This window comes from Rhinolophus sinicus, linkage group LG05 (genome assembly GCF_036562045.2).
Source record: "Rhinolophus sinicus isolate RSC01 linkage group LG05, ASM3656204v1, whole genome shotgun sequence".
Lineage (NCBI taxonomy): Eukaryota > Metazoa > Chordata > Mammalia > Chiroptera > Rhinolophidae > Rhinolophus > Rhinolophus sinicus.
This window is the reverse complement of record NC_133755.1, coordinates 49,198,704-49,481,038: the sequence shown is the minus strand read 5'-3', so window position 1 is coordinate 49,481,038 and position 282,335 is coordinate 49,198,704. Positions and strand designations below refer to the sequence as shown.

Below are 282,335 nucleotides of genomic sequence, written 5' to 3'. Positions count from 1 at the left end.
TAAAGCAAAGTCCACTTCTCCCCAGGTGGACTCATCATCACTAGTGAAGACGGGTCATTGAAGGGGACAGGGTGAGAGAGAGTGGAAAAATGGAATGGAGCTGGGTGGTTAAATGTTGTGATTGGAGTTGTTCACTTAAATATTGGTCCAAGTTTGGGGATGTGCCATGTTCATAAAAGGTGAGACACATTTTGTAGAGTAAGCTGTTATCGCAGGCTGTAGATCTATATATCTGTGGTATTCTAAGGAATGGCACTCATTAAATGCAAAGCTGAAAAACAATTACGCATCAGTACTGCTAAGGGAACTGACACAGGGTGATACGCAGATGGGGCTGTTGGGTAAGGGAGCCAGTCCAGATTTTCTCTTCAGTTTCTTATAAAGTTGTTTCTGAGATGGTATTGTCTTAACCTTTTGAAGATCTGTCCCTTGGCCTGAGTTAATTATGAGGATGGGAGGAAAGGAGCCATGTTTTTGCTCCTTGGTAATAATATGCTTTTGACACTTACTTCTATTAACTCTTCAAAGAAGGAAAACCAGCTGAAAAGTTTAACAAACAGTTTAAAAAGTCCTTTGGGGTCAGTTTTTTCCTCTTTTTTCTAATTTCATTTTTTTAAAGATTTTTATTAAAATATAGCTAACATACAGTATTATATTAGTTTCAGGGGCACACCATGTTATTCAACATTTGTGTAAGTAAAGAAGTGGTCACCATGATAAGTCCAGCAACCATCTGACACCATACCAGTAATCTCAATATTATTGACTATTCCCCATGCTGTCCATTACATCCTCATGACTTACTTATTTTATACCTGGAGATTTGAACCTCTTATTTCCCTTCACCTTTCCCCCCTTTTCAATATTTTCAATTACAGTTCACATTCAATATTATTTTATATTAATTTCAGGTGTACAGCATTGTAGTTAGACATTTATATAATTTAAGAAATGATCCCCTGACTACTTTAATATCCCCCTGGCACTATACACAGTTATTACCATATTACTGACTAGATTCCCTATGCTTTGCTTTACATCCCCGTGACTTTTGTAACTACCAATTTGTACTTTTTAATCCCTTCGCCTTTTACACCCTGCCCCCAACCCCCTCCCATCCATCACCCCCAACAAATCTAGTACCATATGACACCATATATAATTATTACAATATCGTTATCTATATTCCTTATGCTATACCCTACATCCCCATGACTACTGTGTAACAACCAATTTGTATTTCTTAATTCCTACAAAGGGATCTATGGCTTCACTGCCTCTACTAACCTTGGAGGCCTGTGGGAGAGGCCAGGCTGCAAACCTAGGATGTCTGCCACCAGTATCGGGTCTGGGGTAGCTCCACAAAATGCCAGGATACCCCGAGGCTGGCTGCCATCTGCTAGCTCCCTTAAGGTTCAGCCACTGACAAAGCTTTGTGCAGTAAGCAAATTGGGTGAGGCAGGGTCTCGGAGTCACCAGAGTGGGAAGAGTTGTGGTCACCAGGTTAGTGTAGATTCTGGCTTGTGCCAGTGCTGAGTCTAAAGCTACTCTTCAGAAGTCTCAGAGCACACAGAGCCCACTCGCCGCCTGCCTGGGGTCTGTTGGACTCGATAGTTTTCCAAAGCGTGCAACGCAGGCAGGGCTGGCTGCTCCTGGAGAAAGTGCTTCAGGTGTTGGAGGAGTTGGGTGGGGGTGAGGTCCCAGCTGAGTCAGCAGGGTGGAGCTTCGGCGCTCACCAGACCAGCCAGATTCAATTTGGCTGTAAGCATAGGAGACAGGCTTAACACAGGAAAGATGGCGCCAGCCCCTCCCAGGAAATATGCCAACTGTCTTCTAGCCTCTCTGAAACCACACAACTCAGTTTCCCCCCATATGTCTCTGACACCCCCTGAGTTACAGTCTCCGCTGGAACCCAAGGTGAGTGCCTGCGAGTGAGTCTGTGCGGGTCATTTACGAGGACATCTGGGTTTCCCCGCTTCCTTCCGTCCCCTTCTGATCACCACCTGGGTGATCAGAATCCCCACTGTTTTTCACAGCCAGATGTTGGGGGGGGGGGGCTCCTCTTTCCAGCACCAGTACTCAGGGCTGGGGAGGACAGTGTGGGGCTGGGGTTCCTTGCTCCTCTGGGGGGAACCTCTGCAGCTGAGATATCCCTTCCGGTTCTTAGCTGCCACACGGAGGTTTGGTGTTAGCCAGTTATGTGTCTCCACCCCTCCTACCAGTCTTGATGTGGCTTCTTTATATCCTTAGTTATAAAACTTCTGTTTAGCCAGACTTCAGATGATTCTCCAGGTTGACTGTTCTATAACTTAGTTGTAATTTTTATTTGTTCATGGAAGGAAGCAGGCATGGTATTTATCTACTCTGCCATCTTGGATCTGCCCTCTTATTTTTTAACTTTTTTTTGTTTAAGTTTCAGGCGTATAAAACAATGTAATAGACATTTACACCCCTTACACAGTGATAATCCCCTCCCCAGTCTATCCTGATAATTGAATGCCTCTCATTTTTTAAATTAGAATATACTATAGCAATAAAAGGGACATATTAATGTTATCTGGGGTATCCTACAACTTAATTTTCTAAAAAGCACAATGCCATTGAAAAGTGTGTTTTGAAAAAATAACTCATGCTTCCATTGAATCTGTAAAGGCCAAAGAAATTGAAGGCAATGGTAAAGAAAAGTATTTTAGTCTTACATCCATGTATTTTGTATACCAGGATATCAGAGTGTTTTACTCATGAAAGCATATTTCAGATTACTTTGTTTTTAGTGTTCAAGGCTCAGGTTTGAAAGTTTGAACCCTTAAATTAGTTTTCTCCCATAATATTTAAGGATTGTTAATATATCAGTATTTCCCTAGCTTGATTAATTTGACCACATTCTTCATATCTGTGACTTAATAGGACTGATAATGCTAGCTTCAAACCAATTAATACCCAGGGTTAAAAAAAAATCATAGTTAACTAGTAAAACTGTAAAGTTATGCCATATATGCTTGTAGGTCTGTAATAGCCTGATATCAATGCTATAGAATATACCATAAATAATGGCTAATGAGAACATTTTAGGAAAATCTTGAATTACCTTTCTTACTACACTAGTTTTCAGAATGAATATAGAAATGATCCTGTTAGCTTTTTAGATGTTCTGTGATTGAAATTTTTTTTGTTGTTTAAATAAAACTTTTGGTATTTGTGTGTATTTCTCATGAGTTGGAAATTTTACAGTCCTTGCTTTGCTTCAGTTTTCTGTTCCTTAAAATGAATGTTTAGTTAACTGAGCCATTTCATAATTTCTTCCTCATGCTTTGTAAGTCCAGCAATTCTAATCCTGAACTGTGAATAAATTACCAAGATCTTGGTGAGAATTGCATTTTGAAGCAATTTGCCAATATTTGAAATGTATACATGATTGTAGTTGTGTCAAAGATTGTATAGTACTAAGAATGTAGCCAGTGTTTACTTTAGTTGTTAGTAAAAATTTCTGATGTTAAAAGTTTATTCATTATTGTTACTTTTAAAAAGATGAAATACTTGCATAAATATAATCAAAAGCCACATGTCTGCACTCCAACTTCCAAGTTGTTTTACAAAGGATTATTAGATAAAGGCTCTACTCTTATGATGTCATACTCCATACATAGACTTTCTCGAGTCTTTTAAAATTTTTTGCAATGATGTGTTGCTTATAGCAAATTTCCGGGGTACACCGTGTGATTAGTAACTTTAAGTGAATTGATAGTTGCAAAGGAGGATGTTTAAGGTGGGTGAGTAGCAAGACAGCATGTACAATTGACCTTGAACAACACAGGTGTGAACTACATGGGTCCACTTTTATGTAGATTTTTTTCAATAAATACTGTAAATGCGTTTTCTCTCCTTTATTATTTTCTTCATAACTTTTCTCTAGTTTCCTTTATTGTAAGAATACAGTATATAATCCATAAAACATATAAAATATGTGTTAATTGACTTTCTATTACCAGTAAGGCTTCTGGTCAACAGTAGGCTATTAGCAGTTAAGTTTTTTTGGGAATTAAAAGTTATATGCAGAGTTTTGACTGTGTGTGGGGTGTTGGCATCCCTAACCCCCACGTTGTTTAAGGGTCAACTATACTCCAAACTTAAAGTTTCTGTAGTATCTGGCAATTTGTTAATTATAGAACAAAGATTCCTTTTACAGGATCCTGTTATAAACAGCAAGCTAGAGTCTCTGTCCTTAGTGATTACAGCACTTGCTATGTTTTGCAGGAGACAGAACTAATACTAGGGTGGTTTGAATGAATAGATGTGCTGTTTTGCCTGCCCGGAGAACTGAGCTCAGTCTCTCCACTCTCTTTCACTCTGTGTTGCTCTGCAGCAAAGCCTGGGACTGCCACACCAGCAGGGATCATTTTTTCCACAGGCCACATTTTTTATGTAAAATTCAGCTTTACTCCTAGTGAACAATTTTCTTTAAATTCTCAGTTGGCTATTAGTAAACTGTGTGCCAAGAAATAATTTCCCTAAGAGTTAAGAGGCCACTTTTCATTGGAGTGACATTTAAGGAAAAACAAATTCTTTCATTTTTTTCTTTGGATGAGGGAAGAAGTCCTTATTAAGTTTCTCTCATTAATCTGAAGGTAAGTAGTTCTCCCTCACTTTTAAAAATGATGTAGGGCTTTATTAGCTTAACAAGCATCCTGGAGCTATAAACTGATCTTGTGGTAATATACAGAGAAGTTGCCAGGTTATAGGTTATTTAACCAGACCCCTTCCCAGGAAATAACAGAGGGTGCCAAAAAAAATGTATACACATTTTAAGAAAGGAAAAAACGATTAAAATTGTAATACTCTATACCGATAACAAAAGATGAATATAAGTCACATTTGACTAATGCAATTACAAGAGGTGCTCAAAGTGGTTACCGTCAGTGTAATTTTAATAGTTTTTTTCTTTTTAAAAATGTGTATACATTTTTTGGGGCACCCTCTGTATATACGTAATGAGATAAATTAATTTTCTTTTTTTGGTTAGCATGTATACAAGAGATTGTCCAAAGTTGAAAAGTCATATTTATGAACTTCATATTAACATGGTTCATTGACTCAGATTTTGTTGCACTTATATATTTTCTCATAGAGAATGCTGTTATGTAGCCATATTTTTCTTTTTATATTTTAAAACATTTTTTTTAACATAAGGTGTGGCTGTGTGATTGAAAATGTGGAATAAAAAATGGAGCTTGCATCTTCTATACTAATAATTAAATTTCAGGAAAAAAATTCGTTTTGCAATTGCAGCAAAAAGAAAAAATAACTAGGAATAAACTTAACAAAGATTGTGAAGAAACTAGACACTGAAAACTATAAGACATTATTAAAATAAATTGAAGAAGACACAAAGAAATGGAAAGACGTTGTATTCATGGATTGGAAGACGCAACATAGTTAAAATGGCTATATTACCCAAAGCAACATACAGACTTAATGCAATCCCCATCAAAATCCCAATGGCATTTTTAAAAGAAACAGAACAAAAAAATCGTCAGATTTGTATGGAATCAAGAAAGACCCCAAAGGCCAAAGCGATCCTAAGAAAAAAACAAGGCTAGAGGTATCACACTCCTAACTGCAAATAATACTACAAAGCAACAATAATCAAAACAACATGGTGTTAGCAGAAAAGCAGACACACAGACCAATGTAACAGAATTGAAAATTCAGAAATAAACCTACATATATAGGTAAATAATTTTTGACAAAGAAACCAAAATGTACAACGGAGAAAGAAAAAGCTTCAATAAATGGTCTTGGGAAAATTGGAAACCCATGGGCAAAAGAATGAAACTAGACTGCTATTTGTTACCATACACAAAAATTAACTCAAAATGGATCAAAGACCTAAATGTAAGACCTGAAATAAAATGCATAGAAGAAAACATAGGTACTAAATTTACAGACCTTGGGTTCAGAGAGGGTTTTATGAACTGACCCCAAAGGCAAGGGAGGTAAAGACAAAAATAAATAAATGGGACTATATCAAACTAAAAAGCTTCTGCACAGCAAAAGAAACCATCAACAAAATAAAGAGGCAACCAATTGAATGGGAGATGTTTGCAAACAACGCCCTCATAAAGGGCTAATATCCAAAATATATAAAGAACTCCTACAACTCAACAACAACAAAAACAGTCCAATTAAAAAATGGGCAGAGAACCTGAACAGGCACTTCTCCCAAGAAGGCATACAAATGGCCAACAGATATATGAAAAGATGCTCAACTTCACTAGCTATTAGGGAAATGCAAATCAAAACCATAATGAGCTACCACCTCAGACCTATTAGAATGGCTATTATCAACAAGACAAGTAATAAGTGTTGGAGAGGCTGTGCAGAAAAAGGAACCCTCATACACTGCTGGTGGGAATGGAAATTGGTGCAGCCTCTATGAAGACATTATGGAGGTTCCTCAAAAAATTAAGAATTACTATCTGACCCAGCAATCCCTCTTCTGGGTATCTACCCCTAACATTTGAAAGCATTTGTAAAGATGTATGTACCCTTATGTTCATTGCAGCATTATGCACAGTGGCTAAGACATGGAAATAACTGAAGTGTCTTTTGATGATTGGATAAAGAAGATGTGGTACATATATACAATGAAATATTACTCAGCCATAAAAAGATGAGATACTGCCATGTGTGACAACATGAATGGATCTTGAGATTACTATGCTAAGCGAAATAAGTGGCCGACAAAAAAAGTAGAGAACCATATGATTTCACTCATGTGTGGGATATAGAACTGAAAGCAAAAAACAAGACAAAAATTTATAGACAACAGTTTAGTGGTTACCAGAGGGAAAGGGGAGGGGGGCGGTAGAAAAGGGTAAAGGGTGTCAAATATACAGTGATTTGAAAAAGATTTGACTTTGGGTGATGAACACACAATACAATATATAGATGATGTATTATAGAATTGTACACTTGAAACATAATTTTATTAACCACTGTCACCCCAATAAATTTAATTAAAAAATAGAGCTTATAAACAATGGGAGAAATGCTCTATGGATAAAATTATAGTTATTTCCACTTATTTATCAGTCTGCCTATTTGTATGTTTATATAAAATTAAAAAGACAGTATGCCTCTTAGAATGAAAGCAATTGACATGTTTTTATATGCTTTAGATTTCTTCAATATAACAAGTGATTTAGAAGCATCCAATAATCCAAAAACCAGAGCCACCAAATAAGGTATATCATGGAACTCACAGGCATTGCACATCTTTAGGGGTTAATATTTGTCTCTGTCACTCAGCTTTGTACATTTTGAAATGGAGATAAATATGGTGATGTCTACTGTGTTTCCCCAAAACTAAGACCTACCCCCAAAATAAGCCCCAGTTAAGATAGTCAGCCAGACAGACACATTTAGTACGTTATGACAATGTTCCAGGAGATGATGACATGACTGTATTTGAATAAATGTAGATTGTTGTACATGAAAAAAATAAGACATGCCCGGAAAATATGCCCTAATGCATCTTTTGGAGCAAAAATTAACATAAGACCCAGTCTTATTTTCGGGGAAACAGTAGTAATAGAAGGAAAATTGCCAAAAATTTTCCAAAGCATGTAATATTGAGAATTCTAGATCCACTATACCTACAGGGCCAATAATCCCTTATATTTTAACTAATACATCCTTTATCTGTGAGCTCTAAAGGCTGATGTCCATTCATTTTAGATTATCACACAATATCCAGGCTGCAACGATCTAGATGTATTGGGATCACTACAGTTTGTTTCTGTTGTCAGCTCCTTCCAGGTGACAGTTGTCCTCGTTAAGAAAAGCCGATGTGGCACCACTCATAGATGTTTTACTATGGCAAGTGCAATGTGAGATAGGCTCATTAGGAAATTTTGTCTTCAATTAATGCCCCTAATGGGATGGAGATTATCTGAGACAATAAAGGCTTTTTAGTTTCCAGGCAAGCAAAATTGCGTTAAATTTGTTTCTTTTAGACATTAATGTATCTAGCCAGTTTGATTTATGTTTTTTTTTTCTTTCTGTTGACTTTGTAGGTAGACATGTTTTGAAATACCGAGCATGTTTTCTTTGAATTTTATCTCTTGCTTTCTTAATTTCCTATTTATCCTCTGAAAAAAATGTAAAACCAATATTGAATTTACTTTTACTGCTGTTATGTAGAAACCTAGGCACTGTCAGAAATATTAATAGGATTTCTTTCTTATGTTCTTGGTTATAAACTTGGACTCATGTGTTGTTACTAAAATTCAAAACATTTCTTTGAAAGAAACAAATAATTTTGAAACTTCATCATATATGTAGTCTTTTGTTTTTATGCTTTAAGTGAAGTAGGAAAACATTCTGGCCTCGGAATGCAGAATTGATTTTACTGATGCATTAGTAACTAAGTGCTTTCAGTTTTCTCAGTAGAGACAAATTTGTTTGTTTGTTTGCAAATCTGTTTTTCCTGTGACAGTACACAAATGAAGGACAGTAACTCGAGTTGCCCGGAACAGAGAAAAGCTAGCTGACTTGCAGATGCATCAGTCTCCTTGACTTGACCTTCCCAAAGAGTAGTGTTCCTAGGGTAATGGTTCTCACCTGTTTGGGTTCCATATACTGAAACTAAGTAAGGGTGGCTCTGAGAATGTTGACAATCAGAAGATAGGGATGATTTTTAGTGTTACTTTTATAATTAAATAATCTGTCATGGCTTGGCTTGTGCCCACATAGGATGCCTCAAAACTTGGGTCATTATAGAAATGGATAATCCCTTGACAGAACTTAACAGGCTACTCTTGTTCTTCCTCTCTTTTCTTGTGCTGTTCAGGTACACAGATCATATGAGGAGGACTGTAGACAAAGACTCTGATTAAACAACATGCGTGGTTCTCAGTGCCTGAGCTCAAGGGCTTAGCAGTTGCTGAGTAAAATGCCTGCTGACTTAAGTTATACTCCAGATAGTTCTTCTTATTTTTTCTTTCAGTGCCTTTACTTGCTGAGTTGGAGTTTGGTCAAGATATCATAAATCACTACTGGCAATTCCAGTAGAAAAGGATTTAATATGGGGGCTTGGGCGTATAGAGGCATTAGAAGTCTGGGGAAACGCAGGTCAGGGAGGCCATTGTGAAATCTGCCAGTTGTAGGAATTGCAGGAGACTACTGCTGGTGATGTCAGCTACCTATAGCACCAGGGTGGGTGATTGCCAAAGATGCTTGGAAGCTATTGAGAAACCCCACATTAGCTGTAAAACACCCATTAGTCTATTTGCAGTTACCACTGGTGAACATTTATTTCTACTTTTCCAAATTGTGTACAAATGGCTCTCATTGGTGGATATCTAAATGGATCCCTGTGGATAAGTACTTAGAAGGGTGTGGATAGTACAGAATAGTCAACAAACATTGTTTAGCATGGTTCACCCTTTGGAATACCTGGCATCTATACTCACCTTTGTATCCATATTTAAATTTCCAAAGAAGAACAAAAAGAGTATCATGATTCTGGCCAAAATACAGCAACTATCCCTATTGAAATACAGACAGACTCTCCACACAAAGAGGAGATAAGTTTCACAAATCTCTCTATTTCTGTGTGATGTTCATTCCTCTTCCTTAATCACAATTTCCCTTGATATAAAAGTCTTAAATAGTCTTGTGTTATTAACAATATTTTAATAAGACATTATTATTGTTTTATATAATGTTTATTTAAATTTAGTCTCATTTTTCCTGATTCTTGCCTTGTGTCTGGGGTCACTTCCTTTGGTGATAGGCTTTTGGAGGCAGACTCTCTCTGATCTTACGTGTCTGAATATGTATTTTGCCCAGCACAGAATTCTAGGTTGGCAATTATTTTCTTTCAGCATATCATCTAGCTTCCATGGTGGCTGTTGAGATGTCAGACTATTGCTCTTCGAAGCAATCTGTCATTTCTCTATGGTGCTTTTTAGGATCTCCTCCTGGCTTTTGGTATTCTGCTGCTTTACTCTGTTTCTCCATGTGGGTTTCTTTTATTTACCCTACTTGGGATTCACTGAACTTGACTTTATGGATATTCCATTGGAAAATTCTCATCTAGTAACTCTTTGCATATTGTCACATTCCTATTCAGTCTCTCTCCTGGGAACCTGATTAGACGTGTGTTAGACCATCTCACCTTTTCCTCCATGCCTCTCAACCTCTCATGCATATTTTTCATCTTTTTGTCTCTCTGTGCATCATTCCTGGCAATTTCTAGTTCACTAGTTTACCCTTAGCTGTGTCAAATTTGTTGATAAAGCAATTCTTTGAGGCTTTTTTTTTTTTGACAATAGTTGTTAAAGTATTGAGGAATACTTTAAGTACCGTAAACTTTATCCATTTTCACTGTACATTTCAGTACATTTTAGTGAATTTATAGAGTTGTGCAATAATCACCACAATCCAGTTGTAGAACATGTCCATTTCTCCAGAAAGTTCTTTTGTACCTGATTATAGTCAATCCACTGACTTTCAAATTTCAATGAGAGGGAGGGACGGGGGAGGGAGGGAAAGGGAGAGGGAGAGGGAGAGAGAGAGAGAGAGAGAGGCAGAAAGGCTTGGAAGTTTCTTCTGGTTATTTTTCAACTTTGGCCGCTATTTATTTTCTTTGCCTTAAAGATATTTTCAACCTGGTTGTTCTCTTTTTTGAACATGATATACAGAGTTATTTTGAGTCTATACCTGGTATTTCCAATATCTGTTTTGTCTTGTTTCTGCCATCGTTCTCACCTGGTGCCTTGTTTCTTTGCATGCTTTGTTCATTTCCACCGTGAGTTCCTCAGAGAGTTATTTTTGGAAATTCTTTGAGGCCTAGGTTGAAAGTGCTTTCCTTCAGAGAGGATTCACATTTATTTCTGTTAGGTGCCTATGGCTCTGCTGGTCCAGAACCGCTGTCTACATTCACGGTTGAGACTTCGCGCTATCAGGTGCTGTCAAGTTAGGAGTTAAATCTGCAGGATTTTAGCTCATAAAGGGTCTGACTGGTACCCAGGTCAGCTTTGTTTCCAAGCAGAGTGCAATTTTGCTATAAGAGAAACCAGGTCTTCCTTAGAGACGTCTCTCCTTTTAGGCCTTGGGAGGTAGCTCTCACATGGTAATGTGCCTGAGGAGCCTGTTAAAAAGCACAGATTCTCAGGACAACGGCAGAGACTATGATTCACTGGGTAGAGTTGCAGCCCAGTAATTTGCCTTTTTAATCACCAGAGATGATCTGGATGTAGATTGTAGAGGTCCCCACGTTAAGAAACATCATCTTTAGATGTTATAGCTTCATTGGGTCCATCGTACAAACTCAGGCAAGAGTGTGTGTGAGCCATGCGCTCTGCCTCCTTAGTGGAGAAAATGCTTATTACAATGTTCAGTAATCATTTACTTTTTTATATTTATGGGCCAACCGACTTAAGTCTATTGTTTGGACCCTGGAATGGGAGGGAGCACCCGGTGGCCCCGTAGATCCAAATCTGAGTGAAGTCATATGAGCAAAAGTACTTTGCGTATTGTGGTAATGTGATTTATAATAATAAGAAATATATATCTGGTCTTTATCTGGTTTCTGGCGCAGAACTCCTAAAACCCTTCGAATTGCCTAAGTGGTGAGCATCATAAAGTTGTTTTTGTTATGTGAATGAGGCAACTTTTGGAAAGCCCCGGGTCACCTAAGAATCGGCGAATCAGAAATGGTGGACGGGAAGTACGTAAAGGAGAGAGGAGGTATTACTAATTCTCTGTTAAGAATCTTAAAAGCTTTTAAAAAGTAAGCAAAGCTAAAAGTAAGCAAGCAAGTTTTAAAAAGAGAGGAAAATCCAAAATTTGACCAAATTGAATAAATAACTTGAACTCGAATTATTGCAACAGCACTGTATCTGCAGGTCTGGTTTCCCTGGTGTCTCAAGGAGAACATTTCAGGTAAAAGCCATACATGATGCGCAGCCGTAAATCTCATGCTTTATATACTTGGAAGTAATAAAGTTCTGACTCCAGTTAATTTTACTTCTTTCTTTTATATTATTAATGCTCCTGTCCTTTTGAAAATTGGAATGCGGGATGCAATGTGGCAAATGTTAAGAAGTGGGAAAAGCTGTAGGAAAATAATCTGATGTCAATTTACTTTTCTCTTGGAAGTAGAGCAACCCTTTCCCCAGTGGTTGGGCCGAGATCATCTGCCTCAGGCAGGCAGAAGGAGGGGGTGGCTGGCACTGCTGCATTCTTGTGGCTGGGTCAGGGATCCCTGCTTGGGAATAAGTGGGGCCAGACATGTTTGGATGTGTCTGAACAGGTGGGCTGCATCCCCCAGAGGTCTCCTTGGATGAGGGCCTGAGCAGCCTCCTGCTGATTAGAAAGGATGACTTTGACCTTAGCTCCTGGATGGGACGGTGCTCCTGAGAAGAGCCAGGTGCTACCCGTTGAACCAGTCCTTGGCTAGGCAGCTGGGTTCTTTGGATGGCACGGGAATCTTCCACTACAAATGTCAATAAGATAGTATGGGCACAGCAGCCTGGTTTGAGATGTGTTTATTGCATGTAACATAAAGGGAAGTGAGGGGTTCTCCATAGCTTCACCACACCACCAAGTGCGCTGACTTCCAGGGAGAGTGCAGAGGTTTGGGGGGTGAGGTAGGGGGTGGACCCTGTGGAAACAGCTGAAGGGACAGGCTGCACCGCGCCTAGCAATGGATTTATTCAGGAGCACATCTAAGTATGCCCTCTCCAATACCTGGGAGCACTTGCTAGGAGGCGAAAGGCCTTTGTGAACAGGTGGGAGAACCCAGAGCAAATATGGGTTACTGCTGGTCATATGTGGATGTGATTTCATTGGCCCTGCAGGCTGGTGGAGCCCAAGGAAACTTGGGTTACATAAAAAAAAGGAAAAGCATACTGTAGTTGGCAAACAAAATGTGTCTTTGTGTGTGAGAAATGAGCTTTCATTTAGAACCGTTGGCAGTGGTTTCAACTGGTTCCCCAGCACTTTTAAAATGATATTTTCTGAGCCTGGAAACCAAGTAGGCAGATCATGGAATTTTGGCTGGAGATGTTTTTAAAAAATGTAGGCTAGCAGTGAAAAAGGAGGAGGGAATTTGGCTGGGAGGTCTTTATGGTCTGCAGAGCAAACCAAGCGGGGGTTACCATGGTGGCGCTTCTACTGTTTATATAAACAAAGGTTTTTCCTGACAAACATACTTCATATTTAATAATACTCAATCCACAGGGGCCTCTTCTCTTTGTGTGTAGCTAGTTCATGCCATATGGACTTGGATAGAATTTTATCATTGTGTGTGGTTGTTTTCAGGCACCTAGTACACTTCAAAATTAAGTGTTAAGTACTGATATCTTGAAGTGCAAGGGCAGAGGTGTTTAGTGATGGGAAGAGAGGTTAACCTGCAATATGAAAATGTAAAGCGGGCTTTATTCATGAATCGAAAGTCTATTGGAGCAGCCCACACTGAGCATTCAGAAGTATAGACTGCCATTTTGATTCCGTTCACACGCCCGACAAAACTCGTACTCCAACTAACTAACTTCTCTCCCTTAAGAGCCCTCCCAACCAAACACACTTCATACTGCCATTGCCTGAGATGCTGCCCCCTTGGTCACCCCTTTATCTGATCATTTGAGATGTTAACCCATTATCTGTCAAGCTCCTGTATTGCAGGAGGACTCATTTGGTTGAGTAATGAAAAACCCTGGTCTCTTGAACTGAAACACAAAAGGGGATTTATTGGATCATGCATTAATAACTGGAAAAGCAGGGGTAGTTCTGTCCTCAGGAATCTTACATGCCCATATCTCCACAGGGTCCCAGATTCTGGCACATTAAGGAACTTAAAGAGTGCTTTCAGTCCTCCTTTTCCCAGGAACATGGAGTGATCAGGAATTTCCATAAGCTTGGGTAAAGCCGTTTGCATTTTTCTTTCTCCCGAACATCTGGACAAATCTCTAGACTTGCCCAGAGGCTCAGAACAGCCTAAAGGGGTCTCTTAGTTGTCTCATCTCTGCTATCTGAGGTCTCCAAAACCACAGGGAGCACTAAGGGTCTGCATCCAGCTGTGAGCCCCAGAATTCTCCACTGATGCCCCTTCCAGCATTTCCCTAAGGAATAAACTGGTTCTGTTCCAAGGACACCCAAAGTGCGTGACGTACGCATGCATATGCCAGGGCACCGGGACTCCAGTGATCCAGACGAACCCCGATTATGTCCCCTGGTATCTCCAGGAGCAGCCGATCTGGGGTCCACCCGCTGGCTCCATTACCCCAACAACCAAGGCCCCTTGCAACTTGTTGTCTGCCATCACCCTGAGTGACAGGCATTTCTGAAAGTCCTCAGCAGTTTTGCTCTGTGTTTTGGGAACAAATCCATTCATGTCTTTGGCCACATCTGTGGCTTCCACAAGCTTTCTCTGGTCACCCCAAATCTCAGATCCTTGAGATACAGGGCTCAGTTCCTGGAGTGGGTGAGGCTGTGAAAACACCCCATGACGTCCTCTCTCTCATCCTTTGCTCCACTGTCTCTGTTTCAAGTTTCTTCTCTTTCAAGGCCCTCTGCTCCCCTCCCACTGTGAATACCACAGGCCCTACCCTTCCAGGCTTCTCCTACTCATCCCTTGCTGTTTTAATAGGCACAACTACCTCCAGGGTCACAGAGCTGGTAGGTGACCTCATTCTCTGCTTTCCCCTTTATGACCAATTAAAAATTTCTCTGAGCTGTCTGAGAGAATTGCCTCCCTTGGAGGCAATCTGAGAGAACTGTTGATTTAAAATGTTTTTTTTTTTTTTTTATAAAAAGTGGCACCTTGCAAATAGCAGGGGGTTTAGTTTTGAGATTCTAATTGGAGAACCTTGGGGAAGGGCAGTGGAATAATACTGACGGGCTATTGCGCCAGGGCTGTAAGGAAGGAGCGCATCTGAAGACAGTGTCTTATGGTCAGAGGACAAGGGCAACTTTGAGGGAAGCAGAGTTTAAGGGGTTGGAGGGACGGAGCCTCAGGCAGGGGCCATAATGGAGCTCAGAACTGAGAGTACTGGGAAAAGAGGGAGAGCAGTGGCCGGAGACAGGATCACCTTAGCAAGAGAATATGCTCAATGTCACAGAATGGTCCAGATCCTCTGGGATTTGTTGATCTAGCTGGTTGCAACTTGTGGGGTCCACCGTATCCACAATTCTGTAGGTGGGGCTGAACCAGAAAAGTGCGATTTTGTACTGTTATTGTGACCCTCTTGTACCCATCCCGAGGTGGGGGTGACCGGGAAGAGGGTCACTCAATGGACAGAGCAGCCAAGTTTTCACAGAATAAAATCTCTTACGAAAACGGAGAGGTTGGTGCCCAGGATTAAAACAGTTGCTGTGATGAGCGGAGGCCACCAGAGGGCAGTGCCGCCCTACTCTGCCGGTCCAAAACGACAAAATCCCGCGGGAGTCGGTGGAAGAAAAGAAATATAGCCACTAGGCACGACCTTTATCCTTCTTTCTTTTCCTCCTCCCACCCCCACTCTGCGGGGGAGTGATTGCTCTGGGAGGCTGGGGGTGGTGGTGCGTTCAGAGCTGCGTCTAGAGCAAAACCAAAGAGCCACCCTAGGGAGCATCTCGAGCTGCAGACCTGGAGGCACTGGGCGAGCCGCCTGCGAAGTCCTTCATCTCACCGCTGCTCTCCCGCACCTCTGCCTCCCCGCCCTCCTCTTTCACAAATACGTGGTGAGCAGCCACTGTGCTGGAGGCACTTTTCTAGGCCCTGCGTGAACCTGCCGTTCTGGAACTCAGGTTCTGGAGGGGAGAGGCAGAGGTCTCCCTCAGCTCCTCCCACCTCCACCTGTGCCTGGAGCCCCAGACGCGCCTGGCCAGGCAAAAGATCCTGCAGTCGACCTCGACCTGCCTTTGGAAGGACGTGTGACAAAGGGCCTCAGCCTTGTCATATCTTTTTGTCTCCTGCAGCCCCGGGTGTGGCTAGGATAACGGAGAATGGTGCCAAGCAACAGGAGCTGCAGGGGCACGTAGTGACCACAGGGGGGCAGTGGTAGGTAGACGCTAAAGGAGCGGTGATGCCAGAGACCAAACTGTAATTCTCTGGGGCCACAGTACTTCACAGAGATTGGGCAAGCATGGCAGTTCTTTGGACCCGCTCCCTCCTCCCACTTGCTCAGAAAATTCCCAAGAGTGCTCTGAACAGGGAAATAAATATTCACTTGCAAGAAGTGGCTATCTGTCTCCCATCCAGGGTCAGGGCAGGAATAAATGAGCTGGTGTCTGTTGGGCATCCTTCTCTAGACCGAAAACTGAGTTTGTCTCTGTCGTTTAGATTTCTGTGGCTTCTTTCTGCCGTCCTTAACTGGATCCAGGAAATGGCTGTTGACTGGGAGAGCTGAGCTCGCAGTCCTGGCTTCCTGTGTAAAGAACAGCAGCCTAGAAGTGGGGTTCCTGGCTGATGGATGACCACCCTGGGTGTTGAATTAGGTGCTGGACTTACACACAAAAAGCCCTCCTACAGTTCTGCAAAGGCTTATGCCCTCTTTCTTACTCGTTGGTGGCTAAAGCCCATCTCATACCCATCATTTTAAATCGCCACAGAGCTGGTTTTGAGAATTCAGGCAGCTGACACAATTACATTCCTAAGCCAGAAGCTTACGTGTCTGACATTTGATTAAAAATTGCAGCTTTCCAGGCTCTGTAGTTCAGGTGTTGAAAGCAACAAAGTGAATCTATCTGTAAATACCTTTCTCTTTAAAATTTGTTCTCTCATGCCTCTTTTTTTTCCTTTGGCTGCTTCCCTTTTTTGGCGCAAGAAAAACAGCTGAGGTTCGCGAGGCTGGGATATTTCTCAGTCCACAGCAGAGGAGAGACCAGAAATGCATGTTGGTATCATGAAGGTAAACGTGCTGTCTGCCTCGGAGTCCCAGCTGAGGTGTAACCAGGGCAATTTTATCTCTGGTTGTAGCTAAAATGAGGGTCCAAGGTGAGTGGGATTTTTGCCTTGATTTGAAAGTTGGATTTGGTTATTCAAAGCAAGTCTGAATTCCTGGGTATTGAGGTAGCTTTGAAACTCTAGGTCCCACTTAGTGCCTCCTTCTTGCTCCATGAGCAATGGCCCTGGTGGAGAATGGCTTAAAGGGCCAGCTCATCATTGGGTTTGGAGGGAGCAGCTTGTCTGAGGTCTGGCTGAGAGCTTGTCTGGAAGAACCTGTGCTAGGAGATGGGGGTCAGGAGCACTAAACACACCCAACTGTAGGTGCCGATGGGTCCACCCCTGAAATGCCTGAGTGGTGTGTGTGATTCTCAGCAGTTACCTGCTGGTATAAACCCACATTCGGTCAACTTCACAGCCCACTGCCCAGCAGGACTCTCACCTCCACCCCCACCCCAAGTATGCCTCAACTGTCTCAAACCTCCGTCAGCGTGCTGTCGTATAAGAGCCAGTTATGTGTGGTCTTGGCTGTGGCCTCTATGTCACGTCAGCATGTGGCTGCCTTGGCCTGGGAAAAGGGCCATTGGTCTCCTGTCTGCTATTCCATGCAAAGGGATGGGTAAGCTTTTCTCTTAATGTCCCTCCGTGCTGCTGAGGTCAGGGTGACATTTTGAACAGGACCGTACTGGAGGCTTGGACAAGTGACAGGCAGTGACATGCAGAGGGTCCTGGGTATCCACTTACCAGATGTGGTGGCTTTTAGGGACTTAGGCCCATCCTTCCTCAAGGAGGATATGGGTCCCCCTGCAGAGTTCTAACTGCCATCATCTGTCTGTCAAAGAGAGGTCTCTATTTGCCTTTCCCACACCGAGGCCTTCAAGCAGGAGAGAGGGTAGAGACTTGAGTTCACCTTTGGGACAGACTTTACTTTGTCCCCAGGCCCCGAGAGAAGAGGAAATGCCTTTTCACCGCAGCCCAGGCTCAGATCCTCTCATTTCCTGTGCTAGGATCTGCCCTTCCTAGGACGTCTGACTGTGGGGTTGTTCATTGAGTCCCAGGAGGGACAGCAGCCCGACCGTTAGGGTAGCGCTGCCCTCTGGGCTGCAGGATGGCATCACAGAGTTACTGCACAGGCAGCCCAGAGAGCTTGGCCTTCATCCATCAGTCCATCAGCATCAAGTGAAGCTCTTGTCTGCCCAGAACATACACATTCAAGTTTCTAGTGGCCGCACAGTTCCACTCAGGGATCACACATGGGATTTGCTGCACTCAAGGGAGTTTTCTCAGAAAAGGGCAAATCTGCCTTGGGAGTGGATGTAAGTGTTCACTTTTCCTTATCGACGTGAACTGCTTGGAGCCTTGACGTGTAGCTCCATCTCCCTCAAACTTCCTACCCTACGACCTGCCCCCCATTTTGGGCAGCTGCCCTAATTTGGGGAGAAAATAGAACCAGCAGTTTGCCTCCCCACTCCCAGCTAGCTTCCAGCAACATTACGCAGGCAAGTGTGGCGGCTCCCTCCTCTTCTTCTTGCTTCCTGTCACATTGGAGAAGGCTCTCACCCTGCTATCCCTGGCTCTCCCATATTCAGATTTGTGGCTGTGGAAGGCAGCCTCTAAAAAGACTCTGGTTCTGTCATGCTTGCCCTCTCTTGAGCCTTCACTTGTTCACACTGCTGGAAGCCAGCTGCCATGTTGTGAGCTGCCCTACGCAGAGGCCCACGAAGCAAGGAACTGAGGGAGGCCTTGGGCCAACAGCCAGCAAGGAACTGATTTCCTCTGTCCCACAGCCTGTGAGGAACTGAATCCTGCTAAGAACCATGGGAGTGAGCTTGGGAGTGAACCCTCTCTCAGTCGAGCCTTCAAATGAGCCTGCAGCCCCGGCCAACACCCTGAATGCAGCCTCGTGAGAGACCCTGAGCCAGAAGACCCCACTAAGTCCATCCAGATTCCTGACTCACAGGAACGGTGAAGTAATAAATGGTTTTTATTTTAAACTGCTAAATTTTGGAGTAATTCATTACACAGTGATAGATAACTAATACAACAGCTCTGAGACTTGTCCATTTTTCAGTCCTGAAAACTTTGGAAAAATCTGTGGATCCACATAAGGTTGCCACATTTTTATTTTACAAAATAGGTCTTGAAAAATGACAACTAATTTTCACTCTCATTATTTTTATAAAGGAAGGAGCACATTTTTATTTTAATTATTTAGCATAGTGTTATTTACATTCAATATAATTCATCCATTTTACATTTGAGGATTTTGGTAATTCTGAACAACTGTATATTCATTTACATAATCGCGATATGGAAAGACTTCCTCACTCCTATTCACTCCTCAACCCGGGCGATGTGATTCTCCCCCAACATTCCTCTGAGACCCATGGTCTCATTTTTGTTGAATTCAGGCTTTCCAGAGCTTCCCTTACTAGATGTTTCTTTAGCTTCTAGCACAGTGACATTCTCTCTTGAATGCTCCCTTTCCTTCTTTCAGTTGCTATCGTCACTTCATGTTTTCTGCATTCACTTCATCATTCCTAGTCAGTCCCTGCTTTGAATGGATCTTCTGCTGCCTTCTGTGATCCCTCAGCATTTCTCAGGGTACTGCTCTCTTTTGTCCTCTTTTCTATACAATTTTCTGAGCAGATGCACACCTGTGATAAATCATTTCGGCTGCATGTAACAGAAACCCAACAGATGGTGGCCAATATAAGCAAGAGGCGGATCTTTGTCATGTAATGGAGTTTGGGGGCAGTCTAGGGCTGACAGGGCTCCTTTTATAGGCTTGCTTTGCCAGCCTTTGGGTGTGACTCTTTTCCCTATGGTGCAATATGGCTGCCACATCTTCAGGCATCATATCGACATTCCAGGCAGGAGGAAGGAGAAGGGAAAAAAAGCAAAGCCCAAAGGAGGATGCTGACTAAGTCTGAGACATTTCATAAAAGCGATCTCACACGTCTCTCCAGTACTCCTATTTCCGAACAAGGTCCCATGTCCTCTCCTAGCTATGAGAGTGTCGTGGAAAGTGAGTAATCTAGCCAAGCACAATGCAGACCTGAACAAAACCGGGAGTATTACTAAGAAAGAAGGAGAAGAATACTGGGTGGGAAAGCAGCAGTGGGAACCATCCATGACTTCAGCATCTGTCTGTTGATAATTCAGAAACCCATATCTTCTATGCAAATGACCAATAAGCACACGAAATTGTCCTAAATATCACTTAATCATCAGGAAAATACAAATGAAAACCACAGGGAGATACCACCTCATACCCATTAGTAGGGCTATGATGAAAAACAAACAAACAAACAAACAAACAAACAAACAAATGAAAACAAGTGTTGCTGAGGATGTGGAGAAATTGGAACTCTTGTGCATTCCTGGTGGGATATAAAATGGTGCAGCTATTGTGGAAAACAGTATGGCAGTTACTTAAAAAATTAAATATAGTAGGCTAAGTGAAATAACCCCCACAAAAAGACAAATACTTTATGATTCCACTCTAGGAAGATCCTAGAAGAGGCAAATTCATAGAGAGAGAAAGCAGACTTGAAGTTACCAAGGGCTGGAGGGAGAGGTGGTTACCATTTAACGGGTACAGAGTCTCAGCTCTGCAAGATGAAAAGAGTTCTGGGGATGGATAGACTCTGGTGATGGGGGCACAACAATGTGAATGTATTTAAGGTTACTGCACTGTCCACTTAAAAATGGTTAAAATGGTAAATTTTGTGTTATGTGTCTTACCAGAATAAAAGAAATCCATATCTTCAGTGTCAAGTGCCCATGATTTCAAGACCTGTTGATTCAGATGCTGAACATTTTAATCTGGGTGTCTCACCTCCAACACGCTATGCTCAGACTGAACCCAGGAAGTTCACACTGGGCCCTCGTTTTAGCCCTCTGAGATCACATTCACAAGCTTAGTCACTGTTCTGCAAAGCTTCGCGTGGTGCCAGGATAGGAGGTTCTGGAAGAGGAGGCCATGGGAACCAGCCTTCTCCGTGACCCTCAGCTCCTTGGGGCCAGTCCAGATCATCTCCCCTCCAACAAACAAGCAAGCAAGGTGACAACTGCTTCCTCTTTTCCTCCTGGTGACTTCCTCTTTGGAGCCTTGTTGTCCTTTCCTGATTTGATCTTCCGTGGAGACCATCTTGTCCATGTTACCAGGTTGGCCTATGTGGCGAGGCTCTCCTTTGGCACACAGCATTGCCCTTTTCCAGAACACTGCCTGTGCCAAGAACTCAGAGAGGGGAAAGCCTTCTCAAGCCTCTCAGAGTTCTGGCACACCCCGTCCTCAGAACCAGGCTTACCTGGGGTGTGACAGATCAGCCAATGTCTGTCCTGGTCAGCTCTCACACCCACACCTGTTATTAAACATGTTGAATAATACCACAGCCTAAGACTGTGGGTGCCTACTCGCTGCAAACAGGTGGTCCACTGACTCCTATGAGAAGACTTTCTCCAAAGGGACTTACAGTGTCTGCCTACAGAAGAAAGAGTCTGGTATACTGTAAACGTTTCTGCTTCACCCAGCACTTCTACACATACAAATTAAAGTAATTCTCAAAGATAACAATGTGTGTACTAAACTAACTTGGAGACACACTAATTAACAGGATGAGAGAAAAGATTTGGATTCGGGGGAAATTTCTGGTTGTATCGGTCATTAGCTCAGACACACATAGGATACCATTTATTACCCCCGAAAGCCTGACTGGAGAGTGTATTTGTTGTCTATTGCTGTGGGTCAGGAATGGCTTGATTGGGTCCTTGAGCTCAGGATAGCATGAGCTGCAATCAAGGTCTCAGCCAGGGCCACAGTCACTTCTATGCTCAGCGGGGCAGGAAACTCTTCCAAGTGCACTCAGTAGTTGTTGGCAGGATTCAGTTCATTGATGGCTGTTGGCCAGAGGCCTCCCTTAGTTACTTGCCAGGTGGATCTCTCCATAGGGCAGCTCACAACATGGCAGCTGGCTTCATCACAGCGAGCAATCTAGAGGAACCAAAGGGAGAGAAACTGCAAGCAAGGCACAAGTCAAGAGTCTTATAATCTAATCTCAGTGACATCCCATCACTTTTTGACTCTATTCTCCTAATTTGAAGTATTTCTCTAGGTCCAGCCCACTCTCACGGGGAGGGCACTACACCAGCACACGCATACCAGGAGGTGGGGGTCTCTGGGAGCCATTTTAAGAGCCACCCCCCAGAGTTCTCTTTGGGTTTAGGATACTTCATCTTACAGGGAACTTTGATCATTCAGTCAAATCAATCAAGTTAAGAGATGGATAAATTAGCTGACAAATCTTTGAGTAGTTCCCCCACCTCTCTTGTCTGTAGCTGTGTTTTCCACTAGCATCAATTTCAGTGTTTTTAAGCACAGCTGGTGAAGTTGCAGACAGATTGAAGGACCAGGTTTCCTCCTTGGACTTTTAAGAAGGAGAGGACGCTGGTTCCCAAGGCTGCCTTTCGTTTCCTGGCCTGACTAGCTCCCCATGGTTTGGCTTTGCTCTGTGGTTTGTTTACACAACTGGGCAAGAAAGATGACTTAACCTTGCCAGGCTCCTAGGCCACATGGAGCTCTGGCAGGCTGCTTTCAAAGTGAATCATCAGTCAAAATAAGCCATTAAGCAACTAACGAGCAGACATCCATGTCTTTGCGCCATAACAAATCACACTCCATGCCTGGGCATGTGCTGCTTCCCTTCTGAATTGTCCTCCCTACCTCAGTGACCCAGCCTCCCAGGTGCCCCTTCCGGAGCCTTCCCGACTATTCCTGTCTATATAGCTCTTCCCTTTCTTCTCTGAAGTGTGAGAGCAGCTAACATCTGTGCCACTCAGTTTAGCTCCTGACCACATCCTGCCTCACGGGGTTCTTTATTTCCCGTGTACGGGCCTTATGCCTTGCCTCCAATGAGATGTGAGCTTCTCCAGGGCAAGAGCTGTTGCCCAGTTCCTTCAGACTCACTGTGGTACCCAGCCCAGGGCAGAGCTCACTGAGAGTTGAGGACAGACTCCCAGTCAGGTCTTTTCAGTTGAGCCTCCCCAAGCTCCCTGCACAGTGCCTGTGCATGGCAGGCATTCCTTAAATCAGTAAAGTTGAGGTTGGTGTCCGTGCATTTGCACAGATGAAGCCTGTTAGAGAGGGGGTGATGGAGAGGATGACGGCCTCTTCCTGCAGGCAGCGTGCAGTGGACAGACTCACTTCCACCTACATCCCCCTCTAGGTTCCTGTCACACGTCCTTGTCCCTTTCACTCACAGGTCCGCGTGATGCTGGCACTCACAGGGCATCTCATCAGACTTGAGCTCCTGGGGCTGCTTGCGTGGTGATGCCCAGTCTGGAGAAATCTCTCTGACTGGGGAAAGGGAATCTGGATCTTTATTTCAAGGCAAGCAACCTCCTCCTCCTCCCTAACATTCCTGCCTTTTGGAAAGGGCAGTTGTTTTTCTGCTTTGAAGGAAGTAGACGGAAAATGTGTGTGAGAACCGCAGGGAGGAGCTTGGCCATCGCTCGGGAGCCTCCCTGCATGGTGCAGGTGCTGGACCAGGCGGTCTGGGTGCAGACAGTGTAACTGGCCTCTGGCAAGGATCATATAGTAGATTGTATCCTCACCTCTGCAGTTCCAACTCAAAGGACAAGGCCCAAAGTATCCTGGTGCCTCAGTTTGCCACTGGAAATAGGACGTGGTGTGGTCCTTCTGGTAGAGCTCGTGTCTCCTGTGAGTGTTGGGGATCCTGTGACTACAACTGATTCTGGGGGATAAGCTGGGATAGGGGAGCAGTGTTCCTCAGGTTCTCCTGTAAGCAGCATTTATAACCAGTCTTTACTGGGCACCCACTGTGCTCCAGGCTTTGGGGTGGTGGACCCTGAAAACACACAGTCAGGTATGACAGATATCCTCCCAGAGTATAAGCAAGAAGGATTGAGGGAACAGCTAAGGAGTCTCTTGAAACCGTAAGGAGTCTACAAGCACACCACGCTCCTTAAGGCCACTTCCGTAAGACAAAGCCCAAAGCAGCGAATGGGAGGCAGAGGGGAATTCCACAGGCGTCCTGTCTGCGGTCGAGTTTACTTCTTTCTGTTTTAATGTTAAGCCTCTAAGTCTGGTACGTGATAACACAGTGTTAAATGGAAAGAAGAATGGTTGTGCTTTATGCTGTAAACTAGCAGTTCCAAATTTTTACTGTGTATATGGGCCACCTGGGAATCCTGTTAAACATGCAGATTCTGATTCAGTAGGTCTGGGTAGGGCCTGAAATTCTGCTTTTCCAATGCACTCCCAGGAGCTGTCCATACTGCAGGGTTTGGACCGCCCTTTGAATAGCAAGACTGTAAAGGAAATGAAGTCAAAGGTGCCTGCGGTTCATGAAGGAGGGAACCATGGACAAGAGTCTGAAGGAGAAGAGACTGAGTTTTATTTTGGACATGTTGCATGTGAAGCACGCAAATTTTTCTCACGGGAAACTGTGTGGTAATGACTAGTGGGGTTAGAGTTCAATGAGTGAGAGGTCAGAGAAGGTGCAGACCTGGCTCATCACTGCCTTGGAGGTTAGAGTGGGTGCCTGAGGGGAATGAAACTGCTAAAGGAGAGAGAAAGAACGAGAAATGGAGTTTCTGAAGAGAAGAAAGAAAAATAGGGCGTAGGGTCTCGGACAAGACATTTAAGATGGTGGCGGAAGAAGAGAGACCAGTGAAGAAACTGACAAGGTGTGGTTAGAACAGTAGGAGAACAACCAGAAGAGTGAGGGTGACAGAAACCAAGCGAGAAGAGAGTCGGAGGAGGAAGGGGGAGCGCTGGGTTCTTCTGGGCCCATATCCTCTACCCTCAACTCTTCTCATTTTGCCCTGCGCATTGCAGCATCGGGCTTTCTTGCCTTCTGGACTCTGGTTGAGTTTAAGCTGATGGGAGTGCTGGCAAACGGTTGGAGAAAAGAAGCAGCGTGAGTTGGGGTGTGTATTTCCCGGGCTGTTTTCCTCCACCACAGGACCTTGCTTCTGCTGGGCGACCCTCTCCACAGAGCTCACTCTGTTTCTTGTAGCTCTTCTCTCTGTTGCTGTCCCCAGTATACTGCAAGATCCCTTGTGAATCAAGGGACTATTTATAGAGCTGTGAGACTGTTTGGGAAAAGCAAGCAAGTTTGTCTGTGCCATCTGTATCCTGTTTGGACCATGACCAATAGAGAGGGGATGGTCAGCAGTGTGAAATATTGCAAGAGGAAGACTGGAATCAGGACATAAGATGTTGTAATTGAGAACTCTCCTTGTTCGCCCAGAGTCATTTCCCAGACATGATGGCCATAGTGAGTACAGGGGCGAATGAGACTTGAGGAAGTGTAGACTAATCCTTCAAAAAGCTTAGCTAGGAAGAGAATGAGGGAACAAGGGCAGTAGCTGGAGAGAATACTGGGGTGGAGGAAGGGGATTGTAGGGTTGGAGAGCCTGGGGCACAGGAAGGTGCTATCAGAGAAGGGGAGGCTGAAGATGCTGAAGAGAGTGGGTCATTGATGGAGGGGTCCCAGCGGGCCGAGGTCTTAGTATCAACACAAGATGTGGAAGACTTGGCTTTGTAAAGGAGGAGACATGTTTCCTCTGTAACAGATAACAAGAAGGATGGGTGGGTAATGAAACAAGAAGTTTGTGGAAGAGTGGAGAGTATCAACAGACCTCCTCTTGGGTGCTTTAATCTTTTTATTGATGGAGGAAGCAGATCTCCACTTGAAAGTGAAGGGGTGAGGGGTAGAATAGGTTTAGAAAAAGCTGTTGTAAGGAGGGAAACCAGAAACATCTAGAGAAAAAATGAAAGGAGAGGTAGCAACCAGAAGGCCTTTTTTGGTGTTTTGTGGTCCCTAATTTCTCTCAGCGGGTGGGCTACCCTTTATGTTTCTGCCCATTCTCTCCCCACACACAGCTGCTTCTGCCACAGCATTCAACATTAAATGCATTGCAATTGTGAGGTGTCTTACCTTTGTGGGGTAAGTACTTGTCTTTCAGCATTTCTCCTCTCTCCCTTCTCTGTTCCAATATGGTATCTGGGTACAGGGTGAAGTACATGAGTCCTCATAAATTTTGCTTGCTGGCTCTGGCTGACCTCAGGTTGAGCGTGCAGCACCCTTCTCAGGTCTATGGGCATCTGTCTGCACCTTGCATTTGGCTCAGCTCCCCGTGGCACAACTCTGGCCTGATCCGGAATTTCAGATCCAGTGCCTATCTCCATCTTATCCTCTGGGCCTCTTTTGAAAGGGAGAATGTGATTGGTTTAGCCCAAACACTGGGTTGGCTTCTCCTGAGCCAGGTTTCCACTCAGGTATCAGTTACTTGTGGCCAGGGTGTGGGGTCATGTGTTACAAACATGGACCCACACACCCATCCTTCAGCAGAAATTGTGGATGGTATTTGAACAGCTTTATATAAGAGACTCTCTTAATAAGATTAATGCCCTCAAAAGAGTTTAGTACACAGGGCTTTGGATTGATGTGAATGAAATTGTTTCAGGAAAATTCCTTTGATTATTTCTCTGGGATGCTGAATTCTCCTTAAGGGATAGCAAGGAATTAGCTAATGGCTCCCCAAAGATACTTCCCCATGAGGTGGAACTCCCTAAGTGAAAAAGAAGTGAGTTTTTACATCATTCCTATTTTCTTTATGACCCAGCAGGCAGATCTGACTGGTGGGGATGTAATTCAGAGGCTGAGGTGGTGGAAATAGAACCTGGGCATGTTCATCACTGATACCTGCCGGGAGCTGCCGTGCCCTTCACCAGAGAAAGCTCAAGGTCACAGGCCTGGCTGGGCCTGGCAGCCCAGAGAAGAAGCTGTAGCCTACTCTTTCTAAGATACAGTGGTGAGGTTTGCAAAGAGCTTGAGATTTAGAGTTGGAGGGTCTTATTTGAGTCCTTCCTTATAATTTCACACAAATCTTTATCTCACTGAGATTATAATTTTCAAGAGACAACATCTCTGGACAGATAATCATTGGGTTAAATTCGCATCGAGGTGTGGATAACCGATTACTCAAAGGTTTCCTCAGAACCGGTGAAGATTCTAAGATGGGTGTTGAGTTTTGAAGAACAGCAATGAAGGAAATACCATGGAAAGAAGATGTCAGTAAGTCAATAGGCCAGGAATTCTATAAAGAGCTTTCTATACATTTAGTCTTGGGTTGATTATTCTCAAGTCTGGGTGCATAGATGTGGTGCCTACTGGGCTTCACACATTTCCATGTAGAAGAAAGCCATCACCTGGAATGTTTGTCAGGGGCTTGTCTCTGTCAGGTACTTTAAAATCTGGCCTCTGTTTTCCATGACTCACCTTTCCCGAGACACTTGCTGACTCTCCTCTTCCCTTTCCACACCGATCCTATTTGAGAGAGACAAGTTGGAATACTGTCAGAATGCTCAGCTGTGACCCTTCAGCCTGCTGCCGCTGAAGGTATGCGTTCTCTCCATAAAGCGCCAAGCTCCCAGGCTTCTTGCTATTTTTCTTGAAAAAAATAAATAAATAAATAAAAACAAAAATCTGGAAAATCTTCTTCCCAAAGCAACAATAACACCAACATGGAGACCCCACTGGGTCTGTTTCTCAAGGAGACAGTCCATCGAGTCTCACATGCCACATACATTTTTTTGTAAACGATTCCTGACTTAATGTTTCCCCAAGGACTTTGTCAGGATGATCTCATCCACTGGAATTGGCAGGGAAGAAGCATTCCAATTCCATCCCAACACAAGAACAGAAAAGTGGTTCTTAAGCAGAAATTATTCAGTCAGTAATCAGACAGGCCTAGTCCCTTCTTCTCACAAAGATTTTGGCCAAATTCTAGAGATGTTTTCTGCAGGTAGGATTTAGACTCCACAGGCATCTGCTTCTGGCTCCTTTAAGAGGTTTTAAAGCCTGGTTGGTTTCGAGGGTCTCTGTAAAGGAAAAGGGGACTTGGAAGGAGTGGAGTAACGTGGAATTCATCCTACTACAAATACATAGAAATGCAGGATGAAAATGAAAACCAAATTAGTTTCGTTACTGGAACTGAAGAGGGAATGGAAAAACAGCCGGAAGTGGTGAGCGGTGCGCAGCAAGCCAGGGGTGTGGGTGTCTGTGCTCTTATTAGGCTGGGATTGGGCCCATGCGCAGATGAGCGTTAAGGCCTTGGGCCAGCGCTCTAGGGGCCTGCACAGGAAAGCAAAAAGATGGAGTAGTTGCAGAGCTGAACTCCCTAAGAAAGGAGGACTAAAAAAAAAAAAAAAACCGCAAAAATCCAGCCCTTGAATCAAGAAGATGCCAAGAATCTTTGCCTCCACCTGGGTTCTGGGGGAAAAAATTAAATGCTTTTTGTGAAAAAGTGAAATTCCGAGCTTAAGCTTTGAGGGGTTCTGGAGACAGAATGTATGCGTCTGTGAGTTGTGGACACCCAATTAAGAAAGGCACATAAAGCATGGTTCTAGTTATGTTACTGCTCGGACACATGCAGAAGCAGATGGGAAATCACTGTGGTCATAGGAGATTCACATTGAAAAATCAAGCTCAGTTTGAAGATGAGTTTCCAGTAAAAGAAATACAAGACACCTGGTGGGAAGATCTGCCATGAACAAGACTTTAGAGACACAATAAGTGGGAGAGCCAATAACCCCGAACTTGAGATCATAGAAAAACATTCTGAAAAAGACTATAAATATAGAGATGTTTAAATGGTTAAACAGATGAAAAGAGAAAGTAGGAGACATAATGAAAGAATAACACATAATGAAAGAGAATGGGAGAACACTGATAATAAAACATTTGTGTTCATATTCAGATATAAAAATAAGTAGACAAACTGAGGAAAACAGGTGGCAACCAACCAACCAACCAAACAACAAAATCCAACAATAATCCCCCTCCCCCAAAGCCCCAAAGTACAAAAACACTCCAAAAACCAGACCTTGGAAAGAGAACATGGGAAGCCCACACTTTGTCCTTGCATATTTCAACCCACTGAAGCTTAGTATGGTTTATACACACTTGTAAAATATACAAGCTAGTGTTATCACGAGGATAAGAAGGGAGGCACTCAACTTGGCAGCCTAGAACATCAAAATAATCTTTCTATTATAATGACATGATAATGGAAAGAATTGGAAATACTGGACCCATAGAGGTCCTGTGAGCAACCCCTTAAGATCATACAGTGGAGAGAATGAATGAGGAATTTGAGTGGAGTCATGAGATGGAAAAAGGCAGTTTAAAAAATTGTATAATTGTATAACCCAGGCATACGTGGTAGAGAACATGGGTAGTGGATACCTGACCATCGGCCACCATCAATGTAATGAATCAATGTTGTCTCCAACTACTCACCATGTTTCCCCGAAAATAAGACCTACCTGGACACTGAGCCTTAATGTGTCTTTTGGAGCAAAAATTAATATAAGACCCCATCTTGTCTTATATTATAGAAAACCCAGTCTTATAGTAAAATAAGACCGGGTCTTATATTAATTTTTGCTCCAAAAGACATATTAAGAGCTAATTGTCCAGCTGGGTCTTAGTTTCAGGGAAACACAGTAGGTCTTATTTTGTATCTTTTAATAAATTGTTTGATTTTCTTTTTCCATAATGATGTTACACATTTTTATTATATTTATTTCTGAGTTCATTGTTTTTTTTGTTGCTATTGTTATTGTAATTAGTGTTTTTAATTGCATTTTCTAAATTTTGTCACTGCTTTGATTTTGTATATTGATCTTGTTTACAGTAACTGATAAAGATGAACTGGAACTTGAAGGAAACATGATCCGGAAGGGGAGTCTATGGGAGGAGCTAGGGCTTGTGGAAATTCACATGAGAACCCTACAGGAAGAACTCTATGGTTCTAGCTTCCTTTATAACAAAGCTCTAAGGTTTTAGCTTCTTTTTTCATAAAACTCTATGGTTCCAACCTCCTTTTTCTCTTCCTTAAATATCCCTCCATCTTGGTCAGAATGTTCACATGGCTTGCCATGTCTGCATGAGCTTTTCTTTTTCTTTTTCCTGAATAAATCTTTTTTTGGTGATGAAATACCTCGTTGATATTATTTTTCAGTCAAGATAACCTGTCTAAACTCTTACTGTTTCTAATATGCTGCCTACAGAGTCTCATAGATGTTCCATGTTGGCCACTATACCATCTCCAATAATGACAGTTTTCATTTTTCCTTTCCAATCTTCTTTTTTATACGGCCACAATAATCTCAGCCCAGCTCTGGGTACCAACGAGAAGTGGGCTCTATGATCTCTGTAGCATTACTGGAGTGAAGCATGAACAAGTGGAAGAGTCAAGCTCTTCTCTCCGTTAAACCCAGCCAGAGTGCAGAAAGGTGAAAATATAAAATGTATCTCTTACACTGAGTATGGTAGAAAAGTCTGAAAGCCACTTTTCACATACATCAAAAATTCAAAACAATATGATATGTTTGTAGATCCCACGGTATGCACGGGAGTGATAAATACCGGTGTTAGCATAGTAGTTAGCCCTGAAGTGGGAGGGAAGAGGAAGACATAGGGTAGGGAGTGAAGATTTCACTCCATCTATGTTGATACATTACAAAATATATCTGAAACAAAAATGCAAGTAGTGTTATTATCTGTTAAGTCTAGGGTAGATATGGGAATCCAGTATAGTATTATCTGTACTTTTCCATATGTTTGAAATGTTTTACAAAAAAAAACTTCAATAAAATTTGACCAACAATAAAAGGCATGGGGATGTGGGTGGGGAAGGGAGACTCAGATGGCTGTGAGGGGCTTGCTACAAAGGAAAACATTGTGTTCATTTCTCTGTGGCCATAAATCCCAGGAAGCTCTCTGCCAGTGAGGTGGTCCAGGCAGGCAACTGTCACGTGTTGATGTGGCTTCACTGCTGTTACTTCACTGCTGGCCAGTGTTGGCACGGATTTTACTCTTCTCCATTAGATCATAAGCCGTTTGGGTCTTACACTTTTCATCACCTTCTTCAGCTCCCTGTATTAGGCAGGGCCTATAGCCCTGCTACAGGGAAAAGTTACTACTTGCTTTTACTTAACATTCTTTTCCCAGGATCCCACTGGAACTCTGGCCCTGGAGTTCCTTTTTTTTTTCTTTCCCCAGCATTATTGAGGTATAATTGACATATAACATTGTGTAAGTTTAAGGTGTCAAATGTGATGATTTGATACACTCATATATTGTGAAATGTTTACCACAGTAGGGTTAGTTGATTTCTCCATCACCTCACGTAATTACCATTTTTTTTTTTGGTGAGAACATTTAGGATCTACTCTCTTAGCAACTTTCAAGTATATAATACAATATTAACTATAGTTATCATGCTGTACAATAGATCCCCAGAATTTTTTTGTCTTATAACTAGAAGTCTGTACCCTTTGACTGGTATCTCCCTGTTTCCGCCAACATCCAGCCCCTGGCAATCATCATTCTACTCACTGTTCCTATGAGTTCAGCTCTTTTAGATTCCACATATAAGTGATAACATACAGGATTTGCCTTTCTCTGTTTGACATTTCATTTAGCATAATGCCCTCAAGTTCCATCCAAGTTGTTGCAAGTGGCCGGACTTCCTTCTTTCTTGAATAATATTTTGTGTTTATTTTGTACCACATCTTCTTTATGCAATTCATTTGCAGGTGAACATTTAGATTGTTTCTATGTCTTGGCTATTGTGAGTAATGCTGTGATGAACATGGGAGTGCCGATAACTCTTCGAGATTCTGACTTTATTTCCTTTAGATACATACTGAGAAGTGGGAGTGTTGGATCATTTGGTAGTTCTATTTTTCATTTTTTGAGGAACTTCCATATTGTTTTCCATAGGCTGAACCAGTTTATATTTCTGCCAACTGTGCACAAGGGTTCCCTTTACTCCTCCTCCTCACCAACACATATTGTCTCTTGTCTTTTTGGTAATAGCCATTTTAACAGGTGGGAGGTTATATCTTATTGTGGTTTTGATTTGCATCTCCCTAATGATTAGTGATGTTGAGTATCTTTTCATGTATGTACCTGTTGGCCATTTGTATGTATGTCTTCTTTGGAAAAATGTGTATTCAGTTCCTCTGCCCATTTTTAAATTGTGTTGTTTGCCTTTTGCTATGAGTTCCTAATATATTTTGCATATGACTTCCTTATTAAATAAATGCCTTGCAAATATTTTCTTATATTCTGTAGGTTGCTTTCTTATCTTGTTGATTGTTTCTTTTTCTGTGCAGAAACTCTTTAGTTTAATGTAGTTTCACTTATTTATTTTTTGCTTTTGTTGCTGTGCTTTTGGTGTCAGATTTAAAAAAATATTGCTAAGAACAATGTCAAGGAGCTTTCCCTATGTTTTCTTCCAGAGGTTTTATGGTTTCAGGTCTTTTTAAGCCTTTCATCCATTTTGAGTTAATTTTTGTGGGTGGTATAAGATAGGGGTCAGATTTCATTTTTTTGCATATGATTATTCAGTTTTCCCAACACTATTTATTGAAGGACTAACCTTTCTCCATTGAGTATGTTTGGTTCCCTTGTCAAATATTAGTTTACTGTATATGTGAAGGTATATTTCTGGGGTCTTGATTCTATTCCATTGTTCTAAATGTCTGTTTTTATGCCAGTACCATACAGTTTTGAATGCTATAGCTTTGTAATATAGTTTGAAATAAGGAAGTGATGTGATACCTCCAGCTTTGTTTTTCTTAAGGTTACTTTTGCTATTCAGGGTCATTTTTTGTTCTATACAAATTTTAGGATTATTTTATCAATTGCTATAAAAATGCCATTGGAATTTTGATAGGGATTGCATTGAATCTAGGGATGGCTTGTGGTAGTAGGACATTTTAACAATATTAGTTCTTCTGATTCATAAACAGATAATATCTTTCCATGTATTTGTGTCTTCTTCAATTTCTTTCATCAAAGGCTCATAGTTTTCACTTTACAGATCTTTTACATTCTTGGTTAAATTTATCCTCAGTATTTTATTGTTGTTGATGCTATTGTGAATGGGATTTTCTTTATTTTTTTTGTCAGATGTTTCATTATTAGCATATAGAAATACACTTGACTTTTGTATGTTGATTTTGTTGTTTGTGACTTTCCTGAATTTGTTTAGTTTTAACAGTTTTTTGGTGGAAATTTTAGAATTTTCTATACATAAGGTCATATCACTTGCAGAGACAATTTTATTTCTTCCTTTCTGATTTGGATGACTTATTTCTTTTTGCTAACTAATTGCTCTGGGAAAGATTTTTAGTTCTATGTTGAATACAAGTGGTGAGAGCGGGCACACTTGTCTTATTCCTGATCCTAGAAGAAAAGATTTTTACCTTTTACTGTTGACTATAATGTAGGCTGTGGGCTTGTCGTATATGGTGGTCTTCATTATGTTGAGATATATTCTTTCTATACCCAATTTGTTGATAGTTTTTATCATGAAATTGTGTTATATATTGATGATGCTTTTTCTACATGTATTGATATGATCATATGCTTTTTATCCTTCATTCTTTTAATGTGATGAATCACATTTATTGATTTGTGTATGTTGAAACATCCTTACTTCCCAGGGTTAAATCATAGCGTTGATCATGGTGTTTATTTAATCTTTTTAATGTGCTGTTGGATTCAGTTTTCTAGTATTTTGTTAAGGATTGTTCCATCTATATTCATCAAGGCTAATGGCCTGTAGTTTTCTTTTCTAGTAGTGTCCTTATCTAGCTTTGGTTTCAGGGTAATGCTGACCTTGTAAAATGAGTTTCAGAGTATTTTCTCCTCTTAAATTTTTGGAAAAGTTGGAGAATTGGCATTAATTTTTCTTTAAATGTTCCATAGAATTCATAGGGAAACCATCTGGTCCTGTGCTTTTCTTTGTTGGGAGATTTTTGATTACTAATTCAGTCTCCTTAGTCATTATTGGTCTGTTCATAGTTTCTAGTTTTTCATGATTCAGGCTTGGTAGATTGCACCTTTCTTTGAATTTATCCATTTCTTTTAGGTTGTCCAATTTGTTGGTGTATAATTGTTCATAGTACTTCATTATGATCCTTTGTATTTCTGTGGTATCAGTTGTAATGTCTCCTGTTTCATTTCTGATTTTATTTGACTCATCTCTTTTTTCTTAGCTTATCTAAAGGTTTGTCAATCTTGTTTATCTTTTCATAACACCAGCTCTTATTTCCACTGATCTTATCTATTGTTTTTCTGGTCCCTATTTCATTTATTTCGGCTCTGATCTTTGTTATTTCCTTCCTTCTACTAACTTTGGGCTTAGTTTGTTCTTCTTTTTCTAGTTCCTTCAGGTTTAAAGTTAAATTGTTTATTTGAAATCTTTCTTTTTTCTTTCTTCTTTTTCTAGTTCCTCCAGGTTTACAGTTAAATTGTTTATTTGAAATCTTTCTTTTTTCTTTCCTTTCTTTATAAATTAAAAAAAAAAAAATTTATTGGGGAATATTGGGGAACAGTGAGTTTCTCCAGGGCCCATCAGCTCCAAGTCATTGTCCTTCAGTCTAGTTGTGGAGGGCACAGCTCAGCTCCAGATCCAGTTACCGTTTTCAATCTTTAATTGTAGTGGGCGCAGTCCACCATCCCATGCGGGAATTGAACCAGCAAACTTGTTGTTGAGAGCTCTCACTCTAACCAATTGAGCCATCCGGGTTCGCCTCCGGCAGCTCAGTGGCAGCTCGTTGTCTTCAGTCTAGTTGTGGAGGGAACAGCTCACTGGCCCATGTGGGAATCAAACCTGCAACCCCGTTGCTCAGAGCTCGTGCTCTAACCGACTGAGCCATCCGGCCGCTCTCTTTTTTCTTAATGTAGGTGTTTATCACTATAAAAGCTCTCTCTTGGAGGTACTTTTGCTGCATCTTATAAGTTTTGTATGCTGTGTTTCCATTTGTTTCAAGATATGTTTTGATTTTCCGTTTTGTTCCTTCTTTGACATTGGTTGTTCAGAAATATATTGTTTAATTTCACATATTTGTGAATGTTCCACTTCTCCTGTTATTGATTTCTAGTTTCATACTGTTGGGATTAGACTTTTCCATCCACATACCATAATTGGAATGATTTAAGTCTTAAATTTGCAAAGACTTGTTTTGTGACCTATCATATGTTCTGTCCTTTCATTTCAGCTTGAAGAACTCCTTTGCATTTCTTTAAGACAGGTCTTGTAGTGGTGAACACCCTCAGCTTTTGTTTTTCTGGGAAAGTCTTTATTTCTCCTTCATTTTCGAAAGACAATGTTGACATATAGTATTCTTGACTGCTTTTTTTTTCTTTCAGCACTTTGAATATATTGCCCCACTTTTGAGTTTCTGCTGAGAAGTATGCTGATAGTCTATAGGGGCTCCTTTGTAAGTTACAAACTTCTTTTGCTACTTTTAAGATTATCTCTGTTTTTGATTTTTCACAATTCATTATAATGTGCCTCGGACAGTATATCTTTTCACTGAGTTTGTTTGGGGACCTATTATCTTCATGAACTTGTATGTCCAAATCTATCTCCAGATTTGGGAAATACTGAGCAATTATTTTTAAAAATAACTTTGCCACTACCTTCTCCCTCTCTTCTCCTTCTGGGACTCCAATAATTTAGATCGTTTCTTTTGATGGTGGCCCATAGATCACATAGGGTTTTCCCAATCTTTTCCATTCTTTTTTCTTCGTTCTCCTCTGGATAATTTCAAAGTTCCTGTCTTCTAATTCACAGATGTTTTCTTCTACTTAATCCATTGTGATGTTGATGCTCTCTATTGCACTTTTCATTTACTTTATTGTGTTCTTCAGCTCCAGAATTTCTGTTTTCTTTTTCTTAAACTTCTCATTTTACACATTATTTACCTGGTTTTGTTGTATTTTATTTCTATGTTTTCTTCTGTGTTTTTGAGTTTTCTTAGAATAGCTATTTAAAAATCTTTATTGGATAAGTTGCGGATTTCCATGTCTTTGAGGTTGGTTACTGGAAGATTATTATGATCTTTTGATGGTGTCAAATTTCCTTTATTTTTCATGTTCTTTGAAGTCTTGTGTTGTTGTCTTCACATTTGAAGTAGAGTCACCTCTTCCACACTTTACTGACTGACCAATCTTTCCAATGTGTCCAAACTCATATATTTCTTTTATTTAATAGTGTGCTGGAACTTCTCCATGGGACTCCTGGTCTTCCACAAGAGCTCTCTCATTTGTGGGTAATTATCTAAGACAGTGTTCTCTAGGGGTTCCTGGATCATGGCCAAGGGAGGCTAGGGCCAGTTCCCAGGTCTCTGTAGGGTCCACAGATAGGACTGACATCTGTATGTCTACCCAACACACAGTCTCAACACACAGGTAGATGAGACTCCTCTTGGGTCCCTTGGAGTATGATGCTGGATCCCACATGTCCCACAAAAGCACTTTTGTCTGTGGATGGAGGCCAAATTATTGTTGAGAGAGAGATGCAAGCAAGGGACTTCTTATTTGGCCATCTTGATAATTTAATCCCTTAGGATTCTTACTAGGAAAAATTCACATTATTTTTAAATGAAACATATCAGATTTACTAAATGTTTAGAGAATAATTTAATGGCCACTCATATACACATCATCTAGCTTATGAAATAAAAAAATGCATTTGAAATTACCTGTGTCCTCCTCTGCTTCCCATTACTCACCCCTCGCTCTAGTTCTGAGGCTGGTATTTATGAAGCACCTGAATATGTTCATAGATTTATTACATACACTTTTTTCCTCTAAACAATACATAGAATTATTTTACATGTTTATAAACATTATAGAAATGGGGGCATAATGTATCCCCCTACAACTTGTTTCCCTCACTCAATATCATGTCTTATGAGATTCAACCACATTGATACTACTAGCCCTAGTTCATTTTTATGAACGTGCCAACATTTTTTATCCATCTGCATTGTTTTCATTTTTCACTATTACAAATAATATTTCAGACAACATTCTAGTTCATGTCTCTGGAGCATACTTAGGAGCTTCTATAGCTGGGATGAAGGGTAGGCCCACTCACCACTTGGTTAACGCTACACACTTCTTGGGTCACAGAATGTGAAATGCAAACCTTCCTGTATCTTATAGTTCTGACAGAGATCTCAAAGTCTGGTCCCAGTTCTTCCTGATAGGCTGTTTCTCTCTCTCTCTCTCTCTCTCTCTCTCTCTCTCTCTCTCTCTCTCTCACTGATTTTTAGAAGTTTTAAAAATGTTTTCTGGGTACCAGTTCTTGTTGGGTATATTCATTGCTAATGCATCTTGTAGGCTTTTCTCTTTGATACTGTTTACGCTGCTTAAATAATTTTTAAAATTCTAATTGAGTGAAATTTATTAATCTTTTCCTTTATTGTTTGTGCCCTTTGGGTCTTATTTAAGAACTTTTTCATCAAGCCCTGTAATGGAAGGATTTATTTCTTACTCAATTCTGGCAGTTTATTTTTAGTGGCATAATGGGTTTTAGTTTATATCCTCTGGTAGGGTTTTCTGGCCAGCTCTGGTTCTCTTCTAACCCATGTAAACTATTACTTAGGCCTGCAGAGACTCAAGCAGCTTCATGGCCTGCCAGACCCATTTCATCTTAAGGGTGGAGAGCCATCTTGACCTGTCTCATCACAATTCTCCAAAAGAATTACCATGATTAATCAGGGAGCTTAGTTAGAGTTTTTCCAACAAAGGCTTATTGAAATTCTTTTCTGGAATAGAGTTAGATAGAGATTGATAATTAGAAAATAGAGATGGTTTAGTATGGGTTTTGGAGCAAGATAGAACTGGTTTTGAAATCCCACTCAAGTCACTGATTCTGTCTTAGTGCCTTTATATGGGGATAATGATATCTAAAGTGAAGAATTTGTGATGAGTATTAAATGTATAATTCTGAACATGGAGCAATCATAATAAACAAAATAGCTAAATTCATTAGGTACTTAATATGTGCTAGTCACAGAGCTAAATATTTTACATGAATTATCTCACCTGGTCCTTATGACAATCCTTGGAAGTTAAGTACTAGTACTTAAGGTACTTAAGGTTAAAGTAAAGGTTTTGATTGGGTTCAAATCCCAGCTCAGCTACTTACTGTGTGAACTTCAGATCTTGTGTTTTGGTTTTCTTATTTGTAAAATGGAAACATAATAATAGTATATATTTATTAGTTTGTTAGTGCTGCTGTAACAAAGCACCACAAACTGAGTGACTTAAACAGAAGTGTTTCACAGTTCTGTAGGCTAGAAATCTGAGATCAAGGTGTTAGCAGCACCATGCTCTTTCTGATACTCCTTCTAGGGAAAGACCTGTTCCAGACTTCTCTCCTCGCTTCTGGTAGGTCCTTGGCTTGTGGCAGCATAATGCCAGTCTTTACATGGCATTCTCCCTGTAAGCATGTCTCTGTGTCCAAATGTCCCATTTTATAAGGACATCAGCTATGTTAGATTAGATGTCCATCCTACTCCAGTATGACCTCATTTTAGCTAATTACATCTACAATGACCCTGTTTCCAAATAAGGTCACATTCTGAGGAACTGGGGGTAGGACTTCTCCAACATGTGAATTTTGGGGGACACAATTCAACTTATAACATTATATACAAGAATTTGTCATGAAGATGAAAAACAGTTGATACATGTAGAGTGTAGAACATTGATACATAGAAAATGATCAATAAAGTGTTAACTCTTGTTACTACTACCATAAGTCAGATGGAGAAACTGACACAGAGGTGAAGTGACTTTCCGAAGGTCAGATAGCTGACGAATGGCAGAGCCAGGACTTTAACCCTGATATACGGATCCCGAAATTTCTGCACTGTATTTGTTTATCATCTAAAGAAAACAGAAGAGAGACATTCATATTTTAAGACACCGTTTAGAAGAAGAGGTTCACCTGGTTATTTATGTACAAGAATGTTCTGAAAATTGTTCTTAGTACTTCAGTTGCATATTTGCATCATATACAAATTTTCTGATTTTCAAGTAACATATTTAAGATAAAATGGCTATTAATGATTGAAGTGAAATTCTGAAAAAATAAGCTAGATCATTGCATCATTTTACTTGTCTCTTATTTTCCCTATAATTTATTTATTGCATTGTATCACTTATGCTCCATTTTCCTTTTTGCTATTTGTTCCATTTAGTATTGTCCAATGCCAGGACTCACATCTCCTTCCCAGGGCTTCCTTTCTAGTAAGGTCTCCTATTTAGTTGTCCTATGTCCCATTCTTATAGCAAAGTTCTCACCCTGGTGTCCTGGTTAAAAAAAAAAAATCAATGAGATAAGCTTTGCTGGAGCATATGTGTTGTAGCCCCAGTGGGTTCCCAAAGGCTGCAGCTCTGACAGCCTGGAAATAGGGAGAGTGGGGTTTACACTTAGGGATAAGTGAGAGACAGTTATGACTGGGCAGGTTTGGTCATGGTTTGGAGGTTGAGAACAGTTTACCACCTCTAGTCTCAAGTCCAAATCTTCAAATTCCTCTTAGTTTCCGGCGTGACTAGTCCACTCTCTCCATCAAGGCCTTGTAACAGGGGTCTTCACCCATGAGACTCACTTTTTCAGTTCCATTTGAGAAGCCCTCCCCACCACATGACGACATCTTTGGGTTCCAGGAAGAGACATCTTGCTATAAATTTGAATACTATCAAGCACTGAGGAATTATGACTCCGTTTTTCTTTTTTTTTTTTCCAGTGTGGTTCATTGTGCAGCTAATTCTCATTAGTTATGCTCAGGCGAGGATTCATTGGGATTTTGGAAGGAAATTTCCTCACATTTTCCATTCTTTTCTTCCCTGAGACAGTTGGCAGAATAATGGCCGCTTCTTTTGACAGCCAGATGAGAAACAGAGCTTAAGGCAGAGGCGAGAACACCACTTATGTGGCCAACACTGTTTTTTAGCCTTAAAAAAAAAAGTCTGTCCAACTTGGGGTCATGTTTTTTTTTAAGTGAGGGAAAATGCAGAATTTAAAAAGGACCAAGACTCAAAAGGAGTAGAAATACACTTTGGGGAGATAAGATTGTGGCTGAGATGACAGATGCCACATTTCTCTTTCCTCCTGGGTCATGGATGCTCACCTTTGCGCAACACAAGCCCTGGCCTTGTACTCTGACGGTGGTCGTACGCCATTCATGTGTTCCGGGGCGTGGTCCTTTGCCTCTTCCACCCCAAAGACTGACTCACTCAGGCCCTATGCCCCAGGGAACTCTAATAAGCATCTCTGTTGTGGGGACAGCTCCATCTTCCAGTTTGAGTCCAAAGCCTCCCTCAGGTGTTAGGCTGCCTACCACTCAAATTGGCTGTGGTACTGGAATGACAATTCTCTCCTCTAAAGAGCTTCTGATGGGCTTTTACAAAGACTGCCTCAAAGTCAACCTCTCTCACTTTCCATTAAGTTCATGCTTAAAGAATTACTGTAACTTTTAAAGAAAATGATAACATAAGATCAATACACGCACACAGTTAAAAAAAAAAGAAAAAACCGAACAGACAATGTTACAGAAATTCTGGTTGACAATGAAAAGCTCTGGTCTCTCATGCCATCGCCACTCACTACGAGTCCTGCTTCGTAGAGAAAACCACCCTTAATTGTTGCCTTCTTTTTTAAATTTAATTTTTATTTTATTTATTATGGTTTAATGAGTGAAATAGTTCTACAAGGCTTGTTATTAAAACAGCAGTACATATTTCTTTTAGGGATGGTGAAAATGACCTAAAATTAGATTGTGGTGATGGTTGCACAACTTGGTAAATATACTAAAACCCACTTAAAAGGGAAGAGGTTTAGGGTATGTAAATTATATTAAAGTTTATTAAAAACTATTATAAAAAGAGGAGAATAACAAATACCTCCAAAAAAGGAGCAAGGTGATTGAGAGGCCTGTGTTTGGGGGCAGAGCTTGTCTACGAGTAGGCTTTGCTTTCAGGAGAGTGGGCAGGAAGTTGGGCCCCACCAAGGAGACTCCACATGCCCTACTCTGGCCACCTAGTTTTTTCCAGCTTTTCCACTCTTAAAAGAGAGCACTCTGTTTTGTTTATTTGGAGCAGGGAGCGGGTGACTAGAGAATACCAGGTTGCTAGGAATTCTGCATGAGGTGGAGGCAGGAGGTAAGTTGGGGGGCAACAGTTCTACATACAGACTTTCCATTAATCTCCTTGTTTTTGGTCCTTCATTTTACTCCCAATTCTCTTACACCTGGGGCCTCCCTGGGGCTGTTCAGGGCAGAGGTCTCCCTCTTTAGCTGCATCCCCTCCATGAGTCCTATAGGTTGTAGCATTCTCCACCCTGTTTTATCTCTTGCTAGCTCCTTGTGTACTGTTTTCTGTCTTTCAGAACATTGAAATCCATTGTCCCTTGATGGATACTCCCACTCTTTTTACTGTGTTGGACTTCTAAATATTTTTACTGTCACTTTAATGAGGTTTTATAAGGGAGAGACAATTAGCAGTTTGCTATCTTGAATTAGAAACTCTGTTAGTTTTGATAGGTGTAATAGGAAGATCTTGGGTTCGATGACAGCGATGGATTCTAGTGATGTAGTTCAATATATTTTTATGCCCATGCATCCCTTCTAGCTGTGGCATTACTGTTATACGGAAGATTGGAGAAGCACTGCACGGAGTGGGATAAGCAATTCACTTTTCTGAGGCCCAGGTTCCTCACTTAAGTCATTCACACAATTGAGCATTTACCATGTATGTGGTTTTGTGTTAAATGCTGGAGAAACAAAGATGAAATAGTCACAGTCTTTTCCTGTCAGATAGTTGGGGTGAGGGTTGGATAGAGACAAAAGAATAAGATTTTATGGTGAATGCTATGATAGAGATCTATAACACGTGATGTACCAGAATAGAGGAAGGTAAAATCATGGAAGGTTTCACAGAGGAATTAATATTCAAGCTTAAATAAGGGTTCTCTAGATTGACAAGGGAGAGGGAAAGCAGTCTGGGCAGACGGACAAGCATGTCCCTAACTAAGCATGGAGAGCTCGGTGCTTTCAGAAAACGTGTAATAATTCCACATACCTGGATAGAGCATGGGTGCTTGTGGAAGAATGATGAGAAGTGAGACCAGAAAGTTAACAATGGCAGCTAACATGTTTCATATGTATAATTACTATACACATTTATAGATGAGGAAACTGAGGCACACACTCACATGACCTTGAGTTCCCTCAGTTAATAAGTGGGGGAGATGGGGTTTGATCCCTAGCAGACTGGCTCTAGAGCTCATCCTTTTTGTTCAAGTGTTAGATGATCAAGGGTGTTGTTAAGGAGTTTGGGCTTGTTTCTACAAACAGGCTTTAAGCTAGTGGCATGAGCAGTATTGTGTTTTAGGGACATAACTCTGGAGCCACAATTGGAAGCATGTTAGGCCAGAGTCAGAGAGCCCAGAAAGCAAGTCAGGGGATGACTGTGCCATGAATCAGGCAATGGATAATGGATTTAGAAGGAAAATGGGGCTGCAAAGGGAGGAGGCTATTATGAAAGTTGTTCAGAGGCAGAATCAAAGGAACCTGGTTACTGACTAGATGTGGGAGTCAGGAGAAGATGGGTCAAGATTCAGTGGCTGAGCATAGGTGGCTTGTTTGTTATATCTGGGAGTAGAAGATGAGTATGCTTGGGATAGGGGAGAAAAAGAGGATGAATCAGTGTTGAACATGGTGTAATGGAGGCAACTGTACAATATCCGGGTAGTCATGTCCAGAGCTGCTTGGAAAGATGGCTCTGGAATGCTGGGGAGACATCTGTGTTGGAGGTACAGATTTGGGAGTCACTTGCTCATAAGGAAAATTGAAATCATGGGATTGGATATGAAGACAATATATGGTATAAAGATTGCCCAGGTCAGAGTTCTGGGAAGCATCAGAATTGCTGAGGACCGTGTCTTAAAAGTTGTTTGATAACATCCTTGAAAAGAGAGAGGTGGGGGTGGTGGGAGAAGTTAGGAAGATTCTAGAACTGCCTCTGAGCCCTGTGATTTGTGGGGCCGAGGGCTATAAGGGACGTGTCCTCAGGGGAAAGCCAGGTCTCTGAAGGGCAGGAGGAGGAGGCCCATGGTGAAACAGACAGAGAGAGAAGTTTCCCCAGAAATGAGGACTCCAGGGGGAGTAGGGGAAAAACGTGGCAGGGAGGATAGCAGTCAGAAGTGTTGGAGGTGGAGAGAGGACACTTGACCATGAGTTGCGTGACCAAAGGCACCATACAGAGTGGATGAGGGAGGGGCAGGAGACATTTCAAACTGGATTCTCTTCTGTCAGCTGTTTCCCATCACCAGTCTGCTCAGGAGGCTGCCCGTTGCTACAGGTGGTGGTCAGCCCTGCAGATCTTCAGTTCAGGGTTGACTTTGGGATCCTGAAGTGCTGTGTGCAATAACTACTGTGTACATTTGTGTCTACATATTTGGCTTTCACTGACCTGAGGACAGATGTGGAAACAGTCAGCCTGGTCAGTCGAAGGAAGCAGAAAGCCTTACAAATCCAAACCTTTCTGTTTTAACTGGAGCATCCGGACCTAGCCTCACTCCTCCAATCCATTCCAGTCCGAAGGAAAATGGGCCATCTCTGGCCTCTCCTTTTCGAGCAGGGCATCATGACTGTATTCCTCATGTCCAATTGGCTGGTTTAGACCACAACACGTTCCATGCCTGGCCACTCCTGAAGCCTTCTTCCAGACGCCATGCAGGTGTCTTGATGGGTGTCTAGTGTCTCTTGGACTTTTCACAACAGCCCATGTAGTAGGTTTTATATTAGTCTTATTTGCAACCAAAAATAAATAAATAAATAAATAAATAAATAAATAAATAAATAAATAAGCTCAAGATCACACAAATACTATGTGGAAGATGTAGAATTTATTTTATTAAACTTTTGTTATGAAATATTTCAAACAAACAGAAACATTCCAAGAATAACATATCTGATACCTTGAGACTCTAGCGTTAAGCCATCTCTGTATCTGATTTTTTCAAGAAACTATTAACATCATAATTGAAGCTCTCCATGTCTCTCTTCTTGATGTTTTCTCCCTCCTTCTCTCTTTAGAGGTAACCACTATTTGAAGTTGGTGTTTATTACTACCATGCATGTATTTATACTTTTATTATATATACCATATTAAAAGACAATCCATAGTATAATTTTGCATGCTTTCAAGTGTTGCATAAATGGTATCAAACTGTATTTTTTAAATTTCATTTGAGTATATTTAAGCTATCCATTGGAGGTTGCAGACAATATTAATTTTAGCTTGCATGGAACTATCAGCCTTAGTCAACTCTGACATGAAGAGATCATAGGCTCTGAAAGTTAAATATCTCACAATCCCCTTCCAGTTCTGATAACTCAGAGCTCTAACTCCTTAGCTTCTAATTTGGAGGTTTAGGTCAATTTCCTGACTTCTTTGGTTAATATCATATGCTTTATTATTGGAAGTTGGTCTTCGTCAAGTCTTTCTTGCCAAACCAATGAAACATGAACGATATTTTCCACAGGGAAGTGTTGTGGTGAAGGGTGGGGGGAAGGTGGCTCAACTAAGAAGTCAGAGGACATGGGAGTGTCAGTCAGAAGCTTCTCGACAATGTTTACAACATTCAGGCTCTTTATACTCCTTTTCTTTTCGATGAGTGTCTCCATTTGGCACAGAGAATTCTCCTGGTATTGAATCCAACAGGAAGTGGAAGGTTTGAGCTTTATTGAAGGTTACTTCCTAAGTTTTGCCTGATATTTTCCATGAATCAAAGAAAAAAATTAAAAAAAATTATGACTATTTCATCAATGATGAGCTCTTCAGTTCCAGAACAGAGTTCTTCCGTTCTAGGACAGTGATGTATAATGTTTTCTGTAGAATTCCAGAATGTTTGGAGTTTTCTACAATGATGGAAGTGTTTTAGATCTATGTGCAGAGTTGTACCTATTAGCCATTAGCCACATGTGGCTATTGGTCACTTGAAATGTGGCTAGTGTAACTAAGAACTGAATTTTAAATTGTATGTAATTTTTAATAATTTAAATCAGAATAGCGTCACAGGGTTAATGACTAATGTATTGGATAGCACAGTTCTGGAGGATTTATATCAATATGTGTTGAGAGAGTGTCAACAAGTCTTAATAAATCAAACAAGTTCATGTTAAATTGCAACTAATTTATTTGCTCTTCCTTTTCCCAAATCTGAAGTTAATATAAGAAACTGGGTAGTTTGGAACCTATTGTGTAGGTATTGTTTCTCCAGGAGCTTCTGTTCATCTGTTCTTAGTAGCAGTCAGCTACTAAGCTGACTACAAAATCCTTGTGATTTTGTTGGTGTTGATGAGTATTACTGGTGCATCTGCCTGCATCTCCTGTTGTTGTCCTTTGCCTCATAATTCACTCAGTCTACAGCATCATTCCCCACTTCCATTGATTTAAAGGATTCTGAATCCTTTAAATTCAGGTTGTCCTTAGCCTCCATCTACTCTAGCACAGCCTCACTCTGGGAGATGGGCAAGAGTGGAGACTAGGGCTTGTTCAGGTCTTGACTTCAATCCTGGTTCTCGACTCTGTTCCAATCAGCTTTCATTTCTTTAACTTTTTATTTTGAATTCATTTTAGACTTACGGAAATGTTCCAAATAGTGCAATGGTACAAAGATTCCTGCAATATATTCTTCACCCAGATACCCATATGCTCACGTGGTTAACATCTTACTGCTTTGCTTTATTCCCTCGTCCCCTTCTCTGTATCTATGCTTACACCTACCTCTGTATATGCTTGTATTTATATCTATTACCTATGTCTGTCTTTATATATATGCATATATATATATATATATCCCCTCAAATAGAAACATTCTCTTATATAACTACAGTGCAATAATCAAAATTATAGTTAACATGAATTGCAATACTATTATTTAATCTATAGACCTCATTCAAATTTTTCCAGTTGTCCTAATAATGTCCTTTATAGCAATTAGCACAATAAAAATCTCCTGATCCAGTATCCCAGGATCACAGGCTGCATTTATTTTTCTTGTCTTATTAGTTACCTTTAATCTAGAACAGTTCTATAGTTTCTCTTTGTCTTTCCATGTTTTGAAGATTTCTGAAGAGCATAGGTCAGCAATTTTATAGAAAATCTCTCAATTGTGTTTTTCTGATGTTTCCTCATGATTAGATTTAGCTTATACACTTTTGGCAAAAACATCCTGGAAGTGATGTCGTGTTCTTCTCAGTGTCGCATATGCAGAAGCACAAGATTTCAATTTGTTGTGTGTGATTATTTGCTGAAGGTGCATAAGTTTCTCCCTTATGCATAAGTTTCTCCCTTATGAAAACACTATATATATTTTTTTCTGGAATTAATACGTATCTCTAGTGAGATATAATATTTTGAGACTTTGTAAATGTCCTGTTTCTCATCATCCTTTGGCCCATTGGTTTCAATATGTACTTATCATTATTGCTTGATATAATCATTACTATTGTGGTTGCCAAATGGAGATTATCTAATTATGTCATTCTTTCTGTAGTTGGTATTTATTTATGAACATTCTATTGTAAGGAAGATTTTTTTCTTTTTTAATCTATTTCTATCATCTATTGTCATCTATCTATCTATCATCATCTATCATTTATATCTATCTATCTATCTATCTATCTATCTATCTATCTATCTATCATCTATCTATCTATCTCAGTTATGGAGTCATGGATTCTTATTTCTTTCCATGGATTATATTCTATCACTATCACTATTTATGATGTAGCTAAATTTTACCAGGTGTGGGAGTGGGAATCCCTTCATTCTGGCTCCTTTGTTTTTTGACATCTTTTTTTTCTGAGCAATTTCTTACTTTCTGATATAACTAAATATTTCAGTCTCAACTTGTATTTTTTGTGTCTCAACCCTGGAATCAGTCACTTATTCAAGGACCAGCTTTCATTTTGATGATCACATGTTGGTAGAGTGAATAGGAGACAAAACCCAGGTAAGGAGCTGGGACTCCTAAAAGGCAACATAGTCAACACGTGAATGAACTAAAAAAATACTCTGCCTTACAGATAGAAATAGCAAGGAAGCTTGCTGTCAATACTCGGTTAAGGGAGAACATTTTCTTTTGAGAAGTCTCAACAATAAGCTGGCCTTTCTTCAAGTTTGTACCCACATTTACATTACCTTCATGATTCTAAGTAACTTTAGGTCAAAATTTATCTTAAAATAGTTCTGTGTTGCTAACGATTTCAGATATTTGGAAGACGCAAACATAAATCCTCTTTGGAGAAATGCAGTTACAACACAAACTTCAAAGTCTGCCATGAATAAAGTTCTGAGGAATGTGAGCGCAGAGTCAAAATCAAAAAGCATTTAAGGAGACAGGGTACTTTGAGCAAGAGACATCAGGAACAACAAACCACAGAATCTGGCCGCAAAGATTTTAGATATGGGAGTTATTGAATACAAAATATAGGTTAAGCATGTTTAATATATTAAAAAAAAGAAAAGTGGTGATGAAAAATTTGAGGTATAGTGATTATGAAAAGTAAACAGGCACATTTGAAAACAACCAGATAGAATTTTTTAAATAAAAGACAAATATAAAAATTGAAATAAAGACCCTCAAAGGATGGTTTAAAGAGATATTGGTGATAAATCCATGAACAGGAAACTAGATCTGAAGAAATTATCCAGAATGCATAACGGAGAGAATAAGAGATAGAAAATATAGAAAGACAGTTTAAGAGGCATAGAGGAAGGTAAGGAGAGAGAATGGAGAACAATTTTTGAAGCGATAATGACTGAAAAAATTTCAGAATTGATGAAACATACATGCATACTTCAGATTCAGGAAGCCCAGTGAATTTACAGCAATAAAAACAAATTTTTCATTAGACAGATAGTAGTGCTACTGAGAAAGACAATAGGGAGCAGCTGATATTCCCAGCAGCTAGGGTGGGTATGGCATTTGTCAGCCTTAAGAGAGGATGTGGGCAGAGTATTATACTACCCACTACAAATTTTCATAATATTAAGTAAAGAAACACAAGATAGAAAATTGTATTTGTAGTATGATTTCAATATTTTAAAATGGGCATATATAAACAAAAATTACTGAAAGGAAATAAGCTAAAATGTTTGAGATTTTATCTTGTTGGAATAATGGATAACTTTCATTTTCCTTCTGAGCTGTATCTTATTAACACACAGAGACAGAAAAAACCTTAAGAGTAGTTTATGGAAAACATAAAACTATCCTACTGATTCCTCTCTATGAGCTGTTCAAACCAGTCAGAAAGTGTCTCTCAATAGGTGAATGGATAAACAAGCTGTAGTACATCCATACAATGGAATATTACTCAGCAATAAAAAATAAATGATCAAGCAACAAAAATACATGGAAGAACCTTAAATGAATATTGCTAAGTGAAAGAAGCCAATCTGAAAAGGGTACACACTGTATGATTCCAGCTTTATTGTATTCCGGAAAGGCAAGACTCTGGAGAAAGTAAAAGTAGTAAAGATAGCCGAGGTTGGGCTGGCCCAGTGGCTCGGGTGGTTGGAGCTCCGTGCTCCTAACTCCGAAGGTTGCCGGTTCGATTCCCACTTGGGCCAGTGGGCTCTCAACCACAAGGTTGCCAGTTTCGATTTCCTGCAAGGGATGGTGGGCAGCGCCCCTTGCAACTAATGATTGAACACAGCACCTTGAGCTGAGGTGCCGCTGAACTCCCGGATGGCTCAGTTGGTTGGAGCGTGTTCTCTCAACAACAAGGTTGCTGGTTCGACTCCCGCAAGGGATGGTGGCTGCACCCCCTACAACTAGCAACTGCACCTGGACCTGGAGCTGAGCTGTGCCGTCCACAATTAAGACTGAAAGGACAACAACTTGGAAAAAATCCTGGAAAAATACACACTGTTCCCCAATAAAGTCCTGTTCCCCTTCCCCAATAAAATCTTTAAAAAAAAAAAAAAAAGATAGCTGAGGTTTCCAGGGGCTTAAGGAGAGAGAGGCAGAGGAATGAAAAGGCGAAGCATGGGGGCAGAGTTAGGGTGTTGGAACTATGCTGCATGATACTGTATGATACATGGTAGATACATGTGCATTTGTCAAAACTTATAGAACGATGTAACAGAGTGAACTCTAATGTAAACTGTGGACTTTAGTGTTGATTTATCAATTGTAGCAAATGTGCCACACTAATGCAAGATATTAATAATAAGGAAAACTGTGCAGGAAAGAGGGGATATATGGGAATTCTCTGCACTACCTGCTCAATTTTTCCATAAGCCTAAAACTGTTCTTAAAAAAAAAAATCTATTAATTAAAAAAAAAGAAAAAGTGAGCATCTGTTTCTGTAATCTACTAGAGGCAACAGCATGAGCAGCAACTGAGACTGAATTTAACAGACGACACGTTCACGTTCAGCAAACTGAGGTAAGGAAACCTCCTTATCACGGATTGAACAAAGCTCTTTCAGGCAGTTGTGAAATATCAGAACATAAATCTACAAATGAACAGCTGCTTTGTTTATGGATGCCTTAATGAGTATCACAACAGCTTGACTTCTGATTCTGGATTCTTGTTGTTTCCTCAATGAACCATGATATAACTGCTGAGTCTTGCCCTATGCATTCTTAGAATGGCAGGGAATCTGGTTCCTGTGACAAGACGTTTGATAAACAAACAGGCAAATTGGAGCTGATTCTTCTTGTGACTGCCAGTGCTGGCGCCTTTTTCTCCTTCTGGCACCTACCCGAAGTTCCTGGCTTCTACTCTTTCTTATTTTTCCTCCCCAGCCAACTGCAAAAAGGACTTGACCTCAGCTGACATAGAATGTGGAAGAACGTGTATGCATTGAGAAGTAACCCAGTCAGCTAACAAAGAATACATTTTCGCAGGACTTCATTCAGTGCCACCCAGTGAGAGTCCACACTTGGAATATTTGCTCAAAGGCAGTGGGGAAATGAAAACTTGTTTATTACCTCTGGTTCCTGAAAGGAAACACTGTCTCAGACAGAGCTTCCACTTCTATTGTTGATTTGCTTAAACATGTGGATGTGTTGGGATTCTTCCTTTATGTTTGTTCACTCAGCTAACATTGATGAACTGCTACTATGTGACAGGGACCATACATACAGAATTATTACTGGAGACACTACAGCAATATATGTCCTACTATGGTACCAGTGTGTGTGTGTGTGTGGGGGGGGGGGCGGTGAGAGGAACCTTTTTCTTTTCTATCTAATTTTTGCGTTGATTATAGAGACAACTCTTTCCTGCCCTTCCGTTCTTCTCTCGACCATTTTTTTTGCTTTCCCCTGGGAGTTGAGACCTATTCGATTGGCGAGATTATAAGAACTGACCATTCATAGGTCAGTGCTACCAGTGGACACAGTTACAATTAATCAGAAGCAAAGAAACTTCATTGCATTCTCTTTAATTCACCTGGAGTCTATTTTTATATAGAAATTTCACCTTATTTTTTTCCCCAATTAGATAGCCCTTTATTAAAGAATTAGTTCTTGGAAATGCCACCATTGTCATAAACTAAACTTCCATATATTTATAGGTCTAGTTCTGAAAATTGTTCTGTTGTATTACCATATACTGGCTATACTTGTTCCTTTTCTAATTAAAATTTAGAATCAGTATTTGAAATTACTGAAAAATTTGCTAGGTTTTTTGTTGTTGTTGGCATTGATTTGAATTTGTAGACCATGTATTTGTGAGAGAACTGATGATCTTTTCAGTAATAAGTCCCATTCAGGAATGTAGTACAGCTCTCTATTTATTAAGGATAGTTTATGAAAGTTTTATAGTTGTCTTCCTATAAGTTTTGTACATATTTTGTTAGGTTTATTTCATATATATATATATATATGTAATTTCTAATATATATATTATATTTACAGGCATACTGCATTTTATTGTATTTCATTTCATTGTACTTCACAAATGTTGCATTTTTTACAAATTGAAAACAAGATCTTCATAGACACAGACAATAGTTTAGTGGTTACCAGAGGGTAAGGGGGGTGGGGTGGGTGGGAGATGAGGGTAAGGGGGATCAAATATATGGTGATGGAGAACTGACTCTGGGTGGTGAACACACAGTGGGATTTATAGATGATGTAATACAGAACTGTACACCTGAAATCTATGTAATTTTACTAACAATTGTCACCCCAATAAATAAAAAAATATAAATACATAAATAAATAAATAAGAAAAAAATATTATAGAAAACAAGATCTTTCATCAGCAAAAAGATTGTGACTCACTTTATTGCGATACTTGCTTTATTGCAGTGGTATGGAACTGAACCTGCCAGATCTCTGAGGTCCGCCGGTATACAAAATTTACATAAAATTTGAAAACATAAATGTGTACAATTAATTTTTGCTATTATAAATAGACAGTTTTCTAACTGGTGATGGTCATTGATGGTGTTGATCATGTATCTGACTCGCTTACTGGCCTCTTAGTTCTAATAATTTTTAAGTTGATTCTCGTGGAATTTTTAGGTAGTGAATTATACTGTGTGCAAATACGGACAACTTTTTTCTTCCTGACATAGTTACTTTTTTATTTTGTTTGTGCTATTGTCCTGTCTAGGACCAAAAGTGAATAATACTGGTTGGTGATGATTATAATTCTTTCTTGTTTTTTTTTTTTTGGTTTTTTATTTTAAAGGAAATACACCTAATATTGTAACTTTAAGAATGATATTTGTGTAGTTTTTTGATGGATAGCTTTTATCAGGTTAAGAAAGCTTGTTTTTTTCTATTCCTAACTTACAAAGGAAATTAAAATGTAAAAACATCAATTACCAGTTACTATTAATTAGAAGCAAGAAAACTATATCTAGGATATAGTGCTAGATAGGATCTCTTCTTTTTGCTAATAGTTCAAGATTAAATAAAGATAATGATCTTTAAGGATCTCCTAAAAGCAAATATTGAAAAAAAAAAAGTAGATCTAAACATCAAAATCCTGTGAGAACCAACGCTCTCAGCAAGTAACATGTGTAGTGGCCAGGTCCTGGTGAGAGTGAGCATTTGTTTTGGTAGCTTTGATGGGGCAGATGGAAATGTCTGACAAAGGTTGGCTGTGCAATCCAATTTGCCTGCAGTTCTGCAGGTCCTATTCTTCACAGCAGTGATTGCGTCATTGGAGCAGATACAGATGTGAACGAGTCTGAAAGTCTGCTCAGCCTCATTGAAACACAGGAAGCAAAACCACCGAAACTGTATGTGTTGCACAGGCAGTGATAGCGTGTCTGTTTAGCACCAAGAGATGCTCATTACACCCAGTTCTGCAGAGAGTGTAGAAGGCAGTTGAATGTGGCATTAAGGAGTGTTTGTAGCAAATACATGACTGAAGCAGGAAAGAAACTTTTTCTTCTTGGAGAAATGATTGGGACTAAACAAATGATTGCTCCCAACAAGGAAAAAATTTTGAAATGTCCTAAATTAAATTATAGCAGGCCAGAGCGTGGAAGGAAGAGACAAGAGAGGTTAATCCGTGAACAACTGTGGGTAAAAACCAACAAAACTGCTTACATTTGTGAATGTAGGTTGAAACTTGGAATAAACTTCCAGGTGGCTATTTCTGCAATTATCTAGAGAGAATAACTAACTGAGTAGCTGACCACCAGACGTCACCACATCTCATTTTCATGAACTTTCTGGACTGTTGCCCACAACCAATCCAAAAGAGAAAACACTTTTTCCTTACAGACTCTGCTGCACCTATCCCAGAACTAGCTCTGCTTCACTTTCTCCCACCCCCTTTAATGATAGCCAATGTAAATTCTTTCAAAGCAATTTACACCTTTCTTCCCCAAACTAAATATATAAAAGAGCCTGTCAGCTCCAGGACAGTGACATGGTTTGGGGGTCTACTAGCTTTGTCATCATTGGGAACAAGAGGAATTGAATAGGGTCTGTCTGGCTGTTCCCGTAACTCGACACCACCAGCTGTCAGTACTGTTCTCAGTGAAGGTATGCCCAACAGTACAGTATCGCCACCAGAAGTTAAGTGGTCCCTTGCTTCTTTCTGCACCCTAGCAACTACATTATCATGCCTGATAGCTTTTGCCAGCAAGACCACGTAGCTGACCTAACCTCCCAAGTCCTAGTTTACCTGCACCGCACCTGGATTGCCAGAACATACGCAGCCTGGTTTGCTACATCTTCCTTTATCGCCTCTTTTGCCTAGAATTGCTCCTCTCACCTTCCTGTGCGAAGACTTCCCATTGTCTTCCTTTTCACCCTGAGGCGACTGCCTTTTGAACCCCCTTTCCTCGCCCACTCCCCAGGCCACCTCTGTAGGGACAGAGGCTGCCTCCGAGTCACTTGGAATTCACTCCAGTTGTGGAGAAGCCCATTCCTGCAATTTCAGATGAATGCACATGCTTCTGCATCACCACATACAGGCACCGCTCTTTGAATTCGCATGGGACATATATCTAGCTCCACAAGACAGTGATTGGAAATGTAGATTATAATTAATTTTAAGCCAGCCTCTTACAGAATCTATAGGTGTCCTGTAAATAATTCTAAGAATAAAACTAAATGAAAAGACATGTGCTCTCTATCCTGCCAAGCTGGGGTGGGGCTCAAAGGGAGGGGAATGTCAAAGTTTCATACTTAAAAAAAAAGAAGTGAAGCTAGAGGGCTGTAAGTCTTCCATGGCCTCTTCTTGTGGTGAACAGTTTTGAAAGGGGCCAGTGATGGGAGGCGGACAATTCTCTTGTGTTACGACTTCTCCTTCAGAAGAAAACTAAATGTTTTCTGGACCCTTAGCATTCATACCCAACATTTCTTGTACTTCTAAAATGTTTTGCAAGAATGCAAACCATTTCACTGCACAAAAGAAAATGTCTTTTATGAGTATCCAGGTTAATGTTTACAAGACACTCCCAAGTAAAGATGCCAACTAAAGAACTGAGTGTGCACACTTAATAGAACATCTTATAAGAGTTTTGCTTTGAGCTCTCTAGTGACTCAGGCATTTTGTTAACTGCTTCTCTTGCTTTATTAAGTACATTGTGAAATGATATTTAAAACTTAGTAAAGGAGATGTTGCACAATTTTAACTCTAAAAATTAACGTTGTCCCAATTTAAGTAGAGCAGGAAGAATTTATATAACTAAGTGACCATTTGAATCCTGAGTAAAAAGGAAAGGAATGAAAGATTATACCTAGTGGAATTATAAGGCTTCTACATTGTTTAGGTTTGATAACTTTGCATTGAGGGTGCGGTGGTCCAAGACAATGCAGTACAACCGTAATCAGAATAAAATCCATCTGTTTTGCATATGCCTCCTCTGTAGTCTTCTACCAAATGTTTGATAACTGGATGCAACATTGACCTTGTTTACAATGTATGTAGATGGATGACGTGTTATAATGATTGTTATATACTGAAGTGAGACTCCAGAGAAACACATACTTATCTGAAGACTGAAAATTGGATTTAGTGAGAACAATTGTGATTCTCCCACTCAAGTTCACAGTCACCACGTGATCAATGATCTCATCCCTGTCGCTAATGATTCCTTTCTTTATTCAATTTAATATATTGGAGCACTTCTTAGTGTAGTTGAAGTGATTTCATAAGAAAGTTGGTTGGTAATGCAAGCAATATGCAGGATTTAAAAATTCTTTATACCGTATAGTAATTTTTTTTTCACGTCTAGTACTTTCCTGATTTTATTTGTTACACTTAAATTAAATGCAGCTGGAATTAATTTTGGTGTAAGAAGTGAGGTCGAGCGCCAACTTTTTTTCCTTCCAAATTGCTAGTTATCTCAAAACGACCCAACAATTAAGAATGTAATCTTAAAAAACGTCTGTGCTCAACATGCTATGCAAATTGAATGCTAATGAAATCTTGGAAAGAAATGGTGGCATGATTTTCTGTTTGCAGATGGTTTTATTCCAATTAAGATAAATTCAAGGTTTAATGAGGACTTCTAGAGAAACAAATTCAGGAACTAGTAAGAGACACTCTTTTACCTACAGAAAATGTAAATGGAGGAGCTGAATTGAAGCTGCCAGGAAGAATAAAGTCATTTGTATCAGAAATGTAGAAATAATAATCCTATTTTGAAGTGTATGTGGCTAGAAGGGTATTTAATGCAGCACTGTCTATGACACTGTCTAGTTTCTTGAGCAGCTGAAAATCTCCAGAATCCTTGCTCTGTGAGTCAAATCCATCATAGCCCCAGTTCTGTTACAGGCAGCCAGACGCAATCCTAAATGATACACTTCTTCCATGTGCTTTTCTGTCTTTACTTTTCATTTTATTTTTCATTTAGCATGGGTTACTTTTTAAATTTTAGAATTATTACTAGAAATAAAAAGAGATTTTGAATTAAAGAAAAAATAAGAGTCATCAAGACAGTAAAGAGTTTAGTGGAGGGCACAAAATAATTTGAGAAAATATAATTTCATTTGTCGAATGACAGCCATTTTACTATGATCAGGATGTGAAGCACTTGAACAATCTATGCTTTATTTTTTATAACAAAGAGACACAACCAGTAAAAGAGTTGATTTTAGGAATTTATTATTTTTTTTAAAAGAAACAACTTCCAGGTTTCGTCATTGTACAGGTTTAGCCTGGTCTCCTATAGCACGGTACAGCGATAACTGGGTTTTTATAACAATGACTCAGACGCACTGGAGATCTATAACTGTCTTCTGAATTATCACAGAAAGAAGAAAGAATTAGAAGAAGAGTTTAATGTTAAGTGTATTTAAAAAAATCATATTCTAATTCTTTTAAATCGGTTATCCAAGTGATAATATAGTAGAGCTCAGATAACTAGAAAAGGCAATTGACAAGAACACCCCATTCCCATCTGGTGTGCATTAGCAGGGGTTTTACTGCTTATATCTTTATATAGTTTGCAAACTAATTCAACCCATTTTACACAGCATTAATTATTTTTATTGAGTTGACACTGAGCTGAAACTGTTGCTCATTATCTCATAATTATTATATTTTTCTAACTCTTTGATGGTTGTCCCTCATCTGACACAGCATTTGGACTTTAGTGTACATGAGACTTCGAGATTATCTCTGCCCATATTTACAGTGAGGTCACCCATGGCCAGATATCCAAGACTGTTAATTAATTTGTCCACTAGCTCTGCTCTTGACCTTGGTAAAAGAGAGACCTTGTGTCTCACGGGTGTATGTGCCAAGCTCCAGGCCTGAAACAGTTTGAGAGCTGCTCGTCAACAGTGGGGACCCCTCAACGTTCTTATTAATGCTGTGCAAACAAGAGTTTCGTCATCTCAGTAACTATTTGTACATTATAAAAGCAATAGTCATGGGAAAAACCAACAAGCACAGCTTGGTAGAATAACCTGCCATGAAATATCACTGGCTTTATAATAATTTACTACAACTGTTCTTTTTATTCACACTGGATAGGAAATGCTTCCATCTAACACATGGAATACGAATATATACAACAAAAAATTGGGTTTTATTATAAGAAAACTTCACAAGGACAATAACATGGGAGTTGAAAAAGTAATTTTGTGCAGTTTCCTAATCACAATCATACGTCTGCTGCCTTTTACAGGGAATGATACAAGTACTGATAGATTTTATAAGCCAGTTAAAGAAATTTCCTGCCTGTAATAGCCTATTATTAAAATATTGCCTTGTTCATGCAGTATAGATGTTTTTCCTTCTCAACTGTCATTTTAAATGACTAGGAATGACATGATGAGTCAGTTTTAAGGACAAATCCTGCTAATCCTCTTCAAAATCATCATATATTTGCAGTTCCCTATTTCATCAAAAAGTTCACTGAAACGACATCTTGGAAACTGCACAGGGCTTCTGATTGACGTGCTGTTGAGATCGGGGATGTTGCACTCTCACTCGATGCCCACCATCTTTTTGCACAACAACGTCAGCATTGTGGCTTGAACTTTCTTTTGGCCGCAGTGCGTCATGCGGCAGTGGTGTGTGGGGGGGACCGTTTTGTACTGCCAGCAGTCAAAACAGTTGCCGTGGGCTCAACGTCTCTACACTGTGAGCCTGGGGAACCCATTCTTTTATGGAATGGTGTTTTGGAGTCCAGCAATGCCACTTTAGGTGGCTGAGACATTCTGGCCTCCACTTCATGAGGGAACTATACTAAAGAAGAAGCCTAGTGTTCTAAAAATAGACAATATGGGCCAGGTTAATGGATGGGGGAGGGAGGTTGTTTTCATAGGTCCTGGAAACTATCTCTGATTTTAGTTCTATGAGAAGGCTGGGGGATTCTCTGGAAGAAGGGCTGGGTCTGAGGTGCACTTACAGAAGTGTCCGTCTGGCATTGGCATTGTTGACTTAGTGCCTGTGATCTAGGCACTCTGCCTAGATCTATTTTCGCCTGACTATGCATTTTACGCCCAAGGGTTTCCCCGTTCCCTCACACATTCTGTTTTTGCTTTCTAAATCTCTATCTCATCAGAGAGGGCTCATCTCTGTCTCAATTCTGACTGATGAGTGGTGGATCTGTGGAGTTGTGATTTGAGGATCGTGAAGAAATCATTGGGCTCCATGGGAAATAGTGCTGCAATTGATTAATAATGTCTGCCATGGCTATAAGAATTGGTGTTTATAGAATGCATGCCAGATCCTTATGTCTCTGTTCTAAGTAAGATGAAAGAATGAGGCTGGCTTGGTGAGTTTTTGAAGGATCTTTGGAGACCATAGCCCTAAGCATTAATTTTATGTTTACTTTATACGTTGCTTTGTTCCTCAAAAGATTTAAGGGGTTTGGGAGAGAAATTTAAAAACCTGTGGAAAGCTGGAGCAGGGGAGATAATTTTGAACAGGCTGATGCAGGAGGCCCACAACAATGGCCCTGTTTTCACCCCTGGGTGATGAGGCCCAATGTTTAGAAAGTGCTTATAGGGCTTACTGATAACCACAGATTCAGAAAGACTTGGGGGAATGTAGTAGGTTCTAGGCATGGTGGGAATTTCAGGCAGAGCATTTTTGGGGTAGTTCCTCTGGGTTAACAGCTGATAATAATTTGTGAGTATGTTGAAAAGCCAAGGAGAAATATATTGGTGCCTACACGCATGGGTTTTTTTGGGTTAATCAAAGAACCTGGGGAGTTTCCTTATTACATCAGGACCATTGTCTCTCAGCTCTACCTAGAAGTCTCTGGTGCACAACTTTACCAAACAAGAAATATGAAATTGGTGAAATTGTGTGGTAGGTGCTAGTGGTGCCGTTTTGGAAGATCAACTCACATTTGTCTCTGGAAAATGGGACCAATCACTTCTTCATAGCTCAAGTGATTTTTAAACCAAAGCCCAATCTTGACATGTAACATGAATCATTAACGGGTTGCTCTTCTACAATGCATTGTCTGTTGATTTAGGGGACCACGTCAGGCCAAAGCCAGCCACCCCAAGCTGCTGATGGCCTGTGGGTTTTAGAAATTGTCTGATGCTGCAGTCAGTACTCCCCTTGTCAACGCACACACCTGATTCCACTTACACAGCAACATGGCGACATACCTTTTTCCATCAGTAAACATCTGCTTCCTCTTCCTCACTTAGAAACCAGGAGAATTTGGAAAATAAAAAAATGTGGCATAATTTTACTCCTCTGCAAATCCCAGGAAGACATGCTTTTGGATATCTGTCTGATGTTAAGTTCCTTGCCACAATGAGTACCCCAAGCTTTCCCCAAAGTTGTAGGCAAAGGGTTTCCACCTTCCTGGGTGGTGCACAGGGGTGAGGATTCCTTGGTTCCTAGGCCAAGGGTCCAGGGAAGTGATGGAAATGGAATGGAGGAGGGAAGGCAGCATTTAGAAACTCAGCAATGCTATTTCTTATCCGACTCTGCGTTTCACCCTCAAAGAAATGATTTCTTACTGGTCTCCATGAGACATGTTCCCATTTAGAGCACTTCAGCAGTTTCACTGTCTCTGGAACCTTCTAGAGGTGCTGGCTGGCTGGCTATAGTTGTGACTGTAGTTGCCTCATCGTTTGTTTTCAGGCATTTCAGAATTTCAGTTTCTTTCTGCTGATCACAATCGTTGGTGTATTGGCATTACAAACCATTTTTTAACGTGTGTGAACATCAGTGGGCTTTATCACCACTCATTTCCAAGGCAGAAGCCTCCTTTAACTGGAAAGACTTGTTCTAACACCACAGAGGAGCCTCCTCCCTAAAGTTTCTGAGAGAGCCCAGAGCATGAACTTTGGATTCTAGACAGAAGGCCGAGGAGGAGGCCGGGAAGGGGGTGGGGCCCTGTTGGGAGGTGGAGCTTGAGGGGGTGGGGGAAGGGTGGAAGGTGGGGATGGAATTGGAGGAGTGGGAGCACTGGGGGGCGGGGGCGGGCAATGAGGGGCAGGGGGTGGGGGAGTGTAGATGGGAGCAGGAGGTGGTGAGGTGGTGTGGTAGGCGTTGTTGAGGGGGTACTTGGCAGGCTGATTGTTCTTGACTCTGGTGAAGTTGATACAGCGCCCCTGGAAGAGAATCAGAGAGAAAGAAATGTAAGCAGAACTTGTTATGACCTTACAACAGGGCAGGTGGGCAGTGTGGTGGGTGGCCTGAAAGAAATACGTAGAAAGCAGACACGAAGTTTATGACTATGTTCTACTGCCACGCAGTAGAACTTGACAACAAAAAGCACTGTTTCCTTTTCCTGGGCTTACTGTGTTACAAGATTATTTAAAATTCATTTTTCCTGCAGTCACTCTCTCAAGGAGGAGGAAGAGAAGGGGTCTCACGGTAACTGGATGCACGGGGTCAAGCCAAGTACAGAGGTCATCAGATTTAGTCTCCTCAACAGCCTTGCCAGCCCGGTATTATTATCAATGGTCTATTTCATAGATGAGGAAACCCAGGCTCAGAAAAGTTAAATCACTTTCCCAAGGCCACACAACTAGGAAGAGGTGGGATTGGTGAAAGGTAAGGAATAATGACCCAAAGGACAATTACCTGGAGGATATAGAAGTGTGTGATTTGAGACTTGGCTTAGGATGAGAGTCACAGCAGGGACACAGTGCCTACTGGTGGGAGATGGGGAGCTGAGCAAACCTTTCCTCATGCACCCACTTATCCTTCCAGTCATCAGTAAGCCCCTGGTCCTCTACACACCTTTCCCTGATGACTCTAGCCTCCACTTAACCTCTGCTTCCCTCTCTAAGTTCTTCTGTAGCGAAGGTCTGTGCCACACACCGAAACCCAAATACTACAATTGTTTGATCTGTAAATGCCTGTTCTCCCCAACCAGATGAGAAACTTCTGGAAGGGAGCAGCCATGTTTTGTACTTTGCTGCTCCACTATTGGTTTAGGAATTACAATGCCATATTTAGATGACAGAACCCCATTTTCTCTGAGTTTGCATTTCATGAGATTAAACCAGGGCCTACCATTGTTAGGTTCTGGTTGGGGGTCCACTAACTGAAGAAATAAGTTACCATCTTCTCAGTGCATTGCCCAGAACTCCCAGATTGAGCTCAAGCTTTCATGCCGTGAGTTGATTTTGTAACCCAGTACTGTAAATTCCCAGTGTCCAAGCAGCCCTCTTTACAGTTTTATAAATCTAAGCCTTGATTACAGTTTATTTATGATTCTGGATAAAACTCAAGATGTTAAAGCCCTAATGATTACCATCTGTGAAAAATTCCTATCATGGACAACTCAGAGTTGGGATTTACTGTACTATACATTCTGCCCTTCGTTCCTAGACATGCTAAGTCAGACCAAGAGAATGGGGAGATTCATTTCCTTTAAAGACGAAGGAAAATTCCAGTTCTGGGAAGGAGCTGTTGGAGCCTGGGTCTAGTCCTTGTGTGGCTTCAGATTTCCTTTGGGGCTGGCCATCCACTGCTCTCTCCGTCCCTTTAGGGGTCACTGGTGCTGGGCTGGAGCTCGAGAGGAGGCCCATAAACCCAGAGGCTGGGGGTGGGAGTCAGGTCGGGAGAAAGACCTCCCTAGTGAGCCCTTCCAGCTGCTTCCTGGCCTCTTGGCTATAGTTGCAGGGGGCTGGGGTTGGCTGGAGTGGAAAGAGGTAAGGAACCCGCCCCCCCCCACCCTTTCCTACAGTCAGTAACATCCCAGGGCTGCACCATGGTCTCCTGCTTCAGAGAACTGGGCGATGGTTCATTATAGACCCTAGTACGTTAGCTCTGACACAACAGCCCAGAGCACTCCTTAAGCGGCCAGAAGGGAGGGGGCAAGCTCACCACCTGTGCAGGGCCTCAGCTGTGTGACACCCACTGTGTGATATGGGGTAGGGTAATAATACCACCTGCCACTGACAGTCATTATGAGGATTAACCTAATAGGTGCTGGGGAAGGCCTTGGAACAGTGCCTGGCACGTGGTGTTTGGAAAATGAAGTTGAGTCTAGATGGGGAAACTCGCTCAGACACAATAATGACCTTGTCTACTGTAGAAAGGTGAGCTGGAGGTAGTATCAGGTTTTCTGACTCCTAGGTTAGTGCCTTCTACGTGAGCTGCAGGCTGGAGCCTCTACATGCCACACCTGGCTTCTATAATAAAACTGGTGTACAGGGGAAACATGTAGTTTTGGACATGTCACCAGTGCAGCACTCAGAGCCCGCCCTCTTATGTACTTTCCTCTATCTTCCCATTGCTAATGTAACTCCTGTAACTTATAGGACCTCCCACAGTGTTTTGCACACCCAGTTGACTGACCATGCATTTATACATACTTATTGTCCTGAAAAAGGTACAGACTCCACGTAAACAAATCCTTGGGGTCAGTTACAGTAAGACGCAATTAGGGCTTCAGGGTGGGGTGTGGCTACAAATTAAGTTCTTAAAACCTGGAGCTGGAGGAGCCAACACAAACACTGTAACACTTAGACCATATAATTGGCCTAAAGATCAGTTTACACGACATCATTTTTTGCTTGTGAGAGGATAATAGAAAGGCCAGATGTTCTCAGTGTCATGTATGCCAGCAAATCTGCACCAGTGTTTGCTTAAAATGTTGCTAGGACGATTGGAGAGCTCAGTTCCTACACTGGTCTTTGTAACCCAGTTTAATTCTTTGCAGTATTGTTTTTGGGTGGTTTAATTCAGATCCAAGATTTGGCTTTGACCTCAGTTTACCTCAGCTTGCTCATTTACGGGGAATGAATGCCAGTGATTTTCACACATTAGCAACAAAATGCTCTTGGGAAATTCTAAGAAGAAAATGCAACGGTATCTCTTGCTAAGTGGTAGCTTGGCAGGGTGCTGGAGGGGCTCCTCCGAGGCTGGAAAATGCCATTTTGCTTTGACTGAATCGAACGACATTGGGGGGATTATTGGAAATGTCCGGGCACATCATCTTCATTTATTATCAAAACCTATGAGCTAAGTAGTATTATCTTCATTGTACAGAAAGGAGACTGAGGGCTTAGATTTATTTAAATAACGTGCCCAAGATTATATAGCTGGTAAATGGTCAAAGTGGGATTTAAAGCAGCTCTGCTTGCTCTAGGCACAATTCCTCTTTTTCATTGTATTATCCTGAAGGCAGACCAAAAGTACCAACAATTTCTTCTTGAAGCACTTGTAGATGGTGTCACGTCTTGTAGCACTTGGTCACAATCCATCAGCTCTTGACCTAGCTGTCAAGAGATCTTTCCAGAACATGAATCTGGTCAATTCACTGCCCAGCTCAGAATCTTTCAATGGCTCCCCATGATCTTTAGAATAAAATCCAAATGCCTCCAATGGCATATTGCAGCCCTTTGTGATCTGGTATTGGTTTCTATCTTTCAATCAATTTCTTGCTTTTTTATTGCAGAATGTGCAGGCTGGCCCGTCCTAAGCCCTCCACAAGTATTTGTTTGATGAAAACATATACTATGCCACTTGGTACTCTTCTCAGTATCAGTGTGGCTCCCCAACTGGTGGGCGAGTGTCTCAGAGGCAGCATCTGGCTTCTTCTTGACATCTTTAATGCAGCACCAGCTTCAAGATTAAGCTGGTGCTCCACAGATACTGCTGTTATCCCCAGAGGTTTCTGAGGTGGAGCGAGCCTTTGTTGAAAGCTCAGATTTCCCCCTCAAGTTCTCAGAGGATCAAAGGTCCATGAACTCTTGGCTGTGAGTTTAGGTCTCTTTGGTCATCCCCTCATGGCCCCTTAGGATACCTTCTAGGATCTTGGGTGAGGGGTGGCCAGAATCCTATGTGTTCCCCTTGATTTCCATACTAGAAATGTTAACATGTTACCTTTAAAAATACCTTTTGGGGGGTTACTTTTGATTTATTTAGCAAAGGAAATTGTCCCTCAACAAAATCCTTTATATAAATTGGAGGTGATACACTCCGAAACAATCATGGTAGAGTTGGGATGACAGATCTTGTTGACCAGGTTCTGGCTTTTTCCCAGTTTTACTGAAGACACCAATGGTTCACAGTGAGCAGAGACAGGAAACTGGAGGGGTAAGGCTGTGGTCTGCCCTGTGGGTCAGGCCTGGGAGGGAGGTGTCCAGTTCTGTCACTAGCACACTCACTGGGAAACCTTGAGTAAGCCACTTTCTCTCAGCTTCCTCATCTGTCAAATAAAATTGTTGTGCTAGCTAGATGGCATCCAGGGGTCCTTCAGCCTTAATCTTTTATAATTCAATCAAAATTCGAGTTGGCTTTGGAGCTCTTTACTCGAATACTTCAATCTGAATTCTTTTGGGGCAGCCAGTTTACACATCTTTTTATGCTACTTAGTTTGGCTGACTCTTAGTATTGCATGTTTTCCAGCTGGTCATTAGATTTATAAATATTAATAAATCGAATTTCAAAACTGGACTCTCCACCTTCTGCTCTTTGGTTACCATGGTAAGGACTCAAGCTTGCCTGTGAATTCTGAATTTGGGTTTGTGGGCTGACAGGGGAGATGTGAGAACTGTGGGCTGATTGTGTGCAAAAGACTTGCCAGGGGTGAGCTCATGTGTAATGAGTGTTAGAAAACATCTGTAGGGTATCAGGCATGATCAGTGGAGAGGGAGCTGGCCTTCGGAGATGGTTAAAAATATGCCACAGCTCCCACAGATTAAACAAAATAGTTTCCTATCAATAGAGGTCACTTAAGGAAATTGGATTTCACAGAAAGAATACTGAAATAATGAGATGGAAAAAGTATAACACGTATGCCAAATTTCTTCTGACAAATACCTTTTCTCTCTGGGCTAGTTCTCCCATTAATTGCCTTGTTTGGAGGGCTGTAGGTATGTCTCAAGTTACAAATGGATTGGGTTTCCAAAGTTTGTTTTACTGTTTAGAATTAGGAGCATAATTTCTAGCTTAAGTCACTCTTGTAAATGGGGGTTGGTTCTCAGGTAGACCACAAAAGCTCATTGGCATATTGAAGGCAACTGATGCAATCCTGCTGAAGTTGGTGTTCTAACAATAAATGAGACACATGAGCAATGGATGGATGGAGGGCTGGACTGGATGACTTCATGGTGCTTTCTGTCCTACGATTCTCTTCATTTGTTAAGTCCTTTGTGCGTTCATCCTTTTGACAAGTGGTTTTTGAGTGCCGACTCTGTCCTGGACACCTTCTGAAGTGCTGCACAACCAAAACTAGTCTCTGCCTTCACGAAGAATATTGTCCACAGGTGGAGAGACAGCAGTCAAATGATCCCACAAAAATGGACTCCAGCAACCATATCTGTGCTCTGTGACATTGGCCTTGGGCATAGTTGATTTGATGGAGGTGGACACCTACCCTGAGCTAAGCCAATCAGATTCTCTCTTGGGGGAGTTCTGAATTATGACTGAGTTTACAGGCAATCAGTCAGTTAGGGTTGATCCCTTCAATAGAGCGGATATAAGTGGGAACCGGGGTTGGCCATCTTCTGCCACAGGGAGAAAGAGAATTCTGATTCTATCTTTTAAAAATCCTTCATACCCGTTCACTCCTCCCCACTCTCACTTTTGCTCATCTTCTGTAACTTGGGCCACTAAGCAGACCGGTCTTCTTGCCTTCAGCCTATCTCTTTTCCAGTGATATTTTGGTTTGCATATACAATTTATATATACATGTACACATATATAAATAGAAATGCATATGTACATACATATACATGTATGTATGCACATGTATATATAGAGGTATATATAAGATGTATATATGCCTGTATAGATAAAATTTTATATATTTACTGTATAGATAACTGTATAGATAAACTGTATAGATAACTATAGATAAACTGTATAGAAAACTGTATAGATAAAATTTTATGTATTTTATATATATATAAGTATGTACATATACCTACATACACATAGACATACATTCAACACTGCTTAAACACTTCAGTGCCTCCCCATCTTCTGTAGGAAAATATTCAAGTTCCTGAGCACAAACCAGCCTCTGTTCCTTACGCATTTCTTATCGCCATCCTGCTCTTTTTCTTTCTTTGAACTCCACACTTCAGCTTTGGGCCATTGTTTGACATGAAGTCACCACACCCTGACTTTTCATTTAACAGTATTCACTCATAGGCCCAATTCTACGACGGACCATGTGGCGTGGAGACACCTGTCTTGTTTTCTCCTCTTTCCCAAAGCGAGAGCTGAGGGCAAAGAGAAGGCTGTGTTGTGAGTGGTGATGCCAGGATCCTACTCAATTTCCCTTTCCCCACCTTGAACTTGCCTTGTCTATAAATTTCATATAATAGGCTGCCTTTTATGTGCTGTTCATGGAAAAGGAGCCAAGGTCAATTCTTTCAGTTATTTGATTCATTTTGCTGACACACATGCTGGCACACTCTCCTTAATAACTTCTTTGGATGCCAAACTGAGGGTAAGATGAAAGCACGAAGGAAATATTTGGTAGCAAGAGGAAACTAGAAAAATGAAAGGGGAGAAATAAAAATAGTATATCCTTAGAGGGACACGTGGAAACCTAGGGTTTGTTAAGAATTACTATTGTTACTATGTAACAATAAAATTCACTTTTTTCATCATGTTACAAAGTTATATATTTTCTTTGTGGAAAATTTGGAAAATGAGCAAAAGAAGGAAGAAGAGAGATTAGAATTTTAAATTATAACATTCGGAGAGTTAATATTTTGTGCTTTTCCTTTCAGATCTCTCTCTCTCTCTTTCTCTCTCATGCACACATGCACACACACACAGTGATGCATATATTTACAAAAATGGAATTATCTTGTAAAATTGTTTTTCAATAATATGCTGTAGCCATTTCTTCTCTGACATTTTCAATATTATTTTCAATGGTTGCATCATCTTCTATCACCTGGAAGCACCAAATGCAGTTATTAAATTTTTTACTGGGCATTGAGAGTCTCTCTAACTTCTAATTATCCTAACATTTCTAAAATAAACTTCGGAAAAGTTCTAGAATCAATTTTTAATCTTTGATTTAGGATTTTTGCATCCAATTTCATATGTGAGATTGGCCATTTTTCTTTTGTTGTGTGCTATTTTTTGTCATCAAGGTTATGTTAACTTCACAAAAGAAACTGGGAAGATTTTCATCTTTTTATATGTTCTATATTTCTGAAATAGCATAAAAATTATTGCTTATTAAAAGCAGAAAATTATCTAAAATCTTTCTGGACATACTGTTTTTCTAGAGTGTAGTTCTTTGATGACTTTAAAATGTTTTGTCATAGGAATTGACCTATTCAGATTTTGTACACTTTCTTGAGTCCATTTCCGTAATTTATCCTTTTGTAGAAAATCATCCATGTCAAGATTTTTTAAAACATTTGCATAGATTTGTACTTAGCACACAGAAAATTCTTACAGTTAAATAAATAAAATCTATTTGTGGTGGTATCTCTTGTTATTATTATATTAATATTAATACTATTAATATTATGCATATTTACATGTTCTGACTTTTTTGGACTTTTTAAGATTTTTCAGTGACATTGGTATTTTCCAAGTTTTTTTTTAAGATTTAATTTTCAGTTCTACTGACTTTGCTTTGTTTTCATTAATTTGTTCTTATGTTCATAGATTCCTTGTTTTTGCTTCCTATAGATTTGTCTTATATTCTTTTCTAAGTTTTAACTAAATGCTTAGATCATTTGTTTTCATTTTTTTATTGTTTAATAATGAAAAAATTGAAGGCTGTGAATTTTCCAAATCCCTTAAGTTTTTATTGTGGTGTTCCAATGATCACTTTTCTAAAATCCCAGTAATTGTAGTTTTGATTCAAATTGTAGTTTAGACTCAAAAGTAATTTATGAGCGGGTTTTAAAACTTCTAAGTGCTTTTTAAAAATGTTTAATCCCTTATTGCTAACTTGCAGCATTTTTTTTTTTTTGGGTGGAAAAATTTGGCCTATAAAGATGATTCTTTTTGCAGGTTTTCTTTGTTGTCTAAGTTATAGTCAATTTTTACATATTTTAAAAAATAATATGAATTCTCTATTTGACAAGTGCATTGCTAAAGAAATAGCCATTAATCATTTTTTAATAGATTAGTTAAAGCCTTTATATCTTTTTCAACTGTGTGATCTATTGGAATCTAAGGGTCATATGGGTTTATTAACTCCACTCACACACCCCCTCCCACCAATATTTTAAACAATTATATTTGCTCAAATTTCACTTTGCTGCATTAGTCATTGGGCCACCCAAGAATAGCAGGGAGGGGGCCTTTCTCAGAGCAGTCTGTGCAGAGAGAATTTCTTCTGTTCCAGAGAATGCTGTCATCCTGTTTGATATTAGCTTGTCTGGAAGATGGCTGCCGTCAGTTCCTTCCCTCCTGCATGCATGGGCCCCTCCCCCATGGTGAGGAAAAGTCTGTTCCTCCACTCTCTTGGCTCATGATAGTTTTGAATAGTGGAATATGATAGAAGTGCTGTTCTGCTAGTCTTGAGCCTTTCATTAAGTGGCCTGGAACTTTCTGCTTCCTGTTTTTGGTGCTTTGAGTCTCCATGTAAGAAGTTTAGGCCACTTTACTGTAGGGAGAGTCCATGTGGAGGACAAAGGAGTGAAGAAACCCTCTTGGACATCTAAAACAACAACAAATTGTTGTTTTAAGCCACTATGTTTTAGAGCGGTTTGTTACAGAACAATACTGAAACAAGTGGCAACTCATCTCTTTGCCGAGTAGGCTCATTTCTGGTTTGTGGAGTTGAGTATAGGAGTTGTTGTGGGTTTCTCTTTTATTTGGACTCAACTTGGCACTTTTCCCAAAGGCGTTCGTAAGGACCCACATCTGTGTTCTCCTCATTGCCTGACTGGCTGGGACTTCATATTGCTAGAATCCAAGGGTCCCCAGGAATAAGATAAGATCACTAGAGGAGAGAAAGATATAAATCCAAGGGTAACCATCACAAATTTCCCTTTCTGTTCTCTTGATATGACCCTGCACTATGAAACTTAGGCTGTTATGTGATGAGAAAAGGCTGAACTGGAGAGGATTGGGAAACACGCTGTAATGTTGAAAGGGTTTTGCCTATTTACACACTTGTGCAAGTTCCTCGTGTGAGCTGGGCCTGAGATATCCAATCAACTACTCCCATGCTGCCCGCAGGTAGTTCAAGGTTGAAAAGCCTCCCCTGCTTCTGTAGTCAAGTGAAACACATATCCTCAAATTGCCATTTCAACCTGAAAGTCTTTTTAATGAATACCCTGACAGAGAGGAAACACAGTAAGATAAAGTAGTCTTGCCACCCAAATGTGGATGAATAAACTCAGTTCTAAGTTTGCCTGAAAGGCTGCTAAGTGCCCATGTCTAACCTATACCTGAAGTTAGTTAATTACTTGTCATACAAATCAATGAATTAGTCGAAGTAGAGAAAGACTCACTCTGATGGCCCCCGAGGAAGGTCAATATGCCACTGCAGCCAAGAAAGACCAAACCATACACGGTGACATAATGAGACTGAAACTTTCCCATCTGATGCTCAATCCCCTTTTTAACTCTCATCATTATATAAAACCGTGATGCATTATGTCTGCACCTGGCTAATTCTGACAAATCTTCAACAACAACAACAAAAGACAAAATAGGATTGGAGAAAGGAGATCCAGGAAAAATGACCTGGTGGCCTAAGTGCTGTCAGTGGGGATGGGTTCTAAAAATTCAGACCTTTCAAGGTAGCAAGACAAAGACGTATGCAGAGATGACATGGGTAGTACACTTTAGAGGTGGAATTAGCTGAAAACATTTGTTGGTTCAAGAGGAAGCAAATGGTGCTGAATGGTGTGACCCAGTATAGCATACCCTAAATATTGTTTCTTAACTTTACTTTTCTAAAAACCAGCCATTGGAACTAACCAACCTGTTTTCACTAGTGGCATCAAGTCCAATGTACGCTCCAGGGGTCCTGCTAAGCAGGGCAGCAATGACTTCTCCCAAAAGCCTGGTTTTAATTGACATTTTGGATGGGTCTCAGTAATAAAGTTGCTTTAATGCAGTTTTCTACGATTTGAAAAAAACAAACCACTGTGGTGTGGTCATGCTGAGTGAGTGAAAGTCTGACCCAGGATGAACTGATTTTATGCAGAGCCTTCCTGCTCCCCCTTTCTGTCTCTTCCAGTTAACAATCTTGAAAATATTTTTCCTGCCTTTGTCCATGTTCCCAGTTAGGTGACTCTGACTATTTAGAAATACGATTAATATAGTCTTTCTATTTATTATTTTATTTATGATAGGTTATTTGCCTTAAAAAAAATTGGTACCAGGAGATAAACTGAGATTACTTGGCCCAGAGCAGTATTTAGTTTGAATATGAAAATGTAAAATTGTGAAATTATGTGTTCATCGGATGCATAGCTCCAACCCCATCCTGCTCCATATATACAAGGTCATGGAGGCAGGTTTGTTTTCTTCTTCTGCACAATGTGAGGAATCCCATCTTTAGGATGAATTCTTTTCCTGTGCCTGGAGCTGTCAGTGCTTTTCCCAAAGTGGAGGGAATATTAATTTTTTTAAAATGTGCTTTTGTGATTACTATATCATTGCCAGTAAGTGGCACCCTAAATGGGTATGTGTCCTTTCGGTTCTTAGCACCTCACACATGCACCATTTTCTTATCCCATGACCCTGTCAGGATGGCTAAGCTCCCTATTTGAGGGACCAGTTGCTTGTTATGAGATGAAAAATTTCATGCTACTCACATCTACCATGCACTGATCCAGGCTTGGTACTCGTTGCTTTATACACACTATCTCATTTTGTCCTCCTAACAGCACTGGTGGTTAATACTATTACCCTGATTCAAAAATGTAGAAACTGGCTCAGAAAGACTAATTTGTCCAGGGCCTCTCTGCAAGTAACTGATGGAGGAGAGATTTAAATCCAGTTCTGTTTAATGCTAAACGCCTTTTATTAAAGCAACATGTGCTTTTACATTGCAGTAAATCTAGGGCGGAAGAAAACAAGAAATATAGCTACTTAATAGAGTTGGCCCCAAGTAAAGTTATATAGCTGAGAATTTGATTTGGGTCTTAATACTCCCCTACTCCACTGTTCTCTTCCAACTTTCCATGTCTCTATTTTTTTCCTTCCTCAGAATTTCAATATCTTCCAGCTGCCCTTCCTGGAAAAAGGCCCCATATATCCTTGTACTTCCTTCTAATCAAAACTTGCTTTTCCTGGGTGCCTCTCACTTTCAGTCCTTCTCTATGCTTTCTATGTGACAACTCTCTAATCTGATTCATGAGCTGAGCCCATTAGGAAGGTTTATTTATTCCTTAATAGGCGCTTTCTGTCTAAGGACACAAATATATACTGTAACAGAGATGGCTAATTATCTTCCACATCTATTTTTTAGCAGTAACTCTTAAGTTTTGCTGGGCACAATCCATCTAGTAATGATTGCATTTCCCAGTGTTCCTTGCATGAGTTGGTTCAAGAGGCAGTAAGAGCTGCTGAGAGGCTTGACCTAGTGTGGGTATGACCTAGTGTGTATTCCTTTGTATCTTGTATCAAGATGTGGTGTGTAACCTATATTCTGACCAGTTGGATGGAAGCAAAGTGATGTGTACAAATTCTAGGTTGTGCTTTAAAAGGAAGGGGCACACACTCCCCCTTTCCTTCCTTGCATTATGTAGATGAAAGCCGCACTCTAGGGATGGTAGAGAAACAAGACAGAAGGAGCCTGGGTCCCGAACAGCCTGGAGCCACTATACTGACCCTGGACGGCTTATCCCCAGAACATTACATGTGAGAAAAAAAAGTTCTATCAGGTTTGAGGCTATTATTTGGGGATTTTGCTAGATTTGCTAAACCTCTGACCTCCTAATATAATATATATATTATAATATATATTTAGTAATATATATAATATATTTAGTAATAATATAACTCCTAAAGGGAACTTCCTGAAGATAGTGTTTTATTTTAAAGAAGTTACCCTAATACTGGGTATTTGGGGTGCTGGGGCAAGCTATCATGGTGATCTTTTGGGAACAGACTGCGCTGTGGGGTGTCTCTTAAATTTTGACCATGCACTTGGCTGCCCTCCCTCTCCAAATTTGCACAGCTGGCTCTAAGCTGCCCCCTACATTTTCCTGGACTCCTCTGCTTTCAGGTAAGGGCTGATATGATCCTACCCACGTGCCTCCCAAATCGAAGCCAAAGGAAGAGAGTAGTAATCAAAGCCTGAAAGATCATGGCTGATACTTGTGATTGGCCAGAAATGGAAATGGAAAATTCACAGCACTCAAAATCTGGGATTCATTTGGGAGTGAAAAGTATCCATTTAAATTATCCAATTTCAGAATTGGTTTCAGACCTCCACTGGGCCCCGACACTCTTCCTAATTATGAGACCATGTAGAGTTGGATCTGAAATGAGATCATGACCCAGTATCAAAATGCTTCATTTCCATGGTATGGAAACATCTCACTAATTCAGGCTGTATTATTAAATATTTGTGATAATTCTCCCCAGCTGGGGCCAACTATGTTCTGTAGGACCTGGAAAGAAACGGTTTGTTACACTGATGTTTAGTGAGAGTGTAGGAGGAATCTTTAAGAGGAAAAAAAAAATACACCTTAAATCCTTTGGAAAGATACAGGATATAAAATACAGCCAAATCTTTAGGGAATCTCAGCACCATAATTGTAAATAAAGGAGGTTGCTGAGGACCAATAAATTTTATTTGATCAGTAAAAGTGGACTCAGTAGAGACCTCCACTTGGAAAGACCCCGAGTGGCATCACCTTTTTCATTTCTATCTATTTCAGGGGTACCTTCTGGCTGCCCTTCCCAGGATAGCACAGTCACCCCAGGGGCCTGTGTGGGCCTCTGATTCTGCAGTTCTCGGTCTTCTCCCATAGGTCTGTTGCTGCTCCTGCCATTCACTTAGCATTTCTTACTTCTTGAACACAGTTTGGGCCTCCAGCCCCCAGGCTCTCCCATTCCTCTGACTGACGAGACCTTTGGAACGACCATGACTTTTGTCTCCCTTGGCTTCATAAACTGGTCCATATCCCTCTACAACCGAGGGGCCTTTTACCAGGGGCTGGGAGTGGTCTGGGGTGATTTCATTGATGTGACAGGAATAAGATCGCCCTTGAAAAATGGACAAGTCATGCTTTTTATTAATTTGCCTCATGCTCCCTCTTCTTTTACTTCAATTTAAATCTAACTCAGTAAAGCTATACAGTTGGCCCTCCATATCTGTGGGTTCCATATCTGTAAATTCAATGAACCACAGATAAAAAATATTAGAAAAAAAGGTTATGCTATTGCTGACATGTACTATATAGAGGGTTTTTTGTTACATTATCCCCCAAACAATACGATATAACAACTATTTATATAGCATTTACATTGTATTAGGTATTATAAATAACCTAGAGATGATTTAAAAATAAATGGGAGGATGTGCGTAGGTCTATGCAAATATTATGCCATTTTATATCATGGACTTGAGAATCTTCAAATTTTGGTATCCACGGGGGTCCTGAAGCCAGTCCTCTGCAGATGCCAAGGCATGACTGTACTGTATAAGTAATTCTATTTGCTGGTTTGGAGAGGGCAGTTCGGGAATGTAAGCTGCTATTTGGAAAAAAGCCTTCACTCTGCTCCCCTGATTGGGAAGGACTGAGAACTGGAGGCGGGCTGGACCGCAGGCAACAGAACAACGCAAGGAGAGACTTCCCCTCCTAATAGGTTTTGCTGACTCAGTAGGACCTATGAATGCGAAAGCTGCCAAGATGCGGACTTTATACACAACACCATCAAGTTCTTTACCTCTGAGGAGTGTAAGGAAGGCACATTTTCTAAGGAGTCTGGTCCACACTGGACATGAGCAGAAGGCAATGATCCTCTTCCTCCAGGTGGCCAGTCTGCCATCATCTCCTGCCTTCCAACTAGTCTCTGAACCCTGGTTGCCTCTTCTCATACATCCACAAAGCCGCCAGATGAGCCGAAACGTCACAGGATCGTGCCACATCCCAGACTCCGTCCCCAGCTTCCCACGGCACATGGCTGAGATCCAAAACACAGATGGGGCCAATGAGGCTGTAGGTGATCAGCCTCACCTCCTGCCATGCTCCCCCTTTCTCCTACCTGCCAGTCTTGCAGCCGCCTTTCAAATCCATGGTCATCTCTACTTCATGACCTTTGCTCGTGTTCTGCCCGGAACATGCTTTACCCCCATGCTTGCTGGGCTAAATTCTATTCACTCCTCAGGTCTCAGCTCAAAGTCACTTGTCAGAGAGGTTTTCCCTGCCCACGCCCAATCTCAGGCCCACCTGCTAATCTCTTTCATGGTTTCCTGCCCTTTTCCTTATCAAATGTTGTCATTAATTATTTGTGTAATTGTCCGTCACTATATAGCAAGCTCTTTGTTGACCACTGTATTCCCTTCACCACCCAGAGCTGGCACACAGAAAGGCTGCCAAAGCATTTGTAAAATAAAGGAATGAAGAAGCAGACCCTGCTTTCTAGGAAGATGGTGAAACATTTGTCAAATACCACATTACAGCCTGTGACCATTATGATCCTATTTGTATCTGTGAATAAGCTTAAAAGACCATCTAATGGGCATGGTGGTCACCGTTACAGCTATAACAGCCACGATTTATCCAAGCTTTACACACGTGATTCTAAAATCTCGCCACAACCTTGTAAAGTAGGTATTACCATCACTATTTTAAAGATAAAGAAATGAAGGCTCTTGAAGGCTAAGACCTTGTCCAGGGCCACACCAATGGTAAATGGCAGGGTCAGGGTTCAAACCTAGTTTGGTCTGACTTTGAAGCTGATGTGCTTTTCCCTCAATACTGCTGCCTCCAGGCATTACAGGCTGGTGTGTGTGTGTGTGTGTGTGTGTGTGTGTGTGTGTGTGTAACAGAGAGAGACAGATACCTGGAGGGGCCTCCCCCATCTGGATCCGGGGTCCTGTTCACAGAGATCAACTCTGGGGTGAATGCAGCCAGAGAACCCAAATAAACCCTGTGAATCCAGACAGTCCAGGGTAAAGAAAGGTGACCTCATACTTAGTAAGAGCAATCTTTGTTCTTTGTCTAAAGACCCTGCAGTAAGTGGTGGTGGTGGTGGTGGGGGTGGTAGAGGTTTGGCCCACTCCCCCTTCTGAAGCCACAGTTACCAACCCCCTCCTAGTTCACTGAGGAAGAAGATTCTTGAGGCTGAGAGATGTGGCTGGGACTAAAGCAGAGGAATGCAATGGTGAGGCAGTGTGGGGACACACCACAATTCTGAATGGCTCACTCTGTTTTTCTGGGAGCTTCAGCTGTGAAGTGATATAATAATGAATAAGCAAAAAGCCCAGTAGCAATAGCAATACTCCTTGTCCTCTTTCTGGCCATCACATTTTCTACCTGGCCCTTCAATGTTTCTTCTTTGAGAGCAGGGACTTTGTCATATGACTTGGTCTAAAAGAAGCTTCTGGAATAGCATTAGACACTTGCGAGGTGTTCAGTAAATAAGCTGTCTGAAGGGGTTGAAGAGTCACACTGAAGTCGAAGAGAGAGCTGGGGAGGTTTGTAAAGCTCTGTTTTTCTTTCTCAGCTCAACTCTCCTCCATCCTGTCTCCTTCTGTGCGTCTCCCCTACCAGTGACGTTAAGTAAGGCCTTTGGGATGAGCAGAGTAGAACTCCAAAGCTACTTTACCTTGACATGTCCTCTTCCTAACCTTTATACCCCAGGCATGTCCAGCCTACCACCAGGTCTGATATTCTCAATATGAGTTGTCCTCTGTGGCATCTCAAAGAGATCCCTTTTAAAATGCCAGAATGTCACCCGGGAGGGAAATTCCCTAGACATTGGTACCCAGCAACATGTGGGTTTATTAGCGTAATTATCTAGCCTTTTGAGGCCAGGGAAAGGGCACTCACGATTGTTAAATGTGGGGTGGTGGTGGTCTGGAGAAAAGGACACAGAGGTCAAATTTTGGTGGGAATGGAGGATGCAATAGCATAAAAGTGTGCAGAGCACCAAAGAGAAAGGATGTAAGGGGATGGCCAGGATGTTAGCACATGAACTCATCCACCTTGGCTGGGAGAACCACAGACAAAAGAGGGAATGTGGCACCAAAGATATGTCTATGTATCTTTTGACCTACGGCGTCCTTTCCCAAGTGTGTGCAAGGAGCCCAGAAGAGACTGGTTTAATTTCCAAGGAGATTTCTTTCATGTTAGTCACACGGTATAATGTGGACTAGTCACAGGGTTTTAATATTTTAAGAATACTTTCGTAAAAGGGATTGAGGTTGAACTTCTCTGCTCCTTGAGTCATTTTCCAAGGAAAATGATATTGTCAAAGATGTCAGATTTACATGTTTTGGGAAGGAAGAGCAGGACCGGAACCAAAAGACGCATGCGTCTGAGAATTGCTATGCAGGACTGTGCCAGGATATGGAAATATCCTTTATGTTCTTGTGAAGAGAGTGCCTGAACTAATGGTGGGGCGTTGTAGGAACTTTCTAAAGGAATGCAATGCAAACCCATTTTCTGAAACTTTGAAGTAGGGCACAGGCCTTGGTAGGGATTTGGGGGCAGAAGAGGGGAACAGGGAGGGGAAAAGGTGATAAAACTAAAATGAAGAGAGAGAGAGAGAGAGCAGCATTTTCATTTTTCGCATGAACAGAACAATTATAGGAGGAGCTGTGGGCTAAATCAGAGGCCAATTACTGTCTGGATTCAGCCCATTTCCAAAGTGTGTGATTTCAACCTATTTCTTTCAAGGAGGTTGTCAGTCATGTAAACGTGACTTCTTTTTTTGAGCTTCTGATATAATTATTATACACAACCTGACCAAAAGGGCAGTCAATATCTTTCACAGGAGCAAAAGGAAAGATCCCAAAGTTCACATGCCTTGAAAAAGAAGATCCTAATTGTGTTTTCGACTTGCTTATGCCGGGGATAACCTGGAGTTTGTATTGCTAGAGGTCATCTTTCAAGAGCTATTGACACAGTAGTGTTTTTTGTTTTTTCTTTCTTTTTTCTTTTTCTTCTTCTTGTTTTTTTTTTTTTTAACCACAAATGCTATTCCAAAGGCAAAGGCTTTGGCCATGTTGTTACAATAGACAGCACCCAACCTCGCTGTTGGCAGGACTAGGTAGAGATTAGAACATAATTTATGTACCAAAGGGGAACGGTGGACATGTGGCTTGTGCTCACCTTCAGTAATCCAATGGTTAACTGAAATTGGATATACATCTACATTTGAGATAAACGAATTATCTGTAATACTGTAATTTTTAGCCATTTCCTCCTTTAGGCAATTCATATTTATTTCCATAGGGATGATCTTGCCTGATTTTCAGATATTCTTTCTTTTAACACCTCCATTGATTACTCTGACTAAACAAGTCCACACACAATAAAAATAATAAAAAATTTTCACTTCAAACAAACCTCCTAAAAAAATTAAAAAATTTTTTGGTTATTTTGGTCATAATCATGGTGATGATGTTTCCTAAAGTGTTGGCCCTTGTTTAAACTAAGTTTCAAGGATGACCTCCGAGTTTAAATCAGCTTTACTGGAGCTAAAGGAGACAACCCTGAGTTATTTTACTCACGTAGACTGCTATCCTTTCAATGATAGCTTTCCACATAGTTCCATTGTGTAATAACAAAGTGAGAAATCTCAGAACTTGCTTCTTCCCAAGTTGGGGAATAAGTAGGGGGGGAAGTTACCAGACTAAAGAGAGAGAACAATGAGAAAGGAAGATGTGAGGGATTTAGAAAGGACATCAACCAGATGCCAGCTGAAGAGGCATAGACAGTATTTGGGTGAGAGTGACAGAGGAGGTTGCTTCTAATGTCATCTAAGAAGAGGAGCAGGCTGAGTAAGGCGTGGCCCTTCCTTGGGTCTGTCAGTGCCCAAGTTGTTGACCATCTGATTCACTCTGTTCTGTACAACTTTCCTCCCTACCCGTGAGCTTCAGGAAGTGATCTTAAGCTGTGGATCACTGTCCCATCAACATGGCCTCCAGGAACCTTCTGAGTATAGGTGACTGGATGCTAGCTCAGAGCTGCTCTGGGCTGGAAGGAAGCCCTTTCTTTCCTTGCTTCTCTAGGAACCACAGGAACCCCCAAAGTGTGGAACGTGCTCATGAAGGGGCTCTTTCTGAAGGCCAATCACAAATGTATGCATTGTTCAAATAAATAAGTAAATAAGTAAATAAGTAAGTAAGTAAGTAAATAAATAAATAAATAAAAGAATGCCATTTTCTTTTTATATCTGAAAGTCCCTTAAAGATTGCAAAAAGGAGCAGTTTTAGAAAGTGATTATAAAACTATAATTTATACAAGATAAACCTCAGGGAAGGTTCTGGACCAGGAGTACGTGGTTTATGGACCACAGATGTCGGAGTCTCGCCACTTCAGAACGCAGCCCTTGTTGTGAATGAGGAGAATCCTTGGAAAAGTTTATCATCTTGGGTGCTGGGTCTCCCGTCCTGTTCTACTTTAGTCTAAGGAAACCGATAAGGATGCTTCCTCCTCCTGCCCCTTTTCCTCTTTAGCCTCTTCCTCACCATTCAGTGATTCTGGATTCTGGGGTCATTCCCCACCCCTTCTGGCCTGCTGTTATGACTGATATTTATCTCACTAACTAGTCTCTGGGGGAAAAGACAGTTTTCTTTTTCTTTCCGTTACTAGAGTTCCTTACTACTGTTACAGTGAATGACTAATTATAATTTTGCAGTGGAAACAATGGGAGTATTGTCACTCTGGAATTAACACTAGAAAAATATCGCTGTCCACTCAAGACCATAGAGACTATTAGACACTGGCTTTTTAAGCTCTCAATGTTTTTCACTTTTAAGGGTTCAAATCTTGGGCCAGCCTGCCAGAAAACATTACCTCACCCTACTCTGTCATTGGGAAAAGAAAAAAAAATATCATGAACTAAATGAAGATTGAATTTCATACCAAAACTCTGAGTCCGAAACCTTGGGGGATAACTAGACAAATAGAATGACAAGGAGACCAGAGGATGATTTTGAATGATGGTGACCTTGGACATGAGCTTCCCGGGAGTTGGCCACAGAAGTGATGGTGGTGCTGGATGTAATGTAAGCAAAAGTAGCCACGGCAGAGGACCACTGTGTCGCAGTGTTACTAACCACTCACACCTCCGCACCTTGTAATGGGCTGGAACATTTTTCTAGCCACCGGGGAGTCTAGCTCAGACAACACAGATCCAATTCTACAATCATCCCGTCATGCTCACATCTGCTTCTCTCTCTCTCTCTTTTCTTACATGATCATTTCTTTCATTACATAAAAGCAATGAAGGGCATTCAAAACTTGATGGAAAATAGAGAAAAAAAAACTCCCTCAGGCTCATTATCCCAACATGACCACTGTTCATATTTGGGATCTATATGTTTATTTCCACATTCCACCATTTTACATTTTAATGGATCCCCTATTTTCAGGTGATGCAACAGGAACCAGCGATCTTTTCCTTTTGTATATTTTTCTAAAGGGGTAAACAGTCCAGGTGAGATTGAATGAACTCACTGACAGTCTCTTTTTGATGAGCTGTCCTGTGATTAGAACAGAATGCCTTTTACTTGATGTTTTTAGGTCCCCCTTTTTACTCTCACTCACTTGAAAGATTGAATTATGATACAGGGACAAGAGAGCTTTATCTGGAGAATTTAAAAGAAATAATCATTCATACTGGTATTAGGGCTAACAAAACTCCCAAACTTGAATAATCGCGTGTGAGATTTTACTGTGTTTTAGGCACAGAAAATTGTATAGGTACTTTTAGAAGGTGTCTTTAAGTAAGTATCAATGGGACATGACTATTTTGGCGAACAGTGTCTGCTGGGTGCTGGTCCTCTGTGATTGGAGGGTCTCTTTATAGTTCCTGGTCAACAGGCAGATGTTGTAAATATATACTGTCATTTCAAAGCCCCACACTATTGCAAAACAAAAAAATGCCTTCCCATATGTTTTCACTTCTCAGTGTAGAAATGAATATTGCTTAAATCTTTTCTGTGGAATTCCATCTGTCTCCTCTGTTCTGTAAATGATGTTTTGTTTAACAGACCTTCATTTTATTACGACAGTTCATAAGAGCTATATTCCCAGGACATAGCAAGTAAAATCACCTTTTGTGTTTGAGGTAATGATGATCTCTTTAAGAGTCTCAAAACAAATTTGATGCCTGGAAGAGGAATCATTGGAGCACAGGGATCTCCAGGGGTCAATTGCTCCATCCTTGAGTTTCATACTTACTTAGGATCGGCCCCCAACAATCTCTGCTCAGCAAGATAACAATGGGCCCTGTCTTTACAACCCACCACAGAGTCAATTACTTGCTCTGTAAACCCATTCTAAGGAATATTTTCAACTGAAGGTAAGACATGGAATACGTGTTTTGAGAAGTTGTTTTCAAGAAGTAAAGAACAGTACACATACCTGCTTTAAGAGCAATATTATAATTTATAATTATTATATAGTACAAAGAGGCCTTTTATGTGATATATAGAAGCTATAATTATCCTTGTGTCACAGACCCAGAGATTTCAAAGCAATGACTTGTTGCTCCATTAACAGCACATGGGAAAAGTTTCAGTTAATTGTCTATTTACCTACATTTAAGAATTTCTCATTCCAGGCACTAGTGGGAACGTGTGGTGGATGAGAAAACCTAGTTTCAGAGAATGATGCTTAACTGCAGCTGTTTAATTTTGACCTGGAAACTGAAAGTCTGGCACAGTGTTGTCTCTGGGTCCCTTCAGTAGCCCTGCGTGGAGGAGGCAGCAGGAATCATCACTTCCTTATATGGCCAGAAAAACTGAGCCACAAAGAGGAAGGTTAGGGCATACCTCTAAGATTTCTCTGCAGCCATGAGACTGTCTTGGCTCCCTAGGTGGATATTTCTGTTAAATATTTTTGCCAGTTCAGTAGGTGGAACCATCAGCAATATAAATGTTAACCAAAATAGACTTCGAGTTAGTTAGCCTCCCAAATCTTTACATCATGGCTCTAATGCTAAGAATTTAATAAATGCAAAAAGGTACTGTCTTCAGTACAGAGAGGTCGTTTCGCTCCAATAAAAATATCCTTACAGGGTACTACTTTGGTTTTCAATAGCTAAATGCCTGTTGAAAAAATACACGGGAAGGATAGAGATGCTTCTGGAAGGGGTCAGCATAGCAGGAGTGGGGAACTTCCTGATGGTGGAGGAGGCTGTGGCCAAGTTCAGAGCGGCTGGTCTGGGGCATCTCCTGCCTCAGATGGATGACAGGGTACACAGGAACTTTCCATGATATGTGCTAATGACTCTTGGCAGCGAGGGACGCCTGAGGCATGGGAGAATGAAGCAGGATGCTAGAGAGAGCTGGACAAGCTGGAACAATAGGCTAAATTAAATAAGACAGTATTTACGGTTAAAAGGCAGGTCTAGCACTTAAGTAGAGAAAATCAGTTCTGGCACAGTGGACCCCTGGCCCAGTCTGGGTGAAGAGAATTGGGGGTTTCCAACTGTCTGGTCAACACAAGGCAGCTGTGTGACTGTCTAAAGAAAGCAAATGGATTCTCAGGCCACATGAGGATGTCAGCACCCCTCTCTCAGGTACCCACCACAGGCCCCCTCTCAGGTACCCACCACAGAGTCAATTACTTGCTCTACTCCATTCTGCTCTGTGGTGATGGGACCACACCTCCTGGGAAATTGGGGGCACCTCAGTCAGTCAAGAGGGCTTTGAGCAAACTGGGGAGCCTCCCAGGAGAGCTACTTGATCCTAAGCATCACGTGGGCTCCTTGTTAAAAACACAGATGCCAAAACCCTACCCTGGACCTACTGCATCGGGATTACCAAGAGAATCTGTCATTTCTGAACATACTCTGAAAGTGGTTATAATCAGAAAGTTTATAATAACAAGATACATGAAGACAATTAATTTGTTAAGCATCTAGCATAGTGCCTGTCTCACGGTAAAGGATCCAATTATTAGAAATACAAAAAATGGTGAATGAAGAAAAGGAGAAGATCTACTGTAGCCAGTTGGTTAAAGGAGGCTGATCCCCTCATTTTTGTCAATGGTGTGTGTGTGTGTGTGTGTGTGTGTGTGTGTGTGTGTGCGCTGCTAGTCATTGGGATGTTAACTAGGTTTGAGGTCCTTAAAGCAAAGAGATTGACCTTTCTCTTTTTGAAGAACTTCTGGTAGGTAGGTCGGGGGGGTACATACGCACAGAGAAGTGTTCTAATCAGAGTAGGGGCCTACAGCCCACTGTGCTTGTGCTCTGACTGAGCCCCACATCTACTAATAGGGCCACCAGAATCCTCATAGGGAATCTGGGGGCTTCTTTCCCTAGAAGAGGCTGGCTCTGGGAAAAGTATTCTATTTGTGCTGGATGAGGAAGTTCTGATCTTGGGTCTTATTGGTTTAATTCTTTTAAGCATTCATTAAGTCCATGAAATAGAATAATAATAATTTGTCCATCAGAGCCATTAGTAGAATGAAGAATGGGTTTCCTGATGTCAAAATAAGGCTCCTGACTTGTTTTAATTGGACCTGAGCCTTTCAGACCAACATCCCTCCAACCTTTGGAACCATTTAGATTCCTTCTGCCTTCAGGGCCCCCACCCCAATTACGTGGTGAGTCTAGGTGGGGCTAGGATATTTAATAGGCCTTTGGTTTTTTGTTAGCCTTTTATTAATGCTATAACAGTGGCTAGATGCTCTCGGCGAGCTTTCACCTTCTGGTGCTGGGTGCCCGGCTTTCGTGGTGGTGTTGCCACTGTGATTTCTGACTCCTGATGAAAGTTAGTCAAAGTCAAGGCTGGAAGGACTACCCCTCCTAGAAGAGCTTCAAGCTCCCCGAGACAGACTGGAGTAGGTGCTTTATGAAAAACAACATGGCAAGCACCCGTAACCTATCCACGCACGTCATTCTTCTATCATCCAGTGGGGAGGGCTACATTAGCCTGAATTTGCTAAGCAGTTTGAATCTGTGACTGTGGCACATTAAATGAATTTGACTTTTGGACTGACAAAGACAATGACATCTTCCTATTGATTTATCCTTAGTGGAAACAAAAAGACACCTAACTCCCTTATTTTTTCAGAGCTGAAAATATGTTAAAATTCCCAGTTGTCATTTACTACTATTGCCTTTAGCTCAAGCACTTTCAAAATAAATTAGCTTTAGAAATTGACCCAGGACTTCTAAAATGCACGGTAGCTGAATCCTGCCAGCTTAATTTTAATCAATAAAGTCACAGGGTGATTTGTCTGCAATTTTCCCACAAGGGCTCGGAGTATAGACTGTAATAACCTTTTCCTCCTGGGCTGACATTATTCTTTTGAGAGGCCTCCCCATGGTTCCTCTTTGTCTCCTTCAGAGTGTTTCAAAAGATTGAGTCCCTCATACTGAATTCTCTGGGGGTTTAGAAGTCACCCCCAAGAAGAACTTGCCCATGAGATAACCCGTGAAAAGGGAGCCTCTGAGAAGTAGCTCCAGGAACCAGCCTGGGGCCAGTCCTCTCAGACCTCAGTTTGATCTGAGGACAGCAAATTCACAAAACATGTGATTAAAAGGGGACAGAAATCATTTTCCCATGATTTCTTCTCTATAAGAATTCAAGTGTTATAGGGAAGAGGGCCTTTTCTGTATGCCTCCTAATGCCTAGAAAAATACATGAATTTTGAGCCTATAAATATGCCCTGACACAGGCGCTCCCTCTAGGCCAGTTCCTTGCCCTGCCCCTCCCCCTGACCTGCTGTACTTGATCAATAAGGTCATTTCCTTTTAATAACAATAATGATGATATGTGCCTGAGCACTTCATGTAAAATACTGCATTTAATCTTCATGACCTCCCCATGAGCTCATTTGCAGGTCCGGAGGGTAATTAACTAAGACTACACAGTGCGTGGTTAGGACTTGGTTTCAAACCTAGCTGTGCTTCACTGTAAAGTCTTTGTTCTTACGCTCCCAGCAAAATAATCCTGAGCCCTGAATTGGTGTTGCTGATACAGAAATAAGTACACTACCTTGATCTCTCCACACTTCACATTGAGCTCTGGTAACATGTAACGTGGCCCATCCTCTCTGATAAAATGCAGAGTGAGGAGGGATGAGGGAGCCATTGCTGTGACCTGAACACTGGCCCGTGGCGGGAGTGGGAGGCTCTGAGGCCCTAAGCACTTTTGGTGGGAACTGCTGACTTGTGAGATGGACGTCAGTCTTTGACAGGAAGCTTGAACAGATTATTAAACAGATGGCTTATAAGTTCCAAAGGCAGGAAACAGTGGTCACCCCTGTGAGCAAAGGTTTGCAGACAACGAATTGTGCCAAACCTCACTTTTTTTTTTTTTTTTTTTTTTTTTGCAAGTCTTACTAGATTCGAAGATGGGGGCTGACAGATGTAGTTTATCTGCACTTCAGCAAATCATTTCCCATAGTGTCTCCTAGCACATTTAGAGAAAAGATGGACAGATGTGGGGGTGGGTCAGATGGTCAGTTGCAGTTTAGGTGGTTCAGAGAAGATTGAACAGAAAGCACCCAAAGAGTGTTGATTAATGTAGTGATGACAGTGGCCATTGGTTCTGAGTACCAAACACAGGGTCAAGGATATAGAGCAAGCACTCAGTAAATATTTGTTGATCGTATTAAAGTCATGGGGGAGTCTTTAGTGGTCCCATGAAAGGGCTCTTTCTTTGATGTAGCAAATATTTACAGAACAGATGAGGAGTTTGGGAAATGGAGGGAACAAGGTCTGATCCTAGATGGAGGAAAGGAGGAGGGTCCCGTGCTGCCCATTTTCTTTGGACCTCTGGAGCCCAGCCGTCAGACATGGTGATGGCTGAGGACAACCACGGGTCTTTCATGGTGTTTGGACGCACTTTGTTTCATAAGCACTTAGGAATGCTGAGGGGGAGGGTTAGAGACTACTGTGGGAAAACTGTGTGTGTGAGTTTGGCTTCCTGGTCCACTGCCCATCTAGAATTAGATCAACTCCACTTATCTGTTTTTCATATTGAGCTTCTGGTAAGATTTCATTTAAAGAAGGAGTTCTCTTTTTATTTCAAAATTGTTTGAAAAACACAGACTGATGAGATCTAAGCTTCCTTCTAGCTCTAAAAATGAAGTGGTTCTTTAAAATTGTGTGGGAGGAGGGAGTGCTAAGGCAAGCTCTACAAAATATTGGCTTTATTTCCCATTTCCCTTTCACCTCTTGGTATGCTCAGTCTTCCTGGCAAATCTCTAACAGTGACCTCAAGAGTGTTCCCACCTCTAGGCCCACTATCCCTTTTCCTCTGAGTGCTCCTTCCTAGAACCCTCTCAGGTCCCCAACAACTTGTCTTCTTGTAAGTTCCTTGTATCAACTTGCCTCCTTAAGTATAAATGACTGTTGGCTTCCATTACCCAGTGCAGATATTTGTGCTGTTAAAGACTCAAGACTCAAACTGAGAGGGAATCTCTCTGATTGGTAGAGTTTTCAGCTGTGTGGCCAAGTGAAGAAGTTTAGGAAGGGATGGAGAGATATTTTGGGCCAGTGGAGCCTTCATGACCCTGTCTAGAGAAACATGGCTCTTTGCCCAGGTTCATTAGTTCATTCAAAACTTTTTTTTTAAGCACCTACAATGGGCCAGCATTCTACTAGATACTGGGGATAAATACTGAGTAAAAATAGTCTCAGTTCCTACTCTCATAAAGCTTACAGTCTGGGAAGAGGTGGCTACTTTGCTTAAAAATTATTTCATTAGTTCAACAATTATTCATGGAGTGTGTACTACATTCTGGGAGATAGCAGTGAATAAACTAGATTGAGGTCATGTTCTCCCCATGCCCCCAGGGCTTGTATTTAAATGAGTAAGTGCATAATTAAAATCTGAGATATGTGTAATGAACATTAAAATGGAAGTTTTGACTCGGCTCTGAGGTACAAGAAATTCCAATGAGGTTCCCAATCATCCAATGCCGATTTGTAAAGAAACATCTATAAGCTGGACCTGTGATGAAAGATATCAGAAGGGGTCACGGTAGGGAGCAGGATTTGTAGGGGTATTTCTTGGGGAATGGTTGCTGTGCTGTGAGTCCCCAGTGGTCCTTCCACCAGGGGAAGGAGTTGGGAGTTAGGGTTCTATGGGCTTCCCCTCAAACTTAGTGAGGTGAATGAGGGCACTTGGAGAGCTTGGTAGCGAGTCCCCGGATGAACACAGAGTTCTCATGGTTGAGAGAGTGGGAGCAGCCTGTGGCAGCAGCATAGAGCTGATAGGCTGGCTGGGCTATGTCCTGTGTGAGTGTCTCCTGTGGGGCAGATGTAACCATTTGGAAGGAGGTCCGATGGGGGAGTCATCTTGGATCCTGTCCAAAGCCATGTAGTGGGACAGAGGGACTTCGGCAGCAAGAAGCTGGAGGTGAATGCTAGGCCAAGAGGTTGTGGAGCAGCCACAAGCAAACATTGGGAATAAAGAGACATTGCCCTTGTCAAGGAAGTGGCAGGAGAGAGGATCCAGAAGGAAGCTCCAAAGAACACCCCATGGGGAAAAGAGTCAGCCTGACACGGGTGCTGGGCCCATAGAGCACAAAGCCAGCTTAGTGGTCTCAGCTCAAGGAAGAGTTACTTTTTCTCTTACCTCTGCTCACTTGTCTCTGCCTAGGAGGCATAAGAAGTTGGCTAACAATCAGGTGGGGGCTGGGGAGGAGAAGAACTAAGTGGAGGAACAACGAGAGACAACCACTCCCCTCATTTTCATGGGGGTCCAGCCCAGCTCAGAGAGCACGGGAGATTTAATGCTGGATCAGGTTTGAGGTTTGATATCACCTCTTAGATGGACTTCTTAACACCTGAATTTACAGTGTGATTTTGATTGCAAACCTGCCTATAATCTAATAGGGGCTGCATATTCGTGGGGCCTGACAAGTTTGTATGTGGTGGCAGGAGAATATCGCTCTCAATGAATAGGGTTTAGAAGGGTTGGTGAGAAATACAAACCACAGTTTTATTTGGATCATGTCGCAGGTCATCTTGTCCCACACACCAGGTACCAGAGCTCAGAAGGAGAGAAACCCGGTTTGTGGGAGCTGATAACAAAGGAACTAAGCTGGCCCATAGGGCAGGGAACCGCTGGCTTGGTCTCCCTGAACGTAGAAACTCCAGCTCATTTTGTCTTCTTCCTCCTCACAGGTGCTAGAAATGCTCTCCTGGGTCTTCTAGATACTCAGTTCCTGACACACATTGGCTCTTTTTTCTCCTATAGGGCTGGCGGTGACTTAATGTGGACACTATTGTCACTCTGGCCTCCCTCCGGCTCTAGCTCAGCCCTGCCTGACCCTGGGTCCTCTGGGGGCTGGCGCAGTGACCAGAGAAGCCCCACATTGGCTCATTATGCTCGGTGTTCTATGGCTCTGCCCCTGTCCCCTGGCTGCTGGCACCAGGGGCATGAGCATCTGTTCACAACTTGTAAAAGTCAGAGGAGATGGTGACGGGAAGCCAGGCCTCTTGGCATTCTGGCTCTTTCCATGAACCACATTCGGGAGATTGATTTAGGTGTTGCCCTGACACTTTGAAATGGAATTTATGCACAAACATGAAAGAAATACATCTGGGCATTTAACAGAGTGTTAGAGATGGGGTCTGGCGAACCTGCCAAGCTATGCTTCCATAGGATGAGCTTTTCCAGGGTGGAACTCTGGCAAGGCCATGGGTCTCTGCAGAAGGTAACTAAGTCAGTGGAAATAGACTGACATTTACGAAGGGTAGTCTCTTTTGGAAGGTGTGTGTTTAACCTGTTGACAACATGTACCACTTTGTTTGGCATTTTAAAAATGTACAGGAAAACAAAAGAAGGTTTGATCCCTTTAGGAAAACAGCTTTGTTACACACGGTGGCCATTTTTGTGTGAGTTAGAAGCATGAGGCAGACACGGGAATGTTTCTTGTGTCTCTATCTCAGGCAGCTGGCCATTTGGCTGAGAAAGAGATCACAGCCTGCCTGGCCATGAGAAGCAGAGCTTAAAAGAGTCTAGGTAGCGAGGAAACTGAGCTGCAAGTTCGAGGTTTCAGCCACAGCTCAAGTGGCTCTGTGGGTTTGAGGCCCCTCCTGCGTAAAAAGAAGGCACTGGCTTGAACCGAAGGCCTCTTACAGCAATCACTTTAGGGTTATTTAATTTGTACTTTGTTATTTATTTTGTTCTAACTGTATATTGTATTAAGTTGTTTACAAAAAACAACAAAGAAATGGATACATATGTTGTTTTCTTAGTAGTGTAATTACACATATAATTATTTATTATATTAATTTTTATAAAACACAAGACAGGTCAAGGGGTCACAGTGGGCAACCATTCTCAAATATGGCACCTCCAGTTGGAGCTGATGCCCTCCCTACAAATGGTCACTGACTTTCAGCAAAGTGGGCCAGGCTCAGGTCCACCTCCCCGGGAGCTGCCTCTGTAGGTGACATAAGGAGAACCTCATGCATCTTCTTTTCCAAAATAAAGTGAAGTCACTTTCCCTGGGTTTTGCTGCCCACCTACCCTGAACCAAAGTACCCTGTCTCAGATCCTGGGGAATTCTTTTTCCCTTTGTCACCTCTGTGCTCTCGCTCCTCTTCCTCCCCCATTTTCTCCCCCTCCTCCTCCCCTGCCTCTTCCCTTGTGCTCTCCTCTTTCTTTACCTCCTTCCAGCCTCTCCTCCTCTTTAATACCTACTATGTGTGAGGTATTAGAGTCAGACAGGGGTAGAAACCAGCTATGAGATGCTAAATGAGTGGAACAAGAAGCATGTGATGATGGTTCAGAGGCAGAAGGCATCTCCAAAGCTTCTAGAGAAGACAGGACTTAGGTCGAGTTGCAGAGAGAGGAAAGGCCAGGATAATTTGGGCCAGGGGGTGGCGTGAGAGGGGGCCTAGAGGTGGGAATACATCAGGCACGTCTGCTGAAACAATGTCTGAAAGGGCAGGCTGCTTTGTGCAGGACTGGTGGGCAGCAGTGCAGGACTCGTGGAGAGCCACACAGGGTCTGACTGACTGTGCAAGGCCTCCCGAGGGAGAAAGCGGGCTTAGCCCAGCATTTCCCCTTCATAGAGCTTTAGTGCCAAGTGATGCTCTATAAAAGCAGATCAGTCACTTACAAGTTCAGGAAATGCTGCATAATATGTCCCCCCCTTTTCCAAAGGCCCATCAACTTATTAAAGCATCTTTGAAGTCTGACAGAGAGGTAAAAACCTGTGTAACACTATCCAGTTTGGTATTTGCTAAACTTATGATGTCTATGAGCTGCTGTGGAATCCACATTCTGCAAAACACACCTTGTGTGGGCAGGCAGGGGGAGCCAGCGAAGGATTCAGAGGGGGCGTAGTTCATCACTGTGAAGGAGTAAAAAGTCCCTCACGTCTGAGAGGTGGGTGTGGAGGGTATGCAGACGTGCCAAACACCTGCTCCGTGGTTTGATCCCCTCTGTTTTCCTGGGAAGAGACTAGCTGTGTTGGTAGGTGAAGAAGGGCGAGTCTCATTCCTGAGCACTGACAGCATTTATTGCCCTTGGGTATTAATGAGGCGCAATGCACACGCCAAGAAAATGTTTTCACTGGCCGGAGAAGGAGTTGCCTTTCCATATGCATCCACATGTAAACTTTTGCTGACTGACAACTCCTTTGGATCTCATATCCTCCCTGCTTTTCTTTGTTTAGGCAAAGCCTGAGCATCCTCTAAGGAAAAGCTTAAGTCATACCTCCTCTCTGCAGTCGTTTCGGACCAACCTTGGCCTCTGGCTTGCCCCCTCCACCCATGACCACTCCTCCATCATACTGTCAGCAGCAAACAATCACTTTATGACATACCATCTGGTTCTTAGATACAGTTTCCTTTCCCGTCCCCTCTGTTCCCTGCTCAGGAGTGCATTGCCCTGTGCTGTGCCCCAGGGTACGTGGCACCTTTGCTGATGATTGGCATAGATGACATTACATTCTTCTGCTTTTTCAGGATAAATGAACATGCAAACGACTCATCTTCTTGCCAGCCCCCAAATGAGGAAGAATAGAGTCACTTTGCTTTTATTTCCACTGATGCCATTCTGGAGCACAGCGAGGCTTGTTATTCATCATGGATGTATTTCTAAAAGTCAGTGTGAGCCATCAAGAGGCTAACAGTTAGGCAGGGCAATGAATGAACAAAGCAAAACAATGAGGCGACAAACAATGGCCATCTGCCAGAGTGTCGTCTGCTTTCTGGGCATCATTGAGAAGCCACTTCAGGTGAATGGAGATTAGATTTCCTTGTACAGGGCATTTTGTGAAGGACACTGTAGGAGGTGGAGGGAGTTGGAGGGAAATCAGGTCAAAAGAGGGCTATGGCATTTGTCAGCGAGTCGCCAGGGCTCTATCTCCACAATACTTCCAGAATCCATCCATTCCTTGTTTCTGCACCGTCCATGCCGGCTACCACCACTGTCTCTCACCCAGGACAGCTGCAACAAGCACCTCCCAGATCTCCTGACCTCCCTACAATCGATTCTTCCCACCTCATCAAGAGCAGTCTCTGTAGACCGTCCCTCCTCTGCTAACCGCCCACTCCAAGAAACCTCCATGTTACTCTCAGAGTAAAATCCAATCCTGGGTTCAAAGCGCTGCCTGCCATTGCCCCTGCCTTTCTTTCTGGCCTCACCACCCTCCCATCTCTCACTGCACTTCCCTGGCCTCTGACTTCCTCCATATGCCAAGCTCTCTCCAGCCTTGCGGGTGTTGCACTAGTTGTTCGTCCTGATCTTGATGTGGCCAATTCCTACTTGTCATTCAGATATCACCTTCAGTGTCACCTCTCCAAACGTCAACCTTATAGCACTTAACACTTGGGTGCTGGGAATCCTAGAGAGCAAACTCCATGAAAGGACCATGGCCTCTTGTTTTACCAGTGCTTAGCACAACAAGTAAATGTCTTGAATGAACAAACACTAGTTTTTCCACTTATCAGCTCTGGAGCCTAAGTGCTCTAGTCCTCTGAAAAGAGAAATTCCTTATCTGTAAGACGGGAATGAGAAACCTACACCAAAGTGTTATCGGAGCAGATGCATTAAAAAATAATTGCAAATTAAAACTCTTGACAAATACTAGTTATCATTATTGCTTAAGTCAGGTCAGGTTCCTTTTTGGTAAAATGAGGATAATATATACTTTCCAGGAATTTTTCAAAGATGAAGTAGAGTAGATAATCCAATAAATGTATAAAAACTTAGAGCAAAGTTTTCAATCCTATAAGCTCTTTCCTCCCTGTGATGATATTGAAGGGATGAAGCAATTGAGAGACCTCCTTAAATGCTTGTTTGCTATAAATCAATCAATCAACCAATCAATCCCTAACATGCTGGTTTGGAGCATGCAAGACTTCCAGCTAAGAACACAAAAGTTTGGGGTAAGAATTGACCCAGAAAGGCAAAGTCAGAGCTGACCTAATAGAAAACCAAGAAGGGCAAACAGAGATGCATAATTTCTGAAATTTTCATTGTGCCCACAAAATACAAATGGATGGAGGGCTCAAGGCCTGTATGAAATCATATTGTTTCCCTTCTCACAAGTGTCTTCCAGGCTAGTCCTCTAGACCAGCACAATCCAATAGAAATATAACCACCTGGGTAATTTTCAGTTTTCTAGCAGTCACATTTGTAAATATAAAAAGAAATAGGTGAAATGAATTTGAATCATATATCTAATTTAACAAGACATAGCCAGAGTATTATCATGTCAACATGTACACAATACAAAAATTACTAAAGAGATATTTCAAATTCTTTTTTCATATTTCATCTTTGAAAATCCATAGTGTATTTTACACTTATAGCACATGTCATTTCTAACCAGTCACATTTCAAATCCTCAATAGCCACATGTGGTTGGGGGCTGTCTATGGGATAGTGCCACTCTGGACTTTACTTTTGAGGAGTTTAAGATCTAAAAACTTCTTTTGTTACTTATGGGGGTAAAAAACGGGAGGCCACAAATAATTTTTAAAAATGTGACTCCATCTGTAATCCCATATAAAGTTGGCTAGTGTTATTCTACACATGGAGGAAAGCCCTGGTGGACTCTTCTATTGGCCAGTGAAGAGCCTAAAAGAAAATTCTTTTTAAGACTTTAACTTAAACTACTGTCATGAAAATAGTTTTATCTTCTGATCTCATAGACTTTCAAAGACACATAAAACTGTATTTGAAACTCTATCTATCATCTATCTATCTATCTATCTATCTATCTATCTATCTATCTATCTATCTATCTTCTGGAAGTGATAGTTAGGGAGACTACTCACTTAAAATAAAATAGTCACAGGGTGTGGAATACAGCATAGAGAATAGAGTCAATGGAATTGTAACAGCTATATATGATGTCAGAGGGGTAGTAGGTTGGGGGAGCGGGTTATCACTTTGTGAGAAGTGTCAATCTCTAACTATTACATTGTTTTGTATAACTGAAGCTAATAAAAAAATAAAAATTAAAAAAAGATGAAATTTGCACATGTGTATGTTTTAAGTCAAATAAATAAACAAATAAAATAATGTTCCTCTTCTCTAACTCTGATGTTTCTGAGGAAGATTTATGAGAAGCTGTGTTTCTTCAGGGAGGGACAGTGTTTTCCATAGTTAACAAAGCTAAAGAATTTTAATAATCACATTGTTGCCATTAAAAAAAATCAAACTTGAAAATGTATTAGAACTAAATATGATATTGACGGAATGGGGTTGAGAGAGTAAGAAAATTATTACAGAGTAAAGTTACCCAAAAATTATTGTTCTCCTGTGACACATAAATCCATTACATAGCCTGGGACATTCTGGACATGGATTGAGTGAGTTTTATAAAGGGCGAGCACCAGAGCCTGGCTGTGATGACACTCCTGGGCAGAACATTCCAGCAATAGAGGCTATAGCAATCTGGAAGCACAGCAACGTTGCTGATGGTGTGGCATATAGACATGTGGGTTGTTGGCTTGATGCTAATTACTTGTAAGATCCAGTTTTTGCCAGGAGATTCTATTTTTATCCATGAGCAAACATATTTGAAACTTTAGGCCACCAACAGAGGATCTAGTGCAGAACAAGCTAGTGGAGCTGACGGGGTGCTGTGGGGACCATGGGCTATGGGAAGTTCCCGTGCACCTATTCCTGGCTTGGAGAGGTGCTTACTGTTTAGAAGCACAGAAGGTAGTGTCAGTTCTGCAGCTCCCTTGGCCTTCTCTGGAGGACCACCTGGCATTCCCGAGGCCTATAAATATGGTGAGGCATTGAGGCAATGGCCTCATGAACTCTGGTAAGCTTGCTCCCACCACCAAAGGGAAAAACACTCACTCTACTTTCCATTTCTCTCTACCCCTGTGCCAAACAAACCCAACATTGCTTGTTCAGAATTGCTTCCTTTGTTAGAAAGGGAATCCACAGTGGACTTTCCAGTGGGTCCACTTTTATTAGTTATACCACTAAGGGGAATAGATGTCTGTTATGATGTCCAATTTTCCAGACTGTGACATTTAAGAGTTTCCCATTACAAATCACTGTTAGCGAGCAGTCAAGAATATGGAAAAGCTTACACATGATTTATGCCCATTTAGAGCTTGTATTCAAATCAGAGCCACAGAGACCTTGAAAAGTAGGCACGCCAGTGATTGAAGCCAATAACTGAGTGTCAGCTGCTATGGCCACACCATTCAATGGGGCAACCCAATCCAGATGCTGGGGGAAACACAGAAATGCAGAGGTGCTGAAGGCCAGAGGAGCGAGCAACCCTACAGCTAAGTCTGCCATCACTCCAGACTCTGAACACGATTTTGTTCTTGATGGTATTAGCCAAAAAGAAAAAATGGAAAAAATACTAAAACATTAAACAAATATGATAGAATGAATTTGTAAAATGAAACTCGTAAAGTCTTAGAGAGTTGTTTTTCTATTAAACGTTCTATTTTCCAACTTTCTTTTTTTTTAAAAAAAAGGTCAAACTGAGTTATAAATGACAAAGATAAAAAGAATTAAGTTTAGTGTTTTAATAACCCTTAACCTCATTTACCTGGAGCTAGCCCTGGAAGACTTTGTAAACTCCCTCTCTATTGAAAGGCAGAGGGTTTATTGAGACATCTTCGCCCACTAATGACCCCTTAGTGGTTGCCTATGAAGGGGTCATTATAGACAGCTGTGACCACCTGGGTGTTGCAGAAAATGTCACAATCCCTGGGACAAGGAAACAAATGGAACCATGTCCTCAGGGCTGTGAGTGAAAGTAAAAATGTATGAGCTATGGTCCCTTTCCTCAAATCACAGCTTATTCACGGAGTAAAAAGTACGCACTGACTTTAATTTAAAATAGAGCTAAACTTTGTGGCAGTAGCTGTAAGCACAGGAAGAAGGAGAGGCCCCACAATGACAAGGGAATCCAGAGGGCTTGGAGGAAACGGGACTTCAGCTGAATGCTGAAGGATGCAGGATGTGAGTAAATCCAAAGGATGAAGGATGTGAGTAAACAAAAGGGTGGAGAAGGCAGAGCTAGAAGTGGGGTGTGGCTGCTCTCCCCACTCTCTCCACTGTCAGCTTGGGCCTCCTCTTTCGTTCCTTCCCATCTGGGCCTTCAAATACACCATTCCTTCTAACCAGAAGGCCTTTCCCTCACTTCACTGGGAGAACTCATTCTTCAGGTCTCTGCCAAATAATCTCTTCTTTTTGGAAGTCTTCGCTGATGCCCTAATTTGGGTTAAAACTCCTCTGTTTCTATGGAATCCCAAACTCCTCTCCCCATACCACTCATCAGATCGAGTTGCAATTTAATGCTTTTCTGAGTACTCTAATGTATACTCCACAGGGGCAGGGGCCTTGCCTCATTCATGCTAACCCCTTACTGCCTGCCTAGCTTGGTGCCTGCTGTAGAGTAGGAGCTCAAGACCTAATTTATGAAAGAGAGGGAGTACCCTGTCCTAGACATAGTGTTGGCGGTTAAGGGGAAGGCAGGGAGAGGTGGAATCAGGAAGAGCCAAAAACATGAGGTAATTTGAGAGCATAACACACGTTGCAGAGGTCAGGCCAGAGCAGGAGGGCATCAGTGGTTATATCACCTTGGGCAGGGTATAAAAGTGGAAAGATGTTGGGAGGTGCGTGAAGGTAGGAGGACAGAAAGGTTGAATGGCAGGGACTAGCTTTGCCTTCCAAAGTTGGGTCTGGTCCTGCCTTCTCTTTGAGAGATCAAGCCCAATCACAATTCCTACCCTCTTCTCCTGACCTGGGGTCAGGACTCAAGGAGAACCAGGCAGTGTAGTGCTGGTGAGTTCTAGTCTTTCCACTTCCACTAATTCCCTTTGTGACCTTAAACAGAGAAGAGACCTTATTATCTGAGCCTCATCTTCCTAATATGCAAAAAGGGTACAAGGTGGTGATGGGGACCAAAGGAGAAAATGTACTAGGAAATGCCAGCAAGTCTCTCCAACATGTTTCCACACCTTAGTTTCCTTACCGCTAAAACGAAGGGATTGGGATTATGTGAAATCCCTAATCCATTCCTGACACTGAGGGTCAGGTTGAGGTGGGATGGTTACGGAGATGCTGAGAGAAGATGGAGGTGAGTATGGATATTCTATAGCAGGCTGGCTCTTCTCCACACTATGAATTCTGAAAGGCTATCTGCTAGGTCAGATTGTGTCATCTATGATTCAGCCCAAGACTTTCAGGCCAGAACAGAACTCCCTACCTGGGTAGCCTGGGTAGGGATGATTCTCAATGGAGGCCTATTGCAGAGTCATAGACTGTCCCTAGAGACAATCTTTTCCAATGCCCTCAGCGAGAGGAACAGGCCCATTGCAGCCAAGTGGCTAGACAGAAACATCATGTTTGAACAAAGTAACAAACTTTCTAAAATATCATGTACTTAGGTGAAATTTTGAGCCTAGAAATTGAAGGAGGCCCTACCTCCCTCAATCCTGATTCTGTTTGGAAGGAAAATATAAAGTCATAGAATTTGAAAAGGGTGTCTTTATTACCCAATCCTGCCTTTCTGTATTTACAGAAATCCTTCAGCCTCTCTATTTACTTCTCCTGTTTGCTGTTTGCAGCTCGATACCAGGGTTTGCTTGACCTTTTATTGCTGCAGCTGTTTGAGAGATGAGGCAATTTGAAGGTGAAAGTCCTAAGAGAAGCTATAAAATGGTGATGATGATGAGTATGTGAGTGTGTACGAATGTGGAAAAGGGCGGGGGTTAGATTGTGAAGGACTGGAAGAAAGGGAGAGGGAGAGGAGAAAGTGGGAGAGCCCTCAACCACATCACTTGCCTCCACATTTATTTATTTAGAGAGACCTCCTACTGTGGGCGAAGGAAGTTGGTGCCATAAAAATCTCAAGATGTTATACTTTGCAGCATCATCTTTAGGTTTGGCTTCTCTGAAAAAAGTTAACTTAGCAGGTTTTGGACACAGTTAGGTTTCAGCTGTGGAGAGAAGGTAGCTTGAACTTTTAATTTTTTAAGTTCAGGAAAGTAAGCCAAGAATTCTAAGTACTCATGTCCCTCTCCAACGTGACAGTGGAGGAAGATTTCCAAGGGTGAGAACTGAATAGATCCTATTGGGAATTCAAACATCCAAGGAAGGTGCTGTGCCAAAATAAATCACACCCTCTAGGAACATTTCCTATAATTTGCTTTTTTTCCCCCTTTAAAAAAACTGATTTACTCTTACAAAAGTTTATAAAAGGTCAGGAGTCAGTGGCCAGCAAATTGGACTTTCTCTCCAGATTTGTTGGGGGTTTACAGGCTGATTTTAGATACTGATAGAAACTTTGACGATCTCTATCTCCTCATTGTAAAATGTCAATATAAAGCGTATTGTCTATTGTGCAAGAAAATGTTGACCATCACATAAGACTTCAATTTGTAGATACCTCGATTCTTTTAGTCATTACTGTTTTAAATATGAAACTAATTCTGAGAAGTTTTTCCTACATGTTGAAATGTAATTAAACTTCTCTGAAATCAATTGCAGTGTTCAGGGAAGGAAGGGAAGAAAATGAACTCTCATGTATTTAATCCTGATGACACCTAAAGAAGGAATGATTATGAGATCACTTTTGAGGAAACTGAAGCTCAGTGAGGCTGGTTAACTTAACTAAGGCCGCAAGGCAGGGATTTAACTTTAATTGGGATTTAACTTGGGTCCTCTTATGCTAAATATATTGCTGTCTTTCTCCATGCTGTGCTGCAACCAGTTTCAGATTGCGCCACGTTCATCTATATCTTTTCATTCCCCGTATCGCTGTTTAAATTCAAGCCTTGTGAGCCATGCTTGGACTTTGCAGTAGCCTATTAACGAATTACCAACACACAAGATTCATTGTGTCTGAGCTTTGGTAGAACAACTGCAGTCTAGCTCTTCTGCACGACAAGACAGTTGTGGCTAAATTTTATATATAACGAGTCAAACTAGAACTTCGCAAAACTCTTGAGAAACTTTGTATTAGATTGAATTTCTTAAAATACAATATAATTCGGCACTATCCTATTTGTCCCAGATGAAGATTAGCTCACATGGTTATAGAATTAAGTCCCAACTTTTTAGTCTGACCATCAGAGTGGTGAATTCTCCCCCATATTCACCTTCCAGCCTGTGGGGCACCTCTTATTCCTCCACCCCAGCCTGAGATTTCTGCTTGTTTCTCTGCAGATTGGCCATGGGCACGGAGGGGCTGCAGCCTGGTCCTGGAGACCTGCTACTGCGGCCTTTCTACAGCCTGTCTACTTGACTAAGTCCCCACTTTCCTCCAAAGTCTAATTCAAGTCCTACCAGTCCCTGAGGAGGTCTCCCATCTTCCTCGGTTGCCAACAATTGTCCTTTCTCTGTTGTTCTCGCTTCTGTCAGCTCTCTCTTGGTCTGCTCAGGGAGCTACCTTGACCACCATCCATTCTGTTTCCTCAACCAGTCTGTCCATTCTTTGATGACAGGACCACGTCTCATGCTTGTCTGTCTTTCCCACAGAGCACTTCATGGCACCTCAGTAACCACTCGCTGATAATGATCTTACTCAGCAAACTGAGTACACACGCCCTGCTCTTGAGTTTTACTCTGTTCATTTTACTTTCAACAATCGGTGTTGTCAGAAAAGAGGAGTTCACTGGAGATGCAATGAAGCAAACTCAGAGGAAAACGCAAGTTAGGAGTTTTAAATGCAAAAGGTTTCACAGGATCTAGGTGAAGTTCCCACAGAATGTTAAGCAACTCTGTGTATTCTAGATGTTTAGATTATCAATTTTTACCAAGTTGTTTGGGTGTCTGTTAGAAATTCAACATGCTGGTACTTATCCAGTTGGTTCTGTTGTTTCAACAACAAGCAGTTCAAATGGGAATGTTCATGTCTTTACAAAGACACACATCTGCTTTAAAATTGCCAATATTCAGGAAGGAATGTCTTATCAGCACACATAAAATAATGGTTTTATTGATTTTAATTGCCTAGTAAACAAAGTGACTTAAAAAATTGTTTCCCTCTTATGCTTATAGATTAAAATTAAATGTAAGAATCAGACAGTAAATTGTATGAAATATGATCACACTGAGTAGAGAAAAAGAGATCACATAGGGTAAAAACTCCATTAACTAAGTAAATGCTTTCTTGTTGACTAAAAGCAATGGTAAAGAAAAAAAATGTTACAGGGGATGACAAAATTGGGAGAATTCTTTGGAATGAGCAATTTTCAAAGGAACATCTAAAGCAATCCTTGGGTGGAAATTAAATACTTTGTTTTCAGTTGATGGGGGACTCCACTATCCCACATGATGCGTGTGTGAATCAGGAAAAGGCACCCTTCTCTGAGGTGGAATGTAGGTCTGTACTAGGGAGCTTGACTGTCCAGTGGTGTAGGGGCTGGGCCTCTGTCATGGGACTCAGACTAAATATCTAGGTGCCTGTGTGCCCCGCAAACAATTCCTCGGAAAATGGAAGTCATCTTAAAAAGTAAAGTGACCTGAAAAGGTCACCCAGCTAGGATGTGGTAGAGCAAGGAACTAACTCCAGAATAGTGGCTTTGACCTAATCCTGACCGAGAATATTGATGGCCTCTTTCATGGGACACAGTGCTATGTCACAATATTTATATATGACAAGGATTCCACTCTTAAATAGTTATAATGTAGCCAATTATAAACAGGTAAAACTAGTTTATTGGTAGTTGCTAGATGTTATATTAACTTTTCTCCAAGAAGTAGGAGACCTCCATTAACAAAACAAAACAAAACAAAACAAAACAAAACAAAACAAAACAAAACATGCCCCAAAGCAGTTAGCACTGCCCTTTATGGGTAGAGAAGATCATTATTTCCATTCTGCCACTAAGAAATAAAACCTACAGCAATATATTCAAGGGACCTGATAGGGGGTAGTCTTGGGGGTATAGTTTTGAAGTGATTGCTTATGACATTGCATCCAGAATTACCCACATTTCTTGCATGAAGTGGAGACATCCACCAAACAGTAAAGACACACAGGAGTGTGCTAGCCTTCTCACGGCAAGACAGAAGCCATCAAACGGGTGCCTCAGCTTCCTGACCTCTTACCCATACTGGAGGGCCCATCTTGGGCTCAACACCCAGGTCACATAGGAAGACTGGCACTTCCAGGCCTCTAGGTCCTCTAAGCCCTTCTCCTCAGGGGTCCTGTACTCCATCAATGAGCTCTTCTCTTCCACCTCTTCCTCTACTGGGCCTCTGTAATGAGAACTTAACCATGCTCAAGTGCTCCATCTTTGTAAAACAAAGAGCCCTTTGCAACTCTGTCACCTCCCACTTTCTGCTAAGTTCCCTTCCTGCCCCCATCACCTGGGTCATCAAGGTTACCATGACCTTCTAACTCCTAATCCTATTAGAGGATGGGTGTCAGCTTGCATCTAAATTTTCCATCACTTGACACAGTTGACCCCACCTTCCTCTGTAATATATCATCTTCCCTCGGTTTCCATGGCCTCAGATTCTCCTGTCGTATCTTCTCTTTCTCTGGCTTGTCCTCCCAAGTTTCCTTCTTGTTCCTCTTTTCCTTTTTCCACCCTTACTTAAAGGATGTGAGCCTGGGGTTCACCACTTAACCTATTTCTCTTCTTTCTCCACACACTCTCTCTGGTTTCCCATTTATTCACACTGGTCTCAGCTGCGATGCTGATGATGCCCAAATCTTTGCCTCCAGCTCAGAACTCTTACTAGAACAAAATAACCTCGTGTACAGGTCAGGACTAGAGTGAGACAAAGGGGGCATCTAGGGCCAAATTTTAAGGAGGTGCTCACTCTCAGGACCCTGCAGGTGCCAACCTTACGTGTGCATGACCCTGAGACAGAGCCCCTGTTGAAAGTTTGTGCCCTACATGTCCCAGGTGTGTAATCCTAGTCCTGCTCTGCTGCCGGTCATCTCTGCTCAGATGTCCCACAGGTACCCCAAACTCGATAGGTTAAAAAAAAGTCCTCATCTTCCCTCCCAAAGCTCTTCTCTTCTCTCTGGTTTTCCATTTATTCCCATGTTCGCCTCATCTTGGTGAACATGTCACTGCCAGCTCAGCCTAAAATTCAGATGTCCTCCTGGAAAACCTCCCTCTCTCCCATCCTCTACTCCCAGTCAGCATCCAAATCCAGTCATTCTGTCTCCCCAACACTTTTTGCCTGACTCTTTCCTTCTTGCCTGCCACTGCTTCTATTCAGGCTGCCACCGTCCATCTCCCGTAGCCACCATCTCCATATTGCAGCCACTGTGACTTTTCTAAAACACAGACTTTTCAAAGTTCATCACGTCACTGCTTAAAACACTTGCAGTAATTCTCTACTGTCCTCAGAATGGGCTCTTGTGACCATTCTCCTCTTCTGCCTCCTCTCCTCATTCCCTCCTCTCACTGCCTCGCACTCTGTTCTTCCACTGCAACCCAATCCTTGCATCTCCCTGAAGAGGCCACAGGTCCACCTCTGGATCCTTGCTCAAGCATCCCTCTCACTGTATAGAATATCCTCGCTCTAAACAAATCAGAAATAGACTCGTAGACAGAGAACAAACTGATGGTTGCTAGATGGGAGGGGGATTGAGGGGTTGGGTGAGAAAGGTGAAGGGATTAAGAAGCGCAAATTGGTAGTTACAAAATAGGCATGAGGATGTGAAGTGCCACATGTGGAACATAGTCAATAATATTGTAAAACTGTGTATGGTGTGGAGGGGTGCTGGACTTGATGGGATCACTCCATAAGTTGTATGGATGCTTGGCCACTGCTCTGTATACCTGAAACTAATATAAAATAGTATCAAATGCCAACTACAATTAAAACACACACACACACATGTATATATATATGTGTGTAAAGTCACGGGATGTAAAGCACAGCATAGGGAATATAGTCAATGGTATTGTAATAGCTACCGTGTTTCCCTGAAAATAAGACCTAACTGGAAAATAAGTCCTAGCATGATTTTTCAGGATGACATGCCCTGAACATAAGCCCTAATGCGTCTTCTGGAGTAAAAATTAATATAAGACCTGGTCTTATTTTCTGGGAAACACATTATGTATGGTGTCAGATGGATAGTAGATTGGGGGAAGGGGAGTTATCACTCTGTGAGGGCTGTAAAAGTCTAATCATGATGCTGTTTTGTACACCTAAATAATAAAAAAAGGAGGAAAAAAGAGACTATCCTCCCTTTGCATGTCTCCTTGTGGTCTCAGTGTAAATGTCACTTCTAGAAGCCAGTCCCTAAGGCTGCTGAGATGCCCCTCCTGGGCGTTTCCGCCACATCTCACATATTCAGCTCCATCACAGCTTTTCACGCAGGGTGATGCTTGGGGACTTGCCCATTTGTTCCTGATCCTCAAGGGCAGGGACACAGCTTGTTAGCTAGAGAGAAGCCAGTATCAACACTGTGCTTGGCTCATAGAAAAATGCTCAACAAGTTATCTATTGAATACATGAAAGACTTAAGAATTCTCTGGAGTAGACTTTCAAGTCTTAGAGTCCTGAATTCAAGCCTTAGCTCTGTCCCTGACTTCAATCCCCAGCTGTGTGTCCTTGGGAATGTTAGTAACCTTTCCTGAGCCTCAGTTTCTGCTCCATAAAATGAAGATCATAGTTATTCCCAAAGTTATTATGAATGGATTCATGCTTCTACAACCATCTGCAGTTAGTACAATGTTTGACCTTCTCTTTTCTTCCAGATCACACACCGAACTACAGGAAGCCAAAATTAAAGCCTATTCTAATTGGTGTTCCTAGTGCCTGGCCCACTGATGGGCTCTTAGTAGGAGCACAATAGATATTTGATGAAAGCATGTTTGAGGGAAGGCAGCCAAAGTGAAGGGAGAAGAAGAAAGAGGTAATGCAGAGAACGTGAAGGAGGGAGCAAAGAGAAAGGAACAGAGTGCATGTTCTCTGAGTCTGCTTATGTGACAAGAAGCTCATCTGCTTTCGAAGGACTGGGCTGAGGATGCTCTCTCCCTCTGGAGATAGCCAGTCCAGATCACGCTTGCCTCTGAGACAGTAGGGAGACTTGGTGCCCATGTGACCGGCAGCTCCCTTATTGGAAACAGCTGCACAGATGGCAGCAGCCCTGGGGCTGGAGCTCCGGGAGGGGATTTCATAACCTCTGTGCTTCAGATGAGTTTCAAACATTGTTTATGTACATTTACGTGTGTGTGTGTGTGTGTGTGTGTGTGTGGTGTGTGTGTGTGTGTGTGTTTCCTGGGTGTCTTCTGATTGCAAGGCCCAGCCTTGCGAAACAAGCCTAGTGTGCGTTAGTATTTTGTTTGTGCTGATAGTAATGGGATGTACCAGACTCCTGATGCCAGATCAGGGAGAAACCAAGGATCTGAAAATAAAAGAAGACGTCCAATCCCAGGGGTTTCTCCAAGGGTTCGCAATGGGGGGTGGGGTTTGAGTTGAGGTAAAAATGACTGGAGAGGGTTTGGATTGGTTGATAGATTGGCTGAGTTACATCCAGAAAAGACATATTAAGGCAGAAATAGATTTTCTCTTTTCCATCCTCTTTACCTGAGGAGTAGCAATAATACACCAGCCAAAAGCTATGTTAACCATCTTCTTGGTAAGAAAGGGACTGTTGAAAGCACATGAAGATTGTAATGATCCATTTCCCTTATGCCTATAAGACATAGTCATGGAATTTCTAAAGAGTGTGGAGAGTTGCCTTCAATTTTTTTCCAGAAGGAAAGAGAAGATGTTGCGCTGGATGAAAAATAGAGAATTGGACCAGATCACCGATTCTCAACCTCAGCTGCCCATTAGAATCACCTGGGGGAGGTTTTAAAACCCCATGTCCAGATCTCATCCCAGACAAATTAAATAGAACCTTTGGGGTGGGACCCAGGCATCAGCGCTTCAAAGCTCCCAAGTAACCAGAATGTTCCACCAGGTTGAAAATCACTGGATTCCATGAACTTCCTTGAATCATGAAGTTCCCTTATCTTTCTGCATTTGCAATTAATAATCCAGGAACAGAACTTTCTGCAGTTAGGAAGGATTTCTTTACAACTGGTTGGGGTTTAATATTTACTTTTAAGCCAGAGTAGTTATTCCCCAATTGTGTCAGTAAGTGTTCCATGGAGAAATGACACAAAGTAATGGCTTAGTCAAATAGGAACAGAAATGTTGACTTAGACTCTCAAGTTCTCAGGTTTAGAGGGACCTCGAAGGGCTTCTAGCTCCATTTCTCTCACTGGTTCTTGAAGTGTCCCCAGAGCAGCACGAGCAGCACTATCTGGGCGCTTCTTAGAAATGCTAATGTCCAGGCCTCATCCCAGAACCACTGAATCAGAAACTCTGAGAATCACGTGCAGCAATCAGTGTTTTAACAAAACTTCTAGGTGGTTCTGCGTTCAAGTTTGAGAACCACTGATCTATGGGGATCCTCTACTATACGCTAGCCTTGTGGTTTAACTGGTTGTATCCCTGTTTATTAACAGGGAGCTCAGTCATCTGGGAGGTAGCCCATTCTGTTGTTGAAACTTTCATCCTTTAATTCTTTAAGATGAAATCTGCTTTACTGTAACCTCTACCTGTGGCTCTAGTTCTATCTTTTGGGATGACCCAGAGTAAATCCAAGTCACACTCCACATGTGAAAGAATTTAAGGTAATGTTCCAGGACTTCTGGTTTAATATGACTGATAGCTCCCGGAAGCACTTTCCTCAAATTTACAATAAAATACCCAGGAAGATACAGAAAAAGTGCCAACTCACATTACCACCAAAAAGTAAGTCTAAGGGGGTAGATGGAGTCGAAGAAAATTTTTGTGAAAATTTATGTTCTCTTGGAGTAGGGGAAACCATTCAAGGTTGACACCAAAGGCAGAAATTATAAAGATTTATAGATTTGACTATAAAATTATAGATAACTTTAATACACTTTAAGAAAGTTGAAAGGTAAATGTAAAACTAGGGAAAACTTTGGCTGTATGTATATATAATGTTTGACTTTAAATTTCATGAGGTAAGCATTATATACTTAATATACAGCATGAGGTCTGACCCATAGTAGGTTCTCAAAACATTTGATTAATAAATGAATGAAGATGGGTTAAGCACATGAACATACAAAAATCAGTGTTAACATATCTAATAGAAAAATGGGCCAAAGGCATGTATAGGCAATTGACAAAAGAAAAAATAAACATTTGAAAAATTGTTCCACCTCAGTGACAAAAAAGGCAAATTAAATTAGCGCCTGTCAAATAGCTAAGTTTAATAATATTGATGAACATCTGGGGACATGGACTTTTCATAGATGCTGACAAGAGGATTAACCCATACAGTGTTTCAGGAGGGCAGTTTGGCAATAGGTATCAGAGCTTTAAAATTTTGACATGTTTGATCCAGTTGACAGCTAGACACTTATCTATGGAAATATATATGAATCTGCCCTAATTTGGCAACAAAGATACTGATTAGGGCTTCATTTGTAAAAACAAACACTTGGAAAGAAATATCTAAAAAGAGAAGACAGGCAGAAATATTACATTGCATAGACAATAGACATGACATGGCGACTAAAATGATATTATTCAAGGATATGTAGTGGCATGGAATGAATATTCCTTGAATATGGTTAAATTATTTTTAAAAAGGGTTACAAAATGGGATGCATAACATGATGACCAAGAAACGACCAAGTTAAAAAGTTCTTAGGGTGCCTTTAGGTCTTTCTCAGATCGAACATTTTCAATCCTTTCCACTATTAGTCCTTGAAAGGTGAGCAAATCTTCTGAACTCAAAGAGTGGTCCTGGTGGTGCAGGAAGTTGTGGAGACCACCCTAGAAAATGCTCATGGGGCACAGGTTTTAATTTCTATACTTGCTTAGTCTCTGAGTGTCCTCTGCTCTGGCTGTGCCCCCTTTACAGCGTGGGTCTGGACAGCAACTTTTTGTTTCTTGGGATATCGTTAGGAAAATGGACAATATTGCCAAGGTGATATGGAGATGGAGATGGAGATGATGGGAAACGCATTCTAAGCAGAGCGACTAGACTATGCAAAGGCACAGAAACTCAAAAGCTTCTGGCATGTTCAGGGAATGGTGAGTAATTCCAGGTGGCCAGAGCTGATTTGGAGTGATGGGGGGAACCTGGGGCAAGTAGCAGATGAAATGGAAAGGGAGGCCTTTCTAAATCAAGCTAAAGATTCTGTGTTTTTTCCTTGTCTTTGCAAGTCTGAAGCCTAGGAAGGGCATGTTGAGTGAGATTTGTGTTTTAGAAAGAGCATAGCGGTGGCTACCTACGGGAAACATATATGTAGGGGAATGGTTTAAGCAAAGGATACCATATGCTTAATGAACTCTCTGAATTTTAGGATCAGATGTGTTGTTGGTTTGCTATGTAAGTGGTTTCTTCTGGCATTTTCTCTTTTATGTCAGCTCCAAGGAAGAATAGGACTGTGAGCCCACCTCAGGCAGAAAGAAGATGCGTGGTGGCAGACAGAAAGCATTCAGGTCTCATGCTGTGGTCCCATTCATGTTTTTCCCACCGGAGGCATGGACAGCTCTGAGGAGGTGGGCACCCATCTCTGGGAAGGGTGTGGCTCTGGGCTCAGACCTCCCCCAACCCTCTGCTCTGTGGTGGGGCCTGGAGGCGCTCTGCCCTTTCAGCAGCCTCAAAGGCTCTGTTGCTGAGCCTGAGTCTGCATCTGTAGGGCTGGAGTGGGTTAACTGTAGGGAGGATGGAACAGACAGGAACCAGGAAGGGAGGACTGCCAGGTTTCTGTGAGGTCAACATGCATTTGAAAGAATTGAGAATGCAACTGAGAATGTAATTAGGTGATGTTTGTTTTTGTTTTTGTTTTAAAGAAAAAATTCAGAACCTGTGACTCTTGTTCATGAGCACATGCCTGGATGTAGTCATTTTGAGTTTATGGAAAATGTGGTCAGCCTCATAAATCAGGGCTGAGGAAGTCTTAGAGAGTAATCACCATGTAGAGAGTCACCCAAGGTAATGCAAAACAAAACAGAATAAGCATATAGACAAAGTTACAGTGTCATATAGTCCTCTCTCCCTTGGAATTCCCTCCTGAGTTGCCATAAGGCGACTCTGAATTCTTGTCCTTAACTAATCTGTGACCCTTCCTGTGTAACTCTGTGTGTACATCAAGATGTTTGGCCGTTGTCATGACTACAAAGATACAATTCTCTGCATCTATTTCTCCCATGTGTCTTGAAATTTTAGCAGGATTTCTATAAAGAAAGCCCATATGAAAGTAGACTGGACAATCATGATTTGTGACAGCCTGGGGTCAACTGTTTCTTAACTCTTGGACCTCCTGTACTTCAAATCTATTATTTTATGTGATTGGAGAATAAAAACTCAAGGTGGTATTGTGTTTCTCAAAAGCATACAGAACATCTTCAAATGTTAATACAAACTTTCATTCAAAAGTAGTAAAGAAGAGACTCAGTTTAGGTGTGATTCATCAGAGGAGATTCCATCCATTTTCATTCCGTTGTTGCTGGATTTATGGATTTATCCAATCAGCTTTTGGCCTCCCAACAGTGTTGGTTCTTATATCTTATATATGATAATATTTCTTTCTATTCTTCCTATTTCCTACACCCCTCCCACTTTTCAGGTTGACCCAGTGTATGGATTTGTTTTGGCCAAACTGGTCAATGGAAAATGGAATGTAAACAAATTTAGTGAAGATGTTTTTTAGATGTTCTGAAAGAAGAGGGCTTGTACACCGGACCAGCATGTTCTGTCACAAAAAACTAGTACTGCTGGAGCTGAGTTTAGGTATCTTACTGTCTTTTCCTTAATCTGTAAGATGAGTCTCATGCATGCTAAAAATATTTCTTAGTTTTCCACAGAAATTGGATATATATAACTTATAAGAACAAATACCACCCTGAGTATAAAGTTTACGGCTTAGGCTCATTTCTCTCAACTGTAGAGCTTGTACTTTAAAATTCACTATAGCAATGTTTTCTTGTTGGCTTTCATAGGCAAAATGCAAATTCCTTTCTCCATGAGGGCCAAGGGGCCCAAGCATTTCTGTGACCTGGTTTCTTTCATGTCATACTTGCCTGCTGTCCCCACCACAACCTGGAGCAGAAACAGCTAATTGGGCAGTAGCTTGCATAAACTATGGTACTTGAGGCCAAATCCCCTCAGCCACAAACCACCCATTGTCACCAGTTGCAAAGGAAAGGGGCCTGCATAACAGGCTCTGCTCTGGTGTTTTATTAGTTGTACCGTGTTGAAGAGTGGGCAGGGCAAAGATGTGGGTTTATTTGATACATATCAATTGCAATATGGTTTGAATTTTTGCATCAACCCTCCACAGACAGTAGAAAAGTACAAAGTAAATAATCTCAATAATATCTGCCATTGACTGAACATTACTGTGTTCAACATTGGGCCAAATGCTTTACAAACATTACCTTCTCCAACCAGCCACACAATGAATGAAATAGTTCTTATCATCTGTTTTACGAAGATGAAGTTCAGAGACATTAAGTGATTTGCCTGGAGTCAACTACCAGCCAGGAGGTGAGATTCAAACCCAACTCCACCTGATTTGAAAGGAGCTCTAAATAAGACACCTTTATTCTGTTTTTGGGTGAACACGCCTAATTCCCTGAGAAGTGGATGGAGGATGCAGGCTGCTGATATCTGAGGGAGACTTTGGTTCCAAGTTTTGCTCTGCAAGATGTATGAAAGAGAGACTCACAAGAAGACAGAGCAAAGGTATGATTCAGCAGAACTGAGGTTGTTTCCAGCATTGATGCTACCTGAACACAACAAGTGATTCAGCTTCTCTTGTCCTCAGTTTCCTCATTTACAAAATGGAGACATGGGCTAGATGGTTTCTCAGGTCTCTGCTGGCTCCTCCCTTTCTGACACCTCTTAGTTGGAGACGCTCCAGGTTGGGTCCTGGCAGTTTTGGGGACAAATTCTCACCAGAATAGAAGGTCCGCCTATGGTCCTGGATCATATGAGCTCAACAGCAGCTGGACGATGGTGGAAATTTTCCCTGGCCCATATTCCCTTGAGCCATCTTGTGGCTCTGGCATCCTGTTTGTTACCACTGGCCAGTGAGGCAGGGGAGCAGCAGGCATCTGTCCTGGGACTGCCCAAAGGCAGAACCAGCCCCCCGTTATTCACTCACCATACTTATAAATTAAGTTCCAGTCCTAGGAAGTTAAACCCAACTCATTTCTGTCAAAATCTTTTTCAAGACAGCAAGTCAAAACTCAAGGCCTTATAAAAAACAGAATTTTGAAAATGAGATATCTGATTTGCCACCATGAGATAATAGCTGGATTTGTATATCTGGAGTTATTCTACCTCTACAAAGACAGGGGGAGAAAGAAAAAGACGGGGTGTGTATGCCACCACTAATGAATCCTACCGTGTCTCCTGGCTGTGGCCGCATCACAGACACACGATCATATCCTTTCCTTAGTAGGACCCACAAGGCATCGAGTTTTCCCTGAAATAAAACAAACGCACCAAGATTACATGTGAAAGGAACCCAGTGGCCAGCACAGACATGTTGAACCTCCTGTGCTGCTTTGGTCACGTGAACAACGCAGCACCGGCAATGTGGTTGTGACAGGGTTAAGTGACCCTCCAGTCCCTACGTTCAGAAACATAGGAGAAGAGACACCTCACAGAGGACCCCGAGTGCATGCAGGATACACCTGAGACTTTAGTGCAGCCCCAGAGTTACACACAGAGAGACGTTCATTCATGCTGTTGGCTTTTGCCCTTGTCACATTTCTGGGCATATCCTAGCACCACAAGCGCAGCTTTTCAACTTTCACTAATGTTTTCTTTTTTCCCACTTGGTGTCCAGAGTTCACAAATGAACACAATGATGACAGGAAAATTACTAAACAGAGGTGTCTACAGGGCAAGAGCAATGAGAGGCCCCTGGGTGCAGGTCCTTGGCTGTCCCCTAGGCTTACTAGGCAGCTACGACTTGCTCAGGAATCCAAGGCTTGAGGGACAAAGAACCAAAAATCACAGCCTCTTTGAAGTTGTAGGTAATTGATTGAATCTGAGAAGAGTGTCTTCCCAGTATATGATAAAGGTGGTCTCATGCCTCTAGCCATTCTAGTTCTCTACACGCACTCAGTGGAGGCTGCTGGTTTCTGCCATTGCAAACACTAAAAGAAAAAAAATCACATTTATTTAGCTTTGCTCGTAATGTTACCCCGGTGGTGACTCCATCAACAGACAGAAGTCCCCTTTTGTGTTACTTTTCTTCATTGCGCATGTGGTAGGCAGAAAAATCCTGTCCCCCCCATCTTCAAAGATGACACCCTATTTTCTGGAACCTGTGAATATGTTACCTTCCATGGAAAAAATGAGGATGTGATTAAGTTAAGGATCTTGAGATGAGGAGATTATTTGGAATTATCTGGGTGGATCTAATGTAACCACATGGGTCCTTAATAGAGGGAAGCAAGAGGATCAGAGTCAGAGGAGATGTGCCCACAGAAACAGAGTCACAGGGATTTGAGTGAAAAGGACTCAACCACCACTTCTGTCTTTGGATAAGGAAGGGGGTTATAAGCCAATGAGTGTGGCAGCTTCTAGAATCTGGAAAAGACGACACAGATTCTCTTCTAGAGCCTCCAAAAGGGATGCAGCCCTGGCCTTACCTTGATTTTATCCCAATGAGACCCATTTTAGGTTTCTGACCTCCAGAACTCTAAGGTAATAAATATTTTTGGGTTTTTTTGAGCCACTAAGTTTGTGGCAATTTGTTACAGCAACAATAGGAAACGAATACAGCCCTTATCACTCCCTGACACATTCCATGTTTATTTGCTTATTGTTTGTCTTTGCCAACTGGAATGCCAGCTCCATGAAAGCAGAGGTGTCACTGGTTTTGTTAACTGCTGTCTGCCCAGCCCCTAGGGCAGCATCTAATGCTCAATAAATATTTGTTAGGTGAATGAATGCATTCAGTGCTACTAAGTGGCACTAAGTGGGGGGCTAGATGCCTTTATCTGTCTTATTTCATTATCCCAGCAGTCCCAAAAGGTTATGGAGAGGAAACGGAGGGTCAGAGAGATCAGCTAACTTGCCCAAAGGCCCACAGCTTGTCCATTGGAGAGGTGTGATTGGACCCCATATCTGTCCAATTCTAGGGTTCACGTGCTTTCTATTATACTGACTACAGATTCTTCCTTGTGCAGATCTTCTAGCTGGAGTGCTTTAACTTAAATCCTTTAAAATAGACTTTCTAAACTGTGGATTGCAATTCTTCGAGTCCTCAGGAAACACTTTCGTGTGTTAGGACCAGAATTTTAAAGATATAAAATAGGATAGAAAAGAAAATATTAGAGTAAACTGCACATGGCGAGGATAAGTATTATTTTGTGAAAAATCTGTTTCAGTTAAATGTGTATGGGTGTGTGTATGGGTGTGCTTATGAGTGTGTATATGGGTGTTCACACATGTACACCCATAGGGAATACTGGGCCAAAATGTATTTCCTCCTGAGGCCTCACTCAGGCATGTTTGAGAACACCCACCTGGAATAAGTCTTTGAAGGACCGTGCTGGGAAGTTCCTTGACACAAAGCTTTTATAGTGGCAATGTTAATTTAAGAATATCATCTCGAAGACTTCATGTTTTGAAATTATTTCCCTGTGGGTATAGTCAGATACAAAAAAACAATGCTCTCGGACTTTTATCAACTGTTGCTCAAGTTGTCGTGGGTTAACCTTTGTCTGGCTACGTGAAGTGTTTCTCATCTCTTTTGGCAAAGTATTTACGAAAGTCTGAAAATATTTTGAAATGACTTTAGAATACTGGATAGAACTGCTGCTGTGTTCAGCATGGTTTTCTGCATTAAACCGTTTCAATCATCAGTGAAATGTTTTCCTTTAAGGTTCTTTGGGATAAGCATTTATATTTCAACATATAACCAGGTGGATTTCCTGGAAGAATGCCTCTTTTTCTTTTTTCTTTCCCTTTTTTTGGGGACTGTCAGTTTTGGCTTTGTAAATCAGCCCACCCATGGTGTTCTGTGGCTGGTCACTCAACTCCTTGACAAATGAGGAAAAATGAGATGGGACTGAAAGAAAATTTGGCTGTTGAATGCGCATATTAATTAACTCAGCAGAAATTTAAAGTTACATACAGAGCAAATGAGCAGAAGCCACTTAGCTATAGAACACCAGGAGAATGGGTCATAAATTATGTGGTTTTGTGGCAACAGGTCATAGTGTAATATTTAAGCACAAAATGACTGAATTCAGAAGGCCTGAGTTTGTATTCTGGGTCTACTACCCCTCATCAGCTCTGAAGCCTTAGAGCTTCATTGTTTCATCTCCCTAACACTTAACTTTTCTCATCTTTAAAACGGAGATAATAATACTGTCTACCCCACAGACTTGGTACAAGGCTTACAATTAGATATTGAAGTTATGTACTTGTCTCATAGACGCTATTCATTAAATGTTATCTATGATCATGGTAAAGTCATTAAAATGACCATTTGGGAGGCTCTGTAGAAAGATGGAAAAAAATGTAATGCAGAATGTAAAGACCCCATAATTTGAACTTTACAAGTATGTATCTACCCATCTTCTCTCCTGTGCTGCTCCAAGCCCATTTCCCCTTTTCCCTCAAGCTACACTTCTTCTTTTGCAGCATGACATGGTCTTGCTTCCATGGCAGTGTTTGGTGGCTCCAACCCTCCACGGCTTTGGCTAAGTCCACCACCCATGGCATCCGCGTGCCAAATGCCTCAGCCACATTTGGGCCTCATTTCACTTGATTCTTCTGAGAGATCTAATGTGCTGGGCCTCTCCCTTCTGCACACCGTCCCTTGGCCTCAGCCTCTGTGTGCTGCTCCCGACCTTTTCAGCCTCTTTGGCTCCTCCTCTCTGCTTACACTTGACAGTGAGGCGTTCCCCTTAGCTCTCTTCTAGTCTCATCCCCCAGGCTGAGTGCTCACCCTGAGTACTCTCATCTAGTCTCAAGGTCCACATTTTCCCTTTCTCCTGATGCCTCACAAACTCTATCTTCAGCACAGTCTACTCTTCAGCTCTGGAGCTGGGTATCCAATTACCTACCACATCTGAGTTGTAGTGTAGACATATCACAGGTATTTAAAAACCAAACCTCACAAATTGAACTATCTTTCTCCAAACCTGCTCCTCCTTTTGTATATCCTGCCTTGGTTCGTGGCACCACCATCCATCCAGATGGGCGTGCTGGACCAGAGAATCCTTTTCACCTACTCTCCTTCCACCACCTCCTCATATCTGACTTCGACCATGTCTTGTGGATGTTCTCTCTATAACCACAATCCGGTCGCCTCTTCCTGTCCACTCCTGCCCCACCATCTCCATGGCTACTGCCTTGGCTGCCACTCATTGTGTGAATAGTTTCCTGATTGGTCTTGTACCTCTAGGCTCCCTGTCCTCTCTCTTACTTGATTGGTAGCAGATTTCATTGCTGACCTGAATGAATGCATTGCAGTTAATAAAATAAACCAAGAAACACCTTACTAGCAGTGTGCATTACATACCCTCTCTGTGCCTTGGTTTTTCCATTTATAAAATAGGAGTAGTAGTATTTTCTACTCTTGAGGGCTGTTGTGAGAAATAAAGGAGTGAGGACATGGGAAGCTTGGATGTGTGTATGCCTTGTGGTACATGCTTCACCCAGATGAGCGCTTCACTCAGGTGAGCTGCTGTCATTGGATTCTCCTGGCTGAGGTGAGACTAACTGATTCCAGTTATATCCTCAGTATTCCAAGGTCTGACTGTCCAACAAATGAACCCAAAGTCCCCACTTCGTGGCAGAGAAAACAATCTGGATAATCTATACATCCTATACACCCCTTTCAACTCCTACATCAGGAAGCTTTTTATGCAAGAACTGAAGCAAACTTTAGAATAAGTATGTTTATAACCAAGAAGAGGATAAAACCCACTCTCTAAAGTCAAAGAGAAACGTATAACCAAGGCTCTTAGAGTGTTGATTTTCTGAAGGTAGGCAGAAGCCTGTCATTTCAAGACAGTAGCTAATGGGCTTGTTAATACTATCCCTTTGGGGCCAGAGGAGCCTCCGGGGGTTCTTTCAACCAGTCCCTGGGCTTTACCCAAAGCCTGGGAAGGAGCCTGAGAGTTGACTACACTCTCTATCTCAGATTTGAGTGTCCATCATGCACAGGCTTCTCCATAGGACACATTTCAAGGCAATGGTCCCCAGTCACCAGGAGAAACACAACGGCTTTTATGAAGGTAAAAGATTTCCCCACCAACCTGGGGACTCTCCACCAGAGTGTATTAGCTGACACTTAAAAATAGCTTTCTTTCATATGAAGTTGACACATTTTGACTATACAATGAGAAATTTACCAATTCCAGGCTCCCAAATCGCACCTCAGCCTCAGACAATAACTTCTAATCCACAAAGGCAGATACACTAGAAGGTCTATGTAAACTCTAGCTTTTGTTTCTTCTTAAACAATAAGATTGTGCAGGGAAGGTTTATGCCGCCATCATTCAAAGCACACTGGTGCATGATGTTTGTATCTGGGTTTCCTTTTCTTTCTTTCTTTTTATTTATTTATTTTTCGACCAGGCAGCAGCTGTGTCTTCTCTTTTGGTTTGTCTGCATTAGCTAAGAGGAAGTTAGTCAGAGGTTGAGAATTTTGAGAGTAGTTCAACTTACATGGCCGTTATATATTAACACTGGAATTTTTATACCTGAAGATGTATGGTAAATATTGTGCCCCATGCTCCCCCTCAAATGAAATAAATTAATGCACAAAGTTGGAAACTTTTCCTACACACACACACACACACACACAGGTAATTTTTGTTTTGTTCTTTTTTTTGTTGGTGTTTGTTTTACAAACGTTGAAACCTTTCTAAAAAGTAGCTGAAGAGAGACAAAAAAGTCTATTCAACATCGACAGCACATCTGACAACATTTAAAGCTTCTTGGGCTACGTACAGCTTCATCCAGCACAGTTTCATGACTGAAAGCTGCTTGAATACAAGGTCAAGGTGCTTAACAGGTGGGCCTGACAGAAAATGAACAGAAGGCCACCCCGTCCCAGGCCCTACCAGTAGCACAGGCTGGTCTGGCTTTCTTGCAGAGAACAGCCAGTCTGTCTGGCCTGCTAGGGTCTGGCTTTTGTCCTTTAGCTGTCATTTCTGTCATTTCATGTGGAGGAGCTACTGGAAAAGGAGAAAAATGGTTTCTCTGAAGGTTGCAAGCCTTTCAGGGAAACTGAAAACAGTCCTGGTTTTCATCTCTCTGGTGGCCCTCCATCTGGGCATTACTTGTCTGAAATGGTCAGTCCAACTTAATGAGAAGCATGGGGTGCTGTAAATTCAGGGAGTGAAAATCAAGCAAAGGAAAATCTAGGCCAAATAGTCATGAGCCTGGAAAGAGGAAAGGGTAAAGTGTGGTCAGTGCCTTAAAGTAGACTGAGGGAACGGTGGAGAGAAGTCCGCTGTGGACCCTTTCTCTCGATGAGTTCTCACTGGGTTCCTTACAAACATGCTCATCTTCTTCTCAAATCTATTCATGGAATGCATGAAAAAAAGTGAGTCAAATGAATGCATTAAAAGATGTAAGACTGTGATCTAGGGAACTAGGAGTCTCCCCAGTGCCCCCTGGCAGTTTGGCACTGGGTGGAGGTGTTCTCTCTGTTTGTAGTGGGGGCAGAGAGTAGACTGGTTAGTCTCCAGGAGCTGGCTGCCCCCATCTACTGTCTATGTTTCTCGCTCTTCCTGGCTCTTTGTCTTGGAAAGTTGATCTCTTTAGACGGTATCATTAGTTTCCCTTTGGTTTGCCAACAGGTGGCACCAGAAGGAGATGAGAGGGCAAGATGAGGGAGAAGTTGGGGTTTGTGTTCCTTCTGCTCCCTCCCTGACCCCCTGCCTCTCCCACAGTGACTGCGTTCTTACAAGGCAGGAATCTGCAAACATTTTCTGCAAAAGGCCAGAGAGTAAATATTTTAGGCTTTATAGGTCAAGAGACAAACTCAAGGGTATTATGTAGGTACTTATATAGCCATTTAAAAATATGAAAACCATTCTTAGTTTGGGGGCCATATAAAAACAGGTGGCAGGGCAGGTTTAGATTGCTGACATCCACCCTATGGCCACAGCTCTCATTGGGTGGCCTCTTCTCCAGGGCCCTGGCTCCACTGACTCCATCTCCCCTCCTTGCCCTCAGGCCTAGGGGTGTAACAGCTCTCACTGTTGCTGGTCCCTGGGTGTCTCACCATTGCTGTGGGTTACCTTAGCCCTGCCCATACCTGTGTTAGTTCAACACTTTTGAGTGTGCTTTCTGTTTCTTGCCAGGGCTGTGACAAATCAAGTGAGATGATTCAGGAAGGGGAAGCAGAGTTTATGGCACTCCACGAGGCTAAACGTTTTGTCTAAGGCCTACAGATGCCTGCAGGCTCTATGGCTAGAATGGGGCTTATCTTGGAGTGTGCATTCATGTTAAACAGTGTTAACCTGAAGTTCTGGTACCAAATCCGCCCCTCTTCTGGACAAACAGTATACATGATGACTTTTGAATTCTTTTCTGTGCTTTGATTTTCAAACTTCCTTGTTCCCGCCCCTCCCTTACTCCACCCAGCCCAGATACACATAAGGTGACCTCTTTTTCTCTCCTTTCCTCAAAGAGATGAAAGAAGAATGCCAACTTCCTTGGACTGAGGGTACCAAAGCAATCTGTGTGGATCACAGGAGATAGTCTAAGCAGCACATGCGCTGGGAATGGTTTCATAATTACATCCTATGCTTTATCTCTTTGCCAGCAGATGGGGGAGTCCCTACTCTGGGCCAGGTACAATGCTGTGTATTAGCACTCAAAGGTGAATGAAGTGTACTTGTGGCCTCCAGGTGGTCAAATCTGGTGGAGAGAAGATCCACAAACATGAGCAGTCACTCCAGCGCTGCTGTACAGCTCCTGGAGGGAGCTGAGCAAGTGTTGGCATGAGCTGCTCCACCAGCCAGAGGGGCATTTACACTTTCTCATGTCCTCCTGAGGGAGTCCTGCTATGGAGCTTAGTGAGTCCATCAGCATCACAGGTCTTTCCCATCTGGCTGTTTTGGTGATTCCTTGAGACTCAGATGCTCAGCCACTTAGCATTAATCCAGCAATTGTGTTTGTGGCAAAATGGACTGTGAAATCTAGTGTAGGTCTCCTGAAGTTCCTGACAAATCACTGAGGTATGACTGTGGCCTCTTTGCCAGGCACCACAGGTCCCTCCCTCGGGGAACCTCCTATGGAAGGCTGGCGGGGATCTTCAGTGACAATTTCTTAACTGGGCTTGTTAAAACCCGGGTTGCTGAGCCCTACCCTCAAAGTGGCTGGTTCAGTAGATCTAGGTGAGAACGTGCATGTCTAACAAGTTTCTGAGGGATGCTGATGCTGCTGGTCCAGGGACCACACTATGAGACCCAACGGGTCAACACAGTGATGGAAGAGGAGGCCCAAGAGCAGGGGTTGCAGAGGGAGCAGTAACTGGGGCAACAGAAGGGTATCACTTAGGGAGTTTGGGTGTGCAGCTTGGAAAGGGAGGTACTGGGGGGAAAGGAGTTTCATTTAATTTTAAAAGTGAGCAAGTGGTGAGCGCCAGTGTGCCTTTGAAAACCATCTGTGAGACCCTAAGTCATTAGGTTTGAGACATGAGGCCTTGGGATCCACGTTTTTAATGCTCTCCCAGGAGCTTCTGGTACTCAGCCAGGTTTGAGAACCTCTGTCTCCTCAGTAGCCAGCAGTGGCCTGGTACCTAGTAGATGCACAACAAATACTCATTGAATTGATACTAATTCCCAGTGCGTGTTGGGAATGCTTTTAGATTTCTGAATCTAGTTGTCCATATCCCTACTTATTTCCTAAACTCAGTCCTAAACCACCAGTTAATAAAGGAATAACACGCTTTCAAGCAGAAATGAGACTCTTCAAACAGAATTAATATTCTCTCAATGTCCAAGATTCCAGAAATGAAAACCTGGCTATAACCATATATGTTGTGTTAGTTACAAGGTACAGATTGCTGCAAACAGCGTTGTAGAAAATCTCCCTTTCTTCTTCATCTCCGAGATTCTGTCTGGCTCCTTTGTGTCTATGCACGCACGCACGCCACTGCACGTTCCACATCAGAAAATAATTAGAAGCAAACAGCTGTTAGTCAAGCAAGCTACATTTCGCCCACGTCTTCCCAGAGTTCAGCCCATTGCCTCAGGGGTCTTATCTTAAAAAAGAATCTCACTGCTTTAAACACGGCAAACCAAAATGAAAATATATTGCAATTAGTGTGGGCATGAGCTGGCTCTGCTGGGAAGACAAACTACCAATAAAGTTTCACTCCACTGCTTAAAATGGTTATTTCTTTTGATTTCACAGGAGAAGGGCTGTTCTAAAATTAGCAAATAACTCAGCGGATGTTGACTATTTTTTTTGCCGTCATTAGAAGAGCAGTAAGGCTATGTGTGTGCGGTGTGTGTGCACGTGGTTGTGATGGGAGTTGGCTCTTATGCTGAGTCTTTCACTTGAGGCATTGGAGTTGGTCCAGTTCTGTTTGCAGCACAGAACTAGAGCCTGTAGACCAGAGTTGCGGTCTTGAGTTCCAGACCTGGGCAGAGAAAGTACTTTGCTTATCTCAATTTACTCCAGTAGGAAATGAGGGAGGGGGACAGGTTCTCTCAGGGTCTTTTCAGCTATGATTTTCTAGTGTTCTCTGACATTTGGCATAGTGCAGATTCTTATGGGCAAGGCTAAAGAGGAAGGGTGTTGAATGGATCCCATGAATTCAAAGACATTTGCACCCAAGAGGAAGAGAAAAGAGGCCTCCAGGAAGCATGAACTATCTCTTTGACTTAAACTCCCTAATAAGCCAAAGAGCTTTTAAGCTCTGCAGCTGTGGGGGGGAGAGAGACGGTGGAGAAAAAAGGGGTTTTACTCACAGCCAGACAGAGGGAATCCTACACCAGTATGACCTGGCGGGAGGCTTGGATAAGGGGCATGGGCTTATGTTATGAAACAAGGAATAGAGACTAGGCTTCAAGAGGAACCCTGCCATTTTTATGAGTTAATGGAATTGCCTCCCAATGAAGTTATGAGACTTTATAGACATTTATATAGATCCTCCTGGGTTACTACCCAAGTCACTTGACTCATAGACCACATTCATTCGACTACTTCGCCATGAAAATTTTAAAAAGCCTAGTTCTCAATCTTGATAATGTGGAAATGGAGAAAGGAAGTACCTGCACTTTTAAGTCCACGAATTTGTTCCATTGCGATAATCTGGAATTTGGTTTGCTATTTGATCACGTCACAGGAGTCTGATTCTTCCTATGCAAGTGTTTTACTAGGAGTGAGGATAGATTTTTGAGTAGAAAGAGACACACCTTGATCGGAGAGTACCACTTCCGGGGCGACGAGGGCCGACGCATATTGTTGTTGAGATTTCTGGGTTCAGGGAATTCATACTCCTGCTCTGGCATCTTGACTCTTGCATTCTTCGCTTTTTCCAACTTAGCACCTTCTTCTGTGGAGCCCTTCTCTCCCCAGCGAACCTAAATTAAAGAACGTACAAAAAAACAAAATGAGAAAATAAAATATAATGCCCCTGGAGAATGAGGATCGCGAATACATGTGTGATGTGCAATGGGAGTGCTCCCTAATCCTCGATTTCTTTGGGCTTTGAGGGCCAGGAAAGAGGGAGGTGGGCAAGAAGGGAAAGGGTGAGGGCTGAGGAGCAGCGAGAGCAAGCCATGTGGATAGATAATTAGGAGAGGAATTGTCCGGGCCATGGAGACAGCACGTATGAAGGTCTTACAGCCCGGGAAAGAACTTTGGATTCTATTCCAGTAAAGGAGGAGACCTTTGAGAGGTTTGAGCAGATAAACAAACTGCTCTGACTCCCAGTGGGCAAGACATGGGGATGCCCCGTCAAAAGGCTGTACCTGCCATCTCTCCCTCTGATGCCTCACAATCCACATCCCCACCAGATCACAAGTATGAGTTTTCACCAATTTGCTTGGGTTTCCCATCATTGAGTGGTCAGCACATAGATATGAGTATATAAGCTGACCTCTTACCTCCATCCTTTTAATGCCTCCAACACCTCGCCCACCATAATAAGAGGCATCTACTGTGGGCCACTTTTTCTTAGGCAGACCATCATCATCTTCTTCCTGCAGAAAGATTGTGAACATGGAGTGAAGCACCACTGCTGTATGTATGTGTCCACTATGGCATTGTGAACAGGAGTAGATTGGCTGGGTTAAGTCCCAGGGCTACCACTTCCTGGGGCCTTGGGCAAGTCACTTACCCTATCTAAGCTTATTTCCCTTCTTTGTAAAGTGGGAATAACAGCAGTACTACCTGGTAAGGCTGTGGCACAATTCTGGAACTTGTTCTCTTCTGCATCTCTACTGCTATGTAGGGTAATTCATCTAATCCCACCTACATGCTGATGACTTGTGAATTTCCATCTTCACCCGACTCCTCTGAACTCCAACTGTTGACTTGACATTGACATCTCCTCTTGGGGGACTAATAAGCACCTCAACGATACCACATCAAAGAGAAGTCCTGGTTTCCCCCACCTCAAACCTGCTCCCCGACACCTGGGAGTCATACGTGCTCCTCCTCGACTACACCTCAAGTTGCCAGCAAGTTCTATTGACGCCACTTGTAAAAGATCCCAAATCTCTGCCTTCTCCAACTTCACCTCCATCACCACACCATTGCACTGGTTCCAAGTCCCCACAAGTTTTCTCCTGGGTACTGCGGCAGCCTCCTCACTGGCCTCCCTGCTTCCCTCTCATTTGTTCTACACTCACTGTAATCCATTCTCCACAAAGCAGCAGAATAAAACCCAAACCCTAGCTCTGCCCTGTGAGTTCTGGCCTCTGCTGAGCTCTCCAGCCTTCTTCCTCCGCATGCTCCCCTCCTCCCTGCACTCCAGCCTGCTTGTTCTTTCTTTGTCCCTTAAATACTCTGAGCACATTCCTATGAGGCCTGTGCAGAAGCTGTTCCCTTTTCCAGGCATGCTTTTCCTCAGGTCTTCTGCTGGTTTGATCCTTTCTATCACTCCTCCAAGAGGGTCTTCCCTGAACATCCTTCTAAAGTAGCCCCACTCCCTTTACGCTATCAATCTGGGTTTTTTTGTTTGTTTGTTTGTTTATTTTGTTTTTGTTTTTATAGTTGTGGATCTTATTATGGCTTCATATTTATTTACTTTCTGTCTCTCCATGCTGGAATGTAGGTGTGATATCATATCTTAGGCAAAATACTGTGAACTATTATTTATACTCTTTGGGGTTTTCTTTTGTTTTTATTTTATTATTTTGTCATGTTTTACAGTCATAAGTCTTCAAATTAGCAAGTATGAGGGGTGAGAAGTAGAAAACCAGTATGCATTTAATAATGTCAAATGACAGTAAAGAAGCTTCTGTTTAGTTGTTTACCATCGCAGTCTCAGCTTTTAGACTGGCACCTAGTATGTGGTAGGTCTTGAAAAATTATCTGTTGAATTTACAAATAAATTAAGGGAAATGATTCAAATAATGCCATTAACTCAAAGTCTTGACCATAGCTCAGTGAGAGGAAGTTAGCACTTACTATAATTTTTAAGAGGAAGGGAGAAAACAAGAGGAACTTATAACTTTATGGATGGAAAAGGGAAGGATAATTAGCAAAACTGCTCCTCACCTCAGCATTGTAATTATTCCTGTTGTGGGGAAAAAAAGATCACCATCTACAGCCATAGATGGCTTATGGGGGTGGGAGGGCTGATGAGGTTGGCATGATTTCCCTCCTGGATAGAGAAAGGAAGCTGAAAAGGGGGTCTACAAAACAGAGGAAGGAGCCAAAGAGGTGGAAATTGCTCAAAACAAGCCTGCTTCCCCCAGCCTTGTGTTGGTGGCATTTGGGGAGTCAAGGACTCAGGGTGGAGTCCTATGTAGGCCCCATTGTGTAGAAAGCGGTGTCCCATATAGGAGGCATGGTACAAAGCAAGGGCAAGTGGTCTGCAGAAAAGAGACCAGAGCCAGAGGTGACAAACCAAACAGTATCACATTAACACATTGAGAGTCCCTGTGTGACCTGCTGTGGTTGGGATGGGGAGGCCTCTTTAAAAAATTTTTTTTTCAGTTTAATATACCTTAAAGGACAGTGATCACAACAGACCAGAAGACTTGCAACATTCTGGCAGCTGACACTTGGGTTGGTCTTTCTCTCTCTTGCTTTCTGTCTCCTTAAAACAGATCTGTCCTTCTTCACATGGAACTGTGAATCCTGAAGGCAGAGTGAATCCTGTTGACCTTCAAATTCTAAGTCTTGTACAAAGCCTGGTGCACAGTAGGTGCTCAATAACACATATTGAATTCATGATAACCACTGTTGAATTTATGTAGCCTTTATCATTTATGTGCCAGTCATTCTTCTAAGTGCTTTACATGTATTAACCCTTTAATCTCCCAATTGGCAGTGAGGTAGGTGGTGCTATTGTGCCCATTTTAGGTGGGAGGAATAGAGAGGTTAAGTGACTTGGTCACCCAGCATACATTTGGCAGAGCTGGATTTGAGTGCAGGCAGCCTTCCTCTCGTTTGATTTTTTCTTAGTGTTGGCAGTTCTAGGTTTTGTCCCTTTGCATTTTGCTTTTCCAGTCATTTGATGTTATTAAATAAATACTGGTTTTCTACTTCTCACCCCTCATACCTGCTAATTTGAAGAACGTATGACTGTAAAACATGACAAAATAATAAAATAACCCTCCCCCCCAAAGAACATAATAGTTCACAGTATTTTGCCTTCTGATATAACTTCAGAAGGCTTATGATGTCAAACCCGGAACCTTAAGCACCTTACACGTGTGGTTAAACTTTACCACTAGTGGCCGATGTGCATCTCTGTGTATCATGTCATCTATGAAATATAGCTTCACAAAGCCTGGGCCTCCCTGGCCTAATGCCATTTTCCGAAGGAGGGATATTACCCAAAACTAAGCAAAGGAGCACCGAGAATGTAGGACACTCCAAGAATGAAGCTGCTTTACTCAACAGGAAATGGAAGTAGTTTGATGTGTCTCCTAATTTTTTAAATGACAGGAGGGCAAACATTAGAGAACATCTAATTGTTCCTTCTCATTGCCCAGAAGAGGACAGTTGGATCCAGAGAAATGAAAAGACCAATGGAGTTGGAATTCTGGTCTGGTTCCCTGATGCCTTGTCCCGGGATCCTCCCTCTACACTTGCACACCCCAACTGCCATTCCTCTCATCTCTGCTTAGGACTTGCTGCCGCCTCTATGTCTGGGCTATGCCTGGGTAAGGAGGCGGGGCCAGCTTCCTGCGCATGCTCGGGGCTTGCATTCCCACAACAGGAAATGCCAAGATTTAAATCAGCTCCACACGCTGCTGATCCACCAAGCCTGCCGTTTAATCCCCTGACCGGAGCTTGCCTGCCAAACTCCAACAACAACAGCAAAAGACAACACAAAGGCCCAGGGTTTGTCCAGCGAGAGAGTCAGAATTTCCCTGCAGTTATCATGACTCTGTTTACACATTCTAGAGACGGGAGGGTTTTGCAATTTCAGAAGAGAAGGGAATCTTTGATGTGTCTTTGGCCAAAACTCGATGAAGTAAAATCACAGTCCCCAGCAATTGCACTAAGAAAACCGGCAGCACCCGAGGTGAACCTCTACATGTAATTAAGTACAAGTGCTCTTGGAAAGTTCCCCTCACATGGCCCTTCAAGGATGTAGCAGGGAGGGGAAAACCACTGGTATGACTACTGGAGGACAGACTGGAGCAACTGAATTGCTTTGCGTGAGCAAAGCCGTAGGAATCAGGGTTTTGTAGGCAGTCATCAGATGAGCAGGAAAGAGTGGAACTGAGCTATCAGCAAATGCCAGGGCCCACCTGAGGAGATGGCTGTGAGAACCCCCCAGGAGTGGGAATGACAGGGATGGTAAAGAAGAGGCTGTTTAATATTCTGTCAGAAGTTACTCACTGGCTGCACTGTGTTGTTATCCATGTGGAATTTTAAACCTTCAGTAAAAGCCCCTATGCAGATGGCCTTGTGCCAGCGGTGCCTTTGGGGGAGTGTAGGAATCGAGTTTGTTAGATAGAAGTAGAGGACAGATTACAGAAGCAGCCAGAAGGAGGAGTTAGTGGTGCCTGGAGGGCGCAGAGATGAAGGACAGGTGCTGGTTTCCCATCGGGGGAAGTTATATTTAAATCTTAAAGGTGTGGTGGCCCCAGAGGTCCATTTGGGTGATGGTGGGGTCACCCACGTGACAGCGCATTACTCCGATGGTAGAGGCCCATCTGACCCTCTTGTCCTCAGGCAGACCTCGGTGGTCCTTTGTCACAGTCCTGCTCTCGAAAGAAACAGCTTGTAGACTATGGAGTCTGATGCACACGTTTGGTTAGCCCGTAATTGGATTAGTTCTGTGCTACCCTCAGACACTCAACTTTTCTGTGTTTTCAATCATGTCAGGCTTTTGTACAGCTCTGTGCTTCATCATCACAGCTCCATATGCTTGGAACACCCTCTCCCCACTTCTTCTACCTGTTTTTTAAGATATCACTCAAATGTAACCTATTGTGTGAAGAACTCCCTGATTCCCCAGAGAATTCAAGGCTCCCTTCATGTGTTCCCCACAGTTCCTTGTAGTGACCTTCCCTCACTCCACAAATATTTAACTATCAGTTAGTTGTTAAGCAAACCAGTGAGTATAAGGGGTAAGATGTCTGATCCCGGGGCTGCCTCACTCCTCCATATAGGCTGTGCACTGAACACCTCCCCCTGGAGTTGTGCATATGGTGGCCCTCTTACACTCAATCACAAGTTCTTTAACATTCCTGCTTCTCTGATATCCATTTGCCAGCAGAGCCAGATGGTCAGCTTGACCCAAAAAGGCTCTCAACCCCCAGCTCCCTGCAGGCACCAGTGGGAACTGTCTATGGAAAAGAGAACGTAACCGAAACAGAATCCAGTCCAAGGAAATAGTTTTAAATCAGCCTTGAATTCGTTTGAAATTTCATTGAACTGGAACACGATCTTAAATCCTTATGAAAAGCCCTAATAGCCCCAACAAGGATCCTTTATTTGTCCATTCTTTAGTTCACTCAAACAACTGTAGTTGGGTACTCCCCCTCCCCCGCTGCTTGCAGGCAAAGTGTTATATTTTGAGAAAAGTAAAGAGAATGCAGCTGTCAACAAGATCGTTTACAATTTATAGAGCAGTAAGTTTTGTGGGAGTGATGACAGGAAGTAAAGACTAACGCCACAGAAACTCCCAGGCCTGGGAGGTCTGGAGGTCTGAACCTGAAGTAGAACTGGCTGTTTTGTCTCATCTGAAGTCTTTGGAGGATCAGGCAGAGAGGTTACCTAAATGTCAGTGTTGGAGATGAATTCCTAGGAATGAACTGGCAAGTCAGAAAAATCCAGCAACACTTGTGTTTGTAAATACAAAAATTCCAGATGACTTAAGATTTTCCCGTTTTAAGCTGCATTTAACATGTGGTGGCACCATCATGCCTGTTCACCTACGAACAAGGATTAGGGATGACGCAACATTATCCTGTATTCTTCAATAAAGAATAGTGTGCTTATTTCTTTAGTAGCAACATTCTTGTTTCTATTTTTTTGAATTACAATTAGATTTAATTAGTCATGAAAAAAAGTATTTCTGAACTGGAGAATTCCCAGTGTATTTCATATTCACTCCACCTATATGTATATGGTTTTAATCACAGTATAGTTTATTACAATAGAAAGTTATGGCTGGGTGGCCTCATGTAGTAGGTGTCCTGTGGGGCCCAGTGGCACAGTCTCCCTGGTCACCTGAACTGAGTGCTCCAGGAGTGTCCCTTGTGTGAGTTATGAGTGCCCTCCTGTTATAATTGAGCCTTGATTGCTCTTGGCATATCAGTGGGTGGGATTGACCCTCAGGCTGACTGGCTGTGGGGTTTGGCCTTCAACTTATGGGCTGCTGTGCAGGGATCTTATCACATGGAGTGGGATTTACCCCAGTGGGCTCTTGTGCCTGTTGAGACCACCCTTTGTGTGTGCCACTTATGGAGCTAATTGGGCAGTGCTTTGCTGTGGTCTGAGCAACTTCTATGTTGGTTCTGGGGCGTAGGAGCTACAAAGTGATCCACAGTTGTTTGCTTCCTGTGCTAAATCTGGAGGTGCGTGGGAGACTGGAGGTGCGTGGGAGACACTCTGAACTGAGGATGGCTGCCACCAGAATCAGGCCTAGGGTAACTTCACAAAAAGCCAGGATACCCAGAGGCCTGCTGCCACCTGCTGGCTCTCTTAAGCTTCAGCCATTGATAAAGCGTCATGAGATACATGAGTTTGGTGAGGCAGGGTCTCAGGGAGGCACTAGAGTGGGAAGAGTTGTGGTCACCAGGTTAATGTAGACTCTGGTTTGGTGCCAGTGCTAAGCCTGGATCTACTCAACAAAAGTCTCAGAACACACTGAAGCCCATTGCTGCCCACCTGAAGCCTGCCAGACTCTGATAGTTTTTTAAGAAGGAGTATTATAATGCAGGTGGGGTGGCTGCTCGAAGAGAAACTGCTTCCAGCAGTGAATGAGTTGGGTGGGGCGGGGTCCCAGTGAGCCAGCAGGATGGGGCAGTGGAGCTCACCAGGCCAATCAGATTCAGATTTGGCTGGAGGGGGCGGGTTCAACATAGGAAAGATGGCGCTCGCCTGTTGGCTACATCGAAGTTGGACTCCTCTGGAAAAATGCCAACTGTCTTCCAGTTCTCTCCCTGAAGCCACCCACCTCAGTCTGTCCCCTCCATGTGTCTCTGAGGACCCTCCAGTCACCCTCCTTTGCTAGAGCCCAAGGTGAGTGCTTGTGAGTGAATCTGTGCTTTGGCCTTTTAAGAAAACACCTGGGTTGCTCTGCAGCCTTTGGCCCCACCTGAATGGTCAGAATCCCCTTTTTTTCACAGCCAGATGTTGTGGTGGCTCCTCTTCTCAGCAAAAGTACTCTGGGTTGGGGAGCCTGGTGTGGGGGGCTGGAATTCCTCACTCCTCTGGGGGGAACCAAGGAGGCTGAGATATCCCTCCTGATTTTCAACTCCCACACACAGATGTGTGGCCCATTCTCTGTCTCCGCTCCTTCTACTAGTCTCGACATGGCTTCTTTATATTTTCAGTTATAGGACTTCTGTTTGGCTAGACTTGAGATGGTTCCCCACGTTGATTGTTCTATAATTTAGTTGTAATTTTAATATCTTCACGGAAGGATGCAGGCACAGTGTTTATCTACTCTGCCATCTTGGCTCTCTCCACAATGTTCCTTTTTTTAACTGTTGAAATATTGAATACTGAATTCTGGGCCTGTTTTAGGACTTCTGTTTGGCATGTTCATGTGTGTGTGTGCGAGTGTGTATGTGTGAGTATGTGTGTGCGTGTGTGTATTTGATATCCCCTGGAAAGGCGATGCCTGGTGGTAGCTTGGCTCTTCACTCCTCTAGAGTGGAAGAGTACTCTGGCTGTGCAGACATAGCTGTGTGGGATACCAGGCCTGCTACTATTAAGGTGTTTAACTTTTTCGGTCCTAGACAAATTGTATAATTTTTCCATAGGTCAGTTTTTTCATCTAAAAAATTCTTGCCACCGAGAAATTGTTAGGATAAGTATGATAATAAACCTGGAAATAAGTGCATCATTGAAAGCCAGGTGCTTATCGTTAAGTGGATGCCCACCCAGCATCAATGCCTTCAACACACATCCTCTCCCTCACAGAGTGAGAAAATCCATGGGCAGTGGGTAAACCACACCCGTGGTCTAAACCACACCCTAAGTCCCCTGGCGTATGTTGGCCACTGTAGCTGCCACCTCACCTTCCAGAGCCAGCAGCAGAAGAAAGGGCAACAACTCCTCTAATTGAACACTATGAGGGGAGGGAGCCTTCTCCTCAGGGCAAACAGAGTAACCTCATCCAGAGAGCTTCTTGCTCTATTTTTCTTTTGGAAGTATAAGAGACAGCTGCACACAACTGAAACAGCCAAACTGGAACCTGTGGAATTAGCCACGGTGCTTTCTCTTGGATTAGGAAAAGGTTTTCGTGGATGTAAAGAGTGTTTTTCCCCCCCCTCCCTCCTCTTTGCACAGCAATGTAATTTCCTCCCTTGATTTCTGGGCAGAAAGTTAGCATTCCAACAAGATGTGCTTTAATTGATGGCTATTAAATCCCCTGGCTCACATGCATATGGTTCAGGATATAAGAGCCACATGGAATTTAAAATTTAATCATCATTCTTTCTGTATGTAGGAAACTTGACAAAGGCATTAGAAGAGGAATGGTGAGGGGGTGGTTTGCACGCAACAAATAATAGGGATTGAGGACCATGAACTCAAAACCTCATCAGTTTATCTTTCGGTCCTACTAGGTTTTCAGACTGGTACCCTGGCTTTTAAACTGGTGAGCATTGCATCCAGGGAGGCCAGCTCTCCAGGGAGTGATCAGAGGATCAGGAAAGCCACTGGCCAGGAAATTCTGCCCCTGGGTGCTCCTTCTCACATCAGCCTTTAATGCCTCCACTCTATTCTACCCCAGGACACACTTCCACCAGAACTCTTATTGGCCAATTTATGGTAGTCTAAGATATTTTTTCTTTCTTCAAATGATGAGGAATTGACAGCAAGGCTAGCATATTAGTATACCCCTTTCTAGCATATTTTCATTACTGCCTGGCAAATCTTTAGGTAACATTGTTTTAAATTAAAGAACAATGGACTACTTCAGCATCAGGCCGTTCCTGAAATCACTGATTGTTTGCAGAATGTGGCAAATTTTCTCTGATCTACACACGTGAAAGTCTCTGTAGGGAAAAGCATGAAAGTCTCTGTAGGGAAAAGAGATGCCTAACGTGTCTTTTAGAGGAAAAAGCAGTAGCTTAGGGCTCCAAATAATTGTACTGATAAAAATATTTATGTTTGCATCTCACATTTTATCTTTGCAAGGAAAAACACCTTCCCAAACCACCTTGGTTTAGTTCAGTTCCTGTTTATCCTTGGTTAGGAAAGAGCCAAAGACCTTCCTCCTTACTGCTTCATATGCCCGGGGAACCTGGGCCTGACTTAGCTCTGCTTTGCAAGGGCTTGAGTCTCAGGCCAGCCCCCCAGCTCTCCACCCCACTCCACCACCCTGTCCAGCCGGCCACACCCTGCTCTGGTCACTCACCTCACTTTCCTCAGCAGGGGGTGGAGGGACCTCCTTGATAATCTGAAAAGGAAAAACAGAACAAGTCAGTAGAAATCTCCAGCCATCTGCTTTCCAAGAGGCCTGCTCTCAAGTGGTACCTTGGTAGTGTGGCCATAATTACCACAGTAACAGGCCCAAGCAAGGCAGCCTTAATTAATGCCATGATGCGTCTTTCTGGGCTGAATAGCTCAGTTAGTTAAAGCATGGCTGAGGGTTCCATTCTCAACTGTGTCTGTTGTAGTTTTGTATGGAGAAAGAAATATCCCACAGGTAACAGTTTCATCTCTTACCCCAGATAGCTATCTTGCGAATTTATTCACTCATTTATTTATTCAGTCAAATCATTCACTCAGCCATCCAAACAGCTATACGTTAACAAAGAATTGAACGTGACTGAGGTTACAATGGTGCTGTGAAGACGAGTCAGGTATGGACCACACTCAAGCAGTTGGTAGTCCCATTAACTGTCACTGGCCCCAAATGGTACCCATAGCAGGGTGTGATGGTCAGGCAGACTGAGTCACAACAGTGGACAGCAAAGAAGGGGTAACCAGGGATTTCTGAACTTTAAGGGGTACAAAGATTTATATAACAACATTGTAAGACTGTACTCTGTACCTGCCCCTTCATCAGGGCTGAAGGGAGACACGCAGACACTCTAGGCAGTCAGCAACTGGGAGCCTTTTCCAACCAATGAGAGGATAAGTGACACATGGGAGACCAGGGAAGGAGGACAGCTGGGTCTCAGTAAGCAACCTCTCCTCACTCTTGTCTCCCATTGCACGCACCATTCATAAAAGGAAAGGCCTTGCAGTAAATTGGATTTAGAGTCTTTTATAAGGTAGTTTGGCCATTATCTGCTGTGACTCCACCATGTCCTTTGAGGGCTCCCTCCTCCCATCCCAAGCTTATGATTGGAACTTTGGGTCCTCCACATACAGTCCTTTTTCTTAAGAGGGTTCTGGTAAACACAAAGCTCATCATGAATCTCTTGATGTCTTAGTGTCAGGGCTGGTATGGACCACTCCTGAATGGGTGTTCTTAATCTTCTAGTTGGGGACCTCTCTCTCCTGGCTGCAGGGCAGGCGGCCTCCTAGGCATCAGGCTCCACCCTACTAAACACATACCACCTTTGGTTTCATGATTATTCTGGGACCTCATTTGGGCTCTGATTCCCACTGCTGTGGGCTACCATTATCTGTAAGGTCTCTGTGTTTTGAGACAGGCTCCTGACTTCAGGCTCTATTACCACCAACCTGGGGACTGAGACTCCAGTGATCTAAAAGAACAGTATTCAATTAATAAGAGGTGGAGGCTAAGGCCTCTAGGGGTTTCAAGCTATCATTTCATCTGCCTCCACTTCCTGGTCATTGTGGGAAGCCTACTGAAGGTCTTTGGAAAGCATGAAGCCCTGATTTTTCTCACCCACTCAACACTGGTTCCGAATTCTTTAAGGAAACCTCTGGGGACGGCCATTACTGTCCAATGCCGATTTCCCAGTGTCCCAGAGGCAGTGATGATCTAAAAACGGGAAATGCCTGAGAATGGGAGGGTAGGGTGAGGGGCTGGGGATAGCCATCTAGAATGTGTCTCTTCTCTTAGGGCAGGGCTAGGGAGGGGAGTGAGAGGGAGCAGGATATTTGGGAACAGGGACAGATGTTGACAAGAGTGCTGTGGGCCGGTGCATGGTAAGGACCCTGGGTACACAGAGGTTCAGTCAGAGCAGCTGGAATTTTGTCTTCACAGGGTTTCTAGCTCGCTCTCTCGCTGCATGGCAGCAGTGTAGTTGTCAAATGTAAATCCAGACCTGCCTTTTTTCTGACTGTGAGGATTTGACAAGTCCTTGAACTTCCCCGAGATCCACAGTCCTCATCTGTTAAATGGGAGCAATAACATTAGCCTTGCAGGAATTGAGAAATGATGAACCACCATGTTTGTAAAGCATCTGGTACAGAGAGGGTGCTCAATAGAGGGTGTATACTATTATTATTATCATTCTCTTTTCCCTTTCTTGCAGTCTCTGTGTCTTACTTTTACTACAATTGAACAAAGGTTTCACTTAACCCCCTGCATATACTAAATGCCTATATATGGGGGTTTCCAGATGGAGCTTCATAAAATGAGTAAGAAAGGAGGCTGGTGTTCAGACAGTGCCCAGGGGGCCAGAGAGGTACCAGGGGCTTCAGAGGGGTCAGCAGCTGTATGTTTCACCACATATGTGTAGGCACATGCTATCAGCCAGGAAGTGCAGTACCAACTGGCTTACCACTCAGACTAACCCATCTGTGGGTGACTGTTCAATGTAACTTACTGGGTATTTAGTGACTCTTACATCCAGCAATGTCCCAAGGGGAATCCAAAAGACAATGACAAGATACACAATTTAGTAAGTCTTAATCAAAGGTGGACCAATTTATAATCCATATTCTACTCTGACACACTGTAAATTGGGCATCTGAGCTTCTGGAAAAATGCCACCATTATATATGTATATATCAGTTTTTTTGGTTGTGGTAAAATTCACATACATAATATTAACCATTTTAAAGTGTAGGGCGATTCTATTTCATGCCAGCCACTGAGTAATACCAGGTGAATGTGAAGATGTTGCCCAGCTGCCCCAGTACAAAGCCCATACACACCATATGGTGCTGCTTTCTCACTTCCGTTTACCCTCGTGCAATGCAAATACGTATCGTGCCCGAGATGTGTACTTTTCTGCATGAAAACAACACAGCATCCTCAACATGAGTGTGTGTCCTCGTTATAAGAACCCAGGGATTGAATGAAGAAAGTCTTAGGCTTATGGACCAGCTTGCAAAGAGAAGTGAGCAAAAGGGGACACCGTGAGAGGAACAGGAGTAAAGGATCCCATGTTGAGCTGCAGCAGAGACCACACTGAAGAGCCAACAGAAGGAGAATGGAATTCTGGGAGCTGCATTTGCTTTAAAGGGGATCAGAAGCACATGCCATGACTTGAAGACAGAACTATAATGCTGACAGCAGCAGAACAGCACTTTCATGGCATTTGGTCTTATTTGGAACCACACAAATAGCTTTTTTTGTAATGAAAGGAGGAACTTGGCAAAAAAACAAAAGCTGGATTTCTATTTTAAGCTGGTGCAGAGGAATAACAAGACAATGAGTCACAGCCATCCACCTCTGTTGTGGTAACACTTCGATCTAAGAATGTTCTCCCTTTCTTCCATCCCAAGTCACAGTGCTACATCACGCTCATATCCACCAGAAAACTTCATGTGTTTATTTTTTTAAATCAAGGCGCAGTAGTATTATTTTAATTAAGAATTTCACATGCTTAAAATGGTGACATTTTTGAGTTTATTCTTAATTTTTAAAACTTGATTGTTTCGTAACATGGCAGTTTTGAATGTTCTACTCTGAACCTTTTTCCTCCATCAGTCCTATTGTTTTCATGGGGCTGAAATGCCATACGCAGTGATATTTTTAGGAACAGCCTTCACGTTGTAGGAGAAATGATGGTATTTAGAGAACTTACGATGTATCTGCTATTTAACAACTATTGTTAACTATGGAGAGAGCAAAGGAGAGACCGTTGACAGGGTCTGACTTCCTCATCTGATTTCTGGTCTTTCATGCTTTCCATGTATAGTAAAATCCCAAGGAGTTTGAGTCATAATATCCTTCGGGTTTTTGGTAATTTTGGATTGTGAGCTCATTGCAGTTCGTGTTTACCTGTGGGAATCCTATGAGGACTGGGTTGAGGGACCAACTTGCCAGTGAGGATTCAAGTTTCCCTCTGCAGATCCCTAAACACTTCCAAACTATGATCACTTCTCAGCTGCAATTTGCAGAACCCCATGTAATATACAGTTGAACTCTAAAACTAAGGTTATGGTTCTGAACTCAGACACAGACAGACACACAGAAACACACACACACACACACACACACACACACACCCCAAACTCATAGATCATCCTTTCACGAAGGTCCCAGCTTGAGACAGAAGACACAATTCCAATTCTCAAACTTTTGTGGGCGTATGTCAGGCTATGAAACCAAATGCCTAGGTTATTAAGATCAGAAAATCTCTTCTAGGATCACCCTTCTTTTAGGCTCAGTTAACCATCAGATTTCCAGATCCTTCTGTATTTTAGCCCCGGAAATGTCCCCTATTTTCTTGTGAGACTGGCTGTATATTTAAAACAACTGTTATTATATTGTTTTTCTAGGAGTTTGTTGTTGTTGTTGTTGTTATGTAATACACTGTATCACTAGTCAAGAGTAACTGATTTTTCATAAGTGATTAGCTCTTGCGTGCTCAGAAAGTTTAGCTCAAATAAACGTATTTAGATGGTTGAAGTTATTTGGAGCCTTTGAATTAAAACATTGCATATCCTAGAACTTCTAGACTGATCTCTTAATGCCAATTCCTCTGCTGCCTCCCTGGCCTCATGGGTTCTGTCTGAGCAAGAGCCATCGGAACAGAACTGTGTATAGAAGAAATGCCAATCGAGATCTGAAAAGCCATCTACCAGGGGCTTTCATGTCACCGATGGAGGGGATGCTTGCTCTCATGCTTTTATATTCTAGACTTCTGTTACGATTCTCAATCCTTGTAATAAATAGTCTTCTAATTAAAATCAAGAAACCAAGGGAAAATAGGCAACTTGATGTGGAAAATGTCCAGGAAGTATACGATTCTATCCAACGGCAGATAAATGAATCTCACTACTATACAAACAGTATAAATATCATAGAAACCTCACAGCTGATTAGAGTGGGTAAATGCTGGCCAATTACTACCTGAATCCAGTAAGTTTACACTGTAAAAGTTTATCAAAGGCTAGTGCCCAGGGTGTTGATTTAGGATGTAGTACAGGAAATTTTCAAAGAAATGAGCTCAGCTTTTTGTTTATTTGGCATTTGGAACTTAAATTTCAAATAATATGTGGCCTCTCATCTCATCTCCCTTAAGACTGGGACTATTTAAAAGGCCAAATTCACTGATAACTAAAGTGAGACTAGTGGCAGGAACTTTAACATTAGTTAAAGACCTACATGATTTACACAGTAATTTAAAGAATAGCTATCACATTTTCAATTAGGTGATATGTCAAAGTCACTGCAAAATTCTAAGTGAGACAGTTAAAAAACGATCCATGAATTCAGATTCCCTGAGGCTTGGAGGAGGAACATTTGGTCTGTCTGGGTTATGGGCAAGGTGATGCCAGCCACTGGCAGTGCCTATGGGATCCAAGCAGGGCACAGAGGGAGCAGGGTGTGTTGGTGATGTTCACAGTATGTACAAGCTCATGGGCACTGACATTGCCTTCGAGGGGGGCAGGAAAGAGGCTACACCTCAGAACCCAGGAATCAGCTGCTTCAACAGTCTCTAGGATTATGTTGTCTCCAGGATTAAACAGCCTTTGGCAGAATACTCGTGTCCTTCCAGACGTCAGTATGTCAATTAGTGGGACTGGAGATAGGCCAAGGAAGGGTTCCAGGATCCAAATAAGTTTAGAGAATTACCACGCGAATTATCCTACTAAAGGCTCTGCGAAGTGCTGCAGTGAAGACTTAGTTTAATGGTGTCTTTCAAACTTATTGTCTAAAGACCCCTTGTTCGAAGTGTACCTATTCACATCTTGTAGGAACTGGTCCTCTGTGGACGTAGTATGTAAATGCTGCCCCTGATGACCTCCATCATATAATCCTCAGGGGATTTTGATGTATACGTGGGTTTGAGAACCACTGGCCAGGGAATCTTGAAGGGGAGGAATAGACTCCCTCACAGGAGGTACCACTGTAAGAGAGCAAGCAGCCTCAGAGGCAATATGATCCCAATTTTCTAATTGTTCAGGTGAGGAAATTAAGGTTAAAGCATTTACTTTACCGGAGAGAAGAAGATCTCTGTGGGAACACAGTTGTCTTTAACGACACAGCTTGCCTCTTTCCAGTTCACCCAGCAGGCATGAGGAGGTGATGGGTGGGTTATAAGGAAGCTGCGAGGACAGTATGGTAGGGATTAGGGAAGCCATGAGAGCAAGGTGGAAGTGAAAACAGACTGGGTGTGGGGGGCAAGTGCTGCAGCGCTCCAGAGGTGAGGGCAGGCCATGGCAGAGCTCTTTGTGTTCGTGAGAAACAACCTTGTAGGCTGCAGAGCGAGCAATGTCCAGATGGGAATGATGGAGGCTGGAAAGCGCTGGGTCTAGGCTCACGATGTCTGGCTAAGGAGCTACTTGTACTAGTCAGATGTCTTTTCCCTTTTTTTAATCATTAAAAAAATTTTCAATTACAGTTGACATGCAATATGGTATTAGTCTCAGGTGTACAACATAGACATTAGACATTCACATAATTTATGAGGTGATGACTCCGATACATCTAGTACCCATCTGACATCACACACAGTTATTATCATATTATTGACTATATTCCCTATGTTGTACTTTACATCCCTGTGACTGTTTTGTAACTATTAATTTGTACTTCTAGTCAGGTTTCTATTAAATAAACTGTCAGTAAGTCCCTTTGGTGATGTTAGGCTTTGTTGTCAGGCTCAGCAAATTAAATGTTATGTTTAAAGGTGTTGGAGAGTACTATGAGAAGACTTTATTTTATTTCAATTTAATGCATTTCAATTTCTTGATTAATTTTTGTCTCTTGCAATTTGTCATTGGAGATGTCCAAGGGGCTTATTTGTTGAACTATCCTTGAAATTCAACAAAGTGAATTAAACACGATCCTTTCCATAAATTCTTTAAAAACTAACTCTTCATAAAAGACCTACAAGGTCATTTCAAACAAAACAAAAGAGAACAGACTTCTGTTTATCTAGGGAGAAATTCTAAATGCATGCACACGATCCTCGTCCAGCAAACTGAATAAAAATATCTGCCATTAAATGAACAGAAATACGATGATTTGATTTCACTTAAATAGTGTTGTTTAATCAGTTGGATTGCAGAGAATTGCAACTTTATAGTAAGATTTCATTTTAATCATGGTAAAAATCATGTAGCATAAAATGTAGCATCTTAATCATTTTTAAGTGTATAGTCTAGTAATGTTAAGTACTATTGCACATTGTTATGCAATCAATCTCTGGAACTTTTTAATGAAAAATATAGCAAGATTTCTTTTTTTAATCAGGGTTCCTGATATACCATTGACCTCCTAATAAAATGGGTACATTTCTAAGATTTTATTTAAGAAACTGATATAAATGTATTTTGTCATGTAATATTCGATCCACATAAAGCATTACATGTAACATATACCTAAGTTATAAAACATAATAATAATACAAACACCCATGAATCTACCATATAATACAGTTCACAACTATAAAGTAACTATTGAGTGCCAGGTATTGGGCTTGTGCTGGGGTAGAATGTATGGATGAATGTGACCCTCTGAAGTGAGATAAGACAAGGAGCGGCAGAAGTAGGTGTCAGCAATCACTCTGCAGTGTCTTGTTTGGGCAGCTCAGAGGATGGGGACATCTCCATTGATGAAGAGCAGTTTGGGGGATAATTTAATAAGTTTAGTTTGGGACATGCTGAGGGTGAGATGCCTGCATCTGAGATGTCCATTGGGTCTGTATACTATGGGCTTGGATGTCTGGAGCCAAGACCAGAGATGGGTGGATGTGTAAGTAGGCACCAGAGTATCCACTGTAGTTGAAATCATGAGAGTTAGCGATATTGCCTGGGGTCAACGTGTAGAGAAGGCCAAGACAATCTTGGAGAATGAAAGATGGCAGCGGAAGAAGAGCCCATGGAGGAGACAGAGAAAACCTGGACAGAGAGGTAGGACAAGACTCTGCACAAGGCAGTGGAGAGGAAGTTTAAAGGAGCAAGAGGCCTACAGGGCCTACAGCTGAAAGAGCGAACGCAGAATGAGAGATGAGCAGAGACCACTGGCCAGGGAATTCAGGCTTGCGAAAGATAGGCTAGAGGAATCATGGCAACGGAGGCCAGGGGGGCAGTGGGCTGGAAGGAAGGGGAGAACAGTGGAGGTCTGGTCTGCAAAGAAGTTTGCCAGTGAAAGGGAGAAAGAAAAGAGCATCTTGAAGGAGAAATAAGGTGGGTATGAGGCATTCTGAGAAGTTGAAGGAGGCTGGCATACTTTTGTTGTCAGAGGGGAGGAAGATGGTGGAAAGGAAAGAATGAAGATACCATAGGCAGAGATGACGTGAGAGAGGACAACATGAAGAACACAGTGGTAAGAGAGGCAGAAGGGGCAAGGCTGCTTCTCAGGCGAAGGGATATTGGAGGATGACCTAAGTCTATATGTTGCTTGAAATGGAAGGAAGGGTTTCTCACAGGACAGCTTCTACTATTTCACTGAGACAGTAGGGCAGGTTGTCTACTGAGAGCAAAAGAGCCAGAGGTAGGACAGAGATCTCCAGGAGAAGGGTAAGAGTTTGGGAGAGGTTCTGTGCGGATGGAATCTGCGGCTCCGCAAAGATGAGGGGAAACTTGCTAAGCATGCTGAAGGCCTCATAAATGTGCAGTGAGCCCAGCAACAGGCTGGCACCATTCTCTTTGGCAGTGATCTGCACCTTGGGAGCAGGAGAGGAGACTACCTACAATTGCTCCATGTAGGTGTAGGGATGGGCAAGGCAAGTGAGGTGGGGGTTAGGGAATCGAGATGTTCATGAGGACAGTCAGTAGATTAAGAGACAATGCAGGCATTCATTTTCTCCCCCGGTTTTGATTTGGAGGAGCCAGTCCCCATTGCCGATCTACCTGCTGAAATTAAGGTGTGAGGTGATGGCCTTTGCCTGTGTACATAAAGCTCCCATCCCAGCTGGGCTGCAGGCTCACACCAGGACACTGCCTCTTGTCTGGGATGACAGTGGACCCTTACGGCTGCCTGCATTTTCTAGGACAGTTCAGTGCTCTAATATCACTGATTGATTCATTGTTGACTTTTTGTTCTCTACATTCAAGCCCTTTGTACACTTACTCTTCCAATACATTTCAACTCTGTTTTCATGATCTTCTTCTCATTCAGATTTCTAAGTCTTCCTCTTTTTAAATTTCAGTTTACAGATTTCAGTAATATTGGATCAAACGTACAAATAGATGGAGTAGTCAAGGCATGACTTAGAGGGTTCTGGCAATGCCCCTTGTGGAACTGAGGCAGGCTGTACTTATTTATTTGGTAAAATATTGACCCCTTGAATTCCGTTTTTGAAAATGCAAATAAGCCCAGGGTGCATAGTCCAATGCCTCTCTCCCTTTCAATGTGGCTGCTTTGTGCCAATGAATAAATGCAGGAATCTTAGGAGCCAAAGGTTTACCTAAGGACACCGAGGCCCAAGGTGGGAATTGGTAAAAAGGTTTTTGAACCAGTATCTGGCCATTCTCTCTCTCTCTCTCTCTCTCTCTCTCTCTCTCTCTCTCTCTCAGTCACTACTGATAGATTATACTCTGCTACATGGGCAATAAGTTAATGTAGGTTCCATCTAGCTGGGAGATAAGAACTGGATGGAACGGGGTCCTTTAGGAAAGGCGAAACACAATGGGTAGGTAGCATCAGTCACTCTCACCCTTCAGATTTCTTCCAGATAGCGCCAGCAGAAAGCAAGAGGATGCTGAGGCAAATGGCAGGCCTAATAGTAACCACTATGCCTAGTCCGGTCATTACATTTAAAAATGCTCTTTATGATTAGTAGATAGGGACCTGAATACCTGCCCCCCCCCCAAGATTTCTTGGACACCCCATCCCCATATCTAGCAATTAAAGGGTTAATGTTTGGTGGCCAGTTGGGGTGGAGGGTCTCGTAACTGGGGTTGCTAAATATTTTGAATATCATTCCTGGAGATAACTTTGTAGAAGGCGAAGGAAGGGACACAAAAAAGACAAATCTCACATACCCCACATTTGCAGGCCTTTTCTGCTCTCTGACTAGTTCCCATTATTGAGATGCAGCGTTGGTACCAAGTCATGGGGCATTTTCCACACTTGGGACAGGCGGGGAGATTGATAGAGGAAGGTTTCAGGGCCATCATTTACAAGAACAGCCTCTGTTAGTTCCAGAGCTGTGCTGAGGGGTGCTGTCTCTTGGGCAAGAGAAATTTCCTAAATCCTCTGAATCAGGATCCTACGGGAGGGGGGTGATGTTTGGCCTCTTTCCTGCATAGTCCCTCTATAAAACACATGACTTTATCCTGCTGTCCCCCTTAGAGCATCATCACTCATCAAGGAAGCGAGTGATAAATTTGGTTTGGGGGGGCACACCAAGCGTCAGAACTCCGGCCAGCTTTCAGAAATAAGGGTGACGGCAGTTTTTATAGACATCATAAACAGGAAAATTAATTTCAAGATCTCTCCTTGTCAAGAAATCCTTCAGGACTTACAAAAGAGGACCACGTTAAGACATTCTGGCTGCCTTCCAAAGAAACATGGACTTAACCAGAGAAATTCATTGAAAAATATTTTGAATATTGCAAAATAATCTGGCCTTGGGTGACTCTGGTTTCAATTATGAAAAACATTAATTAAGAAACATTTCCTTGCAAATTAAAACCACAGTGAAATATCACCTCATGCCTATTAGAATGTTGTCATCAAAATGACAAGAGAAAACAAATGCTGGTGAGGATGTGGAGAAAAGGGAACCCTTGTGCACTGTTGGTGAGAATTGCAAATTGGTGCAGCCACTATGGAAAACAGTGTGGAATTTTGTTATAAAATTAAAAATAGGACTACCACACGACCCAGCAATTCCACTTCTGGGTATTTATCCAAAGGAAATAAAATCACTATCCTAAAGAGATATCTGCACCCTCATGTTCATTGCAGCATTATTTCAATAGCCAAGATATAGAAGCAACCTAAGTGTCCATCAATAAACAAATGGATAAGGAAGATGTGGTACATATATGCAATGAATACTATTCAGCTGTAAAAACAAAGGAAATTCTGCCATTGCGTCAACATGGATGGACTCTGAAGGTATTATGTTAGGTGAAATAAGTCACACAGAGAAAGAAAAATACTGTATGATCTCAGTTATATATGAATCTAAACAAACCAAATTCAGAAACAGAGGTCACATTTGTGATTACCAGAGGTGGGGAATTGGGTGAAGGTAGTCAAAAAATACAGACTTCCAGTTATAAAATAAATAAGTTCAGTGGATGAAGTGTACAACATGATAACTATAGTTAATAATGCTCTATTGTTTATCTGACAGTTGCTGAGAGTAGATCTTAGAAGTTTCTCATCACAAGGAAAAGAATTCTTAGCCATGTGAGGTGATGGATGTTAACTAAACTTGTATTCATTTTGCAATATATACATTTCACTGTGTTGTACATCTTAACTGATACAATGCTATCTGTCAATTACATCTCAATAAAACTGGAAAAAAGAGACATTTCCCACTAATATAAATCAAATGCCATACAGTACAGTAATATATTCTTAGTACAGTAAATATTTATTAATATTAATAATAATACACAGCACTTACTACGTGCAAAGTGCCGTTTCTAAGTAGTTTATATATGTGAACTCCTTTAATCTTCACCGCGTACCTGTGAGGTTGGTGTTTTTATTGTCCTCGTTATACAAATGAAAAAACTGGGGCACAGAGAGGTTAAGTAACTTGCCCAAGATCACACAGCTGGTGAGTAGTGGAGCACTGCTTGGCTGTTCTACTGCTCCTAGCTGTCCTCACCCAGAGACAACTTTTTTATATAATCAAAGGGACTAAGTGAACAAGGGTGATGCCTACTAAAGTAGAAGCCCAGGTGTCCACTGCCTGCTGCCACCGCCACCAACCCTGGCCACCCCCTTCTGTAAGAGCCCACTGCAAAGCGTTTTTCCCCCCAAAATTCCACACTTGAAAATGCGCTTTTTCTTTTTTTGTTGAATCACCAGAGAAAGCACTCTGACTCATGGATATTTTTACAGTTCAAATAAAATAGCTATGAAGCCTTAAGTACCTAAAACAACATTTAACTCTTGGGGCTGCTCTGGTAAGAATCAGTTTAACATTTTGGTAAAATCAGTGCAGTCTGGATTGCACTAATTGGCCTGAGACGTGTACCTGTCCTGGGTCCCTCCCTGCACATATGTTCTTGTCTGCTACAAGTCACATCATCCCCTCAACACCCAGAAGCTTCTGTTGGTGCAAGAGCCTCTTTCCTGCCCAAAGTCCCTGCCCCCTGGATCCACACCCTGGCTAAGTTCCTCATCTCCTTCATTCACCACCTCTTTAAAGTGTCGTTCGGAGCCCTTTCCCCCTCCTTTTCAAGTCCAGCATTCTATGAGTTCATGGTCTTTGTTTGGCTCAGTCTGACACACAGGAGTGTGTCACCTTGCACTGTGTGCTGAGTGCTGGAGTTTCTGAGACAAAATGTGACACGCTCTCATCTGGACAGGCTCACCATCTCTTTTCCCCTGCAGGACCCTCCCTGGAAGGACTAAGATAGAAGGCAATGGTAGATACCATGGCAGTAGAGAGCAGTGCTCACTTCAAAGTCACCTGGGCTTTACAGTGCCTGCTCTGACATGGCATAGAGGCAGGTCACTTGCTAGAACTGTATATGTGAGAGTTAATGTCTTTTTCTTCATTTGGCTATTACTTTATTTGGGTCTTTCCTGGTCTAGGGGCCAGGGACTAGAAACTGATAAAGAGGCACTATGATTTGGGCACAGCAAGTGACGGCTTATTCCAGGCCCCAAGCTATTCATGGAGACGCTGGCTGGAGCTACGAGGTGGCTGCAGGCAATGAGGATGGGGAGAAGGCAGGTTGCTACTGATCTGGTAGCCGATGTGCTTAGATGAGCACTGGGCACACAGTAGTTGTGGCCTGTAAATGCTTGCTAAAAGTAATGAAGTAAAGGTGGGTGCCACTCTTTATTGTTAAAAATAAAGAGGCCCCAGGCCATTCTCTCAGATGGGCTGACTAGTTGCTAAGACCAGGTAGCCTTGGAAGAGTATCAGCTAGGGCAACTCAACAAGTGTGTGTGTGTGTGTGTGCGCGCGCGCGCGCGCGCGCGTGTGTGCATGTGCGCCATACATACACAAGCACATGTATTTATCACATGTCAAATAACATCATTTATGGTGTTCTGTGGAACCTTCCTAAGCACTGGAACCAGAGCAGCCACCTCAGCTGCCCTACCTGGCAATCTCACTTCCCTAACCCATATTGACTCCTAAAGACGTGTGGTTCCACTGAACGATGTTAGCTTATGCCAATTTTGTATACATTGTGTAAACGATGCAAGATTTGTCCTTAACCTTTACAGATTCTTTTGTTACCCTACCCTACTCATGGTCCTGTTAACTTTTGTCACCCTTTGCTTTGAGTGGCCCATGGCCTGAGGTGAGGAGGAGGAGCTCGGGGCACTTACCACGGTGCAGCAGAGGGGCCAGAACCACCAGAGCAGAGCCAGGGCCAGGAGCAGGAACAGGATCAGCAGGGCGATTGCCAGGATGGAGCCATCAGACTGTGGGGCCAAGAGACAGGGCGGTCAGCCAGGGGTCAAGCCATGTGCGCAATAAGCATGTGAGCCCGGGGTGGGGCAAGGAAGCCCTGTGGTCTCCCCCTCCCATCACCAATATGCAGTTTTAAGGCCCAGAGAAGAGCGCAGTTTGCTAAGCAAATGGCTGAAACTCTGCCCTTCATCCTGGGCAACCCACTCTATGTAGCCAATCCTCATGAGAAATGGATTCATTTCCTCAGTGGGGCAGGCCCTGTTCTTCTCTTTGAGCACCATTCTGAAGGACCAACCCTGCAAGAGGCAGACAGGTAGCTGCCCACGCAGCTGGGCATGGAGGTGGCCTACCACTGCCCATCTGCCTCTGGACCATCAGCCGCTGCCCAGGGACAGCCTCCCATAGCCTCGACCTGCCACTGTCTGGGGAGGACTCAGGACAGCTCTACTCAGGATCCAGCCAGCTCCCCAGAATCCATTCACATAGGTGCATGTAATCAATTCATAAGGCTGTGGGAAGAAAGTCTAGAACCACTGAGAGGAAACAACAAAAGGCAGATAGATTCCAGGGAGTGGAGAGTGTAGCCGCTGCTGATAGACGTGGGAGGGAGGCGTGTGGGGGCTGAGTCAATGCAGCAGTCATGTCAGGTGCTTATATGGGGGCCAAGGGGTGAGACGGGCGCCCAAAGTGAATTATACCCACTTGAAAACATGCCTGGGCCAGTCCCGAAAATAGTCACGGTTACTGTGGTCTGAGATTGTTGTTCACTTTAAGCAAGGAGAGATCCTACTTGGTATAGGTATTCTGGGGCTGCTAGTTCAAGAAGCAGGTTGAAGTCCCCTCCACCCTCCCTCCATCCCTCCCTCCCGGCTACTGGGAATGGAAATTATTTAAGTCCCTTCCACCCTCCACCCCTCCCCAAATTTTCAGGAAGGGAGGTGGTGAGGGGCAAACCGTCATAGGTATTAATTATTATAGGTACTCCTTCTGCGTAAAGCTGGCAATTCCACTTTTAGCCCAAGAAAATAATGAGGTATGTTGGCACAGATAATAATAATAAATAATTATTGAAAGAAAATATAAATGTTTAAGAATTAGGGAATGACTAGTACATTATAGAACTACCAATGCAATCGATTACTATGTAGGCATGCTTTCAAATAATATTTAAATGACATGAGAAAACATTCCTGATGTGAGTGGATATATATATATATGTATCGAGAGTGAGAGAGAGAGAAAGAAAGACTGAGGGATACTTACTAAATATTAATAGTGGTTTTACTGGTAGTGGGTTTATGGTAATTTTCTTCTTTTTTAAAATATATGTTTTCTTATCTCTCTCTCTCTCTCTCTCTCTCTCTCTCTCTCTATCATAACGCAGAAATAAACTACTGACGTTGTACTTTAAAAACCTGCACTTGGGGCCCGTCCTTTTGGTGTCCGAGCTCATGTGGCCCACAGGTTCTTACCCTGCATCAGTAGACCTAGGGGGCACACAAATGGGCTCAAGTGGATAGAAGACTGTGACCCTCTTGAAATGACATCCATGATCCTTAGTGCATGTCCCTTCAGGAGAGACCGTGCATAGCATGATCAGATTCTCCAAGCTGTCCCTGTGCCCCCAGTTACAGAGGAGGGAGGTTGCGTGGCCTAGGCAGGGTAACACAGCAGGTTAATGGCAGAGCTGGGACTTCACTCACTCCCCTCTGAGTGCTCAGTGGGGGCTACTGGAAGCTGTTTAAAGGCAGCTATTACTCCCTGGAATGTCTTTGACCCAAAAGCCAGGGAACTAACACCCCCCCCCCCCCCCGCCCCCAGACATGCACTCTACGCCAAAGCTTGGGAATGCCAGATTTCCCCCAAGGGAGCTGCAGCCTTCCAAGTGCAGATGCAGGGCTGGTCAGTGGGTGGGGACAGAGCACAGGGACCAGTGGGTGGACATGGCCATGGCAGAGAGGACGCTTCTGCAGCCACAACACTGATGCATGAGCTATGGCACAGAGAGATGCTCTCAGTGACATCATGCGTGTTTCCCAAACTTATTGTTAGTTAAGGTCAACGCTCTTGATCTGCCAACCTCTACATCTCATGCCCATAAGAGGGAGATACTAAACCTCACCCGCCTCATTGCACGTAAGTGAGGATAAAGTGAGTTATAAGATGTATGCAGGCATTGCCGGGAAATTGGGATGAAAGCTATCATGTCAAACACTGAGCTGTAGCTCACCCTCCCTCTATTTCCCTACGACAGCAAATCTGTTTGCACTTGGAATGATAAATGGTTTTGGTTACTGAGAGGCTTATAAAACAGCAGTCTCTTAGTATTGAGTTATAATTAAGTGAAGACTACAGACTACATTTATTCACACGATGTATAGTTTCCCCTCTCCTGATTTTATCTTTCACTTTAGATGGAGGAACTGAAACAGAAAGGTTGAGGTAGTGAGGGGAAATATTTAAATTTCCTTCTGGGAGAAGGAGGAGAAGGTTTCCTGTGAAGTGAGGAGGGTGCAGGCCCTGGCCCACAGGGGAAAGAGGAGACTTCTGTGCTGGGCGAGATTTCCTGGATCTGGACAAAGCTACCACTGGCCTTTCTCGGGCCAGGCTTGGTCTGCCCCTTACAAGGCGGAGGAGGACAGCGTGGGACTCAGGAAAGGGCAGGTGCAGTGAGGGGTGCTGGGGGAGTGGACATGCCCGGGGGCAGGGACTTCTGGAAGAACTTTCTCCTGCTCTGGAGGCAGCCGCAGATAAAGCCCCCAAATGCACTGCCTGTGTTCAAGATCTTTCAGCAACCATTATACACGCAGTGCGAAAGAGTCACCGTCAAACTGAGGGTGTGGACTTTTGATAAACTTAGACCTAAAGCTAATGTTTTACTAGGTGATAACATGTACACATAACCCCAGCGGTTTGTTCATGTATTCATCCAGCAAACATTTATTGAGGATCTGTGCCCACTGAGCAGACCTCTGGGATACTGGATTGATCAGACAGAACCAAGGTGCTGACGGTCTACAGAGGGAGATGCATAAACAATTAACCACAGGCAGGGGATTGTGTGTTATTCAACAGCTGTATACCTAGCACCTGTTACGTGCCAGACAATGAGCAAAATAGTCAGTCCCTATGCTTAAAGAGCTTCTGTCCTGGTGGAACAGTAATGATGATAATGATGATAATTGTTATAGGCACAGCTAATATTTATTGAGCACTTACATGTGCCAGGGACTAGTCTATGTACTAACATGCTTTCCATATGCTAGCTTGTTTATTTCTCATTAATGACCTTATAAACTCAATAGTATTATTTTTCCCATTTTACAGATAAAAATACCGAGGCAAGGATAGGAGAAGCACTTGCCCAAGGTCACAGAGAGAAACCAGAATTGAAACCTGAGCAGTCTGGTTCCACAGCTCACAGGTTGGGTTTAACTAGCAGGATATAGTGATTGCTCTTAGCAAGTGCTAAGAACCCAGTGCTTGAGGCCCTAGAGCTCTCAGGGCCAAGGAAAGGTTGGCATTTCTGAATGGAAAGGCAAACACAAAGTGCATGGTATGGGGGTGAAAGGGCGGTGGGGCCCCACTGTGAGAGGCCATGCTCCTATCCTGAGCCAAAGGGGACCCTTGGTGGATTTAACCACGGGCGCACTGTGATGGGATATGTTTCTTGGGAAGCAAATGCTATGGACACTGTAGAGTACAGAGCTGAGGATGAAAAGACTGGGGGTCAAAGGCCCAGGTGGAGAGCTGCTGTAAGAGCCCCGTTCTTTTAGGATGACATTTTACAGGGTCATTCCTTCTAAAACGCTTGCATTTTCACAGATGTGATTGGTTCTGATTTTACTAACAATAGCTGACCTTTATTGGGTGCTGTCTACATTCCTGGCACTATGCAAAGTGCTAGATGCACAGTATCTCATTGAATTAAATGAGCCTTGTTAAAGCAGCCTTATTGTAGGGACTGTTATCCCAGACAGGCAAGGAAAACGGAGGCTGAGCGAAGATATGTAATGTATCCAAGACCCTCCACAAACTACTTACAGGCATATTTATATGCCCACAACTTTAATGTTGCAAAACTAGGAATTGAACCCTCGCAGTTTGGTTTTAGAACCTTGCCTCCCTCCCTCTTAACCGTTCTACTAGAACGTCAGACTTATAAAAATTCACTTAAGAAATATCTGTACTTTAGAGACTCAGCATTAAGCAGCTATATGAGAGATTGAGACGGTGCGTGTAATGGCTGCCTTTGCTCTGGTGGAAGGAAGTTCACCCACGTGGCCCAGTGTGGATCATACGTCTCAGGCGTGCGAGTGTACTTCAGAGTGAAGTTGGAAAGGAACAGAGACCATAACAGAGCCGTCTTTCCCTTAAGCATGAGCTTGGCCTAGAGTTTCAACCAATAACCTTGTGAAGAGGGACTGACAACCCATGTAAGGATGACCTTATGTTATCCGTTGAATATATACCGTATCAGTATGTAGTGTAGAAATACATACACACCTGCACTGTTTAGTAAATGGTATTTGCTTCGTTCATAAAATTAGTTCTGTTATTCTAAGCCAGTCCTTTTGCATCTTCACCAAGTCCCAAGATAAAGAAGCCCCTTGGGTGCTAAGAAGTAGGTTCTCCCAATGGTGGGGAGGCATGTAGAGTGTTCCAGAGCCCACAGAGTATAGCCTGGCACCCAGCACCTAGCTCTGCTCTGGGCTCTGTTCTCTTGCTCTGGTGCAAACTGCCTTGGCTCCATGGGCTCTGGCCTTTGACTTGCCCACCTGTGTCCCAGCTCACTGTCTGTCAGTACATGCTGTGCTAACTGCCACCTGCTCCTGCAAGCTTCTTCTTGGATCAGAGCCCAGGAGGGTCGTGGGCTCAACTCTGCTCTCAGCCTGACTGAGGACCTGTGTGTGGCTCATCCTCTGCTGTCCCCCTTCACCAGGGCAAAGGCTGGCCAGGACTGATAGATCCCCAGGGCTATGTGGTCACAACCACAAGGCTCTTACAGAACTGTGCCTGATCCATCCCTGTCTCAGGGGTTCTAGCTGGCATGGGGCGAGGTGGCTTCTGAGAACTCTCAAGTTCAGTACGAGCCTGCCCCCAGGCCTGCCAGCAGACCCCTACTGCAGCTTCTCTGTTTGAGAGTCCTCACAGGGGAAGAGGAGCCTGAAGCAGGGGCCTGCACCAGCCTGATTTTATGAGAGTGAGAGCAGAAGCTGACTTGCCCAGCAAATTCTTAGTCTGACACCCTCAGGGCTGGGCAGGTCCTGCGTGCAATTCACTGGAAACATTCAGAACAGAAATCAGAGGGAAAGGAAGCAGCAGATAAATAGCCAAGGTTGATTCCTACCTGTTATTTTCACAACAACCTAAATATCAACTCAAGTTAAATTCTTATTTATAAAGTGAAAACAAAATTTTAAAAAGCAACACAGGCCTTTAAAAAAATTTTGGCGGGAGGTGGCAGGCTCTGGGGTGTGTGACTAGAGCTGAACGGAAGCCTGTGGTAAAGCAAGCAGCCCAAGATGGTGCATCTTCCAGCTGGGGGGCATCATCCATTTTCCTCAGTGAATAGTTTTATGCCTCCCCCACCATCAAACGCTATCGTGTAATATCCTGTCACAGAGGCCTGCTGTTGGGCAGGCAGATGTGGAATATTCAATATGAGGGCAGGTCTCACCCAGCCCTGCTCCTTCCTTCCTCCAAGCGGATGTTTTGTTGTCAGGATGACCTGCCCTGAAGGCTGCCTGGCTCAGAAGGCCAAATCTCTGCATCATGTCTTTTTTTAATTCCCTGTTCCCAGCTCACCAAATGAGGGCATCTCTTTTGAGACAAGGAGGCATTGTGTTCAAGGGTATGGATTTGGAAACTTAAACAATGAAAACATCTCTTCCTTGGTAGGTTTTTAGGTAACTTCGGATTTCTGACGCATGGCGGGGGGGGTGGGGGTGGGGTGGGTCTTGTCTGGGCTCGCCTGCCTGCAGCGGGCTGGGAGTGAGGCAGGCCTCTGGACATTAGAGCATCAAGATTGCTGAGTGTTTCAGTTTTGTTTGTGGGTTGCTAGGGTCGAGGGAGGAGGATGAAATGGAGAGGAATTAGTAGGAGACTGGGGGAAGCTCTACCTTGTGAAATTCTCCATCTCAAAGTCGGGCTTGGACTGGGATTCTGCCTGATGCCCGTGGGGTCATTATGGAGCCAGCGGAGTGTCTGCAGTTTGGCCTGGGTGACTGTCTCAGCTCAGGAGCGGGCATTCTTCCCACTCCTGAGTGTCCTTCCATGTGGAGGGCACCCTGTGTGTACAGTCCAGGACTTTCTTTTCCCATTTACTGGTTCAATACCTAAGGCCGGAGTAAACCAAGCATGCTGGGATCTGCTCTCCCCTTGTTCTCCCGGGGTGTGCTACCCACAGGGAACAGGGGCTGTCCTCCTTTGTTCCATGCAGGCAGTTTTTTGGAGGGACCTGACGCTTATACGATTTTGGGGAGCCTCTTTAAGAAATAAAAGAACATAAAAATACAAATGTAAAATAATAAGGGCTCCTCCCAGGGCCTTAGAAAAGTCGAGAAAGGACCCTTTCAAATGGGATCCCTGAAGCTTAAGCTTCATCAGTTTCCCAGTAACTGTCCCTGATTATAAGTTTTCCCCAGACAGGCCTGATGCCCACAGAGAGACTGGTAAACCTATTTAATTCTGGGCCTCAGTTGCCAGCCCACTTGCTGCCACACTCAGCCATAGTCTCCAGCCCACAATAATAAAGGCAATACTGAGACTTTCGTCTCTCATTTTTTGGGGGTCTCATTTCTGTTTGTCACTTGCTTTATTGCTCCCACTACAGTATCCCCCACCCTCTCAATATCTCTTATTTTAATTTACCCCAGGATGGGTCCTGGTAATTGTAACAATTACCCTTTGACAACAAGAGCATATGCAAATTATTAACAAAGGTGTTATGCGAGCCCTCACAGATGGATTGCTGTAGTCCTGTGCTCAGTTTGGCCGATTCTAAGTATTAACACTGAATTACTGAAGATACTCAGATTCGTTCACATGGTTAGACTATCTTTTAAACATTTAACACGAAAGAATGAATTAGCAGGTTTATTCTACCACATTGAAGGAATATTAGCCAAACTCTGCCAAAAATATGACAAGAAAATAGCTGATGATGCATTAGAGCTTCTTGAATGCTGGCAATGCTGTTTTCCTGGATTCAGCTGGGAAATGATGAAGTCACAGGGCACCCCGGGACACCACAAAGAAGGTTTGCTCTGGCGTGAGCTTCCCCAGTGGTCCTTCTTCCTGCCTCTACCCCTGCACCTGCCCCCCTCTCTCTGGTATTGATCAGGTTGTCTTTGAAGCCCTGTGGGAAAGTCCTCAAGGGAAAGCGACCCTTTAGCCAGGGGCAGCTCTGGTCTGTAACCTTGTGGTTTCATAGCAACCTGCTTGGTCTAAATTTCAAAGAAGCCATCCTTGGGAGATGGAAATATGCAGACTAGGAACGTGTTGACTTATCCTGCTCAGATGGGGGACCCTGTGAGCAGCCAGAGGAGCGTCAGCCCCCAGATGAGGGACGCTCCAGGACTCTGCTGTGCATGCCTTCCCTGCTGCACGCTGCTTTCCGCCCTCCCAGGGCAGAGGCTGGCACTGGGGAGGTGTCACATTCCAGTGCTCTGAAGTGGCACTTAGAACCATCCTCAGCAGCTGGTCTGAGCTCCGTTTCCTGCCCAGACAAAACTGGGAAAGCATGGGCAAGTTTTATTTTGAAAGATGAAATTTAAGTCATTCTATTGCTGCTGAGAAGTTCTGGAGGGGCAAGTCCAGAGATCAAAATTCTCTCTCCCAGAGCTCATACATTCTGACTGTTATTTCTGGAAGTAGCCTTGGTGATTATCTAACTTCTCCGCCCACCCCACCCTACATGTTATTTGAATTCGATTCCCCGGTATCTGTGACAATACTCTCCTGAGCCTCCTTCCTCCTGTCTCTGATTAGTCCTTGTCTACCTTCCTGAAGTGCTTCTTGTTTGCAGTACCTTAAATGTCGGCATGCCCCATGGATCCATTTTTTTTTTTAAGGAAAGTATATACTTTTTATTTTGCCTGAAGTCTGTATCCACTCCCCCCCTTTAAAAAATTATGGTAAAAAAATATATACATATATATGTGTGTGTATATATATATATATATATATATATATATATACACACACATATACATATATATATATATCTTTGCCATTTTAATCATTTTTAAGTGTATAATTCAGCGGCATTTAGTACATTTACGATGTTGTACAACTCATGGATGCAATCTTGGTCCATTGCGTTTTTTCTTTCTAATACTTTCCACGAGCTCTCATTTCCTTTCGTTGTTTACACTCTCTTCTAGATATTCATGACTTCAAGCTTTTTCTCTAGGTTAGATCTCTCCTCATGCTTCAGGTTTGTAGTTAGTATCATTCCACTGTCTGGTAGGTCCCACTGACACCTCAAACTCAAGAGTTCAAACTGAGCTCATTGTTTTCTCTTTCAAACCTGCCTATTACCCTCCTCTCATTCCATGGTCCAATGTATCAACCCACATTGGAAATCTGGAGTCATTATCAATTTTCTTTCCCTCCCCCTCTCCTCCTTGATGTCATACCCGCCATCAGTACATCCACTCCTTTGAATTCCTAAGTACCCCTTGAATCCACTCCTGTCTACACCATCTCCAATACCATTGATTAGGCTTAGAATCCTGTTATTTCTTTCTCGAATATTTAGTTGCAGTTAGCTCTTCAAAAGTTTCTCCACCACCATTCTTGCTACCTTGAATTCTATCCTCCATACCTGCATCGAGAGTCATCTATCGAAAATGTTATTCTGGTAGCTCTGACCACGCATGAACTCTTTAACAACTCTTCATTGTTTGTGGGAGTTTTTCACATTTGAGAATTTGATTAAAGTGAGACACCACTTCCTCAGAAAGTACACTTATTTACACACAAGCTCACAAACTTTGATACAGTTTCAGGAGGTCCATCAAATCCCCAGAATCCATTATGGACCCTCAGGTACAGGAGCCGCCAGCCCACACAAGGCCCTTCACAACCAGGCCTCTCTTATTTCTCCAACCTCCTCTCTCACCACCTCCTTCCTTACGTTTTGTGCTTCAACAAAACTAAACCGCATATAGTTCCCTGTATACACCTCACTGTTCTCATGTTCTTCTCCCTGAAACATGCTTTCTTCCTTTCATTGCTTGGGTAACTGTTTCTTATCTTTTAAGCCTTAGCTCAGGCTCTACCTGATTCATTCATACCTTGCATATTTATTGAGCACCTACTATGTGCTAGGCCCTCTACAAGCATTGGCATTAAAGATGGACATGGTCTCTGCAATCACAGACCTTGTAGTTAAGTGGGAAACACCGACAAGTAAATACTACCACTGAACTCTGAATTTGTGCTCCCATTTTATACTATGTCTCTATCTTAGCATCTACTGTATATTATAAAAAATATATCATTATGTGCTTGTCTAGCTCACTGAACTCTAAGGCCCTGGAGGATATATATCTGACTTTACTCGTCTTCGTAACTCGTCGAGATGTAATGCATTGTTTCAAACATAGAAGGACTTAATAGTCACTCTACTTATTTATTAGATTGAGGGAAATGAGAATTTTGCAGGCTAATACCTTCTACAACTAGTGGGTGGCAGAAAAGGCACTGGAGCCAATGTTGTTCGAGGCTGCTCACCTCCCCCTCCATGGCCCCATCATGAGAATCAACTCACTAACCACCCTCACTACAAAGAGCTTGGATTTTGGAATCAGGAAAAGATGATCTAAATCTTAAGTTTTTCCACTTATTAGTATATGGACTTTGGATAAGTTACCCATTCTCTTTTAACTTTCCTTTTCTCTGTGTATATGAAATCGAGATATTTCTACTTCCAGGATTGATTGGCTACTTCCATAAGATCAGGTATGTGTAGATGGCACATGGCCATCCTTTAATACAGGTGACTTCCCTTCCCATTCTGCTCTAGCTTCTCTGCCCTGGCTTGGCCGAGGTAAATGAATTTGATTTCTGTGAACAACATTAATGCTAACTCTGACGAGCTATGATGTTGGTGGGTGGTCCCAGGTTACATATTGGGGAAACCACAGGCCTTCAGATTGCCATCCTCACGTTAAGGAAAGGGAAACCCAAGTGGCTTTTCCAATGGTAAATTTAATAGCCCTCATTAAAGTTGATCCAACATTAACGAGGGCAAAACATAATCAAACATTTTGATTCATTCTTGCTTCCTGAGAGGTAATCTGGGCAAGAAATGGGAATAAAATTGACAGATACTGAAGATATGGGATTTTTAAATCCATGATGTAGGCAGTATAGGAAAAATATTAGGTGAGAATTACCTAAGCCCTTGTGGAACTCTTTATAAAAAGCATGGCTATACAGTAGTGAGGCTCTCCATATAGGGCACATGGCAGAACTCCCATATCCAAATGAATCGAATTCCAAACTAGTGGCTTTGGATGCTGGAGACTCTCCAATGATGTGTGACCATTGCTCAAAGCATTCTGAAACACCTTCCTTGGAACTGAAACCAATGTATGGGCCACAAAAAGAGAATCTTATACCTTCGTGGTCATGCTTTGCTTTTCACCAACGAGGTTCCCACATCGATAACCCACTATTCATCAGACCTGGTTCCTACAACTTTTGGGGTTGTGCTGAAATCACATGATGAGGACGTTCTACTATCGCCCTATTGAGGATATTCAAATACTGTGCCTTCAAAATTATGGCAATTTTGGAGCAGGGGTTCAGAAGATAGTTGGCATAATGACAGTGCTGTTGGAGAAAGATTATGACCTTCCAATCATTTGTATATAAATTCTAGTTTGCTATAAATCGTACTATTTTCTGCCTTATATGAATAATACCAGAAGGACTTAGATAAGCCATTATTAGTCTGTGATTAAGAGGAAGATTAATGCCACACTCCTACCAATGCAAGCTTAGAGTATTCGATGTATATGAAGGTTTTCTAGCATCGTCTCGGTCCTCTTGTCCCCCTGACCTCATAGAGACATTTCATGCCACTCACAGTGGTGAGAATGACAGTTAATCTTGGATTCGTTCTCTTTTCTCCATAAAATGCATAGAGCTTGTTAAACAAAACCAGTTTTTTGAGAATAATGCAGACAAGATGTAGCTCGTTAGTTCTCAGAATGCCTTAGTTCCTGGGAGTGGGCTGTGGAAATAGGATTACAAAGAAAGTTACTTAGTAATGTTCAAATACTGGAAGGGACTGGTTAGAGAAAGGCTAATTTCTCATTTTCATTTTTTGTTGTTGTTGCACTACATAGAGGAAATTGATTACTTGCCTTTAATGTAGCTATTTATCTAATGTGTACACTCAGTTGGTCTTATTGACCATCCTCATATATTAGTCAGCATCATTATTACCTAATATCAGTAAGTAAGCATACCTACTGGGTACTGTTGGTTGTTGCCTTAGATTAGGAGCTCAGAAAGGTGGAAGTCATGCCTACGATTTGGGTAGCGCCTCATAGAGATAGATGCCCATGTGATCGATTCCTTAAAACAATGTCTCTAAACCGCATAACAGGGTATCAGGAAACCAACAAATCATTTTCTATTGAGTTTCTAACACATGCTTAGCAGTAGGAGACAGAGAAAGATGAACAAAGTGAGCCTCCAATCCTGGAAGATATTACACAGTCCAGTTAGAAAATCAGGACTGACTCACAGCGCTCATTTAGAAGCAGCACAGGTTCTGTGCAGTTAAGCTGTAGATGAGGCTAAGAACCCCAGGGCATGAGCTCGGAGCAGAGGTAGTTCAGGAGGCTTGCCAAGGTCAGTGAGGCATCCTCGGGCAGGTCCAGGCAGCACTTGGCAGGCCTTGCAGCCACAGTGAAATTTGGGTAGGTGGAGAGAAGATGAGCGGGCATTCCAGAAGGAGTGAAATGTGATCAAAGGCACAGAAGTAGGAATGGACATAACTTTATTTAGAGTGAAGAAATATGAAATAAAAATGTTTGATCATCAGCAAGCATTTTTACCTATTAGGCACCAGTGCATTCATAAATTTTAAGGCCAACAGTTCAGGGTCAACTGAGGCTGCCAGGTTGGAGCATTTGTTAGGTATTTACTTTGGCTGAATGTATACTTTTTATATACAGTCTCAAGAACCTTGAGCCTTACAGATAGATACCTTTGCTAAGTCCATGAATTTCAGCCATGTAGAGAAAATAACATTGTCTTAGCTACACCTTTCATACTTCCTTGGCCTGCAAAAGAAGCAGTTTTCCTGATGCTGGGTTGTGTGTAAAAGAAACCCAGAAATATTTCAGTTGTCACTCATGTAAATGCTTTTTAATTAAAGAAAAAATGAAGCGAAACATTAAGCCCACTGCTTTGGGCACTGACTAAACCAACATCTGTTTTAGCAACCACAACAACAGCAAAGGAATGCTAGTAATGTATTGCTTGTGGTACTGACTTCTTTTGGGAAGATATAAATTAAATCATTAACCTTTGCATTTCCTTGGTGCCCTAATGAATAGGTGTTTATATATCTTTGTGGAAAGGTGTTTATATATCTTTGTGGGACTTTGTTATTCTGCAGGGAGCAAAGAGAAGAGTTTGCCTGCTTTTTGGAAAGGTAAAAAATACAAATCATGTCAGTCCCAAATAATATCCTGATTGGAAGATACATGTAAGGTCCCAGGTTGTGATTTGGTGCAAGGTGACTGCAAAGTGCCAACATGGACAATATGACCTGGGACAGGCTTCTGTATCTTCCAATTCTGTGATAGCCTAGCCCACTGATTTTGCCAATTTCTGGCCATTTAAGTTGGCAATTATTTTAGGGTTGGCAGAAAAGAGATCCTCTCAGGCTCTCTGTTTTATGGTCCTATTTCCCGAACTGTTATTCTCTCCTTTCCTCTCCTCCCCTCCCTTCCCCTCCCTCCCCTCCCCTCCCCTCCCCTCCCCTTCCCTCCCCTCTCTACCCCTCTTCGCCCCTTCCCATGCACACACTTTTTGGCTCCCCTTTAAATTGTGAACTTCTTTCTTTAATTGTGCCTCTTTCAACTGGATTTGCTAATCCAGAATGCTTAACCTAAAAGATTCAATCATTTGAAGCAGCCCCAATCATCCAGGAGCAGGAACAATGGACACACTGGTCATTCACTGAAGCTTGTGTCCTGAGAGCATATACACTCTCTCAAGTTCTTATTTAGAGACAAGAATTCTTATTTTATATACAAATTACATAGCCTGGTTGTCTGATATCTTGGCACCCAGAAACTTAAACTGTCAAATTAGAACAGGGAGAGGGATGTAGAGTGGAAGACACATGCCTAATACCAAGAAGTGAGAGGCCAGAAAAAGCAAAACCATAAACTTCATTAAACATTGTGATCAGAACACCACTCTAGGGGCAAACAGCCTCAGAAATAGAGGATTTCATAGTAATTTGGCAAATTTTAGTTCATGATAACAATGATAGAGAGTAAAATGTACACACTGTACAATATTTCATCACATCCATTTTGTGTACAAAGGGTTTCACAGGAAGAAAACCTAGGAGTAGGTAAGGGGTGAGCTCAATTTGCATGTGTTTTCTCCGTTCCCTTGGTTAATGATCTCACTCCAGTACTGCCCCAACCTGTGAAAGCAGGGAGTTGGCCCATCCTCCCATCCAGAACTGACTAGCAATAACAGCCCTTTAGATCACATGTCTATTTCTCTTTTTCCACCGCTCCTCCGCACAACTAATAGTTTTCTTTATCTATTTACCTTGTTTTCATTTTATTAGTTTTGTCTTATTCTTTGGAGGGATTTACTCTGTTGTTCTTCTCTAACATCTTGAGTTCTATGTTGGCTAATTGACTTACAACTTTTCTTCTTTCCTAATATAAACATTTAGGGATATAAATTTTCCCCTAACAACCACTTTAGCTGCATTTCACAAGTTCGGTTATGTAACGTCTTCATAATTGACTAGTTTTCAGTATTTCCTAATTTCCATTATGATGTTACTTTGACTTATAAAAGATTTAGATGTATGTTTGAAACTTCCAAACATATGAGATTTTCAAAATGATTTGTGACTTGATTTGCTATAGATTTTTAATGGACTTTTTTGGTGACAAAATATGGTCCACATGACATCAATTTTTTGGAAATTTATTGAGATTTGGCTTATGGCCTAGTACATGGCTACTCCTTATAAATGTTCAAAGTATGCTTGAAAAGAAGGAGGTATTTTCTGCAGGAGGTAGAATTCCTATATGCAGTGAGCCCTCCGGGGGTGCTATTGCACTCCTGGCCATCTCATAAGTTGGCTGTAATGTGGTTGGTGATCAGCTCCTGCCCTCTACCTATCCCCCACTCTCCAAAGGAGAAAGGCCAGAGTTCTTATTTCCTACTGTGGTTAGGGACAGGTGGTGGAGAGGAACTGACTGATCAGTGTGATGTGTAGTGTATATTTCATTATCTTTACTTTTGACACAGTACAGACTGGTGGGAAAGATTTCACTGAATTTAAGATGCATCTGTTGTAGGATGCATCTTTATTTTATGAGACATTAGGGAAAAACACTGCCAATTAAATTATGATACATTAATGATTATCATCCAATTTCAGAGATGTTAAAATGTGAACAAAGTGTGTCTTAGAATTTAACCCCCATTTCATTCAAACAAAAATTTTTAGACCCTACCTAGAAAGTTTTGCTGTAGTCTTATGGTATGTCCACTAGATCATGTTTAATTGTATTATTCGAATCATTTCTATTTTATTCTTTTGGCTGGTTGATCTATTAATTACTGAGAAAACTACATAAGTCTCCTCCTGTTTTGGTAGATTTATCAATTTGTCTTTATAATTTTGTCAATGTTTGCTTCATATATGCCGAGGATATGTCATTAAGTGTAGACTAGAAATATACCTTCTAGGTTAACTGTTCTTTTTCAATGCTATGTAATGGTCTTCTTTATATTAATAATTTTTCCCCACAAAGTATATTTTATTTGATATTAATATAGCTACACTAATTTTCTTTGGTATTTAGCTGATATAATGTTTCTCATATTTTATTTTCAACCTTTCTATGTCTATATATACATATATATATATACTTTTGAATGTATATTTTATCATAAGTAGCATATGGTTTTTCTTTTTTAAACACAATCTGTCAATCTGTGTGTTTTTAACTGCTGAGTTTGGTCCATGACATTTATCTTGGTTATGGATTGTATGGACTTAACTTTTATTTCTAAAAATAAATATTACTATCTTATTATGTGCTTATTGCAGAGTTTTCTAAGGCATAGATTCAAAAAAATTGTTTCTCATTTACTCTCACAACAAGGAAATTTCAAAGTTAGGGCAAACATTCTTTAAAATATTTAGAGATAAAAATATTGAAAGTCAATTGCTCAAACATCCAAGAAAAATAAATTAGCACAAATCCTCCAAAACATATTTGAAAAGATATTTTTATGCATACAAGGGTTATCAAAATAGAGATGTTGGCAAACTATTTTTATTTCAGTTCATAAACAACATTTGAGATCTGAGTTCTGCATTCTGATATTCCTGTGGTCTTTCGCTCTTTCTAATGACAGTACAAGAAACCACAGGTCATCTTGTTAAAATAATAACAATGAAACAAATACTAGGATGCTGTAAAAAAAGACCTTGAATTGCATATGGCTCTACTGAGACTAGCTAATAAATAGGTGAGAATGATTTGCGACTAGTATATCAATTATTTGTAAATGGAAAGGTGTGTTTTGAGGTTACTTGACAACAAATTGTTCTCAGGAGGAGCTTTAGGCACCCTCTGGTCTGAAATATAATCTCATTTGTATTAGGTGGAGGTTGGCCAATCTCAATCTCACTAACAGAAGCGGTCTCCAGTGTCACCAACAAAAGGCTCTCATATTTATTTTCAAAATAGAAAAGTCAAACTCAATTTGTTATACTTTACAGGACTGATAATGTTTACCTTACTCCTTCACTAGCCTACTTCTTTTAGTTCTAGAATTACAGACTCTCAGCATTGGAAGGAGTCTGAAAGCTTTTCTAGTCCAGTTGCCTATCTGATGCATAAATGACTTTCACGGAATTCTGCCAAGTTGTCAACTTGCCTGTACTTGAATACAACCATGCTAGGGAACTCACTCCTACCTGAAGCAGCCAATTAGAGAGACTTGAAAACCTGAGCCATAAATTGTATCTATCAGCGTACTCTACTCCTTGGGTCTATACAGTAAAAGCAGGCACACCTGTTTCAGAACATTCCTTCAAATATTGAAAATGGCCATCGAGTTTTTCTTCCCAACTCCAGGCTAAAAAGTCCCACTTCTACAGATAATTCTACATAATCTACCATATTTGGTAATATTTTTCATATATTCAGTTTTTCTAGGCTCTCCCTGACGTGTCCTTCGTATTTAATACAACACTTGAGTGGAGATTTTACATTTACCAAGTTGAGAGTTTCCATGACTTCCTTAGTCTTAGACACCATACTGCTGTTAATTCAACCAGATGTCAGAGTCTCTTTGGGAAGCATATCACTGTACTGATTGTTACAGAGCCTACAACATCAGGGCAAGGAAACTCACATTGAGTACCTACTATGGACCAGGCCCTGTGACAGCTATTTAAAGAGCAGGATTTTAGCCACCTCGATCTGATCTCAAAGCCCATGTTTGTTTCTGTTGTCCTTCTCCAACTGTCTTTCCCCTGTGCTTTGCTAAGCCATATTTTCAAAGGACATATGACCTATAATTATAGCAACAATAAAGGCCATTCTTTTTCGAGGGCTGAGCATAAAACACTAATGAATCAAGTGTAGCCTCAAGGCTCTGGATTGGTCACTTTCAGTACAAAATTTGCTTTAGTCCAAATAATGTAAAAGTGCACTGGAGCCTATTCCCTTTCCAAATGACCAAATTTATAAATCAGTGACATCCAAATTAATGCTATTTTATTAACGTACTTGGAACATACTAGTGCTGGATAAATCTTCCTAAAATTTTGCTTTGTGCTTCCTTTGAATGGCTTCCCATTGCCCAAACTCCATCTTCGGTCATTCAAATCCTCTGCAAGGTCAGTCTCCTATTTCCCCTCCAATCCAGTCTCCCCTTACTCTTCCAGGCTGTATGAAGAGAGAGACAGGTGAGTGTGGAAGCAAGTTGGACAGGAAGTGGAATACTGTTAGGGTGAAGAAATACATAAGGGAGAGTCAGGGTGTTGGCCTTGGTCCTGCCCTCCTCAATTGGTTGTTTGTTGGGAAGGGACTTGTGTTCTCCAGAGGTCATTTCTTAGAACTATGAAACAGCTTAGGGAGGGTCTTATTGGGGAAAAGACAATCATGGGGTAGACTTCTGGGGCTGAGCAAGTCATGAGCTGCTTACGTGTTATCCCTGAATGTCTAGAATGGTTGATTAGCCCAGCTCCCCTTTGCAGGAAGTGAATGCCATCTTGGGTACTGAGAAGTAATCCACTAGATCATTAAGGGGACACTCCTGAGTGTGCACTGCTTGTGTCAATTGACTTATCCAAAGGCCTGTGTGGGGGCTCATGAATCTTTGGAACAGATGGGAATTTCTGGGTGCCCATGTGATATTTGCCTTTTGTATCCCAAAATGTATAATTGCATCTTAGAGTGTACATTCTGCCTTGGCATCTGTGTGGCAGGCTTCTGGAAGTCAAGGACTGGCTATTCTTCTTTGAGCCCCTAACACTTTGCCCACAGTACTATTTTAAAACATGTTGGTCTTGATTTTTGGCTCCATTCACCACCAGCAACCTCCTCCCTGTACTTCCTTCCTTAATGAAGAGGCCCACACGCTTATAACTGCTGCTATGAATGATCTATTCCAAGTGTAGCAACCTATTTTGATTAAAGAACTATTCTGCAGACCTTGGAAAAGAAATAGAAGAAAAAAGTCTTCTCTGATTTCTACTTTTTCTGAAGAGCACACACTTTTTTTTATTATGTTGGAAGGCAAGAGTGCCACTCAGCACAGACTACTGGGTTCAATCCCTACAAGGCTAGTGAAATTCAAGACATTTTGACAAGGGCAGCCATGCCAACTCTGTTTACCTAGATGGTCATACGACTACAAACCCAGGCTTGATTCGTATTTTCCCAAGTTATTTCAAAACAATTAGTAACAAAATTGAACTGACTTAGAAAACCGACACAGGAAGTTGCTTAGGACAGAACTCTGCAGAAAGTTCTGTGATGTGGTCCCTGCCTTCCCTTTGCAGCCTTTCTTAGCTGTAGCCACTGCAGCCTCCATCTCTGAGCTCCAGAATACCCCCTCAGACCCAGTCCTGACCAAGGCAGTTTGTGCACCCTCAGCCTTGTCTGGCCACATCGAGATTAGTTGAGCTTTCACAGCCTAAGTTTCCAGTATTCTGGAGTGAATTCAGGCCATGCCAATGTTCCCTAAGTCACAGCTTTTCTGTAGTTACCTAGATTCTTTTTCTTTTTTAAAGATGAAAGATGTTAATTTCCCAAATGAGTAGCGATAGGAAGTTAACATCAAAACTGCCTCAGTATTATGTTTAAATTAAATATTAACTTGTAAACAAAAACTCCAAAATGTGGCAGATAAAGAAGGCTTTTCCAACTGGTCCTAATTGTTTTGTCTCTGACATTCTCTCCTATTGCCCAACCCAACCAATTACAGCCACATTGGCCCAAAACGTGCCTTTATCCAGGCCATATCCTTAGCAAATCTCTACTCTTTCTTCATGACCCAGTTGAAGTATGATGTTTTCTGTGAATCCTTGTTTGATTCCCCAGACACTCATGGTATTACACTGTTCATTTTTCTGTTAAAGCACTTATCACATTAAATTGCAAATCCTTGGAGTACTGGTCTGTTTTCCATGTATTATATCTCTGTGTTCCTTAGACTTAGCAAATGGAGTGACTAGATTGTATTCTATACCAGTCTCTATGGTTCTGCCTGGTGTCCAGCCTTATACTCTAGACCCTCACGGATGAGGAGCCTGCCCTGAATCTTGATCTAGTTGAACGGGCTACTTCTAGACCCTTTCTCCAGGTCTGCACCCCTGACAAGGGTCTGCTCCTGGTGGAGATGGGGCTGTTCTGAAAAAGTCTTTGACTACTGTCCTGCCAGGGGCCACTGGTTGTAGTTTCTTAGCTGGCAGATTTTTTTCCTCTTAAATCATGCACAAGCCCTCCACGCTCCTTAGATGTGCATACTGGATTGTTGGCCATCCTCTTTGGAGGCCTATCCTCCAATGACTGCATCCCCTGATCTAATCCTGCTGCATTCTGGCTTTCTTCCTCTCCTACCAGCAGGGGCCATTATGACTGCAGGATGACCCTTGATTAAGTCTATTCATTCATTCACTCAGTTACCTGGCTATCTACTAACTACTATGCACAGGCATTGTGTCAGGTGCTTGGTTGCCATGGTGAACAAGACACAGTGTTTTTCCTCAAGAAGCATATGGGCTACACGGTACATGAGAGACAATTGCTCTTCCCAGTGTCTGTGCTTTCTTTACTCCACGTCTCCAGTAGTTTCCAAACTCATAACCCACCTCTCTCTGTATGGCAGCTGGAGGCCCACTTTCTTGTGAAACACTGGGAGCCATGAAGTGTTAAAAACAATACTGATATAAACTGGGCTCTCCCTGAAACAATGAACAACAGATCTGTAGCTCAGCAGGCCTTAGTGTGAGAGGAGGAAATGAAGGACCACTTGGACTGTGGAAAAGGAGCTTTTGGAGAGGAAGTTTTGCAGTCTTTGTCTGGCAATAAAAAAGGGAGACGGTCCCTTGTCATTTGGGCTAAGATTATTCTTTTAGGCCAATTCCTATTTTTATACCAGAAAATAGGGTCCAACAGAAGGAGCATAAAAGAGAGAGTTCTGATTTTAAAATCTTGGTATTCTTAAGTGAATGGGATTGGGAGTGAATCGAGAAAGTAAATCATTTTACTTAAATAGATGTTAATGATTTTTTTTTTAAACTTTGGACAACAATTAGTATCAGGTAAGGACACTGATGAGTCCTGTGTGTTTAAGATTTACTTGGCAAACTTATTAAAATGTAGAATCCTGGGTTCCCTACCCCCATAATTCTGATTCTTTAGGATTTCTCAATGTTGGTACTGTTGACATTTTGGACGGAATAATTCTTTGTAGCGTCAGGGGAAGGCCTCTCCTGTGCATTCCTCTCTCTCTCTCTTTTTCCCTCTCTCTCTCACACACACACACACACACACACACACACACACACACAAATATCTATAGAAAATTACCACTAGTTTGGGAAAAGAACGGTTTGAATTTATGAAAATCAAAAGGATAAAATGCTTTAAAAATCCTTGAGAAACAAGGTGGCACCATGTTTATCCCCCCAGAAATCAAATCATACTCCAAAACCACAGTGACTTGTGGCTCCTTCAGGGGACACCGGAGAATCATTCAGTCTGGTGAAACTCTTTCTGAGGCTGCAGACCTCATCTGCAGGAAACACCACCTCCTCTGACAAAATGCCTCCAAACAGGCTTGGCATGATAGAATATTTAAATAACAATAGGGAATTTTTATGTGGTAATAATGCATCAACGTTAGTAAATACTTGTTTTAATTTGTTCTTCTAAATGGTCTAAATAGTCTCCTTATTTAGTCTCTTTGCTTGATTCATTTACTGAGAAAAACTTTTGTTCAAAATAGTGAAGAAACTGCTGCCCAATTCCATTTGGCTTATCAACCAGATCTAATTTACTCTTTTTTAAAAAAGATTTTCATTAAAATATAACTAACATACAACATTGTATCAGTTTCAGGGGTACACCATAGTTGTTCAACATTTATATACCTAAAGAAGTGATCACCATGATAAGCCCAGTAACCATCTGACATTGTACCATGTTATCACAATATTATTGACTATATTCCCCATGCTGTACATTACATCCCCATGACTTATTGGTTTTATACCTGGAAATTTGGAGCTCTTATTCCCCTTCACCTTTCCCCCTCCTTTTTAATTTTTCAATTACAGTTAACACACGACATCATTTTATATTAATTTCAGGTGTACAGCATAGTGTTCTGTTTTCCCTCGTTATCCTGCAGGCAACGTCTTTAAAGTTGTCCTCAGCCTGTTCCTACGCTTATCATGGACTCAAAAGGAAGCGTACCTCTTAATCAGGGGAACAATGCCTGTTTATAATCTACGAGACATAAACAGTAAATCTTTTAATGGGAGGGGCCATTACACTTTTACTTGGCAAGTCAGAGAATGTCAATAGACTAGTGAACAGCTATTATTCTTTGACACCACGGACCTCAAGCCCCTTAGATACTTTCCCTTTAATCTTTGCAACAACCACTAAAGACAGGCTCTGAGACAGGCTCAGGTTAACGTGTGCAAGATCACCCTGAGAGGTCGAGGGCTAGGATTTGAAATTAGAATTCTCAATTTAGTGTCGTATATTCTTAATTCCTCCATTATGCTACAATTATAGAGCAGTTGTTCTTGTTGTGGTACCTCAGGGCTGAGTTTCTTGCATTTTTATTTTTATTCAAAAAGAATATCTCTGAACAGCGACTTGACGTGGGTCCACTCAAATTTACTCAACCTTCTGACTGTTTGTAGCCAGGCTGTTTTTCATATAAATTAAGGGGAAAAGGGAATATTTTTCCATCAATTCAGTGTGATTTTTAGACCCTTATGTCTAACTTTAGGTCTCTTTCCATTCTTCAGAGACGGTGGTTCTCCAACCTGGAAACCAATACAAATCAAATCCTGATCACAGTTAATAGGGAGGAGCATCAGCTGGGTGTCATTGTTACTTACTGGGGGATCAAGGGTATGAAGTGTACATCCTAGGAGAGTAGTTGCCAACATGAGACGTGGCCCCAAATTAGAACGTACCAGAAATTGATACAAAAGGAGAGGAAAAGAAAGACTCATAGACCATGGGAGGGACCATGCACAAACTACACTCACGGACATGTCAAGATTTTGCTCAGGTTCATTTCTCTTCAGGGGAGGGCCTCTTCCCATTTTTTTCACCTCTAGTTATCATTTTTCAAATCACCACATGGGTTTTACCTTCTCCATGGAGCCCTTGTGGCTCTTCTTGGATTCATTCCTCCTTCCCCTCTCTGAAATCCTACAGCATTTGCACCTAGCTCACACAATCTTGTTCTTTATTATATGCTCTTTTATATGCTTGCTGGACTTGTTTCTCCAACTGGATTTCAAGCTCCTTAAGGATAGCAACTTGTAAATAGAACACTAGAGACACAGTAAGAGTTTGAAAGATCCTTTTTGAATGATTCCCTGACTTTTGTACACTTTGGGTCAAAAATTATGGGATTTTAAGGTAGTTACCTAAAAGAAGACAACCTTTCATGACAAGTTCTTTAAAGCACTGAATTTGCTTGCTTTGTTTTCAAAAGGACAAACTTCAATATTTTCCTTAAAATAACACCATATTAGTGATTTTCTTGACTGCTGCTAGAGCCTGGGGAAGAACAGGCAGTCCCGTTAAGACTACAGAGATTGGATGTATTTAAATATGCTGGTAAGAGAGGACTTTGGCTATTTGACCATTCTTTATAGTCATGGAGCTCAACAGAGTTTACCATTTGTATAGGAATCTTTTAGTTCTTGGATGGAAAAATCTCTTTCCTGTAAAACTTCATGGAATTTCTGTTCCTGGCAGGAGCAACAGTTATTCGTTGTGGATCTTGAAAATTTGTGACATGGTTGTCCAAATGGGCACCAAATAAAGCAAGAAAAGAAAAGGCTCAACTACATATTTTAAAATTATTTTTGGTTCCAGGTGATGGACTGGGCAGGGTGCAACTGGCACTGACAAGCCGAACCCTTTATTCAGACACAGGGGATCGTTTTTGATCTAAAAACCTTGTTGTCCAAATCAGCTGCCCAAGAAACAAATGCAAGTCCAAGACATTACTACATATTCTGGATGAGCACACATCCCACCTGCATCTCCACTTTGCCCAGCAATGGCTTCAGTCTTTTTAATTTGAGCTTCTGTGTAGGGCCCTGTTGGGGATTGGAGTTTTAGTTTTGACAATACGTCCTTTTCTCTGGATGATTTTGGCCATCCTGTTTGTCCCCTTTAATTACCTGGGTGAAAAACATGTACTCCTAAGGATACATCTTAGCTCAGAAGAATCCTTTTATTAGAGTAACTCTCTGGGAAGAATCTCCAGTTAGTTCAATAATTTTGCCTAAACTTCCACTATAATAACAGCTGACATTTATTGAGTGTTTATTACCTGCCAGGCCTTCTGCCAGACACTGTACATATATCATTTTATTTAATATTCAGAACACTGCTAAGAGATATAAAGTATTATTATTCGAATTTTACAGATTTGAAAATTAAGGCACAAAGGGGCTACATAATGTGGTCAAGGCCACACAACTAGTCAACAGCAAAACCGATCTCCTGATTTTCCCCCTCAACCCCGAATCTCCTCCTTCAGTCGTCCTCCTGTCAGCTGAGGGCAACTCCATCCTTTCAGTTACTTAGGCCCAAACCTCGGGGCCGTTCTTGATTCCTCTCCTCTCAAGCCCTACATCCAGTGCTTCAGGAAATCTATCAGTTTTTTCTTCAAAATGTATCTGATGCTGACCACTTCTCTCATTTCCATTGCTCCCTCCTAAATCAAGCTGCCATCATCTTTTGCCTGAAAAATGGCCATAACCCTCCTGACTAGTCACAGTCCTTCCATCTTTGTTTTCCCACAGGCCCTTCCAGCCACCAGAATGATGGTTCAGATATAAATCAGATCATGGTTCCACCTCTGTGCAAAAGCCAAAGTTCTTACAAGACCCTTCCTTCCCCATCCCCGTTACCTCACTGCCCCTGTTCTTATTCACTCTCTTCCAGGGACTGACCACCAGGCTTCTTGCTCTTCTTTGAATACACCATGTGTCTGGTCTTGGGGTCAAAGCACAGGGGCTCTCTGTTTCCAGTATCCTCTCAGTCAATTTCAAAGCCTCTACTCAAATGCTATCTTCTCCATGTAGCTCTGTCTACATTACACTCACTCACGGAGTACCAAATCCTCTTACTCTGCTCTATTTTTTTAATAGAATATGTGCATCTTTTGTCATAGTGTGTAATTCATTTGTTATGTTTATTGTTTATTGTCGGCCTTCTCTCCCGTTCCCCTCCCTGCTAGACAGAGATTTTTGTCTGCTGTGTTCTCTGGTGTATCCCAAGCACCCAGGACAGTGCCCTGCACATTGTGTATGATCAATGACTATTTGTTGAATAAATGAATGAATGGATCTGGATCTCAAATCTTATAACTTTGTTGTAGACGACACATAGCATTCTCAAATGAAAAGGGGAATAATGCAGATGTTATGAGGTGGTGCTGATCAAGGGGTCAGCTGAACAGAAAACTTAGTGGCATGCACTCAGATGATGGAGATGGAAGGTGTAAGTGTAGGCTGGAGTGAATAGGGAAGATACAGAGGGAATTTACTGGGAGTTCTTTTCTCATTGCTGTACGTTAGTAAGGACACTCTTTCTTTTTGGCTTAGAGACTTAAAGTTGCAGTTCTGTTTCTGCCATACCACAGGGTTGGTTCTGAGATGTTTCCCCTTCTTATTTCCCTGCCCTGCAGCCTCAAGGTCACGGCTGTTTCTCTGGTACGGTCAGACAAAATGAAAAATACAGGCCCAGACTGTTGGATCCTTCAAAGCAGGGAGGAATCTGGAATGGAGTTGTTAGATTTGGGGTATTTTAATCATTTCCTGCAGGTTGGCAGGTTCCAAAAGGGTCAATTTCTAAAAGAATCAGGCAGGGTCCATTTGAAGAAATTTCACTGCTTGTGAATACAGTTTTCATATTTGGTGTTCCATTGATGGATGCTTGAGACATACACATTTTTCAGCGGTGACACTTCTCTGTGACTTCTCTTTTTAATCAAGTAAAACTTTTCTATTGTCTGTACCCATTGCACTGGCTTACCCTGCTTTCAAGAAAACGGGTTTGTTCCTAACACAGGATGAGAAGTGCATGGAAGGGGTGGCGTACGGGGAGTTGGGAGGGCATGTTGTCCGTCATGAGTCCCAGCTTCCTCTTACTTATGAAATAACTAATTTTTAACTTGTTGGCTTCAGTGCTGCCTGCTCTCTCTTGTCCACCTGTGACAGTGTTAAGGACACAAACCCCAGCTACTGAAGGGGTTCTAACAACATGTCCTCCAAAGGCTGGCCGGGAAGTGACCATCATATCTGCCTAAGCTGACGATCAGGTCAAACACATTTGTCTCTAGAACAAACTAATAGAAAAAACGCATTTGGCTATAGAATCTGAATATTTAGACAGAGGTTCTTTTGGAAATGCTCATGTCAGGGGCTATGGTCTGTACACAAGCTAACCGAGCCCTGACTGCCCTCTGAAGGGCTGAGCTCTGAGACGCTGATGGTGGGCAGCAACTGCGCAGGCTGAAGTATTCCCAACCATAGTCTTGGAACCACCAAAGCTAGGGCCCATTCCAGAGCCTGTATTTCAATTGGTCTGGCATGAGGCTAGGCATCAATATTTTTTAAGAGCTCTCCAGGTGATTGTATGTGTAGCCAGAAACAAAAACTACTTGACAGAGGATCAAGCGAAGGGTATCTGAGGAGCTGGCAGGGAGGGTGCAATCCCTACTCCTGCCTCCCAACCCCTAAGGCATATGGCCCCTTTCCCCCTTTCTTTCCTGCTTCATCAGTTTTCCATTTTCTCCTGGATTGTTTCCATCATCACATAAATAAGCTGTAATTCTCTCATTCCAAATAAAAGACTCTTCTTATACTCCAAATCTTCCTTCAGTTACTGCCCCATTTTTCCTGCTCCCCTTTAGAGAAAAACTCCCTCAGATGTGTTTTTTTGCATATGCTGTTCAATTTCTTTCTGTGAATTTTCTCGTAAACCCACTCCATCCAGGCCTCCCTCCTCATTACTGCACAGACACTGGCCTCTCTTACCATCTGGTCATGACAGTGTGTTCGAGTAGCCACAGAAATGGGGAACCTGAACACAGGCATTCCTGATACACTTTGGGGTGCAGCACACCCTGGACCCAGCCCATGGCTTGCCTAGCAGTGCTGGGACCGAAGCTCAGTGAACAGAATTCAGAACCAGAGAACTTTCCAAGGAGATGAGGATGAGAATGAAGCTTTCAGTAAAAGGGAAGGTGATGACTTACACAGTGTGTGGTGGTGATGATGACAGAACTGGAGATGAAAGAGAGGCCGTCATTCATGCTGACCTGGAGTGCAGCTTTCCTGCAATGACAAGTGAACCAGAGACACTCAGCATGGTGTTCAAAGAGCAAGGGGCTGAGAGCCAGATACAGAGGTGCCCTGTTGGCTCTGCTCTTAACTACCCTTGGGACTGTAGTCTCTTTCCCTGGGGGCCTGAGCTGTCTCTTTTGTAAATGTGGAGCACGGTCTCGAGGGCCCCTCCACTTCTAATATTCTAGGGAGACGTCAAGATATGCTTGGCTGGCCCATCAAGGCAATGCATTCAGCCCTTCTTGGCCTTGCAGCAAATTGCACTGAATGGGCAAAGCCTGCTTTCAGTTAACTTACTTGTCACATTGTAGTATGACAAAGTTTTCTTAAAAAACGGTCCAAGTCTGTGGGGCTGCACCGATCAAGCTATACACTTAATGTTCTGTTGTCATTATCTGGATTCTCAGCGATACGATTCTGGTGGAGGCAGAGTTGTTACTATCCAGTAAACTAACAGAAGTGCAGCAATGGACGAAGTAACTTGCCTTCTACCTCCTGCTATCTATATGAGACTCACTGAAACATAAGCTTGCATTTTGCTTGCATTTTACAGCCTGGGCAAAGGCTGTGGAATCAGTAGAATAGCAGGCGGATGTTAGGCAACTAGAGTTGGCGGCTTTACAATTTGAACAAATGATTGAAAGCAGAATTCAGATGAATAAGTTTAACATTTTTTTCCTTAAAGCTACCCACCCTTCTAACTTCAGCTTGCTATAGACATGTTTACGGAGAAGCTAGTTGTGTTCTCTGACAATCATTGCTTCTCTTTTTTTAGCTCAGGGTGTTAATTCTCTTTTTTTCTGTTGAATATTTGGTCACATCTTACTAGCACTTATTACAATTGCACCACCATGAGATTTCCCCCATGAATTAGCTCAGGGAAACTTGTGCAGTCTGGGTGGATACAGGTTACTCTGCAGACGCATAGAGGAAGGAGCATGGAGCTTGGCTTCAGAACGTCTGAATCTGGGACCTTGAAACAGCTGTGGACTCCCTTAGCCTTTCTGAGCTTCCTTATCTCTAAGGCGGAGATAATCAGCTAGCAGGGCGATTATGACGACAGGGCAAGGTAATGTGTGTGAACGTGCTCTGGAAAGTGTGAGAGCTTCCCAGAAATGTGATTGTGATTAAACCGGACAGACCTTGGTTTGAGCCCAAACGCTTCCATTTACTGCTGTGTGACCTTGGGCAGGTTACTTAAATTCTCTCAGCCACAGATTCCACATCTGTAAAATTAGGATGTTGTGAGTATCTGGTTTGTCAGGCATTTGGGAGGAATAAGTGGTACCCTCTGGAATATTTATCCTGGTGCCTGGCTCACTGTAAGCACTGATGCCATCATCATTACCTGGAGAAGGCTAGAGAAAGGCTCTATTATGACAACAAAGAGAGATACTTCTTCCTTTTCCCTTTGTCCCCTCTACTTCCTCTCTCCTCTCTGGCTGTGAAGTTCAATGCTGGTGGAAACTTACATGCCAACTTCTTTTAAGATAGGCGCTGGACACAGCAAATAAGTGTCTTCTACAGCAAAGGGCTTCTCATCTGTAAAAAGGAAGTCACTGGATTAAGAGGAGTGAGGCACGTTCACATTGTCATATTCAGGGAGTCCTAGAGACTATCGATCAAGTCCTGGGAGACACTAGAAAAGCAATAACTCTGAAATAGAATCTCATCTTGAGCTATGAAAGTCACTAGAGTCAAGGTCTCCTGCCTGAACACTAGTCCCTGATCCTGTACGTCCAGACCGAGCTCTTACCATAGACCAGGCATAACTGAGGGGAAATAAGAGAATATTAGACCGGTTCTCAGGAAGCTTCAGGTCCAAATCTAGTTTGCAAGAGAAGCCATAGTTATGGAAAAAGTTTTCTGACAAGCATATGAAGTGGCTAAGCCAAAATATTGTTTGGCTTCAGAAGAAAAAGAGCTCCCTTGAGGTGGGTGACATGGTGAGGTCATAGGGAACACAAAACTTGAGCTGTGCTTCAGAAGAAAGGTGGTGAAGAGGCATTTCCTGGTGGCAGAAATGGCATGAGCAAAGACAGAGCAAGCCAAAGGTATGTGCTAGGGTAGGACGTATGTAGGATTTGAAAAGAAGGAAGAAGTTTGGTCTAAGTTCTTTGTGTTAGACTGAGACATAGGTCTATTAACTCTGAAAAGAACTTTGGAGCTTTTTGGAGAAAAACTCAAATGAGTTTTGGATGAATTTTGGAAGTTTTAGCAGATGATACTATGAAAGATGGATTAGAGTGAGGGGGACCCTGGAGGTGGGGAAATTCGTGCTCTTATCCTGAGAGAAAGAGACCGGGAAAAGCTTAAGCAGATTTAATCAATAATTCCTTAAGAATTTCACTGTGTCCCAGAAGCAGGGCTGAAGAGTTACTATACCCATTATATAGTAGTCATTCCTTCATATCCTATAGAGAATATATGAATGTTAGCGTATAGTGTATATACACTAGATAGTATATATAAAAACACAATATATTCCAGCATCAACTGGGTGCATACTCTGTACAAAACACTGTGGTAGAACCTGTAGGTGATACAAAGATGAATATTTCATGTCCTCTTAATCAAGCTGTGAGTACAAACACTGACACCAGAAGCTAGAAAGAATACACATACCATTGAAGAACAATATCCTGCTATTGGCATTTGTTGTAAAACTGATGTCTCTAATGACATTGGAATGTGGCTGACCCTAAACACTTGCCCAAGGAGAGATTAGGAAGCCCTGTGCCCTCATGCCTGAATTTAAGGAGCAGAGCTACCTGGGGTGGAGTTAGATGCATGTGAGTGCCAAGCTCTAAGCCCTCATGGAAGGAGGAGGAAGAGCGTGGTCAATTAGTCTCCCCTTATGTCTAGGGAAATTTTCAAGTGGTAAAATGTTAGGGAGGTTATTCTATGTCATTCATTCACTCATTCAACAAATATATATTGAAGGTCTATGCTGTGCTGGAGACACAGGCTCTGAGAAGAGAAACACAGCCTCTGTTTTTCTGGATTTTTATAGGCTCTTCAGGGGAGATAATTATTAAACACATTCATTTTCATTTGAAACTATCCTTTAGGATATCTCCTGTGTACCAGATATTGTGCTAGGTATTGCAATTACCAGAATAGATGTAGCATATCACTCAAGGAGCTGATGTGCTATTATTTCCAGAAATTACTACTGAATTATAATCGTGGTGAGTATAAAGGACAAAGAGCGGGCAGGCTCTCATGTGGAAGGTCAGGAACCGCCTCCCTGATGAAAGGCTGTGGAAGCTGAAACCTGGAGGTCAGGTGAAGACGAGATGGCGTGGGAGTGGGCAGTGCAAATGTCCTGGGGCAGAAGGAGCCCAGATCTTTGCAGCGCTAAAATGCCAATGAGGCTGTTGAATGTGAGTGAGACAATGGCTCAACATGAGGCTAGAAAAAGCAGCAGGGCTAGATGAAAGAGGTCTTATATGCCATGGTGGGGCTTCCGGGATTTTTCCTAAAAGCAACGGAAGCTATTAGAGGTTCCCCTTCAATTTAGAATTAGCATGGGCAGATTAAGGAATTTTTCCAGAATAATGAGAGTGTGTTGATTAAAATGATAATGCTTATGATGACAGTGGCTGATCACCCAGTGCCTGAACTGAGCATTATTATTTTCAAGATGTTTTCCCATCTGTGATAATGACAGTGACACTCCCTGGCACAGGCTGAGAGTAGGTGTTCTCTAAGTGCTTGCGTACATCACATAATCAAATGTAACCTTCTATCAGGGAAGGATATTATTCCCTTCATTTTAAAGGTGAGGAACAGACATAGACAGATGAAGAAACTTGCCCAGTGTTACACAGAGCAGTTTGGATCCACACTCAGGCAGTCTGGTTGCCATCTCTTGACAAGAGCCATGCTTTATCTCTTTCACACAATGACCTTGTGAACTAAGGCAGGGATCCTTAGGCTCATTTTGCAGATGCAAAATGGAGGCTCAGAGAGGTGACAGTGACCCATGGTTGCACAGCAAGTCAGAGGCAAAGCCAGGACTAGACCTGAATTCTATACTATTCTTTCCTCACCAAGAGCCTCTCCATTCTAGGAAAGGCTTGTATTAGAGAACAAACCAAACTGGGCACAGGCGTGGCTGACTAGGACTTCATTTATTTTCTCTTGGCCATGGCTTACCCTGCTGTACATATACCAGTAATACCTGGGAGTGCAGACTGCTGCCCACAGAGCAGCCAGAGCGGCCACAGGAGGCCTCGTGACTCCAGGCTGCATTCTGTGGGAAGAGTTCGGTCATTCTGAGGAGGGCCTTCCTCCGAGTCAGCGCACTGCAGTGACACATCAGGGAGACTTTAGGGGTTGCATGCCCAGGTTCCCGTGTTAGCGCCCATGCTTACTTCCAGGGCTTTCTCTGCACAGCTCCACTCCCTTCCCTCCATCCCAAGTGAAAAGAAGTGAAAGGAAGAGATTGGCCTAGTCAAGTAGATGTTTCTCTTTCTCCCTCCTTTCATTTTCCTTTCCTGCCCTGGAGTCCAAATATTTCTGGAGCAAAGCAGAGGAAAACCTGGCTGGGAGGACCGAGGACTTTGCCGAGGCTGTAGGACAGGCTTGACAAGGCCTTCCATCAGTTTATCAGCCGCCGAGGCTGTGGGCCCGCTCTGGGGAGCTGGCATTTTCTGCTCTGAGAGGGATTGTTTGGTTTGGAGCCTGTTTTCACTTTACCACAAAAATGAGTGACTTTTTCCCCCCTTTCTCTCTAAACAAAGGAAGGCCATTTGGTTTCCATAACTCAGATCATCTGACTCCTTCCTGGAACGTCCACTTGGGAAGCAGGGCACAAAGCCTTCCTCTTCGGCTGGGCCACGTTTGGCTCAGGGGCCATGCCAACCTTGCTGCCACCTCTGCCAATGCCAGTGGTATTGTGATGTTTGTAGGGCCATGATCCACTCTGAGGATGACCGAGGCTGTGGGTTCCTCTGTCCACCAGGCAGCCATTTCACTGCTCGTTAGCACTGAGTGGGCAGAGGAAATTGGCATCAGGAGCTAAGACAAGCGCTTGGCTTGTTTGCAACTGGGGAGAAAATCAGGAAGGGGCGGGAGTTTGAAACTAGAAGTTAAGGGAATTTTCAGATGATTTGTAAGTATAAATTTATTTGCCTTTTACCAAAGGTATGCAGAATTCAGTGCATACCCATGACGGGTTAATCCAAAGCATTTCTCTACAAGAAAGAGTCAGGATCTAAATCAGGATTCGGGGAACAATGACTGTCATTATGCCAAACTGCCAAATGCCCCAAGCTTCACAGCTGGGCGTCCCTGAGGATGAGCACAAAGGGCACAGAGCGGGGCAGGGTAGACTTCAGATTCAAACAAATCCAGGTTCCAATCCCAGGTCTTCTTACTAGTATGTGACTGGGGACAAGTTCGTTGTCTGTAAAAGGTGATGATGACATCATTGCACAGGGTCGTGTGGGGAGTAAATAAGAATGAATGAAAGTACAAAGCACATTACATGACACCTAATAAACATTCAGCAAATGTTATTCCATATTATTACATGAGCAAACATGCCTCTAAAATTGAATTATATAAATATGTGTTTTAAAATCAGAGAAATTGAAGATTAACATTTTCAAAAAGTCTGCTAGCTTAATTACATTGTTCTATCAAACTAACATCTTTTTAGGCATTAGGAATTCCTAGGAAAATGAAAGGTTTTAGTGAATGTGTGTGTACATATATACATACACACATGCATATATATACCCCCCACACACATACGTACATAAATATCCACACATATATCTATATCTGTATCTAAATCTACACTGATTTTGTCTAACACTATATACCCATAGTCTCATTTGACATTATTATTTTTTATTATTTATAATTTTGGAATCCGAGAGGTTAAGTGTTGCACCAGGAGTAAACGTCAGAGTTGGCATCAAACCCAGGTTTTGTTGAAATGACTTACCCACGGTCAACCCAGCTAGCTTTTTATTTCTTTTTTTACATATGTAATTTGAACTAGTTAGCCATTTTATATTGTCATAATCTCACAGCTTGTTTTCTGATATAGCCTGAAGTACCCCAGCGCTGAGTCTCTTTTATTCCTGACCACTTTGAAGGCAAATGGTCAAGACTCTCCAAGGGTGAAAGAGGATAACAGTAGGAGGCATGTTTCCCAGAAGAGAAGTCCAGGGTTGGAAAACTTTGATGAGGTTCAGGTGCCATCTAAGAGACACTGAGGTACTATAATGGAAACACGTTCCAGAGTCATACACTCAAATGTGTACATTTGCAGGTTTTGACCTTGGTCAATGCTTTTTTTTTTTCTAACAAACTGGTGAAGAAGTTCCCAGAATTCTACCCTGCAGTTGGTGACTGTCTAATGGATTTGGGATAAAACCAGGATTAAAATTCATTAGCCAATTCAAACACCAATCACAGTGAATCCTTTTAATAGGGCTGATTAAATAATTCAAATACTTTCCAAGTCTTGGCAATCTTTTCTAGATATAAATATTTATTTCTGGCCAAAAGGAAAAGAAAAATAACTCTTAGTCTTATCTGGGGGAGCTTGCTGAAACTCTCCAAAAGCTGATGTAAGCTCCAAAGTAGAGTTTACATTCCTACTGTGACAAAATAGTGGAGGTTAGGGACTAAATGAGCTCACCCTGCTTTCTCCCGATCTCCCCTGGGTTCAGGGAGCATTTTTATGGCATCCCTGAGCCAAGTATAACTGTTCAGCACCAAATTATCAGCTGGTTTGGGAATGTGTCTCTGAATGAAGGGAGAACAGACAGGCTAGAGTTAGGCTGCATATTTCTCCCTTCTCACTGACTTCAAAAGTAATCAGCTTTTTAAAAAGTTAGAATTTTAAAATATGTGCAAAAACCTGAAATGAAATGATATTCAGCAGGACTCTAAGTTGATGAAATTCAAAGCACTGGGTTGAGCTTTCTGGATCCTTAGCCAGAAAAGGGGTGGTTGATTGCCTTACTGGAGCTCCTGCAATGACAATTTACAAATGTGGGGCTCTTACTGAAAAGCGAAATGGGACTCATTGCTTAGAGTAGAAAGAAACTAACATTTATTGGGCATGTACTCTGTGGGATGGAAGGTTTCCATAGATGAGTGAGACAACAAATCCATGGATTCTTTTGATAGAAGACATTCAACTCTACATCAGGGGACAAGGCAGAAACTTTGAAAGCAGAGAGAGGGGCCTCTACTTGGAAAGGCTGAACAGTAGTCAGAGGTCAGAGCAATGAGAAACAAGAGTCAAAACAGAATAGGAAGAGATGGTAGTGAAGTGCAGGTGAGTGGGGCCAAGTTGGGAACACTCCTTGGAACATAGCGTGTCCCCTATAATGTCCTCTCAGGCCCACCTGCAGCCAGAGCAATGCCTAGAGTGTGGCAGAACCAAGCTGGTCACCATCCTTTTCCTAAGACACGACCCGTGCCTATCCACCCAAGGCATAGAGTTGTTGCAAGGTTTCATGGGAGGCCCTCCCTGGCTAGTTACTATGAGCTCAGGCAGTGAGCTTGGCCAGCAGTTCCCTGGGCCTGTGTCATACCTAACCAGTTTCTGTCTGTTACAGGTATCCAGGATATGTCTCTTGCTTTCCCTCCCTGTTCTCTGGGGCAGGTTGGAGTAGAATTAAGGATAATGAGCACACTAAGAGCCGGACTCTGGAATCCCGTCACAGCTCTGTCACCCACTGCCTACGTAACCCTGTCCATAACTGAGAGCTCTCACCTGTTAAGACGGGAATAATACTCATTTCACAGGTGGTTGTACATTTGAATGAGATATGATTAATGCTCAACACTTAATAAGCACTTGACATATGTCCACTGTTATTACTAAAGTGGGGTACTGCAGGGTTCATTGTCCGAGGCGCTTGTAAAACACAAGATGTGAATGTGTGTGCAAAGTGAGTAGGTCTTGCCACGAATCTACTGGGTTGTGTCAGGCCTATATGGTATAGATGCGGTAAGAAGAAAGTCATCTATTCCAAAAGGATCTGTGGACATGTATACAGTGCAGTGGTTCTCAAATGGGGGTGATTTTGTTTCTCAGGGGACAATTGGCAATGTCTGAGACAGTTTTGGTAATCAAACTGGGGGAGGAGTGCTATTGGCAATTAGTGAGTAGAGACCAGGGTTGTGCTAAATATCCTACAATGCACAGGGCATCCCTCTCCCCCTCAACGAAGAATTATCTGGCCCAAAATGTTGATAGTGCCAAGTGTGGGGAGAGAGTCCTAGCGAGCAGTTTCCAGGCTCTCGACCTCCCGTGAAAAGGTGCTGGCTCAGGTAGTAGATGGCCATTGCTTAGAGTAGAAAGAAACTAACATTTATTGGGCATGTATTCTGTGGGCCATCAGCTGTGATCAGGTGGCCATCAGCTGTAACCAGTTGGCCATTGGCCACTAATATAACTGCCGTGGCTACGCTGGCAAGGGGGTTGGTTGGTTGGCAGAGAAGCAGATGGCAGATTGCGGCTAGCAAGTAGGGTTGGCAAGCACGGATGGTGGATTGCAGATCATGTGGATCCTACTTCTGTGTCTCGCCAGGCCGCCAGCAAGACTGGGGTGCAGGAAGACCACTCGTTGGGGTACTGGCAGATGTTTGCTTTTGTGTCTCGACCAGCCGCCATCGAGAATATAGTGGTATGACTCCCCTATTTATGGCACCGTTGGTGTTCCTTTTTGGCTTCACCAAATCCTGTGTTCTTGTGCAGGGAGTGGAAGCAGAGACTCTGCATTACACCAAGGTGAGAAATCCTGGCATAATGTCTACCATAGCTTTATATCTTTGGTCCCTTGCACAGGATCCTACAGATATTATGGAGTGGTTCACAGCCCCCAGGGTACTGGTAGAATGTCCAGGAAAGTTCAGAGGTGTTATAGGATGATGGGTAGAGGAGGGAGAGGCAGTAACAGCTCAAGAGCCATTTGAAGACACTTGGTTGGAGTAAGGAAGTGTTTCTTGGTAAATTCTTTCATTCAGAGGCTTCGATGGGTCCAGGTTTTCCTAGATAGGTAGCATAACACCTGAGCCACTCTGCTTGGTGGAGCTTGCTTCATAATAGAAATGGAGCACTCCAGAAGTGGGGTTCAGATTGCTGCTGAGGTTCTGAGCTGCTGTGGATGGGTAGGCTGTACAGTCAGAACACCTTACCTATAATAGCAATATAGGACTCACCTGAGCGGAGTTTTAGAAGAAAATGAAGTGGATTATCCTGGTCACTATGTACATGAGCATGAAGGTTACATCATCGCTCCAGAAGGAGAGAAAGTACAAGGTGAGGGACCACAAGTCCATTCCCAGTGGAGCGCAGGGACGGGGTCCGGAGCCCCGCTGATCTCTGGGTTGTCCATTTTGGGCTTACACATTCCTCAGTCCCACCCAAGGCTGTGAACCCCGTGTTTCTGGGCACACCAGCTTTTAGAACTGGTCCTCATCACAGCTAGTCTGACTTCTCAGGATGCAAATTATTTTCTGCTCATAGTTACTGCTCACATTTTTATTAATTATAAAAGTAATGCATGTTTAGTGTGAGAAGTTTGAGAAATACAGAGAAGTATACAAAAAGAAATGAAAAATCCTCGGCAATCCTAACTTCCAGGATAAACATCGTTCATGCTTTGGGGTACGCTATTCAGATTCTTTTCTATGCATATTATTTTTTTACATAACTGGAATCATACTACACAGAATATGGCATTTGGCACTCCTCTCTATCTGAAGTTAATAGGGGCAGTTTTGAGTATTTCAAGGAAACTAAATGAAGGTAATGAGGAGCAGCGCTCTTGCAAAATATTCTCTCCTCTTAATAAATCTACACCAAAAAAATTCTTGACTGTTGACATTTATAAAACTTACAAATTATCTTCTAAGCAAAGCATCAACCTTTAAAAATTTTGTAAGCTTGAGGTCAGAATAAATGGCGCACTGAAGACAGCTGCAATTTGCTAAGAAAAAAAATATTTTTTAAAGCTTTGTTTTTGCTTGGTTGAAGACAATTCAGGATTCATGCACAAGGTATGTGTCTCTTGACACACAGACTCTTGCAGCTGTACACAATTAGGATTGGAAGGATTTTACCTTTGGAACTGGAATTGAAGGGCAGGTCTAGCAAATGGCTTAAACCTTCCACACCATCATGGCCATAAATTATGGCAAATACTGACTGCTCTTAGAGAACACACACTTATACAGAGACTCAGAGGAGAGGTGGGAAGGAGACCCCAGGCACACACTTGAGGATCGAAGGATGCCACTAAGCGGCTGTGGTGTGCACGTTAGGGGACAGAGCTGATGGGTGCGGAGTAGAGAGCCACAGGTAGCACTCTTTTCCTTCCTTTCCCTCAGCAGCACCCATCTTTTCTTCTAGCTGAATGTTGAGCCAATATTCAGGGAATGTCAGTTTGGAGGGGGCATAGATTATTAACCTGCCTGGGCTGGGGTTCCCAGGATTCTGGCGCATCTGTTAATCACTGTCTCTTCTATCATCCTATGGAAGTGACAACAGAGCAGTATTACAGGAACAAGGTGCCATCCATAAAAGTACGGCTGTGTGGTTCAGAAGTCGAGGAGGTCCAGATTCCCCTATCAGGACAACAGGGCTGGGGGAACAGCAATTTCAGGGAAGTTCATAAGCAAATCTCTCCTCCAAATTTGCCTCAGACAATCGCATTGTGTGCCAGAGACCACATGCAGCTTACGATTTTCGCTTGGAGGCAATTGCACGCTTGAGAGAGCAGGGGCAATGTCCAGGTGACTGTCTACCAGGCACTGCTGCAGCTGGCTTGGACTGTGTAAACACCCCCCCTGGAAGAAGGTCTTTCACCTCCAAGTGAAAATCTTCACCACCTCGTAGTTACTTCAGGTGGCAACTCTCCTTTTAACCCCACTCCTTCCCAGATTACTGGGGCTTTTGTCTGACCAAGCAAAACTGCAATAAATTTCCATTCTTGTCTGGATGGGAACATGCACTAATACAATCTCGGCAGGAGCCACTTCAGAAACGACCGGGCAAAACCCAGGCCCCTTCTGAAAGCAATGACAAAGGGGAAGCACCACCAGATACACAAAAAGTTTCTGAAGTTCCAGAAAGAGGGGCCACTCAGAAGAGGAGCGAGCCTTACCTGTGATCACACAGTTAGCTGCATTCACTGACATGAAGTCAGTGTGGGCTGAGGCTTTTCCTTCCCGTGTCCAGGGCCTTTTTCTTGAACCTGGGTTCAAGTCTTGACTCTAATGTGCTCTGTGACCTTGGGCAAGTAGCTAAATCTCTCTGAGCTGAGGTTTCCTGTCTGTAAAATAAGGGGGAGCGGTGGGAATCAGCACTTAGCATGAAGTGGGCTTTGGGGGTCAGGGGACCCAGGGATATGTGGGGATCCACCATGTGGGAGCAATGTAGAGAAGGAGGGAAAAGCTTCGGGAGAAGACTGCCTGAGCTCCAAATGGCTTCCACCCCTGGCCATCTGGATGACTTTGGGCATTTCATCTCTGAGTTTCAGTTCCCCGTCAGCAAAATGGGGATACAAGGAACTCCTCCCTCACTGATCCGCTGCGAGGATGAAATGACATAGGTCAGGGAGGACTTGGGGTCGCTGTCACTGGGATGGTGATTCTGATGTGCAGCCTGACTAAGAACCATGAGATGAGATGCTCCGCTATGTCTCTTCAATCTGAGTTGCACAAAGTGACATTCCATCATCTTTGCATGACATCAGACCCCCCAGGGATGCATCCAAAGTGCCCTAAGTATCTTTGACCAATATATAGATGCAACAATCTAACCAGTGATAAAGGAAACAATTGGCTTTTGTTTGGGAAGTTTCTGTTCTCCTTCCCTCTGCCCTCCCTCCCCCTCTGCCACCATAGGTGCAGTTCAATGATCTCTTTCGGGGGCCCACAGCGGCCCCGGGGCCCAGATGTTTTCTAAGATAAAGTACAGTTTCTGGATAATTGGACAGATTTTTAAAAACAAACACACTAGGACTTCTACATTCGAGTGAGTGTTGTCTCTCGTCCCCCGGGGAAGCTGAGGCCCTCTTTGGAACTCTTGGAAGTGCCTACATGGCTAATGTTCAGTTTGAAAAAATATCTTCAAAGGGGGCAAAGTTTCATCCTTTGAGAGTGAACAGAAAGCAAACCAGAGCCATGCCTAGTGAATAATGTTGGAGATCAAGCTGGGAAATAAAATTTTGCATCAAAAAAAGAAGTGTGTCTCTAAAACCAGGAAACTGATTTCTCCCGTGGCTTATAAATTGAATTTCAGTGAGTTTGTTAAAAATCAGTTTCTTTTGTTTATAATCATACCTCATGTCTTTACACAACACCAGGATTGTCTAGCATGTTTTTCATTATTGCATTAGCAAAAAGTCCATTTTTAAAATTTACTGTTCATTAAAATGGATCATGTCTCAGCTCATACCCCAGTGTCTACTTTTTAGTATTCTAATCTCTCCGCAAATGGATTTCCAATTGAAAGTGGATCTTTTCTTGGCACAATACACTGAATACTGGAGTAGGAGAAAGTGCAGCCAGAATAAATAAAGTTTGTGTGAAGATTTCCAAGATATTTTCTTGGCCAGGAGTGAGCTCAGCCTGGTCATTGGAGAACCAACTAAATGCTAACTGAAGACGTGTGCTAGGCTTCAGTAATTAACCAGAATTTTAAAACTAAAATAACTATTGTGGGTTCTTCTTTCTTATTACATGAGGGCACATGATTGTAGAAAGCTTAGAAAATACAGAAGGACAGAAAGAAGAAAGTAAAAATTAATAGTGATCTCATTAGGAGGTAACTACTATTAACATATTAATAGATGCCTTTCAAGTCTTTCTCTCTACATACAAATACATATGTATAAAACAAAAATAGCACGAGGTAACTTACTTTTAACACGTGAAGTTATATCATTAACATTTTCCCACATTAGTAATTCTTCTTCTTTCCCACCACATTATTTAATTATTTAGGCATGGATATATAACAAATGATCTATTGTTAAACATTTATGTTGTTACCCTTTAGGTGTTTTGGTTTGTTTTCTCTCGCTTTGCCTTTTGCTATCACGAGCAATTCGATTAACATCTTGTAGTCAAGTCTTTGTAAACATTTCCAGTCATTTCCTTTTGATGAACAGATGAAATTCTGGGTCAAAAATGTATAAAAGCAGATGATTCATTTTGAGAATTGCCTTCCAAAAGATTTTATGTTTCTCTCACCAAGGATGAGTGAAAATACTTGTTCCTCTATATCTTTGCTGATACTGGGCATTGTAGTTTTGTTCATCTTTGTTAGTTTCATAAGTTATTTCCATTTGCCTTTCCTTGGTTACAGTGAGCATTTTTGACCATTATTTTTCTTGTAAATTTCCTTTTCATATCTTTTCCCCATTGATGAGGTCACTCTTTCTTTCTTTTCTTTTCTTTTCTTTTCTTTTCTTTTCTTTTCTTTTCTTTTCTTTCCTTTCCTTTCCTTTCCTTTCCTTTCCTTTCCTTTCCTTTCCTTTCCTTTCCTTTCCTTTCCTTTCCTTTCCTTTCCTTTCCTTTCCTTTCCTTTCCTTTCCTTTCCTTTCTTTTCTTTCCTTTCCTTTTCTTTTCTTTTCTTTTCTTTTCTTTTCTTTTTTCTTTCTTTCCTTTCTTTCTTTTCTTTTTTTTTTCTGATTTTAAGAGCTGCCTATGTATTAAGGTTATTGGCCCTTTGTTATAGGTCTTAAAAATAATTTTGCCAATTTTCTGCTTTCCTTTAGATTTTGGGAGGAGGGTAACAATGTATTAAAAAATATGTACTCAAACTATCAAATGTTTCCTTTATGGTATCTCCCTTCCGTGTTATGCTTAAAAAGTCTTTCTGCACTAGAAAATCATGTAAATACTTATTTTTGTTTCCTTCTAGAACTTTTATAGATTTATACTCACATTTAAATTTTTCATCTGGAATTTGTTTAGATGTAAGGTGTGAGATAAAAATGAACTTAATTGCTTTTCCAAGTGGTTAGCCAGTTGTCTCACCATTTTTTGAATAATCCACTCTTTCCCTGATGATTACAAAGGTCACTTTATTTTATACTAAACTAACATAAGTGTTGGGATCTGTTTATGGACTTTGTTTTTCCTGTTTCAATGCTCAGTTTGCCTTTTGTGGTACCAGTCATGCATTGTTTCAATTACTTTTTTTACATCTTAAAATTGGCTAGGGCTTTTTATACATCTTAAAATTGGCGAGGCTAGGGCAAGTTTCCACATTTTTCTTGGCTATTCTTAAATGTTTATTCTTCCATATAAACTTTAGAATTATTTTGTTAAGTTAAAAAGTCCCATTGGAATTTTCACTGGGATTATATTAAAACTAAATATTAATTTGAAGACAATTGATGTCTTTGTAACAGCAACTCAATTGCTGCTCCATTTAATAATAGTGATAATGATTATAATAAATTAATACCAGCAGCCAACATTGATCCACTGCTTACTGTGTCTCAGGTCCTGGTCTAAGCCCTACTTCCCACATTTAAACCTCATCACAATCCACATAAAGGTGCTATTATTATTGCCATACTCATTTTACACATAGAGAAATTGAGGCATGGAGATGTTCAATCACATGCCATGGTCACACAGCTTATTTAATACAGCACTGGCGGTCCTAACTAGAGCAATTAAGCAAGACAAGGAAATAAAAGGCAACCAAATTTTTTTTGTTTTGTTTTTTTGTTTTAAGCAGGGTCTTTCCCTGGGTGGTTGGGTTCCAGTGCCTGTGCTCATGTCTGGTATTTTCGCCATAAGCATGTTTGCTGTAGACCTCTTTGCTGCAAGCATTTTCACCGCAAACACTTTTACCGTACCACTAATTGACTGAAAGTCAATTTTGCCATAAAATATAAAATAATTAAAAGTAAACGAAGGGACATTAAAAAGGACATAATGAAATGTGGAAAAATTAATAACAAAATTTAAAAAGATTTTATTGTGAAAAGTGACAATACATCATCCTTGAAGTCTTTTGTTCATAGTATTATACATTTTTTTTGCTTGTTTTGTCTCCTCATTTAGCATAGCATTTTTTTCTTTTTTTGCTGCAATTTTTTTCCTTCATTAAGAGAGGTATGAGTTTCCAACTAGAGAATAGATAATTAATGCTCTTGAAGACTGTGAATTACTGGCCACCTCTTCTATATTTGCCATAGCTTGGTAACCTTTTGGTTTTGATGGGTGGGAGGGATGACCGTATTCACTGAAGGATTTGCAAACTACACGCTCATTTTCTAGTATAGTATGCAATCTGGCTTTATATGTAGCTGTGCAATCTGGCTTCATAGTAGTTGTTATCATGCACTGTTTTAAGATCACCACATCTACCCGTCACTGTATAGACCATTATGAGGGCTAAGATCTACACATAACATAAAAATGGCAGTAACTGCGAGAACTTCATCAATGTAGTAATGAAATCGACTGGCAGCTAGCTTAAATATAGGAAGTCTGCCAAATGTACACCAAACTGTCAACCAGTTGTTTTATCTTTTACAGCAAAATTGCCTTACTGCCAATGAGTTGTGCGGCGAAGATGTTTGCAGTGATAATTCTTATCGCAAAGATGTTTATGACAAAGATACTCATGGTGAAAATACCTAGACCTGTATCAGATACTAGCCTCTAACCTTTCCTTTAGAGTCTGATAAAACTAGGGTGAAAAATATCTGCGTCTGGTGCTTTGGTTGAGGGGGTGGGATTTTCTTTTATCTCTCTTCTAGTTCATGCATTTCATCTTCACCTGTGTCTAATCACACTGTTTAGTCCATCCATTAAGTTGTATTCCAGGGAATAAACTTTTTCAATTCTAGAATTTAAACTGGGTTCCCCTGCAAATCTGCCTTTGTTGAATGCTCTTCCACTTTGATATATTTGATCTCTTTACACACTTTAAATGTGCTTGTTATAGATTCTCTTTGGATTGTTCTCTAGTCCTTCCTTCTTGCTTGTTCTCTGTTTCTTTCTTTCATCTTCATATGGTTTGCCATTTGGTGTTGTGAGCCCACCTTCAGAGGGGGCTGCTGACTGCAGGAGTGCTATAGGTTGGCCTGGACATTCACTGCCTCTGCTAAGGTCACAGGGATAGGACGGTCATAGACACATTTTGGGGGGTATAACATCTTACCTTTATACCTCTGCCTTGAGTCACTGAGAAGCTTTTCCAGTACCAGTTTAATGTGTGGTGCAGCCCTTTGGAGCTTAATTTCTGCAGGGGCTCTGCTCTTTCTCATTGCCATGCACAGGCCGGTGTCCTGTATTTGGATCAGCACGAGGATCATGACCTGCAGACCCCAGGCCTGGAGCCCACACAGCGCAGCTTTCTGCTTAGATTTTGCGTTCCCTTTTTGTTTCCCATACCTGGGGTCTCCCCCTCATTCCTTTGAACAAGGCCACCTGCTACAATTTTTAAAATCATATTTTACCCTGAATTTCTGGATCTATTCATATTGACCACAGGTCCAGAAATTGTTATAGATTTCTAAGTGGTTCATTCGTGGATTTTATTTTTAAGCAAAGACAAGGAAAGTGGGGGAGAAGTAGGTATCAAACCTGTGCTTTTTATTGTCTGGTTATATTTATCATCTAAAAATACATTTAAATAACTTTTACCTTTTGGCATTGATATGTTGGCATTTTTTCCGTGTCATAGTATAACACATATTTAAGGATGTTCATAACCATTTAAAAAGGTATATATCTATTTTTACTATCCATTCAAAGACTCAGAAAGTCAACTTAAAATCTCTCACCATAAATATAAATTTTCAGTTTGTTCTTTTATAGCTAACAGTTTTGTTTCATACAACCTGCTATTGTATTATTTGTTGAAGACTCCAAGGCCTGTATCATGTTTGGACAGGCTGGAGAGAAACAGCAGTCTTAGCTTCATTATTGGGCCTTTAATTAGTCTTTTACTGATTAATAATGGCACTTATATTTTCTTTGTGTTACAAAACTTAATGCAGCATTAAGGAAAAAATCTTGAAGGAGGAAATATATACTCTAAAAATGAAAATACATAACATTTTAAAACTTGGGATGTAGAGATGGGAAAGGAGAATGGGAAAAGTAAAGGAATATAAATTTATTTTATGTTATAGGGACAACTCACTACTGTTATATTCATAAGGATGATAGAAAAATGTAGATGTGATTATCTTGCATTTAAAAATTTATCTTTTTTGTCTTCCATAGTTCCTTGTTCATATTAATTACTTAGTGGAAACGAACAGGTAAATTAATAAATAAAGAACAGTTTTTTTTTTTTTTTCAAATTCCAATATTTCCCCCTTATGGTTATTTTTAATAACCATATGTTTGGGTTTCAGCGTATTGCTTACAGTATATAACATGGTTGAGTCACTGCCTTCCCCTTCTCCAAACTGTCAACAGTGTGCTGGAAACACCATCAGGTTTGTGGTTTTTGCCAAATCCCTATCCCAACAGCCTCTATTTCTTTTTGAATATGAATGAGGTGGAGAGGTGAGCAGGTGTTTGCAACTATATAGTAGGAAAGGAAGAGAAGGGGGAGAAAGGATGAGCTGGTTTCCCAAGATATAAACTTTCATGGAGAAACTGGAAAATAGGCTTTCCAAATGTTCTACAAATAGATTCTACAAATCTATAGTGAACTTGCATTTCATGTTACCCTAAGGCAGCATCTCTGGGTAACTTTTTAAGCAATGGCAACACTACACCCCATTTCCATTCATTTTCAGAGAGGGGTTGGTCTGAAGCCTCGCTTGCCTGGGAAGTCTTCTTTGGGAGGTGTTGATGTCTGAATTTAACCCTCAAGGGTTTGGTTAAGGACAGGGAAGGCAGACTTGAGGGACATCACAATTGAAAGGGGAAAAAAAATGGAAGAGCTCTGGAGAGGGAGCACATCCAACTTTCACATTGTGATTACTCAGGGATATGTCAAAACGTTTTCAAATAGCAAATACTTTTTGGAGATGTGAGAGTATTTCCAAGTATTTAGAAAACTAACTGAATGTTTCAAATGTTTGGAATTATTCCAAGGCCAGGAATTCCAGATGTTTGTAAGGAAGCCCTTGCATATCTCTGTTTATATATTCAAGTGGGTTTTAAGATGGTAAGGAGGAAAAAAAGGCATACCCTTCAAGTCTTCCTTTTTAAAAACAGGATAGTATCTACTCCATAAGGCTAGCAGGGGGATAAAACTAGTGGACGTGACTGGTAAATAAATGTGAGTGTCTTTCCGGTCCTCCTTTCTCTTTCTATTCCCCAGGGCCACTGTGGCAAAAAGATATGAAGCATTTAAAAGGACACAACACTGTAGAAAAGGCAGTATATTATTATTGTTTATCACTGCAGACACTGAATAATTATGTGTGTGATGGATGCGGGGGTAAATACTAACCAGGGATCCTGGCCATCTATCCTTCAATAGTCAGACTTCCCTATGTCTCCTGGACAGCTACACAAATCACACATGTCTTTAAATTAAGAACTTGCCTGCTACAAATGTCTTGCGAAAGTGCTAATGTTATGATAATTCATTTTTCGCATGAAATGCACTTAGTTTTACTTTCACAATCCTGTATTTCATGTCAGGTATTCACCACGATGAGAGTTTCTTGGCGACTCCAAGCAAGAATCATCCAGATTGAAAAAAATTCCAGAATCTACACATGCAAGCCTAACAGTTTGGCTTTTGGTTTATTCAACATTAATACGTTTAGACCGTCTATTTTTCACTCTTGTGCTTGAGAGTTCCCTAATACTTAGTTAAGGATCGTCAAGCTTCATAAGTCCTCACCAACCAGAACTGGCACAGCCACCCGAGAGGGAGTAACTTAGTATATATGTTGGTGGACTAGGAAACAAGTACCTTTCCTAATGGGCACCAGGGTGTGCGAGGGGCTAGCTATGCCCTTGCTGGAGGCCTTTCCAGCAGGGAAGACCCTTCTCGGTATGGTTTCCTGTGTATGACCTCGCTGGACGATGGGGCTGGCACTGCCTTCCCTGAGCTAGCTGAAGAAACCCACAGACAGTGCAAGGACTTACTGAGCGTGACCGACTCATTGATCTTGAAGCTGCAGAGGACCCTGTCCACATTGCGGGCGTGTCGGAAGCCGTTCCCTCTCACGACTACTTGGAATGATTCTGAAATGAATAAACGACAAGATTCATTATTTGACTGCAGGCCATTAACCTTAGGTTTCCCATTTGCCCTGATGTAGGGCCTTTTGTAACTATTTCACCAGGCTTAACATATTTGAAAATTAGTTCAGGTTGGAAACCAAAAGCAACCATGTGGGTGCCTTTTGCCACTTACCACCTCCTGCTCGGTAGGTGTCCACGAGGAAGGCAATGCGACTACTTTGAATTCCCACCTTGCCTTTGCTCTAGCTGTTCTTCCTACCTGGAATGCCGCCCTCCCCTCTCTCTGTCATTCAAATCCTACCCAGGTCTCAAGTCCTGACAGTTTCAAAAAACTGTGATCTCTGCAGCCCAGAGCCACAGGGGAGGGGCTCTTCACTTCTTTATAGTCAACTTAACTCCTCTCGCATGTCTCTTTTACATACTGGACACCACTGAAAGGATTTCTTTAGAGCTCAAGGTGCCTAACACTTTTTGAAAACCACTGCCTTATGGCATCTACCGTCTCTCTTGAACAATGTAGTGTATGATTATGTACTGTCCAGTGTTGTTCTTCAGTCTTTTCTTCCACAACTAGAAAAATGTTCCTTTAGGTCGGGAATTGTTTGACCCTGGCTGTGGCCCTGCGGTCTCTGCTGGGCACACAGTAGAATACCTAGTGTTATGTAGGAATAATTGTACTTCACAACGAATCAAAGTCTTTCTTATTGGTGGCCACTTGTCAAGCATTACCTGTGTGAACTGCCATTGGCCCTTTACTGTAGTTACTATTCACTTCTCTCCGAATAGAACAGAGACTATATCTCACAGGAATATATCTAGCCCTGCATATTAATGTCATGTTGGACTAATGCATATTGAATTAATACATGTTAATAAAATCCTTATAAAATAAAAATAATGATCCTTTACAATAGTATACTAGGGAAAATAATCAGCCCTTGTTAATTGATTAGTTTGATGTTTAGGAAATTGTGCTTAAGTTTGCTAGTAACTAATAACCAACACTCTACTTTCTTTTATTTTTGTCATCCTTTTGTGTATAAAAATTGGGGCTTAGGATAATGCTGCGTGGCATATAAAAAAAAAAGAAATTGACTAAAAGTCAGTGGAAAAAATGCAATATGTGTGAAAGTGGATCTTAAACTGTAAATTGCTATCCAAGTGGAGATTTTTGTTGGAGGAACAATGGAATTAGAGGACTAGCATAAGGGACTCTTCTAAACTTTAATATATGTCATAAGTGTATGTCACCTTAATTCCCAGGAAACGAATTTAGAGATTGCCAAGAGAATAACTGATGTTAATTGCTCCCTCATTGTATGCCAGGCCCTGGCTCAGCAATGTGTATGTTTGTCATTAAACCTCCCCACAGCCCAGGGAGGTACAAATGAGAAAACTGAGCTTTGTGACTGTAAGTAATCTGTCCAAGATCACATGGCTTGTAGCTGTCTGAATCAGAATTAGAATCCGGGTCTGTCAGGCACCAAACGCGATGCCTTTATAACTCAGTCACTGCACTCTTTACCATTAAGCTAAAATGGATCCTCACCATCTGGTGACATATGACTAATTCAGAGATTGACATTGTGATTTTTTAAAAGCTTACTTTATTTTTATGTTAGGCAGGTTTACCCATTTTGCAGAAAATTGGAGCTGGCCTAGATGGGAAGCAAGAAACCAAAACCAAAGTCAAAGAACCCAGTGGTACTGCATGTGCCACGAAGGGTACAAATTAGAACAGAATGTTTCTTACAAGTGTAATAGACCTTAACAATAAGGTCTATAAAAAGTCATGACATTTTACATGACTTACACAAGGTCATATAAATCACTAAGCAGTAAAACGGGGACTTGTATCCAAGTGTTTACTGCCTTAGTTTTAAACTGTATTAAAGTCATGAGCACATGGCTTTTCAGGACCGTAAGTCCTATGAATGAATATTAAGGATTTACATATGCATGGTGATACATATACACAATTGCTAAATTCAGAAGGATGGACTTGATAGTTTTCTTTAGATGTCTGCCTGGCACGTGCCTATTCATGCCATTGGTTCAACAACATTGTGGAAGAATGTTATTGTATCTTAGTTACTCAAACTAAGCTTGTAGAAACCTATTTCTGTTTTTAATTTGAAAGCTAGACCTCCAGAAATCTGCCATTGGATACTTTTGCTGATTCAAAATGTTTTCTGCCTCATTTCTGTGCCTCCTTCTCTTGTTTCCTCAAAGATAAACAGAGGAAGAGAACTCTCTGGAAATGCAGGCTGCATGCTGAGGTCTCTAACATGTTCTAGCATTATCAGTTCAGCTGCTGAGCCCTCTATAAAAAAGGCTGCCCACATGTCTGCTTGGCCCAACCTCAGGGTGTTTAGGAAGAAAGACGGCAGGAATTCATGACGTGGCAATAGTGGAAACCAAACGATTTTACCCCGTAGGCCTGAGAGAAAGATGGAGGAAGGGATGCTGTGGGAGGCACAGCAAAAGAGAGGCGAGCTCCCACCCTGCCTGGTGCAGTTTCCGTGTTAGTGCGCACATGTGGTTTCCAGAAGAGCCCAAACGTCTGACTCAGCAGCCCAACTGAACGTCAGCTCTTCACACATAGAAGTTATGTAACAAAACCCTGTGAAATGAGTGCGCCGGCAAGTGAGAACCAGGACACTCCAGAACCAGGACATACTGATTTAACTCCATTTATCCACAAAGCCCTGACTCTACCCTTCAAAATATGTACAGCTAAGTGTTTGTTACGCAACTTGCATGTTGGGTTACAGCTCGTAAGAGAAGTCCCTAGGGATTGTAGGGTGTTAGGAAGGAATTTCTACTTGAAAATCATCTTTGATCTAATCTTTTAAGATACATATTTTAAAGGTATCTTTAAGGCTTACATTAATTATGATTCTTTTGTCACTCTTATTCTCGATTATAATTTAAGCTTCCTGATGGTAGAGGCCATCATTTCTATTTCTTTAGAATTTTTGACGGAATCCAACCCAGGGCTGAGTCAGTATCAGTGTAAGCTCATTGAATAAGTAAATAAATGATGTCTTGGTATAGAAAGGGAATAAAGGGGAGGGACAAGGTGGTCATTTGTTCAGGTACCAGTCAGGGTCTAATCCTTTTTATTTTCTGAGGATTAATAGGTCAATGAACAAAAAGATGCTCAACATCATTAGTCATTAGGGGAATGCAAATCAAAACCATAATGAGTTATCTCTCCATAGTCACCAGAATGGCTATAACAAAAGAGATGGACAATAACAAATGTTGGTGAAGAAATTAGCACCCTCCTACATTGCTGGTAGGGATGTCAAATGGTGTACCTGCTTTGTAAAATAGTTTAGTAGTTCCTCAAAAAGTTAAACACAGAATTATCTTATGTCCCAGAAATTCCACCCTTAGGTATATATCCAAGAGAACTGAAAATGTAGGTCTACACAAAAACTTGTAGATGTATGTTTACAGTAGCATTATTCATAACAGCTCCAAAGTGGAAAAAACCCAAATGTCCATCAACTAATGACTATGGTATTTTTACAATGGAATATTATTCACCCATAAAAAGCAATCAAATTTTGACGCATGCTATTAGATGGATGGATGAATCTTGAAAACATTATGCTAAGTGAAAGAAGCCAGACACAAAAGGCCCTATATCATATGATTTCATTTATATGAAAAGTCCAGATTAGCAAATCCATAGAGACAGAAAATAGATTGGTGGTTATCAGGGCTGGAGAAAGGGGGAATAAGGAGTGACTGCTTTGGGTTTCTTTTTGGGGTGATGAAAATATTCTGGAATTAGAGAATGGTTATGGTTGTACAACTTTGTCAATATATTAAAAACCATTGAATTGCAATTTTTACAAGGGTAAATTTTACGGGATGTGAATTTTAGCTCAACTTCAAAAAAAAAATTCAGGTTAGTGAATACTTTGGTCTGTTCCCTATTTTTCTTTTTTTTGAAATGTGGAACACATAATTTTGAGATGACCTCAGTAAAGACTATCATTCACTGTACCTGGAAATGAAACATCTGTATTTTCTCCATTTGCTTGGGGCACCCAAGACTTTTCTGCAAAATTATCATTAGTGATATTTCATCTTGTGAGTTTGAATTTGCTCTCCTATCAGATGCTTAATAACATCTAACATATAATATAGAGACTAATGTATATTAAGTGCTTTCTGATGTCTAAATTATTCTAGAACTTTTAAAATTGTATAGCTATGTATTTGTAACAATTTTAATAAGGTAAACAACTTGCATATAAAGTATATAACTTGATAAGTTTTGACATATGTATACAATCATTGGGCAATACCACAATCAAAATAGTGATCACATCCATCACCTTCAAAAGTTTCCATGTGTCCCTTTGTAAGCTTTCCCTTCTGCCACTCCCCACCACCCCTGATCGGCTCTCTGTTGTAGATGTATTTGCATTTTCTATAATTTTATGGAGATGAAATCATACAGTCAGTAATTGTTTTTCTAACTTCTTTTACTCAGCATAATTATCTTAAGACTCATCCATAATTATTTTGAGATTTATGCATAGGCCATTCCTTTTTATTGCTGAGTATTGTTCCATTGTATGGATAAACCACAATTTGTTTATCCATTTACCTGCCGATAAACATTTGAGATGGTCACAGTTTTTGGCTTTTCAAAAAAAGCAGTTATAGACATTTGTGTGCAAGTGTTTGTCAGGACATAGATTTCCTTTTCTCTTGGGTAAATACCTAAAAGTAGAATGGCCAGGTCATATGGTAGGTGGGTACTTAATTTTTTAATAAATTGTCAAAACTGTTTTCCAAAGTGATTGTGTAATTTTAGATTCCCACCAACAGTTTATGAAAGTCATTCCTCCAAATAGAAATATCTTTAAATAAAAAGGAAGATGAAGCAGAGAATTAAACAATCCACCCAGAAGAGGTACCTAAGGGCCAGGTATGAGTGCTTTGAAAAATAATGAAAAGGAAAGTGATGACACCACTATTTTATATTGCTTAAATGTGTCTATTTTAAGCATCTAATTTCCAAATGGTAAACATGAAGCCTAAAACTACCTTTCTTTTGCGTTACCTCACCCAGTTTTATTACAAACCATGGAAAACAGCACAGTAGGAATAATACAACTGCTTCTGAAATGACAATGTGCAGAACTAATTATAACCTCCTTCCATTGCTGGAGTACTAAAACTTCAAATGCGGAGCAGTTGGCAGGTTGCATACTTGATTCCAATTAGTCCCTTCCTGGAATACTCATTTACATAGTATACTATGAGCTGTTAAGTTTTTAGCCAACTGAATGAGACCACAGGAAAACTGTGCAAAAGGATGCATTTCCCAGAGAGGAACTAAACTAAGCAAGGCCAATCTAACAATGAGTCAATTCTTCTAATTATACAGAGGCTAATCTGCAAAAATATTTAATTAGGAACTTTTTAAAGGAGTCTATGTTAGAAAGAAAGCAGAATTATTTTAATGCAGGTAATGTCAAAGGTGCTATAAGGGCTCTCCATACAGCAGGTGACTTCCTACATATGGTAGAACAATGGTTATAAACACAGTGACAGAAGCACCATGTGAAATGGCAACCGTATGCTTGGCCTTAGTATGACAATAGGGAGTTGTGAGGAGTACGGTGCAGGGAAAGAGTCCGTACTTCTTTTAAAAGGAAGTTATTCAGTCTCCAGTAATTATTATCTTGCAATAAATACAGGCCCAGTGTTGTTAAGATCTTACTTTTCAAGACAAGATGAAAATCAAAAATTTTAAGTGAGATCAGAGTTTTAAAAGTTAGCAATAAATTTAACGCTGCTTAAAAAAATAAAAACGCAGTGTGGATCAGAAAGAATATATGTGTAGATCAGAGAGGGCATGTAGGCTACCAGTTTATAACATTTGGTGGTGGTTTCCAGATCCATTGCCTCTTCTCCTACGGACGTGCCTTTGTCAATGCCATTCTTAAAGGATGGACTTGGAACCTTGGCCTGAACTTGGAATAGGAGGGCATGGAATCAGCTATCTTGACCTGGCCATGGGGTGGCTATTGATGAACCTTAAGATGACATCGGCATTTTTCGTTTTTTGTTTTTTTTTGTCAGAGGCATTCTTGTTGGCTATCAAGATAGCTATGCTTCTCCTTGTTTTTGTCTTTTCCCCCATAGGTTTCCCTAAACCTGCTTGTATGTGCAACTGGCTGTTTGAACCCAAGTTCAACATTTTACATTTGTCCCCTTAAGTTTCACCCTGTTATGTGCAGCTTAACATATAAAGATTTGTGTTGGATCTCAGTCCTGTTGTCCACCCAATGCATTATCTCTCTGCATCTCTCAGAGCTCATTTTACTGTCAGAACCATGGCTGTTGTTGAGTTGTTGGTGAAAGCCAGCTGAGATCATTGTCTTAGGGGAATGCAATTGTCAGCATAGTGTCTTGAGCAGATAGATCTGGGTGGGGCTGCATAGCAGGGGCTGCACTGGGGGCCAAAGAAGGGGAGTACGGTAATTCACAGAGTGAGGGGAAGGGGCTGACAGGAGAGGTTTTTGATGAAAGCAAATTCTACCTTTTTCCCACAGATCTGTCCGGGGCTTAGTCCCCCGTGTTATACTTAGAAATATGAACAATCAGTTATTTCCTTGTTTACTTTCTCTCCAGCACATAGTGAGTTAACAAATAATTTTGCAGGTACTCTGAGCTCTATCAGTGGTTTCTCCAATTTTCTTTCAGTAGAGAAACATACAGGCATGTTTTTCTCATCTAGGCATAATGTTACCAACATCATGATTCTCACATTGACCTTCAGTCCTCATTAAAATGACACTGATGATAATAATGTCACCTTGTTTTGTATAACAGTTTATGCTTTTCAAAGCACGTTCATCTAAGTCCCTGGGTCATGGCAGTAGCCTAATGAAAATCACAGAGGGGGCCTGCCTATGTCTACTTGACAGGACATAGCCATGGACAATGAAATGGGCTCCAGAACTTCATTAAAGCCGTGCTTACTCCAGAGACTAATAATCAGCAATAGACCTTCAAGGAAACCCATGGAAGAACTTTTGGTGGAAGGATATATTTTGGAAGTTTCATTTTTTTCTTAACAAAGTTACTCTCTAGTCAGTGTGTTTTAGCTATTATGATTCTAATTCAAGAGAGGTACAAGCTTGCCTTTTCAAAACCTAGGGCTAGCTTCCATCACTATGTCTTGTATTAATTTTTCCTTTATAAGAAATAAAGAAAATAGAATTGAATAGTTTACTCCAATACAGTAAACTATCGTTTGTCTATAAAATATGCAATATTTCACATAAGCCAAAGATTTAAAAATATTTAAAGAAAAGTTCCTTGAATTGGATTTGCAAAAGATTTGTCTGTTTCTACCAAGCAAATAGCTCTTAAAAAATTTATCAGTTGAATTGCAGTAACTTAAAATTTTTTTCCTTTTGTTTAAAATATTTTTTTATTTTTCAATTACAGTACACATACAATATTATATTAGTTTCAGATATACAACATAGTGATTAGACATTTATATAACTTACAAAGTGATCACTCCAGTAAATCTAGTATCCGACACTAGACATAATTTTTACAATATAATTGACTATATTCCTTATGCTATGCTTTTCATCCCCATGACTATTGTGTAACGACAAATTTGTACTTCTAAATTGCTTCCCGCTTTTCACTCACTCTCCCAATGCCCTTCCTATCTGGCAACCATCAAGACGTTCTCTGTGTCTATGAGTTTGTTTCTGTTTTGTTTATTTTGTTCTTTAGGTATTACACATGTAAGTGAAATCATATGGCATTTGTCTTTCACTGTCTGACTTACTCCACTCAGCACAATACCCTCTAGATCCATCCATGTCGTTGCAGATGGCAAGATTTCATTCTCTTTTATGGCTGAGTAATATTCCTTTATATATATATATATATATATTCTATCTCTTCTTTACCCATTCATCCATTGATGGACACCCACGTTGCCTCCATATCTTGGCTACTGTAAACAATGCTGCAGTGAAAATAAGGATGCACATATCCCTTCAAAGTAGTGTTTTGGGTTTCTTCAGAATCCAGAAGTGAGATTACTGGGTCCTTTTTTGTCTCTTGTTATAACTTTGTTTTAAAGTCTATTTTGCCTGTTATAAGCATTGCTACCCTAGCTTTTTGTTTGTTTCTTTCCATTTTTATGAAATATCTTTTTCCATCACTTTACTTTCAGTCTGTGGGTGCTTTTTAATCTGAAGTGAGTCTCTTATAGCAGCATAAGTAAAGGTCTTGTTTTCTTATCCATTCAGCCACCCTATTTTTCGATTGGAGCATTTAATCCATTTATGAGGTATGAAAAAAACTACAATGAATGTTTAAATAAAAAAAGAATGTATTACAGTAAAAGACACATTGCCATTAATCCTCCTCAAAATACTCCACCTTGTGTCGAACACACTTATTCCATCTTTCTTGCCACTTTCTGAAGCAGTTCTAGAAGTCCTCTCTTGTGAGTGTCTTGAGTTGCACTGTCGTGGCTGCCTCAATGTCCTGAATTGATTTCAAAACATTTACCGTTCGTGGTCATTTACTTTGGGGAAGAATGAGCAGTTGTATGATGCCAGATCCAGTGAATAAGGTGGATGAGGACACATCAAAATATTTATATTTGACAGAAATTGCCATACCAGAAGTGAAGTGTGACATGGAGCCTTTTCTCTTAATTGTTGATAGATATGTAGTTATTGCCATTTATTATTCATATTTTTATCTTTTTTTTCCTCTTCTTCTTAAAGAAGTCCCTCTAACATTTCTTGTAATTTTGGTTTGGTGGTGATGAACTCCTTCAAATTTTTCTTGTCTGCAGAGCTCTTTATCTGTCCTTCGATTCTAAATGATAGCTTTTCTGGGTGGAATAATCTTGGTTGCAGGTCTTTCATTCTCATCACTGAATATGTCCTGCCAAACCCTTCTGGCCTGTAAAATTTCTGTTGACAAATCAGCTGACGGTCTTATGGGAGCTCTCTTGTAGGTAACTAACTGCTTTTCTCTTGCTGCTTTTAAGATACTTTCTTTGTCTTTAACCTCTGGCATTTTAATTATGATGTGTGTTGGTGTGGCCTCTTTGGGTTCATCTTGTTTGGGACTCTGTGTTTCCTGGGCTTGTATGTCTATTTCCTTCACCAGGTTAGGGAAGTTTTCCACCATTATTTCTTCAACTAGGTTTTCAATTCCTTGCTGTTTCTCTTCTCCTTCTGGTACCCCTGTGATGCGAATGTTGATATGCTTGATGTTGTCCCAGAGACCCCTTAAACTATCCTCGTTTTTTGGATTTTTTTCCCTTTTTGCTGTTGTGATTGGGTATTTTTGGCTACCTATCTTCTAAATCAGATTCGATCCTCTACTTCATCTAATCTCATCTAATCTGTTGATTCCCTCTAATGTATTCTTCATTTCAGTTATTATATTCTTTATTGCTGATTGGTTTGTTTTTATGTTTTCTATCTCCATTTTTATGTTTCCTATCTCTTCGTTGAAGTTCTCCCTGAGATCACTGAGCATCCTTATAACCAGTGTTTTGAACTCTACGTCTGGTAGATTGCTCATCTTCATTTTTTTCTGGAGCTTTGTTCTGTGTTTTTCATTTGGGACATATTTCTTTGTTTCCCCATTTTGGCTGCCTCCCTAGGTTTGTTTCTATGTACTAGGTAGGGCTGCTAGGTCTCCTGGTTTCAGAAGACTGGCCTTATGTAGTAGGTCTCCTGTGGGCCTAGTAGTGCAGTCTCCCTGGTCACCTCAGCCAGGTGCTCCAGGTGTGTCCCTTGTGTGGGTTGGGTGTGCCCTCCTGTTGTAGTTGAGCTTTAGTAACTGCATGTGAGTGGGAGGGAGTGACCCTTGGGCTGATTGGTTGTGAGGAGTGGCCATGACTACAGTGGAGGAGCTACTGTGCAGTGGCTAACACTATGGAACAGGATTTGCTTTAGCAGGGCTCTGATGCCTGCCCCGTATGCCCTTTTGGTCTTCCTTGGAGGTGGCTGGGTGGCGCTCTGGCTTGGCCCTAAGATGGTCACTGGGCATGCCAGGCCTGAGGCCTCCTGGGAGGGGACCTGCTGCAGGCAAAGTTCAGCCACAACCTGTGCCCTGCCCGGGGCTACATGGCATGAGCCACAAAGTAATCTGCAGACGGCCGCCACCCACGCTGGGTTTGGAGGTGCCTTGAGAGACCAAGCCTCGAACCAATGCTGGCTGTTGCTAGTGCCAGGCTTAGGGCTGCTCAGCCAGAGGTACAGGACATGCCCAGGCAAGATGCTGCTTGTTTGGGGTTTGTGAACCTTTCAGAGATTTTAGGAAAGTCCGCAGCATGAGCCAAGATAGGCCATTTAGATGGAAAAGCCACTGGAAGCGTATTGGGTAGGCCCACAATTTGTGTGTGTGTGTGTGGGGGTTTCTCAGGGAAGCACCAGCGTGGGGCAAACAGTGTTAGCTAGGTTGATGGAGCCTTAGATATGGTGCCTGCCTGCATTTGTATTTTGGTAAGGGGGCAGGCTCAACAGTGGATTCTGCCAGCTGCCAGCAGTTCTTTCTGGGAGAAAGCTGCCCTTCCAGCACTTGCCCTGAAGCCAGACAATTCAGTTCCTCTCTGTGGGTCCCTGGCATCTTTCAAGCTGCTGCCCCAGCACTGGAGCTCATAGAGAGTGAGTCCATCAGCGATTAAGTCCACGCACAGACCCTTTAAGAAGAACACCTGGGACTCCAGCAGCCCTCCATCTCACTCAGCCACAATCTCCTCTGGTTTTCACAGCCAGAAGTTATGGGGACTTTTCTCCTTGACACTGGACCCTGGGCTGGGAAGCCTGGTGTGGGGCTGGGATTCCTTGCTCCTCAGGAGGGACCTCCACAGCCGAGATATCCCTTCCAATTTTTAACCACCATATGTGGGTGTGGGAGCAGCCCATTCCATGTCTCTGCCCCTCACACCAGTCTTGAGTTGGGTTCTTCTGTGTGTCCTTAGTTGTATGACTTCTGTTTAGCTAGATTTCAGGTGATTCTCAATGATGGTTGTTCTGTAGTTTAGTTGTAATTTTGATGTAGTTGTAAGAGAAAGCAAGCACAGTGTTTATCTACTCCTCCATTTTTTCCATAAATACAACTTTAAAAAAAATTATTAATGCACATTTATCTTCTTTTCTTGTATTTTCCTTGGCTTTAAAAAATATCTTTTAGTTAATTATTTTTCTTTTCCATTTAATATGAAATATATTAAAATCTATGAATTTGCTAGATTTGTAGACACTGATATTTCTGTGCCATGTTCATTTTATATGTGTGGTCTTTTTATTGTCTTGAATACCTCAAAGGTAGATAAAGGAGATTTAGGTTTAATAATTTTTGATTCAAGAATTATTTAGAAAGATATTTTTATATCATCCAAGTTGAGATTTTGTTTTTATTTTGTCTTTGTTCTTTCTATCTTTGGCTATTAATTTCTAATTTTGATTCATTTTATTTAGACAGTTCAAAGGTACGATAATTTCTTAAGGCGAGGTGAAAAGAGTTAATCACAGTCAAATAGGCTAAAAAGCAGTGCACTGTTTGTTGAAGGACTATCTGAATCAAGACATCATTTATTGACCACCTGTTAAGTGCCACATACTCTGTTAGGCAGTGGGAAGTGGAGAGAAATAAGATTCTTTATCTGTCCTCACAACACCTACAGGGGGGAAAATTGATCATGCTAATGAATTAACAGAAGTGTATTCATTGTCTTTAGACTCTGATTCATTATAAGATTGCGATGCATCCAGTTAGGATTGCTCAATCAGAAGTCTGGGTTTTCCTCACGAATGGGATAATTGTACAACTAACGAACCTCCCTGTTTTCTAGTTATTTTATAGTGAGGAACTATAAAAGTTGTGGCAGCAGATTTATCTTGAAGCTAATGAACCCCCATTGAGGCTCCTTACTGCAAAGACCCCATCCAAGGCCCTGGCACTGGGTTCATGTGGTCACATCGTCATCAAATTTGGAAAGGTAAGATTTTTCAATTATTTTTTCTTAAAGAGGTTCTCCTGGATCTGTTCCTGTGGCAGCCACATCTGTGCCTGCCATCAGGTGGCACTTCATTTAAAGGTAAGTCGATAACATTTGTTGATGGCTTTTTCTTTGGGAAATTTACACATATCTCTGATTAGTCACAAAGTATTGTTAATAACTTTATATGTTTACATATATACTTAATGTTTTGTTGTTGGCACATATTATTCAGTACATCTAAATTCTTGGAAGTCTTTCAGCTATTCTAGAACATAGCCAAGAAACTGGAATGAAATGTTTAAGGAATTACTTCATTTATACCAATAAAATTTTCCATAAAGAATCAAAATGGATAGTATTTGAAAAAGCCTGAATGTTCTTCCTCAATGCTTACAGGGTTGCATGATGTATTTTCTGTGATAAATTAATAATTGGCATTTGGTGTTTTGGGAGACTAGAAAGGTGGTATTAACAGTGACTTCTCAATGGTGAAAGACTTAAGCTTCTGGAGCGCACACATTCATGGGGAGAGACTTTATCCTTCTGTATCTCCAGCACCTAGGACAGTGCCTGGCATTCAGTAGTTCCTTAACAATACTTTTTAAATAAATAAAACAGTGATAGAAACCTGTCAGGAATTATACAAAAAGAGCCAGCGTGGTTGAAGTTTTAGGCAATCTGTTATAATACAAAACAATAGCAAGACCTCAATGTGGATCAGTTAGAAAAAGTATTGTGACTCAGAGAAGGCTGATGCTTTTTATAAGCAGAGATTTCCTATATTAATGACAAAATTACAATGATCCTTTACTTGGATCAATGGTCCTACACAATTGTGTGAGGACTGCTAGATTGAGCAATTAAAATCAATACAATAATTACGGAGAGAGGCGAGCACCAATTAAATAATTACATATATCAACATTTCAGGGTGGCCTATGATCACTGTGATCGTTTGGTATCTGTGAGGCTGCCATGAGGATGGACTATTCAAAGCAGGTGTTGGTGGTGATGTGTGGGTATCTGGTATTTCTGCAAAACTCTCATAATTAATCCCATGAAAACAGAGAGCTTGGACAGACTTTTTCAGTTTCAAACAACTGACATGTTGCTTCTTACTTTTCTTTTTTTCCTCGAGGCAAATTTATTTAGCAATTTCTATTCCTCTTTCTACCATCACCCTTCCTGCCCTGCCTCCCCTCTTCCCCACCAATGAAGTAAACAAGGGATTTGAACTCAAAATATCAGCATCTGTATGACATCAATTAGTACTTAATTTCAATTTACCTCCTGCACATATAGTGGATGGTTCAGCTGCCAGAATTTCAATGCAGGACTTCTTCAAAATCTAGGAAGAGGGGAAAGAAAAAAGTCAAAGCACGGCTCATTTTGTTACAACAGAGAAGTAGTGCTTTGATTTTAGTTACTACAATAGAAAAGTTCAAGGACATTATGTTGTAGAGGGTGGGTGGATGGGGAGTAACATCTTTACTGGTGTCATGAATGTCAACCACTTAATAAGCCAACATTGTGTTAGATGCTTCTCGATGTCCCAAAGGCAATAAGAATTATTCATTCATTTGTTCTTTTGGCAGATGTTTATTGAATCTGTGATATGGAGAGGTTTGATATCTCATTGGGGAAATTGAACTTATACTTGAAAAGATAAATAACAATGGCTGGTCATATTTGGTAGGCGCAAGGGTGAAGGGGCAGATGGTGGGAGCTATGGAATTTCTGAGGGGAGATCACTGCAGTCTGGTATACTGGGAAAGACATCACAGAAGAGGTGGGTGCTGAGGGTAGGACTCGGTCAAGTAGAGAGGAGTAAGAGAAAGATCGGAGTCCAGAGAGGGAAGGGCATGAGCAAAGGTCAGAAAGTAGAAATATCTAAACCTCTTTAGCTGGAATAAAAGGAGCTTGAAAAGCAGAGAAAAAATAGAGTGACAACAGGTAAAGCCGGAAAGCAGGATGGAGATGGTCAACGTTCTAGAGGGTCATTTTCAGGTCTCTATACTCAGAATTCCCTTTTTGTTGGAAAAGTATGGAAAGCTGTGATGGGAGAGGGCTGTGAAGGCTGCCTTGTTGTGCGCCACTCCTCAGGAGGACCCCCTAAACCTTACTTATGTGGAAATGTAGTCTTCCTCCACAAATGAGTCTTGTAGGTTTGAGAGGACAGTGCAGGGGAAGCTCATGACCACATAGGGAGTCAATAAGGAAGGCTTCTTCTGTCCAAAGCCAGGTATCTGACTGGTGGGGTTTAAACTTCTCTCCACCACTTATGAATCTTATTATTAAACATTGATTATAAAGTTTCAACCGAGCACTTTAAACAAGTATAGGACACTGAGTTGATTTACCAAGCAAATGCAGTATGTTTATTTGTACCTTACTTAATTTGGAAATTGAGATGGTTCAGAGGGCTGAAGGAAAACATTTCTCTATTTATGAAAAGGGTATTTGTTAGGAGAATTAATAGTGAAATTATAAAATTTAAAGTCAGTAAAAGAAAAAGCATCTTTTCACATTGGGATATACCTACTTAATTGCATTGATGTATTTATTTATACAAGCTACTTTGTTTCAGCTTAAGTGACACATACATTGTGAGTTACAATCAAATAAATTACAAAAGGGGAGGATATGGATTAACGGGAAAATAAAGTGAAGATGAGATAAGAGTGAGAACAGCATAGACAAAATATACTGTGAGAAGCTAGCTTATTTCCTTGCTAGGAGTGGCTCATAGATTTAGTTCTAAGCTCCCTAGTAGCAAATGAGGACAGACAATATTTATAAGAGTTTCAGTCTATAGAACAAAAACAAGCCAGTTTCTCAGAAGAGATAATATTTACCCATTCCAGAAAGAAATCTGGGCGTCCTCATAGAGAAGCATTGTGAAAGGAAATGAACAACATATTTCAGAAAATCTTTGTCTGATGTGCAGATGACGAAAACATTGAAACAGGTTCCCTCACAACCATGTATTTTAGGTAACTATCTGCCTGAAAGTCATCAAAAGCAGTATGTCTTTTTTTGACAGTTCTACAATTCAGATTTCCAGTTACCTTTCCTGACATTGCTTCCCACTCTTGTACAATTTAAAGGCGTTTTCATACTTGGATTCCACTATTTGTTTTCAGCTTCTACCTGATTCCACAGTAGGAAGCAATTGGTTCCTTTTTGGTCAGCGTTTGCCTTCTTTCCTTAGCCTATGGCTTACCAGCCACCTTTGCCCTCAAACAGGAGCAGCCTCAGTTTCCCGCTAGTCCCCAAACCTGTTCCAACTGTAGAATGATTCACATCTGGTGCTCAGCTCTTAGTCAGTGGTCTTCACACAGCTGACTCTGGGGACCTGGTGTCACCACTAGTTCCTGAGTTCCCTTCATTGTCATTCTGACTTGGGATCATCGTTTACCCTCTTCCCCCAATTTGCTGTCATTGGGCCACCTCAGCCAGTGGTTGCCATAACTGAGGGAAGTAGCCACCCCCTTCAACGTGTCATCAGGCACAAGTCTCCAGACAGGCCACACTGGGAGCAACGGAATTAACCCATATGGAGAAACTTATTACATAGTGGTATTAGAACAACCACAAAGCTATTTTTTGATGTTTTAAATAAAATTCCTAAGGCATTTGACATCCCTTAATAAATCATTTTTATCATCCACAACAAAATATTTCAAAGCAGTTTAAGAATAAAAATTGAGCTATTGGATCTCTTCTGTCCTCATCTCCAACTCCACCAAAACACATAAATGAAATATTTTTACCCATGTAAGTTCTTGACTCTGAATCAATGTTTTTGAACCAACTCTAATACTTAACCAGGGGTCAGTAAAGGAAACACCCGTGAATCTTTGACCACAAAGACACACCAGCAAGGTTTGTCATAATAAACACATGCTGTATTATTCTCTCAAAGTGTCTGCAATTAGCTGATAAATCTAAGGAGTGTATGAAGGGCCAAAAAATGTCAGCCAAGCGCTGTGATTCAATCCAGTAAAAACACAGCTTTCCCAATCTTAACTTAAAACATCTGGAAGGGATGCATTGCAGCCAATAGAGTAAAATTTATCAGTGAGGGGGATGGGCAGGATTTGTCTGGGACTGGCTTCTGTTAGTTTGAAATGTCTGGTTTCAAAATGTCTGGTCACAATGGCACTGGGTGGATTTGGGGGGTTCCCTTGGTTATTAGCTGCCCAGACTGTATGATAATTAGTCTGTCTGAACTTCCCCAGATATCAGATCAACTTAGGGACTGAAGACTGGGTGGGGGTGGGGAGGCAAAGGATCCATCCCCCACCCGAGCAGCGGCAGCCATGGAAGAAGTGTGGACACAGCATTGAGGAATCGCTGAAGGGAAATCACTAGGTAGGATGGAAGGGACTCACACAGGGTCAGGCTGACATCAGAGGTGAGAATATGACTGGCCTCTAATGGCGTCTGGCTAAGAATACCACATGCCTCAAGCATAAGCCAATGTGAGGAGTTGGGTCCTGGCCTTGGTTCTGTACTTACCTGACTTATGGTCATTGACAAAATCCGTTAACTTTTCTGAACTTCAATTTTGAGGGGCAGTTTAACATACTGAGTAACAGCTTGGATCTGGAATCAAATTGCTTGGGGCAGCTCATTCATGAGCAGTGTAACCTCAGGCAAGAAAAGTACCTACTGCACGAGGCTGTTGAGTTGAGAAGATTAAATGAGATAGTATAGGTAAAGCCCGTAGCACAGTGCCTGGAATCTGATAAATATGTCCTTAGTTAATGGTAGCTATTATTATTAAGAACTTGGGCTCTGGAGACAGATAAAAATAGATTTGGGCTCTGAGTAGATTTATGTTCCAATCCAAGCTCTATCCCTTACTGGCCATTTGGACTTGGACAAGTTATTAAAGCACTGGGTCTCAGTTTCCTTTTCTGTAAAATGGGGATAAGAAAAAAACCTGACCTCAAAGGGCTGTGTGATGGCAAAATGAATAATAGACATGAATGCACAGATAATTAGTTTGTCAAGTCAACTGGACTTAGGTGGTAAAATTCATATTGGAGAGTGAGGAAGAAAGTGAGATTCAAGGAAATCTGACAAGGTTTTCATTTATAGACAGAACAAACAGATATGATTGGTTAATAGATATTTAGTCAACAACCTGCGCTACCAGCCAGCACATGCCTTTCATGAAAAGAAGGCAGCAAGAAATGTTCTCAGAACGAGAACATAGTAAAGCACGTAGGAGAATGACATGTATTTGGTTCTCAAACCACTGTTGCTGTCACTGTAGTTTTGTTATTGCTACTACTACTACTACTGCTATTACTCTCAGACAAAGACGATAGCTCATATATGCTTGTATCCCATCCCCCACCACTGGCCTTATGCTTAATTTGCTGAAAAAAACGGAAAGATGGTTAATAGTTTTTTCCTGCAAGCTTAAATTGCTGAAAGAAAAACCTGAAAGATGGCTAATAATATTTTCCTGCAACCTTTCAGACAGATTTCAAAAAAAGGATATATGGGAAAGCATGTATGAAATCCAAAAAGAACTATATAAATGTGATCTGTTGCTACTGATATGGTTTCTTTTGCTCATCTCCTTGTTTTGTTGGGGGAGTACGAGAGGCAGCAGATGTGTTTATTTTCTTGGACTCTATAATAATCTAAGGTCCTTTTTCATATAGTTCTCAGTTTATACAGACATTTCTCCAGAATCCTTAAAGAATTATAAATATTTGCATAGAGTTATTAGGAACCCCTCCCTCACCATAGGCACGCTTAATTTTATTTTTTCCTACTGTGTTTCCCCCAAAATAAGACCAGGTCTTATATTAAGGATTGTTCCAAAAGATGCATTAGGGCTTATGTTCAGGAATATCATCCTGAAAAATCATGCGAGGGCATATTTTCCGGGTATGTCTTATTTTCGGGAAAACACGGTAATTGCTCTGCCTCCTTTCCCAATGAACCACCAGCTTTTATTTACTTGGCCGTTTCCTGTTAGAGGATTTTTGTGAGTTAATAAAAGACCGGGCTCTCTTATGCATTGATAGCATAGGGCCTTTTGCTCCACAAATCTTTCAGAAGGTCTTCCAGAGCATGTTTCTTAATGTCTTCTTTGTCGTGAAGGGCGTATTCTGCGTTTAAGATGTCTTGGGCTTGAAGCAGGCTGGCCCATGATGGTTAATTCTCTACTGACCAATTACATCTGTCTAGTTCTTGAAGACAAAACCTAGCAATTTTCCTTAACCTCATTCTTTCTGTCACTCTCCAAATCCAATATGGATTTTTGTCACCTAAGTCCTGGTGATTTTACCAGTGAAATAGTTCTATATCCACCCACGTGTTAGTATAAATTACCATCCTTCAGAGGACTTGTCCTGGTTTATAATTATATATTTTTTGGATTGTTTGGTCATTGTCTTCCTTTTTAGACTATAAACTCTACAAAAGCAAGTTTTGGATTTGTTTTTACTCACCGCTTTATCCACAGTGCCTAACCTGGCACATAGTAGGCACAAAAGAAATATTTATTGAATAAATAAATGAATAAATGGCACAGTTTCTGCATGACCTCATAAACTGGTATTATAGCCTGTTATGTATTGGTCTCCCTTCTTCCCTGTAAATATAATCTTAGGGTCTTTTGAATACAAGACTATATACTGCATCTTGTAACACCTCCCTCTTTTTATTAAGCACATCATCTTTGGGGACTACCTTCCCAGGAGGCCTATTTCAACATCTCCCCATTTTTTTTAATGGCTTATCTTTGTAAACAAAATGCTGTGGGTCTAGCATGTCTCCCTGTCTAACATCTAGAGTGGCCTGCTTTGTAAAAGGTCTTGACACCTTTACATGGCAAAAATGTAGGTCTGTGTTTGGTGGGGTAGGGCTCAGGCTTCCACAGAAAGGCCACATGTACTATTACAGGTGATGGCAGAAGGCACATTGGATAAGCCTGGGGACCAATGCTTTTAGTTTGAAAGGCCAGGCAGCTTGGGACACACAACTGGCTCATCCATGCCTTCAGGACTGTCAATGTTTTCCCCATGAATTTTGAAACTACAGCAGGTCCTCTAATGTCATTTTGTTCAACATCGTTTCATTATAATGTTGATGAGATGCTGTAAAAACTTAATTCTTGTTTATATCAATTAACCTATGGTAAAACTGGTTACAGCATATGTCATTTCTCTGCAGTTCCAAGAGCCACGAGAGCAGGCTCCACTGAGAACAGAAGACTGGAGCAGGGCTTTGAGACAGGATTCAGGATGGGGCGAAGGAGAAGGGGGCTCCCTCCAATCAAATAAGCCAACTTATAAGAAGGGCTGCTGCTGCTGAAATGGCTCTCCCCTCTTTAAGCTCTGGAAAGGGGTTTAGGTCAGTAAAGAGAGGCACTTTCCAGGACTGCAGGAATGTGATGCAGACTTTGATCGGAGGGAAGCCCTGAGCAGTTCCTAGTGGGGTCTTAGAAGAGTAGGTGGGAGGGAAGGCTTGGAAGGCCGGTTTCGCCTTTTGTCATAGCTTTGCTAGTACCCGGGCCATATCAGAAACTAGATTTCTCTTACTTTCCCATGAGCGGATGGGAGAAACGGTTGTCATAAATAAAATTATATATATATATATATATATACACTATGGAATAGATTTACTCTTCAGTTTTGCTGATCTTACAGCTCCCTTGATAACAAGGATGTTCATACCAAAACTTGCAAGAAATCCTTGCAAACATGGTTGTTTGCTCAGTACTTGTTGTTGATCAAACATGCACAAAGCTCCATGCGCTGACTCACTCTTGCATTAAGAGGAAGCCCGATGCAGGCTCAAATATTTATTCGAGGGTAATGCTCCTAGATGGAGATGGCTTGGTGCCTGTAACTGGGTTTTCCTCCTCCTAGGCAGTGTGCCTGTTTCCAGGCACCGCCCTCTATTGCACACGAAGTGGGACAGCTGGGAGGAGGAGCTGGCATCTTGGTAACCAGGCCAAGTGCTGGGACTCAAAGCTGCAGACCCATTTCGGTGTTATCTGAACCCTGCTTTCATGCAGGTTCCCGTTTCACTGCCTGCAGCACTTTTGAAAAGGCAATCAAAGACCTGGAGCCTGGTCGGACCTTTGCTTCATATTTTCACTTGAGAGCTGGCGCTGCTTTCACCAGTTGTGGTCAGTGGAAATTCCCTGAAAAAGCCACAGGAACAGAAGGCAAAGGACTAATTTCTTCCTTTACAGTTTTACTGGCAAAAAGGGCTACAATCTTCCAACCAAGCAAATTTTCTCTTATAATTTTATCAACCATATTCTGTGATAGCAAGTAGGAATATTGTCCTCCGAGGTGGAGTCCTGATCAAGTGTGGAAGGGAAGACGTTCCATTCAGCCTGTGTCAATCTGCCAGCTTCTCATGATGACGGGATTTCATCCACTGAGCAGAAACTGCGATTTTCAGAGGTGCTCTTCACTGAGTAGTAAAAGGGAAACAGCTCTCCCGCCCACTCACGGTGCACTCAGGTCAGACCACGTGGGTTTTGGTCTTGCCTCAGCTGTAACTATGTGATCTGCATCAACCCATCTCACAATTTGGGTTGTCGGTGTCTCCTCTGAAATTGATCTGCTTCTTGGCCTCCCCACATGAGTCAAGAGAGACCTGGATCTATTCTGGATCACTGCCCCCTGCCGTGTGGGCTTGGACAAGTTAGCCAATCTCTTTGAGTATCTGCTTCTGTAGAAGAAGTAACAACATCTACATGAAATTGTGGTCTTGGGAATTTGATGAGATGATTGTGAAATAACTTGCATGATGTATATCAAGCACATAAGAACTCACTAAATGGTAGCATTTCTTATGTTTACATTCCTAAGGAATCAGAGGTGGGAGAAGACAGAGGTTCTCGAGTCATAGAACTGGGTTCCTCCCCTCTCCCTATGAGAGCTGTGTGCTCTTGGGTAGGTTGTCTGGGCTTCAGTTTCTTCATCTGTAAAATGAGAATAAGAACATTTCCTTCACAGGGCTTTTACGATTCTTAAATGGGATGATATTAAATGGGATAAAGGAACAATGTTTGGCCCCATATAAGGTATCAACGGTGTTGATTTCTTTCTGCCTTTTCCCTATGCCCCACTGATGGGAGACTAAAATGGAAAACAGGTGAGAGCACTTTGAAAAATAACACATTATAGAAATCTGACACATAAGGACTTCTTCCTGTAAATCGAGAGGACTGAGGAAGAGTGAAAAGACCAAAACACAGGAGTCAGATTGAGGAAGCAGAGACTCCGGGGACATGATGAATTCAGACCCCTGGGATCCAGCGGTGATTTTCCATTTCCTCAAACATTCACAGCTGAGTATTGTGGAAAGAGCAGGAGCTGTGGAGCTAGACTCGGGTTCAAATTCCCTACTCTACCATTATGAGCAGGAAGGCTTAGGGCAGTTTATCCAACCCTCCTGCACCTCGGTTTCCTCATCTATAAAGTGGGGATAATGAGTCCTTCATCAGAGAGTGTTGTGGAAGTGCCTACCGGAGGAGCTGGTGCAGAGAAGATGCTCAATAAACCACAGTGATTTTTCTTCTTTACAGGCCTCATTACTGTTGACCCTGAGCGTTTATCAATTTGTCATTTAAAGAGTGTATGGATAAAGCACCATGATCTCTAGATTCCCTGGGAGTCTTGATTTCAAGCATAATCGTTTTCTTGTCAGACTCTGTATCTGGCTACAGTTTCCCACTGTCCTGACAGCAAAATACTATGGCCTTCAAGGCTCCACATGACTTAGCCTCTGCTTGCTTCTTCACTTCCTCTTCGGCCGTTCTCCGCTTTAAGTACCGCTCTTCCTACATCCTGCTATGCACCATCCTACGACTCTGCTCTGCCAGGAATATTCTGTCCATGCTCTTCCAGTGAATAGCTCCATTTCATCCTTCAGGTCATCTCTTCAAAGGACCTTGCATTCTTCGTCAAGTCCTTTATTCTTAACCTCAGTACTATAGCCTGTTATTTCTTTTATACTGTATATCACAATCTTAATTAAACATATTAACGTACTTGTTTTCATGTGTCCCTCTCACTAGACGGTAAACTCCACCAGCACAGGGTCTCTGTCTGCTTTACTTATAATTGAATGGCCAGAGTCCACCATAAAAGGTTTTTAGTGAGTTCTTGATGAGCAAATAAATGCTAGTCCCTGCATCTTAAAAATAAGGTCATGATGGACTGAGAACTTTATGAACCATTTAAGCTTATTGAAAGCTGCTCTCCACTCTTATTTGGGACAATTAAGCCCAGTTCTATTTTCTTTTGAGAAAATGATCAGCCACAAAACAACATCCATGGGAACAAGCTGCAATAGATGCTTCAGATGGGCAAAATGAGAGCTTTCTTTTCAGTGTCCAGAAGGAGAAATGAATCTACTTCTTAAAAATAGTTAGCCAGCTTTTAGGCCATAATTATTTCTGTCTGACTTGAGAAAGATGAGCCCTATGCTTGTCCTGTTTCTCTGTCCAAGCAAACAAATTAACAACTACCACAAATGTGGGTTAAGTACTGGAAGGATGGAGACCACTAGCATAACTCCCAGATAAAAGCTCCTAAGAATGTTACCATTCAGCTAAAAGTTGGGTGTCTCATATTATTTTTTCCCCCTTTTTAGGAGACCATTTTGCTAAAATTTCTTAAACATCTTTGGAGTTATTTCCATTTGGGGGTGGGAAGCACTTTATAAATATCCAGGCTCAAGTTGAGCTTTGGTGAATTCCTTTGGTTGAAACATTTAGGGACAACAGTGATTTATGCAAATAAAAAGATTTAATTTATTTGAGTAGGAACCAACTCCTGAATGATGTAGTCACATGGTTCATAAGAACTTCTGAACAGATAAGAGTTGCCCCTGCTCAGAATCCAGCCATCTGAAGGCAGGACTCCTGCAGTAGCCTCATGACTGGGCTCCTGCCTCTGGGTCTCCAGTCTCCCTTCTATACACACACTGCCATCAGATTCTCTTCTTAATTATCACTTGTTAGATGCTCAAAATGTTTCAGTGAGTACATCCACTAAGTTGAAGTTAAAACCTCTTTCAAGGCTCTCATCAATCTGGTTCCAACCCAATGTCTCAGCTTATTTACCATTACTCCTGATTCCTTTACCCAAACTCTCCTACCAGACAGACAGGTATTATTGTCCTCAGTACATACTTTGTTCTTTTCCAGCCTTTGGGCTGAGGTCACATCTTCTCTTCTCTGGTGCCAGGAATTCAGATCTGCCCTACCTTCTCATGAAGGCTCCAGTCCAGAATCATCTACCTCTGAGCTTCCAAAGGATTGATGATCAGATCCAAATCCTGCTGTTGATCATGTTTTGCACCATTGGAGTGTTGTTTTACATGGTCATTGCAGTTGTTATTGTTTATAATGTTAAGTATGCAGCACTGACCCCAGGAATTATTTATAGCAGGGATCCCTCACTTCGGGATCCATAATTGGGACAGATACTTCTCTATCCTTTCAACAATTTCCACTTTCCGGTTAAGGTAGTTTGAGTGGTTTCTGATCCTTGTAAACAAACACATTTTGAAGAAGACAGTCACATTGTACATATTTAAGACAGGAATTCCCAACCTGAGGTGCAATTATTTTTCACAATTCTGAAAACTGAAGGTCACATATATCAGTGTCCTGAAAGTACATCTGGGACATTTATTGAAAAGTACAGATTTAAAAGAGGCAGAGTCCTGGGCTCCATCCAATACCCCCTACAATAGAAGCCCTTGAGGCTAGGGCCTGGGAATGAGTGTAGTAAATAAGAATTCCTGGTGATTTTTATAAGAAGATTTAGAGGATAGGGGGAATTTGACACTCATTTTTCTTATATGATGATGAAGGGACATGGAAGCGGAAATAATCAATAATACCTCGAGTAACGATTGTGTGCCTAGAAAATTATTAGGTATTTTCACCAGTGTTAGAAGGATTAGAAGAGTCTAATCCTTAAATAAGTCTATGATATAAGTCTTGTCATCAGTCCCTTATACAAATAAGTGAAATAACTCATCCAAGGATCTATAAATGATAACTCGTTGGGCCAGCATTTAAACTCTAGGCTGACCAGCTCTAAAGTTCTTACTTCTCACTCTGCTTTCCACTTTGCTGTTGTTCATAGCAAACCTTGGAGGGAGGGAGAGGGAGCATGAAGGCACAGTCATGTTGGAGGTTTCCTAGGTCAGTCTGGGGTGCTGGGCAGGTCTCGAGCCCCTGGATGGTAACCTCTGAGTCAAGACTCCCTTGACATCTTAAGAGGACAGTAATTCTCTGAGTTCTGAATTTGCATCCTACATCCTGAGTCTGAAGCCTGTTGAGCTCCAACTGGAGAAACCACTGGCTGTCTGCCTGGTCCCAGAACTGAGAGGTAGAGGCTGCAGTGCCTTAGGACTTCATTACACCGGCCTTTTAGCTGAGGCTTTAAATACCAGCATCATCCAATATGCCAGCTGGACCAGGGGCCTGGCCCATGTATAGAAGTTGGAAAAGAGAGGCTCTGGAAGCCTGTGTTCATTGACAGGGATGGGGTGATTACAAAACCAGGTTAGGATGAAAAGGAGGGCTGGTGACTGTGCAACCCTGAAGAACATGGAAGCCCTCACATTTGGGGATTATAGGTCTAAAGCAGTGGTTCTATTTAAAAAAAACCACCTGCGAAGATCTTAAAAATCCTGCTCCAGATGATTTCAATGGGCAGCCAAGGTAGAGAACCTTCAGCCAATGTTGAAAGTGCCTCTGATGGCTAAGTGATATAGGTTGGGCCTGCATATTCTCTGAAAGCAGCTTGTGTTCTGTCCTGGTTGGGAAAGCTGAGGTCTACGTACATGCTACCAGCCACAGTCTTTTCAGTATCACCTGGGCGGCCTGAACTTTGGCTGGCTGCCTGAGCAGGGTTCCCTCCAATTTTTAATTTTCCACTCTAAGATAGAATTGGCACAGGAGAATTAAAAAAACAAACAAAAAACATCCGTGAAAGGCAGGGGCAGAAGTAGGACATGACAGATGTGAAGATAGGCAAAGGAACGTTCCCTTGAGCAGGAAAACACCAGCCTTAGAAGGATGGAATTGGGGTACTGACAGCAGATCGATGGCCAGAAAGTGCCCGAGTGTCCAGGCTCAGAGGAGGTGCTCTACTCACTGAGTGGATGATGCCTTGCAGAGCCTGAAAGCCGTCATTTACAGGAAACACATGGTCCTTACTGTCCGCAATCCGGGCGAGCTGAGAACAAACACACCAAGATGTGTCACGCTTGGATGAGGAGAACTGAGGAAAGCCACGGGGGCTAAGGGGGCTCTATCTCCTTTTAAAACCCAGAGGAACCTGAGTTCTTGACTAGGCCTCACTGAAAAGCCCTCGGTAATAATGAACTTCCCAGCAGCCTCTCTGGAGCGGGCCTGGAGGGTTGGCTCCAGTTTTTACATTTGTTTTAATACTCTTCTCCTAGGGACCAGAGGTAAGATTGCCCAGCTAGATGAACAATTTGGCCTGGGTTGATGTATTTATGGATTTGGGGGCAGGCCATTGGCTCATTTTCTTCCCATTCACTCAAATTTCTGTTGGCAACTATATTCGAACCAAACAAACTCAAGTTTCCTTTCAGAGCAACTTTAAAAATAAATTCAAATGTTGGTGTTGGGTAAGGCCAATGAATGTACACCCTTATCTTTCAACCAAACTGCTCACTGAGGAAAGGACCCTGGCAGTTGATGTGGTGGTCGTGCTTTACAGATCAGAGGAGTGGAGAAAGGAGAAGCTGATCTGTCAGTTTTTCTGCCTGTAAATCTCTGTACATTTCTGTATTGTCACAGTCATGGTGCCAGGATTTTTAGTGATTGCAAAAGTAACACATAGTCATTGGGGAATTTCAGAACACTCAGCAGTGTTAAAATAAATTTTTTAAAAGTTACTCATAATCCATCTATCTATCCTTCTATCCATCCTCTTTTTATTATTGTTAATTTGATGTATAAAGTCTTTCATACTTTTTCTATACAACATACATGTATTTATTTAAAAAGTGAATTCATACTATTCCTGCTGTTTTGTAACCCTATTTTATTCACCTAATATATCATGAGCACTGTGCCATGTTATTAAAACAAAAAGAAGTTACAAACGACATCGAGGAACATTTATTTAGGTTGTCCACAAATTTTCACAATTTGCTTATATATGCTTGTACATACTTTTCTGCCCATTTGCCAATTATCTCCTTTTTTTTTTTGTATTGAAAACGTATTGTATATTTAATGGGAGAAAAGGGATGTGTGCCATTTAAATTAAAAAAAACTCAGATTCATCAAATTCAATTAAAAAAAAAACACCAACAAATTTTCAAAGGTAAATCAGATCTGTTTTGACACCTTGGCAGTTGAACATCTACCATGAAAGGACCAAGAAAGACGCTGCCTGGATGGTCTGAATTAAAGACCCTCAAGTGGATCAGCAAATACCTTCACATCCCTCACACATCCAAGAATTCCCTTCCTGCTTAGCATGTCTGGAAAAACAGTCTCTCTAAGAGGTGTTTAAGCTGCCGAGGCACTCTCCACACTGGGTCATTCACAAGCGTGGTATCCTCCCACACCTGAGGAAGGCCGTGATCATACCTGTGTTTCATTGAAATCCTTCACGCCGACACAGTAAACAATTGCACCAAGGTCTCGGGATCTGTTAGCCTAGGTCAACCAAAGAAAAGACATTAAAGAGAGAGACAGTAGCAAACGTATTCCTTTTGGATTAGCAAGGTCAACTGTAATGATCAGGTATTTACTGAGCACCTACTATGTGCCAGGTACTACAGTGGAGAAGGTAATCCTCGTCCCAAAAGAGTTTATACTCCAGTGAGCATCACATTCTAATGTAATGCATGGTGGACATGAGGGGACTGATCAGTCGAGTGGGAAGTCGTGAGAAAGATACACAGAAGGAGAGTCTTAAGGAAGGGCTTTCAAAGACCAGGGGAGGAAAGGAAATGTAGGCTAAGGTAAGTCATATTAAATATTCTGGGGGAAATGATTCTCTTGTCTATTCCTCTGATGGATTTTTATTGACATACATTTTCTTCCTTTGTAATGGTAGCATGGTTCTAATGGAAAGCATGTGGCCTTTGGAATCTGATATACCTGGGTTTGACAACTTGCCTTTGTTCTACAAAGTGTTTTGGGGATTAAATACCATAATACATGCAGAGCTCCTCAAACAAAGCGTAGAACAATGCAGATGCTAATTAATGTCATCACTTTTTGTGAATAAAGCCATTTCATTGCCATAGAATACACTGGTTTAATGGTATGGGAATTACGGTCCATATTTGAGTAGGTGAACCCATGACCTTCTCTACAATTAAGTATTGAGAGGGCAACATAATGAATAACATCCAGGTTTAGGCTTGATTTTAATATTTGATTTATTAAAGGCTCTGATAACTGATTTCCAGGTTCTTCTGTGTTTAAAAATAGAAAATAAAAAGTGGAAATCCTTGGTATATGCAGTAGGTGTTGAATAAATAATTTATGGTAAATATATAGTAGGCATTCAATATATGCATATTGATTTAACTTGTGTTCTTTTTATTCCCTCTTTTAGTAGTTAAACACACTCATGACTAATACTGAATTTTAGAAGGGACAGAAACATATCTTTTTTCCTTCATGTTAGAAATATTTCTTGCTGCTTTCAGGATAAAACAAACTTTTAGTCCTAGTCTAGACCCAGCCTTATTTGAAACAACTTCTTTGACATTTCTTCTCCAGTTGTGCTTTACATAGAATTACTAAAAATGGAAAGGTTCATTTTCTTTATGTATTTTGAGCTTTATCTTTCTTTTTCAGAAACCCTCCTTCTATTGGCATTGGCACTCCAAATATTTTTCCAAGTTTGTACGTGCCATACCTAAAATTCTTTTCTCCTAACCTCTATTTTCAGCTTCTGACACCTATCATTTATTTTATGTTCAGTTATTTCCTTATTAGGGTTTTTGCTTTGCTTGACCGTTGTCTGGCATCCAGATAAGCCATTTGGCATTCCCATTACATAGATTCAACTTTAGAATATAGAAATTCTACTATTTTACCAGTGCTCAGGGAGTGCCTGTCATATTTACTTCTGTGTTTCCCCATTGTGAATAATCTTTTGCACTCGATGGGGGAGTGGGGACGTAATGTGTTCACCTACATAATTTCCTCATGCCCCTTATCAGCAAATGCTTCAAAAAGCTTAACATTATTACATGATAAGGTCCATGAGGGCAGCAATTGGGTCTTACTGATCTCCGCGTCCCTAGAGTTCAGCAAATGTCTAGCACATGCCAAGCTCTCAGTTAACACTGAATGAGCAAATGAGTGAATGAATGAATGAATACATGCTTGCTGACAGCACTAAATTTAAATTAAATAGCGGCTAAAAGCTTGCGGTAAGTGTAACGCTCTGATTCACTCCTCCCCAGAGGCCAGCATCTCCCTCCCTCACTGCCCATCTTTTTCTTTATTGTGTTTCTTTCTAACTTGGCCTGAATAAGCCTTTGTCACTAATGAGGCTTCAATACATTCCCATGGTTAACTGGTTTCCTTGGGCCATTTCTCAAATCTGAAACTTGAAAGGATTTCCTAAATATCAATATTTTTTCAATTTTTGAATAAACCTTGTTTTCTGAATCTATACAAACTGAAAATTTCATTTAGGAGAATTCTTTGATTTGCGTTGAGGAGTACTTTATGAGAATATAAAGAAAAGGAAAAAAGAAATATAGAAGGAGAGATTGCAATTTACTTTGCCACCAATTAATATTCCACTTTGGTTCTTAGAGTGAGAACCTTAGTGATGAATACATTCTGCCAAGATTGGCTCCGACATATTTCAAGTTATTCTGTTCCCTCCTCCTGTTTTTAGTAGAAAATATGAGGGGAAAATGGAGGAAAAATGGTACCAATGGTTTTGCTTTAAAATGATATAGAGTATTTCAAAACTGCTGGATCAATATAGTGTTTTCAATAAAGGCATGGTAGATATTTTTTATCTCTCCCTCAACATAGAATAATATGGAAATATTTTGAAAGGGGAAAAATATCTACCACATATAAGACATGAAAATTTAGTTTAAAAAGTGAATGATTATTTTTTTACATAGGAGACACTATTTTATCCAGGGGTTTTTGCAAAGACAGTTACCATTTTGGCTAAGTAGAAAGATTGCAGCGCATTTCAGAAGGAAAAAGCCCTTTTCCATGTCTGTTTAGACAGACATAGGCCAGATCGTTGCTTACCTCCCTCTCTGAATAGAAAAAGAGATCTTCATGGAGTTCTCCATCAGTCAGAGCAATGATGACGCTGGCTGTCCTGTATCCTGCTCAATACAACACAGACCCGCTCAGTCCATCCTGCTGCACCAAGGGAACCCTCGCTCAGCTCTTATAAGCTCAACCTCCCGAGGTCAACATTGGGAGAATCAGCAACTTTTCTTTCGGGACTGGAAACAACTCCAGTGTGAAGAAGAATGCGGAGACAGACTCTAAAGGGGAATAGGTTTTGCTCCTGGGTTTCTCAGTCTGAGCTCAAAAAATGGCCAAGCTTGGTGAAATGGTTTCTGGACCGATAGCTAGGAGTGGCTCTAGTGAGTCAAGTTTCTGTTATTTCTAGTAACAGTCCACATGACTGTCGCCAAGGCCTGGGAGCAAACTCTGCCACCTGGGCTCTTCAGGGGCCCTTCTCACATGCTGGAGTTGACCACATGCACCACCTCTTGAAGAGTTTGGCAAAGAGTAATAGTCATTATGACTTACAAGCTGACTGGATTATAGCAGTTGGCAAAACCTACTAGAATTCTTCTAGTGATTTTTTTAGATTTCTAGTAACACTGCTGATGGTTGATTTATATTAATAGGTGTTGGCGTTGATACAGGATCTGTTTTATTTGTTGTAGTTTAGAGTGAAATCAGAAGTGGACAGAGGTGTTGCATTTTTTCATTTAAATGAAGGAAATTTCAAAATAAACCAGTAGCTTAATATCATATCCAATCACAGTAACGAAGGGGCTTGGACCTCAGAGAAGGACAAGAACAGTAAGTTTGACATAAAAATCTAAGACTTGACTAACCTATCCAAGTATTTACTATTTTAATGAAATCAACATGCAAAACTGTTCCTGGCTATTGCAGACTATAGCCCATAATGGGATCATAATTACTTTTATGTAACTTCTCCTGACACCAACAGGAGAGTAGACTTGGACCTGGTACATATCGTTTTACTATGCATTCCATCCATCTTTGTGATGAAGTGTATGTCCAAGGATTATAGTCAATATCAAATACATCTTTGGAAACATGAAATTACTGAGATGCTTTTTCAGAAGCCAACACAGAAAAGAAGTTAAATCATTCATAATGGTAATTCATAATACAGTCTTACCTTGACTATTTTCATAATAAATCTGCTCACTGGCCTGCAAAACACACAAAAGAGCCATCAGATACACAGCGACTGTTTGCTACTCCAAATACTATATTGGGCAGTGGGCTCTGGTGTTGGATATGCAGCCCTGGCTCAGTCTTGATTCTTTATGTAATCCACCCAGGCTTCATTCAGATATCAAAGGATGATCTTCATCTAAAGTTACCCTGATATTTAACTAATATACTCATGAACACGGATCAGTGTCTTACTTCTCATAGACTGGGACTCCTTAAGATTGAAGTTTCATTGAAATTCTGTCTCAGCCACTGAAGCAACATGTAGAAAAGGTGACCTCGGGAAAGGAGATTACTTGTATGGGGCCTGATTCATGAGTGTCAGCCAAGCATTAGCTAACAAAGCTTTCATCACTGTCAGGGGAAGGAGCAAGGGAATTTATGTCTTCAGTTCTTGTGGATAGCATTACCAGTGTACAAGCTTATGGGAAAATTGTTTTTTACTCTCTTGCCATTGGGTGTTATTCAGTTCCCTTAATCCGTGTGCCTCATCTCATCAGCCATCCTTAGGTTGATGTTTCCACATGACACTTTATATTTGGAGTTGAAAATTGTTTTAAAATTACCCTTTCAAATCCTTCATGCATGTAGGTGTCTCCTCCTGGCAGGACCTTCTGGAGTTCTTCAAGACCTTGACGGATCTGTTCTCTGAAATCCAAAGACACCCTATTAGTCATAGGAGAGCCATTTCTACTGTGCTGTTGACAGTTATATGCTGTAGTCTTTTTCTTATCTCTGTGGATACTCTCTATTGCTCCAGTGGTCCCCCAAAACCCTATCAGAGGAAAAGTCTTTCTGGCACATTATCCATTTAGGGTCAGCCATCGGGTGGAATGAGTGAGATTTCAAGGATTGAGGGAAAAGACCTCTCCAGGAATCTCCATCTGCTCGTGAGAGTCTTCCATCCCCTTAACATGTCAAAGTTTTCATTCTACTTTGGAAATGAGTCTTAAAACGCAACTGCTCCTGAGAGGACACAGAGCAATGTAGGCACCTTTATGTCAAGATGCAAATGGCTCATTTGAAGCAGAAAGAGGCGAATACCAAGAACCCAGGGCATGGCCACCACAAGGACCACAGGTGGGAGGGGCAGGCGTCTGGAGTGAACTCTGCCACCCGCACAGTCGTGCCAAAGGAAACCGTGCAGTCAGCTTTGAAAATAGAAGCCTGGGCAAACTATGCTTTCCAGGACAACCGAGAGTGTTTTTTGTGGGCTGATGCCTGTGTTTTCTTACTCTGGCTGCTCAGGGTGGCAGTGGGGCAGGAAGAGGAAGTGGGTTGTGGCATTAGGAAAGGGTCCGACTAAAAGTGGGAAACGTGAATGGTCTGGGGGTCAAATAGAGTCTTTGTGGACCATTCTCTCTGGGATGTACAATGTCCGCATCCATATTCCTGTCTTTTAAATAGCCCCATATTGTGCTGAAATGGTAAGAAAGTGTAATTTCTGAACAAACATTAGTCTTATTCATAAACTGGGACCTATGAAAAAGTTTGAAATTACCTTCTTCTCTTTAGTGGCTGAGGGTGGAGCGGCACTATTTAAATTAGGAAGGGAAGCCTGTTTTGAGTAGGGAGAGAACCTAACATTTTGAGCATCTACTATGTACACTGCCCTGCTCAAAGATTTCTGATTTAATCATCACAATAACCACTCAAGGAGGGTAATATTGCCCTCAGAGGATAGGTGAGAAAACTTGGGGTTCGTAGAGGTTAGGTGGGAGATCAGAGAGTTAAAGTCAAATCTATCTGACTCAAAAAAGGCTTTCTACTCTGCCAAGCAGCCTCCTACAATAGACCAGTGATGGAGAAGTGGGAAATTCTCAGTAACACTTGAATGAGTGAAAAGTAATAGCAATTTCTAACACCATCTGAGTACTTACAGTGGGCCAAGCTCTGTTTGAAATACACCACATACAGTTAATTCACTTATGCCTTATAACAGCTCTTTGAATTAGATATTGCTGTTACCTCCATTTCATAAATAAGGAAACTGAATCACAGAGAGCCCAAAGCCCCTTAACTACTAAGTGGCAGAGGTGAGATTTGAACTCAGAGGTCCTGCTTTCACTATGATAAACTGTTTCTCTCTTTCTCTCTGTCTTGAATGAATGAATGAATGAATGAATGAATGAATTTTATTACTGGTCTATTATGGCAATTGCCTAGGGAGGAAGTCTAAGGCAAAATTAACCTTTTGTTAAAACTGATGTAAAGGGGTAGCTATGGATGAGGCTGGATTGCCAAGCTGTGGGATGTTGTAAAAGACAAACTGAAAAGAAGTTAGCTTGAGCCTGTTCCTGGCCTGGGCCACTGATGATTCTCAGGCGGAATATTTAAGACCAAGTAACTCAGACTTTGGGGAATGTAGTGACTATTGTCTGGTTGTTGTATCGGTGCCCAGATATCAGGTCACATACCCCACTGCCCAAGTCAGAAACTGGAAACCTTCCTTTTCCCTCTACCTTGGCTCTCCTCTCTCCTTACATGATCCATCATCCCATTCCATTAGTCCTACTCTAAACATATCATGAAACTGACTACTTCTCTACCTCTTCTGCCAACGTCATGATCTGTGCCACCATCATTTCTTGCTCAGACCATTGGGAAAGTCACTGGCTATTTTTTGACTGCCCTCTTGCCTCTCTTCCATTCATTCTCCACGTGGCTCAGAATGTTCTTAAAATATCAGTCAAAACATGCCATTCATTCCCCTGCTCAAAACCCTTCAATAGCAGTCAATTACACTTGGGATAAAAATCTCAACTCTTTTCCATGGCCGTCCAGTGCCTCCCAGGGACGGCTCCTGTGCTGTCAGGGAGCCGACAGCCTCACCCGGCAGCACTCTGGCCCCACTTTCTTCACTTGAGCCCCACTAGTCTTCCCAAGCTCCTTCTCCCACAGACCCTTCACACCTGTGATCTGCTGTCTGGGGACTGGAGAGACTTTTTCCCAAGCTCTTGACGGGGCTAATTCTTACCGGGCCTCCACTCCCAACTTCATGTTAACTGCTCAAAGTAGCCTTATTTGATGTCCCCGGTTCAAATGAGCTCCCTCAGTTAGATTTTCTCATGGAACCCCACAATTTTGCTTCACATCACTTGGGATATTTTGTGACTGATACCCTTTGACTATGTAATTATTTGTTTAGGGATTATTTTTTTCTTTCAGATTTTAAGTCTCCCCTATGTCTTCTGTGTCTACGATGGTACCTGGAACATTCTAGACATGTAACAAATATTTACTGACGATGCGAGAGAGGGAACAGACACCTCCACTATTAATCATCCTGCGAAGAAGTCAGTCTTGGAGGCAGGGATTAATTTCCTTTGGCTGAGTGCAGGGAGGCCAGGCAGGAGCTGACTTGGCAACATTGACCCTAGGTCTGTGCCCCTGTGGTGCTTATAAATAATTCTCTGTGTTGTACTTCTTTACATTACCCCCAATATTTCAATCAATCCCATCAAAAGCATATTTTAATTTCAACTGTGTTGGTTGGTAATGAAAAAGGGCATATATCTGTGCATCAGAAGAAAGGGGAAAGATGAAAGCATTGTCCCCACCAAGGCCACTGCTGGGAGGGGAGATGGTGGCCCTGGCAGTCATCTGGCAGAGGGCAGCTTTGCCCGGCAGGTCGGCGGTTTCATGAGTGTAATAGCAGTGACAAGGTGGCATAAGGGTGAATCTAGGGTAGGAAAATTGGTTTGTTCCTGAGCACACAGAGGTGGTACCATGGAGCGCTTCAGAATAGCTCGGGGGTACTATGGGGGAGGGGGCCAATTTCTGACAATTAGGAGAGAGGAGATTGGACATTAAAAGTAAATGTGAAAAAAAAAGACAAATGTGGTCTTATTCATGTGGCCATGGACCAGTGAGTTCTGGGACATATTGGTAACACTAGAATTGGAATATTGCGTTAAGACTGGAGCATAAAACGAGGGTTAAAAAAGACATATTAGGAGAGTGGAAAAGGTTCCTTGGCTTCACTGTATTTTTTCCCTGCCAAATAAAGTCTGGGAACTGGGGTGTTTTCTCTAAGACTATTTCCTTTTCTTTACAAGTATTTTCTTGAGCTTTCTATTTTTTTGGTAACAGAACAAGCAAAGGCTGTTTTGGAAACTGTCCTTATTCTCAATGCTTTGTGTCTGGCAAGATATGAACTCAATAGTCCCAAGCAGTAATCACAACCTCCCATATACCACCCTCACTTCTCCAAAGATCAAATGACCTGTGGCCCCACTTCCCTACGCCCTGCCCCTTCTCTAAGCACCCACATCATCTAAGCAAACGAAACAGATGGTTTCATGGGAATGGTGGGACAATAGAGCAATTAATAAGGGACCATTTTTTATGTTCTTGTAGAAACAAGAAAATTGGGAGAAAGATCTTTTAAAGGGGTTGATAAGAACTTCTCTGAAGACTTGGTGATTACCAAATGAAATGTTATCTTCCTGGGAAATGAGAGTGGCTGGGAATCCTACAAGACAGGCTGCTATTAAAGAGTCTCCTGTTTTCCTTGGTGGTTTCACATGTCTGCCAGTGTTCTTACTTATAAGTTAAGGGTTCTCAGGCCACATATCTTGTGTTTCTTTTGCAACCCCTGCAACACTTAAGAAGGGGCCAAGAGTAGATGATTTGCTATTGAATGAACGACTGAAGTTTGGATGCATCCATTTATCCATTCATTCATTTCCACAACTATTTATTGAGCATGCACCGTCAACCCAGCACTGTGCTTGTTTGAAGGGATGGGGGTGGAGAGAAGCAGCAGTGTTTGCTGGACTTTCTGTTGCCCTGGGAATTTTTCCACATTTCATGAAGATTACTTTCTGGGATTCCAGTTACGTTGTGACTTTTTGATATTTGCTGATGTAAACATGAAATCACGAACACACAGAAGCATATCAAGAAGCACTTCAATAAGCTTTTATCCCAAATATCCCAGCTTTTATCCCTCCTACTGCAAAATCCTCCATGGGGTTCTGCAATGTCTACCACATTTTCCCTCTAAAAATAACTTCTACCACTACCCCAAAATAACCCAACATCAGCTCTGCATTGTCGATTTCTTGCCTCCAATAAAAGAGCTTCTGTGGAATTGGACTTTTCTCAAATGCCCTGCAGTTGTTGGCTTTGGAGCCTCAACTTACATAGTAAACTATCTATTACCCCTAATGCTTCATTCACAACATTTCCAGATAGCCTTATGGCTCCAGTATTGACTGAAAAAAAAAAAGGTGAATAGAAGAACGCAGATTAATTAAAGACATTTTTGCTGTTCATATTGGAGTCATAAAACTCCAGGACCAACCCTAATCACTTGTTTATAATGCATGTACATCATAGCATCCTTGGGACTTCTACCTAAGGATGGACCAATGTGATTAATGACATTAAGATGCATACTGAGCCAAAGATCCTTTTCCATATGTTTTTAAGTGAAGTATAATTTATATACAATAACATGCAAAGGTGTTTATTAATTTCCTTTATAATTGTTGAATTTATTTCTATAAAGTTGTTTATAATATTTCTTTATCTTTTAACATCTGTAGGATCTATAGTAACATCCTCTTTCATTCCATTTTAGCAGTTGCTCTATGGATTACATCATTCATCCTTATTTTACCACAGGTGGCCATAAGTTAACGCTGTACCACTAACCCCCACTCATCCTTTGTGCTACTCTTGCCATATATTCTACTACTATTTATGTAATACACTCAAAGGTACAGTGCTATTATTACTCTTAAACAGTCAATTATCTTTTTATAAAATTAAGAAAATATTTGTCATTTCTGTCACTCTTCTTTCCTTTTTTGTAGATTTAGTTTACACCTGGTATCATTTTCCTTCAGCCTGAAGAATTTCTTTAGCATTTATTTTATGTAGTGCAGATTTGCTGGTGATGATTCTATTAGGTTTTTTTTGTTTGTTTGTTTCTCTCTCTTTGAAAATGTTTTAATTTTGCCTTAGTTTTAAGGGTATTTTCATTGGATATAGAATTCTAAGTTGACCTTATTACCTTTCATTTCTTTAAAGATATAGCTCTTTTGTCTTCTGGATTGCATGTGCTTTTTTTCTGATGAAAAGTGATATTCATTGTTGTTCCTCTGTTGTAATATGTGTTTTCCCCTCCTGCTCTGACTGGTTTTAGGATTATTTCTTTATTCTGGTTGTCCGAAATTCAACTATGATACACTTAGATGATCTTTTCTCCCTTATCTCTTTCAGTTTAGATAATTTATATTAACATGTTTTTAAGTTCATTAATCCTTTTCTGCAAATATTGTATTTTTCAGTTCCACAGTTTTCACTTGGTTCTTTCTCTACTTTTCTTTTTCCTGCTATTCCATGTCTCCCTACATTACATTCATCATTTCCTGTAAATTCTTTAAAATGCTTATAATAGTTGCTTTAAAGTCTCTGTCTACTAATTCCAATAATTGAATCATCTATGGTTTGCTTCCATCGCTGTGTTTTTTCTTGATTATGGGTCACATTTTCCTGCTTTTTCCCCAGGTCTTATAATCTCTTAATTTGTATTTCAAACATTACGTAGGAACAAAAGCAGTGAAGACTTAGGTATAATATTGATTTGTTTTGTTTACTTACTGCAGAGTGTAAGCTTTTTATTGTGAGGGGCTAGTTGTTTGGATTCCTCCTTGAGTTAGGTTGAACTTGGGTTGCGCCATAGTTCTAACTAGAGTGTGTTTCCTGTGATTCACACAACTCCCAGCTATTTGCACTGTCCTGCCTTTTTTGGTCTTTTTAGTATTTGAGCTGGAAGGCGGTTAGGTGCAGCTTCATATATTTTTGCTTGACTTTTGGCTTTAACCCTGGTAGGACTCCAGAATCCAAGCACCACAAGAATCCATGAGATTATGCAGTTTCTCTCTACTTTTCAGCAACTCCCCCAATGCTACTTTCTTGGAACAATGAAGATGAGAGATGTGTGTGTGTATGAGAGGGTAGAATTGTCAGGGTGAGCGATTTCTTTTTTCATTTGGGATTCTTTTAGATAATCCATCCTTCTGTCACACATTGTTGCTGAAGGTTCAGCTGGCTTTTCCTCATCTCTGCAAAGTTTCTGCCATAGCTGACCTACTTTTCCAATTGCCCAGACCCAGACCAGGCATATACCCCCAAGGGTAGAAGTTTCTGCAGATTTCTGCTCAGTTTTAAAGGGCTTGTTTCTCTCTAATTCAGTTCATCAGTGCTTCCTGTGTGTCTGCTAGCCCCATAGAAACATATGAATTCTATTTCGTCTGGACTTTTCTGATTGACCATGGAAATAAAAGTTGTTCACATCCCTCTACATCCTAACTAGAAGCAGATATACTGTAAAGGCTTTTTCTAAATGTTTTGTAACTACACATTTCTCTCAAATTAGGAAGAAAAATACTACAGGCTGTTTACTGGCATACAAATATACTCAAGTATCTCTCGCCTTAAAATAATTAATCCTCTTTGAGTCCACATCTCCCTCCAGCTATGGACCAACTGATTTGCATTTCTCTTTACAACACAACTTTTTGAAACACTACTCACTTCTGCATTTCTCTGTTTCCTGGTGGAGAATTCCTTCAAATGTGGAGTGATCTTTTGCTGTCTGTCACAGAGAATGAGTGAGACTAAAAGACTTGTTAGAAGTTCTATGTGCTTCTAACAAAGGTGGATGACCAGCTTTTGTCACTGGGCTTTATTGTTAAGGATCCTCAAATGTATGTACCTTTTTTACCTAAGATATTTATTTCTACAGAGAAGTAGTTTTCAAATTCTTTCCTTGGGTGTTAATTCTGGAATTGACAAGGGAGAGAACTGGAAGTAGCAACATTTGTTAGCAGGTGTCTCTATAATCTTGGTGTCTATGAAATCATTCTTGTCCATCTGATTTTATATGGGGGCAAAACAGTAAGTAGAAAGAGAACCTGGGCCTCTGTGGGGAAGTGGAGAAGCCACACTGGTAGATTAGAATCTACGATGTGACATGACACCAGGTCAAGTACAGACCAATAACTGAAGTTCACTAAGAGGAACCCATCAAGGAATTTCCAAAAGTTGCAGCCCATTGGCATAAAGCACAGGAGTGATGGTTTAATCACAAGGCAACATGATGAACTTGTCCAAACAAACTGCACTTTACACAACTCTATTTTGGTTGGTTACTCATTTGTGCAGTGGTTTTCACCATGCAGTTTCCTATTTGTTTTGAAACAAATCCCAGTTAGACCTTCCCCATCACTAACTCTTTTCCCTCGCTGAGCCATATTTTGCAGGAGATGCGAGTGGTAGAAAGTGGGCTCTGTATTCAGGGTTTCCCAAATATACAGCTTCCTCCTATGAGAACCTTCAGTTTCATGCTCCTCTTAGCTCAAGAGGGACTGGGTCTCTCCTGGTGCGGACAGCATCTAAAATGGTCAGGTTGATATGCTTGTGCTCAGCACTGCTGACCACAATGAGCATTTGGAGGGACATAGGCTAGAATGGCACAGAGTCTGCAACAGAGACTGTGGAGCCCAGAGTCACCTTCTTGCATGGAAGCTGAAAAAGGACAATCCTAGGGTAGATGATAAGCAAGTATCTTCTGCTTTTGTCAGATCACATCTCTTTAGTATAGGCTGGTGAAGGCTACAGTTCTCTCCAAAGAAAACTTCCTTGTAACCCTTTGGCTGGAGGTGAGTAGGGAGGAGTAGACGAGGTTCATCCCAGATAATCCAACCCACAAGTCATATGTGGACACAGTGTTTGAGAATAGTTGGGGGATCAGACAAGATGTTGGGAGGAGCTGGGGCAATGAGAACACTTATAAATCACCAGTGGGACTGTAAATTGGTGCAGCTCCTTTGGAGAACAACTAAGTAATGCCTAGTAAAGTTATATATTCCCATACTGTAAGACCTAGCAATTCAATCCCTAGTTATATATCAGATATTCTTACTTCTGACCTCGCAGGAGATGTATAAGAATATTCATTGCAACTTTGTTTATAACAGAAAAGAGTTAAAAACAAACTAACTGTCTACGAATAAGAGAACAGATAAGTACATGATGGTATATTATTATAACAGAATATGATGCAATAGACAATTACACATTAATTAAAATGAACCGTGCACAGCTACATGTATCTATGTAGAAAAAGTCTCAAAAACATGACGTTAATTGTAAAAAGCAGGTTCAGGAAAAATACATACAATGTGATCATTTATTATAAAGTTTAAAATGAAAAAAATATATATTGTTTATAGGTGTATAAAAATATACAACATCCATTAAAATGATAAACCCCAAATTCAGGATAGTGATTATCTCTGGTGAGGAATTAAGAAAGGAAGTATATACAGGGCATGTCAATACCTGTAATGCTTTATTTCATAATCATCATGTGACTAACGACTGTTCATTATCCTTTTTTTGTATACTTTTGTTGTACTCGAAATACTTAATTAAAAAAATTGTTGAGGGTGAGTAGCAAAGATTGAACCCGCAGTTCACGAGGAGGCGCTCAGAACCTATTGAAGACAGTGCTAAATCTGAGGTGCAAGTCCCCACCCGGGAGGCCAGGGAGCTAAGATTTGGGTGATGGACAGGCAGGGTGCTTCGGTTATGGAGTTGCCTGATGTGGGCCGATAGTGGGGTTGTTTTTATTGGGCCACAGAAGTTTTGTTGGTTTTGGCTGTTTAGCTTTGGGTATGAGAACTCTACCTACCATTCTTTGGTTCTGTTAACTACTTCTGAAGTTTGCCTTGCTGGTTTCACCCAGACAAGAATGTTTCTGAATCCTGCTTTAAATGTAGTTGCCACATAAGGGATAGTAGGTGAGGACGGGAAGTCACATTTCCTGAGTATCTATGCTGTGCCAAGGTCTCTGCTGGGCACTTTTCATGCATTAATTCACAAAAGACTCATAACCCCATATGGTGGGCATCGTTATCTTCATTGTACATGTCAGAAAACAGATTCAGAGGAATGTAGTAACGTGTGTGCTGGTGAAGCACAGAGTGGAACCCAGACTGGTCCTGACACAAAGTCTGTATTGTCTCTTACATCTGTGGTGTCCAAGCTAGGTATAGGACAGTGTATCATACACAAAGACACCGGTACATACATATGAGGTCAGACAATTAAGTTCGCGAGCTCATCCTAGAAAAAGTGCTACATAACTCATTGCTGAATATCCTACGGTCACCTTCGAAGTATTCCCCTTGGGAAGTTATACACTGATGACAGTGCCTAGTTTACCCTTCAAAGCAATTTTGGGACTCTTTTTCTGGAATGGCCATCAGAGCTGCCGTCGTATTACCCTTAATGTCACAAATGTCATAAAAATGTCTTCCTTTCAATATTTCCTTTATCTTCAGGTAAAGAAAGAAGTCACTGGGGGCCAGATGAGGTAAGCAGGGAGGCTGACCCAATACAGCTATTTGTTTATTGGCTGAAAACTCCCTCACAGACAGTGCCCTGTGAGCTGGTGCATTGTCATGATGCAAGAGCCATGAATTATTGGTGAAAAGTTCAGGTGATCTAACTTGTTCACGCAGCCTTTTCAGCACTTCCAAATAGTAAGCTTGGTTAACTGTTTGTCCAGTTGGTACAAATTCATAATGAATAATCCCTCTGATATCAAAAAAGATTAGCAGCATCGTTGCAACAAGTTCACGCACTTAATTGTCACACCTTGTACATATACATATATATCTTTTTATTTTCTGGAGCATAAATTTTATCCCCCAATTTGAGGAAGAACTCAACAGGATTTTTATATAGAATCAAACATTGGCACATTATGGAATAGAATACACACGCACATGCATTTTTAAGATGAAAGTTGTTGAAGACATTTTCTTGCTTGTGATGAGCCACTCCATATATTATCTAATGACCCCAGAGGTACCCTCTTACTTCTTCTACAAATGGGTACTCCAGAGGAAGAGTGTGAGAAGTGCTGGACCACACTACTCAAACAAATCAGTGTGATCCCAGACCTGCTGTACTGCTTCAAGGTGGGTTCTTTTTACAGCATTGAGATTCAATATGGAAGCCCTTAGACAGCTTCCTCTAGAGACACTGCCTGTGAGCTCCTGTTCGGAAGAAGTCTCACTAGAACCACCAGACAAAGGAAACACTAACTTTACTAACTTTTATGTGGCCTCATGCTGAAGCAGCATTTTCTACCTGTATCCCTCTATAGAAGGACAGACCGGCCAAATGTTAACAACTTCAGAGAAGGATGTAAGCCAGGAAGAGCTGGGAACTCACTCCTTGAATTACTGTTGGATATGCTGTGATGGTTTATGTGGGGTGTGTCCAGGAGGATTTGGGGTAATTCCTTAGCTGTTTGTCAAAACCTTAGCAGCAACCACAACAGTAACAACAGCACTTACTACATCCCTGGCATTGTTAACCCTTCCAACAGTTCTACGAATGAAGTAGGGGCCATCGTTACATTGCTTTTACAGGGACGAAACCAAGGCACAGAGAGGTAAGGAACTTTCTCATGGACTCAGACCCCGTGATATTACCTCTCAATCAACAGGACAAGGGAATAAATAAATGCTCCACTCTATTTCTCTTCATTTTGTCAGCAAATCTTCTCGTACCTAAATGAATATTATCTCAAAATGGAATGAATCCAGGTTCTTTCAAGCACAAAGTATCTGAAGACTTTTTTTTCTCTCTCCTAGTTTTAAATTTAGAAAAGGCTTTTAGAACTATGTCTCTTGGTAATGACAGCCTATAATCATTCTGCTCCAGGAATCAAGCGATGTGTTCAGAGTATGTCATTTTCCCCTGTGACACTAATGGCAAAACCACACTCCCAACCAAACCAAAGGATAACTGAGAGGGATAGAGGAGTGTGGTCTCTTGGTTTCCACTCAGCAGTTTGAGCCAAGCGTTCTTGGCTTTCACTCCAACGTCTTAAGCAATAAGCAAGATACTTACTTAACCTCTTAACCCCATCTGCGAAATGCTGATGCTACCTCTTTACCTCTTTGTAAGGAGTATTTCCAAGCTGACGTTAAAAGGCCATGAAGATAAAATGGCTAGAGGGGATATGCTTTCAGGGAATTGTTTTCTGGTAGAAGTCAGAGGGTATGGGTGGAGAATTGTGTATGCTTGGATTTGTTTTTAATTAAAACTATATACAATAGTAATATTGTGGGAAACCCTGTAGTATAATGATTGAGGGTGTGGACATTGGTGTCATGACGCCTGGATTCAAATACAGGTTCCTACACTTTTACAGCGAAGTGGACTTTAGCTTTCTCTGACTGAGTATCACCATCCATTTAATACATATAATAAATAATATAATTCCCATAACAACATTACAAGGTAGTATTATCATTTTTCTCTTTATAGTTAAGCAAAATATTCTAGGTTATTGGTACATAATAAGCCATTAATAAAAGCCATTACTAAATAGACTCATACAACACATATATTTATGCATTTGCACATATACATAGTGGTTGCTTCCATGTAAGTATTCCACAGATAAGAAAAAAAGACAGCAGCATGCATACACATGCACTGAACTGGATAGGCTATTTAATGTAGTAGGAAAAAAAATCACTGGATTTAAAAATTTTATGAGTTAAAAATATTCTGCCACTGACTACTTATGTGAATTTAGGCAAATAATTCAATCTCTCTGAGAATGATTTTCCTTAGCAGTGAAATGAGGCCAGTGGGTTGGATAAGACATAATTCTTTGACTTGTTGTTTTGTTATGCTTTCTTTTATAGTCTTGCAAAGTTTAGAACAAAGTGAGATTTCCAATTAAAGATAGTGATGTGGGTCTATGTACACATTTAACCTCCCCTTTTCTTTCCAAAGTGCTGTAGAAACAGTTAACTAGTATAATAGGGGGAAATGTTTTACACTGCTGGAAAATAGGTAAGGATGCTATATACATGCCAGACACTGGAAGAATTCCTGCAAAAAGCAGAGCTGCTGAGATCAGGATGAGGGAAGGACCCACCAGCCTGGAATTCCAGGACATGAGATGAAAAGCTTGTGGTTGGTGGTGGGATAGGTCCTTAACAGAGTGATCCAACATCTACACCTGACCATCTTCCTTTGGCTTCAATTTCCTCCCTACCTTGGATACACTACTGGGTCTCCATCATTTCCAAGAAAATAATTACACTATGCACATCTAAATTTTCCTGTCTTCTTTAGTTTGGAATCTTCACATTTTCAACAAAGATTTATATGATCTCTGACAGAACTCACGCCAAAACCCAGTACTGAAAAACCTAGCTGTTTCTCTTTTAAGTCAGTATACTAAAAAAAAAAATGTCTCAGAAGTTGGGAAGAAAACGACCAATTAGAGGAATTTGAGAAAACTTCCCCTTTGAAGCAAAGTCATATAAGAAACATAAAACACTTCTAGTTCACATTCATGATGAAGATATTCCATCTCTAACACAACAGCAGGGTGCCACACACACACAAAAGGAAAAATTCAGCATCAGGAAAATTAAATATTCATAGCATTGAGAGATACCATTTGTCAGTTAAAAAATAAAATGGCACTGAAAACTATAAAACATTGATGAAAGAAATTAAAGGCATAAGTAAATGGAAAAATAGCTTGTGTTCATGGATTGGAAGATTTAATATTGTTAACATGACAATACTACCCACAGTGATCCATAGATTCAATGCAATCTCTATCAAAATTCCTATGGCATTATTTTTGCACAAATAGGAAAACTTATCCTAAAATTCATATGGAATCTCAGGGGACCCCAAATAGCCCAAAACAATCTTGATAATGAACAAAAATTGAAATACTCACACTTCCTGATTGCAAAACTTACTACAAAGCCACAGTAATCAGAACAGTGTCATATTAGTGTAAGGACAAACATATAGACCAATGGAGTAAAATAAAGGACCCAGAAATAAAACTGCATGTATGATCAAGTGATTTGCAACAAGGATGTCAACCATCCAATGGGGGAAAAGACAATCTTTTCAACAAATGGTCCACCAACAAAAATGAATGAATTTTAAGAGTAGAAATTGTATGAACCACATTTTCTGAAAAAATGCAATGGCTCTAGAAATCTTAGAAAAATATTTAAAAATTATGTAGAAATTGTGAAATACTTTGTAAATCATATTAAATAAAACACAAAATTATAAGGTAAGCTATTTAGAAATTAACAATAGTAAGAACAGTGCATGTCAGACTGTAGGAGATTCAAGAAGGATGAGATTTAGAGGATAATTTATATTCTTATTATCTTTATAAAACTTATTGGAGTGACGTCGGTTAGTAAAATTACATAGGCTTAAAGAGTACTATTCTGTAGTATATCATCTATATATTGTATTGTGTGTTCAATACCCAGAGTCAGTTACCCTCCCATCACCCTATATTTGACCCCCTTCACTCTCTTCTACCACCCCTTTCTTTCCCTCTTACCCTCTGGTAACCACTAAACTGTTGTATGTGTCTATGATTTGTTTGTTTGTCTTGTTCATTTGTTGCTTTCAGTCTTATATGCCACATATGAGTGGAGTCATATGGTTCTTGACTTTTTCTGAATAAACTTTAAATTCAAGAAGCTAGAAAAAGAGATGAAATAGAAGATAAGATGCAGAAGACAGAAATTAATAATACTTAAAGGATAAAATAATGAATCATAAGACAAAACAAATATACAAAAGGGAATTGATGAATAAATTTAAGAGTCAAACCACTGAGTAATTTGAATGGGGAAATTTCTACCACTTCTTAAGGCGGAAAATATACTAACAGTAAGTCATATAAGAATTTGCCGTAACTGTCAAAAGAACTTCTTTAATAATGACTTAGGCTTGGATGATTTTTCCTTTGAATTCTATCAAACCTTGAACAAGCATACACTTGCTATATAGTTAAGATATTCCATAACATATAAAAAGGCTGCCAATTCATTTTTCCAAATTTACATAATCATTTTGGCCTGAAAACTGACAAAAAATAGTATAAACTAAAACTCTTGAATACTCTTAGTATTAAATATTGTTAAGCAATATCTTCAGGCTTATATTAAATCAAATCCAGAAATAAAATAAAAGAACAAACCATGATAAATAAAATTTACTCCAGGAATGTAAGACTTGTTTTTCATCAGGAAATCTTTTGATTTAAAATTTTCAAATGGATAAGACAAAGGAAATAAAAGAAGAAAGATATAATTATCTTGATATGACAAAGGGCATTTAACAAAACTTAACATTTATTTCATATAAAAATTTTTAAATAAAATTGGAAGAATCATTCCTTAATATAGTTGATAAAATATCTCTATGAAGTCAATATCCAATAAAGTATACAATTGAGAAACACAAATCATTCCCATTAAAGTTTGAAACTTTTAGCCAATGTAATAAGACACACAAGAAGATATAATAACTATAAATATTAGAAAAGAGAAAAAAAAAAAGAATCTCACTTCACACACACACACACACACACACACACACACAAAAGAGAACAGGGGTTACAAATAATACAACCATCTTACTAGAACACCACTCCAAAATTAACTGGAAAAGTATTAGAACTAATAAAATGTTTCATTAAAATGATGGGATAATAAGTAAGTCTACAAAACTAATAGTTTTCCCCAAACCAATATTTCTTAAGTATTTTGGGGGCATAGGCCTCTTCTGATGCAAGCTACAATCTCTCTGACTTGCAAATTAAAAAACAATAGTTTAATGGAGTTTAATAAAAGCCCATGGACCATAAATTATAGGCTAACTGCTCTATAGTGAACAATAATTTAGAAAATACAACTACAAAAAAAAATTATTCACAATGGAAGCAAAACTTTTAAATGCCTAAGAGTAAACTTAACAAACATTGTACAAGAGTGATCCGAAGAATATAACAGAATCTTACTGAGGGACATACAAGCAAAGTGATATATCCTCAAATAAGAAAATAAATATAGTAAAAATGCAACGCTATCTGCTAAGATTATTTTGTATTTTTCATACAATTAAAGTGAAAATCACAAGAATATTTTGGAACCTAAAAAAATTATTTAAAATTCACATGGTAGGGAAAAAACCCACTAAATACCAGGGAGATTTTTCACCCAAGATTGGAAGTGAGGAAGGACAGGTCTTCCAGATGTTAAAACTAATTAAAATACATAACTGGTTCTAGGGTAGGAACAGACAGAAATGCAGTGTTTCAGAAGAGAAAACCCAGCAGTGTCCTCAAGTCTATAAAAGAGTTTAACTTTTTCACATTGGTAGTAAAAGATTATTCAGCAAATGGTCCTGGAAAAACTGGCTAACCATTTAGAGAAAAAAAGATTCATCTTGGCCTTATACCATGCATTAGGATAAATTCTAGGTGTAAAATAAAATTTAAAGGTAAAAAAAAAAAAAACTACAGAAAATACTGTAAGTAAAGGTAGTCATAAAAAGGACAATAGCAGCCCAATCACCATTATGAATATTGGTGCTAAATTTCTGAATAAAATACAGAAAAAGAATTCAGCTCTACATTAAAATAATAATAATATATTACAATTAAGTGTAACCAGAAAGGCAAGAATGATCCAATATTAAAAAAATCTTCTTAATGCATTTCACTGTATTAGTAAGTTAAAGAAAAACTATGATCAACTCAAGCTGCCAAAATGCATTTGATTAAATTTAAAATCTATTCCTGATTTCTTTTAAAGTAAGAGTTGGACTTCCTTGACATGATCTCATTTCCAATGATGAAATATTTGAAGTATTTGGATTAAGATCAGGAAAAGACCTCCAAGGAGTTTCTAGGGACTCATATGCAGTGGTTAACACTAAAATAATTAATTCTAATCGTATTTAAATTAACTGTCCTTTATTATGCTAATGAAGAAACTTAAAATAGTTGTTACAATTTGTCAATTGCTTTGCAACTGATGAAGCTAAGAAATCTTGAAAGAGGAACATGATACAATGGAAAGCACATGAGTTGATCCAAATCCAGAATCCAGACTAAGAATACTAGTTCTGCCATTTTTTATTATTTGACTTTAGCAAGTTATCTAAATTATTTGAATCTCAGTGTCATTATCTGTAAAATTAAACTAATAGCAGGTAAGATGAAGTAAACTTGGCACTGGCTATCTCTTATTAATTACAACAAAACTCTGGACAAAATAAAAACAGCAAACACACAAGGCCTCTGAAAAGCAAACAAAGGTGGATTGAGGAAGGCAGTTAAAACCTGGAAAATAACCCACACAAAGATGAATTCCAAATTTGTTTTCCTCTTTTCTCTCATGTCTTTAACCCGAGTATGGGTCTCAGTACAAGGCAGTGGCCTGGGCTGTTATCTAAAAAGCCCAGAAAGCCCCCATATTTCTGGCCCCTGGTTAAAGTTTCTCCCCCACCCCACCTCCCACCCCAGTGGTTCAAAGAATGTGGAGGGAATCACCATTTTTATTTCTGTTTTATTATTCCTGGCTTTGCCCCAACGGTGACCTCAGTAGAGAACTGCATTCAGCAACGTGTTAGCCAAAACTCCAAGAGAAACTCCATTTTTCTTTCTAGAGGCCTTTGAAAGGAGGCCTCAGAGGGAAAGATAGTGTTGGGGGATCCTAGAGAGCAGAGAGCTGGAGAACGGGATCTCTCTAATTCTGTGTATGAAACTGTATAAGTCCCAGATTCATCTTTGAGCTGCACATGTGTGGGACAGACCCAATGTGGCCTAGCAAAGCCTTTGAAAATGGAACCAAAATAAAAACCACCAGCCACAGAGGAAGAGATAGAGCTTGTGGTTTGAACCTAGCCAAGGTGATTTCCTACTAAAGTACACAAAGGGAAAAAAAAAATCAACATTCTCCAGAGGATCTGAATATGACTCAGAGTCTAAACAACATAATTTAAAAAATTTCTAGGATATAATCTAAAATTACTTGACACAAAAGCACCTAGAATATGTGACTGATTCTCAAGGGAGAAGACAATTAAGATGCCAAACGTGAGCTGTTGGAACTATAAGACAAAGAATTTAAAGCTGTTATAATAACTATGTTGCATGAGGTAAAGGTAAACACACTTGAAGTAAATGGAGAGATGAAAGTTCTCAGCAGAGAAATAAAAACTTTAAAAAGAACCAAATAGATACTATGGGACGGAAAAACACAATCCTGCAGTAAAAAATTGAATGGATGAGCTCAATGGTTGAATGGAGAGGACAGGAAAGAGTGAGTGAACATAAAGGTAGATCAATAGAAATGATCTAATCTGAAGAACAGAAAGAAGATTGAAAAAGAACTGAAAAGGGACATATGGAATATCAAAAGGTCTAACATTTGAGCCATTGTAGTCCCAGAAGGAGAGGACAAAGTGACTAGCGCAGAAAAATATTTGAAAAAATAATGGTTCTCAACTTTGGTGAAAGACATAAATTTACAGATATAATAAACTCAGCAAATCCAAAATAGGATAAACTCAAAGAAAACCATACCCAGCTATATCATAATCAAACTGCTGAGAATTAAAGATTAAAAAAAAATCTTGAAAACAGTGAAAAATGGCATATTGCACATAAAACAATGAATCAAATGACCAGAGACTCCATTAGAAGTTGAAGTGGTAACAGTTATATAGGGATAGATGAGGAGTAATAGGTAAAGTGCTTAGCAGATAAAAACACAAATGATAGGTATTATTATTCTAATGGTACATCTACATCTCAGCACACCATAGTTATTTTCCATTCTATTTCTTCAACTTTCCCATGGCTTCCTTTATGTGGATTTGATCCCAAGAATTGGATGCAAATATACCTTGGATATGATTTCTTTTGATTTACCCAAAATCTCTTGCTCTTGTTGAAATGAGAGTCTCCTCTAATTCATGTCTTGTTTTTAAACACATTTTTTTAAACTGTGAGTTTCCTCAATTATCACATAAGTAAATAATGCATCTTTTACTGTCTTATACGGATATTATGAAGATCAAATGAGATACAGAGAAAAATACACAAATTCCTGTGACCAATTAATACACTGAAAGTCAAGTATTTCAGAAATAATACTGGCTTGGAAGTTCTGAAAGCCTAATCCTTTTAGCCAATCTTGTGAGAAAGTCTTTTAAAGAGAGATGGTTTGCCCACATTTTTCTATAGGTTGATAAAGTTGGGTACATATCAGTGAACCATGCCACGCTTTGCCAGCTGACAAGCAGTCACCACATGAAACCACGCAGTCTTTAGCAAGGCATTTCTGGCTATTGTTTGATGCAAATTCTATCCTTAAATATTAAATGCTGCTTCTAACAAATTGGAGCTCTAACCTGTCTCCTCATTGGCACATGGAACTAGTAGCAGAGTTAAGGCACAAAAAAGGGGATTCAAAGTAGGGTTCAGATGATTAATATGAACTAGCATAATCACAATGGGTTTGAAAGCCTAGGCATTGTAATAGTGTTTGTCAATCCGTGGCCCACCTCTGCCCTCCCAGCTCCCACAAGTGAACAGTGGCACATAACATATCCACAAGAGGCGTGTGAATTTGGTCTCTTGGCCAAATTCTTGGCACAGAGTAACACTAGGCAGCCTCTGTATGTAGGAAGATGTGAAGAACGGGCAAGAGGAGAGTTTTCTTGGAATAAAAGACATCTCTGCATAAAGGATGTCATCACACAACGACTGAGAGAGATTAGGAATCTGGAATATAGCCTGGAGGTTAGAGACACTTCTTAAAATCCTTGGCCAACACTGACGGAAAGTCACACAGGTTTCTTGGGCTTTATGATTCCCTGTTTAATTTTAATACAAGGCAGCAAAATAGGAGTGGAAAAATGCCGAGGCTGCATCTAATGTGGGTTCTGTTCGGTACCCTTAGAATCATACTATGGCCTCAGTTTCTTCTTCTGTTAATAAGAAATAAGAAACGCCTGTTTTTAAAATAGGGTTTCTGTGCACCTCAAATGGCATGCATGCATATAATAGATACTGTTGAAAAAGAAACAGCATTTAAAGACTTCTGTGTGGTGTGGTGTACCCTTCTTGCTACAGATGGGAAACAAAGACATGGAGAAAAATAGGGACTAGCTCAGATTTGCTGTGTCAGTGCAAAATGTAAACACCTTAGTCTGTCCTGTTAGTTCTAGTCTCAGTTGTAGAAGAAGAGTATTATAGAATAAAGTCTTCCTGCCCTCCCTGTACTAGCCCTACCTCTTTTTGTTTTCCCAACATGTCCCTATATGAGTCTGCTAATAGTCCCACAGGCTTTGCCCACGGTGCTTCTCTTATGTGGCCCATGTCACTTTTTACGAAGTAGACAAAGTATCATTAACTCAGGAAAACTCATCTCCTTTCCTAATACACCATCCTAACTATGAATAAATGGCATGTCTCTGTTATTGCTAGTTTTCATCTGCAAGTGGTAAGACCCCAAATAATATTTTTGTTAAGCTAGGTCTAACTCAGCCTTCTATGTCAACACCTTTTTCCACTCCTAATTCAAATTCCCTTTTATATTGTGGTACTATCAACCCTCTCTTTCTATTCCCTGCCTTAGTAACTATGTATGATAATATTTCAAGTTCTTACTTCTCTCGTAGTTTGTTTATTGTATCTCTCAAACCTTAATTCACAAAAAACATCTAATCTAATAAATGAAAATACAGTCCCCCAAGAATTTGGTTTGCTAACATTTTGCTCCAAGTTAGCAGACCAAGTCACCAATCAAATGTAAGATTTACCTTCATGTGATTTAGTCATTTATAAAATTTTACCAGTCATTTATAAAAATTCACCAACATCAGGAAATTCTATCAAAGTCATCACAGAGTAAACTAGCAGACGGGTCAGTGTGCAAAGTTCAAGGCTTAAGTAAAAAGAGAGAATTATTAGATTAAAATGACCGACAGGTCAAAGTGAGTACTAGGGCAGAAACAGGAGAACTACTCAAGAAAAGATGGGCATTTTAATGACAGATGGGGAAACATTCTTACCTGTCTTCTGTTAGTTTCATTAGGGTTGTTCCTCGAGTAGAGAAGACAATAAAGGACATTCTTAACTGAGGGCTGGAAAGGAAAAGAAATTCTATTAGGGCAGATAGAAAGCCTATAGAATGCCATTCCCTTCCAGACTGCTTCCCTGTACTTCCCTTTATATCAGCACTGCCAGAGCTGAGGATGTGTAACCAAGTGGGGCCTCCACAGCTGGTGTTGCAAGTATTTAGCCAGCATCAGACTTGAAGCTATGGACCAAAGAGAAGGCCTGCACTGTCTACCTGGAGGCTGGCTTCTGATTTAATACCACCCCTCAGTGAATGCAGATTATAAGTAAGAAAGCTAAAATTCATCACTGCCCTGTGTTCTGTCTAAAGAAGTGTGTCCCTAGAAGAGGACTGATCTGCGTGGTATCTGTAAAAAAAGGGGGATCCCGATAGATAAAATTTGATAGTGTCTCCAGAGTAGTCTTCCTAGACGAAGAGAATGTTTCAGGTTGTTGCAGCTGATGCCATCAGCCATTAAGATCATACATTGAACTCCTTTTGCTCTGAGAGTTGGATTGCCATCAACTTTGAGTTTCTACTTGGCTTCCCAAGGAGGTTATCCTTTAAAGGACAGAATGTGCTCATGGGCCACAAGAATATCTATTCCACTCAGTAGTTATACTTCTCATTATTAATGAACACATTGGCATGGTTTTTATATGACAGTGCTTGGGAGCTTTGTCAATGTCAAATCCACCCTCTGGGAGACGGAACAACTTTCGGCTGAGGCCCAAACATGCTTCTCCATCTACAAGATGGACTGTCAGACTGCAGCAGATTCACCAGTGGAATGCCATCCTGAGGGGCTCTCTCTGGGTGGCCAACTGGGTCATCCATCATAGCACCAACCTATTTCTTCACAATGCAATAGCATCCCAAACCTGATCTGGCCCCCATTCTTATCGTTCCCACTTCCTAAAACGTATCCCAAACCTGTCCCTCTTTTCCATCTCTTCACTTAGGAACTTGCCCTCAATTATCAGACCACTGCAATTATTTCCTAGCTGGTGACCTTGACTCATTCCTTGTTCCACTGCTCCCAGAATTATTTTCCGAAAATATAAATCAGATCTTGTCACTTATCTGCCATAAAACCTCTAATTGCTTCTATTGCCTCCAGGATAAAGTCTACATTCATTACCATCTGTTTGACACATCTTTGGAAACCTTTCGCATGGTGTTTAATACTTGGTAGGTGCCCAAGCAGTACCTGGTGTATTGAATATTGGCCTCTTGAGACAAACCTGGGTTCTCTGTCCATGACACCATGCTGCTTGTTACTCTCTCACTAGTCCTGGGCCAGCAGGACACCATGTCCTAAATGACAATAATAATGATTATGGTCATACTAATTATGGCCAAACTTATCAAGTGCTTAGTAGGTGCCAGGCACTGTTGTGATTTGCCTGAGATAATGAGATAATACTCATTAAACTTAGAACAACTTTATGAGTTCAGTACTATTATTATTTCTATTTTCCACAGAAGTGAATTAAAACCCTGAAAGATACAGTGATTTCCCCAAAGTCCCACAGTGGGAGCATCATGGGCGTGGGACTTAAATCCAAGCATTCTGATTCTAGAACTTGGGCTCCTAACCACTATGCTATGCTGCCTCCCTTTTACAGAGTTCAGCGCTGGAAAGAATGAATTTGAAATGTGGGAAATGTAGGTCTCCCAAAGGCCAGAGAAATAATATGTGAGTTCGCAGCATACTGATGTGAATAAAATTGTTCAAAGAAAGTGTCAGCAGTGAGAAGGGATGTGAGCCAAATTTAGAGCCAATATCAACACGTGAAGGCCTAGCTCTGGTCGGTGAGATGAAAGAACCAGAAGCAAGTGGAGGAGAGAATTTCAAGGAGCGATAAATCTGAATCAAATGAAATCCCTGTCCAGCAGAATATGCACTACATGGAGCTCACTGGATTTGTCCTCTAGGACACCTCTTAATGACTTTGGTGAGAGCAGGGAGTTAGGGGGTGGGGATGAAAGTCGGGTGGCAGTGGGTTAAGGATATGGAGACAGCAAGTCTTTAAAGATATTTGAGTGAGAAACCAGTAAAGAAATAGGATGGTACCTATAGGAAGAAAGGATCAGGAGATTTTTTTTTTTTTTCTCCAGACAAGGGGCAGGAGAGATTAGTTTACATCTATTGACAGTGGAAATGGAGCCAGGAGAAATGTAGAGAAAATACAGAGAAAAACAAAGACCTAGAGGTGATTGGAGACGAGGAATAAAGTGGACTAAAATGGAGGGAGTGGCTTTAAAGAGAAACTTCAATTTCAAAGTTGATGGGCAGGACATGCAAATGTCTTTTCAGAGTAGAATTAGAACTCGACGTAATCACTTGTCTGCTATTCTCTGGGTTCTTGGTGAAACAGGAGGCAAAGTTCTTTGCTGAGAGCGATGGGTGTGAAGTATAGGTTGGGGGCTTGAACAAAATGGTGAAGAGTTAGGTTCATTATTAGGAAAATGAGAAGAGTCAGAACAAAGACAAATAAAGGACCTGAAATTTCAAGAATCCCACTGAAATTAGAAATGATATATTTGTACTGGTATCAGCCACTGTTATTGAATGAACTTCCTGCAGTATCAGCTGCCTAGACTATGTATTAGGATGGATACATAACAACCATTCATTCTTTTTCAAAATTAATTCACTTATTCAAAATTATTGACTGAGCATGCACTATGTGTCTACAGGCACTTTGGCTGCTGCTGTCAACAAAATACAGCCCCTCCCTCTTGGAGTTTGCATGACAATAATGTCCTGGTGCCACACTTTGAGGGGGTCCATGGCCAGGGAGGGTCAGAGGAGAGAAGCAGAGGGAAGTGCCTCGTGTTCTGGGTTAAGCCATGTCAACAACTCTGTTCCTCAGTTTCTTAATCTATAAAACGAGAGGATTAGATAAAGTGGTCTCATAATTCCCGAATTCCTACCTCTAACTTTTTCTGAGTCTAGGATAGTGAAGAGTCTGGAATAGCTGAAGGAACGGGGAAAGAGAAGTGTTGAGTGCCCACTCTAAATCAGGTGTTGGGCTAGTTGGTTTGCACATGTTTTCTCTCATAGTTTTTACATGCAAAGTAGGGTAAGTTCATTGTTATGGTTGCACAATGGAGCTTAGATTCAAATCCATATCTACCTAACTTCAAAGCCTTTTCCAGTAGACTCCTCTGCTTCAGGGGGAACAGGAGACTAGAAAAGCAGAGACATAGCAAATATCTGGATGCAGATTTGTTTTATATCACTCCAGAGGACCAACGGATAAAAGTGTAGGAAAGGACATTTTGGCTGAATGACAAAAAGACTTTTCTGGAAGCTGAAATTGTCCAGCTGTTGGACTGTTTGCCTCAAAAGGCAGCAGTTTCTCACCAGAGCTATTCAAGTTGAGGGTTAGTGAATGCCTCTTAGGATAAGTTTGTAGGCTGTTTCTTTCAATTCTAAGCTTCTACAATTCTCCTAAGTATTTTGCTTTTAACACCATCCAAGTATTTGCTTCTTTCCTTTCTCTCTGCTTTTCCCCTATCCCTCTCCCCTCTCTCCTCTCAGCATCTGTTTTTTCTCATTCATCTGGGTTTAGATGCTTCTTGCTGTAGCTTCCAATTCCTGGCATCACAGAGAAGACTCCTCTCTCCAATCAGGCAGACAGGTACATGCTGAGATGGGTAACTGAATTTAGAGGGAACATGTTTGCATTACCCTGGTCTCAGAGGAGAACCTATCTTCTGAGACAAAGAATTTTATTTTAAAAAGTTCATGGTTACTTGTATCGGCTGGAAGACTCTACAAAGGCCACCTGCAAGAATGAAGCTGCTTTAGAATTATAATGATTAAATAAATTTTATCAAGACCTTGACAGCTGGCTTCAAGCACCTCCATGAAAGCTATCACAGTTGTTTATCCCTTAGAGGCTGCACCCAAGGAGGGTAAAATGACCCCCTTTCCTTTACTAGTGGGTGTCTATGCTGATTGTAAAGTAGGATCCCTAAGGTCCCTGCAATGTTTACAGTGATGACGTTCGAAACTGCATTGTCCTCTTTTGGAAAGTGGTGTTGAGAACGCTCAGAGAATTCTACCTGATAGAGCACATAGCTACGCTGACCAACCATGAGGATCTGCCAGAACAGAGGGTAGCTCCCAGGATGTGAGATGTTCAGTGCTAAAACCAGGAAAGTCTGGGCAAACTGGGATGAATTGGCATTTCACACCCTAGAACCCCTTTTACATGAGTCCAGCTAGAATAAGCCAATGGCCCCAGTGTGATACACTGTGAAAGAAAATGTTAAATGATCCTTCTAGAAGAATGTATTATTAAATAAGAGAGGGACAAAGTTAAAATTTTGGTCTTCTAACCAAATTGGGATCCTCTCGAAAACACCAAGCCAAATGTCATTCTAAAACATGGCAAAGATGAAAACAAAGTCTGGTCCAAGATCTGAGAGTCCGCCTTTGTCAAAAAGCATCACCAAAGTAGTTTGTAATTAGTAGAATAGCAAACATAGGCTGGTTTTGATCATGGCAGAGAACTATGCATTATGTTTCTCACCTGATGAATTTATGAGCCAATTGTTCCACAAAGTAATAGATTTCATTCCAGTGGTGTAGCACACTTCCTGATCTAGGAAAACAAAAGCAGACGTTACTCAATCAACTGTTCATTTGTCTTTACCTTGTATCATTTCCCTTCATATTCTATTAATTGACATTTCACATACGAATCCATTAATTGGGCTCATTATCTGAAACTTCTATAAATTTTGAAATTATTCGAAATGGTGTTTAGACTTAGTGTTTGTTACAGGACTCTCTTCACTCCCCTTTCCACTCCTTCCCAACCACACTTCACACACTTATACACTAAAAAAATCCTGGGTTCAACTAGATTCACAGGTTAGTTTCAAATCTTTAAAAAAAAAAAAAGGGTTCTTTTTGTACTACTTAAATTATTCCTCTTATAAAAGACTCCAGTTGATTTAAATGAAATTAGCACAAACTAAATGCCCAAACAGAGAAAGATAAACAAACCGCCCCTTCGAAAGAGTCTAATTTGATTTCTAAACATAGAGGAAAAATCTCTAAATAAAATATTAGCAAATGAATCCAGCAGGAATCCAGAATAATAATAATTAATTAATTGGTGACGCTTATTTCAGGAATGTATTGATAATTCAACATTTAAGGAAATCTAATGTAATTAGTCATTCTAATAAATAAAAGAAGAAAAACTGCACACCTTTTTAATTATACTTAAAAAAGACACGTTTTACTGAAAAAAGAGGAAAACTTTCTCTTGGACATATATAATCAGAGAATTTTAGATTTGGAAGGGGTCTTCTTTATTTCCCAAGGTTGACGTCTATTTCACTGATACCATTCACTATGGCTTCAACTCAGCTTTTAAGCATTTCAACAGTGCCTGTACTCCATCTGTTGCAGTGATTTCCTAGTAGGCTTTTTCCTATTATAACCCACTCTTTTCTGTAGCTATTATGCCTCTTTCCTTTCACTTCAGGGTCTATTTCAGCTGCGCTCTGCATTTCTGTCTTTCATTCTAACAATTGTTGAGGTTAGAGTTTGCTCCTTCTAGTCTGCCATTTTGTACTGCAAACATTTTCCGACAGTTTCGGATTACTTTTATTTTTGTATGTATTCATTTGCCTTAATTTTAACGTGTAGAGATGATTGGTTGCTATGTTTTCTTTGTTTTAGACTATAGATATTTAAGATGAATCTGTGCAAAGTAGATTTTATGCTGTCCTTTTCATGGTACAATATCCCTCTCATTCTGGTTGAGTGTATTTCATCTCTAGGAGGAGAATTTATTTTTCTGTGCCCCATATCCAGACAGGTATGTCTGTCCGACTTGAACACAAATGATACACTGAGTGTGATCATACAGTGAAAAACTCCATGCCGTAAGGATATCTCACTTTCCTCAAGTTAATCTATAACTTCAATTCTAGGAAAAATTGGGAAAGAATGTTTTGTGAGACTGAAAAACTAACTTTAAAAGTGAAATGAAGATTAAGGGTCTAAAAGTCATCAAGGCAATTATGAAAAAGAGCAAAGTTGGAAAGCTTGTCCTAATAGATATAATGACCCCATATGCATGATACATGATATAACAGTAGAGCCAACAGGGTAGCATGGAGAACCCAGACGTCAACCGATGTGAGCTCATTATAAAGTGAAAGGGGGTGATTCAAATTGGGGAAGGAAAATAAACCCTTCAACAAATGATGCTGCAACAATGGATTTCTAATTGGAAAAAAACAATGAGATCACTATTTTACATACAATGTAACCTTAGATGTACTAGAACCTAATGGAAAAAACAAAACTTTAAATCCATTGGGTGAATTATAGAAGATTTTTATGTCGTCAGGTTAGTGAAGAGTTTCTTCAACCAGATACAGAAAGTAGAAATTTTTTTTCTTAGAAAATGATAATTTTGACTACCTGAAGTGTTTAAAATTCTGAATGATGAAAAGATACCAGAAACAAGTTCAAAGACAAGAAAAGAGTGACAGAAGATTTGTCTGCAAAAAATATAAAAGTCAAAAGATTAGTGTCCAGGATATGTAAATAATTGGTACAAGTAAATATTAAAAAGGCAAACACTAGAAAAATAGACAAAAGATCAGAACAAGCAATCCCCTGAAGGATGGTAAATTAGCACTTGAAAAATCATTCAACTCTTCTAGTAAATATAGAAATGCATATTTAAACACTTGTTTGGGGTAGATCAAGCTGTTTCATGTGGCAGCAGCATAGAAGCCACAGAGTTAGGGGGGAGGAGTTGGGGGAAAGGGATCAGGGTGAAAAGGGACATGGGGGGCCCTCCTGTCAAAAATAAACCTTTTCCAATAAACCTTTCCCGTTCCAGTCTCTCTGCCTTTATACATATTCCACCTGCTTGGGATACTCCATGTCCACACTGGCAGACTCCTACTTGTTCTTCAAGACTCAACTCAGTCTCTGCCTGTTGCCTTTGACCAGCACAGATGAGGCACACTGCCCCTGCCCCATGCTCTCAGGGCACCATGTACGCCTCTCAGTCACCATCCTCTGATACTGGGTTGCAATCACTTTTTTTGTCAGGCTCCCCTTGTGAGGGTCATAAGGAGATTGTCCTCTCTGGCATCTACCTGTTTGTTGAATGGCAGAAAGAAGAGCATGAAGAGGAGAAGCCTCTACTGCTCGTGGAAACTCCTGACCTTTTGCCAGCTGGACATCACCACTTCCTCCCTCATTTGGACAAACACTCTGGTTTGGGACTCAGACCCAGTTGGCTCCAGCCAATTCTTGTGACCTTATGTGAACTTGAGGAGCCTTCCCAGATGGATCAATGATTCTAGAGCACAACTTGTTGATGAATGGGTCTACGTAATCATCAACAATAGATCTCTGAGTTTAATGGCAGTTGGGAGTCTCCCAAGAGCTTACCAGAACTGCATATCCTAGCCTTGGGTTGTTAATGCTTTGGAAAGCCTCTTTCATTAAAATCCTAGCGTCATCCTTGACAGGATTCAGTTGTATATTTTAATCTCAGAGATTGGTCCTGGATGCTCTCCTTCAGCCATGGGGCAGATGCTCTGGGCCTGGGGGTCCTATGAGGGTCTGGCAGATATGGCCCAATGCCATGTAGGTGCCCCAGAAGAGGCACTGTATGGCTGACTGTAAACTGTAGTCTAATCCAGAATTCTACAACTCCTTTTCACTGGAATCGAGATTTCCTTGGACACTGGCCAGCTATGCCCACTTCTGGAATGCAATGCTGTGCTTTGGTCCTATGACCAGGGGAAGTACTGTCTGAAATTTTGGTTACAGAGGGGTAGTACTGTAAGATACCTAATGATTTGAGAGGAATGTCCACACCTCCCCCATTCCAAGTTCAATTTCTTCATCAGTAGAGAAGTCATGCAATGAGAGAATTATCCAGGGAGGGGAGGCAAACAAAGTGTTGGTGAAATAGGGCCTTGACCTAGAATTGAGGGATTAATCTTGGTTCTCTGCTTAAGGGGCGGGTGTTTGGAGTAAATCTTTTTTGGTGTACTACTTCTCTGTTCTCCACGATCGGCCCTATTTCACAGTCTCAAATCAGTTTGCATTCTTTTACTTATTCAATAGGATCAACCAATGATAATTCACTTCTTTCTCCTTAAAACATTTCATTTTCACTGTTCTTCTGACCGACATGTAAAATTTATACAACATTGGTATTCATCTGAGTTGTTGATGCTAGATATAGGGAAAGATTCAAGAAATATCCTGGGGTGTTGAGAAAAGTTTAGCTCTATCTGGAAAACTTTCTTGTTAATGGACAGGTGCTGTAGTTTCCCGAGAAGAAAATAAAATGAGGCCCCTAAGATAAAACTGGAGGTGAGGAGGCACTGACAGACTTGTTTCTCTCATTCTGACTCTGATAATAACTGCCCTGTTACTCTTGAGTTTTGTTGTTTCATATTTACATATGGTCATTTTTTTACACAATTATGTAAACTTTGACCAAAATATATCCCCTTTGGAACATACTTGAGATGTACATAAGGCTTTTCCTTCAAGCATCGAGGGTGAACATAATCTCCTAAGATTCTGGGAACCAAACTGATTTTGTCTTCTCTGGGTTACCACAGGACCCAAAGGGCCTCAGCTACTAAAGGACAGAAGAATGTAGGGCTATCTAAACTGGCACCTTGGAATCCTTCTAGTTCTTCTTACTGAGCCTTCCTAACCCACACATGCACGGTCTGTCCTACCCCAAGATCAAGTCACCCGAAGGAAAAGGATAGAGCCTCCGTGAGGGTGCTGCTTATATCTCTTTAAATCAAATCCCCAGGAGTAAGTAGCTTGCCTGCCCAGTGCCACCATTCTCTCCTCTGCCTCTGGCCACTGGACTTCCTCACCCTGAACTCTAAATACCTCATCCATGGAACCTCTGAAAACTACCCACTGGCACTCAACCAGACTCCTCTCCTCTCCCATAGGTGTAGATATGCTGGGCCTTTGACTCAGTTTGGAATTCCTCTTAAAACATGCATGCCTCATTGCACATAGCCTTGTAAACTGATTTTCTGGTTTGAAATCTGCCTTAGTAGTTACTCACAGAATAATCGACCCAGGGAGGTCTTTCCATGTTCAGACCCTTGGCTTCTTCTCAACCCCAAGGACCTAAGTGAAAAGCAGGGTGTTGGTTGGGGAAGTGGTCCCAGCCAGGAGAAGTAGGGTGTTGGTTGGGGAAGTGGCAGAAAGTGGATGCAATTCCAGCATCTCTCCACCCCATAATATATAAAATATCTCATTTATCATGCCAACCTGTTTAAGAGTTAATAATCTTAAAATCCCAGCTATGGAATCCTGATGTTCTCTTCAGGCACTAATGGCTTTTCCATGACCAAAGATCCAAGGCAGAAATAAAAACTCCTTTGTAGCCCAAATATAAGTAGTACTAGGAAATGTTCCATTGGACTCTGTTGTGAATTGTTTCTTTTTTCTTTTTTTTTGAATTGCTTTTAACACACAATTGTTGGGCAAACCATAGTCATGGAGAGTTGAAATGCCCATATTTTAGAAATCAGTGGCATGTTTTAGAAATCAGTAGATGTGAAAGGTCCCTGATATTTGAACCAATTAAATCTTAACTCAAATGTAATTCTATCCCCTAAAGATGTTCATGGGCCAGCTGGTATCAGTATGGTTGTGGAGGATTCAGCTCTCTTCTTGGGATTTTGTGCCTTGGTTCCAACAAATATAAATCTCAACAAAATTTGAAATTCAAGTTGCCTCGCAGGAATTCTGCTTGAATGCTGTGCTTGATGATTCATTCAATATATGGATCCACTCAAGATCAGAGTCCACACCTTCCTACACCACCTTCTGACTTGGCTTCGAGAAAAGCTCCCCAGACCATAGGGAGGCAAAGCCACCAGTCCTCACTAGTGGTCCCACAAGAAGGTCACTGCTGGAGGCAGCTCCAGCGTTTCTTACTTATTTTTGTTGTTCTATGCCTTCTCCAGTCTTTGGAACATGGTAAGAAGTCAATAACTGTTTGTGACATTGCATTCACTCACTGTGTGTTCCCAGTGAGTGATTTTGCATGGAACTCAGCACTGCCCTCAGATTACCATTTGCTTACATCCATGGCAAAGGGTAGGAGCAAAATAAGAACTCTGAGTCTCATTCTGATTTGTTTTCTGAAATACATTCTTTTGTGTTTATGTGAGTTTCCAAACCTCCCTGTGGTTTTAAGCTCCTTAGAAAACACAGGCTCTTTCCATTAACCACACATACAACCCAGAGTCAGAAAGAATCAAGTGGGCCAAATTGAGTTTAAATTGGCCCCCCTTCTTTTGCACATGGATTAGAATAAAAAGAAAAGGAAAAAAGAGAGCTCATAGTTGGAACCATCACCCAGGAGTCTTTCAAATCTGGAAGAGGAGAGTTGCTCTAAGGACGGAAAGTATAAAACTGTCAGTCCCTGCTTTTCCTTAGCCCCACCCGGCTGAAGTCACAGATGTCCTCAGTGACCCACCGAGGTCCCCAGCTAATCCTGAAGAGTATGGCAGCCTCAGGCACCACTAAGGGAGACCAGCAATTAGTGAAAGACCCTGAGTTCACTTGTTTCCTCCCTCCATTCCCCAGATTCTTTCTTGGCCTCCCTCTCCTTCCTCCTAACCTCACACTGCACCCTAACTGGCTGGAGCCCTAAATCTGGCCCAGACCTTCAGCCTTACCCTCCTATTACTGACTCGGGTCATGGCCAAGCCTCCCTCCTGCTCAAAAAGCTTGACCTCAACTCTTACTTCCACTCCATTTCTTCAGATACCAGTCCAAACCCAAACCAACCCACTAAGCGCTGTGCTTTGAGTGTGAGACTCCTCACGCTGCTCCTGTCTGTGCCACGGAGCCCCCAGCCCGGGATGCCCAGCCCCACCCCACTGACTTGTGAAGAATTTCCCCTTCAGTCAATCTAATTGAAGACTATGAGAATAATGACTTTTTAAAAGAGAGAATTAAAACTGTTAGTGATTTGGGAAATCAGTTTGGTAGGATGTTGCCAACATTTTGAAAAAATGAAATAGAATAGAATTGAAATATTAGGATATATTACAAACTGTAACAAAAATTAATGCTATGTGAAACTTTAGGTCAATTATATGTAAGTAATATATGTATACTGTGTCAAGATATAAATTGTATTTTTTCTTGTGGTTCAAGATCAGAAAGATATCACACAGCAAGATATGCACTCCTTTCACCTCCACTAATTCCTTTACACACACACACACACACACACACACACACACACACACACACACACACCAGGAAAAGCCACAAAACATTTTCTGATATCAACTATTGGTACTTTTGGTGCAAAGTTAAGACAAAAGCTTTGTTTTTGTTGTTGTTAAGGAAACAGAAAGTTGGTTAGCTGCCCAAAAAGTATTTCCCATAATTGCAATGCACACCAAGATGTGATAAATAAGACCCACAGCTCATCAGCCAAAGCCAACAATGTGATCTGTGGATGACCACCAGGCGACCACGACCAGACAAGGAATGGTACTGTGGCTGCCAGCAAATTCAGAGGCCCCTGTCACGTGCATGCCACAGGGACACCTCCCATCAAACACACAGCCATAAGAGTGAGAGACATGGGGGTAGAGGGGTACAAAACTGAAAAGACATTTACTGAGAGTTTAAATTCTTGCATTGGGCTATGATTCCCAATTCGGAAGAAAATTGCCTCCGCTCTGCACTACACTTGCACCCAGCAGGAGGGTCTATTGAGGATAAGCAAAGCAGCTTCCAGTTAGTTTCGACCTATCTGAGTATAGTGAGAATAAGTTTTGTTTTTCTATTCTCAGACACATATATTTATAATGACTGCATTTTCTTAAATTAGATTTAAAAATAAAATTCCTAATACAGGTAGACTTCCTGGGTTAAAGTTTATAAAACACTCTAAGACTCTTGATAGCTATGACCCAACTCCCCAGAAATGTGGAACAATTTACTCTTGAGGCTGTTCACACCACGGTTATAAGCACTGACCTGCGGGCTGATGTAAGTTCAAACTCAGACTCTTCCACTACTAGCGTGACATTTGAACATGATGTTTCACTTTCTTACATTTCAGCTTCCTCCTTTATGCAATGGAAACAATAGTATCTATCGCCTAAGGATTGTTTGGAGAATAAAATCTAATGTTTGTAAGGGGCCGAGCATCCTGCTTGGAACACTGACCACGCAGGACACAGGTAGCTGCTGAAACCCACTTCCCACCCTCATTATTATTAACCTCTTAGGAGCAAGTTATGAAGTACTCATTTTCTTACCCTTCACCCACACTCTTGATTAACTCCTTTTGAGATATGTGTACGTTTTGTAAATGAAAATGGATTTTCATTATAGTTTTTATGTGGATGCCTTTAATTATAAGCCACAGATTTTTTTTTCACATGTATTGTTCATTTGATTTTCTTTGTTTTAAAAACATTGCGTATCAGTGAGAACCAGCTACATAATTGTAGAACCCAGTGCAAAATGAAAACACAAGGCCTCTTGTACAAAAATTATTAAGAAATTCAAGATGGAGACGGCAGAACATGACACGAAGTGTGGGCTTCTGGGCAACTGCTGACGTTGGTATCAATATTCTTTGTCCATTTTCTAGTGGGGTGCAAATGTTTTCTTAGTCCAGGAGTCAGCAAACTTTTTCTGTAGAGGGCCAGGCAGTAAATATTTTAGACTCTGAGGGTTACATGGTCGCTGTTGCATCTACTCAATTCTGGTGTACAAAAGTAGCCACTGATAGTGCTTGAACAAAATGGGCATAGCAGTGCTACAATAAAATTTTATTTACAAAAACAGTCTGCACGCCATAGTGTGTCATCCTCTGTCATAGGCAGTCACTTTCTTTCAGTCTTCCTTATGACAAGATAATATATAAAAAAAAAATCTATGTAGTGCTTTTTTTTCCTGGTAGCTGAAGTTTTAGTGTACTTTCACTATTCATTTCCTGTTATTTATTGCTGAGAATGTGGACTGGAAAAATTGTGCCTTGGGATATATATGGAGGCATTCTTTGTGACCTAATAAATATTTCATGGGCATTTGAAAGGAAAGTTTATTCTCTATGGGGTATAGGGTTCAAAATGTATTTATTAAATCAACCTCATTAATTATTATTCATATCCTCTATATCCTTTGAATGCTTAAGTATTCAGACTGATGTATTTTCAGAATCTTCTGAGGAAATAATTTGGTTTTCATCTTCAGCGTTCAAAATAAATATGAGTTATTGTAATACATTTCCTAAATACCGAAGCACTCTTGCATTCCTAGGATAAATTTTACTTGATATATTATGCTTTCATTATACTGTTAGTTTTGGTTTAATGATATTTGATCTCAGATTTAAAGTTTTTAATTCAAATTGGGTCAGGAGTTTTGCATATGAATATATTATCTTTGGTGGATATTGACATAAGATACAGCTGGCTTCCTAAAAAAACTAGAAAACTTCATCTTTTTCTATTTACTGGAAGAGTTTAACTAATACCGAAACTTTCTGTTTCTTGAAAATGTGATATAACTTTCCAAGAAACCAACTGGTTTAAAACCAAAGGACCTATTCACAAGGGCAAATTAGTCCCTCTCAAATATCCAAATTTTATTGGGGGAGGGCAAATCAGAAAGACTGAGCATTTCGCCTAAAGGGACTTAAAAAAATCACATCAGACTGTTGTTATCACTTGGGATCAAAATTTAGGGATTTCCATCCTTCCTACTACCCAGTAGGTAGACTTGGGAGGAAGAAGAGGAGTTTGGGAGCTAAAAGTAAACATTTATTTTGTATATGTGAACATACAGCATGAGTACTTTTATCACTTTTTCCTTTGAGAATCCATTTTTAAAGTTTATTTTGCTGTATGAGTATAGTTGTTAATAATTGATAACATTATCGTGACTTAATAACTTTTCTGGCGCCATTACTTCTGTTTCTTTTACACCACATTTTTTTCTTATACCTTATTTCCTATACATTTTCCACTTTAATGTCAATAATTTCAAGTGATTTTTTTACAATAAGGGTATGCGGATGGTATACATTTAAAATTTTTGTATGTATGAGGAAGCCTATCCTGTTCCTAGCCTTTATATTACTTAACCTCTTTTCTCATAATTTCACTCTCTATTCTTTCTCTTTGAGTTCTGGGACAAATTTCTCAAACTGTCTTCTGATGAACAGAATTTACTTTCTATAGGATTCAATGTGGTGGTCATTGCTTCCAATGGATATTGAGAAATAGCATATTTTCTCTTCAAACGCTTATCTTCAGATTGTTTTTTCTCATGACAGACTGCTCTTGTTTGCTGATGCAATGTCATCTCAAAATTTATGGAAAATACTAATTAGACATATATTTGCTTAAATGGCTTCAATGGTTATCACCATTTCTTATATATAATAATTATTATGTTCTGAAGTTTTTTTAAAAAAACTTGATTCACTTTTTTATATAATTTCTTGAAGAAAATTATTCCTACTCCTCTTTTTAGATGAATCCATATCTATTTGAAAATGACTTTCCATTTTCTTCATATGTAAGTGATATCTTAAGTAAGTATAACATTTAAGTCATAAAGTTATCCATCGGAATTCTTCACCATTTAATGTTGCAGAGCTTTTGCAGGCAACCTATGTCTTCTCCCAGTAATAAAAATCTTTTGCTTTTGAAATTAAAAATCGTTACCAGGAAGTGTCTAAGTATTAGTCTCATTTAATTAATTAATTTTATTACTTGATGAGCCTATTCAATCTGCATTTTCAGTTTTTTCTTGAATCAGAAAAGTTCTCTTCTATTAAATCTTTAAATGTTTCTTCAAGACTATTCTTTAGCAACCCAAATTATCTGGTATATTGGATATCTACTTTTTTCATTCATTATTTATCAAATTCGTTTTCATCACTGTCATCGAACTCAATTTCTACTCAAATTATGAGAATTTCTCAAACATGCGTTCATCATTTATTTCATTTTCTGTCTGCTCTTTACTGCTTCTCGAGTGATTTTACATTTTTCATGTTATTTTATATTCCTTAACTGTTCTAGGTCCTTTTTATTCTCATTTCATATTTTACTCATATCTCTTGTTTCACAAATTTCTTATTTTATTTAACTTCATTGAAATCATAAAACATACGGAGCTAAAACTGACTTCTTTTGCCGTTGAAAATTCTTTCCATAAATATGTTCTTCTATCTCAGGAATTTTGCTTAATCACTTATTTTAAGTTGCTAAAATTTTGTAGGCCCTATTTTCATCTTTGAATACGGGAAGGTAAAACTGGGTCTGATATTTGCTTCCCAAATATTTTATATATTTATTCAACTTATATATTTGAATTATATACGTATAATATATACATATACATATATATGTGTGTATATATATATGTGTGTGTGTATATATACATATATATATATATATATATACTGGGGGTGCCAAAAATGTATACACATGACTTGTATTCATCTTTCGTTATCAGTATATATTGAGTATTACAATTTTAATACAGTTTTTTGCTTTCTTAAAATGTGTATACATTTTTTTGGCACCTTCTGTGTGCGTGCATGTGTGTGTGTATGACATCATATATATATATGAGACATTATTTCACACTTATAAATTTCTGTAAGAACTTAATCTGGGGAAAAGAAATGGCTAAAGTAAGCTTATTTTATTGTCCCATCAATTAGGGGAAGTGGGAAGTAGAATAGCTCTTCATCATTTCCCACATAGGAACTTCATCCTTGCAAGGTGTGTGTGCTTGTTTTGGACACAGTTACACCAATTCCAACTTGTCACATGTAGGGTGTTTTGGTCTGGTATCTACTCCAAGTGCACACTGTGCTATATCTGACCTCATTCCCAATCCCTCCTGCATCCACATAGTCAAAGACACAACTCTGCCATTGCCCTGGAGGCCCAGGATCTATGGGGAGGACTCAGCAGTGCGGGACAGAACCAGTGTCTTTCATGGTGTAATTGCCCCTTGGACTATCCAGTGCAGCTAGATGCTGCCTTAAAACTTTCTTTTTGGGGGGGCAGGGGAGCAATTTTAGATGATAGTGGAGGAGGCAGTGAAGGAGAAGCTAGCTGTCCATATTCAGCTTCTTTTTCAGAAGTTGGAAATGAACTTACTTTCCTTTTTCATATCCCATTGAGCCCCGCAGATCATTAAATTTCAGTTTCTGCATTTCTGATGCCCCGAAATAACACTTCCAAAAGTCACCAATGGCTTTATTTTTGCTAAAGCACATGGCCTCTCTCAGTTTATTCTTGCTGGATGTATGTATAGTGTACCAAATACAACAGATCATATTTAATGATTCAGCAAACTGATTTTTGAATGCCTGGTCGGGCCTTTAGAATTATAAAAATAAGTAATAATTCCAACATGACAATTACTGAGTACTTACTAAGTATCTGGCATGTGCTGAGCATTTTACAATTACTAACAGCTAACACTTAATGAGCACTTCCTATGGGTTCCTAGGACTCTGTTCTGAGCACTGCAATCCTAAGTGATAATACTGTTAGCTCCCTTTTACTGATGAGGAAACTGAATTCACAAAGAGATTAAGTCACTTGCTCAAGGACACACAAGTAGTAAGTGGCAGGGTTGAGATAGGAACTCTGATGGTCTGTCCTAGAGCCCATGCTCTTAGTTCAAACACTAAGCTCATACGATCTCCTTTCTGGTGCTCACACCTGTGCTCTTGACACATATGCAACACTGTCTCGCCTGGAGGGGTCAGGAAATGTACAGTCACAAGTCACAAGGTTAGGTGCTAAGACAGGGAGAAGTACGAGAGGATTTCCACAAATTGTTATGGGAATTTGGGAGTGGGGATACCAGGAAAAGCTTAAAACTGGGGCATTTAAATGGAATCAGGAGTGTGGACTGGTTGCTTATTTTAATGGAATATGGTTTACAAGGGTCTTTACCTATTTGACCTTCAATCCTCTCCCTTTCTGTTCATTTGATGTTGTCTTTTATGAGTTAATAATCAGGATGACCATATAATTTAAAAGCCAAGTTGAGACACTTTCAAGAATAAAATAGGAAGCTATTAATAATCATACTGTGACAACAAGCATAGGCCAGGAATGTCCTGGTCATACATTTGTTTATTTATGGTTAGATTTTGGCTGGCCAATGGCATTTTGTATTTCCTTTACCTCATATTGTTTATTATTGTGACTGGTGTATAGTTACAGTTAGAGTAGTTCACTTTTATTTGCTATATAATTTCCACCAATCTGATATTTGCATTATCTTCTATGTAAGGAATGATGGCAGGGAGACTATGATTCTGATCATAATCCTTTTGCAACCACAATATCGGGAAAGCCCTGTTCCAAGTAGTTCCTACAGGTACTTAGTAATTGGAGCTGTATATGGCTGAGCATCAGAGTTTGAGGAAAAGAAAATAAAGCCACTGAATACAATCCCTGAGGAAAAACACTAAGGGTTATCTCTCTCCCTCTCTCCCCCTCCCCAGCGCTCTCTCTCTCTCTCTCTCTCTCTCTCTCAGTAATGGACCGCTCTGCTGCTTATCGGGGATATGCATTGTTATATGAGGATTGAGGGATTCTGAACAAGAAAGGGGTTTTGAATGATGTGATGTAGAGAGCTGAAAAGAAGCTGAAAACACTCAAGTCTTTTTTCTTACCCCAGGGAACCCACTACCAGGGATGGGAGGGGCCCAAGTACTGGTAATCATCTCGGAGGGTAAGAGGGCATCACCTACGTAAAGACAGGTATGGTGATGAAGGGCATCACAGCTAAAGGCAAGGAAGGGCATGGGTTAGTTCAACTAACTGCCTAGTGCAGTTTTGTTGGAAATTATAAGGGTGGGGGTGTGGAAAGAGATAAAGCTAGAGAAACACACAGTGGTCTGAGCAATAAGGCTCTTGAATACGTTGCTAAAGAATTTATACTTCTTACTAAAAGAGCTTTGGCAATGTTTAAAAGTTAAAGAGTTGGGGAAGATGATGTCAAGGTTAGATTTGTGTTATAAAAAGGTCAATTTGGTACCAATGTTGAGAACAAGGTTGGGGGAAGGACAAAGAAAGGACCTAAAGAAATTAATTTAAAGAATGTTCCAGTGAACTTGGTGAGAAATGGCCTGGACTAGGAACTATGACAAATGACAACTGACGTGACAGAGAATGAGATTAGATACAGGAGAAATGTGGGAGCAGATATTGTCAGGCCTTGCAGTATAAGAAAGATTACTCCCAGACATTTGGCTTAAGAGGCTGGATTTAGTGTGACGTCATTCACCAAGACTAGAAATAGAGGAGGAAGTGATTTTAGGGGAAAACATATACCTGGTCATCCCTTCATTGAAATTCTCTCTCTCCTTGCCTCAGTGGTACAATTCTTTGCTAGTTCTCTTTCGACTATGGTGGCAGCTTTTTCTCAGCTCTGTTCAGTGGAGTTTCCTCTTTTGCCCAGACATTCCTCTTGGTAATTCCTCTAGGTTGCACCCTGGCCATCTTCTTCATTGAACTCCACCTCTTCTTGACATTTTAAAATCCTGATATATTGATATCATTTCAATATTATTTATTAGTCATATCCACATTTTCAACTACGATCTTTGGGCTAAGAACACTCAAGTCTTTATTTTTAGTTCCAGGCTATAAATCCAACTGCCTACTCAACATTTCCACCCAAATACACACATGTTCGGACTTAACACATCCACACCAAACTTCTCTTTTCTTCCAGGACCTACTCCTTACCCTTACAAAACTCTTTCGATTTCCATCATTCACATCCAATTGCTCATCAAGTCCTGTTGCTTCTCACTACAAAAGAGCTCTCAATTTCATTTATTCTTTTCTCCTCATTCCTACTGCAAGAATAAGTGATGTATGTAAAACAAAAATATATATATATACAACACACACATAAGCTTTCCACTTCTGTCCTTAAAAACCTTTAATCCCATGATCTATTGCTGATATGAAAAAACACATTCTTTCTAGATTCTTTTCCTGTCAGTCTCCCTGTCATGCTTACATCACAAAGAGTATGTCTCACTTTGCTTTCCTGTATGTTGCCCCTTTGCCAGCCACGTTTTTCCTTTACTTTGTTACCTGACAAGTCTTGATCAATGTTGAAGTTCCAGATTCAAAGTTACCGCCTCTGTGGAATCTCTTAAACCTCTCTCATCTCAACAAAAATTAATTATTTTACCAACTCTGTTTCTCTAACCTTTTGTATAAACTGTGAAAACCTTGTGAGCCAGGGCCACAGGCATTTTGTAATTGCATAAATTTAGCATAGTTTAATAAATACTGAATTGAATTCAAATCCTCATTGTAGCTTTTAGGGTATTCCTTACTTTAGCCAGGCAGTCCTGCTTGGAATCTAGGGAGATGTCTTTTGTTAGAGGAGCACATCCTCTTTCTCTAGGGGTAATAACCACCACCACCACCACCACCACCACCATCACCACCACTATCATTATGATCTGGGCACTCACATACCAAATGCTTCATTAAAGGTTTTAATTTAATATTATTTAATCTTTACAACACTTCTGCCAGGCAGAAATTGTAATGCCTCTTTTATTGATGAGAAGACTGAGGTTCAGAGAGGCTAAATAGAAGACCACAAAGCTTGGTCAAAGGCTGAATTGCTATTTGAGGCTGAGGATGCCTGATTTCAAAGTCGGCTCTCTTAAACCCTGTGCTTGAGCCTCAGTTCAATCCCATGAGGGACTGGCACATTATATGCATGGAGTCTTGACAGGAAGGGGACAAAGGACTATCCTAGTAAACACCATGGCTATAGGTGTGTGCACACACGGCAGGACCTGGCAACACTAAAGGGTAACGCATGGCCTACTTGTGACCTTTGCTCTCCTTCCTCCATAGCATGTTGGGCTTCTCCTAAAATAAGAATTCTGCTTGGTATCCCGTTCTGAGGTGTCTGCTGCTTCAGCTACATCCTCAACATAGAGGAGAAAAGCCATCATTATGGGGCAGCTTTCCTTGTCTTCCTGTTCAGTCTCAGGATTTATTGTGGAAAGGAGAGGACCACATCAGAGTCACCTGGGAAACTGTTCCAAAATAGACATGCCTTCCTTGGCTTCCTGAGGTTCTGGTCTGGCCCCTGATTGAGAACCACTCATTTAGCATATCCCTCTCCAAGGCCTACAATTTCTACCAGCCCTCTTATCACTAAAGCCTCCTCCTTCTTCCTCTAGACAAATGCTCCTCCTGCTTGGATGTAGTCCTAGGATGCCAGGAATCAGCATCATTGGCATGCCTTGCCGTGTCCCGCAGTCTTTCGGTTAGAGGTTCTCAATTAGGATGGCACCATCTCACAGGAAGACATTTAGATGTAAATGTAGAGGCATTTATTTATTGGTTATCACACTGACCAAGCAGGCTAATGGCATTTACAAAGTAAGGATCAGAAATGTTAAGCTTCCTACAGTCCCACCAAAACTGCCAACAGCACCCCCACTGAGAAACACATTTGATTGGAGCCTAGATACTCTTGATTCAAACTCTGAATCAGCCATACAATATAGAGGCAGCCTCTTGGCTCAGCGGCTGCACTGTCCCACTGGCTGCTCTCCCTTCCCTGCCTTTCAAATTCCCTCATATTCTACAAACTATGGACAAAGAGATTCTTAGCTTTCTAATATATTCATGTAATACTTAGGTAGCAGGGGAGCATGTCTGACCTCCATTTCCACCTTCTATTTAATTAAACCTTTGACCACAATGCTGAATGTTTCATCTAAAGCAGGGGTGTCCAATCTTTTTTCAACATTTTTTACCAAGGGCCATATGCGGTAAAATGCATGAATAGCCGGGCCACTCACTCAAGGTGAAGTACCTATTGCCTCACCTGGTTTATTTAAGTAAACTAAATATATTTTTGGAATTTGCTGCGGGCCAATAAAAAATGGATTGCGGGCCGCAGTTGGCCCACGGGCCGCAGTTTGGACACCCCTGATCTAAAGTATGGGAGCATGAAGAGGGGAGGAAAAGAAAAGGAGCCATCACTGCCTCACAGCAGATTGAACTGTCATGTCTGATAAGTAGTTCCAGGTTGATGAATGTATCTAAGACTTATAGCTCCAGACTAACTCTTTTCCAGAAGACTTATCTCTTTCCTCTCTCAATGACTATTCCTTTCTTATTTACTCAGGCCAAAGCAGTGTATAATTATATGCTTGCACTAGAGGCTTTCAATGTCTACCTATGTCTGGCTTTTCTCTCTATTTAGATACATGGGAGGATGACATTTTTTTCACCCTCTTTCCATATTTCTAGTTCTCACCAATGGGTTGTGAGTGGAAGGATGCATGTCACATCTGGCTGGAGCATTTCATTGCTAGCCAGGGACCCTCTTGCATTTTCTTCTTTTGCAGCCGTGATGGTGGAAGCAGGTGTTAAGAAATAGTCTCCACCAGCCTGGCTCCCAGAACAACTAATGAGCAGAGATCCTGCTGACCCTCATCAGACATGTAGCATAGGCAGAGATTATAAACAAAGGTTGATACCGCTGTTGTTTTCTGTCATTGAGATTTGGGGGATTAGTTGTTACCAGAGCAAGACCTAAACTACCCTGATTGATTCAATGTTCTTTTGCATGTTAAGGTTCTTTTCATCTCTGTGTGTAGATCATGAGTCAGAGAGGCTTGGGTTTGAGGCCGAGTTTTACCACTTAGAGTGACCTTGGCTAATCTTTCTAAACCTCAGTGTCCTCATGTGTCAAATGGTGATCATGACTGTACTGACTTCAGTGGTTGTAAAGACTAAATGGGATCACACAGTCAACACACTTTCCACGGTGTCTGGAAGGTAACAAGGGCTCGGTAAAGTACTACTTACTGAGTTACTAAATAGTTAACTATTACTCAGTTACTTACTATTTCTCCTTGGTACTGATCTAAAATGTACTCTGTCCCAAATCCTCATGGTAGCCTTTAGCATTGGCTGCCTGGAGCCCTTCTAAGGTCTTTCTGTCTAAAAAGCAAAAAGTCTGGGTGTGTTTCCTGCTGCTTTTACATCCCTTGCAGCTTCCACCAGAATAGGACATTGCTTGCAATAGGCATTGTCTAATCCATGCCTTTAATGGATTACATATTTGTGATTAAAATTGAGAAGATATTTATGCCAAATGAATTAAAGAATCAGCTCAGCCAAATTGAAGAAATCTAATTACTTTTTTCAGTATGAACCTGGCATGTCCGAGAAACATGTCAAGAAATGTTTAAATACCCACTTTGTCTTTCGTTGCTGAGTAATGGCTAGGAGAGGCAAATCCAGTCACTTGGCCACATATTAAAAAAGACACACATTCCAAATTACCATAAAGCAAATCCCATTTGCATTTATATGACAGCCAAGTCTCACTAAGGGATGCCAGAGTTTGTTCCTGGACCACTGGGAGTCCTTTAGCATTTGGAGATAATTACAGGTTATCTTAGGACGTGTGCCTTCCTCCAACACTCCTGGATTCTATTCTCAGCTTGACACTGAGTGTTACCAGTTCTCCACAGCTCAGGAAACTAGAGGTAATTACTTGGCTGACCCAGACAGAAACACAAAACAAAACATTTTTGCCTTATTTATTTTTGACCCATATGCCAAACCTTCCAATTTGTAGACAATTTTACCAACTATTTCCTGGCCTGATAAGTCCTCTCCAAACCTAGAACCTAATTGGAGGAATATTTAAAACCAACCATCTCAATACAAAGAAAAGAAGAAGGAGAAGGAGGAGGAGGAGGAGGAGGAGGAGCAGGAGCAGAAGAAAAGGAAGAGGAAGAGGAAGGAGAAGGAGAAAGAGAAGGAGGAGAAGGAGAAGATGACAACATTCCTGGTCCCTGAAAACTCTTTTTTTCCCTAATGTCTCTTAGAAGTATTACTGTAGCATTTTCAAAGTACCTTCTAATGAACTGTTTCCCTTATTCAGTGTCGCATCCTCTTTACTCAAAGCCCTCTTACAAAGTCTACCTGAAAACAAGCTACATCTGTGTTTTTTAACACATCTACAAAGTTGAATTTCCCTCTTCCATCAGGTTCAATCTGAACAAATCACCAATTTATTGGACTTTTAAGTATGCTATCATCAGATACCCTTAGAGTCCTATCCATCAGTTAACCCTCAGATCTCTGAAGCATCTCTATGGGTTACAGGAGGTTGGAGTCCCTAAAACTTTCAATCAGAGAGAGCTGACTTAAGAGCAGAGCAGTAGCTCTTCAATTAAGTAAACTTAATTGCATAATGCACCATCATTTACTGAAACTTTGATGCAGGAATTTTAAATTCCTGGAATCTAACCAGCTCTAGTTGGATTGACATGTGCTTCCCATTATGACCCAACTGCACAGGGCAGTGATGAGTGGAAAGAGCTGGGCCGGGAGTCAGGAGCAGACATCGCCCCAGCTCTGTCATGATCTAATCCTAGGTCGGTGGGCAGGTCACTTCATCCAACGGGTTGACAAAGGTTGAAAAATCTTCTCATCTGTAAGTTAGGGACAGCAGTGCTTGCCCTAGCCACCAAGCAAGGTTGTCTTTGGGGCACTTGTGAGATGACATAAGTGTTGGGAGACTTGAGTTTTGACTCTAAAGATTTCTTTTGTAAGTTAGTAGCTGGGAACCCAAAGCATATTTCCCCAGAAACATAATACTATACCTGGTAGTGAGGTTCCCTGCCTAATGCTATAAAAATCTGTTTAATGACCAGGTCCCTGAAATATAACACATAGTAATGATGCTACACATCATAACATAGTAATGATGCTACACATCATAACCATAATTGGATGGGATCATCCAATTATAGGTCCTGGGGTTGGAACTCTGAGTGGCAAGACGGGGTCCCCTTCTATGTGGTAAAGAGAAAGAGAAAACTGATGCTGTACAAAAAGGAAGTACAGATGCTTTAATGGGGAAGAACACATGGTGAGCCTGTGGGGGGGCCTTTAAAAAAGTAAAGATTTATTGGGTGACAGAATGTGGCTTTAGCAACTCCTATAAATAAAGCTATTCAGTGCTTACTGTCACCCTCACTGTCTCCTCCATTCCTTCTGCCGTCTATGCTACCATCCTATTTTCTTTAGGGCACACATGAATATAGCCAGCCCTTCCCTGAGACTCATGATAAAGAATCCCCTTTTTCCTTTTAAGTGACTGATAGCTCTATAAAGAGACCGATATATGGTACATAAATATGTAGTGTGAGAGAAAGGAAAGATACATCATGTATGTGGGTTGGTCAACTGGGTGCATTCATCTTACAGGACCCCCTGGAAGACTGAAAGGAGGCTCCTTGACTGTTTTTCTCTGGATAGAGGGCTTCCAAGTCTGACTTTTGAAATCCATGATTGAATTCCCAGCAGTCCACTTTTCCTGACTGTAACCAAAAAAACATGTTTAAATATGAATATGAAATTCCATCGGTATAAAGCTCTTTGAAGCTCAGTCCACCAACGCCATCACCGAAGCCGTTAATAATGCCCTATTGTGTTACGGTGGTAATCTAGGTTGTCATTATGAAGTCTTTGCTCCTGGTTGAGAAAACATGACATTCCATTAAATGTATAATCTGGGTTCCCTTCAGGCCAGAGATACATCCTACTTCAAGTCAAAATGAGCTGAGATTTAATGTCATGGAAAAGAAGAGAACTATCCACCGGGAAAAAGGAACTTGTGGGGTGAGGAGAGGAATGGTGAATTCAGTGCCCTGTGATCCACTCATTTCAGCCTGTAGACAGTGTCCTGATGGCCAAAAGATCTTAGAAGCCCAAGAAAAAAACAAGTCAGCATTCTTTCCCTTTCCATTCTGCTGTGTGGGGTGCTGGACAGCACTGTCTGAAGAGGTTCTTTCTAGGCTAGAAGCCCATGTCTTTAGGGCCCACCAAGGGGCCTAGAAGCCATCATTGCCTGTTGGCCCATCCCCCAGCTCTGGGCTCCACAATCACATAAATTAGCCTGGATCGAGATGGCAAGCTGAAGTTGTTCATGCTATCATACCAAGTTCTAGCAACTTTTTCATTCAGCACAAAAGTATCCCTCTCTTCAAGCAATAGGACAACTAAAGGAAGTCAGAGAAGTCCACCAAATATAAAGGTAGGTGCCTGTAAAAGTCTCCCCACCATTTGCTTCCCAGAGCATTTTGGGGTCTCTGATGTACTGCAAAAGACCCTACGGCTCATTTTGAAATTTGCCGGATTAAATATAAAAGAAGCAGCATCCTCTATAACCGCGAAGGGCTCGGAGCTCAGCACGCTGGTTAGAGATCCTCCTCACATTTGAAATGATTTTTTAAAAACTCAAAGGAACTTATTTTTGTTGAACATAAAAGTAGTCTCTGTTCATTATCGAAAATTTTGAAAATACAGAAAAGCATAAAAACAAAATTTAAAGTTTTCTAGAGAGAAATACTACTCCCTATTGGGTAAATAGACAGACACATATATGTCTGTTTAGCTTTTTTACAAAGGTAGAATCATCATGTATATATATAATGTTTGTGTATTTTCACCTAAGAGTATATTATGAGCATTAAATGGTTTTCCTAAAATATCTCAAAATCACACATCATATGCATATACCATACTATGCATTTATCATGCCTTACTTAACAAATCCCCTGTTGTTGGACATTTAGCTAATTTTCAGCTTTATTATTATTATAAATAGCACTTCCATGAACATACATATAGGCACTTGTATGGGACCATCTTGGAATTTTCCTTTAGGACACGGAATTGCAGGATGGAAAAGTAGAACCCCATTTTTAAAAAGCATTTGATACATGTTGCTAAATTATCTTCTTGTCTTCACTATCCAATACGGTAGCCACACGTGGCTACTTAAATTTAATTAAGTTAAAATAAAAGAAAAAGTTCCCTTCCTTGACTGCACTAGCCACATCTCACAGACTCAATAATAACCACATATTGCTAGTAGCAACCATACTGGACAGAGCAGATGTAGAACATTTCCATCATAACAAAGATCAATTGAGCTACACAAGTCTGCAAAGATTGTACAAATTTATATTTTTCTTAGTAAAATATGAGAGTGCCAACCTCTCACAAACCAGCCAATACAAAATACTGTAATTCTTTAAAAATCTTTGCCAACTTAATACAGAATATATCTTGATTTTGCATTTCTTTGATTCCTAGTAAAGTTGAACTTTTTCGTTTATTTATTGACTTTCATTTGTGTGTGTGTGTGTGTGTGTGTGTGTGTGTGTGTGTGAATTATTTACATACTTAGCTTATTTTCTATTGGGGTGATCTTTTTAAACTGCTTTTTATATACACCGGGGTGTCAAAAAATGTATATATATAGGCCTTGTATTCATCTTTTGTTGTCATATATATTGAGTTTTACAATTTTAATGCAACATTTTCCTTCTTAAAATGTGTATACATTTTTTTGGCACCCTCTATATTTAAAGAGAAATTTATATTGCAAAAGTTTCTGTAACTTACTATCTTTCATTGATGGCATTTTTTTACTTATAGATATTTAAGTTTTTAATATATTGAAATCTTTTCATAGTTTTCTGTATTGTTTGTACCTTGTTTCAAAGCTCTAAAACTAAGATTACTGTAATATTCATCTAAAATTTCTAGTTCTCTCATCGTTTCCTTTTAAACATTTAAATTTTCAATTCTTCTGGAATTCATTTTGGTGTCTGGTGTAAAGTATAAATATAACCTTTTTCTTTTCCCATGTTACCAACCATTTGTCCAAGAATCATTTTTAAAAATAATTAATTTCCCCTGATTTGAACTTCCACTAAATGCTTACATGTCCTTGGATCTATTTCTAGATTTTTCTACTCTGTTCATCTACTCTTTGGCCTTTACCGTCCTGTTTTTATTAATTTGCTTTATAATATATTTTAATATTTGGAAGTATTTCTTCATTATTCTTTTCCAAAAATGTTTTAGCTCTTTTTGCCTGTTTTTTTTTTCTCTAACATAAACCTAGAATCATTTTGTTAAATTCCTCTCACCACCAAAATCTTACAGAACTTTTATTGAAAAGTTGAATTCAGTTTATAAATTGATTTGGGGAGAATTGATGATCTCTACAGTTTAGAGTCATTCCATTCAGGGATATGGTGATTCTGTCCATTTTTTTCAAGTTTTCTCGTATGTTTTTTTGAACTGGCATTTTTCCCCCTTTTTCTTTTTAATGCACAATAATGGGCATCTCTGACTATTTTCAGACACAAATCTCATCTGTGAGCTGGTGCTCCCAAGCACTAGAAGTAACAAAAGAAATTCCATTTCTTAGCATTGGAGTATATTTTCAGTATCCACCTTCTCATAAATCTGCAAAAAAGAGATCTCACTTTTCATCCAAAGAATCTGGAGTTCAAAACAGCCTTTACGGAAAAAACTCAAACTCCAGGGGCAACTGCAAAGCACATTTGGTTTCTAGCTGGCCAGTTTATTTTGCAGGACTCTTTTTCCAACTCTCAAATACTTTCCAGTCTGTGAAATTCATCTCCCCACCACTGTAACAGCAAGCGCCTCTCCTGGCGCTGGGGAGCTCACAGTTTTTTAAAGAGTATGGATCTTCTCTGAGGGACTTTTTATTGTTGAAGCTGGTTTTTAGTAGATAGCGTGGAGATTCCTTAAATGGCTGCGGCTTGGCAAATCTAAGGGGATTTGGGAAGCGTTTCACGGACCAGAGTTCAGCTCTCCCTTGAGCACAACCAGAAGCCTAACCACTACCCATTTTCGTTGGGAAACCAGGGCTCCTGCACCTCCCTGGTAGCCCACCGGTCAAATCGCCAGGAACTTGAATTCTCTTACATCAAGGGTTCTCAAGAACAGGGACTTTTGACCTGCAGGGGACTTTTGGAAACGTCTGGAGATATTTTTGGTTGTCACCACTGCGGGACTCAGGGCGGGGAAAGGGGGGACAGGTAGGAGGGGTGGTCCTGGCATCCCCACTGGAGGTGGTGAGTAGAGACCTGGGATAATGCTAAACACCCTACAAATGCACAGGGTGGCCCTACAACAAAGAATTCCCCAGCTTGACACTCAATAGTGCCAAGGTTGAGAAATCCGCCTGTACTGTATTTCCCCTAACTGCCGGGTCAGCACACATTACATTATTAGGAACAAAAGTAATGCGTTAAATAGGAGCGTTTTTTAAAAGGAGCCGATTGACTTTCAACAGTCTATGCGTCCTACTTTAGACGTGCCTACCTCTAAACTTCAGAAGTTCTACCTCTGCTAAGGAAGCCTTTCTCACCAAGGTTTCTACAGCAAATGAGAAGGAGTCACAGAAACGTAGTGGATCAACAGCATCTTCACACTCCCACACACGCTCCTTGGTCACAGAAAGCAAGGCAGAAGAGAAGTTTGTCCCCCGATCAAGGAGCGACGCCTGCCCTGCGGGCTCGGGCTGAGGAGGAGAGGGATGGGAGGCGCGCTCCCCTGACAAAGGCGCAGCGCTGGGGCCCGCGGCCACCTCCCGCGGTCCCTCTTGGTCCCTGGACAGGCGTGCCTGTCCCAAAGCGACCCTGCCAACAAGCCCAGCCCGGGAAGAAAGCATCATCAGCTCAGCCTAGGGCAGAACAAGTCAGGCACTTACTTGTCCAAAATGAAGTACAGGTCAAATCCCCCGTAGCAGGCTGGACCCCCTTCCTCCCTGCGTCCCCCATGCCCGGCGCAGATGAGCACAAAAGTGGCCAAAGAGAGACACTTGAAGCCAATGCCGAGGGCTTTCTGCTCCACGGTGGCCATGACCTGCAAGCCCAGGGAGAGGGTAAGGTCCTCTACTTCCCACGCTCCTCGAACTCGCCAGGACCCTCAGGGACGCGCCATTCGAGGGGCCCTCCTCTCGGGCCCTTTATTCCCCCTCGTTCTTCTGAAACTCCCCGGAAGCAATTGTCTGGAGGAGTTCAAGGTTTTCCTTCTGGTTTCCGCTTCGATCTGTTTCTAGGTTTCAGGTTTCAAGAATCCCAATACTGTACTCCGTTTTTTTAAAGGAGCTGCTCTTGACTCGGGCCGGCCGGCCGCTCCCGAGGCTGCGCTGAGGTTTTGCAATTGAAGCAGTTCCGTCCAGACGGTTCTTTGTCCCAGATTTTAAATATTATGGGGTGGGTTTTCAAATTGTTCTTGGTTGGGGGAGTGCTTTGCCTTCTCTCACTCCTCTCTACCCCCTTTCTTATTTTGATGGGGGAGAAAGTTCGAAGGGTGCCACCTTGTGGTCGAAGACGGCGAAAGCGCTCTTCGTGGGAGCGTGGCAATGCAGGTTTTCTTCCTCCTTTTTCTCACGCACTTTTCCTCCCCCCCGCCCCCGCTCCATTACTTCTTCCCCATCCCCAGTTCTCTTTCATTCTCTAGCCTTTTTATCCCTGTTCTTTCCTCTCCTAGCTTACGTCTGCTGATAAGTTTACTGTAAACATTTGATGAGAACTTGTTTCCTCCAATCACGGTGGCTGCTACCCCAGGCTGGGATCTTTGCAAACAAGCCCTTGTGCAAATGAAGCAGAGAAGAACGGGGCCTTTGTGATCTGAATCATCCAAGAGATTTTTCTGTACTACTAGCGCAGATCATAAAAGAGACTGTTGGGGTCCAGCCATGTGGCAGAGAACAGCATGAACACTCCCACAAAGGAGCTTGCTCCCTCCTGGCATGGAAAGCCCGAGCATTCCAGATTATCTCCATCTCCAGATTTTAGAGATTCTGTAATAGTTCTTCTTTTCAGCCTGTGAACTTTGGCTTTTTTCACCCTATCTTTGATGTAAGGCAGAGGAAGTAAACAGCTTACAAGAATATGGACCTTTCAAACATTTGGGAACTTTCAGGGAAGTCTTGTGGTTGCCTTTCTAAAGTGGGAGATCCTCTTTAGAGTGGCCTCTGAGCCCCAGTTCCAGGCAGGAACTCAGCTTTAGCTTCATATGTCTTCCACCTCCGGAGTCCTCAGTGCAACTCATGCTCCATTTTCCAGGATTAGTTCTCCAGACACACATCTTCCCCTCCACTTGTGAGCCTCTAAGACCCTCACTCCCCTATGCGACCATCCTTGGTGGTGTTTGCCCCATCATGTGTACCATGCAATCCTGCTGTCCTGTAATGATCCACTAAAAAATAACTTTGTTGTCAAATAAGTTTTGGAGATTCACAATGTACTGCACTAGCCTTCCTCCAAAATGACCCTCAGTGTTTCTTATCTTCTGGTATTCATGCACACCCGCCCCACCTACACTGAATAAAACTGACCTGTGCATAGTTTATCATACATAGCAGAAATGATGGTGTGTGACTTCTGAGGTTAGGTCTTGAAAAATATGGTGGTTTCCTCCTTGCTTTCTTGGATCACTTGCTCTGGGGAGCCCACTGTCATGTGGTTACTCAAGCAGCTCTGTGGAGAAAGTCTGTATGACAAGAAACTGAGATCCCCTGCCTACAGCCAGCATGAATTTGCCAGTCATGTGAGTGCCCCATCTTGGAAATGGATTCTCCAGCCCCAGTCAAGCCTTCAGATGACTGCAGCCCTGGCCAACATCTTGACTGCAACTTCACAAGAAACCTCAAGCCGGAAACACTCAGCTAAGCCATTCCCAGCTTCCTGACCCATATAAATTATGAGATAGTGAATGTTTATTAGTGTTTTAAGCCTCTAATTTTGGAGGTAATTTATTGTGTAATAATAGATAACTAGTAAATGCCTATTGTAATCCTAAAGCTTTGAGAATTTTTCAGGAAAAAAAAAGTCTAACTGTATTTCTCAGACCTACTTGACTATGAAACTGTTCTTTTCAAATAATACCCATTGACACCCATACTTTGGGAATTACTGCTCTCAAGAAAAAAATGATTGGGGGAGATTAAAATACTCTAACTTGTCCAAGCCTTCCTTTTCCATACCTTCTCCCTCCCCAAAGGGTTGGAAGCCCATCCTGGTCCCATTGCAGCTCTCTGATGAGAAAGAAGGTGGAAAGATCTATAGAAATTAAATGGGTTCATGAAAGCTGGAAAAGCAGGGGGAATTGATTAGAAATGGGAAGGAATATGAGATAAGAAAATGTAGTGGAGAGAACATTGGTGAGTGCCAGGATTGGCAAAGAATAGGAAAGGGCTTGAATGTGGAAAGGGAATTGGGGGACAAGAGGAGTCAGGGAGGCATTAAGAATGCCTTCTCTTAGCTTCATGGCCTCTTAGGTCCTTTAGAGTTTGGGTGACAGAGGAATGTCTCAGAGCTTTGCAGACAAAACTGTCTAAGAAGTTAGTGTGGAAGGGAATCAGAAGTGTCCTAACTCTTCAAAGTTAGACACTATTACTAAAGATAGGTGAGGGTAGAGCTCCCAGAGAGGGAAGGAAATTTAATATGAAACAAAGTTATGGGGGAGGGGAGAAAGTGGAAGAGACTCTCCTGGGACAAAGATGATGCTTTAGAGGACAGAGGGATAATTAGAAGGATTCAGACACTTGAATGGCCCAACTGCCCCCACCTTCTTCCAATATTCTAGAAAGAGATCTATTAATACAAGATGATCATCTCTAAATCTTAAATTGGATCTACCTTCTTCTCCTTTTAGCCCAGAGAAATCCATTTCAGGCACCTCTTCTAATTAAAAGGTTTTGTACCAGTCTCATTCACTATGGGGAGGTGTCTTCCAAATACACCCATGTAGTGAACTTGACATTGAGCAACAGAGATATGATCATTCTGAGGGAAGTTTGAAGTAGAACAAAGATACCCAGAGTCTATAACAGGGGTAAAGAAAGCCCCTGCTGTGCTTCCAACATGGTGGCTCATCAGTTGGCTCATTTGCAAGAGGAGATATTATCAGGTTCTCTGAATTGGAAACATTTTTCTTTGGTTGTTGGGATGTAGCAGCCTTATAATTAGTGCATGTAGGGAAAATGGAGAGGAGTATTAGTCACTTGAGGTTGGAGGAGGACTTGGAAAGAGTCTTCAGTGGGTTCCTGCTAGCATTTCACAGATTAATGTTACAGCTCAGAGATATTCAAGTATCAAGATCCCCTTATGCAAACGTTACCATCTTCTCAAGGGACCCCTCAATGCCCTGATTGGGCTGAAGGTATCTGAGCTCCTAATCCCTTCCAAGGACCCCGGTGTTCTGGAGGAGATTGATTGGCCTTCCCAAGATCCATAGAGATAGATATGTGAGTTTTGGAAGAAACTCCTCTGCCTTTCAAACCCAAGCCAGTGGAAGAACAATATAGATGGTGATGTTGGGGCAATGGATAGATATTTCTAGGGTTCAATAAGCACAAAGGCAAATTAAGCATGCATGTGGAAGAGTTTGAATGGTAACCTGGAAGTCAAGGCAGGGAAGAGCTTCTTGGAGGAAAAGCAGTCAACAGTGCCACATGCTGTGGAAGTCAAGAGGATAAGCCCTGAGAAAGCCCCACTGATTTGACACAGTGTCATTGTGTCACCAAGGAGTATGACAGTGGAGTAGTACAGGGGGATGTTAGATTGCATTGGGTTACTGGGAAGGGGAAGGTTCTCTTTTAAGAAGAGAGAGGGTTAGGGGGTAACTTGTGAAAGTTTAAATGTTTTATATGCTGCAAGAAAGGATACCAAGATATTTAAGGATACCAGGAATTGCAAGTTCTCTGCCTTCCAAAAGGTTGGAGAATTTATCTTACTAGAATGATCATCTTTAGGCCTTAGTGCTGCATTCTGGTTACTATTCCACCAGAATTTGCCAGACTTCCTTTTTTTGAGATAGAAATTGTTAAATATGACCTGCCTGTTCACCAGTGACTCACTCTTCCTCACTTGCTCCCCACTCTCCAACACATGTGACTGTAGCCCTTTCGTCAACCTGTCAAAAACAAAGTTTGCTATCCTGATAATACTGCCATCTATTCATCCAAGAATCTCATTGGATGCTAAAGCCCCATTTGTCTGAGTTCTGGCAAAGGTTTGGGAAAATGCTCCAGATAACACAGACTATCTAGGAAAACTTGAGAAATTTTTTTCTTAGAAATATTTGTTCACAATATGAACATATCTGACACCCTCCACCAAATTTTGTGTCAATCAAATAGGTCCAGTGTTTACCATGTTCTTGGAGGTCCTTCTGATCCTTAGCTTTGGTGGCACCCCATAGGCAACACATCATTTAGTAAAAATAGTCTCTTTTTCATTGTTATGAGATTTCCTACATGCTTGTCTTCCATAGAACCAGCATTCACTAGAAGTCATAGGGGCATTCTCAGAAGCAATTTATTATCTGGAAGAACAAAGTTTCTAAAGAATCTGAATCAGGAAAATAATGGCTTTTGATCATAGGAAAAACAAAGGTACTGGTGATAACTTTAAGTCCAGAGGCAAGATCATGGTCTAGAGCAAGCTACCTCAATGGCATCCCATAGGCCAAGTCATTCACAACTTTAGCCCAGAAACAATCAAAGCCTTGTCAAACCCATTAGTAACATCCCAACATCCCATTAATAACCTTATCCAGAGCTCAGTCCAGTCTAGCTTTAAAATGAATTCAGTCTAATACATTCCTTGATTCAATTTCCACACTAAATCCCTGTTCCCAGCCACACAAAAGCAGAGCTAAGACTCACTTAACACAGGCCCAATCCAACTCTGATCAATCCAGAGCCCAGAAAGAAATGAGGCAATTTCATATATCAGTAAATGTCAGCCCAGAGAGAGATTCTGTTCACAGCACAGCTCAACTAAATCCACAGACCATTCCAGTCCATCCTAAGCCAAACCCAACCTAGCATGAAGTTTAATCACCAGTCCCCTTTTAGCCCAATTCAGCTAGAGTCTAGCCAAAGCTCAAAGCCTACCACAGCAAGCCTCATGAAGAGCACCTTCCTGCAAGGACTCAGACAAGAGATAATCTATAATTCACATCAGCATATCCTAAAAGACCCATTCCAGATCCTTATAAGGATTCAAAGTCTTGAGAACAAAGCCTCTCTAAAACAGAGACCAGGCCAATCCAAACTCAAAATCTAAACAAGGGATGAAATGAACCAGTACAGTCCAGGGAACTGACATATCTGGAGTTTACAAACGTCCAATGGAAGACTATATCAGCAACTCAAGACCAACACAAAGCTAAATACAATATCAATTCAGCCCTTTTCTGCCCAGTTCTGCTTAACCCTGGCATATTTAAGCATATTCAAGACCAAGATCTTTTCTTTCCTTTTTTGCCCCTCTTTCCCTCAGTTTCTGAACCAATGGCATAATGAAGAATTGTGTTTTATGGTCATCCATTACTTACTAAATTGGTGATGAACTCCCTCCACGCATTAGTTTTATAGTTTCTGTTTATAGACACCAAATTCTAAAACCCTCTTATCTATCACCTGAGGTTTCTCCTGTGCCTCTGAGCCAATCTGATTTCTAGAGGACAGTATTCTGGGCAGTATTATTTCTTCCTTTTTGGCTCTTTAATTTGTAATAATTCCATTGTCTTTCTTTTCTCTATTTCAACCCAATGAATTCTGTATGGACCCTTAGTCTTCTTTATGTGTTTATTTATTAATCCCACTGTTTTCTTTGGATTAAACTCACACTTTAGGTGCCTAGATGTATGACTATGATTAAGATTTCAGAGCAAGTCAATCCCCAACCTTTGATGGAAACATGATGGGCAGGAAAACAAAGCCTGTGTAGCAGTACCACCCTTGCCTTGAGCTCTGCCTGTCTTAAGAAGAGTCCCTTCTAGCTTCAGGAATCAATTCTGTCCCAGGGGACATAGAGGCCTCCTCATAATAGATGACATATGACTTCCCCAGTGTTATTCTGACCACAGTAAAGACAAATGATTTTATATTTGAGGTTCCAGGATGAGCTTTCTTCTTAGACATCATATTGGACACCTGCTCAATGGAGCCTGAAAACCTATGCCAGAAAGCTAACCCAGCTCTGACAGCTGCCCAAGCAGTTCCCTAAGGAGTCAGGACTCAGAGGCAAGCTAATTAGGTAAATGCATGCCTTGATACTAGCCACAGCTCCACTCCCAAACCCTCCTGTGCCCTGGTGATCCATGATGGTTTGTGAGTAGGGACAAGTGTCCTGGGGATTCCTTTCATCAAGACTAGAGGCAGCTTAAGTAGCCCTGTCTTGTTCTCTTTGCCAAGGGCTCCTTCCTAATCACCTCTGGATCTTCTTAGGGAAGGAGTATCTCATTAATAAGAGGATGAGACATTTTTCATGTCTTAATTCATTCACAACCTGGGAGAAGGTGTCCCAAAGAGTTGTAATCCAATGGCATATCACTGAGAATTCCACTATGTCAGATCTACTTCTCCTTGGAATTAGCATGGTGGGTGAAGGAAACATGTTGAGTTTCTTCTAGAAGGTAAGTTAACCACACTGTTGTCCCAATACCTGCTTATGCATTTGTGTCTCCCAACTAAACTTTGTGAGGTCATGTAGTATTCATCTCTGTATTTTCAGTATAAGTACAGGGCCTACCCTATAGTAGAAATCCAAAAATTTTTTGAGTGAATGAATGGGTTAACAAGTCTAAAAAATACTATTCTTTTTAATGGGTCATTAGAGCTCAAATAATCAGTATCAGAAAGAAGCATCACTGAATATAACCACTTTCTCAGACATTTCTTTAGAGTTTAGCGATCTAGCATTCTAAGCTAGCAGAAAAATCATTGCTGTCAACAGATTATTGATAGCCCCAAAGCATGTTTCCTATTTGTTTTTTGCATGCATCCTAAGAAACCATCAACTCTTAGTAGTTCCTGGATGAGCTAGAATCTTCATCTTTGCATTTCTCCAAGTTAATCATGTGAATGACAATAATACAGGCAGTAATAGATTTGTGTCACTGGTGGTAGAAAAATCAAACACTCTGAAAGTGGTTCTTCTAAATTTATTACCAAAGGAAAAAAGAACTCAACTGTGACGGTCAACTCTGTGTGTGAACTTGGCTGGAGTACAGTGTTCAGTTGTTTGGTCAAACACCAGATTGATAATCTTTGAATAAAGCAGATTACCTTCCATAATGTGGGTAGGCCTCATTCAAGGTGTTAAAGGTCTTAACAGAAAAGATTAAGGTCCCCAGAAGAAGGAATTTTGTTTGCAGACCACCCTGGGACTCAAGACTGCAATGCCAACTCTTCCCTGGGTCTCCGGTCTGTGGTCCTGCTCTGCAGATTTCTGGACTTGCCAACCTTCACAACTGCATGAACCAATTCCTTAAATCTCTCTCTTTCTGTATATTTTATTGGTTCTATTTTCCTGGACAACCCTCACTAATGCACCAGCTCAGGATAAAGGCAAAGATAATTCTTCAGATGACAGCAAAGTGATGCCCCAGGATAACAGGCATGCGATGGCTTAGAGTGCAGCCAGTCCAGATAGAAGGAGACCGAAGGTCTCGGGAAAGAGAAATTGATAGCTACCTTGATGTGTTGACACAGAAGAGCTAAATCTGACCTCTAAAGTAGAAAGTCAATGGGTAATGTCTGAGGCTGATGAATCAAAATATGTCAGTGTATGCATATCATTTAGAAACCTGCCAATGTGGAAATGCCATAAGAATTAGCTAAACTAGTTGAAAGAGGTGGGGACTGGTAAGGCAGGAAAGGGATTTTGTTGTAAGGCTTTTAGACAACTTAATTTTTAAACTATGTGCTTTTATTATTTTGAGTAAAAATTTACAATATTTTTTAAAAATGAGAGGCTTCAGATTTTGCTAAAGATTCTACTAAGGAATTCTGCAAAATTTGTTTCATTATATTGGATTAGCACAATGGAATGCCATGGTGTCTTTAAAAGTAACAACCATGTGGACTAGATATAAATACATGGAGATATTTTTAAAATAAAGTTCAAAAAATAGAAAAGGTTGAAAAACAAGCAGAGTACAGTGTAATTTAGAAACATTGATGGCGATACCAAAAATCATATATATGATTTACATATATGAATATATTTACATATATAAATTTACATGTATTTACATATATAAATATAAATGTATGTAAATCTTATATGTCATGTGTATGCACAATATATATATACATATGATTTTTAGTGTTGTCTTCAATATTTATAAATTACTCTGTGTTCTGTTTATTTTAATATGTAGATATATACATACACACATCAATATACACATAATTTTAATTCAAACATAAAACTCAGATATAAAATAAAATTAGGAGAATGACTTAAAAACTTTTAGCTCATTAATAAAATGGTATATGACCATTAAAAATGAAACACATAAAGACTCTAAAACACGAGAAACTGTGTTCATTGTGCATTATTACATGAAAAATTCAGAACCTGTGTTGGGTGTGATGGCAACTATGAAAAAGATTCATGTAGATAAGAGCTCAAAAGTAAGTTTTACAAATCAAATATGTTAGAAACAAAAAGAGTAAATTGAAGGAGAGATACTGGATACAATTAGTGTAAAAAGTTAACCCAAGCTGTGAAGGGGGTAATAGCTGGAGTAGGGGAGTTGATTGTGGGAAAGAAACAGGCAAGGTTGAATTGAAGGTTTTGTGTTTGCTTGTTCCTGTGATTTTTTGTTTTTAAGTTAGGAGGTGAGAGATGGAGGGAGGGAAGGAGAGAGGTGGTGGCATTGGCAGGAAGAGGCAAAAAGGTGGTATTCAGAGCACAGAGCGAGAGTTTAGCATAGACCGAGGAACTGAACTACTATATGACAGGAAGTCTATGAGGTGTCATGTATGCTGGATTTCATTCAATACAGCACCTGTGATTTTGATACCATGTTCCTCATTTCATGAATGAAAACCTAAGGTTCAGAGAGGTCAAATAACTTTCTTAAAAAATCTATGTGCCTGCTATTAGTGGGACTGAAAATTGATGCAGCCACTATGAAAAACAGTGTGGAGGTTCCTCAAAAAATTAAAAACAGAACTAACTTTTGACTCAGCTATTGCATTTCTGGATATTTATCCAAAGAAATCCGAAAGGCTAATTTGAAAAGATAGATGCACCCCTATGTTCACTACAGCACTATTTACAATAGCCAAGACATGGAAGCAACCTAAGTGCCTATCAATAGTTGATTGGATAAAGAAGAGGTGGTACATATATATAATGGAATGTTACTCAGTCACAAAAAAGAATGCAATCTTACCATTTGTGACAACATGGATGGACCTAGAGGGTATTATGCTAAGTGAAATAAGTCAGACTGAGAAAGACAAATACTATATGATCTCACTGTGTAATATAAAGAACATAATAAATGAACAAACAAAACAGAAGCAGACCTATAGATATAGCGAACAAATTAATGGTTACTAGATGGGAGGGACACTGGCGAGCTGGGTGAGAAAGGTGTAGGGATTAAGAAGTACAAATTGGTAGACACAACATAGTCATGGAACTATAAAGTACAATATGGGGGATACAATCAATAATCTTGTAAAAACTATGTATTAATGTCAGGTTGGTACTAGACTTACCTGGGGTATCACTTCACAAATTATGTAAATGTCTAACCATTATGCTGTACACCTGAAACTAATATAAAATAATATTGAATGTCAACTATAATTGAAAAAATATATCATGGGATGTAAAGTACAGCATAGGGAATATAGTCAATAATATTGTAATAGCTATGTACAGTGTCAGATGGGTACTTATTGGGGTTATCACGTTGTGGAGTATATAAATGTCTAATCACTATATTGTTTTGTACACCTGAAACTAATATAATATTGTATGTCAACAGTAATTGAAAAAAGAAAAGTAAAAATCTGTGTGTCTGTAAGCAATAGAGCTGGAAAGCAGGTCTGTACTTACAGTATTTGCCTAAGCTCTTTCCACCATGTGACCCTTTGAGACAGTGGGAAGTATGTTGACGTGTCTGTAAGTGGGAATACGAGGAGTTGAAGAAGTTTGGAAAGACTAAGTTTAAACATAATAATCCTTTTTGTGTAATTTTCTTCTACTGCAAGAGTTCCTGGGAACTAGGTTTCCCGGATTCCATTCATAACATAGTGCTTGGCATAACAAAGTACTTAACTTTGACATTTCTTTATTCTACTGCCAGCACACTGGTTTTTGTATCCTCACTTTGCAACTTACCTAAATGTTTTAAATAATAACTGTATTATATTTACGTGGGAGGATGATGAGACGTCTTCTTTAGACTTACAGAAGGGATGAATTCAAACCCAGGGGTGCTGTGTTCTTCACTGTAAATTTACTTCTGCAGAGCAGATGTACCAAGCCAGCAAAAAGGGAAGAATCACTTGAAGAAAAGGGCTGTAATTGCATTTCGTTTCCAGGAATGTTGATGGGTTCCTGTGCACATCCCCCATGCTCTGAAGGATGAAGGTTCAAGAGGAGGTGAGATGCTGCCAGACCCACTGGGACCTTGCCAGCACCATCAGGCCCTGTCCAGTCCTCTACCAAGAGGCCTGTGTTCCTCGGAGCTTGTGAAATAGCACAGCTCAGTGCAGAGTTCTGGAGAGTCAGATTCTCAGAGTGCCTCTTGAATATGGCATTAAGTATGTTTGGGGTCAAAGGCAAAGATTGTCTACTAGTCGGAAGCTTAAGGGTCATTTCAGTCCATCTGAGACTGAGTCTCCCTGAAGGGGGTGAGATGAGGAAATATACCTGTGTGCAGAACTCTGAACAGCCATCCCCTTTCAGCCCCCGGGGAGAACTTAAACTTGTGTGTCCACTTCTCTCCAAGTTGCTGCTAAACTAATTCTGTTAACTTCTTACACCATGGACACCCTTCCCATCTTTGAAGTAAAATAGACTGAAGAGGGAGATGAGCTGATGCTAAAACATTCATTCAAGGGCTTTCACAGTGCTAGCAGGGGAGGCAGGACCAGCACCAAGAGTGGGCTGTGATGAGTTTGGGGGTAAGAGGGAAGATTGCGGAGTGGCAGGTTCTCTGTCCACCAAGGTCCTGCATGGCCTCAGTGGTCAGTGGAGATACTAGCATTCGTTAGTATTCTGGTCATCTACTGCTACAAAATAAACCATCCCAAAATGTAATGACTTCAAACATTAACTTATTATTGCTCATGGTTCTGTCGGTTGACTGGGGCTCAGTTGGGCACCTCTCATTTGGGGTCTCACACATGCTTGCAGCAAGATATGAGCTGGACTTCCGTCATCCAAAGGATAAACTGGGTTGGATGTTCAATATGGCTGGCAGCTGATGCTGGCTGGCAGCTGGGAGCTCAGGGAGGGTGTTTAATTGTAACATGTATGAGTGTTCTCTCTGTGTGGCTTGGGCTTCTTATAGACTGAGATAACAAGTCTTATGTCTGACTCTTAGAAGTCTCAGAAGGTCACTGCTGCTTTTCTGTATTGGTCAAGGGAAGAAACGTCAGGCAAGCTTAGAACTGCAAGGAAAGAATTAGATTCTACTTTTTGATGCAGGAAAAGCATCCATAATAGTTAGGTAAGGAATTGATGGAGGCCATATTTCAGGAGTCTGTCATAGCCTGAATAGACTTCAACCAGAGCATGACAGTGGAGGTGGGCCTAGAATGTATGTAATAGAATGAAACAAATGATTATTAAATTCTTACTCTGCCTGAAATCTTTTGCATACATTATTACATTTAATCTTTTAAAGAAACCTATGCAGTAGTGGGGCAGATTGATTTTTTGGCTCCAATTCTTCACTCTTCTCTGGGTCCATGCTCTTTGCCATGTAATGTTCCAGTGCTTCTTACATGATAAGTACACAAGGGATTACTTCCCTGTACCTTGACTTTTGGCGTGGCCATATGACTTACGTTGGTTCATGGGATAATAGTAGATGTGATGAAAACAGGGGTTTGCAATGTGCTTGTTTGGTTGGCTATGCTCTGTGGCATGTTTGCTCTTGCCATGAGTAAAGTTTCTACCAGGGTGATGCTGTGTCTTCCACCTGGAAGCCAGAATGAGACATGTGGAACAGACCAGAGCCAGCTGGATTCATAATGTGAAACAGAGATGTTCAGGCAAGCCCAGCCTGAGGTCAGCCAATTCCCAGCCAGCTGACCATAGATGGGTGAAAAATAAATGTTTACTCGTGAATGCTACTGGGATTTTGTAGTTGTTCATAATAGTTTACTAAGACAGTAGGCATTATTAGCTCCATGTTTTTTTCCTGGGGCCCTGAGCAGTCAATTAACTTACCTAAATACCAGTTTCTGAATTGAGCTCTGCTTAATCCAGAACCTCACACTGTCTGCTACACTGGTACTATAGGCGATGGGTTAAGGCAGGTCTGAGCAAGCTCCAACACAGTCCTGATGGACATAGGGTGGGGAGTTGGAGGAGTCTAGTTTCTAGGGATTTAAGTGGAAAGTCTCCTCCCTGTATTGTTTTCTTAGAGATTGCTGAGAATTTTGATCTTGGGGTGTGTGTGTAAATTAGGAGGGGGCGGGGGGTTGCTGTGCTGAGTTTCACTGTTTTTTGAGCTATTTCCACTGAAGAGATGAGCAACTGAGGAGGCAGTGTCCCTCTATAGAGCTCAAGCATGAAAGACAGCATTGTTGATTTGGTTGCCTTGTGTGGTTTGCAAAAAGACTCCAAAGGCCCTGGGAGAGCATTGGTCTCATAGAGATGAACTCTGCATGTGTGTGTGTGCATGTGTGTGTGCCCGCGCACACATGCGACAATGGTGGATAGGGACTGGGACCCTGTACCCTAAAGCTCCAACATTTGATAGTCTTCACAGTAAGAACAAACAGAGGACTTGACATTCATTTAAGAGTTAGCTTTTAATATTTACACAGATTATAGTTCCCTCTTTTATATCCTATGCTTGCTCTCTCAATGAATGATATTCTGTGAGTAAATGTATGAGGGAAAAAGCACTGGACTCATATATTTATTTGGAAATAAGTTTAAACTTATAGAGGAGTTGTGAAGATAATACATAGAGTTTTTATATGGCCCTTACCTCGCTTCCTCTAATATGAATGATCATCTTACATGATTATAGCACAATGATCAAAACTGTGAAATCAATGTTAAGACAATAGTAAGAAGATAATGTTAAATAATATTAAGAACTAAAAATACTCTGCCATAAAAAAGGATGAAATAGTACCACTTCCGAAAATGTGGATGGATCTTGAGATTATTATAGTAAGCAAAATAAGTCACACAGAAAAAATTGAGAACAATATGATTTCACTGATATGTGGGCTATAAAACTGAAAGCAACAAAGGAACAAGACAAACAAATAAAGAAACATAAACTCATAGACACAGACGATAGTTTACTGGAGGTGGGGGGTGGTAGAAGAGGGTAAATGGGATCAAATATATGGTGATGGAAGGAGAACTGATTCTGGGTGGTGAACACACAATGTGATATATAGATGATGTATTACAGAATTGTACACTTGAAACTTATGTAATTTTACTAACTATTGTCACCCCAATACATTTTAATTTAAAAAAAAAATGGAAAAAGAAAAGAACTAACGTTGTCAACAATATTATTACTAACATATAGATTTTATTTGGATTTTACCAGTTTTTTCTTCAATGTCTGCCTTTCTGCTCCAGGATACAATCCAGGAGACCACACTGCATTTAGTCATCATATCTCCTTAGTCTCCTCCAATCTGTGACAGTTTCTCAGTTGCCTCATAGTCGAATTGGGTCTTTCCAAAAGATATGTCCAAGCTCTAACCCCTGGTACCCACAAATGTGACCTTATTTTGGAAATAGGGTCTTTGCAGATGTCAGTAAGTTAAGGATCCCAGGATAAGATAATCCTGGATTTAGGGTGGGCCCTAAATCCAATGACCAGTGTCCTAATAAGAGAGAGAAGAGGAAGAGTTGAGACAGAGAGACATATTAAGAAGACAGCCATATGAAAACAGAGGCAGAGACTGGAGTCATGCTGCCAGAAGCAGAGGAATGTCAGGAGCCACCAGAGGCTGGAAGAAGCAAAGAAGGATACTTCCCACAGCCTTTGTACGGAGGGGAACCCTGCTACACTGTAATTTTGGACTTCTGGCTTCCCAAATTATGAGAGTATAAATATCTGCTATTTTAAGCCACTGGGTTTGTGGCAATTTGTTGTAGCAGCTTCGAGAAACTAATACAAGGGCTTTGCCACTTTGGGAGGGTACTATCAGATAAGTTGTAAATTCCTATTAGTTTGAGTTTGCCTGATGTTTTCTCATGATTATGTTGGGGTGATAGACTTGGGGGAAGAATACCAGAGAGATGAGGGCACATCATATCAGAGGGTATGTGATATCAACATGAGTTAGTACTGCCAATGTTCACCTTGATCACTTAGTTAAGGTTCTGTCTGTCAGGTTTCCCCACTGCAAAGTTACTATTTTTCCCTTTCCATGCGCTATTTGTGAGAAGCAAGTCACTGAGTCAACCCCCACTCAAGGGCAAGGAGTTAGTTCCACCTCTGTAACTTTACATTATACTTTGAATCTTGACGATGACACGCTTTCCTTTTAAATATATCTCGAATGTTTTTTAAAAAATTGATCATAGCCTAGGTTATCAAAGTTATAAACATTATTATCTCCACAGGACTGCCTTCATTTCAGATACCAGCTGCAAGTCTGGGAGTCTCCAGACCACTCTCATTTCTGACCAGCTGGCTGTAAATTCAGGGGTTCTCACTACCCTCTTAAGTTCAAACTTTCATTAGTATGACTCAGAACTCAGGAAAGCACTATACTTATGATTATAGTTTATTATAATAATGGGATACAAATCAGAACCAGTCAAAGAGATGCGTAAGGTTAGGTCTGGGAGGG

At 41.2% G+C, this 282,335-nt stretch overlaps 1 protein-coding gene across 3 annotated transcripts; it reads right to left on the bottom strand.

The window, feature by feature from the left end:
* Window positions 1–55,433: 55,433 nt before the first annotated feature.
* ANTXR1 (ANTXR cell adhesion molecule 1) lies at window positions 55,434–267,787 on the bottom strand. 3 transcript variants are annotated; one of them, XM_019718386.2, is made up of 18 exons: window positions 267,210–267,787; window positions 243,070–243,141; window positions 238,476–238,547; window positions 218,069–218,150; window positions 217,444–217,477; window positions 216,300–216,379; window positions 213,645–213,713; window positions 212,173–212,253; window positions 200,294–200,354; window positions 186,868–186,966; window positions 169,266–169,335; window positions 167,706–167,784; window positions 141,335–141,430; window positions 127,949–127,990; window positions 118,830–118,925; window positions 118,137–118,304; window positions 108,131–108,211; window positions 55,434–59,376 (listed from the first exon to the last, which is right to left on the bottom strand). In XM_019718386.2, exons 1-18 carry the CDS (start codon window positions 267,359–267,361, stop codon window positions 59,116–59,118), a joined length of 1,695 nt encoding a protein of 564 aa, XP_019573945.2. In that variant the 5' UTR covers window positions 267,362–267,787; the 3' UTR covers window positions 55,434–59,115. The 3 variants fall into 3 exon arrangements, with proteins under 3 accessions (XP_019573945.2, XP_074188197.1, XP_074188196.1); XM_074332096.1 differs by lacking the exons at window positions 55,434–59,376; window positions 108,131–108,211; window positions 118,137–118,304; ... (1 more) ...; window positions 127,949–127,990; window positions 141,335–141,430 and adding exons at window positions 156,932–157,096; window position 167,573 and having other exon boundaries at window positions 267,210–267,535; XM_074332095.1 differs by lacking the exons at window positions 55,434–59,376; window positions 108,131–108,211; window positions 118,137–118,304; ... (1 more) ...; window positions 127,949–127,990; window positions 141,335–141,430 and adding an exon at window positions 158,430–158,617 and having other exon boundaries at window positions 267,210–267,552.
* Window positions 267,788–282,335: the final 14,548 nt, after the last annotated feature.

Bases quoted from the DNA above. Each gene is read 5' to 3' on its own strand.
- ANTXR1 (XM_019718386.2), bottom strand. From the start codon at position 267,361: ATGGCCACCGTGGAGCAGAAAGCCCTCGGCATTGGCTTCAAGTGTCTC. The intron at 217,478-218,068 runs GTAATTTTAAAA...TGTGTTTTGCAG, and splicing joins TGCATGAAGGATTTGAAAGG to GCCAGTGAGCAGATTTATTA. The intron at 118,305-118,829 runs GTAAGAGGTCAG...TCTTTAATTTAG, and splicing joins GAGGCATTAAAAGGATGGAG to GTTCGCTGGGGAGAGAAGGG.